Below are 288,358 nucleotides of genomic sequence, written 5' to 3' on the forward strand. Positions count from 1 at the left end.
TCTTATCCTGCACTACAAATTTTTTAATAAAACCCACCTCATTAATAAAATTCCACATAGTAGGATTATAGATACCATTTCTCTCAAATTCTAAGTTTAATGTAAGAAAAATACCAATTCTTATCTCATGAACACCAATACCTTACTCAAAAGAATACATTTCTAATGTTAGTTTAATTAATTCAAAAATAATGTTTGAGTGCTCTATAGTTGTCTAACCAATGTTTCTATTGTTAGAAATTACTAAATATGCTTTAGTGTTGACTCAATACACATGTTGCTATTGGCACATGTCCTTGAACTCTTCACCATAATCTTAGCTTCTGATGTCTGGAAACTATTGAATTCTCCTTAAGCGTGGTTCTAATAATAAACTTAGAAATAATTCTCTTTACAAAGATAGATCAACACAGGTTAGAATTGAAAAAGGAACAATTGTCTGCAACTCACGCTAGGGTTCATCAGATGCGGCTCGCGCTAGGGCTCGAGCGTTAACCCTTTCCCCTTTTTTACTCTGTGCTACTGGCGCTCCTGACTCAGTACTCCTGCTGAGCTCCCCACCATGGATTCGCCCTTTGAAGGGGCAGGCTCATCCCCCCCTGCAACCACCGGTCTCTCTTCTGATAGGACAGAACACGCAGACCCTCTGATCAATCCAAGCGCCCTCCCTCGGACCAACCAGGACAATGAGCCTGCCACCGAGGCTATCGGGGACCCTGCAGCAAGTTCTGAGGCTGCAAAGGATACAGGCAATGACCAAAAGACATCAACGTCACAGCCAAAGGCATCTTCTGCAACATGCATTCTGAAGACTGCAGAAAGAATCAAAGTAGATCTCCCCAGTCATAGAATCAACAGCGAGATCCAATATATGAGGGATCATGCACTCATAGGCAAGTTCCTCGGATTTTGGCCTACTGAAAAGGCCTTGCATGGCTGGATAGCTTCCAAATGGAAGCATAAAGGACAAGTCACTCTGCAGCTTGGCCCCAAATGCTTCTTCACCACCACTTTCAACTGCTTGGAAGACAAAACTCGCATCTTCGAGGGAGGCCCATATTTTTTCAACTCTTCAGGCCTGTACCTTCGTGACTGGAAAGAAAGGTTCAACCCAGACAAGGAAGATTTCAGCTGGGCTCCAGTATGGATACGCATGTATTCTCTGCCACTGGAATACTGGAACGAGGAGACCTTAAAGGACATAGGCAACAGCCTGGGGGTATTCATCAAAGCTGCCGAGGAAACCAAAACCCGGAGATACACCTCCTATGCTAGGATCTGCGTTCACATGCATCTGACTAAAGCACTCATGGACTCGGTAAGTCTATTTCATGACGACTATGAATGGATCCAAACAATAGATTACGAGCATGTACCTTTTCGTTGCAGAAAATGCCATGAACATGGCCATCTCTTCAGGGACTACCCTCTGAATCTTAAATCCAAAGCCCCAGTTAATGAGACAAGCAAAGATTCTGAAGGTTTCATAAAGGTCCCTAGTCGCAGAAGGCATGCCAAGAAAAATCTGGCAGCTCCCAGTACCTCCAAAAATCCTGAATCCCAAAACAGATTTGAAATATTTACCTCTCAAAACACTACGAAGGATTACCCTGAAATCCCTCTGTTACACAAAAATATCGTCACCATGATTATTTGTAGTCAGTATGGGTCTATCATCACTTGTACTGTCCTCCTAAGCAAGTCTAAGACCTCAGCTCTTCAAATCAAGCTTTGGAAGTGGGAGAAAGACATTAAAATTCAATGTAACTCTAGTTCCGCACTTTCTCCCATGGTTACCTGTGGTCCCGCACCTTCTGTGTACAAAAGCTGCGTACCTACCCGCTCTGTTCCTAACGGTGCAGGTGCGGACCCCTGTGAAAATCAAAAGGCGTAATTTTTATCTTAAAAAACTCACTTTGGGTTAATTCTAGAGTTTTCTAGAAGGAATTTTGACGTGGATTGTTCGCTCTGAGGTGGTTCATGCATCCTAAAAGAGAAGTAGCTTTATCCCTTTGAAGGAGGACCTAGTAACTTCCCTCCATTGCATTATAAATATAGGCATTGGGGTGAGGACTAGAGAGGTTAGAAGCTGAAGATTTTGAGGGTAAATGCTGGTGAAATTGAGACTCTTTGGTTGAGCTTGAGAGGAGAGGTCACATACCTCTTGGTTCCATTGGAGAGTGAGTGAAACTTGTGAAAGTAGAGGACACATCTTGTTGGACCCTGGGAGGAGCTTGTACAGCGTCAAGGCAAAGGTTGTAAGGTTCTTCTTCTTTTGAATTAATACAATCAAACTCATTTTTCTCAACAAGTATCTTATGTTATTTGTTTCATGGACTCCTTGACTTTCATGTTAAATATGTTTTATGCAATTGGTTTTTCAGGTGCTATTTAATGTGTTTGCCTTTTTTGTGTTTGCAGATTTGCGGAAAGGATCTCATTTGGATCAAAGGAGCGAGGGCATCCATAAGCTTGCGTTGGACCAAAGGTAGGCCCTAAAAACCTTTGTTTGCTATTTTTAATTAAAGAATATTTAGAGAAAGATAGTGTCTGGTTAGTCTGCTTGTCATTAGGTCTTCTTTAGATTCTAGGAAGGTCCATCTTGTCCGCAAGATCGACTCATTCCGCGCGACAAAATGGTGACTCCGCTGGGGACTTGATTGTTTTCTTTGTCTATACTTTGACCTGAGAAACTGTTTTTCCTGTTTCTGTTTTTGACTTGATGATTGTGGGATTGGGTGAATTTAGTTAATTTTGAGTTAGTTTTCATTTTTCATAGTTTTGGGAGAGGTACGCACCCTCTGAGTTAGGCACAGCGTGTACCTGTACGCACTTTTCCTTTGTGCACAGAGCGTAGACGCACATGTGTAAACAGGTTGCCTGCGTACCCTGTCAAAAACTTGAAATTTTTTAAATTTTCCTCTTTTTATCAGTTTAGAATTTGTTTATAGGTTTTAGCCATTGCCCAGACCTACTTGTTCCCTGTCAAAAACTTTCCTTGGTTTGATTTCATTAGCATTAGGGTTTTAGGTGGAATTCCTAGGAATTTTGCTTGTTGGGTTTGTTTTTCGTTTTTGGTTGTGTAGTGGCTCTGAGCTTAGAAGCCCTAGGGACCTCAGATTACCTTGGTGTCTACTGGTCTTCTTGTGAGTCTGACCATTTATGAAATCTCCCCTTGTTGAGGAATTCGATTTGAGTTTTCTCATTTCAAAATTTCGAAAAGCTTGTAGTTGAAAGTTTGGAATTTTCATTTTTACAAAAAGAAAACGAAAGATTGGTTGTTTTTTGACTAATTGTGATTCTGCATAAATTAGTCCTTAGCTCACATTTAGCTAAGTAAAACATTCTCAAAAAGACTTTTAGTAGGCTTTGACTTCAAGTAGCTTTTTATAGTTTGTAGCTCTCAAAGTTAGTCATTTTCATTAGTTTTGAGTGTTTTATTTACAAAATATAAAAAAAATCTCTTTTGGAAAAGTTTGTTTTTGTACTGATTGAGTGCTTTGAAAAGAAAAGGGAAATTTGTGCGAAATAACTAGTTGTCTCATTTTTGAGTGCTTTGGAAAAGGAAAAGCTCTTCTTTTAATTTGTTTAATCGAGAAATATTTGTGTTTACAAAGTGTTTGCATTCTCAAACTCTTTCTTAGTTTAGAAGTTCATCGAAGAGAATAGATTGTTTAAATCATCTTAGGTGCATATTTTTAGTGATTTCGAGTCGAGTCTTTACATCATGAGTTTCATCTCCACCACCTCTTGACTTAAACAACAACCACTAAAATTAACGCTTAAAGTAAAATTCACTTAGTAACATTTTATTTCTAGGGATCTGATACACCAACTTAGCTTAGGCTAGTGTCTTGGAGTAGGAGAGTAATTAACTCTCCAAGACAGTAAAAACAAACAAGTAGTTGTATCTTGTGGTAGGAAGAAATCCAGTTGTTGCATTTATGCTCTGGGAAAGCTCCTCTTAAAGGAGAAGCACGAGATCGTGTCCGAACCAGTGTGGGAATCAATCCTTCCTCATTGGGAACGACGCCAGATATTCACGTATTAAAAACGGTAAACCTCGGATTAACTATTGTCGAGGAGCCTGGGGTCACTTGTTGGTAAACCTTGGATTATGTCAAGGAGCCTTCAAGGGGATTGATCTTGCTACTCTGCCCTTGCGTGCGTATCGGATCGTAGACTGTTCCCCCAGGTGTATTTGTCTCAGTTGGTAGCCTTAGTGACCATATTATTTAGGATTCTTCCTAAGGTGACAGTGGTGGGAAGATCCCACTGTAGCTGGAGCAGATGTCGGCTAGACTCACTTGGATTTTCTAGGGGGTTCACTTCACTCGAGATGGTTAAAGTGGAGGAACTTGGTCTAGTCTATTCATTCAGCAGGTTGTCAGGGTAACTGTTCGAACCGCCATTTCTATACTGAATTCTGCGACGTTGGATTTCATCACCAACTAGTGTTTTCAGTCTGGAAAGTTATTGTTTGTGTGTGTTTGATCTCTAGATTCTTTAGGCATGTGATTCAAATTTGTTTGATTCTTTAGAGGCTTTAGGTGTTTTTCATTGAGATTTTACTTTGTTTGTGTGTGAAGTAGTTAAAAGTTTTTAACTGTGGCTAAATTTCCGAGACAGTCCCGTAGACTTCGGGGCCAGTCTCCTGAGTTTGTAGCCGTGGCCGATTTACTGAGCAAGTCCCATAGACTTCGGGGCTAACCTCCTGAAGAAGTCCCGAGCCATCTTGAAGGCTTGAAAGTCCTTGTAACTCCTAGTGGTAGTAAAGTTGGGTCACTTGAAGAAGGAGAGTCTTCGTTGGTTGTTCATCCTGATTACCAAACTCTAGAAACAGGTTATAATCCTGAAGCTATTTCGATTTCCGAACTTGCTAGTAGCTTTTCATCTACTAGTGATATAGGCGAAGAACCTGAGATATCTGAACTTGTTACTCCAACATTGGGGTTTGTCTCTCCAACTTCTAGTGCTCCTAATTCACCTAGGGTAGAAAGAGTAATCACTGAAAATCTTCCTTTTGGTTTGATAGCTATTGAAGGACTTGCTCCGGAAGAAGAAGTAGGCATCCCTATCCCTAAAAATCAACCTGTTATTGATCTAAGGGAGCATGAATCAATTTTTTACAGTCCACCTAGAAGTACTACTTGGTATCTTTCTTTAACTAATTATTTGGAAAACCCAGTGTTACGTTTTTCACCACCTCGTGCTCCTTATCAACCTAGGGGTTTTTATACTCCCGTAAATATGTCAGGTCAGTCGTCCATGTTTACTCAATCGCCTGAATTTTTTTTGCACGGCGGTCCTTCTGTTCCCTCTGGGTATCAGTCACTTTCTCGTACTTTTTCGGGAGCATCTCCTCAACCCATTGAACAAGGGTTATTCACTGGAAGCAATGGTGCAAAGCCGTTGAGCGTAGAAGACATTCTTATGATGTCAAGTTCTATTCCCAATTCTCAACCTCAAGGTGGCCAGTTACCGCCTGGGGGGCAACCTCAATTAACGCCTGGGGGGCAACCTCAAGGTACACAATTTGCATCTGGAGGGAAACCTCAAGGACAGTACGTGCCTACGGTACAATACATTCCTCAAGGTCAACCCCAGACTCAATATGTACTCCAAGGTCAACCCTAGTATCAATTTATACCTCAAGGTCAACCTCAGTATCAGTACATGCCTCAGGGGTATCTATCCCAAGGTCAGTACTCGAACCAAGATTTCCAACCACCCCAAGGTCAATCTTATGTTCAAGGGACGGGAAATGTACCTTTCAATTATCAAACCTACCCTCAACCTGGTTATGGTCCTCAATATTCTCAACCTGTTATGGGTCATTACCCCGGAATGAACATAGTGTGGGATCCATCGCAAACTCAACAGATGTTGCAGCCAAATGTACAGTTGTCATCTCAAACTGGACAACCCTTAGTTTCTGGTTCACCACAGCAACCAGTCCAGTGTAATATTCAAACTTCTGTACCTTCGGTAGTTTCTCAGTCTGGGCCTATTGCGCCTAGTACTCCATCTCAAATGACTGTTGCAACTACCGCGACATCTCTTCAATCTACCACACCTACTTCTGGAGTATCGACAGCTCCGGTTTCTACTATTCCTGTATCTACTCCTCAGACATCTTTACCACCGTCTGGATCTACGATTCAAACTATTCAGATGCCTGTAGGACAACCTGGTTTAAGTACGGTTGTCACAAGTCAACCACAATTCACTTATCAACCGTACCAGGGACAGTACCAATTCGGTCCTACTGTCCAACAGCCAGTTTATCAGTATCAACCGTATCCTGGGTAAACTTATCAACAACCTCAACAACCCCAGTACAGTCTGGTTAATCCTGGTTTTCCAGAAGGATACAATATCCCGAACACGATTCCTATTCCTAGTTATCCTCGATATCCTCCTCTAGGGGCTGGTCTCATGACCCAGAGTTTTAGGGATCCTAATCGGCAGCTACTGTTTATCGCAAATTTGGACTTACCAGACTTGTCGCGCCTAACGAACGATCCAATTAATTATCTTCCGTTTTGGCCGCCAATGCCGAACAAGTTGCCCAGTGACATTCCGAAGTTCGAAGGTAAATCTGGAGAGGACCCGTCGAACCATGTGATGACTTACCACCTCTGGTGTGCGTCTAACTCCATCACAGATGATTCGATCCGTCTTAGACTTTTCCAGTGCACTCTAATTGGTCTCGCGACCAAGTGGTACATTGAGTTACCGCGAGGCACTTTTTATAATTTTAGCCAGTTAGCTACCTCGTTTTTAACTCATTTCCAGTTGCCAGTCCGATATGACAATGGCACGGAATTATTAACTTCGCTAAAACAATCGACATTCACGTACATTTCAGATCATATTCATGAGTGGAGACGTCGACGATGTTTAGTGAAGGTATTTATTTCGGATCAAATCTTGGCTGAGTGGTTTGTAAAATCTTTGTTGCCAAGGATCACTGAAGATGTTGCTAAAGCCGGAGTTGTTACTGAGGAGCAAGTGATTGCTCAAGCACAGTACCTTGACTTGGTCTATACTCAGTCAGGTACGTTACACGAAAAGATCCCGGATCTTCCCAAGTCAAATCAAATCACCACAGCTCCTTCGGGATCTCATGGCACTGATGGTATGATTGGTACGGTTAACACTAAAAGTAAGAAGAAGTCTTCCAAGAATTCTTCTCCTATCATAACCCTGCCTGATTCCCCGACAGGAGATTCTTCTGCAGAGGTTTCCGCCGATATTCACGTTGTAGAATCATCTATGACTAAATCAAAATCCGGTGGAAAGAAGAAAGGAAAGAAGAAGAATAAAACGGACAAAAGTTCAAAAGAGAAATCTGAAAAGGCGGAATCCAATGATGAAAAGCGCAAACCTCGTTATCCATGTCTCGTTTGTGACGAAGAACATTTTACAAGAGATTGCCCTGATGGAGCAGAGGTTGCGAAGATCGTCAAAGGTTCCCAAACTCCTACTGTTTTGAAGGATCCATTTCCAAATCAAGATAGCAAGATGATAGGTTCTTCCTCGAGTGCCAATGAAGAACCCATATTTATGATGTCCCATGTAAGGATTGCGACTCGATCGAAAGATTATGGTAGTAAAAGTCCTGTTGATGGCAAAGAAGCAGAATCTTCTCATTCTAATCCATCAACCTCAGCTCCCGGTTCCGATCCACTACAGATCGAGAAACCTAATCCAGACTTAGTAATCAAATCGCCGGCCAAGGGTATACTTCGAAAGTCAGCTTTCAATCCACATGCGAGAGCGGCTCAGAATTATAACATTGTTGAGGATTTAGCTGTTTCACCCTCAGCAATGTCGGCTTTGGAAGTGTTGCAATCATGCCCACCACAGCGTAAATTACTTTTGTCAGCTATAGGAGCTGTTGATGTTCAGGACCCAAACTTAATAATCTTTGATCTAGAAAATAGTACACCGCGGTTGCCTCATCAAATGGCTTTCCAGATCCCAGCGATAGTCAAAAACAGGCATATTCATCGGACTTTAATTGATGAGGGAGCCTCAACGTGTATTATGTCGATACAGTGTTGGAGATCGCTTGGTTCTCCTTCACTAAATCAATCCCCGATAATTCTTAAGGCCTTTGACGGCCGTGGGTTTCATCCTTTTGGCATTCTACAGGATTTGCCTATAGGGGTTGAAGGAAAAACCGTTAGTCTAGATGTGGAGGTGGTTGATGCCCCTCTAGACTACAACCTTCTCTTGGGTCGAAGTTGGTCTTACGCTATGACAGCGGTCGTTTCATCGGTCTTTAGAGTCATAATGTTTCCACATAATGGAAAGATCGTTACGATAGACCATCTGGCTTACTTCTTATCCGACCCAGCCTCTTCGGAGAGTATTTAGCATGTCGGTAAAACGACTATCCCATATAAGGATGTTTGAGTAGGATTAGTTAAAGATGTCGGTTTACTGGGAACTTCTCCTTTTCCTCCAATTAACGCATCATCTTCATTTGCAACCATTCATATGATTACATCCGACACTATTTTTTATGACGATCCTTGGATCGTTCCTTCTGAATCTGAAATAGACTCATTTGGTAATTCTATGCCTTTGAGTCCATATGAAATTACCTATGAAGCCGTGCAGTCTTTTTCCGACCTGTGTTCAACCGAAAATGACTTAATGAATGTGGTCCATGAGCAATCACTTTTCACATCAACCTCGGATTTAACTACGTTTTCTGAACTTGTTCACTCTGATGAGAAAATTCGTGAAATCCTATGTGTAGATGATTTACCATGGGAAGATCTCCATCGCAGATCTTTGTCTTTACTTGAGGATGATAGTTTTGAAAATGATTTCTCATCAATCTTTACGACTGAATATGTCAAGGAACCTCAGAATCCAATGAAACATCCTGATTCAGAGTTAAATTTGGGAGACATCTCTCGAACTATTCCCATTGACATTTCGGTTAAGCCCGGAATTGTTGAGAACATTCATACAGGTGCCTCGTGTATAGATGACGAAATCCAGTTATATAAGGCCCTATTTCAATAATTCCGCGACGTGTTTGCCTGGTCCTATGAGGAAATGCCAAGAATTGATCCTGTGATTGTTGTTCATGAGATCAAGACTTACCCGGATGCTAAACCCGTCCGGCAACGTTTGCGTCAGATTCACCCACGAAAAGCTGCTGCAATTAAAGCAGAAGTTGAAAAATTGTTGAAAGCAGGTTTCATTTATCCGATCCCGTTAACGGATTGGGTATCGAATATTGTTCCGGTTAACAAAAAACAGGGAACAATAAGAATATGCATCGACTATAGGGACATTAAACGAGCTTGTCCAAAGGACAACTACCCAACTCCCTATATCGATCAAATCATTGATGATTGTGCCGGCAGTGAAATATTTTCCTTTATGGACGGTTTTTCCGGATACAATCAAATCAACATTCTACCTGCCGATCAACAAAAAACGGCTTTCATTTGTCCATGGGGGACATTTGCTTATTGCAAATTACCTTTTGGGCTCAAGAATTCCGGAGCAACTTTTCAAAGGGTTATGTCTTATGTGTTTCATGACATCAAACACATTGTGCAACCGTATCTCGATGATTTGCCTGCTCATTCATTACATTGAGCTGACCACCTCGTCCACTTACGTGCAATTTTTATGAGGTGGAGGCATTATCGTATTCGGTTGAACCCACACAAATGTGTCTTCTGTATAGAAACCGGTCGATTGCTAGGATTTGTAGTTTCAAAAGCCGGCATTCGCGTTAATCCCTCGAAGGTCGAAGCTATTATCAATTTGCCTCCTCCTTCGAGTCTTCGCCAACTCCAAAGTTTGTAGGGGAAAGCAAACTTTTTACGACGATTCATTCCTAACTACGCCGAGGTTACAAAGGGTTTTACACGGTTGTTAAAACAAAATACTCAATTTTCTTGGGATGAGATAGCTCAGAAATCTTTTGATGCACTCAAACACGCGTTGACCCATGCACCGTTGTTGCATCCTCCCAACTACAACCAGGATTACTTTTTGTATCTCGCCGCCTCCCATTCCACCATTGGAATGGTCTTAGTTCAGGAAGATGAATTCGGAACGGAACATGTGATATATTACCTTAGTCGCACGTTAAATCCAACTGAGCTAAAATACTCACATGTGGAGAAATTGGTATTGGCAGCTGTTAGAGCTGTCCAACGTTTTCATCACTACATTTTACTACGCAAAACTACAGTCATTTCGGATTGAAACCCTATGATTTACATTTTGACCAAACAATTGCTAGGGGGAAAGTACTCTAAATGGATCATTATCCTGCAGGAGTTCAACTTGGATTTTGAGAAATCCAAGTCTAAGAAATCTTTAGTTTTTGCAGAGTTAATGTGTGACTTCCTGCGTGCTGACATGGAAACTGTGGTAGAGGAGCCCACTGTGGATGAATCTTTGTTTCTAATCAGCACTTTAGATCCATGGTATGGGGATATCATCGTCTATCTCAGACCCAATCCCTTCGGTCAGAAATTTCAAAGTCGGAATGTCGGAAAATTCGCTTCCAGTCCCAACAATTCAAAATTATTGGAGATACTCTTTATCGCCGTGGGGCGGATTCTATTTTTCGACGTTGCTTAACTCACGAAGAATCTGAAAGGGTTCTAAATGACTGTCACTCTAGAGCATGTGGCGGTCATATGTCTGGGTATGCCACAGCCCAAAAGATATTGCGCGCTGGCTACTTCTGGCCGTCTTTATTTAAAGATTGTATTACGGCGGTCCGAAAATGCCACAACTGCCAGATTTTTGATCGTAAGATGCGCGCTCCACCCGCTCCTCTCCACCCTATAATTTCCGTTGGTCCTTTTGCCAAATGGGGTATCGATTTTATTACATGTAACCCTCACTCGGCCGGGGGGCATGCGTATATCATCCTTGCGGTAGATTATTTTACTAAGTGGGCTGAGGCGATGCCTACATTCGAGGCAGACGGCAAGACAGCTGCAATTTTCATGTTCAATCATATAATTGCTAGGTTTGGTGTCCCACAAGCAATAATCACTGATCATGGGCATCATTTTTGAAACGTTATGATGACCGAACTTACAGGCCAGCTTGGTTTACGTCACGATAGTTCAACTCCTTATTATCCACAAGCGAATGGTCTGGTTGAGTTGATCAACAAAGTTTTAGTTATCATGATCCGACGAATCATTGGGATTCATCGGTCGAATTGGCACAACATGCTATTTTCAGCACTTTGGTCGTACCGAACTTCAGTAAAAACATAAATAGGGTTCACTCCTTTCCAACTAGTTTATGGTTTGGAAGCCGTGTTACTCATTGGGTGCGAAATCCCGTCACTGCAAATGGCCATCGAGTTACTTCCAGCTACTTCCGAAGAGGAAAAGCGTTTGTTATACTTAGCTCAATTAGATGAGAATTGACGTGATGCTGCATTAGCGATCGAGACTCATGCAAAACGTATGAAAGCTCAGTATGATCGGAATGTGACCCCTCGAAATTTTTCGGAAGGAGACCTAGTGTTATTGTATGATCAAGCTAATGATAAATTAGGTGTTGGAAAATTCGTTCCTATGTGGCATGGGCCCTATATTGTCAAGCGAAAGCTAGCAAAAGGGGCCTATGAGTTGGTAGACTTTGACAGGGACTCTTTAGGTAAACCCATAAATGGTCTTTACTTGAAGAGGTATTATGCTTAAAAGAATGGGTATGGAGATTTTTAGTTAGATTAGTTTTTCTTTCTAGCAAGTGTGTTTTAGTTGAAAAGTGTGCTTAGCTTAGAGAGTGTTTTTCGTCGTTACTCCTGCTTATCTTGGTTTTACTCTTGATATTGCAGATGTCGATGCCTCTCCAAACATACATTGGATTTGTGGATGGTGCTTGTCGTAGTACATGGAACATCTCTTCCGCAGCTTGGGTTATCTATTCACCCTCTGACGAGTTAGTTTCTATGCATGGGGTAAGCCTCGGTCAAACAACAAACAACATTGCAGAGTACAGTGCAGTGATTGAATTATTGTCTGAATCTATTTCATTTGGGATTCAGAGTTTGATAGTGAGGTTAGATTCTGAACTCGTTGTATTACAGCTTAATAGAGTGTATGCCATTAGAAATCCAGTGTTATTAAGATTATTTTTTAGAGTGCATCTCTTTCAACGTGAGTTTGATTACATTGAATATCACCATATTCCAAGGTATTTAAATACATTAGCAGATGCAATTGCTTCTCGAATGTTAAATAGACATTTGCAATAATCATACATGTGAATTTAAAATCATTCCATAACATGATGTACAAGATAAGCCGGTAAGAGTGATATATATATATATATATATATATAGGAGTGTGTCAAAAAATACATCGTCTTCGATCATAGGGTGAAAAACACCTTATGATCGGCAAAAATGATAAGTACAAAAAACAAAAATGTCACATGTACCCACAAAAGACGATCATCCTATCACTGGTGATGATCTCTATAAGAAACCACTACCCGGGCCACCTTGCAAAGGAACCTCCTAAAAGGTCCCGGGACTCCAATCACATAGCGCTGAAGTCGATGAGAAATGTCGTCTATAGTGGTCTCAGGAATATCCCCTGTCAAGCGCTCAAGATGGCCCTCCAACTCGGCCAAAACCTCTGTTGATTCATCCTGTGGGGCTGGCAAGGGTGCAACTGGTTGTTTTCTCTCGAAAGGCCAGAGAGCGGCTGGTCGCTGTGGACCCACATCTGCATTTTAAATTTTTACTATCAGTTTTGAGACGATGCAAAAAATTAAAAAAAATTTAAATAGAAAAGTTGAAAAGGATTTTACCTGACTCGTCCCACTGCTCTCCTGGTGGAAGAGCCATGTCTGGGTCACCACGGAAATCTATCCCAGCGTAAGGGAAGTCCTGAATGGCAAAAACCTGGTTTTCCAACCATTGGAAATACTCAGGTTTGAACCGAGCAACCTCTGTCCTCTCGTCCGGGTGACGGGCCATGACTACAACCCATCGCATCAGTTTGGGCTCTCGAGGAAGCCCAGCTCCAACAGTAAGATGTTGTGGGATCAGCATAGGAACCCTCTCCAGGCCAAAACTCACGACCAAAGCCCCATAACCAAAGGTCTTTAGTCGTCCACTCTTGGTCCTGGTCAATTGGACTTTCACATTGGCCAGCACAGCATTGCACCAGTTGAAGATGGTGCCTTGAAAGCGATCAACTGCCATACGCATCTGGGACCCGGTGGCAACATGTAATGTGGCAGCTCCACAAAGTCTGGTGACAGTAAACGCAATCACCATGAGCTCAGGACGGGATATGGTTTTTATGTCTATCCCTTTGTCTTTAGCCTGGCTGTTGCAGTACTCTAGCCGGAGGCTATCGACAGATTGGCCACCTGGCCTAGTCCCGTATAGAGTCAAGTCCTCGCCTCTCTTAGGCAAACCAGTCAAGAAATAAATGTCCTCCAGCTCGATTTCGTGCCGGTGCCCGCCAATGAAGAAACACTGGTCCTGAATGCTCCACCTGTCAACCAGCCACTGTAAGAAATCTACCTAAGCCCTCATGCCAGGAATGGTCCAGAACTTGTACAGTCTGCATGCCCTCAAAGCATCAAGTGAAGGTTGATGATTACATGCGGCGGTATCCACATCCTCATGCTCCCGTTCGCGCCAATCTAGCATGATATATTCTCTGCATCAAGAATAAAGATTAATTAGATTGCTAGAAAAACTTTTGGTTGGTCCATCTTTGAGAAATTTTGGGTTCAAAACCCTTGCGGCGGGGTACGCACCCTCCACGTTAGACATAGTGCGTGGGTACGCACTTTGTCTACAAAGAAGGTGCGGACCCTGAGCTTTTTCCCAATGGAGAAAAAGTCAAGGTCCGCGGGTCCGCAATGGTAAACCTGCAGACCCCCGCGTGGGGGTTTTGCGCCTAAAATCCCTCCCAAAAAACAAAATGAGGGGCTAAATCAAAAAACTAAACAGTTGAAAATGAATAGTAAGATGATGTGGATTACTTGGGGAAGACGACACTCGATTCCGACAGTTGGATTTTCCACAATCTTCACGGGAAGTTTTCTAAGCAAAAGCACTATTTTCTCACCCAAACTCGAACGGTAAAAATGAATTGTCAAAACCCCTTTTTATAAGTTTTTTGAGTAAATGAATTCCAAATTTTTTTATGTTTCACTTTGAAAAGGTATTTTATGACATTTTTATCCATTTCAAACAGGTATGAGTAATGTTTGTGTCTTTGTGCAGAATACAGGATTGTTTAGGCGAAATCTGTTATTTTCAACGAAAAAACAAGTAGAGTCATCTTTTAAGCCCTTTTCTGACTCCTAAAACATGAAAAGATTGCCGAGCGTTTCTTTTACACTCGTTAAAACGGAATTGAAAGACGGTAAAAAACATGAAAAGATTGTCGGATTTTTGTCATTTCAAATTCGATATTGGTTATAAAACGACGTGTCGTTGATCGCTTTTTTACTTTTTCGGGTCAGTGACACTAATAACGAAAAGTACTCCTTGGTCGTAAAAGATCAAGCGGTTCTCTCAAGTATTATTTTATACTTTTTCGGGCTTGGGAGACACAAATTTACAAAAAAGGTCAACCCTGGAGTCTTCTTAAGTTTTTTCAGACTCTCTAAAATTGAAAAACACCGAGTTTCTCCTATACTGGACTCGTTAAAATTTCACAGTAAAGGACCTATTCAATTACACACAAGAACGAACCACTCCTTCTTAGGGTTTGAATCTAAACTAAGTTGGACTCATCCGAAGGATGAGCTTATAATCAAGCAAATGTTATCCTCCTCAAGCTTGTAAAAAATAAAGAGGTACTTGCCAGAAATGGTGGGGGAAAAGAGAGGAAAATGAGTCTGTTTGTCATACTTTGTAACCACTCTTGAACACGACACTTTTATTCAACTGGGTTGGGAAATCCTTTGCCTAACAGTTGATCAAACCACATTGAAAGTCTTCAGCCGGTTTCTCGGTATTAACTTTGGGTCAATTGTCACCAAGCCATCTGTTGTGTCGTTATGTGTTCAAGAGGTCACTGCCAATAAGCCATTCATCTGCAAAATATCTGTCATCCATCTTGACCATCCCTGAGTCAGTCCTTGCAACTAAATTTCTTCAACTTGATCTATGATTTCGTGTTGTGGGCTTGCCTATGACGGATCGCTTTCTATCGACATCAACACATTATCTAGAAAGATGATGTAGGAATCATCAGTACCTTGAAATCTGCATGCCTCAATGGCAGGTTTCTCGCCTTTGACGACAATTTACATCATTGACTTTCGATCGAAGGATTCCATGACATGTTCGACATCAACACATCTACTCACATCTCATGGATTGTACTGGGTACTTTGAGAGCCATTGACATCACTGGTGGTTTCTCTCACACTTGTTAATAGTTTACATCATTGACTGGTAATCAAGTGGTTTCTACCATGTTCGACATCAACACATTTATTCGCATGGATAGAATCGTACTATTTCGGGATATAGAAATGAAGACTCTGGATCTAGTTTCCACCATCCAGGCTGCGAGGAATTTTGTATTCATTATGTTGTGCACTATTCATAAACAGATGGCTGCGTCCATACTGTGTTCACAAGAGTCTATACTTATGATGTTTTACAAGATCATTCCTGTATCAGACAATAGATAGGTTTTCTACTTAGTTTTGATCTGAGTATGGGAATGCCTACCTCAGCGATGATATGATCTCATATATATATCTTGCATTGAATGTTTTTACAGGTTCCGACCGGGCTCTCCACAAGATAATCCTCGAAATGATAAAGTACTTCACTCTTCCTATATGATAAATGAAATCCTCATCTACTACAGACTTCGCAATTTAGGGGGAAATCTGTTACACAAAAATATCGTCACCATGATTATTTGCAGTCAGTATGGGTCTATCGTCACTTGTACTGTCCTCCTAAGCAAGTCTAAGACCCCAGCTCTTCAAATCAAGCTTTGGAAGTGGGAGAAAGACATTAAAATTCAATGTAACTCTGGTTCCGCACTTTCTCCCATGGTTACCTGTGGTCCCACACCGTCTGTGTACAAAAGCTGCGTACCTACCCGCTCTGTTCCTAATGGTGCAAGTGCGGACCCCTGTGAAAGTCAAAAGGCGCAATTTTTATCTTAAAAAATTCACTTTGGGTTAATTCTAGAGTTTTCTAGAATGAACTTTGACGTGGATTGTTCACTCTGAGGTGGTTCATGCATCCCAAAAGAGAAGGAGCTAATCCCTTGACTAAAGGAGCTATCCCTTTGAAGGAGGACCTAGTAACTTCCCTCCATTGCACTATAAATACAGGCATTGGGGTGAGGACTAGAGAGGTTAGAAGCTGAACATTTTGAGGGTAAATGCTGGTGAAATTGAGACTCTTTGGTTGAGCTTGAGAGGAAAGATCACATACCTCTTGGTACCATTGGAGAGTGAGTGAAACTTGTCAAAGTAGAGGAGACATCTTGTTGGACCCTAGGAGGAGCTTGTACAGCATCAAGGAAAAGGTTGTAAGGTTCTTCTTCTTTTGAATTAATACAATCAAACTCATTTTTCTCAACAAGTATCTTATGTTATTTGTTTCATGGACTCCTTGACTTTCATGTTAGATATGTTTTATGCAATTGGTTTTTCATGTGCTATTTAATGTGTTTGCCTTGTTTGTGTTTGCAGATTTGCAGAAAGGAGCTCATTTGGATCAAAGGAGCGAGGGCATCCACAAGCTTGCGTTGGACCAAAGGTAGGCCCTAAAAACCTTTGTTTGCTATTGTTAATTAAAGCATATTTAGAGAAAGATAGTGTCTGGTTGGTCTGCTTGTCGTTAGGTCTTCTTTAGATTCTAGGAAGGTCCATCTTGTCCGCAAGATCGACTCATTCTGCGCGACACCCTCTTGCAGATCCCTCTCCTTCCTCACCCCCCCAGCCCCTTCAATCTGCAGTACCGAAACCTGCCTCAACTCTCACCAGCTTTCCCGCCTCTACCTCCTCTGAAAAAATTGATCTAGAGACAGCCCAGAAATCTTCCACTATGGAAATCGATGTAGCTCTAGCTCTCAACATTCACCAACAGACAAATGAGGAAGATCATAATACCCTGATCCACATGGATGAGGAACCAGAGAGCGTAGATCTAGAAGGTCTAGATATTCTCAAACTGGAAACAGCGTGCAAACAAAGAGAATTTAATACAATACCCCCCGGGAAATCGAAAGGCTTGAAGTAGTTCTGGCCAGAGCATAGCACAATAAATGCCTAGGCATTCAAGCTGGCAGTCCTTGGGATGGAAAGAAAATCTTGAAAGACATGAAGAAACGAGGGTGCAAGATGGATCTGCAAAGGACAATTATCATCGGAGAAATGCTGGTGGATTCTGGTAGATTCCCCAAGCTGACCAGGTTCTTCAAATATCTCCCCCACGGTTCCTCATGAAGCTCATATCATGGAACATGAGAGGGCTTAACAGCCCCACAAAACACAGAATGTTAAAAAATATGATCCAGCAAGAAAAGCCTTCAATTGTCTTTCTTCAAGAGACCAAAGGAAATAGCACTGTATTGGAAAGGATTCTAAATAAGGTTTGGTCAGGATGCCGCTCAGTCTCAGTGGATGCTTCAGGGGCTTCTGGAGGGTTGGAAATCTTGTGGAACCCACAGGTACTCTCCCTTCAAGACTTTCATGCCTCACACTTCTTCATTCAATCAACCTTCCATCTAATTGGGACCAATATCCACGACCATCTCTCTAATGTATATTTTCCACAAAACTTACAACAAAAGATGGATCTCCTGGACACACTCACAGCTCTCAATTCAGATAGGCGATTTCCCCTTTGGATTGGGGGTGGTGACTTCAATATCATCATGGCTTTGGAGGAAAAATCCAGAGGCAGATCGAAGCTAGAAGCTGACAGCAACGGCTTCAAAGACTTCATCAACAGTAATCAGTTAATGGACCTTCAAACCTCCAATGGTATGTACACCTGGACCAATAAAAGAAGTGGACCTCAGCATATAGCGTCCAGGCTGGACCGCTTCCTTATATCAGATAATGCCATACACCTGGGTGGGGACTTTCATGCTTCCATCATGCCTCAAGCGGGCTCTGATCATTGGCCCATAATGCTTCAGTGGTCGCGTCCGGGCTCAAAGTGCAATAGACCTTTCCGCTTTGAGGCCTTTTGGTTCTCGCATCCCAAATTCAAAGAAGTAGTAAAAGAGGCTTGGAAGTCATTCAATCCCCCTGCAGGAGCCAAGATGTTCCAGCTCCAACAAAAACTAAAACATCTCAAACAAGCTCTCAAATCTTGGAATAGAACTCAGTTTGGTAACATCTTTGAAAATCGGAAAGAGCTGGAGCAGCAGATGACCTCACTACAACAGAGAATTATCTTGGAGGGAAGAACAGATGAATATGCGCAACAGGAGCAGACCCTCTTAACCAAGATCGAAGCACAAAGGCAGCAAGAAGAAGTTCTGTGGCGACAAAAATCCAGAATCAATTGGCTAAAGGAAGGGGAGAAAAATACAAAATTTTTTCATAGATCTACAATTCAAAGGAGAATGCACAATAACATCGCCTTCATAAATAATCGACAAGGGGAGAGATTAGAGGTGCATGAAGCTGTGGAATAGGAATTCAAAGAGTACTTTCAGGATATTCTCCAGGAGCCACCAGGATGCAGGGATCAAGCCATTCGATCACTCACGCAGCATATTCCTAAACTTGTTTCGGAGGACCACAACAAAATGTTGCTCTAGCCCATCTCCAAGCAAGAAGTGGAGGATGCCATGGCTCAACTTAAGGATGGCAAAGCGCCTAGACCCGATGGCTTTACAGCCAACTTCTTTCATGCGTTTTGGGAGCTAATTAAAACAGAGGTCTGGGAGATAGCGGAGGAATCAAGATCGATGCACTGGATCCTTCCTTCCCTAAATTCTACCTTCATAGCGCTAATTCCTAAAGTGGATGAACCCAATACGCCTGACAAATACAGGCCCATAGCACTTTGTAACGTCATTTACAAGCTCATATCCAAAGTCTTAGCGAATAGGCTCAAACCTCTTCTCCCTCTTCTCATTTCGCCCGAGCAAACGGATATGTCGAAGGGTGCCAGATAATGGACGGCATCATTCTCTCAAATGAAGTAATCCACTCTCTCAAGCTATTAAAAAAGCTAGGTATGATTCTTAAGCTAGATATTTCCAAGGATTTTGATAAACTCAGCCAGAATTATATCAATCAGATGTTATTGGCATTTGGCTTCAGTGCTACTTGGACTCAGTGGATCATGAACCTCATCTCTTCACTTAGCTTCTACATCCTTCTTAATGGCCCTGCTTCTGCCCCCTTTCGTCCTTCCCATGGCATCCGTCAAGGTGACCCCTTTTCCCCTTTCCTCTTTGTTCTCATGGAAAAAGGCCTCAGTCGCCTCCTTCATTCTGCCATCTCATCCCATTCTATAAAGGGCATCTCCCTTCATGGTCTCCCCCCTATCTCCCATCAACAGTTTGTCGACGACACTATGCTTTTCAGCCACCTGTCAGCTCAAGAAGCCTCTGCCTTTAAAGCCCTGCTCAATCTCTTCTCTGAAGCCTCAGGAACATCCATCAATGCCTCCAAGTCCCAGCTCTTCTTCTTCCATACTCCCACCCTGACTCAGAGGAACATTGCTAGGATTCTAGGCTTCCAGATAGCCGCGCTTCCTTCGAAATATCTAGGAGCTCCATTGCTGGACTCTGCTATTAAACACGCCTCCTGGAGAACCCTCATTGATAAGCTAGAAACAAGGCTCTCTTCATGGACCTTCCGTTCACTCAACATAGCTGGCAGGCTCATCCTAATCAAATCCGTTCTCCAAGCTATGCCCCTTTATCTTTTTTCTATATTGGCAGCTCCCAAATGGGTTCTCAAGAACATCCGCAATCTTCAAAGAAACTTTCTTTGGGGGTCCGCGGGACTCAACAGGAAATGGGCTCTTGTCAAATGGACTGAGGTCTGTCTACAGAGATCAGCTGGTGGGCTAGGTTTGAGGGATCCCTTCACAGCAACAATACAATGGGAGCCCGTATCTGGTGGAATTGGATTTCCAAACCACACACTCCTTGGGCACGTCTCTGGCAAGCAAAATACACGCCAGGCAGTCAATGGGAAGATCTCATCAGAATCAGCACAACAACTCCTGGCTCGTTGATCTGGAATGCTGCCAAGCAACATAGTGCCTTCATTCAAGCACACAACTTTTGGGAAATCCATTCGGGCACTACAGCTAGATTTTGGGAGGACTCTTGGCAACAACTCCCTAAACTAGCCTCTCTCTTCCACAAACCCAACTGGCAAGCTTCGATGCAGCAAACTAACCAAATCCATGTTCATCAGTTTTGGCAGCGGCACTCCCCACAAGACTTTCAACTCTGGAGATCAGCCAGCACCTGGCAGGCAAATTGGCAGGAGGAAACATATGAGGAGATCGATCAGGAGTTAAATCTTAGGAAAATTAAATACTCTGATAAAAAGGACAAACTGCGATGGGGACACATGCCAAAAGGTATGTTCACCACCAAGGAAGCATACCAACTCCTCTATCAACCCATGCAAACAAGATTTGGGATCAAATTTGGCAACCTGGTATCTGGCCTAAAGTTTCCACTTTTCTATGGCTTCTGAGCAAGCAGCGAATCCTTACTTGGGATAATCTTCAAAAGCATGGATTTAATGGACCTTCTAGGTGTCCTAATTGTAATCTCAATTCAGAAACCATCTTGCATCTCTTGGATACCTGACCACTAGCAGCACAGTTGTGGGAGAGAATTGCTCTGTGAAATAGAAGAACGGGCAGATACGTGGGAAATATCACAGACACCATCAAAAATGGGCCTCGGCATCCATTCCAAAGCCTTCTTCTCAACTCACTTCGGAGCCTCATTCCTAGCTTTCTCTATCAGATCTTATGGAAGGAAAGAAATAATAGAACCTTCAATAATCTTAGCAAGACACTTGATGCCCTATGGCTCCTTCTCAAAAAAGATCTGCAGGAAACTCTTGCTCTAAAATATTGGTAAGATTCAGATCTACTAGACTCTCCTTAGGAATGCCTCATCTTGAGAGATTGGAATATGGACCTCGATTTCTTAGCTCAAATCAAAACTAGTTCCCCAATCAGCAATTCTTCTCCCCTCAACTAGGCTCCCCCGGCTTCACAATCTTACAAATTGAACTTTGATGGGGATGCTAAGGGGAATCCTGGGCCGGCTGGCTACGGTGGTGTCTTCAGAATTGAGGTTGGTTCAACACTGTACATATATCATGGGTCAACTGGCAAAGATACCAACAATGCTGCAGAACTTGAAGGTTTATGGAAAGGTCTATGCATAGTAGAAAAGGAAGACATTTTCCCTCTTGAGGTAGAAGGGGATTCTCAAATTTTAATAGCAGCAGCCACAAGGATTCACTCAGGTACCTCAGCAGCAAATATTGCCTCGAGTTGGCGGCTTCTGAGTAGATTGGAACAAATAGAGGAATGGCTCAAGACTTCCAGAAGCATTACTTTCAAACATATTCGGCGATCGGCCAACAGGGTTGCAGACAGATTGGCTAATCAGGGAGTCAATCAGCAGCTCCTATTTTTCTCAGGTCCTTTAAGTGAATCCAATGATGTACAACTCACACAAGATTGCACTTCTCTGGTGCAACAGGATTCATCACCCCCGGATGCGGGTGCATAGCCGAGAGATCAGTACGCTGGCGGCGCGAAGGAAGGGCGCGTGGCTCATCACAAGTGCCAGCCGGCATCGCACAAGAATTGATTTAATGTCACAGTCCGTAAACATAAATGCTGCAATAACGCAGCTCACTCCCTCTTGCAGGTGTGTTAGTATATTGGTAATGATGCTCTGCTTGTTATTCCTTCCCGCTCCTCCCTTCTGCACTTGTTGGTTCAGCAAGGTGGAAGACAGTCCAGGGTATTGGCGGTCTCAGAATCAAGGCGACGACATTCGTATGGGCTTTCATGCTTCAAACACTCCTCATTGCAACTCCCTCGGTCGCCCCCTCTCAGTCCCATCCACGGCTGTCTGTTCGGTTCCCCCAGATTTCTTCAAGATGCCAAGAATGTGCACAAGGATGATTAGCAGAAGAGGCAGCTCCCGAGGCCGAGTCTCCCGCCAGCCTTCCTCCACAACCTCGGACCCTTCATCAGAGGCTTCAGATTTTCGTTTTGAAAGATACCCTGAGACTAGAAGCGGACGTGGCAGAGGTCGAGGGCAATTCTTCTCCGAAGAGCGCTCTCTCCATCCCAATTCCCATACAGCTCGCTTCCGCTTCCCATGCACCCTTGGCAACTCCTCCTTCATCGCATCCATTACTGTCGAGTTGTGCGAGGCTTCTGCGGGTTTGGAGGCTGACAGTCCAGGACATCCTTTGGTACCAAGAATGGAAGACCAGATTGATACCTCGCAGAATGTGAATACTCAGAGAAATACCCAAGGCGGCTCTGCAACTCTGGATTCGACCTTCCAAGCCAGTCCGAGCGCTCCTGCAAGTGGGGGTCCTTCAGGAAAAGAGGGCCGACCCTCTGAGTGTGAAGACCCAGACCAATTTGGCTGCCGCATTGTTGAAGAATCGCCTCCAACATCGCATGAAGACTGATCAGGTCTGCACCTTATGATTTTTGTTCAATTGCTGAAAGAAGTTGCTCACTCCCTTCCAGATTCACAGCCTTTTCATGTTTTCAGCTCTCAGAATCAGGTCTTTTTCAATTTCGGATTTGCCGGTTTCCCCTGCGTGGGCGGTTTACTCCTGTTTTTGTTCAATATGTTAATGGGTCACTGTCTTGGTAGCGGTTGCGTTGTTCCTTTCTTTTTGTCTCGGTACTCCGTTACTGTTTTCAGTTATCTTAAGTCTCAAAGCAAGTCAGTATGCTGGTCTTCTGGTCAATTTCCTAAGTGATTTTTGTAAGCATGCCGTCTCATCGGCTAGAACTCTCGAGGCCTCTGCCTCTCTATAACCATATTTTTGTATCAATATAGGAGTAGTCATATTCAAAAAAAAAAAAAAAACACAGGTTAAAATTTATATCTGTAATATAATCCACCTCATTCACTTTAATTCCCATGGATAGTAATGTTTAAACCTTTATACAAAATCCTCACCTTACATGTCTCCACCAAAACCCAATCACCCATGTCATGTCTAAGTCCAACGACTCATTTATCAATCCTCACCTTAAGTTAACTACTTATACAAGTACTCTAACTTAATAACAATGGCAATTTCTATCAACGTCCTATTTAAACTAATTTAAAATAACTCTATATAATTATCATATAATTTCATTAATTAAATAATATAGGGAATATTGAATTTAAGACATAAAAAAGTATACTGGTGTCATATCCTACTAAGAAAAAAAAAAAAAATTTAAAAACAATAAAATTATTTTTTTAAATACAAAATTTGTATATAAATATTAAACACACAATAATAACTACATCATTATAATCATATTCAAAGAAAACAATACTACATCACCTATATGAAAATAATATTGTTTATTGTAAATATGATGATGTTAAAAAAAAAATTAATACTAGATTTATCTATATAACAATAAAATTGTGTATTGTAAATATGATAATGATGATTAATGTCTACTAAAGCCAATGTGGCCTATTAGACTTCAAGAAAAGAGAAACAATCTAGTTGTGATTCTTCAAAATCTTGCTTCTATGATCAAAGAGAAGGGAAAGAAGTGCTCCAACATCATTATAGTTGGGCTAGATTAATAAGTCAAGAAGGTTGTAAGTGTGGCAGATGTTAGGGAATTGAGAGTAGATGTGAGTAAGAGCTGGGTTTTCTAAAATGAAGTGCTTTTCATATTCCACCTTCTTAGTGTTGCAAATCTGACAGATTCTATCTTTCGAGGGAGTCTTGGGAGTAGACCACCGCCGAGTTTCATTTGGAAGCTCATGAGAATTATTTATTATCCTAGTGATGTTCATTCTTTTCTTAGTGTTGGTTAACACAAAGAGATAATTTTGGTTATCGAGGGTGGGGTTGATCACCTCCTTATAGTATCTTAGCTTCCTTTTACCCTCCAGCTCCTTATCATCCCACAACTTGTCCTTAAAATTGAAGGTAATAACATCTTTGACACTATCATTACTTCCCATGACGATCTCCTCCTTAATCCCCAATGGTTGAGCCAAAATTGAGCGTCCTTATGCCACCTGCACTCGTGAAAGTTTTGACTAGAGTTAAAAACAATTTTCAAGAGCCTCTTAAAATTAATGTTGTCAAAAATGTAGATTTTTTTTATTGGTTTTATATTTTAAATATTTTTAAAAATATATTTAAGAGAAAAAATCTTCAACTAATTATTTTTTACCTTTAAATATCATACGAGTCCATCATTCTGATGTCTAACTATTTCATAGACTGCAAATACGTAATTATTACACAAGTATGCATATAAAGGCTTTTAAATATTATATGAGTCCATCATTCTGATGTCTAACTATTTCATAGATGGTAAATATGTAATTATTACATTAGTATGCAACCTCATGATATAAAGGGTTTGTCAAATATTTTTTAATGATATTTTTATTTTTAAATTTAAAAAATAGATAATCAATTAATATTATGCAAGTAAAATTTATATTTATATTTAAATAAATATTAAAACACTTTTAAAATTAATATTAATTATTTATAAATTAATAAAAAGTGAAATACTTAAATATATATTAAAAAAATGAATATTTAAATTTTTAAGTTTATTCGAAATTTACACCCTTAAAATTCTAATTAAGGATTTATTTTTGGACCAAGGCATCTGGAATGGAATTTTCTAGCAAATAATCAAAAGAATCATGCTTATAATATTCCGAGTTATCTAATAGAGAAAATTAACAAATTTGAACAGAGCCTGATCATGATGGTGATGATGATGGTGATGGTGATGATGGATGGTGATGATGGATGGAACCATTTTACAATTTAATTACATACTGTAAATTTAATAAATGTTATTGCATAACTCTATCATTATTGTAATTGTCACTTTCATTTGAATGTTTTTTTAATGTAATTTATTAAAATAAATAATTCTTTGTGAACTGAATCCACTAATTTATGTATGTCATAGCATCCTGAAAATGTGACGAGGACATATTATAAAATAAAAAAATTTGTAAAAGTAGTCAATGTGATGGAATGGTAATGGTAAGATTGTTACGTTGTTGTACATATAATTTTGTAGGAAGTTGTGTTCGTTTAAAGTGATTAAACCATATTAATTTTTCATTTGACAAGTGTAAAATTAAGATAAATAAGATAAATTTTAGGAGGAAATCTGTCTTAAATATTGTTATAGTTCCATAAATATTGATAGTTTTAGATTTCAGGGTTGAAAGTACGTTGAATTATTTTATTGTTAGGTTGAGGAGCAAAAGCATAACCGACAAATAAATTGAAATTTAGAAAATAGTGGAAAATTAAAAAGATAACAGAATGATCAAACACAAAGATTGACACAATGTTTTATGTGCTAAAACCCTCCTTGTGAGGGAAACAACCATGGGTGAATAATAAACGGTATTTTTATTATTCAAGGGAGATTTACAACAGCCAAATCATAGGCACATTATCCAACCATTCAACCCACTCCATTTGTTCTATGTTTTTCATATTGCCTCTATAGGCTTACATGGATAAATAGAAACCTCTTATATTTTTTCTAAATCCATCCACAACTTTTAAAGTAGTTACATAAGAAACTTTTAACATAAAAAAGAAGAAGTTATTTTTATATTTTTTTTCAAAAAACTTAGATTAGGAAAAACAACTAAGCCAAAGGAACGAATCTTAGCTATTATCCCAAAAATAATTTTAGCTATTATGCCAAAAATATAGGGAAATAGTTAGCAACTTCTAACAATATGCACCTTGACAACAATTTATGTGATATATCATGCCCAAAATATCCATTGACTTCTTTGGAAGCCACAAGAAGCTAAGCACCATTTTAGCTTATCTGGCAAGACTGGTTTTGTGAACATGTTTGCATAATGTTTCTTTGTATGGAATTTTTCCAGAGCCACCGCTCCACTTTCATCAATGAATTGTCTTACAAAATGGTATTTGACAGGTATATGTTTTGTCATACTATGATAAATTGTATTCCTTGCCAAATGAATATCACTTTGACTATCACAAAATACTTTCACCTTGTCCTAAATCCTTCCAAACTCACTTAGAAAACCTTTTAACCAAACTTCCTCTTTGCAAGCATGTGAGACAACTATGTATTATGCCTCGGTAGTGGATAAAGAAACTATGTTTTGAAGCTTTGAAATCCAACTAACAACTCCACCTCCAAGTCACCTACAAAATCTGATTCAACATAGCCACATACTAAATCACTATAACCATTATAGGTGATACAATAATTACTTGTGCCGCTAAGAAACTAAAGCATCCATTTCACTACCGCGCAATGCTCTTTACCTGGATTTGCCATGTATCTACTCGGAACACCAATTGCATGTGAAATATTTGGCTTTGTACTAACAATCGCATACATTAAACATCCTACTGCATTAACATATGGTACATGAGACATATACTCCTTTTCTTCATCATTAATAGGACACAAAAATGAAGAAAGCTTCAAATGGGAAGTTAAAGGGATTTGAATAGGTTTCATATTATTCATACCAAACATCATAAGTCTTTTCTTCACATAATTCTGTTGTGATAACCACAACTTACCATTTTTCTTGTCTTTGTGTATCTCCATGCACAAGATTTGTTTTTCTACTCCAAGATCCTTCATTTTGAAAGTCCTAGACAATTGAAACTTTAACCTATTGATCTCAACCATGATTTATCCTACAACAAGCATATCATCAACATATAACACCAAATTAATGAATATACCATTTTCCAACATTTGAAATTAAATACAATGATCATATTTACTTCTAGTAAAATTGTAGCTCATCATGAATGAATCAAACTTCTTGTACCATTGCCTGGAAGATTGTTTCATGTCATACAATGAATTCTTTAGTTTGCAAACAAACCTCTTGTTGCGATTTTGAACAAACCCTTATAGTTGTTCCAGACATAATCCTCATCCAAACCTCCATGTAAGAATGTTGTTGTAACATCTAGTTTCTCTAACACTATATCAAGTAATGCAACTAATGCTAACACACTTCTAATTGAAACAAGATTAAGAACTGGTGAAAAAATCTCATGGAAATCAATACCTTCCTTTTGAGAATATCCTTTTGCAACCAGTATTTCTTTGTACTTCTGAATAATATCATCAACTCCTTTCTTCAATTTGTAAACCCACTTGCAACTGAAAAATTTCCTATCCTTAGGAAGTTCCACCAGATATTATGTCTTATTTCATTGTAAGGCATCCATTTCCTCTTTCATTGCTACTTTATTTCCGTTGCTTCCTAATAAAAACTAGGTTCTCCATCATTAGTGTTGGGTTGTGTTATATTCTTTCAACGATTAGCTCCCCTAGTTAACGCAGGGGGTTAGAGGGGGGGGGAGCCCCCCTTCGTTGCATTGACTATGTAGCGGGGGGTCACAGGGGGGTTTGAGGGTGGTGGTTAGCCCCCTTATACGGGATGTGGGGCAGCGCCGTAGGGAATTTTTTTTTGGACACTATATTAGGTGGGGCGAACCTACATATGGTTTTGTGCATGGTTTTCACACATGGTTTTGGACGCGATGGTTTTCAGTCCATGGTATTGGATGCTTCGTCATGTATATCTATATATATATATATATATATATATATATATATATATTGTAACATTGAAAGGAAAATAATGAAAAATCAATGTGGTAGTCCCGGTTTTGGGATCTAGGGGAAAATCTCTGTGTATATGTGTTTTATGTGTTATGCTCTCATCATTGTTTATTTTCTGCTTTTAGAATTAGTATGCAGGTAATTTTTGTACGAGGTTAAAACCTACAATTAGCAATTAAAGCAAGAGATGTAGAAAAATCATCATACCTTTTAGGAAAATATTTGATCTGTGTAGACCTTCATAGAATTTGTTGTGGTAGTTCCTCAGTTTCCTGAGAAATTTTTGTATCCTCAAATTCTTTTGTAGGAGTTTCTTTATGAGCATCTTCATGATCCTCCTCCCTTGAAGATGATTGAGTTTCCAATTGAATTTTTTGAACCTATTGTATCTTTTCCTATTCCATTTCACCAACTACATATGATTTCATGAGTGACTATTCATCAAATATGACATCTCTGTTAATGATGATTTTGTGGGTGGTAGGATCCCACAATATATATCCCTTAACTCCATCACCATATCCAACAAATATTAGCCTTTTTGATTTTGGATCTAACTTAGAACATTGATTGTTTGGAATAAGAGCATAGACATCATAGCCAAAAAGTTTAAGATTTGAATAATCATAAGGTTGACCTCTCGATACCTTTTCGATAATATTACAATTAATTGTAGCTAATGGTGACTGATTTACTAGATAGAACATTGTAATAAATTCTCTTGCCCACAATTCCTGCTGCAATTTGGCATTATTGAGCATACTCCTTACTCTCTCTAGAAGAGTCTTATTCATGCATTCAACAACACCATTGCATTGAGGAGTATTGTTATAGACATTTTTGGGCACTGCAACCCCAATCATAAATGTCCATAAACCAAGGGCTCTTAAGTCCCTAAAAGTGTTGTTCCAACCCCTAAAAGAACAAGGTCAGATGATTACATCATCTCCCAGAAGTTCTCAGTGAAAAACTACTCAGAACCGGTCAAAATTGGACCATCTCACCTGCTCCATGGTCAAAGTGCATTGCATCCCACCTAAATGCACATGGGAGGTGCGATGCATACTGAAAAGCCCTTCTATGGGGTGCGATGGGTGAGAGTTGACAAATGGCAGGGTTAATCTGCAAGGTGGAGGATCATGGAATCTTCCAGAAACTTCTCGTGTGACACTTGCCTCTCTGCATTCGCCCAGGGATGAGTAAGAGATCATCAATATCCAAGTTGAATCAAGAACTATCGGAGAGAGGACATTAATCAAATCTCAAAATCTGACTCAACCCCCTTGCAAACATCTATATATGGATCCCTCATCCCAGAGATCCAGAGGCTGGAATTTTGTATCTTGTAAGGAAGTGCTACTGGTTTCTTGGTGTAACATCATAGTGTTGGGTGATCTAAGCTTTTCATGAGGTGAAGAAGGGCTTTCTTGCTGAGAGGATGACGTTGGGTCAGAACAATTGGTTGTAATCCTCTTTGCTATTCTTGATTATTAATAAATCTATTCAAGTTTTCCTCCACATTCTTGTATGATTAATGATATATGCATTTTTGTGATCAATATATATCTGGTCCTATATTGTTTATGATAGTAGATCTCTGTTCTTGGATAGTATTATGCTGCTTTGATTCCACAGGTTCTCTTTAAAGCTGGGTAGACGAGGAAGCGAGTGGCAAATATCTATCAGAAGGGAGAGGAATCAAGCAAGGAACCAAGCGCAAGATGGATGTTGGTCTCCTTTATTCCCCTCTTATCTACTTCTCATAAAGGAAAATGAAAGTGGTTTTAGTTTGTTTGCTTCTAAGGTAGATACCAGCCTTAGTGGGACTAGCAGCTTTGCATAGACACTAGATTTCCCGATAACAAAATGGCGACTCCACTCGGGAGCGAATAGATTGTTTGTTTGTCTATATTTGTTTGCTTTATAAACTTACAGACGAAGCCTGAAGTCAAGCCAGCTATCCTTCGAACTGCATTTGCTATGCAAGTGCAAAGTAGATCAATGCTGCTTCAGCCTATCTCTAGATTTTGTTTATGAACTGAACAATTGATTTACAAACTCTCTAATTGCCCTTGTGGTGGATCTAGTAACCTCCTTAGATCTACCCCTGTGATTTATTTACTGATTGCCACTTTCTTGGTCTAAATCCCTGAACTGTGCTGCAAACTATGATCAAGAACTGGATCAAAAGTCTCGTACTGTACTATCGCACCCTCTCTTCAAGGATATCAGTATGCATTGCACTTCCCATGTGTTGTAGGTGGGATGCATGCTGGAATCCCTGTGTAATAGGTGCGCTGATCAGAAAGGGTTAATTTTTCCTTCAGACTTTGGTTTTTTCACTCTTTCAGCTCTATTCAGGAGTTTTGATGTCTGTAGTCAGTATAACTATGTTGGAAACCCCCTTCCTTGCCATTATTCTGCCTCTATTGTGCAAAGAACTGTAAATGTTTTTATGTATTGTGAGCCACTTTCAGTTCTCTTTTACAAAGAAGTAGCGTAATTGAACTGTCATTTCTTGATTTGGAAGTGTCGCAAGTGTCGTTTTCAGTCATAGAAGAGAATCTGATTGTTCTTGATAGTCGATTACACTATTACTCTTGTATTTGATTTGAATTAATAGTTTTCCAAGTGTCGAAAGCAAGTTTTCAATTCCAAATAACAAAGTGTCATCATTGTCTTCATTTTGTCTTGGAAAGAAACTTGTTAGTAATGTTGCTTTGAAATATAATTCAGATTTGCGCTTAGCTTTCTTTTTATCATTCACACATTAAGAAGGCTGAAAACAAATACATGCATGTGCATTTGCATTTAGACTGTTTGCTGGTTTGATTTAGGACAGTGCATATAGTTTGTGCTCTCTGCTCTATGTTGAAAGAATATCATCTCTCTTTCCTTAGTAGCTAGGATTTTCATTGCAAAAAGAAGATTAAACGATTGTTTATCATCTTAGATTGCATTTTAGGAATTGTATATCTACATCACACAGTGAACCTGAAAGGAAAATTTCTTAAGCAAGATCAACTGTAAAATAAATTTAATGAATCTAAAAACGCTTTGGAACCTAATGCACAACATTTAGAAGTCTAGGCTAGAGACGTATTCTGATGTCGTAAAGCCTGGTAACTGTTGTTTTCATTCCTGGTTAGGTGATTCCTCCACTTTGAGATGATAAGTGCCAGTATGGACTTTTGCTCCCACGTACCGTCAAGTATATATTGGGAGACCACAATAGGCTTTATCCTTTATCCATAGGAATCCGTGTCTGCTGCCCTATCGATCGCAATGCACTGAACACAGCATTTGGGAAGATTGACTGTCGTACCGTAAAAAGTATTCTGCAGTTTTGCGATTGGTTTGGTAATCCCTCTGTCTAGATTTCCAGAGTAGTCCGTTTTGTTCCTTTTCAGACTCCTTAAAGGAAAAGGTCAATCTGAGCACTTGTCACTTCAAGCTCATTAAAAATCGAAGGCAACCAGATTCATCTTTTCTTTTTTCTCGACTCTTAAAAATTGAAAAACAAGTTGTGTCAAAGCATCTAAAATTTATTTTAATCGAAATAAACATCACCATTCCTATGTTGGTCTTAGGTTGAGAAAAATGGAGTCCACCAACCAAGGATTTCCCCTTGGAGGAAATCCTAGTCCTTTCTCCTCTTGGGGAGATGTTGGTGCACCCCATACAGCCACATTGTCGCTTCCAGGATTGACAATCGGCTTACCCGTATGGCTCTTCTCGACCTCTATCGTTCAGAACACTGTGATTCCTGAACAATCAAGTCAGCAACTAAACGATACCAAAGTTACCCCCCAACCTTCTACTTCATCCAATTCTCCCTCTCCTCCTTCCTCTTCGCTTGATAAGGCTGGTAAAGCCAAAAATTAAGTAACTGAGAAGAAGAAGGAGAAGAAGAAGAAAGAGAAGAAGAAGAAAGAGAAGAAGAAGAAGGAGCCAAAGGCGAAAAGGGGCAACCAGGCATCGTCTAGCGAAAATCCACACACTACACTGTCCATCCCTAAATCACCATGTGTCATTTGCAAAGGAGAGCACTATCATCGAGATTGTCCTTGCATCCCTCGGATCTTAAGGGACTAGTCTCCTCGTTTGCACAATCCGGTGTCATCAACCTCTGATGATCATGTTGAAAATACACCGTCAACTAGTGAAAGTGAAGCCCCTGGACAAAAAGGAAAATGTAAATTTCCTTGTAAACTGTGTGAAGGAGATCACGCTGTCCACCGTTGTCCCTTCTTAGATGAGGCTAAAAGAGTTTTGGACGACTGTCCGGTTTCACCGTTAATACTTCCTCCTGGATATAAGAAGCTCTTGCCAAGTCCATCACTAGTTGAAAATTCGGCTGACACGCCATTGTGTTTGGCCGAAGCGTCTATCATTGAAGATAAACCATCTGAATCCACACCAGATGAAAGTCAAAAGGTTGAGGTGGTAGTTGACCCAATCTTGCCTTGAGAGGATCCATCTTCAGATGATACAGTCACCGGAGAGAACAAGAACGACACCATCCAAATTATCTTCGTAAGCACAGACTCCGATGAACATGGGGGCAGTCTACCTGTTCCTTTACCACAGGAAGGAAGTTCATCAGAGTCGTATCCGGCCATCTATTCGGTCCCACCTCCAAGCAACCTAGTTGTTTCCTTCGATTGGAATCTACTAGGAAGACCCCTCTTACCGGCTAGTGTACCATTTCGAATCATTGCTCAAATATATAGAATGGTCATGGCCGGTACCATCATAGATGAAGGGGCTTCTGTGAGTATCCTTTCCTCAACTTCTTGGAAAGCGCTTGGTTTTCCATCGCTTTTTCCTGAAATGAGAAATCTAACAGGCTTTGATAAAGGAATCACTCGACCATTAGGGATCCTTCCCAATGTGCCGATAACATTGAGAAGGAAAACCGTTCACATGAATGTAATGGTAGTCCAAGGACCCCTGGATTATAATCTACTCCTTGGACCTGACTATATTTATTGCATGGGAGCCGTTGTCTCCTCACTCTTTAGAGTAATGTGTTTTCCGCATGAAGGAAGAGTGGTCAAGCTCGTAGACCAGCTTTCGTTCCCCGGTTCACACATAGAAAATAGTCAAATACCTTCCCTGAATGGTCTTTTCACGCAAGGAATGTCTCGTCAATCCCCAGTCCATCCACCTGATGAGCACGAGTGATTCGGAGGACATGACTGAAACCCAGGGGGCATGCACCCTGGCCTATTTCGGCAGGAAAACCTTGGGTATAGGGTAGGTTTCCGCGAAGGATAGATGATTGGTTTATAAAATTAGACTGGAATAAGATTCCTTTGTTAAAGTTATGTGAATGGAACCAGTTGCGCCACTCACCTTTGTTTATTTCTGTAGACATCGCCGAGGAAGTGTTTTGTCTGAGGTGCAGATAGAACAATCCTTGGTAACCTGGAAAGTTTTCACTATACCTGGGGGCATGCAAACCTTTTGGCGTGCAAGTGAAGAGCAACCATTTATTTTTTAAATTTGTAGGTCCTCTAACCCTTTAAACTCGTAGGATTGGTCGTTTCCTAACTTTCATAAAGAAAGGATGCGGGGCAAAGCTTTGAAAAAATGTCATTTTAAATTAGACATCCTTATTATACGACTGGATGGAGCAGTTTTAACGCAGAATTCAAGCTCGTTAAAAAATAAACATAAGAAATGAGCAAATGTTCCCCCAGAGTTTAAGCTCATTAAAAAATGAACCAATTTCTGGTAAATAACCATCGTGAATGTATTATCATCAGCCTTTGAACCCCTTGGTTGTGTTCTCATCATCACCATCCACATTTGGGGTTAATGCTACTAATCCATCATGTCAGTGTCGACGATATGTTCAAGATAAGTCACTCAGAGAATTCACCTGTGTCTCATCCATTGCAATACATTTACGCTCCATTCTTTCATGACCACCACCCTGAATCTTATATCATCATATCGTTTTCACCTCCATTAAAATCATTTTCTCCGTTCCGTGTCATTGGTGTGGGATTCACTAAGGCCTTCCTATGACAGATGGCTTCTTGTCGACATCAGCTCATTATCGAGGAAGTCGATCTAGGAACAACCCTTTTAGTACTTTGAAGCTTGCATGCCTCAATGGCAAGTTTCTCACTTCCGGCGAGAGGTTTACATCAATGGCCTTCGACTGAAAGATTTTGCGTGGTGTTCAACGCCAAGTCCCTTATTCACACCACGTGAATTGTACTGTAGTACCTTGATGGTCATCATCATTATCGGTGATTCCTCTCGCGCCTGTTAACAGCTTACATCATTGGCTGGTAATCAGGCGATGTCTTTCCATGTTCGACTCCAGAACATCTCTCACATTGATCGACTTGTACTTTGAGTGAAGATCGAACGAGATTGAAGACCCCAGATCTAGTTTCATCCATATGAGCTGCGATATATTCAGGAAAATAAAGACATCAAATGTACATCATTACTGCACAAATAATCATCCAACCTAAGGGATGATGGCTCTACCAGAATCATCAGTTTGCACACAGACGATTGTCTGTCGTATGTACATGAAAATGAATTTATAAAGTTGAGCATGGGAATGCCCGCCTCAGCTAGATCATGAAAAAATATTATGAAGACAATGTATTGTATTGTATCTTATTACAGGTCACCTTCCAGCTCGAAAAAACTTTGGATCCTCATGATAAAGCATTTCAACCGACATCAAAAAGATTAACAACCTCATGCTTTAGGAGGCAACTGTTATAGAAATTTTTGGGCACTGCAACCCCAATCATAAATGTCCATAAACCAAGGGCTCTTAAGTCCCTAAAAGTGTTGTTCCAACCCCTAAAAGAACAAGGTCAACTGATTACATCATCTCCCAGACGTTCTCCATGAAAAACTACTTAGAACTGGTCAAAATTGGACCATCTCACCTGCTCCGTGGTCAAAGTGCGCTGCATCCCACCTAAATGCACACGAGAGGTGTGATGCATACTAAAAAGTCCTTCTATGCGGTGCGATGGGTGAGAGTGGACAAATGGCAAGGTCAATCTGCAAGGTGGAGGATCATGGAATCTTCTAGAAACTTCTCCTGTGACACTTGCCTTCACCCAGGGATGAGTAAGAGATCATCAATATCCAAGTGGAATCAAGAACTATCAAAGAGAGGAAACTAATCAAATCTCAAAAGCTGACTCACCCCCCTTGCAAACATCTATATATGGATCCCTCTCCCAGAGATCCAGAGGTTGGAATTTTGTATCTTGTAAGGAAGTGCTGTTGGTTTCTTGGTGTAACATCATAGTGTTGGGTGATCTAAGCTTTTCATGAGGTGAAGAAGGGCTTTCTTGTTGAGAGGATGACGTTGGGTCAGAACAATTGGTTGTAATCCTCTTTTCTATTCTTGATTATTAATAAATCTATTCAAGTTTTCCTCCACATTCTTGTATGATTGATGATATATGCATTTGTGTGGTCAATATATATCTGGTCCTATATTGTTTATGATAGTAGATATCTGTTCTTAGATAGTATTATGCTGCTTTGATTCCATAGGTGCTCTTTGAAGCTGGGTAGACGAGGAAGCGAGTGGCAAAGATCTATCAAAAGGGAGAGGAATCAAGCAAGGAACCAAGAGCAAGACAGAGGTTGGTCTCCTTTATTCCCCTCTTATCTACTTCTCATAAAGGAAAACGAAAGTGGTTTTAGTTTGTTTGCTTCTAAGGTAGCTACCAGCCTTAGTGGGACTAGCAGCTCTGCATAGACACTAGATTTCTTGATAACAAGTATAAATTTTGGTTTTATGTCTTTCAATCCTAGATTCCTTGCAATAATTTTCAAATTCATTTGAAGTAAACTCAGTTCCATTATCAATTCTCAAACATTTAATTCAACTTCCAGTGCTCTTTTTAACCAAATATCTATACTACTTAAAAAGAATCAAATACGTCAGCTTTTCTTTTCAATAAATAGATTCACATATTTCTATAGTAATCATCTATAAATGTTACAAAATATGAAGATCCTCCAAAAGATACTTTAGGAGATGGTCTCTAAATATATGAATGGATGTAATCACGGATACCTTTACTAACATGTTTTTTTTTTTGTTTTAAATTTTTGTGTAGATTTCTTTCCATAAATACAATGATCACAAGAATTCAAATTCAAATATTTTAAGCTTGGAAGTATCTTACGATCAACCAATACCTTCATCCCTTTCTCATTCATATGACCCAAGCGTTCATGCCATAAACGAGTAGAGTCACTTGCACCTTCAGATGCTATTGTTTCATTATCTATTTTTGTCCTTCCTTCAAGCTTATAAAGGTTCCCAAACCTTTTAGCCTTCATGAATACCAAGATGCCTTTCATGACCTTCATAACTCCATCTTGAACTGTACATTTATAACTAGCATAATCTAACACTCTGAAAGATATTAATTTATTTCTAAGCTCAGGAAAATGCCTTACCTATGTCAACATTCTAACAGTACCATCATACATTTTAATATTGATACTACCAATCCCAACATTTTTTCATGTAACATCATTACCCATGAAAACCACACCATCATCAATAGATTGGTATGAAGAGAACCAATTCCTATGAAGACACATATGACGGGAAGCAACAAAATCTAGTAACCAATTATGATAATTTTCAAAAATAATATAAGTGGACAATACCTCATCAACAATACCTACACTTGTTTCAATTGAATTAGCTTCCTTTGTAGAGTGCCATGTTAGTAGCATGTTCCTTTCTTTTCCGACAATCCTTCTTAAGATGCCCTAACTTGTTACAGTGCAAACACTTTAGCTTACTCTTCTTGCCTCTTCACTTCGATCTTGAAGTGTCTCTCGAATTATGATCTTTTTCTTCTAATTAACCTCTTGCCACCATTGCTTCCAATGTTGAGGTTTCATGGGTATATTTCAACCGAGACTCCTCAGACAATAAAACTCCCACAATAGCATCAAAGTCAATGGTATCGATAAAACTAAAATTGATAGAGGTTACAAAATGATCCCAAGACTCAAAGCAGAGAACAATAGTGTAATTTCTTTGTCTTCTCCTTCAAGATTTACATCTATACCAGATAAATGACATAAAAGAGTACTGAAGGAATTCAAATAATCAATGATATTTATACCTTCGTTCATTTGCAAATTGTATAACTTCCGCTTCAAGTACATTATATTTGTCAAGGACTTCGGCATATAAAGGATTTATAGCTTGGTCCATAATCCTACAGTTGTTTTCTCTTCGATGATGTTAAAAACACATCATCTACCAAGAAAAAATGAATGGCACTGAAGGCTCTTGCATCCATGTCCTCTTAGTCATCATTATCCATTCCCACTGATTTATTTTCCCTGCCCAACAACTCCTTGCTACAGAAGCATATCCTTCATCTTAACCTTCCATAGCTCAAATCTATTACTGCCATTGAAATTTTTGATTTCAAACTTCGCACTATGCATCTTCACCATTAACACAAACATTTCTCGAAATCTCTGATACCACTTGTCGAGTTGAGCAACAAAAGAATACACTGCAAATAAATTTAAATTGCAAAAAATAATGGAAAATAAAGAAGATACCAGAATAATCAAACATAAAGATTTACACAGTGTTTTACGTGGTAAAACCATCCTTGTGAGGGAAACATCCACAGAGCAATGACAATCGGTATTCTTATTATTCAAGGGAGATTTACAACAACCAAATCATAGGCATACATTATCCAACCATTCAACCCACTCTCCATTTTTTTTATGTTTTTCATATTTCCTCTATAGGATTACATGTATAAATAGAAACCTGTCATATTTTTTCTAAATCCACCCAATACTTTTAAAGAAGTTACATAAGAAAATTTTTACATAAAACAAAAAAGTTCCTTTTATATGTTTTTTCCAAAACATTATATTAGGAAAAAAAAAGGCAACCCAAAGGAACCAATCTTAGCTATTATCCCAAAAATATAGCGAAATAGTTGGCAAGTTCTAACACTCATCTATTCATGTTCCAGGGTCAATTACAAATTCTTTGTTGGAAAAAGACAGTTCGAAGTGTTTTTAAATAATGCCTAACTAGTTAACAACTTCCATCTCATACTTTTTCTTCATTCTTTCGATCGTCGTGTTAATTCACTATCTAAGGGTTAGTCATAGAGCTACACTCTAGAAGGTTAATCATGGAGATGCATTGTGTACCAATGCTCTTCACATGTGATAATACCATACCCTTCTCGGAAGATAAAATATATGGATTGAAGAAAAGACGTGCCAAATCATGCATCTACTCATCATTTTTGTATGCAATGACATCATAAACGATAAGTACCTTATATTACTCATGCAGGACAAGAACCAAATGATGAAGCAAGTGTTTCAGTTTGAGAAATGACAACTCTCATCGACTCACTCGGTATGTTTCTTTGAATAGTTTATCTTGAAGCAGAATGAAAGCATAAGAATATTTATGTGAATCCCACATCATTAAGTCTATGGAAAACAAAAAAATGTTCACTTTGGCTGGATTCGAAGGACAGATTCCCAAAACAATAAGCTAATCAATGATGTATACAATAATGATGGGGTTTATTGTGGCCATTGTAGGTTTTGTCGCTTTTAGCCATAGGTGGATTTATGCAACCTATGCCAATGGTTGTTAGGTTCCATCAATTGGTAGGTTTCATTTGAGATCTTGGGAATGACAAGATAATAAATTCAGATTCAAAGTTGGAAAATCCTTTCTCATTTTGTGAGGGACTAATAAGTAGAATGTGTGCGGGATCTTAAGACTCTCAAATGACCAACCTCGTGACCTATTCTATTGCTGACATAGGTAATTTTTTTGGTTAGATCCCAGTTCAACGAGATGAAGAGGAAGGGCCATATTACTCTCCATATCATATAAGGAGCCCCATGCAAGTAATAAAGAAGGTGTTGGAAATGATACATCTCTGGACATACCTTGCATGTTGGGATACTAATCAACAACAATAAGTTGGCACACACTAGTTTATTATGAAACCAAGAGAAATGATGTAAAACATCATCATTATAAAAATAAGCAATTTTTTTCTTTCCATATGTAGAAAATAATTTAGTTTTAAACAACATCGAAGTAGTTTGAAACTCAATGACCCATAGTAGGTGGGCATCGTGAAAGGTAGCCTATTAGTTTGAGGAAGTAGGTAGATATTTCCAACATATCACATCCACCAAGACCTAGATAGATCAATCCAGAGTGCAACACACCCAATGTGATACCCTACATAGTTATATATATTATTACTATGTTGGTGAGACAGGATCTATGGGGTTTTCTTGCCTATGTGTATGGGTATATATTTGTTTTGGCCCAGATTTCCTATTTGGTTTAAGATAGAGAGAATATTTTCTAAAATGTGGATGAACCTAGCTACGTAACATGTAATCACCCTGATATTAATGAAAATAAGCCATTGTTGTAGACCATGTCAAACAAGAGAGATGGGACACTAGCAATACACGAGTATGAAAGGGGCTATGAGTTGAGTGATGGGGTATTAATCTAAGCATCTAAACCAAATATTAATTAAATAATATATTCATTATGCATAACATTCTACCCTAAGTTTCTAAGAAAGTGGGATTTGACTTCTTGAGGTCCCACTTGTCAAATAATCACGTGCATATTAAAAGTGAGAGTTTAGTGTAATACCCATCATTATTCCCATTATTCTCATTCATTGCTACTACTATGAAAATAATTATACTTGCTTTGGGAGGACATGGTCATGTGATACAATTACCTATTAGACCTAAGTGGATTTGGGTGTGAATTTTTCCTTGGGTCACCTTAGGGGAGGTTGAAACCTAAGAGGTAGAAGAGTGGGGATAGGCTACTTGGTGTGAGGCTTGGTGAGTAATTAGAGACTACTAAGTATGTTTGGAAATATTAGATCCATAGGGCTCTAACACTCCTTGGATGACCTATATTGGTGCCTTGGAAGGATAGTGGCACAACCTGAGGTATTGTGGCTATAAAGAAGTGGGTGCACTTCCTTTAATTTTGTGGTATAATAATAAATAATAGATTATATCTTGGAGTTTTTTGTAGTTTGGAAACTTGTCCTATTACCTTGTTTGTGCTAACTACATGGCCATAGTAGGTTCTAGGTGGGGATTTTCCTTCGTGGCGTCATATCCATAGTTCATGGTTGATAAATTACTAAGTGTATTTGAGAAATGTGGTCTATGACTAGGAGAAATATTTTGAGTATGCAAGTAATTGGTGAATTATGAAAGATGGGTGTCTAACATAGCTATTTATATGTGTTTATCTAATATATTTACTTTGTTATATATATTATATTCATGTATTTAGGTTTTACCCATACTCATATTATAACTCTCATCTTACTACATGTTATAGTATATGGTAGTATTCATTACACGCCATATAAGAACACTAAAATCATGATACCAAGGGTATCTAAATGACAATGTGTTACTTGGTAAATTGACCTAGATGATTTAGAAAGTGTTCACTATAATTTAGTTTAAGTTAAAGCCTTTGTGGGTGTCAATCGTTATGGTGCTAGAGGCTATATCATCTAACCTTTAATAATTTTGATTTTGTGATACTAGAGAGAGTTTTTGGTGGTAATGTGGCTTATCCATGATGGTTGGATATGTTACAAATTGATATTAGAGTAAAGGCTAAAATGCTCAGGTGATATAGGTTAGAAATTCTCTTATCGAAGAAGAGTTATAGTCTGTATGCTAATTGTTCAATACAAATCATCAAGGCGAGAAAATGGGAAAAATATTAAATTCGATGAAATCTTGGAAAATATAGAATTGAAATAGAAAATGAGATGCAAAAGGGATGAATTTTAAATTCGTTGTTTCAAAATTAGTGTTACTAAGCTAGTATTTAATCTATGGACCCTGTAAAGTCGAACATGGAGGAAAGCCTCAAAATTAGATGAAATTATCAAATTCTTGGTGAAAAGCCATAAGAAATATTTCACTTAGATTAACAAGTTGATACATATAAGAAACAAATTGATAATTTCATTGTTGAATTCATGAGTTAATTGTAAAGTAGAGCTATAGAAAATGTTTTTTTAATACAATTTGAAAAAAAAAATTACAAAAAGATCATAAAATTTTGAAAATTTGATACCATGGCATTAGTAGATGGCATGGGGACACCTATTGGGTATGTGTTATATTATTTTCACAATTAGCCACCCCCCTCTTGAGGATTTTGTAGGGGGCACTATCCCCCTTGTAAAAGGTTTGGGGGAACGACTTGAAAAATATTAATAATAAATAAATATTTGGGAAACTTTTACATCCATGATTTTTAGGCACATGGTGGTTTTTCCCATGGTTTTCTAGATCTAGTTAAAGAAACTATTGTTATATTCTAATACAGGGTTAATGGATTGGGGGTTTGTGAATGCTACGACATGTATATAATGTATTGTAACATTGTAAAGGAACATAATGAAAATTTTAGGTTCCAGGAGTAAAATATATGTTTATATTTTCTATGATTACCATTGTATATTTTCTGTTTTATTTTAATAATTTGTTTGCAAGTATTATCTTTACAAAGTTAAAACCTACATTTGGTATCAAAGCAGTTTGGCTTCATGGGAAACTGTTCTGGCTGAGGGGTTTAGCTTGATCCTATGGGAGACCCATTTATAGTGTGAAATATGTAGGATCAAATATTTTGGTGAAAAGGAAATGGAAAACAATGAAAATTTAGAGATTGAGAAGTTTAATGGACCAATTTTTGAGCTAGGGAAGCTCAAGATAGATGATCTTTTAGTGGATAAATATTAGTGGATTGTTCTAGATCCAGGTACTAAAGAAACAACAATGTTGATATAATATTGGACTATGTTGGATAGGAAGAAAAAGAATACAATATAATTGTGTGTCTGAAATTCAGTATTACCAACTATTTCTAGAGAAGCTACAACAAAACCTATATGGGACAAGTTAAAGACTTTGTATCAATCTAAGTCCCTGGTAAATAAATTATTCCAAGAGTTTCCAAAAATATAATTTATATTAGAAAGATGGATGATATAGGTTTAAAACAAGTGTTTCAGAAAGATATATACAAAATGGTTTGTTGAGCATTAGTATTGATGAGGGTAGTTCAAACTAGGACTCTATAAAAGCTATTGGGAAGTATTGTTATTGATGAGTGCAATAGTTTTATTGTTCTGAAGGGTGGATAAAAAAATATTGAAGTCTCTGGAGAAAAGGATATGTTGTAGCATCAAAGACTAGGACATATTGGAGGGAAGGTCCCTCAAATACCACATTGTAATGGTATGTTAGAAGATATGTCTAATTTCATTCTATGAATATTGTGTATATGGGAAGTAGAATTGAGTGATATTTTCCTTTGGTGTTAGGACAGAAGAAAGAATATTAGGGCTAGTGCATAGTGATGTGTTTGAACTTGTGTTGGTCCCATCACTAGGTAGATATGTGTACTACATCTCATTTCTAGACTACTTCTCAAGGAATACATGGATATATTTCCTTGAGAAGAAATATGAGGTCTTTGAAATGTTTAAAGAATTTAAGGCTTTGGTGGAAAATCAGACAGAGAAGAAGATCAAGGTCTTGAGGACAAATATTCTTTGAGAGTTTTGTGAGAAGGAATTTGAAGAAAACTATAAGAAGTGTGGTATATCACAGAAGAAGAATACTCCATATAAACCTCAAAAAAATGGAGTTGTATAAAGGACGAACAAGATGCTAATGGAAAAACAAAGGAGCATGCTCAGTGGTGTTGGGTTAATGCAAGAATTCTGGGCAAAGGTAGTGGATATTGATTGTTACTTGGTTAATAGATCATCTTCATCAATGTTGGATGATAAGACTTCACATGAGGTATGGACTTGTAGGAAAACCTATCTCTCACATCTCGGGGTATTTGGTTGTGATGCATATGTACATCTTCCAAAGGAGAGAAGAACCATGTTGAATACTAAATCTGAGAGGTGCATCTTTATTTGTTATAAAGATAGTTTAAAATGTTACACAATTTGGAACTCATCAATAAAGAAGGTTTTGTACAACCAAGATATCATATTTAGAGAAGTGAATGATCCAATAAAACAAGAAGTCCTACAAAGGGAAAAGGAACTAGAGAAGATAAAGTTTGAACTAAAGGACAAAGAATTAGAATCCACAAAAGAAGAAGAAGACCACATTCTTGTTTTGAGGAGATTATTTTGAGAAAGAAGGTAGTGAGAGAAGTATACTCCATCTAATTTCCATTCAAATTTTTCTTTATCTATTATTCATGATGATACTAGAAATATTAGGGAAGTAGTCGATTCAGGGGATGGTAAACTCTAAAAAAATGACATAGTTGAAGAAATACTAGCCTTGGACAGAAATGATGTGTGGGATTTGGTGGAGTTGTCGGCTGGAAGAAAATCCTTTAGTAGAAAATGGGTGTTTAAGAAGAGGTTGAATGTCCAAGGAAAAGTGGAGGAGTACATAGCTTAGATAATAGAAAAAGGTTATTCATGAGTGCAGAGAATTGATTTTGGTACTATTTTTTTCTAGTTTCTAAGTTAGCTTGTATTAGATTTTTTTTATCTATTGCAAATACTTTTGATTTTGAGGTAGAACAGATGGATGTGGATATAACAATCCTACATGGGGATCCGGAAGAAGAGATATACATTAAGTAGCTAGGAGGATTTGTAGTGAAGAGTAAGAAATAAATGGTATGCAGGCTAAAAAAGTCTATGTGTGGGTTAAAGAAATCACCAAGGATGTGGAATAAACAATTTGATACATATATAGAGGGACTCTTCTTCAAAATGAGAAAAGTGGATCAGTATGTCTATTTTAAATTAGTTCATTATCATGTTATTTATTTTGTATTGTATGTGCATTATATTTTAATGATTGGAAACACTAGAGAAAGGATCTAGATGTGAAGATCCAATTGTCCTCTGAATTTTACATGAAGGGTATTAGTGCATCGAATTTATTTTGGGCAGAGAAATTAAAATATATCAAGAAAAGAGGAAACTCTAGTTAAATGGTTTGTACCATACCAGACATTACATATGCAATGAGAGTATTGAGGAGGCTTATGTAAAAACCAAGCAAGGAGCTTTGGAAAACCATAAGAGAGTTTTCAAGTATCCACATGGCACTGGGTATTATGGTTTTTTTTACCATGGAAGACTAGGATTGGATAGAGTGTTGGACATACATGGCTTTATTGATGCAGATTGGGCTAGAGATATGGATCACCAAAGATCTCGAATTGGGTATCCTTTTAACCTATTTTGAGGAGAAATCAGTTGGATGAAAAAGAGACAGTCTGTAGTGGAACTTTCAACTATATAAGTTGAATACATGGGAACCAATAATGCATGTAAGGATGTAGTTTGGTTACATAGATTGTGTTTAGGTATGGGGTTTGTATAGAAACATATAAGGATAGATTGTGAAATTGAAAGTGCAATTTTCTCGGCAAAAAACTTATCATTCAAAGACAAATCATATTAATGTTCAGTATAACTTTGTGAGGAATATGGTTGAAGACATAAAGGTGGACATTTTAAATAATGTTGTAGATGCATTGAAAAAGTCTGTGAGAACTAAGAAGTTAGGTTGGTGTAGAGAAACAATGGGAACTACTCTTGGATTAGTGATTGTGTACTCTTGTAACACTTTGTGTGTGAAGAAAATAGAAGTGGGAGAATGATGGGTATATGCTATATTCTTTACATGACTAGCCGGATGTGCAATATGGAAGCACCAAGTATGAAGTTTGGGGGGGGGGGGGGGGGGGGGTCGGGTTGAAACCCCCCTATTTATCGGATTGTAGGGGAGTGTGATAGCTCCATGGGCCAATGTGTTTAAAGGGGGTAACTAGACCTCGTGCATGTGGTTGAAGGAAGCGCCTCGAAAAAAGAAAATTGTCCATTTTTTACAGCAACAGTTTTCGAGCGCATGACAAATTTTCCCATGGTTTTGTAGATCTAGTCAAAGGAACTACATTTATATTCTAATATAGGATTATTCTATTAGGGGTTTATGAATGATAAAAAATGTATATAATGTATTTTGACATTGTAAAGGAAAATAGTGAAAAATGAATATAGTTTTCTTGGTTTCGGATTCCAAGGCAAAAATATTGGTGTATATTTTTTGTGATTTCCATTATGTTTTCTATTTTATTTTAAGGATTTGTTTGTAACTATTATTTGTAGAAGGTTAAAACTTGCAACAGAAAGTAGAAATTGAGTTAACAAGTGGCAAACATGTGTTTGCATGGGGTTAATTTAGGTTGAATTGACCATGTTATCAATTGGGTTCATCCAAGCGTAAATTTAATTTAAGCCAATAGATCATATAATTTTATACCCTTGGATATTTAAGATGTAATGAGGAGCATTATTGGTGATCATATTTAATCCCAAAAATAATATAGTTCAATGGATCATGATCATCCTCCACTGTCATAACCTTTGGAGTAGAGTTAGTTCATTATCCATGGGGCACTTTTAAGTTCAAAACAAATATAAACCATTAGATCATGATCATTCTCCATGTCTAGATTTCTCAAAGCTAAGTTGCATGCTTAAACTTTGATCACATTTAAGCCCATAGTGAATCTAAGTCATTAGATCACAGTCAACCTTCATTATTGTATCTATTGATGTTAAATTACCTTATTAATGGGTTAACACATGTAAGTCCAAATTAAAACTCCACCATTATGTCTAGCTCAACCTTAGTTGTGAAATATATCATAGCTATGTTGCCTCATTAATGGGTGGGAAAACATAATTCTGAATTAGACCTCCACCAAAAAGTATAAGATTGATCATAGTTATTGGATCATTTAGACCTAAATGGTGTCGCTAGCCTCCCATCATCTCTAAGATCAAGTTTCATATCCTTTATTAGATGAAGTTCATCTTAGTTGTTATACATTTTAGAGGTAATTTGTTGGGTTTTGGGTCAAGTATCTCCATGTCCAAGTATTATAGTCGACCATTGAATTATGCCAAGTCATGATCTCCAAATCATGTGGGTGTGCAAGTCATGTGCATAGGGATTAAGGTGTGTCACGAGACCCACTTGTTGCTACAACTAGTAAAAGGGTGCCATGTGAAGTAGCATCAAAAGAGGTGGAACCTCTACCATCTAATCGAGGGTTAAATTAGAAATTGTGTGGACTATAGAGTAGAGATGGTGTTGAAAGAAACAAAAAAAAAGAGGGAAAATAAGTTTGCATTGGTTTCATATGTTTAGGGGCACCATACATGAAAAATGTAATGGAATTAGTGAAAATACCATTTAACTTTCTTCCCAGTGGTTTCCATAATTTTCATAACATTGTATATCTATACGATAATGTGGAATTGAGATTTGGAAAAAATAAACCCAATAAAAAGGGCCATGTGAGTAGAAAATATAGTAATACAATACACATTTCACTGTACTTTTGAGGTCATAAACTTATAGGGAATTTTTCATGCCCTAAACAATGATTTTAGATGCTAAAAGTTCAAGAGACTATGTGTGCTACATGCACACACAGTCCCATTGATCTAAATTGAAATAATTTACTTATATATTTCTAGTGATATATTGCAAGTGATAGACAAATTATCTCTGTGAAATTTAAACTTGAAACAAGTTTACAAAGAATTAGGGAAATGATTTACTTCTAGTATCCATAACCTTTATGCCATGGTGCAAAATGGAAAACAAAAGTATCAATATATATTCTTTTCATGCTAGAATATAACCATGGATTTCAAATTTCAATCTAGGGATCCAAATCCTTAAGGAGATAGCATAAACATACCTATAACATTACATGGGAAAAATAGATTAAACTTCAGCTGGATATAAATTCCATCCTGGAACTTAGAATTAGGCAACTTAATAGTGAATGAAAATATACTAAAGAGGACTCGGGAAAATTTGAAATTTGACTAGGAGGGGAAGGAGCGATGACTGGTAAGAGCTAGGGTTTACAAAAATTAATCAGGCGTTGAATGCCATGGAGGGGCGTAAGGGGGAGCTCAACTCCCTCCTATAGTCAGGCAGTCTCCAGCCGAGGCAAGAAACCGCTGGAGGTTGAAAAAGGTCTTTCAGGAGGAGGGAAACAGGACAACGACAACACACAGAAGCAGAATAATAGAAGGGATGGAGATAAAAAAAATGTTAAAGAAGAAGAGGATAAGAAATAGCAAGTAGAAAACCAAAAACAAAAAGGCCCATGTAAGCCTAAGACCGCTGTCACACCCAAAGTGGTGTTAAGTGATCCAACACTGCAGGCGCATACGGATCACATGAGGACTTATGCCATTATTTTTAAATTCATGGGGTTATGGCCCATAGAGGAGGCGCTACAGGCATGGATTAATTATTACCGGAAACCTAAAGGGGATCTAGACCTACATCTTGGGTCAAAGGGTTTCTTCACTGTAGTCTTTACTAACTTCGAGGATAAAGACAAGGTGTTTGAAGGAGGGCCCTACTTCTATGCAGCTGCAGGCCTCTATATGTGGCCTTGGATGATGAATCTTGTCCTAGAGCGTGAGACCTTCACTTCGGTCGTAGTTTGGGTATGACTCTACTCCTTACCACTAGATTACTGGCAACCAGAACCTTTATAAACAGTAGGAAATAAATTAGGGCGTTTTGTTAAAATATCTGAGGCAGCGAGAAGGGGAAGTACATCTCCTTTTCCCGTATATGTGTGGAGATGGATCTCTCTAGAGCTCTTTCGGATGAGGTGATCCTGGAAGTTTTTGATGAAGAATGGGTGCAAACAGTGGATTATGAACATGTTCCTTTTAGATGTTGCAAATGCCATGAACATGGGCATCCATTTAGAGACTGCCATCTCAACTATACAAAGAGCAGAAGTAAAGTTACAATAGGGAAATAAACTAAAAGCTTTCATAAAGTGGGAAATAGAAGTAAATGAGGGAAAATGTTGCAAAAGAAAAATGACACCGAGGAAAAATAGGCAAGTCAGAACAAGTAAAAGATACTAGAACAAGAGGAAGAGATAACAGAGGCAAATCAGGCCACTGAGGATAGCCCAGTCGAGAAGGAGAAGGAAGAAAACAGGGAGAAGACACAGGACAATAACCAGCAAAATGAGACAATGTTAAGCAACGTGGAACTTGAAATGGACCAAGAAATGACCCTGAGTGAGGTGGAAATGAAGGATCATGAGCTGCAGGATATTCTCGAAAGAGAAAATCCAGATCTAGAAAGATTCCTAAAACAAGGGAGCACGGAAGGTATGGATTCATTGCCTCGAGATGAGTTTAATAGAATGCAACAGCTATTTCTGTGGAGAACTTAGGCTAAAGGGATGAGAGGGAAAAGAAACCTTGAAAGACAGGACAACGAAGGGGTGAAAACTTTGAAAACCACATCAGGATTCGCTCCTAGAAACCCATGAAGGAAAAGGGGAAGAAAGAAACAAAATGATTTATTGATAGAATGTGGAAAACTGATGATAGATTCAAGTAAGATGAAAGATCTAACCAGATACTCCTTTACAAATCTTTCTTAATGAAGCTCACATCTTGGAATATTAGAGGTCTAGGTAGTGAAAGGAAGCAAAGGAATCTTAACAATAGAATGAAACAAGAAACTCCAGATATGATTTTCATCCAGGAAATTAAATGTTCAATTCAAAAAATAGGAGAAACACACAGCAAATGGCTCAGGAGATATGAATTTCTAGAAGTCAAGGCAAACAAGATAGCAGGAAGTATTCCCACACTTTAGAACCCTCTAAAGATTGGAATAGTGGATGCTGAAGCATCGAGGAATTATTTATCAGTGGTTATTTAGCCTGTGGGAGACAGGGAGACTTATTTAATCACAAACGTTTATGGCCCTCAGAGACCTGATGACAAACTCAGACTACTCACTTCTCTAGAGGATCTAAGAGATAGACATTCAGGAATACCATGGATTCTGGGCGGGGACTTTAACATGATCAAATCCCTGTCAGAAAAAAAAGGTGGGACCAGAACACTAAGCAGAGACTCTATAGCATTTCAGAATTTTATAGACAACATGAAGCTAGTTGACACAGTTACAAGTAATGGCCTCTTTACCTGGAACAACAAAAGAGGAGGAGAGTCTCAAGTAGCCTCAAAGTTGGACAGATTCATTATCTCAGAGGACCTCATGCTCACAGGCCTTGATATGACAGTGAGAATTCTCCCCTTTGGTGGCTCGGACCATTGGCCTATTCAATTTGAGGCGACCGGCATTGGAACCCCAAAGAACAGACCTTTTAGGTTTGAAAACATCTGGCTCACCCATCTAGAATTTATTAGCAACATTGAAAAATGGTGGAAAGAAGATTTGCAGATCCAGGGAGCGAGGATGTTTCTATTACAAAAAATATTGAAACGTATCAAACTCGGGCTTAAAGATTTGAATAAGAATGAGTTTGGCAAAAAAATTGTTGAAAGAAAAATGCAGGAAATTAATCAAACCCTTATCACAGATGGCTTTGATGGGGATACAAATGATCAAGCCAACAAGCAACAAGAGGATTGGGAGGACTTATGCAAACAAGATGAAATTTTTGGAGACAAAAATCAAGAGTACAATGGTTAAAAGAAGGGGAAAGAAACACAAGGTTTTTCCACAGATCTACAATGGAACACAGGTCTCGCAATAGAATCTCCAGGATCAAGGACTCCAACGACCATCATCTCAATACCCATAAAGAATAGAAACTATGTTGGTTCAACATTTTCAAACTATAGCAGAGGAACCTCTCTTTGATAGATCACAATTTATCAGGGACTTCACAAAGCACATCCCTATGCTAGTAACAAGAGAAGATAATTATAATCTTAATAGGTCAGTGAATGAAGAGGAGGTTAGTGAGGTCATCAAAGAAATTTAGAATGGAAAAGCGCCAGGCCCAGATAGTTTCAATGTAGATTTCTTTAAAGCAGGCTAAAGTATTGTCAAGCAATATATTCTGAATGTAGTGGAGGACTCTAGGAAAAATATAACTGTATTGAAGGTGCTCAATACATCCTTCATCTTCTTAATTCCTAAATAGGAAAATGCTATGACACCAGACATATTTAAACCTATAGCTTTATGCAATGTGGTGTATAAGATAATATCAAAAATTATTCCCAACAGACTCAAACACCTTCTTCCTACTATGGATTATGTGGAGCAGACAGGATATGTGGAAGGAAGACAAATTCTCAGTAGTATCATTCAAGTGCATGAGGTGGTTCACTCATTGGTGAGAAAAACACAGGCATGAATGGTTATGCAATTGGACCTAGAAAACACGTATGATAAGTTAAATTGGACTTACATCAGGAAGGTCCTGCTAACTTTTGGATTTGACCACAACTGGGTAAGATGGGTAATGGCCTTGGTGAATTCCTCTAGTTTTTCAATTCTGGTAAATGGTTCTCCATCTAAGACCTTTAAACCTTCAAGAGGCCTCAGGCAGGGAGATCCTCTATCCCCCTTTCTCTTTATTCTTATGATGGAAGGACTAGGTCGAGCCATAAATTTCGCTAAAGAAGTAGGTAAGATCCAGGGTCTCAAACTATCCAGGAACGAGCAGGCTTTGACCCATCAACAATTTGTAGATGATACCATGCTACAGGGCATTCCCATGGTCAAAGAAGCACTAGCTTACAAAAAAATCCTGAGTGACTTCGCTATGGGGACGGGCATAGAGGTGGACCTCTCCAAATCAAAGATTTTCTTTTTCAATACTAACATTGCTATTCAGCGAAATATCTCTAGAATTTTGGGCTTTCAAAGAGATATGCTACCTTCCAAATATTTGGGAGTACCGCTCATAGACAAACCTCTGAACAAGACTATTTGGGAGTCTGTGATTAATAAGCTACAGGACAAGACTTGAATATGGACTAACAGATCTTTGAACTTGGCAGGCCGATTGGTGCTTACAAAAGCTGTCCTACAAATAATCCCCATCTTCATGTTTTTAGTCGTTCCAGCTCCAAAATGAGTTATGAAACAATGCATAAATATCCAAAGAGATTTCCTTTGGGGTAAAGGAGAAGAAATGAAGAAATGGGCCTTGGTAGCCTGGGAAAATATTTGTAAACGTAAAAACCACGAAGGTTTAGGACTGGATGATCCTGAAGTGCTAAATAAAGTTTTGGGGGCAAAATTATGGTGGAGATGGATAAAAGATTCAAATGCTCCTTGGGATCAAATTTGGAACCAAAAATATGCAAGCAATTGGAAAAACAAGGACCACCTAAGAATGTCTGGCATCATAAAAGGCTCCCACATATGGAATAAAGCTTCGGAAATTAGAGACATAGCTCAAAAGCATAGCTTATGGGAGATTAGAGTGGGAGACCTGGCATGGTTTTGGGAGGATAAATGGCAACAGGAACCTAAGCTATTAAGAGAGGACTTTGTGGATCCTAGGAATGATACTAATAACAAAGGGTTACTCCGAGTAAATGATTTTTGGGATCAGACAAATAGCGAAGGAAAATGGAGAACCTGGAAGAAAATGGAATACAGGGATAATAGCCCCTTGAAAGCAAAGGCTGATGCTCTAATGGCCATTCTGGATCAAAGAAAGATACTGATATCAGCTGATCTTGACCAACTTAGATGGGGAAATAACAATGAAGGCACCTTTAACCTTAAAGAGGCAAAATGCATAGCCCTTGAGCTTGATTCCACAAAACCAGATTGGGTTTGGAAGAATCTCTGGAAGAACCAAGGATGGATGAAAACCAAACTGTTCATGTGGCTGGTACATCATAAGAAAATTCTGACATGGGAGAATATCCGGAAAAGGGGCGTTTTGGGCCCATCCAGATGCCAGCTATGTGAATCACAAGAGGAAACAATGGAGCACCTTCTCAACACCTGCATATTTACCTCCGCGTTGTGGGATGGTATTGCCTTAATATTCAGACAAACAAACAGGGACAGAGGAAGAATTACCAATACCCTAAGCAGCTGGAGGAGGAACTTCTCTGATAATGAAACAATAAACAAATCTTGGGCTTTAACTCCAAGCTTCCTAATATGGGACGTTTGGAAAGAATGCAACAATAGGATTTTCAAAAATAAAAAAGTTCCTCCCAAACCATCATGGAACAAATTTTAAGTCAACTCAAGGAGACGGTTGGAAATTTAATGCAAGTACCCGCTACAACTCTCCCTTCAAATGGTGATGAGTAGATACTTCTTTATTTCGGTATGCAGGGGCTTATTCCTCAGGGAAAGAAGAGGTTGGTAAAGCAATTGGTCACTGATAAAGATTTCTGGCATCCTCCCCCTGAGGGATTTGTAGAAATTTTGAATAATAAACACATATTCAACAAAGATTATCCTGATTATAGACTATTGCAGAATACATGCACAATATATAACCTCCTCTACGTTGATCATCAATTTCCAGAAGCAGAAACAATAACATGCGCACATAGAAGCATCAATCACACATATCAACATAGTATTTTCTCGGGGAAAGCATCTCGCTTAAAACCCCAACTATCTGTATATTATATTGATTGAGAACATGTAACAAACATACTACAATACCCCTCACAAGTATCCAGCACTATCTCCACCTGTTACACACAATACAGCTCAGATCTGATCTCCAAATCTCCCCTCCTGCTTTGTCTGCCTCCATTGCACAATACCTATTGATAATGAATGAGAATGGCTGATCCAAACTCCTATTTACATTGTGAAAATCACCCACACTGTAAATCACGTGATCACAAGCTATATTTCACTTAGTATTGGCCCACACTATGCAGAGATCATTGGCATAACTCAATCCCATGCATGTGCACAATCTCATGCACAACTGATAGCAATCTCAACCTCTAACACCTGTCTCCACTGAACTGTACATGCACTCAGTTAACTGATGTATTCTTCAGTTGCATTATGAGTTAATAATTAGTGAATTAATTAATAACTAATTCACACAACTCATCACTTAGTCTATTGATCAGTTAGACTAAATACAACTAGTTCAACTAAGTCAAACTGAACACAACTCCATTAACTGCTCATCCAACTCCACAGAACTCAACCACATGAGTTGTAACTAATGTCCTGCATGCAATAGCTCAACTAACACATAAGAAAACGTATTTCCTTCTGATAGCTGCATGTGCCACATCTGTAGCTCAAACTGAAGCGTTCCAAGAGGATAAGATAAAGTTTATAGTCTAAATATTATTATGAGACAATAATATTTGACTTTTCTATTTTTGACTAGCACTCTAAAAATAGACTCTGATCACTCTTGCTGTGATCACTCCTACTGTGATCACTCGTGTTGTGATCTCCCTTGCTGTGATCACTCCTGCTGTGATCACTCCTGCTGTGATCACTTCTGCTTTGATCACTCTTGCTGTGATCACTCCTGCTGTGATCCAAAAATAGACTTTGTGCCATAATTTTCCTATGGGCCCACTTAGTGAAGGCAACTCCTTTCCACTAAGCTCCATCATCTTGTTGCATTCTCAACAAGCATTTCTTGTTTCACACTTTTCAAGACTCCCTCTCAACAAGAAAGGCTTCCTCTCAAACCCGATTCTGTAACTCTGGAATGTTCTGCATGCAACACATCTGCCCGGTCCACTTTGCTCCAACAACACTTGGAACAAAAACACTCCCAAATGACCACTCTGTTGGGCTAGGAACATACTCTGATGCTAAAGCTCTACTTGCTGCTGACAAGTGCTCCCTCTCTAACATCTACACTACTGCAACATCTCCATGCATCTCGCACCATTGCACACCTCTCTGTGCCACCTAGCACTATGCAAAACACTTGTGCCTCTCGCATTGTTGCAGCCTGCATGCTATGCGCTGTCCTGCGATTCCCTGCACTGTCGCTCTCTCTGCCGCTCCATCCGCATGTGTCTCTACCCAATCAGTCAGTTCCCGCTACTCCACATCGGGGCTCCTATAGCAAGGTCTCATCCAAGAGGTTGGGTACCTCAAGGATCCTGCCCCTCCTCCTTGGGACAGTAAATCCACATCACCCCACCTCCTACTTGGAGGTATGGCTGCATGTGATCCCTCAGCCCACCTGGCTCAAAGTTTCCCCCTACTGGGGGTCTCTGCATGAGTAGATGTCTCTACTCGATCTCCTCTCAGCTTCCCTTATTGTGGTTGCTCCACAACCTCCTGAAGCTGCTGCACCAATCGTGGCTCCTCCACAATCGTCTAAGACTTCTTTTGGCTTTGCATGTTGAGAGGTAATATACCCTCCCTCTCAACCACCAAGTCTCCATCAGTTTCCTTGCTGATCAAGGCTTTGCATGCATCTTGAACCTCAAGAGCATACAGGTTCTTGACCCATGAACCAATCTGCTTCACTTGTCTAGTGATGATGTGTCTAAGGAAAACCTTTCCCTTACTAAAGACTACATCATAGCCTCTGTCTTCCAGCATCGTGATCGACACCAAGTTTCTCTTCAATCCTGGTACATACTTGACATCAGTCAAGGTAAGGCGAGCTCCATGCTCCCTCTGAAAAATAACCGTGCCTACACCTGAGACACTATACTTCTCATCATTACCCATCCCTATGAGTATCTTGAGATCTTTCTCCTCCAAAGTACTGAACAAACTTTTGTCACTGGTCATGTGGAAAGAAGCTCCACTGTCAAGAAACTAACCACTTCCCACCATGGACGAAACCATGCATGTGAAGAGTGTGAAGTCCAACTCAAACTGTGAAGTAAGTGAGGCTGCCTCACCTTCAGATCCTTCCCCGAATCCCTTCTTGGACTTCTTCTTTGGGAAATTAGTAGCATAATGGCCCAACTTATGACAATGAAAGCGTCTCACCTTCGACTTGTCAACCTTCTTCCCATCAATGGAATAACTGGATTCGAAAAGAGAAACCTTCCCCTTCCCTTCTTCACCTTACTTGCTAAGGCACAGTTCTCCTCATCATGCATAGATGAAGAACTGTCTCTGGTGCACCGTCTAATCTCCTCTTGCACAAGATCCGACGAAAGTCTCTCCCATCCTGGCAATTTCTCCCTTCCATTCACCGAGTCGTGGTAGCTATGCCAACTCTTAGGAAGGCCAAGGAGTTCTAGACTCACCATATCCTCATCCTCAACAGTTACCCCCACACTTCCCAGCTCATCTCGGCATTGGATGAACTTCGTGAGATACTGGGGCATACTGTCTCCATTCTCAGACCTAATGTTTATGAGTTTATCCTTGAGCGCCAACTTCCTCTAGTCGCTTTTTCTTTGGAATAATTCTGTCAACGTTTTCGACATCAAATATGGAGAAGCCTTTCCATGGAGGCTGGACACAATGTGATCCCTCACGCCCTCCAACATAATCCTTCGACACTTTGTTGTATTCCTTTGCCAATCCCTGACTTGAGTACCATCAGTAGGTTTTGGGACATCTGCATCTATGAAATCCTTCAACCCATTATCATCTAACACCACCTCCATCCTGTCCTTCCATGCAATATAGTTCGAGTTGCCCTCAAGGGCATACTCCAATCGCAATCCGTTGAAAGACATTTCAACTTTGACACCAAGAAAACACTATTGCAAATTTGAATTCCACCAGCTCAACAAACGCAACCACTTCTGATCTAAAATTTGTGAGAACAAAGTATTTCTTGTACAGAGACTGACTATATGGGCATTCACCGGATATCTCACCTTCCAAAAAAAGGATGAATCCAGAAGCTACCTGGCCCGATTACAGACTCTACCTGAAGAAATAAAATGTAAACACTTTCTGAATAATAGATCTGATGATCAATCCTGCTTTGATATCATGTAGAACTTTTTCTACAAATCAACCAGCTCCAATACCATGTAGAAATTTTGAATAATAAACACATATTCAACAAATGTTATCCCGATTATACACTATTGTGGAATACGTGCATAATACATAACCTCCTCTACGTTGATCATCAATTTGCAGAAGCAGAAACAATAACATGCGCACATAGAAGCATCAACCACACATATCAAACCAATATTTTCTCGGGGAAAGCATCTCGCTAAAAACCCCAACTATCTGTATATTATATTGATTGATAACATGTAACAAATATAGTACAATACTCCTCACAAGTATCCAGCAATATCTCCACCTGTTACACATAATACAACTCAGATCTGATCTCCAAATCTCCCCTCCTGCTTTGCCTGCCTCCACTGCACAATACCTGCTGAGAATGAATGAGAATGGCTGATCCAAACTCCTATTTACCTTGTGAAAATCACCCACACTGTAAATCACGTGAGCACAAGCTATATTTCACTTGGTATTGGCCCACACTACGTAGAGATCATTGGCATAACTCAATCCCATGCATGTGAACAATCTCATGCACAATTGATAGCAATCTCAACCTCTAACACCTGTCTCCACCGAACTGTACATGCAATGAGTTAAATGATGTATTCTTTAGTTGCATTATGAGTTAGTAATTAGTGAATTAATTAATAACTAATTCACACAACTCATAACTTAGTTTATTGATCAGTTAGACTAAATACAACTAGTTCAACTAAGTCAAACTGAACACAACTCCATTAACTGATCATCTAACTCCACAGAACTCAACCACATGAGTTGTAACTAATGCCCTGCATGCAATAGCTCAACTAACACATAAGAAAACATATTTCCTTCTGACAGCTCCATGTGCCACATCTGTAGCTCAAACTGAAGTGCTCCAAGAGGATAAGATAAAGTTTATAGTCTACATATTATTATGAGACAATAATATTTGACTTTTCTATTTTTGACTAGAAGTCTAAAAATAGACTCTGATCACTCCTGTTGTGATCACTCCTGCTATGATCACCCCTGCTATGATCACTCCTGCTGTGATCCAAAAATAGACTTTGCATCATAATTTGCCTGTGGACCCACTTAGTGAAGGCGACTCCTTTCCACTAAGCTCCATCATCTTGTTGCACTCTATACAAGCATTTCTTGTTGCACACTTTTCAACAAGATTTATGAAATGTAACATAGATGGGGCGTCAAAAGGAAATCTGGGTATGGCTGTTTATGGTGGTGCAATAAGGGATAAGAAGGGTTGCATACAATACATTTTTCATTTCAATCTGGGAAGAGCCACAAACAATATGGCGGAGCTAATGGCACTAGAGCAATGTTTAGAAATCCTGAAGAACGACAATCTTTAGAATATCATAATTGAAGCAGATTCTGAGTTGATCATCAATTCGGTCAAGAGAATCTATTGTGGTTCGGCTCCAGAAAAGGTCTCGAGACACTGGAGGCTTCTGCAAGTCTATCAAAGAATCCATCTCTACCTTCAAAACATGAGAACCTTAAGCTTCACACATGTGCATAGGACGGCCAATAAATTGGCAGACATACTTGCCAACAAAGGTGCTCTCTACACTAAAAGCAGTAATAAGTACAGATGGCAAGAGGTTCCTTGGGGTAGATTGAGGGATGACTATCTCAACTAGGTGAATGAGGACAGAGAGATACATCAGAATAGAGAATGTCAGCAGTAGCAGAGGTTGGGTTTGTAGATACACAATCAACATGAAGGGGTTTTCCAGAGGTAATTTTGAACATGGCACATAGGCCTTTGTCAGCTTTATTAGTCCAGAATAGCTCGGACACAGAGTTCTTGGGTGGTAGATGATTTGTCGATTAAGAATTTACTCAAAACTTTCTCCTAACGCAGATCAGCTTCATTTTACTCGGTGGGAAGAGGGGGTGAAGAGTCTTCAGTTAGAAGGAACAACAATACCCCGCCATAGGTATATAATTGTTGGCAATGGATACAACGAACCGGCGGGGTTGGTCTACAGGTTTTTGGATGCTCGGATGGCGGGAATCGCTCCTCTCATCCGTTGGATCAAACGGCTGAGGATCAAGGGTGGAGATTCAAATTGCAGAATGATGGGTTCAGGTCAGAGTCTTTGCTTCCTCAGCGGACTCGAAACCTTCCTCATAACTACCTTTAGTTTCAATACCGCCCTCAAGGTGGTTTTTGGCTTATCGGAAGCTCTCAACTCTGGAAAGTGGTTTCAAAGATTTGAGCTCGATGCCACTCAACATGCAACACGTGGCTCTAGTAGGAGAGAGAATACCGCCCTCATCGGGTGGGTATTCTCCGGGCTTCTTTTCCATCCGATATGTTCATCAACCATTGGATCTTGCGAGGCGGATCAACGGCCCAAGATCATTATGCATGTTGGTGGGTCCGGGTCAGAGTTACGCCTTATTGTTATGTGGCGGGTACCAATGAATTTTGGGTGGACCACATACACTATGTTTATGCCACTTTTCGGACCCGAAATTTGAATAGTTTGGTTTTTACTTCCTTTTCAGGTCCGGTTTTAGTTCCAACTTGTATGCCTTTTTTCTCTCTGTTGTGATGGATCAAATTGCATCTGTATTTTAGAGGACTTAGGGGTGGGAGCCCATGGAACAACTATTTAGCCTTGGGCTCTTTGTGTTAGAAAATTATATATTACGGAGCAATGGAACACATAAAATATTGCAGAAATATAAACACAGAAAATGCACAAAACAAGAGAGACATAGATATACGTGGTTCACCCAGTTTGGGCTGCATCCACCCCGAACAGCCAGTCCTTTCTATTATCCAACAAAATGAAGAGACACAACCTACAACAAATCCGCTGTAATATCCTCTGTTTTCTCTCACAGTCTCACCTCTCTGTTTCTCGCTCACAGAATACACATCTATCACACAGCCTCAAATACAATACCCTCATACAAAGAGAAGGGTTGCCTTCTATGGCAGAAAACCCTAAAATAAACATAAGTTCTACCGTCAGATCATCCGCCTAATGAATGGCCCAGATTGACTAGAAATTACTATACTTTTACAAGGCAATTTTACATTTATTTTTGGCTTCGGGGGCGCTGCCCCCGAGCCCCCGCCGAGGGACCACTGGCCCTCGGACCCCCCAGGCAGGGGGATGGGCCCCACCGGACCCCTCCAGGGGGGACAAGTCCCCCCCGCACCGCCCTGCATGGAGGGGTGTACAAAGCTTCCTGGGGTATACATCTGGCTGAAACAAAGACCTCTGAACAATCATGCTCCACACACAACACTTTGGCCCATTCCTTGGGAGGGATAGTTAATTCTATGTCCCCCAATTCCTCAGGGTTGGTTGTAATTTATGTAATTAATCCTTTTTGGTTAATATGAATAGAAGGCACGACTCTTGCTTCAACAAAGAAAATATACTAAAGAGAAGAATCCATTTGCTAGCCCACAATTTTTAATTGAGCAAATATATTTTTCTAGGAAATCAAAATAAGGATTTTGGTCACCTATAAGAGTAGAATTCCCATGAAAGGATATAGATTTCGCTTTAAATTTGATTTTGACTATAAATAATAGAACTATTGCATAGTTGAAGTAAGGGGTATGTATACTATAGTAGAAATAGGATGAGGCAAATGCACAAAGTAGATGGAGTCATTGAACTATGGAAAGAATATTTCCAGAACAATATTGTTACTAGTGAAATCTTTCTAAATGAAAAAGGTACACCTGTATGTCATTACTAGTTGAATAAGGCTCTAAATGTTCCATGATGCTAATGATATAGGTAATGATACATGAGTATAGATGTCCATTCAAAATTGTGAAACCATGATAATGAAGAGGGTTGAGTACCTACTCTTTAGGTGACACTAATTTTCAATATGGACACTTAAGTAAGGAACTATGGTGACACTTGCTCATAGTGGTGAGAGGCTATTGATGAAAAGTGTTAAGGCCTATGTGAGCTCTGATTTGAAATTCCAAAACAAAGGCTAAGAAATTCCTTAAACTAATATATTTCCAAAAGGAGAGTGTGCTTATAGGCACTAAAAGTAATAAGTGAAATTTACATATTAATGAAAGTATTAAGTAGGAGATGCTTGTTATGATTACTTATTACATAATTCAAGAAAGTATGCCAATAATTGTTATCACGTGAAATTTTCGCATGCACTTGTATAGGTGATCACTATAAAACTTCATTAATTCATTAAGAACAAGGTTATCTAAGGTAATTAATAAGAAGCGTACTATAAAACTTCATTAATTCATTAAGACCAAGGTTACCTAAGCTAATTAATAAGAAGAGTAGAATACATTAATAAAACTATATAAGGTCAGTCGTTTTCCATTTGTGCAAAATCACGTTTTAGGATAAGAATCTAAACTTCTCATTCATTTTAATTCACATCTCATATTTCTAGATTAGCATAGCTTATATAACATTGTGATGTGGCATATAACTCTCATGTCACATGATTATTATTTCTATGATTTTCTTAAAAGGCTATTTTTTGGAGTAAATTTTTTCTCATGGTAAATTCCTCGAAATGAACATATAAATTTTTTTTAAGGTATAAAAATAATTAAAAGGGTCTTGTTGAGTAACAATTGAAAATCTATGCTGGTTTAACTCCGCAAACATTTGTGCAATTAAGTAAGATGTATATATATATTAAATTGCTTACAAACTTCTAAAAATAACTTAATATTTTTCCCAATTATTAATAAATCATTAACAAAATAGATCTCAAGAGCTTGTTTAGGTAACTTAACCCATATTAGATGTGTAGAGACTGCCTTTGAACTAGGGACCAAATAGGACACCCATTTCTTTATAAATGAGGATATCAAATAACAAAACTACATTTTCCCTATTATTGATTATACATATTATATTAAAAGTGGAAAACCAACCATCCTCTAACTATTGCATGATAACTAAGTATATATGCCAAAAATGGTTTACAAACCTATTCACCCACATAAACGAGTATAGATTTGATATATAACTTTCACAAAATCACCGAGTTAGTATCTTATTTCTACTATTTATTTATTACCTAGTTCATATTTGAATATTTTCATGTATCTAACTTCCTCTTCAACTTTAGTAGCTTTAGACACTTTCAACCTTTCTTTCTGGCCTTAAAAATTTAGCATCTTTGCTCCCATAACCCTTACCATGTGTTAATGCCTCCACGTTTTACCTTTAATTCCCCATTCTAATCACATTTAAGCTCGAATCCTCCCCTCCTTACTTACCACTCCCGAATTTCCAACAAAACCCACTCCATCAATGAAATTCCACATACTAGGATTATTGATACCATTTCCCTCAACTTCTAAGTTTAATGTAGGGAGAGTACTAATTATTACCTAATAAACAACAATACCTCCATCAAAAGAATACACTCCTATTGTTAATTTATTGAATTCAATACTAACTATTGAATGCTATAGAGTGCCCTGACCAACATTCCAATCATTAGATATTATTAAAGATGCTTTAGTGTTGACTCAATATATATGTTGTTATTAGGACATCTCCTTGAACCCTTCATCATAATCTTAGCATTCAATGTTCCTGAAATTTTTGAATTTTCCTTAAATCTAGACTGAACATTAATATCAAAAAGAGTCCTCATTGAAAAGATGAATTAACCCTTACTAGAATTTGTAGTATTATATACATTATTCACATGTATTCACCTCTATTCCCATAGACAAAAAATGTTTAAGCTTCCATACAAAATCCTCACCTTCTATATCTACTCCAAAACATAATGTCCCATATCTAAGTCACAATGACTCATTTATCCATCATCATCCTAACATAACTATTTGTATAATTACTTTTTGTTAATAACAAAATAATTTCTACCCAACTTCCCTTATCTTAAATCAATTTAAAACAACTTTACATAATTATCATATAGTTAGTAATTATCTTAAAAATATTAAAATTATAACTTACACACATGTACTCGTGTTTCACTAAAAAAATAATAACAATAAATCTTCTTTTTAAAGATGAGGAGATTAAATTTTGAAGTTTCTCCAATAGGAAACGTAAATCCATAAATCTATTAAAAATTTAATTTTTTTAAGTAATAAATTAATTTTATAATATTTTTGTAGTATAATTATTATAATATAAAAGGAAGTATAATATGTAGTTTTGTTGTCTAGTATCTGTTTTTATGGAAAAAATAATAGATGGTAATTATTGAATTTTTGAACAAATTCATAAATTTAATAATAAAGCACATTTGAATACGATGAAGGGAAGTAGATGAAGGAAAGTAACTCAAGTAATTAACGGATTAAATAACCTTGGAGCTAAATAGAGATGGGTGCATAGATAATTTTGGATGGAATATTAGCCCCAATATCATAGTTTGATACAAAAGTTAAGACTTTGTTGAAATGTGCTTGTGCACATTTTATTTCATCTTTAGCTTATAAGACTTAATAAAGAGGAGAAATTACAATGTCTAATATCTTTATATTAAATAATGTGCATGTCATAAAAATAAAATAAATAATTTTTTAAAAAGCTAATTATTGTAACAAATTATTTATTTAAGTTTAAATTTATACCCATCTTAATTCAATGGCAAATAAATAATCTGTGGTAGAATATAATTTTTTAAAAAGCTAATTATTGTAACAATATTTATTTAAGTTTAAATTTATACCCATCCTAATTCAGTGGCAAATAAATAATCTATGGTAGAATTTCTAAGTAGGAAAAAGCAAATTGATATGAAGAATCTCGTCTTAATCTTGTGGCAAAGAATTTATATGCAATAAAATATCTAATATAAAACAATACAATGCCTAGCATATTAAAATAAAAATCTACACAAAGGTTTAAGCCTTAGTGCAAAAGATTCCAAAAATTTATTTTTTTTATTTTATATTTTTAAATTATGATTAAAATTGTGAAAACAAAATAGAAAATCTTATTTATTGTGGTGTTGACATAAATTTTATTTTTTATATTGCCTCATGATTTAAAATTGAATTGTGAGAATATATAATATAAGTAAAGGTTAATTCAAAAAAATGATTGAACCAAGTCCATTCAATAATAAAAATTAGCAAGGGAAAAATATGAAGAAAACCAGTGTAATATGTCATTGTTTTTGTCTTTTAAATAGGTCAATTTCCATTATTAGTAAAAGCCCGAAATGCAATTGCAATTGTTTTTTTTTTAAGAAAATATTAATTATGGAGAAATCCATAAATTAATTAATTTATGACACTTGGCCATTAGAAGAATATTTTTCAAACAATTTTTAATTCTGAAAATTTGATTTTAAACCACATAAAATTAGCTATCCACCAATCAAAAATTAGAAATTCAATTTTTAAAAATTCAAAAAATAATTCCCAATTTCTAAAAATTTACTTTAATAATTAATTTTACCAAACTTTTAATAAACTTTACAAATAATTCTTAAAAATTAACAAATTAATTAAGACTCAAAACATTTTAACCCGAACTAATTACAATATAGTTTTTCTCCACATATAATAATAATATTTTTTTTTGCAAATTTAACCAAAAATATTTTATATATAAATATTATCAATAAAATAATAACGACTAAAATCATCTTATGATTCACCAATTATGAAATAAAAATAATAATTCTGGTCACAAATATGAAAATGTGCTTTTCATTTATTGCTTTTATGCTTTTTAATTATAAAGGAAAAACCTTCCCGTGCTTTTTAAGTTTTTAAACTTGCAAAAAATATTGAACTATTCCCTGTTTACTTTTAAATATCGAGATGAGTGCGTCATTCTAATATTTTATAGAGTATAAATATATAATTATGTAAGTATGCAAACGCAATATTCAACGGTTTGTAATACTTTTTTATTATAAATTTCATTTATTTTAATTTTTAAATTTGAAATTTTGATAATTGTTTAACGCAAATTTAATATTAGATTTCAATAATTATAAAAAAAGAAATTAATATTAATAACAATATAATTTTAAAATTAGTATTAATTAGGTCATTATGGGGTAGCTCAAGTGACAATGGCCGTGGAAATGAAGTCTCACCAAAGGAGAGATCTTGGGTTCGATTCTTGTGCTACCCTCCCCGGAAATGAGGTGAATAACGGACATGTAGAAACTCGAAAATGAGAAGGTCCTACTGAAGCTTACGAAAAAAAATTTAATATCAACTATTTGTATATTAATATAATCACAATGATATTTTTGGATATCTTCATTATGTTGTGGAACAAATATTGTGTCCAATATTTTGGTGGACACTCTAACAACCTTTTGTGGCCAAATGAAGTATATGGATTAAAAAAGAGTGCACATAACATTACATAGGTGTGAGGAAATGAGAGAAGAATATTAAGTTTTAGGAATGTTAGAATTCAATGGACAAATGTTAATCCACTTAATGATGATGGTGTTGATTAATGTCCACTAAGACTACTGATGTCTACTAGTACTTAAGAAAACAAGAGATCAATTGACACTTTTTAATATTTTATTTCTATCATCAAAGAGAAGGGAAAGAAGTGTTCATAGATCACTATAGTTTTGATGACTGAACAAGTAAGGTTGGCATTATGGCAAATGTTTTGGAAATGAGAACAGATGTGATTAAGAGTGAGGCAATCCAAGTGAAAGTTCTTTTTGTCTTCAATCCACTTAGTATTGTATTGTTGACAAATTCTTTCATCTCAAGGTGTTTTAGTGATGAACCAACACCCGATTTCACTTTGTAGCATATGGGTGTTAGTTCTTATCTTTGCAATGTTCATTTTATTCTAAGCATTGGTCTAGACAGAGAGGTATATCTGGTTAGCGAGAGTGGAGTTGATCACCTCCTTCTAATACTTTAGCTTCATTTTCCCCTCTATATCCTTATCATCCCACAATTTGTGCTCGAATTTGGAAGTAATAGTATTTTCAATATTATCTTTATTCTCGAAGATGATCTCCTCCTATAACCCCCAATAGTCATGCCAAGACTGGGCATCCTTGTGCCACAACGCTTGAGCTAGAGGTGGGGATTTTGGCTAGAGTTAGAAGAAATTTTGATGAACCTCTTGGTTTCCATGTTGTAAAGCTTCTTCTTATACATCACATTGTGAAACATAGTCATGCTTTCAATGTGGGAAATGCAAGCTTCAGTAAAGAGAATGGGATAACGAGTATTAAATTTAATCTTGAGGTTATAGGTTATAAATTGGTTTTGGATAAACTCAATCTTCCTCCACAATTCTCTTCATATAATGTAACTCCTAACCTTACATCCATATGTTGGAAATAATACTGAGAGGGGGGTGAATGAGTATTATCAGATCAATTATTTTATTTCCCAAACAGATTTATATACGCTACTTCAGTGAAGCGAAATAGCGTGTAAACGCGACTGTGCTTAAAGAAACCAACTTATATTCAGAGAACTTGTGATTTAGACAGATTATCATGTATTGAGCTTAAACCAGTATATCAAAGATTTATTAGATAGTACAGTAAAAGCAGAGTAAAGCATCATGCATAAGCAACATACATGAACACCAAGATTTAATGTGGCAACCCAATGTGGGTGAAAACCACTTGCTGTTGCCGTCTCTTTCTTCTTTTAATAATAAGAAAATTCTCTTACAATATTGTACTAGTGCATACTCATACCAGTACGCAGGCTTCTACCTGCAGAAGGTTACAACCTTCTCTCGTTCTCCAGCCTGTACTAGAAGGGAGCTATAACCCCCTAGCTTTTGTACTAGTCGATATGTTTATTAGTATGTAGGCGTCGACCTACAGAAGGATACAAACTTCTTTCTTCCCCTAGGGACCACGTTTCATAACGTTTCACACCGGATGCTCCTGGTACACAACAATACACATGAAGGCCTTGTTTCATCCGATTTTCATATTGGGCCCATCAACAACATTGAATCTTAGAATCAATCATCATTGCAATACAACCATAAACTACATTTGCATCAACTAATCACTAAAACTCAATCATCACTCTATGAATCAACCAAACTCAGTCAATCACTGACAACCTCTGAACCTCTGACACAACTAAATCAACCATCAACTTCAACAAATCCACTAGAACAGATAGATCACTATAACTAGTACATAGATCTGAACCCAGAATACTGCATCATCATTCAGAACTAGTTGTAACCCCAAAAACATGCATTAGAGTGTACACGTGACTTGGAACAGCCGAACTAGTGTGTACACGCGACTTCATCAAAGCGAACCAATGTATAGATCTACAAATACTTACTTATAACTTCACTGCACTTCTTGACTTCAGACATACCCAGATCATCAAATATAAAGGATAAAACATGTGTTAGAAATCAGATCTAACCCATCAAATCACATAATGATTAGTCATTATGATCCTGATCCATCATTAGATCTCATCCATCATCACTGAAGCAAATCAATATCAATCAATATGAACACTGTCACCAGAATGCAGTCACCAGAACAAAAAGCAAAACCCAGAACTCTGCATCAACAACTAGAACCAATTGTAACTTCAAACATCATAGTTCATAAGGTATACACTACTCTAATGTGTCGAACTAGCGTGTATACGCGCTTTTACCAAAGTGAAACAACGTACATATCTGCAAATGCTAGTTTAAACCTTCACAGACATTCCAGACTTCAGTCATACCCAGATCATATAATTTACAGAATAAAACATGTGTCAGTATTTAGATCTAGACTGTCCATGATCAAACCACATAATGATAATACATTTAAGGCTTCATGATCCTGATTTATCAACCATCATCAACCACAAGGGTGCATCCTTAGATCAGATCAAGCAACGCATTAGAAGCTCATAACCTGCATATATGATCTAACTCTTCAGAAGATATTCAATACTTGCACACCTGGCCTAATGATCTTCTCCTCCTTATATACTCTTAGGCCATTCTCAATAACTTATACCAAAACTACTTGGGATCAATACATTGGACCAAATACCTCGGATCAAATACTTGGACCAATACCTTGGACCAAATACCTCAGACCAAAAACTTGGTTTTCCAACATGTACGTGCTTTCCCTCCTGTGAAAGTGTGTGTATATGTTATATGCTACTTTTTTTCTGTTAAATTGCATGTATACCTGCCTTGGACAAAGTGAACCAGCATATACCTCTCTTTCTTCATTCTTTGGAGTCTGATCTGTAATCCTTTGTTGTTGACCTGTTGTACTGTGAACTTTCATCTGATTGAGTTGCCATTAAGGACAACACCTGTATCATAATGCCAACAATCTCCCCCTTCGGACTTGATGGCAACAACAACACCAAGACACTCTCCCCTTTTGAAATCAAGGGCAAAGCGTGGACCAAGATATTCTCTCCCCTATGTTGTTCAGGCTTTCCCTGAGTACATGCTGAATTGTCTGATTGAGCTCCCCTTTATACATGCTGGGATGCACTGAAAAACATCCATGTTCCCCCTCATCACAAGCAGAGTCTGTAAAACTATTCTCCAAAAGAGTAACATGACTCTATAACTCAACTATGTGAGTATGACTTTCCCATCACCAATGACTCATACATACATTAATCTCTCAACCAAGTGGGGATATACCAGATTTGACTCATCCACTCAACCAAGTAGGGATATACCAATTGTTTATACATGATAGAAATATAATTGCTTCATCCATCTTATGAAAAGTGGGGATACAAATTACATAATTTGTCCAATAGGACTCACTCAAATGTATGAGAAGACATATCACATCCTAGACTTTTACATGACTTAAGCAACAAAAGGTATAAATATCTGAAGCCACAGTTGGACTCTGCAACCATAATGCCAACAATGTAGAATGCGAGTGATGGTTAATGCTCCCCCTGAACCTGTGCTACCTGTGCATTGTTAAAATGTCAATAATCAAGGCATCTTTAGACTTTGTCAGTTAGATAAAAATAAATGAACAGAGAATATCAATAGACTGTGATCATCAACATTAGACAGAGCACCCATATTAGAGCCTACCCCACTGTTTTTCTTGTCTGGAAAACATATACGCTCCTTGTCCCATAGAAACCCGCATGTGTACGCAACTCAACCTCATGAAACACACGTATAATAACCTTTCTCTGAAAAATTTAGATTTAACAGCAGGATGATGCAACAACTACTCCCAACTTTTGTCTGAGATATTCAAATGTTTCTCTGGGAAGTGGTTTAGTGAATATATCAACAACTTGTTCTTTGGAGGGAACATACTCCAATTTGAATTTTTGTTCAAGCACTTGTTCACGTAGAAAATGGTATTTGATGGGTATGTGCTTGGTCTTGGAGTGCATGACTAGATTCTTTGAAATATTGATGGCACTTCTATTATCACATAGAATAGATATGGGTGGAGTATATGTGATCTGAATGTCTTGCAAGGTTTGCATCATCCAAAGTAGTTGTGTGCAGTAAGATGCAACAGCCACGTATTCTGCTTCAGCTGTAGATAATGAAATTGAACTTTGTTTCTTGCTAAACCAACACACTAGCCTGGAACCCATATAGAATGCACCACCACTATTGCTTTTTCTGTCATCAACACTTCCTGCACAATCTGCATCTGTATATGCATGAAGAGTAAGATCTGCATCTCTAGGATACCATAAACCAAAGTCCTGAGTTCCTTGAAGATATTTTAAAATTCTTTTGACTACCTGAAGGTGTGATTTCTTTGGATTTTCTTGGAATCTTCCAACTATTCTTATTGCATGCATGATGTCAGGTTGGGTACCTGTTAGATAAAGTAGACTTCCAATCATGGATCTGTAAGTTGGTTGATGTACTACTTCTGATTCATCATTTGAGCTGAGACTGCATCCTGTTACCATTAGGGTACATGCAGGTTTAGAATATTCCATTCCGTACCTTTTCAAGATCTGTTTGAGATATTTGGTTTGTGAAAGAAATATACCATCTTTATTTTGTTGAACTTGTAGACCAAGAAAATAGGTAAGTTCACCGAGCAAGGAAATTTCAAATTCTTGTTGCATTACTGAAGCAAAATTTTGACTCATGGATTCTTCATTGCTGCCAAAAATGATATCATCAACATAAACAATAATAATGATCAATTTATCATTTTCAATCTTTGTATATAGATTTCCATCTGCTGAACCTTTTGTAAAACCTTGTTGGTGTAGATATTTATCAAGGCAGTAATACTAGGCCCTTGGAGCCTGTTTTAGACCATAGAGGGCATTTTTGAGTTTGCATACAAGTTTTGCATCATTTCCAAGAATGAGTCCTTCTGGTTGTTCAATATAAACTTCTTCTTCTAAATCTCCTTTCAGGAAGGCTGATTTTACATCCATTTGGTATACTTTCAATTTCTGAAAGCTGTAAAGAGAAAGAAACATCCTTATGGCTTCAAGTCTGGCAACAGGTGCAAAAGTTTCTTCAAAATCTATACCTTCTTCTTGAGCATACCCTTTACAAACAAGTATGGCCTTGTTTCTAATGACAACTCCATTTTCATTCAGCTTGTTTTTGAATATCCATTCAGTTCCTATAATATTTTTATCATGAGGTCTAGGAACTAATTCCCAGGTATCATTTTTTTCAATTTTCTCAAGTTATTCATCCATGGCCTTGACCCAACATTCATATTTGCATGCTTCTTTTACATTTTGAGGTTTGGTGGAGGATAGTAATGCTAGATAGCTTGAGGTCCCTGTAATAGTTGTTCTTGTCTATACACCTACCTTTTTTTCCCCTAAAATTTGAGTTTTTGGATGATTTTTTTGAACATACCTGGACGGAGTCTTTTATTCTACCATTATCTCTTCTTTTGGTGCTTCATTGGTTTCTTATTCAATATGATTTTGATTTGACGTGGGAAAATAATCCCCATTTTCTTCATTGTCATAATCTTCTGTTGATTTATTTGTTTTGGGATTTTGTATGCTTCATCAACTACAACATCAATGCTTTCAACAATTTTTCCAAGTATTTTATTATACATTTTATATCCTTTACTTCTAGAAGAATAACCAAGAAGAATACCTTCATTTTCTTTGGGTTCAAACTTACCAAGTTTTTCATCAGTCCTTTTGATATAACATTTGCTTCCAAAAACTTTAAAGTATTTTATAGTAAGAGTCTTACCATACCAAAGTTCATGTGGAGTTTGAGTGATGTTTACTCGAATATTTGCTTGGTTGAGAATAGTTACGGCAGCGAATGCAGCTTCACCTCTGAAAGTTTCAGGAGTTCCAGATTCATCTAGCATAGCTCGAGCCATTTGTTGAGTTGTTATGTTCATTCTTTCAACCACACCATTTTGCTGAGGAGTCCTTGCGGTGGAGAATTTCCTTTTTATTCCATGTTGTTCACAAAATTCAAAGAATTCATCCAAGGTAAATTCCCCTCCTTGATCAGATCTGAGGCATTTGATTTTTCAAACTGATTCATTTTCAACCAAAGCTTTGAAGGCTTGGAACTTTTCAAAAGCTTCATCTTTATGCTTGAGAAGACCTATCCAACACATTCTATAAAAATCATCAATGAAAAAAATAAAGTATTCTTCTCCATGAGGTGAATTTTTCCTTGATGATCCACATAAATCACTATGGACAAGTTCAAGAGGCCTACTAGATGACCCTTCCTTTTCAATGAAGTGAACTCTGGCTTGCTTTCCGATTTGACATGATTTGCATATTTTATTTTCTGGGATGATGATATCTGAAAGATCACAAATAGACTTGAAGCTGCATGCTTTTATTATCTATGAAAATCTTAGATGTCCCAATCTTCTATGCCACAACCAATTTTCATCATTTTTTCTTAGATAGCACTTTTGTTGTCCTCCCTTAAGTATGTATAAGTTGTTTGGAGTTCTTGTACCTTTGATCATAGTCTCTACTGTATCAAGCTCACGAACAACACATCTGTTTGATCGAAACACCACTTCATTTCCTTGATCACACATTTGACTGACACTCAACAAGTTATGCTTTAAACCGTCTACATACATAACATTTCTAGATTTAACCTTTTCTTTCAAGAAAACATAGCCTTTACCTTTTATGATAGTAGGAGTGTCATTTCCAAATGAGACATTCTTTTCCTTTTCTAAGGAATTATATGAGTGAAGTTTTTCTTAATCGCCTATCATGTGTTTTGAGCATCCACTGTTGATGTACCACTGATTTTCTTGTCCTTCTGCATACAAGGCCATACCACATCTTTCTATTTGAGATTCTTTCCTTCTCCATATCTTGGGATTTAATGGAGTTTTCTCCTTTTGAGATGTTTGCCGAAATTTGCTCTTGCATTCAGATTCTTCATGACCAAAGTTGTTACAGATTGAGCATTCTATTTCATTTTCAAGAAGAGAAAAGTTATTATAGAAACTTTTCTTGATCCCCATTACATTCCTTTGATTTCGTGCTTCTCTAGTCATGATGGTTTTGTAAGCAGCATATTGAGTAGCTTTGTGTCCAAAATTATGACATGAAAAACATTGCCCATTAAAGAAGTTCCTGCGATTATCGAATCTATTGACCTGGTGATTGTAGTTTCTATTGATATTCATCTTTGGAGCAAATTGAGTTTGATTTACCTGAAGTTGATTGGGGCTTGTATTCATCCTTGGAGTAAGTTGAGTTTGATTTATCTGGTGATCTGCTTTATGCCTTTGCTGACGATTTTCATATTGTTCACTAGTCTTTGTTGCATCAAGATAGCTTTTAGTGGAGGTTGACTGCTTCTCTGATTGAGATGATTCTTCAGTATATCCAAGACCTGTCTTTATTAGAGGAGAACAATGAACTTTGATAATTTCATTTAAAGTTTCTGATCCTTTAGCAAATCTAAGATTGAGGGATTTCGTTTTCCCAAGATCCTTTGTTAGACCCACAATTTCACATTTTAGTTTTTCATTGTGTTTTTCCTTTTCAGCAAGTTGGTACATTAAGGTATCTATAATCATATTCTTTTCTTCTAAACATATTTTGAGTTTAGATATTTCTTCATGAATGTCTTCCTCCTCCAAAGCCTCCCAAAAATTATCCTTTTCATAATCCATGAGAAGTCTGTAATCTCTTCCAGTTTCATCTTCATCACTATTAGATAAACCATCACTATCTTCATGAGTATAGTAACTCCTTTTATTCACAACTTGTTTTCTATTCCATTTTGCATATTCCTTTCCTTTTTCAAATTTATCTTTATGAGGACATCTAGCAACATAATGACCGACTCTACCACAAGAAAATCATTTGAAGAGTAACTTACCTCTAAACCTTCGAGAACCCCGTTGAAGCTTTTTGACAAAGTTTACCACATCTTCTTCTTTTGTAATATGTCCTGATTCATTGTGTTCTTCCTTTCCTTTTGTTGAAGCTCTGGATGCGGCTTCTCTCATATCTAATGGTCCTCCTTTTCTCATCTCAAAGGAAATTAAGATTCCATGAAGTTGCGTCATAGTGATATTCTACAGATCCTATTTTTCTTCTATGGCAGACACTTTGGATTCAAATTTAATAGACAAGGATCTCAAAATTTTCTCAACTAAGGTAACTTCCTTAATTTCCCCACCCAAATTCTTCATACAATTGACAACCTCATCTATATGTAGGAAGTAACTAGCTATGCTTTCATCACTATGCATCTTGAGTTTCATACAGAATTCTGAGAGTTTGAAGCTTAGCACGTTTTACCTAAGAGTCTCCTTCGTAACTCAGAAGTATTTTGTCCCATATTTCTTTGGCTGATTTGACATGCATGAATTTGACAAACTCTGATTGTGACAGACTTCCCAATAAACTATTGACAGCTTTAGCATTGGTTTCATATTGCTTTTTACCTACCGTATCTATAGGAATTGCTATTGGAAATGTATATCCTCCTTCCACAATTTCCCAGACATCCATTCCAAGCGATTATATATAGGCTATGGTTCTTATTTTCCAATAAACAAAGTTACTCCCATCGAAGACTAGCGGTGTGATGGATCCCATGCTTTCTTGATTAGTCATGTTGATGGATCTCCCTTCAAGCGATCAAGCTTCTTCTGAAGGACCTTCTCTGATACCAATTGTTGGAAATAATATTGAGAGGCGGGTGAATCAGTATTATCAGATCAATTATTTTTTTCCCAAACAGATTTATATGCGCTACTTCAGTGAAGTGAACTAATTTGTACACGCGACTGTGCTTAAAGAAACCAACGTATATGCAGAGAACTTGTGATTTAGATAGCTTATCATGTATTGAGCTTAAACTAGTATATTAGCTATTTTTTAGACATTGCAGTAAAAGTAGAATAAAGAATCACACGTAAGCAACACACATGAACACCAAGATTTAAGGTGGAAACTACCTGTTGCTGTTGTCTCTGTCTTCTTTTAATAATAAGAAAATTTGTTTATAACATTGTATTGGTGCAGACTCATACTAGTACACAAGCTTCCACCTACAGAAGGTTACAACCTTCTCTCTTTCTCCAGCTTCTATTGGAAGGGAGCTACAACCCCCTAGCTCTTCTACTAGTTGATATGTTTACTAGTACATAGGCACCAACCTATAGAAGGTTACGACCTTCTTTCTTTCTCCAGGGACCGCATTTCATAAATTTTGAGACTAGATGCTCTTGGTACACAACAATACACATGAAGGCCTTGTTTCATCCAATTTTCATATTGGGGCCATCAATAACATTGAAGCTTATAATCAGTCATCATTGCAATACAACCATCAACTACATCTACATCAACCAATCACAGAAACTCAATCATCACTCTATGAATCAACCAAACTCAGTCAATGACTGACAACCTCTGGACCTCCGACACAACTAAATCAACCATCAACTTCAACAAATCCACTAGAACAGATAGATCACTGTAACTAGTACACAGATCTGAACCCAGAATACTGCATCATCATTCAGAACTAGCTGTAACCTCAAAAACATGCATCAGAGTGTATATGCTACATGGAACAGCCAAACCAGAGTGTATACGTAACTTCATCAAAGAGAACTAGCGTATAGATCTGCAAATACTTACTTATAACTTCACTACACTTCCCGACTTTAGACATACCCAGATCATCAAATATAAAGGATAAAACATGTGTTAGAAATCAGATCTAGCCCATCAGATCACATAATGATTAGTCATTATGATCCTGATCTATCATTAGATCTCATCCATCATCACTGAAGCAAATCACAATCAATCAATCTGAACACTGTCACTAGAATGTAGTCACGAGAACATAAAGCAAAACCTAGAACTTTGCATCAACAACCAGAACCAATTGTAACTTCAAACATCATAGGTGATAAGGTATACGCTACTTCGATGTGTCAAACCAGCGTGTATATGCACTTTTACCAAAGAGAAACAACGTACATATCTGCAAATGCTAACTTAAAACTTCACAGACATTCCAGATTTCAGTCATACCCAGATCATATCATTTACAGAATAAAACAGGCATCAGTATCGAGATCTATATTGTCCATGATCAAACCACATAACGATAATACGTTTATTGCTTTATGATCTCGATCCATCAACCATCATCAACCATAAGGGCACATCCTTAGATCAGATCAAGCAAAGCATCAGAAGCTCATAACCTGCATATATGATCTAACACTTCAGAAGATATTCAATAGTTGCACACCTAGCCTAATGATCTTCTCCTTCTTATATACTCTTAGGCCTTTCTCAATACCTTGGGCCAAAACTACTTAGGATCAATACCTTGGACCAAATACCTTGGATCAAATACCTTGGACCAATACCTTGGATCAAAAAACCTTGGACCAAATACCTCGAACCAAAAACTTGATTTTTCAACATGTACACACTTTTCCTCCTATGAAAGTGCCTGTATATGTTATACGCTACTTTTGTTCTGTTAAACCACATGTATACACACCTTGGACAAAGTGAACCAGTGTATACCTCTCTTTCTTCACTCTTTGGAGTCTGATATGTAATCCTTTGTTGTTGACTTGCTATACTGTGAACTTTCATCTAAGTGAGTTTCCATCAAGGACAACACCTGTATCATAATGCCAACACCATATAAAATAACAAGGATGACGATAGTCTCAAAAAGGAACTTTTTATTACTCTAAACCCAAAGATTCGTCGTCTTGCAATTGCTTTGAAGCTCATAATAAGCTTCCCATCCTGTAATAATCCTTTTCTCAATGCTATAATTCTAGTTGAGCCAATGATAAATGTCAATACCTAAATATTTGTATGAAGAAACCTTCTCCATGTAATTGGTATCATAGATGAAATTGTCACCGCTAATCTTTTTGGATTTAATTATCGTGACTTTAGTCTTGTTGGTATTAACAATCATACCAATTTTGGAGTAGTAATAATGGAGTATTTTAAGTTGTTTTTCGATATCCTCATGGCTTCTGGATAGAAGAAAACTATCATCAGCATAAAGGGGCATAGTAATGACCATACTAGCAAGCTTGGGGCCAACACATCTTGCAGCTTATAAATACTCTTCTAGCTTATCAATGTAAATCCCAAAAAACATAGGGGATAGGGGATACCCCTACTTAAATTCGATATTTCATTTAGCTTATTTAGACCAACCCATGGTGGTCTTAAGCTTAGAAACAATGTTCTCATATAGTTGAATCACAACAACCCCCAACTGAATAGGAAACATTATCTCTTCGATTCATTGCCATAACTTATCATGCGGGACCATGTCGAAAGCTTTTCTAAAGTCAAAAGAATAGTATAAGAGATCAATTTTACTATTGTGACATTCCTTGACAATGATCCTAAGAGTGGAAATATTTTCAATAGTTGTGTGACGTTTTCTGAAACCATCTTACCTTTTCGCTCTTTTACCATGGCTTTTAATCAATACACTAATAATCTTTTCCAAAATGAGCCCATATAGTTTGCCTAAGATGTGACTAATCAAAATGGTCCTATAATTAGAGGGAAAATTTTTATCCCCACCTTTAAATATAGATATAATTAGGCTTTGCGTCCAAGATTTAGGGAAGCTATGTTAAACTTGGAAATTGAGAAACTTGTGAATATGAGGGATGAGGATCGACCTTCCAATTTTGAAAATTTCAGCTAGGTAGCTTTAAGTATCACCGACTTTTCCATTAGAGAGTTCCTTAATCTCCAACTCCACGTCTTCGAGAGATAAAATATCCTCCTTTATAGGAGTGTTTCTAGGATGGTCCCCATGGTGTTGAGAGACTCATAAAGGTTCTTAAGATAAGTATCTAAGTTTTTCAAGGGGATCAAGTTATTTTCATTTGTTTTATGAACAAGTATATTCCTCCAAAAATTCCTAGGATCAACTTTACAATAGTGGAGAATATATTTTTTCCTCTTATTAATATATGTGTTTTTCTTATTTTTTATAAGAGATTTGTACATACTTATTTTCTCCCACTTTGCAGTTTCTTTAAGAGCATCTCTAATTGTTTTTTGGGGAATTACAATCATTTTCATACCAAGGGTTGGAAGTTCTATTATTATACAACACCTTGGTAGAGAATTTATTAATGGTATTGAAAAGGGTTGTAGTAACATTGTGGTATATGAGATCAATTTTATTGTTATATTTTAAGAAACCTAGATCTCTCTTTAAAACCTATAAGAAGAGATCGATTTTACTTTTTTTCAAACAAATTTACCTTTTCCTTTCACAATTCGTTAGCCTGTGGTTAGAATGAGGCTCATGGTCATTTAGAATGTCAAAATGTACCATATAATTGGGAACTTGGGTGTCTTATATCACATAATCCTCAACACTACTACCTAGCACATGAATATAGGTCATATGGCCATAAGTAGGCAACTTATTAATCCCATTACAAATAATGAGGTATTGGGAGCTACAAATCTTGATAAGCTCAATACCAAATAGGTTCTCAGTTGTGTCTTCAGGATTCCTTTTGAATCTATTAGCTAAGTCACAATCATCATCTATCCATAGGGGGTTAGGGTTAGAGTTATTGCATAGGAGAGTAGCTTGATTAGTAGTGGTTCTAGCACTGAAAGCCCCAAGCAAAAGTATATTACCTTCACTCCTTAGATTTTGGATATCATGTTCTAAGGTGTTGAAGGGGAAATTCTTATCTAGGTTATTCTTCTTATAGTAGACAGAGTTGATAGGAGCGAGATAACAAAATTCGAAAAAAATCCTATTGGTGTTCAAATGAGAAATTTCGATCCGCATATACTGATTGATGGGGACGATCTTATATTTTATATTACATTTTATACCACCAAAACCTCTACGAGAGGATTTCCTATTCCAATTTGATGAGAGAATGAATCCATCCATATGGGGGACAGTAGATTCATCATGCACCTAGGTTTCAACTAAGAAAATAAGATCAATATCTTTCGGTATCCAACTTAACATAGGGCCTTTATGCCATGGAAAACCATGACATTTATAGAAGGGGATCTCGAGTGTGCCTAGTTCCTAATTATTATATTTATTTTGGACTTTCTCTTTAATAACAACATTTCTATTTCAAATGCTTAGCTATTTCACTTCCTTTCTTGACTCCTTTACCTTTTAGACCTCTTTCCTTAGTTCAACTTGGTCTTCTGGGATAACGTTTTCATATATGCAAATTTTTTACCCTTTTAGGCTTCGATATTTACTGAGTATATCTAATTTATGATCATTACAAATTACCTTAATACGGATAAGTCTATGTCATTGTGTTTTAGTATTTTTCCCGCCCTTTTTTCTTCTTTTAGATAAGTTGTTTGAATTTGTGACTTATTTTTTAGTTGTTATTTTACTATTTCTAATGTGTCCTCATCATTTTTCTCTTCTATGCCAGCAATTATAAGGTCCATGACTCTCTTTTGGCATTCATGGTCTAGTTCAATTAGTTTGTTCATTTCTTATTTTATGGGTTTCATATCAAATTTATTCTCTTGCTACTTAGGGGTGAATTATTATTTAGTTTTTCTTCTAATTTTTTAATCTCATCTTTCACAGTGTAATTTTCTTTCACCATTGTTTGTTTATAGTGTTCGAGTTCTTGCATCCTATCTTTCATTCCTTGGAGTTCAGTCTTGATTGTTATCATTTTATTTTCTAAATATTTGTAGTTGTTATCAAACATTGTAGATATTTCGAGCTTATGCTCGATAAACATTGTGTATAATTCTTATTTAAGTTTCTCTTATCTCTCTTCTCTTCACTTTTCTCTCCTCTTTGTTATTTTATAGATTCAATGTAATCATAAAAATTCTCTAAATTTTTTTCCTTGGCATTCTTTTGCTAGGGGTAAGCTTAAAAATATGAGAAAAATTACCCATAATTTTAATAGAAAAAACTTAACCCAAAAAAAGTTAAGGTAAGAAAAAGGGAACATATACACATGGGATATTTGAGCAGTTGGGAACAGTGATATTCACCGAAGAAGGAAATATATTTTATAAGTGCTGAAGAATATGTATATGGACGAGACCACTCTAGGGTATGATATGACGAGACCACCAAAGGAAAGAGTATGTATATGGTAGTAGAAGTATAATATTCTATAGAAATAAGATATGCCAAGACCACACCATGCGACCACTAATTATTGGATTTCTTTTATCGGATTCTTTTTTACATTTTAAAATTAAATATTAAGAATCAATAAGTTTTAATTTAATATTGGAAGACAATTTGAAAATTAAAAAGAAAGTTTAGTAATAAATTTAAAATTTAAAATTAAGGAAAATTAAATAATTTTAATCTTTAAAATTAAAATTATTAAATAATTAAATAACTAAAAAGTTACCAGGGAAGAAGAGGAATAATATAGAATTAAAGACCTAAGAATGCATCAAAATATTTATGAATAAAATGATAGGGAAGGGGAGAATTAAAAAAAAATGGAAATAAAAGGAAATAAAATATGGTAAAAGAAAAAGTTAATCTAGGAACAAGGGAAAAGGAAATACTAAATAGTTAATTTTTTGAATTGGATCTTTTTCAATTTTTCCGATTTTGAAAGCTTTGCATAAAACTTGCCCTTGCTCGTTTCTATTCCATTCGAGATTATGGACGAATCCCTTGAAATTCAAAGGTATTGAAATAACTTTAAATTATTCTTAGAAATGTCCAATCGAAAACCTAAATGTTTGATCTTTCCTTTTTTTTCCCCTTTTTTTTCGTGTTTTTTTCTTTTTATTAATACCCTTCTCCCTATCATTTTAATCATAAAACTATTTTTCCATATATTCTCAGATCTGTTAATTCTATATTGTTGTTTCCTTTCTTTCATAATCTCATAATTATTTAACTATTTTTAATTTCTAAGTTTAAAATTATTTCCTAGATCTCTTTCTTCATCGTGTCTTGAAGATGAACCAGACTTGTTGGTTCTAAACGCGTCCACCAAAATTTTCAATATAACTTCTTCTGAAAAAATATTTTTATATTTATTTTTCCTTAATTTTTAATTTATTTTTAAACTTTTAATTTATTATACATTTTTATTTCATTTTATAATTTATTATACCATTTGTATTTTAATTTTCAAATTATTTTCATTGTTAATTCAAAATTTAAAATAAATTTCTTAATTAATTTTAAAAATTATATATATATATATATATATATAATTTTTTATTAACCATATTAAACGTTGATGATTGAATTTTATGGTTTCTTTTTCACCTTTTCCGCTTACTTAAATAATCCCTACATAGATAATCCAATTGAAACTATTTTTTAGTTATTCTAATTATTTTATTTGATTTAGTTTTTAATAATAAATGAAGCGTCCACAAATGTCCACTTGACACATTAATACAATCCTTGTTCTACATACACAAGAAAATATGCAAATATAACATTAGAATATTTATAAATGTAAAAACTTGCATACCCTTAATTAATATATTTATAAATTAATAAAAATAAAATATCTAAATATATATATTGAAAATATTAATTATAGAATACTTAAACTTGTAATTGTATTGAAAGATTAAAACATTAAAAACTTACAAAGACAAAACTTATTTCTCGACCGTGGTGCATCGAATGGCAATTTGTAGGAAGAGACTCACGCTTGTAATAATTACACTCATCCAATAATGCTAAATTATACGCTTGTCATGATGGCTATATTGGATGGAGCCATCTTATGATTCAATAATACAATATAAATTTCATAAATGTTTTTGTTACATAACTCTATCTTTACTTTAATTGTGACTTTCATGTAAATGATTTTAATGTAATTTGTTAAAATAAATCAACTTTGTGAATTGAATTTCGTCGCATTGTTGTCGCATCCTGAAAATCAGATAAAGACCAATTGTAAAATATAAAATATATTAGTTTGAAGTAGTCAGTGGGATGGAATTCTATTATTGTTTTTTTCAGAAAGAAAAGCATTATATTATATTGAGGTAATATATACAAAATAGTTTTAATGATCTGTTAAAAAATAGGTTGAGAGAAAGACTGATGGTCAGTATACAAAAGCATCAAAGGATAAGCATAATACCAAAAATTGCCTTCAGAAACAGCATGATTGTAGAGACAAAAATAAACCCCAGAGGGTCTGCTTCAGCGATTAGGAGAATAGAGAGTAGAGAAAAGAGATAGAACATATATGGAGGAGAGATTTGAGTCCTCGAAAATTTTTAAGTTCCTCCACTTCCAGAGGCTAATTGTTACGTTGTTGTAATATAAATTTTCTATGAAGTGTGGTTTTTAAGCGTTAAATTATATTAAATTTCAGTGAACTTATTTAAAATTAAGATAAATCTCATAAATTTTTAGATTTTCTAGGAAGTGTTGTATTTAAGCGGTTAAATTATATTAAATTTCAGTGAACTTATTTAAAATTAAGATAAATCTGATCAATTTTTAGATTTAGGCCATTAAAATTTGTGGAATTTAAATTTCAGTGAACTTATTTAAAATTAAGATAAATCTGATCAATTTTTAGATTTAGGCCATTAAAATTTGTGGAATTATAATTCTAAAAGATTTAGGTAATTAATATGGGTAGAATTATAGTATTATTGATGTAGTGCACCTATTGTATTTTGTGTTTTGCGTTGTTAAGATATTGTAATATAAATTTTGTAGGAAGAGTTGTTTTTAGTGGTTAAATTATATTAAATTTCAATGAATTTATTTAAAATTAAGATAAATCTTAGACTCTTAGATTTAGGCAATTAATATTTGTAGAATTATAGTTTTAAAAAATTTAAGTAATTAATATTGGTAGAATTATAGTTCTATTAATGCAAGGGGTAGTATATGACATCTATTGGATTTTGTGTATTTGGTTAAATCTAATAGCTCACATGCTCTTCGAGTGCATTACTAGAGCTATAGCTTCACAAATATTAATAACCTTGGATTTCAAGGATAAATTAAGTTGAATTGTCTAATCCACAGTATGAACATTTTTATACCAAGGTTTCAAATCCCAAATGGGATCCATCATGAGGATATGAGAATGATGATAAAAGAAGAGCTACTTAGAAAGAATAAATAGTGATGAAGATAATTTTTAGGAACAACAAGCTCTCGGCTTGTAATATTAATTAATTAATTTTATATAATTTAATTTAATTTTATTTAATTTTAATAAATTATTTTTTTTTTATTAAAATTTTTGGAGGAGTTCATATATTAATACAAAACCTAATGATTAAATTAGGGATTTGAACTAAAAACTAAAATTAGCTTATTGAACTAAAATATATTAATTTCTATATAAATAAAAATAATATATTAAACTAATTTATATTAACAATTATAAATAATAAATATTTATAATTGATTAATATAATAATTAATATATTAATTAATAGTTATATATAAATTATTATATTATAGCAATATAATGCTAACTATTATATTAAAGGTTATATCTATAACAATATTAGGGTAATATATTAATTTTTATATAAATACTAGGGAAATATATTAATTCCTATATAATTTAATTAATATATTAACCAAATCATATTAACAATTATAAATAATTAATATTTATAATTAATTAATATAATAATTAATATATTAATTAATAGCTCTATAGAAATTAATATATTATAGTATTTAATGATAATTATTCTATTTTGATATTAATAAAAAGTGTAGACTAATAACAGAGGAAAGGAGAGGGATAACTTATCTATTGAGTGCTTTACTTGGGGATGTGTTTGCGATTTTTATTTCCCTGATCAAGGGAAGCCAGCTCCCGCTAATCTCCATACCATTGTCTCTGTTCAGATTATGAGGATGCTTGATAATTTCAAGTGCTTCTCTGATCTTTTGTCTCTCATGCTGCTCTTCCCTTGCGATAATTGATGCGCTTTCCACACATATATGGTGCTTAGTCTTCGAGGAGTACTCTGCGAAGGCTGAAGTACGAGATCTTTCGTTTCTAATATCAGCACCATGTTCCTTGAGTCTTGTCTGGAGGGAGCGACCTGTTTCACCAATGTAGCTTTTTCCACAAGAACAATTTATTTTATAGACTCCTTTAAGCTGATGATTGTCAATATCATCTTTTACAGACTTCAAACCTTGCGTCATAGTACCAAGTGCTGAGAAATGCATGATAATGTTTTTCTTTCTTAGGATTTTAGCGATTTTGTCTGTAACTCCATGGATATAAGGTAGAAAAACTTTACCACATTGAGGTTGGTCTTGAGCCTTAGGCTCATGAGATAACAACTTTCTTTCAGCTTTATCTATGGCTTTTTCAATTTCTTGTTCTTTGTAGCCTATACTCTTAAAAGTTAAAACTAGATGCTTCTTTTCTTCGTCAAGATGCTCCGAGTGAGAAATTCGAAGGGCTCTAATGGCAAGCGTGTTTAGAACACCAAACTTCTGGGCTGGGTGATGGCGGGAATCAGCATGGAGGTAACTTTCTGTGTGGGTTGATTTCCTGAAAACCTTATGGCCCAAAGAGCCATCCTCTTTTCTGATGATTAGAACGTGTAAAAATGGAATGCTCTTGTTTTCTTCAAGCTCCATCGTAAATTTTATTTCTGGAGAGATAGAATTTAAGTGAATGAAAAACTTGTCGAGTTCTGCTTTACCATGAGTCCATTTTATATTGGTATCATCGACAAACTGCTTCCACCAGGCTGGTTTTAAAGGATATGATTCCAGGGCCTTCTTTTCAAAGTATTCCATGTATAGGTTGGCCACGATTGGCGAAAGGGGTGAGCCCATTGCCACACCGGATGTCTGCTCATAAAATATTCCTTGGAAGGTGAACACAGTTGACCTTAAGCAGATCTCAACCAGCTTTTCAGTCCCTGGATCAGTAACATCTTTTATAACCTGAATGGCTTCATCAAGAGGGATCTTCGTGAATAAGGATACCACGTCAAAGCTTACAAGGATGTCATCACGCTCCATCCTCTCATTTTTAATAAGATTCACAATGTCCTTGGAGTCTTTGATGAAGGAGTCAGTATTTCCAACAAGGGGTTTAAGAATTTTAGCAACATATTTAGCAAGTTCATAGGTTGGGGAACCAATAGTATTAACTATCGGTCTAAGGGGGACCCCTTCCTTATGGATCTTGGGTAATCCATAGATTCTAGGGATAGTTTCACAAGAGGGGATTAATTTCTTCTTTAATTTTTCGTCAAGGTTGGAATCTGAGATGATCTTTTTTACATCCTTCATGATTTTGGGGATGCGATTACTGTTCAACCTCTTATAACTGCCACAATTTAGGTGATCATTCATTTTACATACATAGTCTTCTTTATCCAAGATGACCGCTCCTCCTCCTTTATATGCTTTAAGAACCACAACCTTGTCATTGTTCTGCAAGAATTTGAAGGCTTTTTGTTCTTCTTTACTCAGGTTGCTTTTGGGAGTTTGGGCTTTTCTCATGATGAGAGAAAATTCTTGCCTCAAAGTTTCTTTATCATCCACAGTAAGGTTACTGATCCCATCTTCTATGCTACAAATCATTTTTTCAATGGGAAGGTTTTTAGGAGCCACCGCAAACCCCATACCTTCGCTGAGAACATTAATGACTACAGGATCTAATACCACTTTTCTTTTTGATTTTGACTCACAAGTGTTTGCTGAAGATAGACTTTTTCTTTTCTGGAAGGGCTTTTCTAAGCCTTGATTGCTATTGTCTCCCGTGCCATCTTTGGAACTCCCCGAATGCTAATTGTGCAACTCATTATGTTTAGTATCATCTGCGCAGTTTTTAATGGACTTAACTTCAATGTTGTCATCCTTTGAATTATCATTATGATTTCTGCTGCCAATCTTCATTGTTATGTCCTCGTTCCGCGAATTGACAACGTTATCTGATTTCTGAGGAATAATTTGAGCCAATAATGCTGAGAGACCCTTGCCATCTGCGCTGTGATTGTCATCTGCATGGGTATGCAACGCATTAGCTTCAGCATTATGCACCCTATCCAGCTTGTTGTCATAGCCAATACCACTATTTATCCTCATCTTTGGATCAGGTTTAATAATAATAATCTCTGCGCAGCTTTCTTCCTTCGAATTATTATCACAGGTGCTATGATTTCAGCTGTCACTCATTATATTTGGATCAGGTATCAACTTATTATGTTTAATACTAATATCTGCGCAGTTTTCTCTAGCGCTGACAACGTTTGAATTGTTATCACAGGTGCTCATGTCTTCGTGATTTCCGCTGCCATTCATCATATTTGGATCAGGTATCAACTCGTTATGTTTAATAATATCTGTGCAGTTGTCATTCTTTGAATTTTGGTTATAGGTGTTACTGACTTCGTGATACCCGCTACCCTTCTTCAATGCTATGTTTTCGTTCTGGGAATTGGCAATGTTTGAATTGCTATCAAAGGTGCTATTCCCACTGTTCGAGTTGAATTGTCTCATTCATTCATGTTTCAAGTGAATTATAGATCCTATGCAAGGAAAAGGACAATTGGGAGCTTTTTTAAATAAAATCGTAACAACTTTCATTTCATATTTTTCTTCTTAGTCTAACCACACTGTTTTTTTCCCTTGAAAGTCATGGATATTCAGGTCATACTTTGAGAAAATCTTGCAGGGATTTTTGTAAATCCAAAGTTACAATTGTTTTAATGGGGTTGAATCTATTTCCACTATCAAAAACATGGTTCGAACACTGCCTTTACAAGATTTTTTGAAATTTTTTACTGAGATTCCAGCACTTTTAACTGTCCAAATAATTCTTCCACCTCGATAAACTACTCCATATTTTTTTCTAAGTCAATTTCATTCGTTGTGGAAGGGCTCCATATCTTTTTCTAAGTCAATTTCATTCCTTAGGGTTAATCACGAAGCTGCATTGTACAAGGTTAATCATGGAGATGCACTGTGTACCAATTCTCTTCACGTGTTACCCTACACTTTTGAGAATAGCAAATACTGAGTGCAAAGACGTGCCAAACTGTGCTTCTACTCTTCATTTGCGCATGCAATGACATCATAAACCATAAGAACCCTCTATTACACATGCCAGCATACGAATTCCCACTGTTCGAGTTGAGTTAAGCATTAAAGCCCAATACTGTTTCACTTTAGATTTTGTTTTTTCCATCTACTCTTCCTTCGAGCATTCTATTGTAACTTCCTCCTAGCATTTTATTGTAGCTTCCTCATAGAGGGGTTCTTGGTGCTCCATTCTTCATATATGAGTAATAATATAGATTTAATTGTTAACGCCTTGAATCTAAATAATTATTATTTTTATAGAATTAATTATTATTATTATTATTTATTCAAAATTTTATAATCAAATCAAATTAATAATCTAAAAAAATATTATTATTAAATATTAAAATAAAATTATTTAATAAAATAAAACAATACACACAAACTAAACCAAAAAAATCATTCTACCAATATATCCAAAAACAAACAAACGAACTAAACCATTCCAACAATGTCCCCAAAACTGAACCTACTCTTTAGACTGTTCAAACTTCAAAAATCATTCTACCAATATATCCAAAAACAAACAAACGAACTAAACCATTCCAACAATGTCCCCAAAACTGAACCTACTCTTTAGACTGTTCAAACTTCATTTTATATTTTGTCAGAAAGTTTTCCACTTACTCTTCAAACTTCAATCACTCTATTAAGACTTCGTCACCGCAGGGCTAATTGTGAATCTGCTGCTAACTATGGCTCACGGCCAGATAATTCCCCTTATACGACTCTCCGATATGCTTTGTTCGAAAGGAACTTTTGTCGCCTTCATCAACACCGAATCCAATCATTCATGAAAACCCACAGTTATCACCACGACATTTCAGTTGGTTCGAATTCAAACATTCGCTTCGCACAGGTTTTAAAAGGTCTACCACTGGATTTTCACCGAGCGGCCAATTTTTTGGAATATTACCCATTTGTAATGAACAAAATGAGAGATTCTGCCGAAGAGTGGATACAAAATCACTTGCATAGAGACGCTGTGAAGCTCCCCATTTATTTTTTAATTTTTGGAATTTTATAATTTTATGTTTAAAATTTTTGTTTTCAAAGATAAAGTTTTGATACTAAATAAACCCTTCACAAATAAAATTTTGAATAAAAAATTATTTTTTAATAATACAATTATGTAAAAAAATTTATATACTTATTGAACCCTAAATCTTATTATTCCTTTATAATTAATAATGATAATATATGTTATTTTCTAAAATATATATTTTATATCAAAAATTTTCACAATAAAATTAAGATTAAAATTAATTGTTAAAAATTAAAAATACATGATTGTATGTACTGTTCAAAACATTATACACAATTCTTAGTAACAAAGCCCATTCAATGGGGCTTATTTTGACAATTTTGATATATTTTAAACTTAAAACAAATCATTGATTGATTTTAAATTAAAAACTACTTTGAGGCAAAGTACAACAAAATGATAGTGGATAATAAAACACTAAAATATGTCATAAAACAAAGTAAAAGCAATAAAATATGATTTGTTGTAAAATGATAGTGGATAATAAAACACTAAAATATGTCATAAAACAAAGTAAAAGCAATAAAATATGATTTGTTGTAAAATGATAGTGACCCATGGAAAATAAGTCACACTCAACAAAAAAAAATGAAGTGAGTACTTAAGTTTTCTCTCGTAAATTCATTAGCGGGTGAGTTATTTTCCACTCTAACTTTTGTAAATGTTGCAAAGTGGGCTAACATTAGGTTGCAAGGTGGGCTAATGTTATGGAATTCTCTGGAACTCTTCTAAAACAGTATGGGGTGATAGGGTTTCTTCATTTAAATTTTGTCTTGGAATTTTATTGAATAGTAAGATTTTCAAAATAGAGAACGTAAAATTGATTAAATCCCGCTCACTTTAAAGCTCTACATAATTTTAACAAAATTTTGTTTTGAAATTTTATTGCATAGTAAAATTTTTAAAATAGAGAATGTAAAATTAAGTAAAACTCACTCCTGTTAATGCTCTACATAATTTTAAGAGACAAAAAGAATATACACAAAGCAAACTAAGCACATTTTTTAATGGTTTAGTGGCCTTCATCCAACCACAAATGTACTAAGTCCATACATAGACTGAGGAGACTAAAGGTTGCACAACCAAACAAGTAAGCTCACATATAGTGCAATGATAGTAGAAATGGATGCATTTTTTTAGAGAATAGTATAGAGTTGGGCACATTCAAGCATGATTTGGAAATAAATCATTCAATTTCACTCACAATACTCCATTGATACATTAGTTAAAGATCATGAATTCTTCAATGTAATGTGTAAAATCAATTTCCATCATATATTTTAGTTGAGGATTAGTTTTCACTAGGTATTTGGTTTGAATCTCATGGGGAGGTTGAGGATGGGTTAATGATGGATGTCACTACTAAGTAACCCCAACATAGGTCAACGTAATTAACAAGAAAAAAAAATATGTTTGTTTTCTCTTTCTCTGAGCTACCTCCTCATATGCATAAGTAACAATGATAATACAATGATGTGTTGCCTCTTATAACATGCTTAGCTCATACATATCTTGCTATCGTGTCTTTTGGTTAAGAAAATATTTGTCGTTCTCTTCCAAAAACGTTAACAACTTTTGATTTAGAACAAACTGTTATATAATGTAAAGATTGTCTCTACTTTGTTTATGACAAATTTGAGTTTAAAATCATCCACTATCATTCTTTTCTACTCAATATAAAATAATATTGTATACAATTAAATTCATGAGTTTGTTCTTTAATACAAAATTGTTGGTGGAAAATAACTCATAAGTCTGTGAATTTGCTATAGAAAACTTAGATACTCACTTTTTTTTTTTCTTAATATATTTAGTTATTTTTCTCTATACAAATATTATTTTCACAAAGAAAGTTCACATTTACACTCTTCCTTCATATCCATTTCCTAAATTATTTTCACACAAAAATTTCACATATCCACTCTTTCTTCATATCCATTTCCTAAATTATTATTCTATATGTTATTTGATAAAAAATAAATTTCATGTTTATATAAATAAATTGAAAAAATTCATTATTTTTTCACAAATTAAGTCTTACATATTTACCATTCCATTTTAAATTATAATATTTATTTGTTATGTAATAATAGAGATAGTGATTTTGTTTATGAAGACGTTTAATTGGTTTATGAAATATTCTTTAAATCATAAAAAAAACACATTTATATCCTCAAACCAAAACAAACCAATATAATAATTTTATAATTATAAATAAATATAAACTAATAACCATTTTTTTTTTATTTTCATTTTATAATATTAAATTTAATGGAAGAGTTTCCTTTCAAATTTGTGAAAGCATGGTTTTCTGTGAATATATGTTTGCAAAGGGTACAAAAGGGTATTAATTTGTTCAAGAACCCTCGACAATTAACATGTGGCGTAAAGATTCATGAGTTGATTACCAAGGAAAGAAATCCATGTTGGTGCAGTTATTTATTGGATTATCAGGCTTACGGATTGGATGGTGAATAGTCCTATGCCGGGTGTTTGACAAAAAGCGTTATATTTATTCAAAATATATTTATGAAAAAAAGTTGAGATGTGCACTCTCTCCTTGTTTAATTTTATATTTGCTTCATACATGAGGCAAGGGAGGATTCTTGTAATAGAATAAAATATATTTATGAAAAAAAGTTGAGATGTGCACTCTCTCCTTGTTTAATTTTATATTTGCTTCATACATGAGGCAAGGGAGGATTCTTGTAATATGTACAACTAGAGGGTATATAACTTAACTTCCATGGATGCTAATAGGCTTCTATCCAAGAGGTTATAACGAAAAAAATCTAGGAGGCCTATGCATTAGTTTTGAATTAATGACAAGAAAGAGATGAAAGATTTAAAAATAATAAAATATTTTTAGAGATTAAAACAAAAGGCTATGTAGCAAAGTATTATATCTATATTTGTATAATCAAAATAGTTGGAATGATAATGATGTAAACTTGAAATCGAGAAACATTGCAAGGTTAAAACAAATGTATCTATTGTAGTATCGAAGTTCATTGAATGAGGATGTAACATTTAATGTTGAAAGATTAAGTAGCCAAAAATGTGAACTTGCTTGACAAATGGTTTTTCACAAAAACGTATTGAAGGAAATAGCCGTGAGAATGCCTTGAGGAAAATTGGTAGCTCAAGGAAGTGTGCCTCCAAAGTGAGTTCTAGAAATGATGTTGGACAAGCCATTTAAAGCCTCATGACACTATTCATGGTTAGGAATCCCCATCCCAGGAATGGAATTGACTGTACTTACCACATATTGCACTTTCTTTGGGTTCTAGAAACTACGTTGGACATGCCATTTAAAGCCTTACAACACCATTGATGATTAGAATCCCCATCCTAGGAATGGCATTGATTGTACTTACCAAATGTTGCACTTTCTTTGGCATATTTAGGTGTCCAATGAGATCCTTTACTCTTCTCTAATGGGTAGAGAGGTGTTGTAGAATGGAAATGAGATTTTCGTGTTGTAGGGGAAGTTATGGGTAAATTGAGCTAAGGATCCCTCTTTCAAAAACCTCTCACAAGCACCATAATATTGCTCTCACTTAATGCAATCAAAAGGTTTTTTAAATTTTACAGGAAATATTCCCTTCTCGTAATATTGAAAGGTACCTTTGCATTGGGGCGTGGGGAGATTTGAGCTCAGTACCATAATCGAGCACATCCCAAGCAACCAAACATGAGCTACTTCTGCATGATAATCCCCACCACCTCACTTATGGTCACACAAACTTCCCACAATCAATTTATATAGATACAATTTCTTCCGTGATTCATTCCCTTTGATCAGCTAGCCAAGCAAGATACAGAGAAATGGCACAACCTTGGATGAAAAAGCCTAAGAAAATGTTCAAACAAGAAAGCATTCCACCTGCTTTGATCTCAAACCACTTGTGAAGATCTTGAGCTGATGTCTTTCCATCGGTCTTGAGTTATTTCCCATCTAACATATCGTACATTATATGAAACCCTATACCCTGTAAATATATATTCAATGGATTTACTAGACAACAGAGGCGCAAGGACAGGAATGTTCGCCTACTCACACAGTGTTACTCCATACTCGGTTAATAAATAGATGGATGTGACACCATGACAGTCCAAATGAAACACAACTTGATATATAGTATATCATGAAAGTTTTTGGAATAACCCATCAAAAATAAATTTTGTAAATTTCAGAACACATAAGGGAAAAAAGTTATGTCAAATTTTTAAACATTAAATATGCCTAAAATGGCAAGTGACAATGGTCTTTCCTGTCAAAATCCAACCCTACTTGCTTATAATCGGTAGCTTATTTATTTCTTGGACGTCTCTCGCCGCCAAGAAATTTAAGGTTACTTTTGTCTCTTTTTGGCCGTAGTCTGCGGTTGTTTATACCATCTATAAACATTTCTCCCTAATTACATCCAACGGTCACTTTCCATTTAAAAAAGAAGGTTCCCTCTTCTCATCCCTTTTGAATTGAAAGAAACAATTTCTAAGTGTTTTGATATAGAACGATTGACGTCTTTGTTTAATAGATACCAAGGACATAATTAACTACATTTAGTGTCGTCCTCCATTGTAGCCCGAAGATCTGCCATTAGTTATCTAGACGAGAGAAAAATCTAGTGAATTGTATAAACATGTGGTAGAAAAATAGAGAGAGCCAGAGAAAAATTGTTCATACAACGCAAACCACACAAATCTTATTGATCTTACACACATTACATATATAGGAATACATGATCTTTCTAGGTCTAAGAATGGTGGATCTAGATTACTAAAAATAGCTAGTACACCTATTAACATAGGAACTCACACAACACAACTAAGGACAAATTAGAAGTCATGGAAGAATTACTTCCAACACCCTCCCTTAATGATTACATGTAGAAAATATAAAAAGTCCACATTATAACAATAAATAAATCTTTATCATATTTGTCTGATATGGTCATCATTAGCACCCACATCCACTCTCGAATCTTGCAAAATCCACTCTTTCACCACCACATCTTTGAGTTGTCACTTGACCTCCATTTAAAACGTAACTGCCTCTAACCATCCTTGATGAATTTTGCAGAACTGACGCTTCTCAACCTCACGGAGCGCAACGGGTCAGTCTCAATATTGAACCATCCTATGGAACTGCCACCATCTGTGAATCCACGGCCCTCCACAGCCTTCATCAGTTATCTAGGATAGCATTCTGGGTACGAAATGTCTTCAGCAGACAATTCTACAACTTTACCTTGTATAAATAACTTGTACTTATACTCCTGGAGCTTGACGGGTCACATCAGCTTGACCTTATTAAGAACTACCTATGACCAATGCTCCCGGAGCACGATGGGTCACAATAGTCATTAAATAATTGGCCTGTTCTTTGTGGTTCTGCATTTTTTCTTCTTCCTTTTTTTCTTTTTTTTATGACAACAAAATAATTTTACAACCAACACTAATAAAACCACCACAAATTCACACACTATTTTTTGAACAAACTCTGTTGTCGAACCATTAAAGATCTACTACCACCTTGTGGCTCATAAAATAGTGATATTGAACCCTTTATATGTGTGAATGGTGAAACACATGAGAATTCACATCTAATTAAAGGAATGAATCAAACCATTTGAATTATTGGCTTGACATTAAAAAAAAAAACCTTTTTTTTTTCCACATGACCTTCATAAAAATAAATTTCTTAAATAATTAAGTGTGCAAGTGGCTCATGACGCATATTCCTCTGAACGAGACTTCGACCCTCATAAAAATAATTGACAACTATGACTTGAGGGAGACTTGCAGTTCTTCTTGAAGAAAACAAACTGAGAAACTCGCTGGAAAAATCTTTAACCACTTTGATATATATCACTGGCGAATCTCTCTCCATCAAATGCCAATGCAGGCCTTCACACATCTGCAGAATACAGTCAAATTGGAAACGTAGGCAGGATCCAGCAACGTTGGAAGCAGCTACAAAGAACAAACAGATCTATAAATCTACACACAGAATCACCAAAAAGAAAACTCACACACTAAACTAATCTATGTAGGGAAGCAAGGTGGCTCAAGGTTCTCCATCTTCCTAGCTCTCCCGTGAAGCAGTCAAGCCAGTACCTGCTCTGATACCATGTTAGAAAAATAGAGAGAGCTAGAGAAAGATTGTTCATACAACACAAACCAAACAAATCTTATTGATCTTACACACATTACATATATAGGAATACATGATCTTTCTAGATCCCAGAATGGCGGATCTAGATTACTAAAAATAGCTAGTACACCTATTAACCTAGGAACTCACACAATACAACTCACGACAAATTAGAAGTCATGGGACCATTACTTCCAACAATGTGTTCTGCAACAAATCCCTTTACTACGAGAGAGAGAATGGATTATCGGAAATACAATCTAAGGTTTGTGAATTCGAAAGAAAAGCAAGTGATGTAGTTCGAGAATTTCTATCCCTAATTTGTTTTCCTTTAATTTAAAATAAAATTCCGTAGATATAAACTTAAATTAAAAAAAAAAGTTAGATATATATAAACTCTTAATCCAATTAAACATAAAATTTCATAATAAGAAACATTATGACAAAAATCTTATTACCTTAATTTTCTATATTTTTTAATTTTTTATATTATTTTTTAATATATATTAGTTTAAAATAATGTTTAATTTATATATATAAATTATCTAAATTTAAAATTTTCAATATAATAATAATTATTACTTTAAATTATGAATATCTATATATATATATATATATATATATATATATATATATATATATATATAAGTACATATTAAGCAACAATGTTGCATATCATATTTATTTAAATATTATATAGATTATAAATAGATAATTATTTAAACACATAAATTTTACTTTAAAAGAGTTTGTGAAAAGATATATGTATATATATATATGTAAAATTTAAATTTAAATATTTATAATATAATTTTAAATTTGATATCAACAATTTGTAAATTAATATAATCTTAATGTTATTTTTGGATATAATTATTATGTATGTGGAACAAATATTGTGTTCAATGTTTGGGGTGGACATTCAACCCATCCCCACAACAAACTCATTAGAAAAGAGTGCATATAATATTATATAGTTGTGAGGAAAGGAGAGATGAGGTGCCTTGACCAAATTATCATCCCTCCAAATCAAAAGCATTCAAATAACCTTAATTTTTAATACTCAAGATGGGTACAAGTTAACCCAATTTTGGAAACCTCTAATTCAAACTTTGATATTTCTTTTTTCCAAAATATTCTTACATTAATTTTTCTCGTGCTATGTTTTCTTTTTTTTTTCGCTTCTTTTTATTAATTCCCTCTTCTTATCATTTTAATCATAAATGTATTTCCACTAGCATTGTCACCTCTTTTAATTCTATATTAGTCCCCTTCTTTCATAATATATTTTTTAATTATTGAGAAAAAAATTCTTAATTTAAAATTTATTTCTAATTTTTCAATCTGTTGTACATTTTTTCTTTTAATTTTCAATTATTAATTTAAAATTTATTTATTTTTCTTTAACAAGCATCTTTTATTGACCCCTTTAACTTATAGCCAGCCAATAAATTGCAATATTCCTTCTAAAAACACTTATATAATCATATTTGCAATATTTTCTGATATTCTACTTCATTTACTCCATGAAAATGTGTGGTGTCCTCTCAAAACATTGGACACAATCTTGATTCCACATACATAACAAAAATATTAAAAATGAACAATACAATAATTATAAAATATAAAACCTCAATACTTTTGATTAATATAATTTATAAGTAAATTAAAAATTAAAATATATATTTTAGAAATGTTAAACCTTGGAAAATTACAAATACAAAACTTAGAACATAGCAATTTCTCGCAAATCATAAAAAAAACTCACGCTTGTAATAATTTTTCTCGTCCAATAATGCCAACCTTTCATGATGGCTATATTTGAATGGAATATTCAGTGAATCAGCAATCATGATGGCTATATTAGATGGAATATTCAGTAAATCAGCAATCAAAATAAGCTCAAACCTATTTTATAATTCAATAACACAATAAAATTCTATAAATATTATTGCATAAATCCATCATTTCTGAACCATGGTGTATAGAATGACAATTTCAAGCAAATCATCAGGAGACGCATGATAGGTAGTTCCACTCATCCAATAATGCCAAACACTAATCAATTTGAACTGAACCGTATCACGATGGCTATTTTGGATGGAGCCATATTATAACTCCATAAGTCAATGCTCACTTTCAATTAGATGATTTTAATGTAGTTTATTAAAACAAATAAAATTTTGTGAATTACGCTTAGTCCATTGGAGTTGCATCCTGAAAATCTGATAAAGACGTGCTATAGAATATATTAATTTGTATGTAGTCAATGTGATGGAATTGTAATTTTGTTACGTTGCTGTATATATATATTTATATGAAGTTGCGTTGTTTTCAAGCGATTAAACTGTATTAATTTCCAGTAAACATAGGTAAAACTAAATCAATCCAAACTCTTGCAAGAATCTGTATTAAATATTTCACCATTGAAAGTATGTTGAATTGTCATATGAATTCATGTTTCTAAATGAATTACAGATTCTCCGTAGGAAAAGGACCGTTGGGAGCGTTTCTAAATAAGGTCCAACAACCTCCATCTCATATTTTTTCTTCATTCGGTTGACCGTCAAGTTCATTCACTATCGAAGCGTTAATCACGGAGCTTCACTGTAGAAGGTTAATCATGGAGATGCACTGCGTGGTAGTATAGGTTATTAGTGAAATAATATGTTTGTTTATTGAAAGTGATAGAAATTTTAAAAAAGTAATGAGAATATTTTAAATCGCAAATCATACTGATTTATTATTGATCGCAACACTTACAATATACAGTATATCGATTTGGATATATCTAGATCATGATACCAACTTATAATATAAGAATCAACAATTTTTAAAACTCACAATAACAACTGGCACTGAAACATTACTTCTAACAAAAATTGATCTCTTAAGTAAAGTAAAACAATAAAAACTAAAACTAAACCCAAAAAACACAAATGCAGATACACTGCTTACCAATACTCTTCACATGTGTTACTAGACCATCATTATATACAATACCATACCATCATTATATACAATACTATAGGGCCATTAATACCCTATGATAATATAAATCATCAATAAAATAATATACTTATTTAAATCTAACTAATAACATATAATATAGATCATTAATAAAATAATATACTTACTTAAATCTAATTAATAACCCAGCTTTATAACATAACATTGTATATATCATATACAATACCATACCATCATTATATACAATACTATAGGGCCATTAATACCCTATGATAATATAAATCATCAATAAAATAATATACTTATTTAAATCTAACTAATAACATATAATATAGATCATCAATAAAATAATATCCTTACTTAAATCTAATTAATAACCCAGCCTTATAACATAACATTGTATATATTGATTGCTGTGTTGCCATACCTATCTCATAAGAGCCCATAAAAGATGTGCAGCAAAGACGTGCCAAATCATACACTTCCAGTGGGTTTAATTATTAGCCTATTTCATAAGAGCCAAATAAAAGCCAACAAAAGGTCTGCAGCAAAGACGTGCCAAATCGCCTCTGATCTTCATTTGCGTGCGCAATGACATCATAAACGATAAGTAGGTTTCATTACACATTCCTACCCTTCCAGTTGGTTTAATCATTACTGTTTCATTTCGGATTTTGTCCTTTTCCCACCTACTCTTCCTTCAATCATTCTATTATAACTTCGTCATAGAGGGTTTACCTTTGTTACATCGCATCATAGAGCCTATTTCCCTCTGTTGCATTAGATTACATAACGTTAATAGATAACACTATTTGAATATGTAAACAGAGTCGTTATTGATTCAAAATCATCTAAGTATGTCACCTAGATGAGTGGTACATAAAACTTAAATAGCAACTAGTTATGATGTATTATTGAAATTGATAAAAATTTAAAAAAATAATGAGATAATGGTTGCACACATTCTAAATTACAAATTACACTGATTTATTATTGATTATAATAGTTATAATATATATAATGCACTGATTTCAATACATCTACATCATGATTCCAATTTACAATGATACCAACTCATAACATAAGAATCAACCATTTTTTAAAACCGATATCTCAAGAATCATAATAACAACCGCATCCGACACTTTCAACCAAAAAAATTGTCCTCTCAAGTAAAATAAAACAATAAAAACAAAAACTAAACCCAAAAAAGCACAAATATTTCCAAAACTGAACCTACTCTTCAAACTTCTTTTTATATTTGGTCAGAGTTCTTTCTGCCTACTCTTCAAACTTCAAGCACTCTATTAAGACTACGCCACCAAGGGGTTCCCAGTGCTAATTTCACAATCAAAGAGCAAATTGTGATCTTCTACTCACTATGGCTCCCCATGTTTTGGTTATACCATATCCAGTTCAGGGTCAGATAACTCCACTGATACGACTCTCTGAGATGCTTTCTTCCAAAGGCATTCATGTCACCTTCATCAACACCGAATCCAATCATTCCAAAATTATGAAAGCCCGCAGTTATCACGACGGGATTTCAGTTGGTCCGAATTCAAACATTCGCTTTGCACAGGTTTCAGACGGCCTACCGCTGGATTTTGACCGACAGGCCAATTTTTTGGAATATTACCCATTTGTAATGTACAAAATGAGAGATTCTGCGGAAGATCTGATACAAAATCACCTCCATACAGAAGCTGGCAAGCCCCTGTTCTCGCTTATAATCGGCAGCTTCTTTCTTTTTTGGACGTCTCTCGTCGCCAAGAAATTTAAGGTTCCTTTCGTCTGTTTCTGGTCGCAGTCTGTGAGTGTTTATACCATCCATAAACATCTCCCCCTAATTATCTCCAACGGTCACATTCCTCCAAAGAAAGAAGGTACACTTCTCTGCTGCCTTTTGAACTGAAAAAAAAAAGATTTAGGTCTTTTGATATGTAACGAACACGTATTTATTTTTACAGATTCCAAAGTCATGATTGATTATATTCCGGGGCTTCCTCCATTGAAGCCTGAGGATCGGCCATCAATTATCCAGGCGGGAGACACGTCTAGTGAATTTTATAAAAATGTTGTGCAACAGATCGCTTTGCTAGATGAGGCAGAATGGATTATCGGAAATACAGTGTACGAACTCGAAAGAGAAGCAAGCGATGCAGTTCGAGAAACTGCAGCTCCAATCTACTCACTCGGTCCGTTTCTTCCATCAGTTTATCTCGAAGCCGAGTGCAAGAATAAGGAGATGTCAATGAATTCCACGTCATTAAGTCTGTGGGCGGAAGCAGATTGTTCGCAGTGGCTGGATTCGACGGCCAGATCCTCTGTTCTGTACGTTTCCTTTGGAAGCCTCGCTCGCATGTCCAAAACTCAAGTGGAAGAGATAGCGATGGGTTTATTGGAAAGTGGGCAGAATTTCCTGTGGGTAGTCCGTCAAGGTATGTTAGGTTCTGATGATGATGGCGACGTTCTACCAGAGGGGTTTTTGGAGAAAACGAAAAATCAAGGCCTGGTGGTTCCGTGGTGTACTCAATTATCAGTGTTATCTCATCCTTCCGTTGGGGGTTTCTTCACCCACGGGGGTTGGAATTCAACAATGGAGAGCCTGAGTTTGGGGGTCCCCATGTTGGTTTTTCCACAGGGGTATGATCAGTACACCAATAGAATGCTTGTGGTTAACCAGTGGAAGATTGGATTAGGGTTAGAGACATGTAGGGACGATGGAATGATAGAGCGGGAAGAGATTGCAAGAGCTGTCAAATTTCTGGTGGGAAGCAAAGAAGGGGAAGAGATGAGGAGGAAGAGTAAAGAAATAAGAGAAACGATAAGACAAGCAGCAAGTGAGGGAGGATCCTCTTGGGTTAACCTGCAACGTTTGGCCGACTATATTAAGACAACGTGCACCGAAGGAGTTGGATCAGAAGTATGAGCAGCGTCAAATGTCAAAGAAGTTCACAAACTATCACCGGTTACCAAAATTTGGTAAAAATTAATTGTATTTCTCGGAAAGATATTTCTATGGTCACCGTGAATTCGATGATTATGTAGAAAATAAGAAGCTGAGAATGACATTTGAGAAGATCCATGGCATCAACACGGCTATTTATTATACTTGTAGTTAGCAAGCAAGAGATAACGTAATCAGTGTTTTATTGATTGACTTGTTATTAGTTTTAGTTGGACTAAAATAACTTATAGTTGATTCAAAATTTAATATTATAAAATAAAATTATTTTTTTTAAATAAAATTTAAAATTTTTTACGTCACATATTATTGATTCAAATATTTTACGTATTATTATGTAAGGATGATAAAATTTGTTACAACATTAATTATAACTGTACAATCCTACTATAAATTTTGTTTCAAATTAATTACTCGTGTAAAATTCTGCTCTAAATTCTATTTCAAATTCCAATATGAGAAAATGACATAATATGAACATGTGAATATTTAAAAAGGTGGGATCTGCACATTAAGATTCGCACAGAATTCATTAAATGTTTGACCACGGAATTCATTGAATGTTTGAGCTATCCCAGTTCGACTGTGCGTCTCCGCTGGATTGAACAAGAAGTCCTCGAATCAGATCAAGCATATCATTTGAGTTTCATTTAAAGACTACTATTAGGATTTGTATTCACTCACTACTCATCTCTATTTAATTAAATAGTCTATAACGCACTTTTTGAAAGTCTTTCCGGGAAAGCGTCCCAGGGGTTTTCGAGGGTGCTGAATCCAAATATGCAGTTAAAAAACCATTTTAACTGCAACAAATCAAGATTTAACCTCAATTTCTTCCGCCGGACCGTCACGGGAATCTCCAAAAAATCGCATTATAGACAACTCCCTATTTAATTGTTCATATTGTATTATACATATGTTGTATAAGTTATTTTTAGTCTGATGGAAGTTAAAATAATTAGGGTTTTTTTTGGCTTTACTTGAGTTAAAATAAGATAAAAATTTGTAACTAACATCTCTAATTAAGGTTACATTAAAAATACACCTAAATTACAACTATCTTGCATGTTAGAGTTGTTTTTTATTTAAATTCAATAGAAGATATGTATAAAGCTTAATACTTTTAAAAAAAAAATTGTTTTATAAAAAAAATACTTATTAATTTATTTTTGTTTTATAAAAAATACATTTATTAATTTAGTTAAAATAAATTAATTCAATGTGCAATTTATTTTTTTAATAATCTAATTTATAAAAAGTAAAAAACTATTTAAATTCATTTAGTTTAAATATTATTAGTTTCACATTATTTTTATTATTTATTAAAAGATGGATTAGTTAGCATTTAATGTGAAATGGGAGGGTGGTTCTCCACCTCTTAACATGTGAAAACAAAGGGTTGTTCATTATTGATTGTTGATAGAGTGCTCAAAAATCTAGTCTTTGCCTATGTAGAAAAACATTCTCTAAGCAATAATTAAACATTAATAATGTGTGTATTTGAGTAGAGAATTCAAGCACTCATGGGCCAAAGTGGACCATTAGTCTGGTGAAAGTTTGTGAATGAAGTAAAAGTCATAGGCAAATGAAAAATCTATAAAAGAAATATTTTTTTATTATTAATATATTAAACTTTTCAATTCATCAAGTTGTTAAAAGAAATAAATATATATGAAAAAATGATGAATATGTTGAACAATAATCACAATCCCAAATTTAAAAAAAATTAAATTGATATTAAAATAAAGTTGCAAGTACCATGTGTAAAGCATAACACAGATAGAAATGGACAATAACAATAAAATTCATTTATGAACTGCTTCTTGGATGCGGGACCTAGTAATATAAAGGTTCAAGATAACAATAAACTAAGCACCATGTAAGCTTTTTATGTTAAGTAATTTAAATTTCATGAAAAAGACCAAAATTTATATTTAAAAGAAAATTCATAAAATGGGGTATATTTATAAAGACAAAATAAGTAATGATTTGCTATCAAAATGTTTAAACTTTACAAATTGCATAACTTGTTCTAGATCCATTCATTAAAAAGAGGTCAAATTGAATGTAAAATTCTTTAAATGTATGAGTAAAAGCTCTATAGGGTAGATAGACATTATCCCTTTCGGAACTCAAATTAATATTAGGGTGGAATTTGATTGCGAAATTTCCATTCATGACTTATTTTGGTCGTTTGATCATTTTTTACTAATCATGTGTTGGGCATGGAATCCCCCCAAGGCATGTTTTGGGGCTCAAAGCCCAAATTTTGACCCAATATTGTTGTAAAGACTCAGCGAATTGCGAGCGTGGAGCGCGAAATGTATGATAGAGTCACAGGGTTGTCCACCCTAGTTTTGTAATGTAATGTTGGCCTATCCATGGTACGTAGACCATGGGATTGTATAAATGGAGCGAGGCTCCAATTGTAAAAGATAACTAAGAACTAACAGAGGAGAGCGAAGTAGAAGCCAAGAGCAAGAGTTTAAGTGTCTTGGGTTGTAGGGTAGGAGAAGGCTCTACAACTGAGTGCGTAGAGGCCTAGTAGTCTGTAGCTGAGTGCGCGGACCCTTGCAGCTGAGTGCACAAGGCGGAGTTGAGTCTGTAACTAAGGAATAGAATAATAAAGAGAAGTTTTATCTAAAATCTATGTATTTGTTCTTGGGTTATTGCATGTTTGATATAAATTGCAAATAGACTATTTATTTACTACATGCAACTGTACGAATGGTGTATATTGTTAAGTGTAACTTAAAGCATGCAAGTAGACTAAGATAATCAACTAACATTGGAATATCAGTAAGGACTTGGGTATCACCATTCGGCCCCTGAGTAGGGCTGAGCAAAGGTAGCATCTTAGGCTGCGAGGTACGGGAAAGCACGCGTAGCGACATGCATGCAGTGTCAAACCACGGATCACTTGAACTCATCAGACATGTCAAGGGTGCATAAATCTGGTTCTAGCACCCTCCTATACTACTTCGGGTGATACCTCAGTCCGTGCTCCACGAACTATTGCCAAATGGGCTAGTAGTACCGGGATTTGTTTGGCTAAATCACCTTTGAACCTGAGTCAGGCCCTAACAAGCCAACAAATGGTTTCATTACCGAGACCGGGATCTGCATAAGAGATGCTTGATGTTGTGTCACTGGAATCCAATAAAGAAAGAAATTGAAGAGTGGCTAGACAGAAAAATTCACGAGTTCGTGGCTCAGGAAAACAAGAATTCGCGAGTATTGAGGGAAGAGTTGTTAGAGCGCTACTTGTATATGGAAATCCATGAAATTTTCTTTGCATACTTCCCCTATGAGTTGTACGAGTAGATCGCGAAGTTAGAAAACAGCCAAGGAAGGTGTAGGTTCGACAAAACTATTGTGTGGACTCCAAAGTTGGTGCACAAACTAGAAGCATCAGAAGATAAGATCGTGCGCGCTGTGGACCATTGGATCGACTGAATTATAGGAGGATTTATCACTGAGTTTGCGGTAGACACTTCAGTCAGCTACAGTGAGGCGGAACGATGCTTCCTCAAAGGACCGTGAGGTAAGTATGTTAAATATTTGAACACTTGGATTAAGATGCTATTGTGTGAAAAGTGGGTTATGCGAATCAATTAATGTTTGGGGCTACGCGAAGTGGGAGGATCTATAGAAATGAAGGTAGCGCAGAGATAGAAATGAGCCCCTTGATTTCACCTCGAGGAGAAAGTGAGGAAGAGCTCGCAAAAGTTTCACCAAGAACTGTGATCAGTGTGATAAGGTAGCGAATTCCACGCATACCACCCGCACCTACACCACCACTAGTTTCACCATCTTCACCCTCATCTCCGCCCACACCACCTCCGCCACCACCACAGTTCAATATGGCAAGAGCAATAAAGTTTCCAGTGTTCAAAGGAGTAGGGAATGAAGATCTGAACCAATTTTGATTCGTGGTAAAGGTTGTATGGGAAGTGCAAGGGGTCATGGATGACAACCTAAAGAAAGCAACGCTGGTCAGCGCCTTGCAGGATCACGCACTAACATGGTACATTAAGCATTCCAATGACAATTCAAATGCAGGAATCACGAATATCGAAGATGCGCTAAACAAGGAATTTAGCAGGGAAAAATTGGAGACACAATGAATTATCGAGTTTAAGGAAATCTCGATGCTTCCAGGCAAGACCCCCTGGGAGCTGGATTAGAGACTGAAGGGTATGATTCGTGAAGCCAATCTGACCTTAACGGATCGACAACACCGCACATGGTTCGTAGCGTCATTAACATCGCATCTAAGGACCATATTGTCACAGCAAAAGCTATTCACTTAGGCCGAAGCATTGGAGATCGCAATGAGACTACACGAGACCCCGATACAAGATCCTAACCTAGGAGTCCAACAGATCCACACGCAGTTAAAAAACTTGTGTCTCGAGATGCAAAGATTGAAACAAGACAGGACAGCTTGCCCAGAAGTGCGCGAGGAGGTATGGTGCATAAAGTGAGAAAGCCAAGGACATGACAAGGACCATTGTCCAATCTTCACGAACTACCTAGTGGGAGGAGGGTCGATGCCATTAAGACCAGAGGCACAAGCAAGACCGAGCGTGGCACCTACATTATGGTGCATGATTTGTCAGATAGGAGGGAAGCATGCTACAAATAATTGCTACCTATTACAGAAGTATGTGCAGACGTCCCAATAGTTATTCTGTAATTTCTACAAGTCAGTAGGCCATGATGAACGCACGTGTAGAAGTTACGAACTGATGATGGATCGGACTCCTACCTAAAGAGTTTAGACTGAAACACGAGCCCTCAGTTAAAATGCAGGTATGTCGCGGACTGGATTTTAGGGGCACGGACGAGGTCAAGGCAGAATGGGACCAGGAAGGGGTCGCAGACAGCTGATTTGTTACAATTGCGGAGGGTCGGGGCATTACGCCCGCGATTGTACAAATCCAATGAGAGCATCATGTTTATATTGTACCTAGTTTGATCATGAAACAGAGGACTACCCCACACTGATAGCCAGGTTGCATGGTAAAGGAACACTCAAGCCTCCCCCAACTCAGAACCTCCAAATGATGAGGTCTGTGCCGCACAAGGAAGACCTGAATGTAAACATCATGCTCCAAAGTAGTATCACGACAGGAGATGACAAGGGAAAGTAGCCCAAACAAAGTACTTGGGTTCACAAGGCTCCAACAAAGGAACCAAAGTTTGATTTGGAGCAGGCAGAGGAGACATTCATGGAAGCTTAAGAAGAGCTTCACGGAGGCCTCCACTTCAGGTAGTAAAGACAAAATAGAACTGGAGATGGACCCATCAATGCTCACTACCTTTTTCGAGACATGCATGAAGCTATTGTGTGACAGAAAAGCGGTGAAAGAACTGCAAGAACTTATCACTAGATATGCTGGATCAGGGGAAACATGTGTAGGCCGAAAGCTCAGGAAACACACAACGTGAAATGGAAGGGTGATGAGATTGGCTGCGCAAATCAAAGAATATGAAATGGATCAAGTAATTTTGGATCTAGGATCGGATGCGAACGTCCTACCAAAGCAGACATGGGAGCGCATGGGTAGGCCCACATTGCAATGGTCTTCTATTCAATTGCGAATGGAAAACCAACAAAAGATCCTACCAACGGGAAGATTGTAGCGAATAAGGTGGATATAAAAGGTGCGAGCGCACTTGCAGATTTCGCAGTGATGGAGATTGTTGATGACAACAATCCCTATCCCGCGCTACTGGGAATAGATTGGGCCACTGACATGAATGGAGTAATAAATCTAAAGAAGCGTAAGATGATTTTTGAGAAAAATTCACTACGCATAATGGTACCTTTAAACCCTGGAGAAGGATCGTGCTACACAGAGCCAGTGCACGATAATGAGAGCGATGACAATATAGACTCTATCTACAAGATAACCACTCGGGAATAGGATTGGGTGAATCCTACAGCAGATGGCAGGACTTCGTGGGAGAACGAAAGCTCTTGTACTTCAGACTCAGATGAGGAAATAGAATCTTGGCAGAACTGGTTACACGAGGTAGCCACGCTCAACTGCAACATGATGATAAGGTCGTTGCACTGCGTGACAATAGAGGTATGAGATCTGCTTATGTATGACCGGTTAACAACGGTGGATGATTTCCTGAACAAGTTTGAGAGAGAAGTGCCAGAACAATAGTGTTTAGCCGCTCTAAACTGGGTACTGTGCACTATGCTCGCAAGGTGGTGGGGTATGCACTAACAGAATTTTAGGACTAGCGGGAATGGAGAAGGATGATGCTCATGCAGTTTGGAAAGCCTCAGATGCGGATGAAAGCCGGGTATGATGGATGAAACAACATGCGTGCCCACCTCTCCAGATGGGTACAAGCGTATTGTACATAACCTGCATGAATGCACACTATCCTCGCGATAAGAAACGGGATCGACAAGTAGGAGCGGGCAAGATGATGGAGTATGATAAGACCAAGCATGCCAAAGATTATCCATGTGGAAGCCTTTGACAAAGTGTGTGAAGTACTGAACACAGCCCACCATGTGAGATACGCTGACTCGGACCTGCGCATACCAACGGTTCTATGGGCTTATATGACCATGTGCAAAACCATGACTACACTGGCACTTCTGACGTTGAAGTATGAAGTAGATGTTGTAATCCCTATGGAGCATGCAATGCCTGGTTTGCACATGGCAGCACCTGTAGATATGACGATGCGTGAAGGCTGAAAAGAAGGAATCACACAGCTACCAGAAACAAAACACATGAGACTTCAGGAAGAAATCTAACAGGGAAACCTTAGACTTCACGAACTTGAGAAAGAAAGGGTACGGTTAAGAGGGAAAAGTGCTTTGATGGATGCAGAGGTCAAGATGCTGGAGGACGAAATAAAGGAATAGTTTCTCACTGAAAAAACTAGGATGGTAAGGCAAGGTGTGTACAATCATACTGACAAGTTTGAGAACTATCATCGTGAATTGTTTAGTCTGATGCCTGGCTTGGACCACATATTGCTAAGCGTAGGGACCAGGGTAGCACATTGCAAATGAGGAAGTGCACAACCATAGAGGGTGGGGATTCACCAAGAACCGTGATGGAGGACAAGATGGAGCCCCACGCGGGTGGTGTGACCACCTGACTAGCTAGGAGAAGGACAGTCTTAGCACTTCAGGCAGTTGGAAGGGAGCATGGGACTATAAACTATACTTCCCGGGATCTACACGTTGTTGGAGATGTGCAAAGAAGCAAAGAATCACAAGGTCTGCGACCGCGCATGGGGGACTCCACTGCCACGCGGATTGGTCGGAAAGTGACCATTGAAGTCAATGTTCATGATGGGATGATCGACTTGAGGCCAAATGGAGTGGGCAGCAGACATTTAATACCTGATTTATGGGCAAGATTTGGGAAAATCTGCCTCCAAGAAAGCATTAATGAACCGAAATTAGAGGGAATGGTCGAATTCGAATTCAAAAGGCGCTATAAAACACACAATGCTGCCTAGCAAACAAAACTTAGTCAATTGATAATTAAGCGATTGAACAGAGCCCTGAGCATTATGAGTCAAGTGTTAATTGAGCCCCTAAATTCGCAAGTGACATATTACAGCCCAGTTACAATGACAACGACTAAGGATGGTTTGGGAATATAAGAGGTAACCACCAGCAAGGCCGCACAAACCCCAACTGTGGAGGTTCCATAAGGTGTCGAGGTTTTGGCAGAGATCCCCATATCATTGCGTACACCATGACCCAAGAAGCATAAGCAGGCAATGGCTCCCGTATGCATATCCCCGAGGAACCCACTGCGCACCAAACTATCAATGGAAGAGAAGGCGAAAGTTGTCACGATAGACACATATGAGGAAGAAGAAGATTTGCAGGCCCTTATCATCGCAAAGGAAGAATATGAAGGCATGGAGGAGGATATTTAACCTACACCCTCTACGACAAAACTGCATGCATATATTGCCCCACGAAAAGGGAAGGCCAAAGTGCCCAAGGACCTGGATGAAACCAAGAGTTTTCTCTAGACCTCGCTCCTCCCAGATGAAAGGCCTTGGCCTTAATTTGGCTGCCATTCCCCGTGAGACACTATATTTGTTATAGGATGGGATAAGAGCAGAGCTGCGCGCTAGGGAGAGTCACACGATCAAAGTCCTCTGTGAACAAAAGATAAACATGGAACAACTCAGCTTATAGCGTGAAAAATTGGTGTCACAAAATCAGCAATTGGTACAGGTGGTAGGCGACGCTTGCTGCAGTGTCCCGGAGCTAGCCATCCCGGCAGATCTACCAGTGGAGGTGCGGATCCATAGGTTAGCATCAGGCATCTGCGAGGCTAGGGAAGAAAAAAAGGTTCAGTTCGAGCTGAATCTTCAGATCGCCGAGAGGTGGTTAAAGGCGTAGCCATCCACTCCCCCAGAAATTAGAGAATAGTGCGCTACCGCTATCATAGTGGGATTGGAGGAAATCGGAGGTGCAGTGCAACACTATACCGACATGTTGGAACAAGCACTTGAGGTCCTCATGACTCTGTAGGAGGACCCCAACATCCGGCACTTGGAAACAGAAGCACGAGAACTCCAACAACAATACTGTAGGTTTTAACCCCATACAGAAATTACCTGCATACGAATTCTAAAACACAGAAAATAAACAATGCGAGAGCATAACACATAAAACACATATATATAGGGATTTTCCCCTGGATCCCAAAACTAGGAATACTAGCTTGATTTTCCATTATGTTCCTTTCAATGTTATAATACATATTTATACATGCCAAAGCATCCAATACCATGGACTGAAAACCGTTGTGTTCAAAACCATGGACCAAGAACCATCGCATCCAAAACCATGTGCGAAAATCATGCAAAAAACCATAGGTAGGTCCGACCAACCTAATATAGGGTCCAAAAAACAAAATTTTTCGGGGCACTGCCCAAGATCCCATAGAGTGGGGTTACCTGCAGCCCTCAAACCCCCTGTGACCCCCCCCCGCCCCACCCCCCCGCTACTCAATCAACACAACAAAGGGGGGGATCTGCCCCCCCCCCCCTCTAACCGTTCGGTTAACTATGTGGGCTATTCATGGAAAGAATATAACACAACCCAACAAATATGACAGTGTCCAAGGAACTATGCAGACAATAGTCCTCACCCAGAGGCTTGCAAGAATGCGGTAAGCCAAACCACTGAAGGAGCAGGTGGACATGGCGCAACATAAGGAGGCAGTTCTCAAAGCAAGAGTTCAACCTTGGATCAATGAGGCCTTCACTATCACTGAAAACATCGAAGGAAAGTTGACACACAAACAGGTGATGCACACATTCATGCAGAGAAGCACCCGAGACACAAAGGTCTCAGAACAATGGATGCAGTAGATCTAGCAAGTCGTAGCTCAGTGCGGTGCGGACCTTGGCACAGTTCGAGAATAGTTGGAGGGACTCCGCGCCAAGATCACCACATGGACCGAGTGACTTGAGGGCAAGTCACGATGTTTGTGTTAGTGGCCTGTTAGGCATGGAATCCCCCTAAGGCATGTTTTGGGGCTCAAATACCAAGTTTTGACCTGATATTTTTGTAAAGACTCCGGGAATTGCGGGTGCGGAGCGCAAAATGTATGATAGAGTCACAGAGTTGTCTACCCTCGTTTTGTAATGTAATGTCGGCCTACCCATGGTCCGCGGACCATGGGATTGTATAAATAGAGCAAGGCTCTAAGTGTAAAAGATAACTAAGAACTAATAGAGGAGAGAAAAGTAGAAGCGAAGAGCAAGGGTTTAAGTGTCTTGGGTCGTAGGTCAGGAGAGGGCTCCACAGTTGAGTGTGTAGAGGCCTATTAGTCTGCAGCTAAGTGCACAGGGTGGAGTCGAATCTGTAACCAAGGAAGATAATAATAAAGAGAAGTTTTATCTAAAATCTATATATCTGTTCTTGTGTTATTACGTGTTTGATATAAATTGCAAATAGACTATTTATTTACTGCGTGCAACTGTATGAATGGTGTATATTGTTAAGTGTAACTTAAAGCATGCAAGTAGACTAAGATTATCAACTAACATTGGAATATTAGAAAGGACTTGGGGGATAACAATGTTCAGCCCCCAAGTAGGGCTGCGCAAAGGCAGCATCTCAAGCTGCGAGGTACTACGTGCGCGCAGGGTCGAACCGTGGACCACTTGAACATATCACACATCTCCATGGTGCAAAAACTTGGTTCTAGCACCCTCCCATACTACTTCGGGTGAGACCTGAGTCCGCATTCCGCGGATTGTTGCTGAAAGGGCTAGTAGTACCAGGATTTGTTTGGTTAAACCACCTCTGAACCTGGGTTAGGCCCCAACAAGCCAACATCATGACTTATCCCTTTTATTTCCTAATCTCTTGTTTTCCAATTTTACCTCTTTTTCTTCTAGTTTTTGTTTCAGGTTTCTGCATGCATTTATATAATTTCCATTTTACCAAATATTCATAGTTTTTAACTTTAATTTAAATAGATTTAAACTAAGCAACAGGTATTTGCTACTATGTAGCTCATTTAAGAAGGTAATAGATGTTTAATATAGTCACATATTTTTATATTAAAATTTATGGAATTTATATTCTATAATATGTTTAATTTTTTAAAATTTTATTAAAAGGTAAAATATTGACAAGTTATCTTTAGCCAAAGAAAATTTATATTTTATAATATTTTTAATTAAATTTTATTAAAAACTAAAATATTTGCATGTTTTCTTGAGAAAAGATAGGTCGGTTGCTATCTCATAGTTTTCAGTACAGTGTTTAGAAAAACACAATTATATTACAATTTATGGAATTTATATTTAACAATGATTTTACTTAAAGTTTATTTTAAATTTTATTAAAAAAAAAATGATTGACTTTCTTTTCTGAAAAATGATAGGTTGTCATCGCAAAATTTTAATTATTATATTTAGAAAATAAATTTCTCAATAGATTGAAGTTAAATCAACTCACATAATGACTTCATAAGTTATACTCAAACAAATAATGAAAAACATAATAAGAAACAGCTAACACCTAAAGCAATAAGCTCAAGAACCATGTGCACATCAATAATGGAGGCTTGTTATAATTATTGGTGGCTCCCTCTATCAACAATGGAGGTTTATTATAATTATTGGGGATTTTGTCTCATTTACGGATAGGTGGGGTGGATTGATGTTAAAAGTTATTAGGTTTAGGTTTCATGCACTAGTAGATGGTATTTAAGAGCTTGGGCACTACAAGATAACAAGTACAAAAGTGGAAAGGAATCCATCATTACGTGAGGGACTAACCAGTAGAGTGTGTATATACACTTAACATTCTCAATTGACCAATTTTTTTATTTGTCTTGTTGCTAACATAATTGGGCTTTGAGGTTCAATCTAAGAAACTGAGGTGAAGACAAAGGGATACGGAATCCAAGTGAGCAAAATGGGCTAGGAAGGTGTTAGTGTTAGTCTTTGTAGCCTTCCTCCAGTGATCAAACATGCTCTTACAAAGTGATTTTAAGGTGTCAAGGTCAAATTTTGTCATTCCAGTGGGTCTTCAAGCAAAATTTGATCACTAGGTATTAGGTCTAGGGTTTGCTTTTACTCCTTCCAAAGTTGTCCAAATGTCGGTCCATGTCACCATTCAGCTGGGTGTACCATCATTCAGAGGGTTTTCATCATCATGTCAAGTTCCAAAGGGTCATTTTGCACCTTGTTCATGCTTCAATTGTGCCTAGGTAAGATTCATTTCCCTCTCCTAGGGTTTTGAAGCTAATTTCTCTTGGATGGTCAAATCATCAGCAAAACTTGTATCCTGATGTTCATACACCTTCCCCTATCCATAATGTACCTTATTAAACACTTCCCACCACTGAGATCCCCCAAATTCCTCATTTTCGCACAAACCTTAGTTTCTTGCTACAAACCCTATTTTCTAGGCTAGGCCTGTGTTTTTTCTTTTTGGACCCCTTCCCCTCACTCAATCTTTGAAATTCCACTTTCCCCTATTTCCTAACATCCCTCCCTACTTCTCAAAATTTCCTCAAGAATTTAGAATCCCCCTTTCCCCTTCATTTCGCTTCATTTCGACAAATCCCCTGTTCCACACATTGGGATAGGTTTTACTCCAATGATGTTTCTGAGAATTAAAAGATGAATTTGGGAAATCTCAGAGAGTATTTTGTCCAAAATAGGCCAAGGAAGAAAAAAATCCTTCACTTTTTACACCGGTGTCATGGTTTTAGAGAAATGTCAAAAATACAGTTGCCTTAGGAGAATTGATGTACCTCTAAAGTGACCTTGGGAAAATCAATTTTTCTCCTAGCTTGGTTGGCGCAATTACTTGCTTGATGAGTCCAATGATAACTAGACACAAAGGGATTTCTAATGAGCTATCATGAGCTCAATTTGGAGTTGAGTAACACCTTCAAAAGTTGACTGCAACAACACTCTGCCTTTAGGTAGCCTCATTTGGCACATTTTGACTAGTCTTCAGAGATTTGATTTTTGATAGGGAAAATGAACTCAAAATTAAAAAATTATAGTTGGTTTGGAAGGCTGACTCAAATACCTTTCCAACAAGCTATCTTACGCCCAATTTGGACACCAGGAAGGCCTCCAAATCTCTTCTCGAAAGAGCGCTATGCACTCGGCATGTGGCGCGGCGCACATAACTGGCGCGACGCATTGGTGAGGCGTGGCGCATTGAGCTGGATGCGCGACAAATACAGCCAGAGAGCCCAAAAACTTCCAGGATTCGCTCAAGTCTCCCAAAAACACATGGATCGGTCATGTGCCAAGTAGGTATAGCCTCCATCATTGTTTTTTATCTCATGTTGGTGTTTGTTTGATGTTGCTTGTGGCATGGTGATTGTTCAAAGGGAAGAAAACCCTATTATGACACATTGCTACTACCGATTTATTGTGATGATGATGCACATATGGAGCATGATGGATGTTAGGTTATTATGACTTTACTGTAAAATGTTCATTGATGGGATGCAGATGGCCAAGGTGTTGAGTGGCCAAGTACTAGCATAAGATGATGTTAGTACCTCTATTTGTTGTTGCTACATTTTGAGAACTTATGTCATAGCTCATGGAGGCCTTGCACTTGATGGATATGCCATGTATTACATTTTTATTAGTGTTGCCACATGGAGCATATGTTGATTCTCATTGTTGCCATGTACTCATGAAATTTCATGTTTTGGGCATGTATTGATGAGAGCACATTTATGTGCATATGTAAAATCCATGTACTATCATTGTTTCATCTTTTGCAAAGGATATTGCTGCTAGGGTTTTATAGTGACTATTTTCCTCCAAACATCTCCTCACCTCATCACTTCCTCATTCCATATTTCCCTTGTTTTCCCTATTCTCCAAACCATACCCCCTAAATTCACTAATCCCATAACCCCAATTCCTATTTCCCAAAATCATAAACCCTATTCCATATACAAAACACCTAATTTATCCCTAACTAAACCCTATCCCAACAATCCCTCAAATCCCTCACTGTTTTCTCCCTCCTACAGTCCCCTATATCACTGTTTTCCCTTGGTGGAAAAAGTCAAACATATCACAGCTCACTTATTTCTCCTTAAGGCAGACAGTTTATTCACTAGCAGTGATGGCATCTGATTCTTCATGAGGAGGAGACCCATAGTGATTCACCAATAGAAGTACATGCACCTAGGAGGCCTCATAGAGGTGGAAAAAACATAAAGAAAAAAAATCGCCAACGCTGCCCTAAAGGAGGAGGGTGGAGCTCACTTCACTTGAGCAAGAGATCAATGCTGATCGGGAGTCTTGGCTCGAGAGAGTCAATATCCACTTGGAGAGGCTACTGGACAAGGCCGATAGAGACAAGGCATTGCTGAGATACATGGCTTTTCATTACATGGCGAGGAACAAAGTCTGCAAAGGCGCGAATCAGGAATTTAAAGGCAAAATTAAGGAAGGCATCAAAGAGGAAAAAGAGGAAAAAGGAGGATGATCGACTTCAAACATTGGCTGAGGCTTCTTTGGCCCATCATAGCACTTGATAGAGAAGACTCAGCCCAAATTTCAAGAAATTTGGAGCAATTTTTGCATTCTGGAAATTTTTTGCACAAAAAACAGAGTTTTCCTCCCTATGCGCTGCGCCACATGGCGCTCGCTTTTGATAGAGGTATCTAAATCAAAAAAACTTTGCATTTTTGGATTTTTCATGCAAAATTACACTTGTTTACCTATGGCCAAGAAATTTGGGCAGGTTTTGGGCCCTCAAAAGGTCAGAAAACACTCAAAAATGACCGCAATGCCCCTATTTTGACACACAGGAAGAAGTCTTGGGCGATTGGATATTTGGAGGGGTATTTTGACACCAAATATAGAAATTCCACTTGGGTTGGAAAGTAGACAGGCAGGGATTTCCAACGAGCTATCATGAGCTCAATTTGGACTTCAGGAAGTGCCTCAAAATCAACTCCAAAGTTGCGCGACGCATAGAGAAATTTGGCCTCATTTTCACTCTTCAGCTCAGAAATTCGCCCAGTTTTGACTAGTTTTACTTTTTGATGTAACTATTGATCTACCATGATGTAATTTGATGACCATGATGTAATATTGGCACATTTTTACTTTTTCTAGAGGATTCATTCACTAAAAAGTGAAAATTAAATGAATGAATTAGTTTCCTAGCATATAGAGGCAAGTTGTTTTATTGCCTAGATTTCAGTTCCTTGTTTAGAATTGGTTGAAACAGCTCCTAGAATGATGATTTCGACCCCTAAAGGCAAGGGAATGGGTTTGGCTTGTCTATATTATGTAATTTCTAAGTAATTTTCATGGTTGGACACTTGGGATTGCTTGGCACTCCATTGTACATCTGATTTCTGCATTTTTGGCAAAGGGAAGGCCAGGGTTTTGCAGCACTTGTTGGGATACTTGTGGCTTTATGTTTTGATGGTGTGTTTCTTCATGTAATCGTAAGTTAATTGATGTTTCATGTATGCCATTTCCCTTCTCTTTTCTTCTGAAATTAAACAAATGAGTGACAAAAGGTAGAATTCATTAGCTTGATGTGCTCTGCTTGTTAGTTTGTTTAATTTTGAATGTTTTCTTTAGTTTGAAGAGGATTCTTGGTACCCTCTTTCCCTCTTCAGCTCCTCAGCGGTCTTTTTTATCCATTCATTGAATCTAAAGCATCAAAACTACTGTCTACCTTGCCCCAACCAGAACTCTGCAAAAATTTGGCCTCATCCCCGGACCCAAATTTGCCTTTCCCTTTTTCCAACAAAAAAACCCTCAAAAAATCAAATCAAATCCTTGCACTTCATACCTAGCCTAAGATTAGTTGTTAAATCAGTCATCTCAAGCCCCATTTGATTATATTTTGCTAAGATTGACCTGGAGAGAGCCCTCTCCTGTCCTCGTAGGGCTAGCTACGAGGCTGAGCCTGGTTTGATGTGGACCTAGAATCTTACCTTTTCAGTCTGAGGTAAATCTAGGCTCTAACAGAAGGAAAATAGGTACTCTCCACATTGTATAGGGAAGCCCATGCAAGCATTAAAGAAGTTGTTGGAAATTCTCTGTCTTTGGTTGAACCTTGTATGTTTGGATAGTAATATGTAAGAGAAGGTTAGCACACACTAGTGTAATATCAAACTAGAACAAATGATGTGAAACATCGTCATTAAACAATGAAATTTTTTTTTCTTTTAATATCTAAAAAAAATATAGCTTTAACAACCTAAAAGCAGTTTCAAGCTCAATGGCCCATGGTAGAAAAAATATAGTTTTAAGAAACCTAAAAACAGTTTCATACTCAATGGCCCATGGTAGGTCGAGATTGAGCAAGATATCCTATCAATTCAATAATGTAGGTAGATATTACCAACATATCACGTCCACAAAGGCCTAGATACATCGAGAGTGTAACACCCCTAGTGAGACCCTCCATGTAATTGAACATATTGTTACTATGTTGGTGAGCTAGGATCTATGGAGTTTAGTTGAATATGTGTATGGGTATATATGTGTTGAACTACTAGAATTCCTGGATGGTTTAGCCTAGGGAGAATATGTGCTAAAATTTCAATTAACCTAGGTATCTAATATGTAATCACACTCATATTAATAAACATATTGCATAATTGTAAATCAAGTTAAAAAGAGAAGTGTGGGGCTAGGACTCCATGAGTGGGAAATGGGGCTAAGAGTTAAGTGATGGGGATTTAACCAATTCATATAAACTAAATATTAATTAATGCATAAATTCATTATGGATATACCTTTTATCCTATTTTGTGAAAAGGTGGGGAAATAAGTTCTTCAAATGCTCTTTGCCAAAAAAAGGCGCTTACATGTAAAAATTGAGATTTTAGTGCAATCCCATCATTCCTTCCATTATACTTATTTAGTGTTGCCACTATTTTAAATGTATAGATTGATTATTAATATACATATTCTCCTTGATTCTTTGTGACTATTTAGTGAATGTGTATTTGATCACCAACTGAGGTGCCCCTTTGGGACAATAAAATTAATATATTAAACATTAATATTAACCTTAGTAAACCTTTATTATTATTATTATTATTATTATTATTATTATTATCATTATTAATATGTAATATGATTAACCCTAACCATCTACTATAGGTCTCCATGGACATCCACCATGGTTCAATAGAGTCCATTATGGTTCACTATAAGTCACGTACAAATAGACCGTGATGGCCATGTTAAGTATGGTTCACCATGGTAGTCATGTTGACTATTGTTGACTATGATGCCCATGTTAACCATGTCAACAATAGTCAAACATACTTAAATGTATTAATATATAAATTAATTTATAGTTAAAACATTATAATTGTGTAACTTAATATATTATGAATGCGTCATTAATGTATTAATAATATTATATGTATATAGTAATATTATATTAATGTTGTAATTAAATATTAAATAATTATATATTAATTACACATCAAAGAAATACTATATTAATAAAGTACTTATTAATCAAACCTAAAACCTAATATTAATTAATCATAAAACCTATTTTCATTATACATTCAAATCGACCAAGGATATGATATCTGTAACTTACCAATTCTATTAGATGTTGTATTCTTGAGTTTGTAAATGTTGTATCTTTAAGGTTATTGCTATTAACTAGAAGCTTTTGTTAATATCCTCATCTTGAAGCACATGGAAAATGCCTCATTTATGTTGTCATGTTCATGATTTACTACAACAAAGACCTAGGAAGGAAAACACGACTCATTGAGCCGAAAGCCCATTCTAGAATGCAGTATGAGGGACATGTGTAAGTATGTCATGTCCTCAAAAAAATAATAAAAATAATTTTAGCTTATGTCGGCCAAAATTCATTTTACTTGGTTCTTTGATATTTCACTTTCACTCTTCAAGTAATAACTAAAATATTTCGATGTCTATCTTAAATTATATAATCTTATATAACTTTAGAGAGATAAAATAATTAAAAATAAAAATAAAAATCTATCTCTCTTTTAAATATCTCAAGATAGAACTTAAATAAATTGTTTGAATATTAGTATTGATTATTATATTTTAGTATGAACTTTCTCTCTCATTACACAGAAATTGTGTTTATATATGATGATGATGATGATGATGGTTAACGTCCACTAAGACCAATCTGGTCTATGAGACCTCAAGAAAAGAGAGTCTAGGTCATTCTTCAAAATCTTGTTTCTGTGATCAAAGAGCAAGGAAATAAGGGTTCCAAGATCGCTATAGTTTGGTTGGCTTAATAAGTCAAGAAGATTAAAGGTGTGACTAATGAAAGGGAATTGAAAGAAAATGTGGGCAAGATCTGGTAGTTTAAAAGGAAGTTTTTTTCATCTTCCACCTCCTTAGTATGATAAATCTGACAAATTCTATCGTCTGAGGGAGTCTTTGCAGTAGATCACCGTTCGATCTCACTCCGAATCTCATGAGAGTTAGTTCTAATCATAGCGATGCTCATTTTCTTCTTAGTACTAGTCAACATAGAGAGATAATTATGGTTATCAAGGGTGGGGTTTATCACCTACTTATAGTACCTTAGCTTCCTTTTACCCTCCAACTACTTAGCATCTCACATCTTGTCCTTAAAACTAGAGGTAATAGTATCTTTGATACTGTCCTTGCTTTCCATAATGATCTCCTCCTTAATCCCCCAAAGGTTGAGCCAAGACTGAGCATCCTGATGCCACTCGCACTTAAGGTGCATGTGGGGGTTTTGAATAAAGTTAGAAACATTTTTTGGGAGCCTCTTGGATTCCATATTGTCAAGATTCTTCTTATACATCAAATATCTAAACATGGCCTCACTTTCAATGGGGAACATGCTAGCTTCAATCAAGAGGATAGGATAGGGAGTATTTCCCTTGATCTTGAGGCTATAGGTTATGAGTTGCTTCTGGATCATCTCAATCTTTCTCCATGACTCCCTAGATATATCAAACCCCCAAAATTCACATCTGTATAATATAACAGGGGTGACGAGAGTCTCAAAGAGGAACACTTTTTTACTCCAAATGTAAAGATTGACTGACCTGCAATTGTTTTCAAGCTCATAATAATCTTTCCAACCTCCAATAATTCTTTTCTTGATGTTATAATTCTAGTTGAGTTGATGAGGAAAGTCAATACCCAAATATTTATAAGGATAAACTTGCTCAAGACAATGGTTATCATAGACGAAACTACCATGGGTTATATTTTTGGATTTAATGGTCATGACTTTAGTCTTGTCGGTATTAACTGTCATACCCATCTTGGAGCAATAGAAATGAAGAGTCTTAAGTTTCTTGTCTAGGTCACCGTGGCTCATCGCAAGAAGAACGATATCATCAGAATAAAGGAGAAGAGTAATGATAATACCAGTGAGCTTGGTGCCTTTGCATCTCACAGTTTCGAGACACTCCTCTAGCTTATTGATATAAATACCAAAAAGGGTAGGGAAAAGGGGATAACCTTGCTTAACCCCTATATTACATTTAATATATTTAGACCACCCTTGATTGGCCTTAATCTTGGAAATGATAGTCTCATAGAAGTGGATCACAACAATCCTCAGTTTCGGAGAAATCATGATCTCTTCAAGCCTCTCCCAAAGCTTATCTTTGGGGACAATGTTGAATGATTTCCTAAAGTCAACAAAACAACAAAAGAGATCGGTTTTACTATTGTGACATTCCTTTGCGATGATCCTAAGGGTGACAAGGTGGTCGATGATTGAGTAATGCCTCCTAAAACCAACTTTCCCTTTATCACTTTTACCCTAGTTCTCAAGCCAAAGGCTATGTTTTTCCCGAACGAGCCCATAAATCTTGGCGAGGATGTGGCTAATCATAATGGTACTATAGTTAAAAGGAATGCTTTTGTCACCATTTTTGAATATAGGCACAATAAGGCTTTGCGTCCAAATCTTTGGGAAGACATGCTTTACAACCAAATTAAGAAGCTTATGGATATGAGGAATAAGGATAGATTTTCCCATTTTAAAGATCTAAGGTTAGTAACCTTCAATATCTTTGACTTTCCCATTATCGAGTTTATTAAGCCCGGACTCAATGTCTTCCAGAGAAAAAATATCTTCCTTAATAGGAGTTTTTAATATGGTGTCCAGAGAGTCATACAATTTCTCAAGATAGTTATCCCAATTTTCTAGCGGGGTAGAATGATTATCTTTACTTTGACAAGCAAGCACATTCTGCCAAAACTTTCTAGGCACAACTTTAGAAAGGTGCAGAAGTTACTTTTGTCTCTTATTACTATATGACCACTTCTTCCTCTTAATGAGAGCTTTGTATCTTATATTCTAGAGCTTAATTCTTTCATTAGGGGCATCTCTGATTGCTTTCCTAGCAACTTTACAATATTTGTCATAACAAGGATTGGAAGTTCTATTATTTTTCTTATACCAATTCTTATTAGAGAATTTGTTAATGGTGGTGGAGACAGTTGTAGTAAAATGGTAATACATTTTATCAATATTGTTATTATAAGTCATGGAACCTAAAGTCCCTTCAAAATTCCTTACGAAAAGGTCAACCTTACTTCTATCAAAGTGAATGTGACTTTTTCTTTCATTCTTCTCTTGCATGTGGGTGGTATGTGTTAGCTCTGCTATATTCTTGAACATTTGATGGAGAACAACAGGTTGGGCAGTGCTGGTTATGCTTTCAAAGAGCCCGCAACAGTCCTTTTCCTCCTCCTCCTTCATTTTTCTACACTCCCATAACCCCCTTATCCCTGTTTTACTCCAAATTTCTTTATAAACCCATATTCCCCAAGCCCCCGGGTGTTGAGTCTAAACATCATATAACCCTGATAACCTGACCGAGCACCTTTCACAAGCCTTTTTCACGTCATATCAGTCATAAATGTGTGCTTTTAATCCTCGTCGTTGATCGCATCCACTGCGAGATCCAACGGTATTCGCTTCCCCCGATGTTGTAACTTAACTGAACATTAGCTCGTGGGGAAAGCGGTATTGACTCGGTCACATCTGCCACATGTCGGGTGCTAATTGTGATCACACCCCCATGTATGAATACGACCTGACCCCCATAGGTGGCGCGATAAATACCGCCTGCCGCACAAAACCATTCCCCTGCTCGTTAAACCTCGCGCAGCTTCCGCCCCCGATTACTGTTACATCTGCCCACCTCGCAATCCAACGAACCTCGTTCCTTTGCTCCCGTTGCCGCACGATTCCTCCTGCAAAACAATCTCCACCATCGACCTGTGCGATCTGACAGTCAACCCTGTTCCTCTGTCCACTCGTACACCCACCATGAAGTCTTCGCCACTTTTGACTAAGCAATGCTTCCGAAGGACAATGGCGGCCATCTACCAGTACCCTTTGCAATTATTCTACAACAACTAAATTCAAGAGCATTATGGCCAAAAAGCAAGAAGGACATGCCTCGAGCAGTTAAACGCACTTATCAGTAATGGAGCCTATTTCATATTATACTCCACCTGTGCAGGAAGGAGGACCGAGTAGAAAACAATGTCAAATAGACTCATTGAAGCAACAGATTGTATGAGAGACCTGTATTTGATAGTAAATGTGGTTGGTGGTCCATTATGACCCCTCCACGCATAGAGCAGCAAAGCAATTTTGTAAGCAAACTCCATATATATCCAAAGAAAAGATGTAATGAGGGTTGATGGATGTTATTTTGATGTAAGGTTCAACTTATGGAGATTGTAACTAATGTGATACTTGCAGCATCTGGTCTTCATTTTTAGCTAATACAAGATTCTTTTGCTGTTAATTGATCACTTTCCATTTCTGCTATGTTCCAGGTTGTGCCTGTTATACATTTTTCATGTGCTATTGATTTTTAGCATCAGAGGGGTTGTCATCCCACCTCTGTGTTAGAATCTGGTATGTATCATTGAATATGCTATGCAGGTTTATGTTTACTTAGTTCCAGAGATCTGTCATCCTATCTGTGCATTAGGAAATAGATTTTCAGACCTCTTACTGGTTGCAACCGGCTATCACATGGTCTTGTGCATTTGCTAGTGTGGTCAATATTCTCCATGTTCACCTAATCCTCAAACTGTGAGTAGTTGGTGGTCTAAAGCCTTGTAGTCTGGGGGAGTTCACCTATATCTAGGGTTAAGCATAGTAGAAGTAGGTGTCTGGCTTGAATATTCATCATTCCTTTCATTGATCTACCTATTTCCAACACTTTTGTTGAGTTTGTAATGTTCTCGAGCATCTCTAAGATACAACCTAGGAGAGTTTCTTCGGGTGATAACATTAATTGGCACCATTTCCGGGAGAGGAGATTGAAGCTCAGCTTCCGTGAGAGAATGACACAGTTCCAGATTTTGATGATAGACAAGCTCTGGACACATTTCTAGTTATAATAATCTATCTGGCGACTCCGTTGGAGGAATACCAACCTTTGGCGACTCCACATTGCAGTTCTGGCTCAATTTGTGACACACTCGAAGGAATCCTCAGAAATCACCAGCGAAATTAGTGCCTGACCCTGAGAAGATTGTTAAGTTGAAGAAAACATCACAGAAAGGAGCATCAGGATCAAGTAAGCCTAAGAAATCTTATGCATATCTGAAAGATAAAGTTATAGCTGAAGATATACAGTTTGGAGATCTAGAGCCTAGCACTATTAGTAAGGAAGTTCCTTTAGAGATTAATACAGCCCCTTGTTCAGTTACTTCCCTTTGAATCTCAGTCCAAAGAAAACTTTCCATACGGTCCATAACATTCCTTTGTACCTGTCATCCATTTCATCATTTCAAACTGTTCAATCTGCTATTGTTCTTCCACATACCCCAGTCATGGCAGGACAATAAGCGCCTATGAAGAGAGAAAGAATTGTAGCTGCCAGGTATGGACCTTTAGTTTTGCCTGTCCCTTTGAATGCCATGCCTGCAGGAGAATATCATAAATATATGCCTAAGTTCACTGGCACAGAGGGAGTAACAACAGAATAACACCTTGAGGCTTTTTATAGTTATGCTGATAACCTAGACATAAGTGAAAGTGATGTGTGGATGAGAGTTTTTGTCCAGAGCCCTGATGGAGAGGCTAGAAAGTGGTTCAAAGAACTAGCCCCTAGATCTATTACTGATATTGAAGCCTTAGACGATGCATTTTTGAAGCACTAGGGAGATAAAAAAGATCTGTTATATTATCATACTGGGTTTGGCAACCTGAAGAGGGAAAATGGGGAATCATTGCCTGATTTTAATAAAATATTCAATCGTATGTATAGTAAGATACCAGCTGAGGTAAAGCCTACCCCCACCTCTACCAAACTCACTTATGCCAATTCTTTTAACTGTGATTTCTGCCTATTGTTGAGAGAAAAAATATGTGCCACTCTAGCTGATATGCAGGATGTAGCCCTAGAAGTAGAGTCAAATATCATGGCTGCAGAAAAGCTTAAAAGTCAAGCTGATAGAAGGAGACAGAGAGGTCAAGCTTCTACGTCCTCTGCTTCATTTTCAGAGCCTAAATTAGACAAAATGACTAAGATGATAGAGTCATTGGCTGTTGAAATATCTAAGCTGAAGGTTGAGCAGAATTCAGGAAAGACAAGGCAGCAGAACACATTTGCTCCAAGAAATCCAAATCCATTTAGAAGAGAAAATGAACAGTTACAAATAATTCAGAGGAAAAGAACCAAACGAAGAACAAAAAGTTAATTCCCCTTTTCAAAATGTATTCATGGAGGAGGAACAGTTTGAAGATGAGGATGAAATTTACTGCATGGAAGATAAAGGCAGCGCTGCCTTTTTAACATTGCCTGCACATGAACAATCACTATTGCAGGATCAAATAAGTCAAGAGTGGGAAAGAGAGGCAGTTCTGCAAACTGGTGAGAAACAAAGATATAATCTAAGATCAAATGAAAAAAATGTCAAGGAAAGTCCTGCCCAAAGAGATGCTATCCAAAGAGAGTCACAGAATATCACACAGAGAAGCCCAGCAGCTGACCTTGTCATCCTCAAAGCACCAGTTCAAGAGGTAAGAGGTTTTGATAAGTTACCTTCCTCTTTCAGCTTAGAGTTAGAAGTCCAAAAATTAAAAATATATGTGCCTCTGATAGAGTTGATAAAGAGTGAAGTGTTTAGAAAGCCTATCCTTGAAGCTCTTGAGCTGGAAACCACAGGAACCTCCACTGACTCTGCCAATTTGCAAGATGATAAGCCTACTGTTGTGCTTAGCCCTATGGTTGAACCTGTTGATAATAATTCTCCATCGTTTTATGTATCCTTGACCATTCATGACCAAATCCTCCACAACTGCCTACTAGATACAGTGGCTAGCCACAATCTGATGCCAAAAGCTGTCCTGGAAGAGTTAGGCCTTGATATCACCAGACCCTATCATGATTTATTCTCTTTTGATTCAAGGAAAGTGAAATGTCTAGGATTAATCAAAGACCTGGCCATTACCCTAACTAAGTTACCAATGAAGAGTATGATGATGGATATTTTGGTAGCAGTTGTCCCTCCTAAGTTTGGCATGCTGCTGTCTAGAGGATGGATTAAGAGGCTAGGTGGGACATTACAGAATAATCTATCTTATGCTACTGTCCTAGTATTTGGAGGAGAAAGCAGGAGATTGCACAGAGAAGCACAGTTGGCATACATCATCAGTTATGTGAATAATCCTACCAATAATCCCATATATGCTGTGGACAGTGATTTTGGAGCATGTATTCTCCAAATAGAAGAATCTCAGAAGGCCTCAATGCAGACCAGGAAACCATTAGTTAAGGGCAAGGAAGAGCAAGGAAGTCAAGTTTGGGAGATGTTCTTTGATGGAGCATGTTCTAGGGAGACTGCAGGAGCAGGGGTGGTGCTGATATCTCCATAACAAAAAAGCGCACAACTGTCTTTTAAACTAGCTTTTCAAGTCACAAACAATATAGCAGAATACGAGGCTCTGCTACTAGGCCTTAATGCAGCTAAAGACAGAGGAATCAGGAACATAAAGGTGTTTGGAGATGATGATTTGATCATTTAGCAAGTAAACAGAACATTTGAAGAAAAGCACCCAAGGCTGAAAGTGTACAGAGAGGAGGTATGGAGACTCAAATATTCCTTTAAAAATTTATGTATTTCATACATCTCTAGAGCCAAAAATCAGCTTGTTGATTCCCTTATTGTGTTTGCTAGTCTATTTATCCCTCCCATGCCTCCGAGAGTAGTTTATGAAGTCCAAATGAAATATAGACCATCCTTGCCTGATAATGTCTAGCATTGGAAAGTTTTTGATGATGATGATGAAATAAATAGGTTTCTGCAAGTCATTGATGAGTTTTCTGAAATGAAAATTGACCAAGAAAACGCAACTTTGGAAGAAAGCCCCAAATCCCAGCTTAGAAATAAAATTGGCAAAGATACGATTGTCCAGCTTCCTAGCAATCATATTCCTAAAGGTTTAATTCCTTTAGAAAGACTCTTTGACCAGAATGGCGTGCTTTACAAGGCTGCCCAAAAAGAAGATCAATTTGCAGTCTGTAGGCATGACATAGGGAGTCCAGGTCAACCTAGATACATAAATCTGTCTTCCCATCTGTATGCTGACCAAAGTTCTGAATATTGCAATTTAATGAAGCAATTTGCTGATGTGTTTGCCTGGGAATATAGTGACTTGAAAACTTATGATAACAAGATTATTCAACATAAAATTCTTCTTGAGAAAGACACCATACCTTTCAAGCAGAAGCTCAGACAAATAAATTCTAGGCTCCTCCCTATGATTGAAAAAGAAATTAGAAAGTTATTGGCTGCCAAAATCATAGTCCCTCTTAGATATTCCAAGTGGGTAGCCAATCTAGTGGTAGTGAGGAAGAAAAGTGGAGAAATCAGACTGTGTGTTGATTTCAGAAACTTAAACAAATGCTCAAAGAAAGACAATTATCCCCTACCCAAGATGGAGCCTTTTCTGCAGAAGGTCTCAAGAGCCAAGGTAATGTCTTTCCTGGATAGATTTTCAGGATTTAATCAAATTGCTATGCATCCAGATGACCAAGAGAAGACTGCATTCACCACTCCTTGGGGCACTTTTATGTATGCCAAGATTCCTTTTGGGTTGATGAATGCTGGAGTAACCTTTCAAAGAGCTATGGATATATCATTTGTAGGAGAGAAGGATAAATTTGTCCTCATCTACCTAGATGACATAATAATATACTCTAGCAGCCATCAAAACCATTTGCAGCATTTGAAAAAAGTGTTCCTAAAAAGTAGAAGGTTTAGGATTTCAATTAATCCTAAGAAGTCACAATTTGCTTTAGAAAAAGGCAAGCTATTGGGACATGTTGTTTCTGCTGCAGGTGTCCGAATTGACCCAGAAAGAGTAAGAGAAATACAAACTTTGTCTGTCCCGAGATCAAAGAAAGATATCCAGTCCTTTCTGGGCAAAATAAATTTCGTGAGGAGGTTTATACCAAATTTTGCAAAGCTGGTGAAGCATGTTACCTCCATGTTGAAGAAAGTGTCAGAGATCGAATGGACTGATGCAGAAAGAAAATCATTTGAGTCTATTAAAAATGCCATTATGGAAGCTCCCACTATAAGCAATCTAGATTACAACAAGGAGTTCCATATATTTTCTTTTGCCTCTTAAGACACCATTGCAACAGTTTTATTGCAAGCAGATGCAGAAGGTTCAGAGCATCCGGTGGCATTTTTCAACAAAACATTAAGGGATGCAGAGCTGAGGTATGATATTATGGAGAAACAAGCATATTCTCTTATCAAATCTTTGAAAGCTTTCAGAGTTTACATTCTGCATTCCAAGATAATTGCATATGTACCCTCTGCTGCAATAAAGAATGTATTAACGCAACTTGATGCTGATGGAAGGAGCACTAAATAGATCGCAAAGTTGATTGAATTTAATATTGAATTGAAGCCCACCAAACTTGTCAGAGGTCAGGGTCTTGCCAGATTGTTAGTTGAAGAAAATTGCAGAACATTGGACATAGATTTCCTATGCACAATTGCAGAAATTGGTCAGACAGATAAAGAAGAGGAAACAGCTGAACCAGAGAGAAAGCATCCAGTGGCAGAAAATATAGCTTCTTGTAATTGGTATTCTGCAATAATTAATTTCTTGCTGAAGCTAGAAATCCCTTCAGCCCTAACTCAAATTCAAGCCAGAACTATTAAGCTTAAGGCAGCAAAATATTACATTAATGAAAATTTACTCTACTGGAGGGATCCATCTGGAGTGCTTCTAAGGTGTCTGGACAAAGAACAGTGAATGGTAGTTATGCAACAGTTTCATTCCAGCATGTGTGGTGGGCACCATTATTGGAAGACTACAGCCCACAAGATCCTCAGAGTTGGATATTATTGGTCCTCCTTATTTTCTGATGTATTTTCGTTTGTTAAGTCTTGCGACAGGTGCCAAAGATTTGAAGGAAAACAACAGTTGAAGTCCCTTCCCTTAAAACCAATACATGCAAAAGGACCTTTTTAGCAGTGGGGCTTGGATTTCATTAGATAGATCAATCGAAATTCCAATGGCCAGCACAGATGGATACTAGTAGCCACTGCTTATTTTACGAAGTGGATTGAAGCAATCCCTACCAGGAAGGCTGATCATAATGTGGTCGTGACGTTTTTAATTGAAAATATCTTTACCAGATTTGATTGTCCTCATAAATTAGTCACAGATAATGCAGCAGCCTTTAGGGAAAAAGAATTGGTGGAAATGTGTGATTCAATGGGCATTAAACTGGTTCATTCCACCTCATATTATCCCCAAGGAAATGGTCTAGCAGAATCCTCTAACAAAAGTCTGATAAGGATAATCAAAAAGCTGTTAGAGGACAACAAAAAGAATTGGGATTCTAAGCTCAAGTATGCACTGTGGGTTGACAGAGTGACCATTGAGAAATACACATGGAATTCTCCATTCAGGCTGGTATATGGCACTGAAGTTGTATTCACAATTCAATTAACTCTCCTTGTGGCAAAATTCCTTCAAACTGAAGAGAATGAAGAAGAAGACATGGAAAAAAGGATCACTAATTTGGCAGACGTACATCAGATTAGAGAGCAGTTGTTGAAAGGCTGTAGCACATCAGAAAAAGATCAACGATGCTTTTGACAGGAAGAGAAAGAAAGATAATTTTCAGGTTGGAGATCTGGTTCTGAAGTGGGATGCATTGAAGGAAAGGAAAGGCAATCATGGGAAGTTTGATGCTTTCTGAATAGGTCCTTTCATCATTTCTCAGATTCAAGGGAAAAATACCTTCATACTAAAAAGTATGGGAGGAAAGGGAGTTTTTGATGGCCTAGTTAATGGGCGTTTTCAGAAAATTTATGTGATTTAAGGTCTTTGGGCCTTAAAGTTGTAAATATTTTGTTTTATCAGTTTTGTGTAGACAAAGTAGACTCCATGCCCATGTAACACTAGGAATTTCGGCTAAATTATTTTCATTAGGAAAGCATTGATCTGTAGGTTCTTGAGACCTCACAGGGAGGACCTTATCCCTAGAAGGAGCCAACGTTAGCTATGCTATATTCTTCAACATTTAATGGAGAAAAATAGGTTGGGCAGTGCTGGTTATGCTTTCAAAGATCCCGCAGCAGTCCTTTTCCTCCTCCTCCTTCATTTTTCTACACTCCCATAACCCCCTTATCCCTATTTTACTCCAAATTTCTTTATAAACCCATATTCCCTAAGCCCCCGGGTGCTGAGTCTAAACATCATATAACCCTGATAACCCGACCGAGCACCTTTTGCAAGCCTTTTTCATGTCATATCAGTAATAAATGTGTGCTTTTAATCCCCGCCGTCAATCACATCCACCACGAGATCCAACAGTATTCTCTTCCCCTGATGTCATAATTTAACTGAACATTAGCTTGTGAGGAAAGCGGTATTGACCCGGTCATATCCGCCACATGTCAGGCATTGATTGTGATCATGCCCCGCGTACGAATACCGCCCGACCCCCGTAGGCGGTGCGATAAATACCACCCGCTGCGCAAAACCATTCCCCCGCTCATTAAACCCCACGCAGCCTCTGCCACCAATTACCGTTGGATCTTCCCACCTCGCGATCCAACGGCCCTCATTCATTCTCTCCCTTTTCCACCTGATTCCTCCTGCAAAATCATCTCCACCGTTGATCTGCGCGATCCGACGGTCAGCCCTGTTCCTCCATCCACTTGTACACCCGCCATGAAGTCTTTGCCATTTTTGACTAAGCAATGCTTCCGAAGGACAATGGTAGCCTTCTACTAGTACCCTGTGTAGTTATTCTCCAACAACTCAATTCAAGAGCATTATGGCCAAAAAGCAAGAAGGACATGTCTCGTGTGGTTAAACACACTTATCAGTAATGGAGCCTATTTCATATTATACTCCACTTGTGTAGGAAGGACGGCCGAGCAACAAAGAATGTCAAATCCACTCATTGAAGCAGCTAATTGTATCAGATACCTGTATTTGATAGTAAATGTGGTTGGTGGTCAATTATGACCCCTCCCTGCATAGAGCAGTAGAGCAATTTTGTAAACAAAATCCATATATACCCAAAAAATAGATGTAATGAGGGTTGATGGATGTTATTTTGATGTAAGGTTCAACTTCTGGAGACTGTAACTACTGTGATACCTGCAGTGTTTGGTCTTCATTTCAGCTAATACAAGCTTCTTTTGTTGTTAACTGTTCACTTTCTGTTTCTGCTATGTTCTAGGCTATGCCTGTTATAAATTTTTCATGTGCTCTTGATGTTTAGCATTAGAGGGGCTGTCATCCCACCTCTGTGTTAGAATCTGGTATGTATCATTGAATATGCTATGCAGGTTTCTGTTTCCTTAGTGCCAGAGAGCTGTCATCTTGTTTGTGCATTAGGAAATAATTTTGCAGACCTCTTACTGGTTGTAACCGGCCATCACATGGTCTTGTGCATCTGCTGGTGTGGTCAGTATTCTCCATCTTGACCTAATCCTCAAACTGTGAGTAGTTGGTGGTCTAAAGCCTTGTAGTATGGGGGTGTTCACCCATGTCCGGGGTTAAGCATAGTAGAAGTGGTTGTGTGGCTTGAATATACATCATTCCTTCCATTCATCCACCTATTTCCAACATTTTTGTTAAGTTTGTAATGTTCCCGAGCATCTCTAAGATACAACCTAGGAGAGTTTCTTGGGGTGATAACATTAATTGGTGCCATTGCCGCGGAGAGGAGATTGAAGCTCAGCTTCCTTGGGAGAATGACACAGTTCTAGATTTTGATGATAGACAATGTCTGGACACATTTCTAGTTGTAATCATATATCTGGCGACTCCGTTGGAGGAAGACCAACCTTTGGCGACTCCACATTGTAGTTCTAGCTCAATTTGTGAAACACACTTGAAGGAATCCTCAGAAAACACTAGCTGAATCAGTACTTGACCCTGAGGAGATTGTCAAGTTGAAGAAAACATCACAGAAAGGAGCATCAGGATCAGGTAAGCCTAAGAAATCTTATGCATCTCTGAAAGATAAAGTTATAGCTGAAGATATACAGTTTGAATATTTAGAGCCCAACACTGTTAGTAAGGAAGTTCCTTCAAAGTTTAATACAACCCCTTGTTCAGTTAGTTTCCCTTTGAATCTCAATCCAAAGAAAACTTCCCATACAGTCCATAACATCCCTTGTCCCTACCATCCATTTCATCGTTTCAAACTGTTCAATTTGCCAGTGTTCTTCTACATACCCCAGTCATGGCAAGACAACAAGTACTTATGAAGATAGAAAGAATTGTAGCTTCCAGGTATGGACCTTTAGTTTTGCCTGTCCCTTTGAATGCCATGCCTACAGGAGAATATCAGAAATATATGCCCAAGTTCAATGGCACAGAGGGAGTAACAATAGAAGAACACCTTGAGGCTTTTTATAGTTATGCTGATATATTAGACATAAGTGAAAGTGATGTGTGGATGAGAGTTTTTGTCCAAAGCCTTGATGGAGAGTCTAGAAAGTGGTTGAGATAACTAGCCCCTAGATCTATTACTGATATTGAAGCCTTAGATGATGCATTTTTCAAGCACTGGCGAGATAAAAAAGATCTGTTATATTATCATACTGAGTTTGGCAACCTGAAGAGGGAAAATGGGGAATCATTGCCTGATTTTAATAAAAGATTCAATTATATGTATAGTAAGATACCAGCTGAGGTAAAGCCTAACCCCACCTCTACCAAACTCACTTATGCCAATGCTTTTGACTCTGATTTCTGCCTATTGTTGAGAGAAAGAAGATGTGCCACTCTGGCTGATATGCAGGATGTGGCCCTAGAAGTAGAGTCTAATATCATGGCTACAGAAAAGCTAAAAATTCAAGCTGACAGAAGGAGACAGAGAGGTCAGGCTTCTACTTCTTCTGCTTCATCTTCAGAGCCTAAATTAGACAAAATGACTAAGATGATAGAGTCATTGGCTACTGAAATATCTAAGCTGAACGTTGAGCAGAATTCAGGGAAGAAAGGGCAGCAGAACACATTTGCTCCAAGAAATCCAAATCCATTCAGAAGAGCAAATGAACAGTTACGAATAATTCAGAGAGGAAAAGAACCAAACGAAGAACAGAAAGTTAATGCCCCTTTTCAAAATGTAGTCATGGAGGAGGAACAATTTGAAGATGAGGATGAAATTACCTGTATGGAAGGTAAAGGCAGTGCTTCCTTTTTTATATTGGCTGCGTATGAACAATCACTGTTCCAGGATCAAATAAGTCAAGAATGGGATAGAGAGGCAGTTCTGCAAACTGGTTAGCAGCAAAGATATAATCTGAGATCAAATGCAAAAAATGTCAAGGAAAGTCTTGCCCAAAGAGTTGCTATCCAAACAGAGTCACAGAATATCAAACATAGAAGACCAGCAGCTGAACCTGTCATCCTCAAAGCACTAGTTCGAGAGGTAAGAAGTTCTAATAAGTTACCTTCCTTTTCCAGCTTAGAGTCAGAAGTCCAGAACAAAATGTATTCATGGAGGAGGAACAGTTTGAAGATGAGGATGAAATTTACTGCATGGAAGATAAAGGCAGTGCTGCCTTTTTAACATTGCCTGCACATGAACAATCACTATTGCAGGATCAAATAAGTCAAGAGTGGGAAAGAGAGGCAGTTCTGCAAACTGGTGAGAAACAAAGATATAATCTAAGATCAAATGAAAAAAATGTCAAGGAAAGTCCTGCCCAAAGAGATGCTATCCAAAGAGAGTCACAGAATATCACACAGAGAAGCCCAGCAGCTGACCTTGTCATCCTCAAAGCACCAGTTCAAGAGGTAAGAGGTTTTGATAAGTTACCTTCCTCTTTCAGCTTAGAGTTAGAAGTCCAAAAATTAAAAATATATGTGCCTCTGATAGAGTTGATAAAGAGTGAAGTGTTTAGAAAGCCTATCCTTGAAGCTCTTGAGTTGGAAACCACACAAACCTTCAATGACTCTGTCAATTTCCAAGATGATAAGCTTGTTGTTGTGCTTAGCCCTATGGTTGAACTTGCTGATACTAATTTTCCATCATTTTATGTCTCCTTGACAATTCATGACAAAATCCTCCACAATTGGCTGCTATATACAGGGGCTAGCCACAGTCTGATGCCAAAAGCTGTCATGGAAGAGTTAGGCCTTGATATCACCAGACCCCATCATGATCTATCTCTTTTGATTCAAGGAAAGTGAAATGCCTAGGATTAATCAAAGACCTAGCCATTACCCTAACTCAGTTGCCAATGAAGAGTATGATGATGGATATTGTGGTAGCAGATGTCCCTCCTAAGTTTGGCATGCTGCTGTCTAGAGGATGGTCTGATGTTATATAACATCTCTCTCCATTTTTGAGGTGTAAATAGGTTGTTCTATAACTATAGTATTGGACCAAATGAGATTCATTTGTTAGAATAGCTTCCATTGAGTCTCTGCACCTATCCCCTTCCTATCTTAGGAGAAGAAACATTGTCTTCATGAACCAAATTTGGCTCAAGATTACCCATTCAAAATATCCCAGGGTTCCCTGGATTTGGAAGCTATCACTTGGTAGGTTTCCATACCAAGGCTCAATTCGATCAAGTCCGTAGCATCTACCAATTCTGCCATATCCCCTTCTCGAAGAACAAGATCATACCTTGATCTAATCCTATTATGTAATATCCATCAGCATTATTCATTGCATATTTGCTCAATATTGGGTGGGAGAAATATCCTCCCCTACTTCCCTTCTCTCCCCTTCTCTCCCCTTCTCTATCTCTACCCCAATCGAATATGACTGGGAATCATTATATTGTTTATCCATTTGAAATGCAATGTTATTATCCTCCCCTAGTCGATTTGGAATAGTGAGTAAAACGATCGATATCAATTGACCCTTACTTCTCCTTTCTTTCCCTTGAAAGAATCTACATTCAAACAATGTCCCGTTGTAATCGTAATCTGGATTGCGTCATTGAATCTAATTTCACGCTATAATCATTAGGATTCCAAAGGAATATATGGATCTCACTCCAATGAAATGGGGAGTGATTATTAAGAGGATAGGTGGGACATTACAGAATGATATATCTTATGCTACTGTCCCAATATTTGGAGGAGAAATCAGGAGATTGTACAGAAAAGCACAGTTGGCATACATCATCAGTGATGAGAAGAATCCTACCAATCATCCCATATATGCTGTGGACACTGATTTTGGAGCATGTATTCTCCAAATAGAAGAATCTCAGAACGCCTCAATGAAAATCAAGAAACCATTAGTTCAGGCCAAGGAAGAGTAAGGAAGTCAAGTTTTGGAGATGTTCTTTGATGGAGCATGTTCCAGGGAGACTGCAGGAGCAGGGGTGGTGCTGATATCTCCAAAACAAAAAAGCAAATAGTTGTCTTTTAAACTGGCTTTTCAAGTCACAAACAATATAGCAGAATACGAGGCTCTGCTACTGGGCGTTAATGCAGCTAAAGAGAGAGGAATCAGGAACATAAAGGTGTTTGGAGATGCTGATTTTATCATTTAGCAAGTGAATAGAACATTTCAAGCAAAGCACCCAAGATTGAAAGCATATAGAGATGAGGTATGGAGACTCAAAGATTCTTTTAAAAATTTCTGTATTTCATACATCACTAGAGCCAAAAAACAGCTTGCTGATTCCCTTGCCGTGTCTGCCAGTCTATTTATCCCTCCCATGCCTCCCAGAGTAGTTTATGAAGTCCAAATGAAATATAGACCATCCTTGCCTGATAATGTCTATCACTGGAAAGTTTTTGATGATGATGATGAAATAAATAGCTTTTTTCAAGTCATTGATGAGTTTTCTGAAATGCAAATTGACCAAGAAAATGCAGCTTTGGAAGAAAGCCCCAAATCCCAGCTTAGAAATAAAAATGGAAAAGATAGCATTGTCCAGCTTCCTAGCCATCATATTCCTAAGGGTTTAATTCCTTTAAAAAGATTGTTTGACCAGAATGACATGCCTTACAAAGTTGCCCAAAAGGAATATCAATTTGCAGTCTGTAGGCATGACATAGGGAGTCCAGGTCAGCCTAGATACATAAATATGTCTTCCCATCTATCTGCTGACCAAAGTTCTGAATATTGCAATTTAATGAAGCAATTTGCTGATGTGTTTGCCTAGGAATATAGTGACCTGAAAACCTATGATAAAAATATTTTTCAGCATAAAATTCCTCTGGAGAAAGACACCATACCTTTCAAGCAGAAGTTGAGACTAATAAATCCTATGCTCCTCCCTATGATTGAAAAAGAAATTAAAAAGTTGTTGGTTGCCAAAATCATAGTCCCTCTTAGATATTCCAAGTGGGTAGCCAATCTAGTGGTAGTGAGGAAGAAAAGTGGAGAAATTAGATTGTGTGTTGATTTCAAAAACTTAAACAAATGCTCAAAGAAAGACAATTATCCTCTACCCAAAATGCAGCATTTGCTGCAGAGGGTCTCAGGAGCCAAGGTAATGTCTTTCCTGGATGAATTTTCAGGCTTTAATCAGATTGTTGTGCATCTAGATGACCAAGAGAAGACTGCATTCACCACTCCTTGGGGCACTTTTATGTATGCAAAGGTGCCTTTTGGGTTGATGAATGCTGGAGCAACCTTTCAGAGAGCTATGGATATAGCATTTGTAGGAGAGAAGGATAAATTGTCCTCATCTACCTAGATGACATAACAGTATACTCCAGCAACCATCAAAATCATTTGCAGCATTTGAAAAATGTGTTCCTGAAATGCAAAAGGTTTGGGATTTCAATTAATCCTAAGAAGTCAAAATTTGATTTAGAAGAAGGCAAGCTGTTGGGACATGTTGTTTCTGCTGCATGTGTCCGAATTGACCTGGAAAGAGTAAGAGCAATACAAACTTTGTCTGTCCCGAGATAAAATAAAGATATCCAGTCCTTTCTGGGCAAAATGAATTTTGTGAGGAGGTTTACACAAATTTTGCAGAGCTGGTGAAGCATGTTACCTCCATGTTGAAGAAAGGGCCAGAGATTAGATGGACTGATGTAGCAAGAAAATCATTTGAGTCTATTAAAAAGGCCATTATGGAATCTCCCATTCTAAGCAGTCCAGATTACAACAAGGAGTTCCATATATTTTCTTTTGCCTCTGAAGACACCATTGCAGTAGTTTTATTGCAAGCAGTTGCAGAAGGTTCAGAGCATCCGATGGCATTTTTCAGCAAAACATTAAGGGATGTGGAGCTGAGGTATGATATTATGGAGAAACAAGCATATGCTCTTATCAAATCTTTGAAAGATTTCAGAGTTTACATTTTGCATTCCAAGATAATTGCATATGTACCCTCTGCTGCAATAAAAAATGTCTTAACGCAACCTGATGTTGATGGAAGAAGGGCTAAATGGATTGCAAATTTGATTGAATTTAATATTGACCTAAAGCCCACCAAACTTGTCAGAGGTCAGGGTCTTGCCAAATTGTTAGTTGAAGAAAATTGCAGAACATTGGACATAGATTTCCTGTGCACAATTGTAGAAATTGGTTAGACAGATAAAGAAGAGGAAACAACTGAACCAGAGAGAAAGCAGCCAGTGGCAGAAAGTCTAGCTTCTTGTAATTGGTATTCTGCAATAATTAATTTCTTGCTGAAGCTACAAATCCCTTCAGCCCTAACTCAAAGGCAAGCCAGAACTATTATGCTTAGGGCAGCAAAATATTGCATTAATGAAAATTTACTCTACTGGAGGGATCCATCTGGAGTGCTTCTGAGGTGTCTGGACAAAGAACAGTGAATGGTAGTTATGCAGCAGTTTCATTCCAGCAAGTGTGGTGGGCACCATTATTGGAAGACTACAGCCCACAAGATCCTCAGAGCTGGATATTACTGGTCTTCCTTATTTTCTGATGTATTTTCGTTTGTTAAGTCTTGCGACAAGTGCCAAAGATTTGAAGGAAAATAGCAGTTGAAGTCCTTGCCCTTAAAACCAATACATGCAAAAGGATCTTTTCACCAGTAGGGCTTTGGTTTCATTGGAGAGATCAATCGATATTCCAGTGGCCAGCACAGATGGATACTAGTAGCCACTGATTATTTTATGAAGTGGATTGAAGCAATTCCTACCAGGAAGGCTGATCATAATGTGGTCATGAAGTTTTTAATTGAAAATATCTTTACCAAATTTGGTTGTCCTGATATATTAGTCACAGATAATGCAGCAGCCTTTAGGGCAAAAGAATTGGTGGAAATGTGTGATTCAGTGGCCATTAAACTGGTTCATTCCACCTCATATTATCCCCAAGGAAATGGTCTAGCAGAATCCTCTAACAGAATCCTGATAAGGATAATCAAAAATCTGTTAGAGGACAACAAAAAGAATTGGGATTCTAAGCTCAAGTATGCATTGTGGGCTGACATAGTGACCATTGAGAAATCCATAGGGAATTCTCCATTCAGGCTGGTATATGGCACCGAAGATGTATTCCCAATTCAATTAACTCTCCCTGTGGCAAAATTCCTTCAAATAGAACATATTGAAGAATAAGACATGGAAAAAAGGATCACTGATTTGGTAGAGATACATTAGATTAGAGAGCAGCTGGTTGAAAAGGTTACAACACATCAGAAAAGGATCAAGGATGCTTTTGACAGGAAGACAAAGATAGATAATTTTCAGGTTGGAGATCTGGTTCTGAAGTGGGATGTATTGAAGGAAAGGAAAGGCAATCATGGGAAGTTTGATGCTTTCTAGATAGGTCCTTTCATCATTTCTCAGATTCAAGGGAACAATACCTTCATACTGAAAATTATGGGAGGAGAGGTAGTTTTTGATGGCCCAGTTAATGGGCGTTTTCTGAAAATTTATGTGATTTAAGGTCTTTGGGCCTTAAAGTTGTAAATATTTTGTTTTATCAGTTTTTTGTAGACAAAGTAGACTCCATGCCCAATGGAACACTAGGAGTTTTGGCTAATTTGTTTTCATCAGGAAAGCATTGATTTGCAGGTTCTTGAGACCTCACAGGGAGGATCTCATCCCCAGAAGGAGCCAGTGTTAGCTCTGCTATATTCTTCAACATTTGATGGAGAAAAACAGGTTGGGTAGTGCTGGTTATGCTTTCAAAGAGCCCGTAGCAGTCCTTTTCCTCCTCCTCCTTCATTTTTATACACTCCCATAACCCCCTTATCCTTGTTTTACTCCAAATTTCCTGGGTGCTGAGTCTAAACATCATATAACCCTGATAACCCGACCGAGTAACTTTAGCAAGCCTTTTTCACGTCATATCGGTCATAAACGTGTGATTTTAATGCCCGACATCGATCGCATCCACCGCGAGATCCAACGGTATTTGCTTCCCCCGATGTTGTAACTTAACCGAACATTAGCTCGCAGGGAAAGCGGTATTGACCTGGTCATATCCACCACGTGATGGGTGCTGATTGTGATCGCGCCGCCGCGTACGAATACCGCCCGACCCGTGTAGGTGGTGAGATAAATATCGCCCACCATGCAAAACCATTCCCCCGATCGTTAAACCCTGCGCAGCTTCCGCCCCCGATTACCATTGGATCTACCCACCTTGCGATCCGATGGTCCTCGTTCGTTCACTCCCACTGTCGCCCGATTCCTCCTGCAAAACCATCTCCACTGTCGATTTGCGCGATCCGACGGTCAGCCCTATTCCTCCGTCCACTCGTACACCCGCCATGAATTCTTCGCCACTTTTGACTAAGTAGTGCTTCTGAAGGACAATGGCGGCCATCTACTAGTACCCTGTGCAGTTATTCTTCAACAACTAAATTCAAGAGTACTATGGCCAAAAAGCAAGAAGGATGTGCCTTGAGCAGTTAAATGCACTTATCAGTAATGGAGCTTGTTTCATATTATACTCCACCTGTGCAGGAAGGATGGACGAGCAACAAAGAATTTCAAATCCACTCACTGAAGCAACAGATTGTATCAAAGACCCATATTTGATAGTAAATGTGGTTGGTGGTCCATTATGACCCATCCACGCATAGAGTAGTAGAGCAATTTTGTAAACAAACTCCATATATACCAAAAAAAGAGATGTAATGAGGGTTGATGGATGTTATTTTGATGTAAGGTTCAACTTCTGGAGACTGTAACTACTGTGATACTTGCAGCATCTGGTCTTCATTTTCAGCTAATATAAGCTTCTTTTGTTGTTAATTACTCACTTTCCATTTCTGCTATGTTCTAGGCTGTGCCTATTATACATTTTTCATGTGCTCTTGATGCTTAGCATTAGAGGGGATGTCATCCCACCTCTGTGTTAGAATCTAGTATGTATCATCGAATATGCTATGCAGGTTTCTGTTTACTTAGTGCCAGAGAGATTTCATCCTCGCTGTGCATTAGGAAATAGATTTGCAGACCTCTTACTGGTTGCAACTGGCCATCACATGGTCTTTTGCATCTACTGGTGTGGTCAGTATTCCCCATGTTCACCTAATCCTCAAACTGTGAGTAGTTGGTGGTCTAAAGCCTTGTAGCCTAGGGGTGTTCACCCATGTCTGGTTTTAATCATAGTAGAAGTGGTTGTTTGGCTTGAATATGCATCATTCGTTCCATTCATCAACCTATTTCCAACATTTTTGTTGATTTTGTAATGTTCCCAAGCATCTCTGAGATACAACCTAAGAGAGTTTCTTGGGGTGATAACAGTATGCATAGAAAGGTCGAGGGATAAAGACAAAGGTATGTGGTCAAAGTCAGGCTCGTACCCGCTAATAAGCTCAAAGTTTGTAATATGGTTGACGATATGGATGTCAGAGATCACATAATCCACAATTCTGATATCTAGCCCATGGGAATAGGTCATTTGACCAGAGAGAGGTCATTTATTAATACCATTGCAAATGATTATGTCTTGGGAACTAAAGAGATTGAGGATCTCCATGCCAAATAGGTTCTCAATTATGTCTTCATATTTTCTCGTAAATCTGTTGGCTAAGTGACGATCCTCATCAAGCCACAAGGGGTCAGGGTTTGATTTGTTACTTAACATAATAACTTGGTTAGTAGCAGTCTAAGCATTAAAGTCCCCAAGAAAGAGGATATTTCCTTCATTCCTTAGGTTGTAGATGTATTTTTCTAATTAATTAAAAGGACAATTCTTATCTAGATTGTTTTTCTTATAGGATATAGAGTTCATAGAGTGAAATAGAAGATTGCAAGGAAGATCCTATTGGTTGTAGAATCAGAGATCTCGATCCAATGTATTAATTGAAGGGGTCGTTTCTATGAAGAAGGATGTGAGAGGAATCATTGTTTCCAATATAACAGGAAATACCACCAAAATATCTCCTGGAGGATTTCTTATTACAGGGAAACCAAAGAGTGAACCCGTCAAGGTGAGGGACCCTAGATTTGTCATGCTCCCAAGTTTCAACTGAAATAATAAGATTAATATCACTCAGGATCCAATTTAACATAGGACCTCTACACCATGGAATACCACAATAGTTCCAGAAGAGGATCCTGAGTGATGTTATTACCTATTTATCATTCATGTTTGGGACTCTGTCTCTAATAATATCTTTTCTATTCCCAATGATTGCACATTTCCCTTCTTTCTTTCCTTCCTGACCTTTTCTACTTCTTTCCTAAGTTCATCTTGGTTTTCGGGAATGAGGTCTTCATTTTTAAAGATTCCTCTTCCTTTTAGGGTTGGGGATTTCCTAATTATATCTAATTTATGGTCATTACAATTGATCTTGACACAGGTTAGTCTATGTTTATGCTCAAGTATTTTGCCTACCCTTATTGCTTCAGTGAGATAAGTTGTTTCAATTTGATATTTTGTCTTTAATTCTTATTTAACTAATTCTAATGTGTCCTCATTGTATTGTTCTTCTATACCAGCAATTATAAGGTGTAAGGCTCTTTTGTGGCACTCACATTTGAGTACAATTAGTTTATTAATTTATTCTTTTATGGGTTTAATATCTAATTTATTCTCTGTGTTATTCAGGGATGAATTACTATGTAGTTGTTCCTTTATATTTTTAATATAGTTTTTCAATGTGTCATTTTCTTTGACCATTTCTTGTTTTCTATGTTCAATTTATTGAATTCTACCTCTCGTTCCTTGGAGCTCAGTCTTGAGTGAGAGAATTTTATTTTTTAACGATTTATGGTTATTGTCAAGCATTCTAGTTAATTCTAATTTAAAATGGTTTTTTGATTCTTCTCTTTATCTTTCTAAAGATTGAATGTACTCATAAAGACTCTCTAGGTTAATTTTACTTGGTCTCCCTTTGCTAGAGGGGGGTTTAGAAAGATGAGGAGGATTACTCATAGTGGAAATAAGCAAAACTTAACAAGACAAAAATAGGTGGGAACATATGCACCTGGAAGAGTTGTGTGTAGTTGAAATGATTCTTCTAGATTCACTCGTAGCTAACTTGTAGTTATCCTCCCTCCGAGAGTGTATTCTCTAGTTGCTATGGACCCTTTGATCTCATGTGTCATGCCATAAGAATTCCACCCTGCTTCAACCTTGATTATTGACGTCTAAGCCCTTCATATGGATCAGTTGTTAAATCGTGTAGCTGATGAAAGAAACAAAACTTCTAATGATGATGATGTTGAAGTTGACTTGATTAAATCCTTGATGTTATTGTAGTTGATGGAAGTCCTTAAGAACAATCCTCAATCACTGACTTAACGACATTCATTTCTACAAGAGATAATCTTTGTGAACTAGCCATAAATGCAGTGTCACCTTTAGACTTCAGATTTCAAAGATTAAGGTTAATGAATCTGTTATGCTCTTATACCAATAGGTGTCATATATCATGATTGACTTGATGAGCTATGTAATATGTTCATACCTTTACTTGTTTCAAAGGTTTTCCATATTTGTAAAAAATTAAAAAATATAAAGAGGGTATGCCCTAGAAAAAGAATAAAAGGGTAAAAAGAATAAAGAAAAGGTCAAAAAATAAAAAAAAATGAACCCCAAAGAAAAACAAAAAGACCATGAAAGTGTGCAAGTCTAAATGCCACTACTTTTACTTATGCATAATAAAGATTGTGTGCAACTTGTCACTTATGCCACAATCCATGGTAGCCAAATAGTTTAAACTCGGTTATTCCATGTTTTCAATTTCATGTTTATAGAGATAGAGAATAAAATCTGACCAAACTGTTTAATCTTGGCAGATAAGTAAATAGGTAGAGTGAATAAAAGGAGCTCAACAGTTTAACCTGAGCCCTTAGATGTAATAAGTGTAGACTTAGATAGATATCTACATGTAAAAGAAAATAAAGTGTGATAAGGGTTTGCCACTTTAAGTGCACCCTAATAAAGAAGTAAAAATGCTAGGATAAAGTAGGTAGGGTAAGTAGATGATGGTTGCAGAATAAATGTGTGGTGAATGGTTAAGTTTAATGCTTAAATCTTTTGCTTTCATCACTTGGACAAAGCAAAACTCACATTGGAGACAACACATGAAGGAGACAAAGTTAAACTAATTAACTTCCTTACTCCATTTTTCCAAAAAAATTCACTAATTTCCCGTAAGTTCTAAAAGTACCTAAAAAAGTTAAGGGGGCTCAGAGCATTCTCTGACTTTTGGAGGAACCGGACCCTTGGCCCAATAATTGAAATACCTAAAGCACTTAAATCCCCTTCATCAATATTCACCCCTTCATAAAGTCACTCATTCCCTTTATAAAGCTTTTCCTAAGTAAAATCCTATTTTACTTAGGAAAACTAAAAACATTCTATCAACATGAAACCCTCATATATCATTAGCCTAAGGTATAAGTGTTGTATGATGAAATGCTTCTTTGGAAAACATTAAACTTAGCGCTTTCCCATTCATTTGGTCATATTAACCACTAATGTTATTATTATGTAATTCTTGAATAAAAGAACATTACCCACACCCGTATTATGATATTATACAAAATTATTAAAATTTTATATATCCGAACCCTTGGTTAAAATATAACCATAATACATTAGTAATTGGGATTAATTATTTAATCTGTAACTAATTAATAGCCCTTAAATCCCCTGCCACATTAATAAAGGATTAATTAACTCTCACGGTTAATTAATAGCCTCCCTGTCCAATCCCGTCAACCCCGATATAATTAATTAATCCTTAAATGTATCGGGCTCGCCTCCATTACATCCCCATCACTTCAGAGCCCCGACAGTCGTCCGATGAGGTCCTCGAGATCTAACGGCTATTATACATATCGCACGACCCTTCGCGACTGAATGTTAGCGTGCGATTGCAGAGTGGTTTTGTGAACAGTGCTCTTTCCACGCATCATTCATCCTATGGTATCGTGCATACAAGCCCAAATACCGCCCTTCCCCATAATCGATGCGATAGAAAACTGCTTACCGCCTTCTAGTAGATGACAAAATGTCTCGTCATTCAGTTGCCGCCAATTGTCATTTTCATTCACCCGCCAATATCAACCATTTACCTGTTTAAACACAAAAACCCTAGTTTTGCTCGTTTTCACCAGATTGTGCAGTAAAACCTTATGTAATCCATCTGCGCCACCTAAAGCCTTTGTTAACTGATTCAACCATGGTTTACCTCCCGAAAAGCATTCTGGACTCACTCCACAGACCTCTCAAGCTCAAATGAAACCTTTTCAATCTCCCCTGCAAACCAATGCTTTCTTAACAATTTGTTTTGTTTTATAGGTGATCAGAAGACCACATCCTTGGATAAACAATCTTAATATTAGTCATAAGACCTGTTTACTCCAAGATTTTTATCAAATCTATTCAAACGGAGATGGAAGATAAAACATACAGTAAAAAGACAAGCAAAGGAAACAAGAAATTAAATGATTTACTATTGATAAAACATACAGTAAAAAGACAAGCAAAGGAAACAAGAAATTAAATGATTTACTATTGAAATAGACAGTGAAAACCTAAAGTATACACTGAAGGTAAAAGGACACAGTAAAGAACAGTCAAAGTGTATCAGGGTTAAAGAGTATCAGATTGAAGACCATGTCAAGTAAATCAGCTAGCATGAAGATAAACAACATATAAGATAGTTACAAAGCATAACATACAAATTCATGTCAAAGTGAAGACAAATGAAAAAACAAAGCAGTGAAAGTAACAAGTAAAAAGTAAACAGTAAAAGTAAACATGAAGACATTAAAGGTTAAACAAATATGAAAACACTTTCACCAGCTACAATGAAGTTTATCCAAAGTGAAAGTGAAAAGCAGTCAAAAGAAGTTGAAGGTTAAAAGATGAAATTAGAGCAAAAATGGTACATTCTTAAAAAATTTCCTGCTTAAGTCATAGTTTTGCAGAAACTATTGTGGCCGATCCAAGAAGTATTTCAAGAAATTGGAGGAGGTTTTTGTTCCTAACAGGCCACTATACAAAAACCTATATCACGTTTTACACAGGTATTACCAAAATGGATATAATTGCATGTCTTCATAGCCTATTTTTCAGTTTTTGCAAAGTCCCGTTTTTTACATCTTTTTGCAGAGAATATTGTGAACAACTGGAGATGCATTTTTGGAAACTGAGAGAGGTTTATCTCACAAATATTACTATCTACAAAAACCTCTTTCAATTTGTACATATCTATTATGGATTGAGATCTACAAGCGTATCATTAGATCTTTTTGCAGAGAATATTGTGAACAACTGGAGATGCATTTTTGGAAACTGAGAGAGGTTTATCTCACAAATATTACTATCTACAAAAACCTCTTTCAATTTGTACATATCTATTATGGATTGAGATCTACAAGCGTATCATTAGACCCTAAGTTTGCATAATTTCTGGGGCAGAATGCACAAAGGATGCAATTAGTGATTGGGATCCCTCATCATCAACTAAGAGAAACTATCACTTTCGAATTTCCCTTCTTTGTCACCATAAATCCATAAGAATAGTGCCAAATAAATTCATTAATTTTGAATGACCTTTATTTAAGTTCTATTATTGTAAAGCAGTTTGAGATATTTGTAAACTAATGATGATATTCTTTCAAGATATTTCAGTCTACAATTAGTATAAATACTTTTCATTTGAAGTATTTTGGGTGGATTCTTTGACATTTCTGTAAACTAAGTTATTTTGAAAAATAAGTGCTATTGGAACAACTCTTGTATGTCAAACTAGATGCATTGAATAAAGCAAAGGACTTCCACAAGGATTCTCATGCAAAGCAATTGTAAATAAGTATTCTATATCTCTTATTTAGTATTGTTTTTCCTTTGTTTATTAATAATCATATTTGTTTCCATAAATCTGAATGACAAACGAAATAATGATATCTCAGAAAGTGCTTCAGTGCAATCTGTTTTAAAAGGTTTATCTTTCTTAATGTTTTCTTCAAAACTGTTATAAACAAGAAATTCTTAGTTGCTTCTTGTTTCTTAGTTTTTCATTGTGATCACTTAGTAAAGAATTCTTAATTTCTCTTCATTAGTGATCAACCACTTTCCCTCCCCTTGAAACATGCTGAAGGATTCATATCTGCCCTTCATCCTTTTTGAGACCATTCCACCCTTTAAAGTTCCCATTTGCCTCTTGTTTTACTATCTTGCCCTTTGAAGCCCTCTCCTTTGCTGAATCAACCAATCCTGTTAAGCCATCTTTAGTTGACTCCATAGCCCAATGGCTTGAAGTACTTTGTTTTACCCATTTGTCCCTAAATTTCACCACCAATCAAAATCAAAGCCCCCAAATGTTCATACCTAGCCTAATATCCCACCAAACAAAGTTAAATCATAAAGAGAGAGCCCTCTTTGAGTACAGATTGGATAGATTCTGTACTTAAAAGTTGGTTTGTGGTTACCTCAGACCCCTTTCCTCTTCCCAACAACTTCAAGGAAAATCTGAGTGATAACCGAATCTTCAGAAATTTAATGTCCTAATACGGGCCGAAATGACATATGTGTAAAGGATGATAAGTATTCTTGAGAATGAAGGTCTTGACTTGTGAGATATATCTTCACTATTTGGAGATAAGCCTTTTATTTTATTCACAAGAAGGCCAAAATTGCAAGGGAATAACCAATTAAAACCTTCGGTTTAATTAAAATGGTTCTAAATCTATGCTGGTTCATAATCCAATTAGTCTTCTGTCCCTGACAGGCTCACCCTCCTTAAAAAAACAAAGTTTTCTTAAGAAAAATGCACTGAGCATTATTGTCATCAATCGAGCAATCAGACCCAGTGGCCTTCCAGTAGCTAGAAGTTGTCAAGTGATTTGGCTGACCTTGATTATTCGAGATTCTCTCATTTCTTGGCACAAAGAAAAGCAACTCTTTTTTTGCCCAATTCAACAAGCCCTCAACATCTCCCAAGCTTGGCAATGTCATTGGCTATTGTCTACTGCTTTGTCAATAGCGTCACCTTCAGACATCGATACCACGTTTATCAGTGTTACTGCATCCCTCTGTAAGAGTTGTATTGAGATTCCCTGAGATTGCACACTTGGAAGAGACCACATAAGTGTTGTTGCAGACTCGAGAAAAACTAGCCACAGATCCACAGATCGTCCAGCAGAAAGATCTCGTTCATAAGTCGCAAAGATCTATTATTCACATATTCCACAAAGAGATCTAATTCATACAAGTCGTGGAGAGATAAGATTCGTAAGCCATAAAGATATATTATTCATATGATCCGCAAAGTTGTATCATTACACCCTTATGAGAAGCACAAACCTGTAGCATTATACCCTTACGAGCAACATAGAGATATATTCAAAGTTGGATGATAAAACTCTGAGACCGCAAATGAAAATAAAAATTCCACCATTCTAGCGAGTATAAATATAAGCCCCACACACACATCTATATGTGTGCACGCTTGTATTAATGTGAACCTTAGTTTGAAAGGAAAAAGTAATTAAAGGTAAAATAATGTAGTTATCTCTTAATAGGAAGAAAATATGTAACTCATACAATTTTTAATATAAAATATTAATAATGATAAAATATCCAAAAATACAATTTAAATAATGAAAAAATATCACTATAGATATATTTTAATCACATATTTACCAAGCACTAAAAGGAAATCTTTTTTCAAATTTGAGATTTGATCCCTCTCATCTCTTAGTAGATCCGTAGTTAAAATGAATCTATACTGGTTATAATACAATCCTACCCATGTTTTAGATATTTTTGTTCTCCAACTTTTCCCTTAACCGATTCTTTGAGTTGTCTTTAGTGAGACTTTGCAAAAGCTTTTATGATGGGTTTTCCGGTTTAATTTCTCTAAAATCCGCCATGAATTTATTGAAATTACAAGTTTGATGGGTAACCCTACACATTCCCTAAGGGTTTTTCAGGGTGATGAATCCATATATATAGTCATTTTTCATGGTGATGAATCCATATACACAGTAAAAAACCAATTTAAATAACACAAATCAACATTTCACCTCAAATTTTTACGCTGGATTTTGGGACCAGAAAGTCCAAAAATTCACACTAAGGACAACTCCATTGCTTTTTTATGGTGGAAATAGTTTCACCACCATCAAAAACTCCTTGAGCACTCAAAATCTTGAAATTTGATAGGTGTAACCAAGATTTCCCATATTCTGGCAAAAAGCATGTCAAAATTTCCACTATTACACTGTTTTTAAAAATTTTAAAAATATTTAAGTATGGTTTAAACAATTGATTTACATATGCAAGGAATTTATGATTAAAAATTTTATTCTTTAGTTGAGAGCAACAATGACAATTTGCCAAGTTGCCTTTAGTGAGACTTTTTGGAAGCAACTATTCTTTAAATTTTTAGAATAATTTAAGTATTGTTTAAACAATTGATTTAGATATGCAAGGAATTTATGATTAAAAGTTATATTCTTTAGTTGAGAGCAACAATGACAATTTGCCGAGTTGCCTTTAGTGAGACTTTTTGGAATCTTTTACGGTGGGTTTTTCTGGTCTTATTTCTCTAAAATCCCATAGGAATTTATTCAAATCACAAGTTTGATGGGTAACCCCTCAACAATCCAAGTGCCCTAGGGGTTTTTCAGAGTGTTGAATCCATATATACAGTAAAAAAAACTGTGTAAATAACACAAATCAAGATTCCGGAACCGGAATGTCCAAAAAGTCACACTAAAGACAACTCCACAATTTATATACATCTTTTTTGAAATTTGTAATTAATAAATATATTGATATATTTAATTCCAATAACACCTATTGAGATACATATAAAAATGTGTAGTTTATTTATTGTTTTTATATTTCTAATTATTATAAAAATGCATTTAAGGGAAAAAAACATTCAACTAATTATTTACTATTATATGGACAGTAAATATGAAATTATTACATAATTTTGTGAGTTCATCATTTAAAGGGTTTGTCAAATATTTTTTAATGATATTTTCATATATTTTTATTTTTTAATTAAAAAATTGATAATTAATATTATTTAAATATAAATGGTTATTTACGTAATTCTAACATTAATATTATTAATTTAGAAATTAATAAAATAAATAAATATATTTTAAAGTTTAAACTTTAGTAAAAAATTTAAAGCTTGACTATGGCATCTTTTAACTTTATTAAAAAATATTTAAACTTATCTCTAGACCATGGCATCTTTAACGGAATTTTCCAGCAATTGATTAAGAGACTCATGCTTATAATACTCCCACTCATACAATAGAGCCCAATAACAAAACCGAGCCCAATCATGATGATTATGATGGATGGAGACATCTTATAATTTAATTACATATTGTAAATTTCGTAAATGTTATTGCATAACTCTATCATTAATGTAATTGTCGTCTTTTGAATGCTTTTTACGTAATTTATTAAAATAATTAACGATTTGTGAACTGAATCAATTAATTTAGGTATATACATATGTCATCGCATTATGAAATCTAATAATGACATTATAAAATAGAAAAATTTGTAAATGTAATGAATGTGATGGAAGAGGAAGCTTGTTATCTTGTTGTACATATAAATTTGTAAGAAATTGTGTTCTTTTAAACCGATTAAATTATATTAATTTTTAGTAAACATGTGTAAAATAAAGCTAAGCAAGACAAATTCTTGGAGATAATCTATATTAAATACTTCACAATTGAAAGTACGTTGAAATGTATCCTAAATTATGATTAAAAGTGAGTTACAAATTTTTTATAAGAAAAAGGAGAGTGTTTTTAAGTAAAGTTTAAATAAAAATATGGTCTAACGGTTATGTGGGGGAGATTTGATTCCAATGGTTTCATGGTCCAATACCAAATAAAATTATGTATGTTGGGATTTTCAGTTTTATTAAAATAAGCGAAAATCTCAGTAGGTGACAACAATCTCATTTAGTTGCTATATTAGCTCTATTTTGTTGGGAGAGAGTAATCTGATTTAGTTGCTATATTAGCTCTATTTTGTTGGGAGAGAGTTAATGCATCCTACATTTGCTGTAAGAGGATTTATGAGGCAGTTAGATCCTCTTAGCTATAAAACAGGTGTCCATACGGATTGGGAAGTGAGAGTGAGACTTTGTGAGGAACTTGATTATCTTGTAATCTCATGTTTGATAATAAAATTTTGTCGATGCCTATGTTTGGTGGACGTAGCCCAGAATGGTTGGGTGAACCATGTTAAACTCCTATGTCTTTTGTGATGTGTTTGCTTGCTGTTGTTGTCTCTGGTTTATTGTTGTGCACTAATTGCTCCAACAAGTGGTATTAGAGCAAGTTGGAGGAGCGCGCAGTGGATTGCTTGCGTTGGTGATGAGCCTGTTTGGAATTGTTTTATTGCCTGCGTATGACTGCACATAGCGGTTGTGCATTCAAGCGGTGGAGTCTTTGATTCGTGAGTGCGTTCGGTGGTGCGTAGGACTGCGTGGCTGTCTATGAACAACACTCTGAAACTAAATAAATGCATCAGTTCTACAAAACCACTGAAACAATACGTGGGTAAATCGTATCGGCGTGGAATATCGGTGTGGCTGAGCATTGAAAACAACGTGGACCTGCATGGATATGAAGGTAACTAACCAACTGTGTACAATATTGAACAAATATTGATGGGCACGGAGTGTTTGGTTCTAATCTATAAAAGCTAAATTGGTTAGTGTTTACGTCGACCTGCGCATGCCAAAGCGCAGAATGTTTTTCTGCCTGCGGCAAACGACGAGCACATGTGTATTTATAACATGGTGAATATTGCCAGCATAAAGAATATTATCATTTAGAACGTGGTGAATGCCAGCGTGTTGCATATTGTGTAACGTGGTGAATTCCCATTGTAACGTGGTGAATGCCTATTGAATGCGCACGGAGGTGGAACGTATTGGTGCGTAATAATAGAATCTGTGGCAGAAACCAAAACAATTTTTGCGGTTGGCGCATTTCTCTTATGAATAGTTGCGCCAGAGAGCTAATTAGCGTGGTCCCGAAGGCGATAAGCGCGCCAGCGCGCTAAGAACTTAATAGGCGCGGAAACTAAAGGTAAAATCGCGCCAATCATCTTGCCTTACACCGTTTTTTAGTTGCCGCGGATCGGCAGTTGATCACCAAGCGCCAAGTCTATTTTCTAGTGCGTGTTTTTTGCTTCCGGCACGGGTTTTTTCTTCTGCGTGGGCAGCGTGAAGCATTGGTTGTTTTGTCTTCTAAATTGTAAGCTAAAATTCAAACAGCAAAGGGGTTTGTTTTTTTTTTTGAATATAGAGTAAAAGAAATATAAAATAAGGCATAGGCATTTGTCATATATATTAACCTTTTTTTTTAAAAGTTGGATTTGGAGATTGTTTGAGTTTAGCGACGAGATGGCGAAAACTCAGAGTGCCCGGTTTGAAATCGAGAAGTTTAACAGCAAAAACAGTTTTGAGATCTTGAAGGTAAAAATGCATGATTTGCTGGTACAACAAGGCATGGTGAAGGCGTTGTTGGGCAGATCCAAACTGCCTTACCCCGTGACAGATGATGAATGGAATGAATTGAATGGAAGAGCCTTGAGCAATATTCGACTGTGTTTGGCTGATGATGTTTTATTTAACATCGTGTCAGAGAAGATTGTTGCTGGTTTGTGGACGAAGTTGGAGAAGTTGTATATGACAAAATCCTTGACAAATCAGATTCTCCTGAAGCAGCAGCTATACAGTTTGCGAATGAAGGAAGGTACTTCCATCACGGATCATTTGAATGTTTTTAATACTCTAAAGGTGTAATTGGAAAGCATAGAAGTAAAATTTGAAACCGAGGAAAAAGTCATAACTTTATTGTGCTCGTTGCCTGAGTCGTGGGATCATTTTGTTACTTCTATAAGTCTTAGTTCATCCGAAACCATTGAATTTGATGATGTCGTCAGAGCTTTGTTGTCCGAGGAGACTAGGAAGCGGTCGAATGCTGACACCTCTACATTAGAGGCAATGATGGCTAGAGGTCGTTCTAGAGAAAGACGCTCTGGTAAGCGCAGCGATTTGCATTCAAAGTCAAAAGGAAAGAAGAGTAAAGTAAAGTGCTGGTTCTGCGGAAAATCGGGGCACTTGAAAAAGGATTGCTGCAAGCGACAACAAACTTCTAAAGAAGCTTCATTGACAGAAAAGAAGGAAGCAAACACGACTGATACAGGTTCAGCATCTGGTTCAGGTATGAGCGACGAAGTCTTATCAGTTAATTTGTCAAATCATGATCAACATTGGTTTCTAGATTCCGGTGCATCAAACCACATGTGTATTCATAGAGACTAGTTTAAGACATATAGATCAGTGAATGACAGAGTCGTGTACATGGGTAATGATGTCACATCTAATATTGTGGGAATAGGGAGTATACAGCTACAAATGTTTGATGGGACAACCAAAATGTTAACTGGTGTAAGACATGTACCAGATTTAAGAAAAAATCTAATTTCACTGGGGGCACTTGACACAAATGGATATAAAACTGTCATTCAAGGTGGAGTAAGGAAAATTTACAAAGGTATTTTACTAGTAATGAAAGCTAAGAAAGTAGGAAATCTGTTTTAGTTAGAAGGAGGAACAGGGTCAGTTCATGTGTCTACGGTGTCTGAACATGACAATAGTTCCATTCGCCTATGGCATTAGACGTTGGACCATAAGAGCGAAAGAGGGTTAAAGATTTTGGTTGATCGCAAGTTACTTCCTAATCTAAGGTCTGGAAAGTTATATTTCTGTAAACATTGTCTGTTTGGCAAACAAAGTAAACAAAGGTTTAAAACAGGAAAACATACTAGTAAAGGAATACTTGATTATATCCATTCAAATGTTTGGGGTCCAGCACCTACAACCTCGTATGGTGGCTCATCGCATTTTGTATCGTTTATTGATGAATTTTCTAGGAAAGTGTGGGTCTACATGTTGAAAAGGAAGTTTGATGTTTTTATAGTTTTCAAGCAGTTTAGAGCATTGGTAGAAAACATCACTGGTAGAACTATAAAATGGTCACGCACTGACAATGGTGGTGAGTTTACCTCCAAGGAGTTTGACAACTATTGCAAGGATGCAGGGATCGAGAGACATAAGACTACTATTTATACTCCTCAACAAAATGGAGTTGTTGAACGCATGAACAGGACCCTTTTGGAGAGAGCAAGGAGTATGCTGAGTAACGCTGGTTTGCAGAAGGAGTCGTGGACACAAGCGGTGGCTACAGCTTGTTATGTGATAAATCGGTCGCCATCGATAGCGATAGGTTGCAAGATTCCTCAAGAGGTATGGAAAGGTCACCCTTGTGATCATTCTAAAATCAGAGTGTTTGGTTGTGATGCATATGCTCTAGTGCCTAAACATCAGCGAACTAAATTAGATCCAAAATCAAAAAGGTATATCTTTGTTGGGTATGGTGATGGAACAAAGGGATTTAGATTGTGGGATCCTACTACCCGCAAACATCATCAACAGAGATGTAAAGTTTGATGAACCCTCTCTTGTACAGTTAGATGTAGATAATAAATTGAAACAGGATGATGTATCTGATTTTCAACACATTCAGTTTGACAGCACTTCTAATGATAGTAATGATGACCATAGTTCAGATTCCAGTCATGAACAAGTTTCAGAATCAGATTATGAACAGGGTTCAGATGTAGGTCATGAACAGGTCTGAGAAGGTGATCATGAAGAAGTTCCTACAGATGGTAGTCAGCCAATTGCGGAAGCACTAGAAACATCCTTAAGGAGGTCTACAAGAATCAAACGCCCTCCAAGAACGTATGATGATTATGTTACTTCAGTTGCTTTGACCGCTAACGATGATGAACCTTTGTGTTATCAGGAAGCTGTAGAAGGTTCAAAGAGTGACAAATGGAAAGCAGCCATGAAGTAAGAAATGACGATCTTAGGTAAGAATGGCACATGGTATCTAGTTGAACTTCCCAAAGGCAGGAAAACTGTGGGATGTAAATGGGTTTTTAAGGAAAAACGGGGTGTGAATAATACAGAGGACAGATACAAAGTGAGGCTGGTTGCAAAAGGGTTTTCTCAGAAAGCAGGGATTGATTTTCATGAGATATTTTCACCAGTGGTTAAAATTGTTTCAATTAGAATTGTGTTAGCGTTAGTTGCTTTGCTTGATTTAGAATTACAAAAACTAGATGTTAAGACTGTGTTTTTACATGGTGATTTAGATGAGGAAATTTATATGGAACAACTGGAAAGGTTTGTTCAGCATCACAATAAGAAATTTGTCTACAGGCTCAAGAAATCATTGTATGGTCTGAAGCAGTCGCCTCGATAGTGGTACAAGAAATTTGATTCTTTCATGTTGAGTCAAAAATATATAAGAAGTGAATATGATCATTGTGTTTACTTTAAGCAGTTAAGTAATGGCATGTTCATTATCTTAGTGTTGTATGTTGACGATATGCTTTTAGCAAGAAAAAACATTGAAGAAATCAACAGGTTAAAGACTTAGATGGCAAGGACATTTGATATGAAAGATCTAGGAGCAGCAAGACAGATTTTGGGCATGGAGATTTTCAGAGACAGGAGCAATGGTAAGCTGTGGCTATCACAACAGAAGTATATTGAGAAAATACTTTTGAGGTCTGGTATGAATAATGTGAAGCCTGTGTCAGTCCCTCTAGCTTCCCATTTTAAGCTTTCTTCCAGTTTATGTCCTAATACAGATGAAGAAAAGGATTATATGTCTTGAATTCCATATGCCAATGTAGTAGGATGTTTGATGTATGTGATGGTTTGTACGCGACCAGATATTTCACATGCAGTTGGGGTTGTCAGCAGGTATATGGAAAATCCGGGTAAAGAACACTGGTCAGCAGTGAAATGGGTGCTTCGGTATTTTAGAGGCACAAGTAGTTATTGTATTACTTACAATAAGAGTAGTGAATCTGTTTGTGATTATGTTGATTCTGATTTTGCAGGTGATTTGGATAAGAGAAGGTAAACTTCAGGGTGTGTCTTTACTCTTGCAGGTGGAGCTATTAGCTGGATGTCAAAGCTACAAAACATTGTTGCTTTATCCACTACTGAAGCAGAATACATTGCTGCTTCGCATGCTTGCAAAGAAGCGGTTTGGTTGAAAGGTTTGCTTGGTGAGTTTGGTAGGTTACAGGACAACATCAAGTTACTTTGTGATAGTCAAAGTGAAATACATTTGGCTAAGAATCCGGCCTATCATAGTAAATCAAAGCATATTCCAATTAAGTACCATTTTGTAAGACAGGTTATCACTGAAAGGGGAGTCTCTCTTGAAAAGGTGCATACAAAGGAAAACTGGGCAGACATGTTCACGAAACCAGTTTTGTTGGAGAAGTTGCGTTGGTGTTTGGCTTCTCTTGGCTTGTAGAAAAAAATAAGTAATAAATAAATAGGGCATCAGGCTAATTGTTGTCAAGGTGGAGATTGTTGAGATTTTCAATTTTATTAAAATAGGCAAAAATCTCAGTAGGTGACAACAATCTGATTTAGTTCCTATATTAGCTCTATTTTGTTGGGAGAGAGTTAATGCATCCTATATTTGTTGTAAGAGGATTTATGAGGCAGTTAGATCCTCTTAGCTATAAAACAGGTGTCCATACAGATTGGGAAGTGAGCGTGAGAGTTTATGAGGAACTGGATTAACTTGTAATCTCCTGTTTGATAATAAAAATTTTCCGATGCCTATGTTTGCTGGACGTAGCCCAGAATGGTTGGTTGAACCACATTAAACTCCTGTGTCTTTTGTGATGTGTTTGCTTGCTATTGTTGTCTCTGGTTTATTGTTGCACACTAATTGCTCCAACAATGTATACGTGAGAACTATTTCAGACAGGATTTATTGAATTGAAAAAAAAATACCTGCCAAATCATGGAGCTACATTGTATGGAGCTAGGGATAATTATATTGATGCACTGCATACCAATTATATTCACAGGTGATAGCATACCCTTATCAAAAGATAAAATAAATGGAGTGCAACAAAGACGTGCAATGACATCATAAATGATAAGTATTGCACCCCGCATTACATATGCAAGACAATAATCCTACACTTACAGTTGGGTCAAGCATTTTTCAGAGATATTTCCACTTACTATTCAAACCCAAACATTATACTTCATCATAGAGAGCTAATTTTCATCAACTGCTAACGATGGTTCCCCATGTTTTGGTTATACCATTCCCATCTCAGGGCTAGATAACCCCACTCATATGAGTCTTTGACATGTTTTCTTCCAAAGGCTTTCTTGTCACCTTTATCGACAAGTAATCCAATCATTCCAAAATGATGAAAGCCCGTAATTCTCATGACGCAATTTTAGTTGGTCATAATTCAAACATTCATTTCGCACAGGTTTCAGATGGTCTACGACTCAATTTTAACTGAGCAGCAAATTTTTGGGAATATTACCCTTTTGTGATGAATTAAATGACAGATTATGTGAAATATCTCATACAAAATCACCTCCATACAAAAGTTGGAAAGCCCATGTTCTCACTTCTAGTCGACAACTTCTTTCTTACATGGACGTGTCTTGTTGCCAAGAAATTTAAGCTTCCTTTCATCTCCTTCTGGTCGTAGTCTCTGAGTGTTTATAAAATATATAAATATATCTCCCTAATTTCTTCCAACAATCACATTTTACCTAAGAAATAATGTGCAATGAATCCCACATCATTCAGCCTGTGGGGGAAATGGATTGTTCCAAGTGGTTGGATTCGAATGCGAGATTATTTGTTCTCTACGTTTCCTTTGGCTACATAACCCACATGTCCATAATTCAAGTGGAAGAGATAGCGATGGGATTATTGGAAAGTAGGATTAATTTCCTGGTGGTTCTGTGCTTTACTCAATTATCAGTTTTATCTCATCCTTCTATTGGACGTTTCTTCACCCACGGGGGTTAAATTTCAACAACGGAGAGACTAAGTTTGGGGTTTCCATGCTGGTTTTTGTATAAGGTATTGATCAATACACCAATAGAATTCTTGTTGTTAACTAGTGGAAGATTGCATTAGGCTTACATACATGTAGGGACAATGTAGTCATAGAGTAGGGAGAGATTGCAAGAGTTAACACATTTATGGTGGGAAGAAAATAAGAGGAAGAGATGAAGTGGAATGGTAAATAAGTTAGAGAAATGATAAGGCAAGGAGCAAGTGAAGGAGGATCCTCTTGGATTAACCTACAAATTTTGGTCGATTATATTGGGATAACGTGCACCAAACGAGTTAGATTAGAAATATAAGCAGTGTCAAATATCAAAGAATCTCACAAACTATTACAACGTCCTAAAATTTGTTAAAAATTACTTGTATTTATCATAATGATATTTTTATGATTATCGTATATTTCTCAGAAGAATATTTCTATGGTCATCATGAATTCAATGATTATATAGAAAATAAGAAGAAACACAGAATGGAATTTCTGAAATGTAGGAGGAAAGACATAAATTAACAAAAAATTCACACACACAAAAATACACGAGCTATTTCTCTTCTCTATTGATCACACAAACTTGATTACAATGAATTCAATGTGGGGTATTTATATTTCTTAGCTCACCATTTAACTAAAGCTCAATTCTACATGTAAACACAAACTAAATTTAACCTTTCTAAATATAACACTGAACTAGAAATGACACACACACAATTAACTCACTGTTATAGATATACACTGCTCTACATGGGGGAATAATTAGCTATTCTTAACACCCCCTTAATTAGATTGTTAATCTAAGACATGATCCATAGAAACTCAAACATTCCCACTAGACTAAGTCTCAACTAGGGTTACAACACCTAAATTTCCTTTATGAAAATCAAATACATATTTTGCTAATGGCTTAGTGAATATGTCAAACACTTGATCACTTGATTTACATGGTTTTAAATTAGCTTCTCTATTCTTCACAATTTCTCTAATAAAATGATATCTTGTATCAATATGTCTGCTCGTTTGATGAAAAACACTATCTTTAGATAATGCAATGGTTGAGGTGTTTTTACAATAGACTTTTGTTGATCCATTATTTTTGTTAAAGTCCATCCAAAACTCTTCATAACCATAATTCTTGGGATACTCCTAACGTTGTTGCTATATATTCTACTTCTATTGATGAAAGTTTCACAATACGTTTCTTATTAGATACCCATGATATCACACTTGAACCAAGATGAAACACATAACCAAAAGTGTTTTTCCTATCATCCAAACTTCCGGCAAAGTCGCTATCAGTATATCAAACTAAATCTTTTTTTTTTACTTTCATATAGTATGCCACAATTTGTAGTTCTTGTTATGTGTCTGAGAATCCTTTTCCTGTCTCTCTAATGTGACTTTTTGGAGACTCCATAAATCTATAAATCAGACTAACTCCTTGCATAATATTTTGTCTTGTAGTTGTGAGATACATAAGGCTACTAACGAGTCTTTTGAAAGAGTTAGATTAACATATGATCCTTCATCATCCTTACTTAACTTTGTACCTGTTACTACTGGTGTAGGAGAAGGTTTACAACTTTCCATCTTGAATCTTTTCAACAATTCTTTTGCATATTTATTTTGACAAAAAAAAAAATAATTTTCTCTCATGTCTCGACTTCTATACCAAGAAAATATTTTTTAAGACCAAGATCTGTCAGTTCAAATTATTCCTTCATTGCTATTTTAAATTCATTTAATTCAATATCGCCATTATAAATCATACCATACACATACAAGCAAACAATCAAAATATGACCATGCTCATTTACCTTTGTGTACAAGTTAGTTTCAATTTTGTTTCTACAAAATCCATTCTTGATCATATAACTGTCACCATTTCTATACCAGGCTCTAGGAGCTTGTTTGAGTCCATAAAATTATTTCTTGAATCTCTAAACTTTATCATCTTTCCCTTCAACTTCATAACCTGGAAGTTGTTGCACATATATTTCTTCTGAATGTCACTCAAGGAAGTTGATTTCACATCCATCTTATACACTTTCCACTTATTCTGATCTTTTTTTTTCGAAGACTTCTCTTATAGTATCCAATTTGGATACCAGAGAAAAAGTTTCTCCAAAGTCTATTCATAGTTTCTCTTAAAACCATTTTTCTACAAGTCTTGCCTTAAATATGTCAGTCTCTCGTTTTTCATTCAACTTTGTCTTGTAGACCCATTTCAAACCAATGATATTTTTATATTTTGATAAATCAACCAAATCCCAAGTATCGGTTCGATTTATTCATCAATAGCTTGCAGCCAATTCTCATCTTTGATAGTTTCTTAAAATGCTTTTGGTTGAAATGACGACAATGAAAAGCTTGATGTAACTTCCAAGTCATCATAAATATCTTTCATACTTCTCATTTTTCTCTTACCATTGCTTTATTCGTCACTTAGATGATAGTTTTGAGTATTTCGATCTATTGATTTGCTTGAAGATCCATGTTGTTAAAAACATCTTTGAGTCCTTGCTGGCATGACTCTTTTTGGTGTCTTCTACTATGATCCTTGCTACTCATTTTCTGTTACATCTTCTTACTCATTTTCTGTTACATAAACTATTTTTTCTACACTCCCATTCCATGACACTTTTCTTTTTGAACACAACATCTTTGTTGATTATAGTCTTATTGGCAATAGGGTTGTACAATTTATATTCTTTTGAATGCTCGATATAACCAATAATTACATGTTTTTCACCTTTATCATCTCAATTTCCTCTTAACACTTTAGGTACATGTGCATATGCTACACATCCAAACACTCTAAGATGAGATACACTACAAGGCGTACTAGACCATGTTTCTTGTGGAACTTTGTCCACCACTCTCTTTGTAGGATATATGTTTATCACATAAAAATTACATGCAACCGTTTCTGTGCAATACTCGTTAGACAAGTTTCTTCCTTTCAACATGCTTCTTTCCATGCTCATAATTGTTTTATTCTTTCTCTCTACTAGACAATTTTGTTGCAAAGTCTATCTAGTTGTAAACTACCTTCTAATTCCATCATGTTTGTAGTAAGCATGGAATGCCTTCGAATCATATTCTTCATCACGATCTGATATCAATAATTTGATATGACATTCACTTTGGTTCTCTATTATGGCTTTGAATTCTTTGAACTTCTCAAAAGTTTTAGACTTTTGGTTCCAAAAATAAATCTAAGTCTTTCTATTAAAATCATCAATAAAGTTTACGAAGTAAGAACTTCCACTAATCGACTATTTCTACTTTGGTCCACAAAAGTTTGTATGAAATAACTCTAGTGGCTACTTTTCTCTTTATCCACCTCCTTTCAGAAAACTTTCACAATTTTTCTTTCCCAAGATACAACACTCACAAGTACTAGATGGTTCTTCGATGAGAGGTAATCCTTTAACCATTTCTTTCTACTGCAACAATCTCAAACTAGAGAAATGCAAATTTCCAAATTGGAAGTGTCATAACCAATAATCATCAGAGCATGCGACCATAAAATAACTAACTTGATATTTCTAATTCATTATCTAAGGGGAAAGTTTTTTCTTCATCATCTACACCTTTGCTATCTCCTGCTTTCTTGTAGGCTTGTCATATATAACACAATCATTTTCCTTAAAATAACTCTATATCCAAGTTTGTGCATTAATTGACTAACACCTATCATATTGTTTTTGAGATTAGGAACATAATATACCTTTGAAATTGTCTTCAACTCCCCCTGTTTTGTCAAAATGTTCACTACTCCTTTTCCATCTACATCCACAGTCTTGTCATCCCTCAATTTGACCTTTATCTTGATAGATTGATTTAGATTTGCAACTAGATTCTTGTTTCCAATTGTGTGGTTACTGCAACCACTATCTGATAGCCAAACATTATTAGAAGGTTCATGCATGGTATGGCAAGCCACAAAACATGGAATAATTATTTTTTGGAGATACATTAGCTCTCTGCTTTCCTTGACCAACTATCCACTTTCTATAATCAAGCGCATAGTGAAAAAATTTATTGAAATAATAACATCTCACCTTTGATTTTTGTTGAAGCTTTTGTTGTTGCTTCCAATTTTTTTATTCTTGATGTTCTCTACCATCTCTCTGACCACCATTTCCTCTGCCTCATCGTCTACCGCTGCCTCAACCTCTATCCTTGAGATAGAAACCTATCTTTTAAAAGCAGTTTCTAAGGAGGAACCCTTATTTCTTTCTATACTCACCTAATGGGATAGAAGTAATCCCATCAATTCATCAACTATTATTGTTGTCAAATCCTTTTCTTGTTCAAGAGTTGGTACTACAACATCAAACTTGGTAGATAAAGATATGACGACTTTCTCAACTACGGTTATATATTGAATGTCACCACCATAAATATTTAACTGGTTTACAATAACCAAAACTCAATTGATGAATTAATCCATATCATTTGTTTCCTTCATCTCAAAACCTTAAAAAGCTCTCCTAGTATTTTGCAACTTAACAATATTGGCTTTGGCCATACCTTTATAGATTGTCGCCAAAGTCTACCATGTTGTATTTTTTGAAGATGTGGTCATAACCTTCTAAAATACTAGTTGGTCCACTCCTTGCTAGATAAGTTGTAATGCTTGTGCATTCTTCTTTTTTTGTATCCTCAATTTCTCCCTATGTGCATTAGTGAGGGCTTGTTCTACTTCCTCATCCCTAGGTTCCAGAAACCCAAACCTGACATAGTCCCAAACATCATGATCCTTTAACTTTGTCTCCATCTTAATGGCCCACATATAGTAGCTCTTCCTTGAAAATTGTGATATCTGTGGCTAGAAGCTTGATGAAGCCATATCTCTTCTTTCTTTAATTAAAACCCCTTTTTTTTACAAAATCCTTAAATTACTCTTTTTTTAATAAACCCTTTTTATAAAAATAACTTAAAAAAAATATCTTTTTATAAACTTTCTAAAGCCATTTAAGAAAACTTTATTTTGAAACTATTTTTTTTTTTTTTTGTAAACTTGGTGGTGCTTCCTCTATTTATATTATCTTTTCGAAATCAAAACTTCCATTTGCTCCAGGTGGCTTACCTGCCCGAAGGAAACCAGATAGCCACTTGTTTGCATTAAAACTTGTCCAAAATTTGAAAAGGTCTTTTTCTACCCATCTAGTGACATTGTATTTACTATTTATACTACTGTTCAAATTAAACAAGTAAAAGATTTTCATCAAAATTTTATCAAAATTGTAATGGACATGTGCTTCAATCCTCGTCCGAGGATATTATTGAGGCTAGTTCTTTGGCACTAGAGCCAAGAATGTCACTCCTCTTCATATCTTGTAGTGTCTGCTCAACTCTTCCCAAGGCCAAGTTGTTTTTGTAAGTCTGTAACTGGATTGTTGCAATTTCCCTGAGAGGGGATAGAAAGAAGTCGATCAGTTCAGTACTCAGCTATTATATCGGATAGTTTGGCATTTCATCTGGTATGGCATTTGGTCCAGGCAGGAAGAGATATGGAACTTGCTAGTAAGGGAATAGAATCCTTTTGCCCGCATCTTCACAGACATGTCTATTTCATCGAGTCTCTCTCTGAGACAGTGCCCAGATCGTTACGCCTTTCGTGCGGGTCGGAACTTACCCGACAAGGAATTTCGCTACCTTAGGACCGTTATAGTTATGGCCGCCGTTCACCAGGTTCTGCCCTGACAGGGTCCTTTTCCTTGGTGTTCTCCTTTGTCTTTTTTCGATCGCTAGCTGCTTGCTCCCGATTTAGGGTCATGGCACGTGCCACCACGTTCTTCATGACCCAATATTGTTGTGTTGTTTTTTTGAAGAGGGAGTGACGGCCTCGAGAATTCTCTGGATCAAGAACCATGCTTTCCCACTCCTCCATGGGGATGTCTTCGTTCTTTATATTGTCGTTAGGTTCTTGTTCCCATCCAGCAATTTGTGCTTTGATGTCTGGCGGGTTCCCTGCCATGTAGGCGTCAATGAGGGTTTTCATTTGTTCACATCCTTACTTTCTCCCTCTTTTCCTTTGTTCTCTGTTCAAGCCGCTCATTCCTTCTGCCATATTTTCATCTCACTTGCCCCTCCTAGTCGCCATGTTACAACCCGCCTACCTTTTGCTGTCTGCTTCTTGTTGTTCTCTGTCTTCCTCACTGTGCTGGGCATGGTGTGAGGTGAGACCTATCACATATCGATTACAGTTATCAGTTTGATAATAATAAAACAAAACAATTTCCCATTTACCTATGTCCTTCTTTTTATCCTTTCCATTTGCAGAATTAGTATTCTTCGAGATTTCTTTCGAAATTTTACCAGTCCTCTCAAAGTTATGGGTTCTTTCCATTCTTATTTCTCTTGAAGTTTTCCCTCACGGCAACAATCAGCACACACATTGCCTATCCAGGGCCTGCATGGTTTCGTCACTAGGAAAGGCTTGTTTGTTGTTCCTATCTTCACAGGGTCTCTCGGGTTTGGGTATGTTCTCCCTCAGAGAGTTGATCCTATATTTTTCCTCCCCTAGAGGTATTCTGTTTCCCTGATTCTCTTTTTTCTCAGTTCTACTAGTTCTCTGAGGTTTTTCCTTATTACCTTCTAGTTTTCTCCCATAGTTTCCAACAGGGATGATTATAATCTCACTCTTCCTTATTTTGTTTCGAGCATTTGCTATGGTGGAGATCTTTCCCATATTGGGTTCTATTCCCTCACACCTTAGCTTCCTACCTTGGGTTTTCATTTCCTTTTCTACTGTTTTTCGCCGATCAGGGCCGCAGGAGTTTCTGGGTACCTCCTTGCCTGACGCATACCTTTTCCTTATCAAACTTCCTATATTACTACAGAGATTCATCTTATGCCTTACGAAGCTAGGGGATAGAGGAGAAACATACCAACTTTCAAAACTGGTTCCCCTTCTGTCTACAAACTGGAGCATCGTTCTTTGGCCACCTTTCCTCTCTCCAGCTCTCGTCTCCATCTTCTTCATGCGTCTATCTATGACATTCTCTCCCTTGTGGTTTATGCCCCACCCCTTCCTATAATTTCCATTTTCTGCCACATGTCTGTCATCATTCCCTACACTAATCCCTACACCGTCACCTCGGAATGGTGACCCTCCATCCTGGCTACCACCTCCTCACATTAACCCTCACTTACTCCCAGCTACTCTTGTCGTATGCTCGCTACCCTCACCCTGCCACTTGCTGGCATCTTTTTGCTCGCCCTCCTGTTGACCTCCCTGCCATCTTCACTGTCATGCTTATCTGTCTCCACCCTCATTCTCTTGGGGGTTGTTCCTTCTATACTCTGCCCGTCTACTTGCCTTCGCCCCTGTCCTCTCACTTTATTTCCCTTGTTTGTCCTTTCACACACTTGGCCTCTTCCTCCCACTTCTCGGTCCCATCTCCTTGGTCCCTCTTGTTTCCTTGTGTTTCACTCCGATCGGGGGTTCCCCTCTCCTTCGTTGTCTTGTTCCAGGATTTTTAATAAGTTTTCCATCTCCTCCATTTGGTTTAACTCTTCCTCGTTTGCATCTACAATTCTTCCTACATGGCTACTTCCCTAATTAGCCAGGTTGTTAGATGGTGCGTTGCCTTTCCTTCTTACATGGGTGTGGAGGATGTAATCTATCTATTTGGTAAGTTTACCAATATCCTACACTAGCCAAGCTATTCTCCAACTTCGTTTGATCTTCTCCCACTGGGTTCCTTGTTGTAGTTGTTTGACTATTTCAATTTCCATTTTGGAATCTCCTTCAACCTGTAGTTTTTTATATTTCTCTCTTATTGCGATTTCCAGCCCTTTTTTCAGGGCGTGAAGCTCCTCTTCTTTGTTTGTCGCATTTCCACAGTCCATAGCATAGATTCTGAGTGTCCTCCCCCTATCATCTCTGAATACTCCTCCTATCCCTGCCTCGCTAGGATTCCCTTTCGCAACACCATCAAAGTTTAATTTGATGAAATCCTTTTGGGGTCTTCTAAATTGGTTGACCTCCTCTGCCATATTGGTTTGGTGTTTCCTACCTAGCTTATGCATCATGCTTGGTTTTAGATTCAGGTGGGTCATTATCTTTGCTTCCTTAAGGTTAGTTTTCCAGTCCTCCTCGAACCAATTCTTTGTTAGAATATTGTCTCTGATGTTTTGAGTTATTTGGTTCCATATTTTTGTTTTTGCTCTACTTTCCTCCTTGAAGATTAGTCTGTTTCATTATTTCCATATATTCCACAGGACAAATCCTAGCAAGAGTCTCCAGGCCCTATTTAGGATTGTATTCTGGTATGGGTTTTTCCTCTAGTTCTCTATTGTTGTTTGCATGTTGTTTAGATTCCTGTCACTAATTTCAAAAAGTTGATGATGTTGTTTCCACAGATTTACGCTGAAGTTGCAAGTATTGGTAAGGTACTCCATTGTCTCTTCCTATTCTCTACAAAGGACACATATTGATGGGCCTTGCATTCCTTTTTTTGCAGTTTGTCCCATGTTAATGCTCTCCCATGGCTCAAGATCTAGATGAAGAAGGTTATCTTTGGCCATGTTTTTACTTTCCATATATTTTCCCATTTTTTCATTTCTGGATGTTTATTGTGTTTTGCTTTTATCTGGTAGCCTTCTCCTATTGTAAACATGCCTTTGATTCTATAGCCCCATATTAGGATGTTTGAACCTTCTTTTATCACTATTTTCCTTGTTGCCATTTCCTTGTCATAAAGTTCCCATTGGTGTGTTTCTGGCGCTTCTAGCCAATCCTGCTATAGTTTCCACTTTCTCTAGTATCCTTCTAGTTCTGGGAACCAATAGGTTTGTACTATGTTTCCTCCATGAAGGTTGGTGAAATGGTGGATTTATGCGAGCTGTGACTGGTTGTTGAGTTTTTCCCTCTTTTTCCATGCTTCTTCCTAGAAGTTGGCTTTATCCCCTCCTCTAACTTCCCAAAAGATGTGTTTGTTGATGAGGTCCCTGTTGGCACTAGTGAGATTCCAGATTGCAGAGCCTTTCTTATCGTTTTGGCTTCTTAGCTTTCCTTCAAGGGACTTGGGCATATCATATTTTCTCTCCCATAGTTTTTTCCAAAATATCTACCCCTCCTTGTATCCATCTTCGCCACATCTTTGCTCCCATTACCTGATTCAGAATGTAAGGATCTCGAAGTCCAAGGCCTCCTTATTTTAGGGATTTGCTGAGCCATCTCCAGGATAGGAGCGCCCATTTCTTTGTCGTACTAGGCCCTTGCCATAATAATTTTTTGAACATGTCGACCATTTTATAGCAGACTGTTTTAGGGGTGGCTTGGCTAGTTAGCTGGTATATTGAATGGACTGTACACTAATTTTAGCAATATTATGCAGCTTCGGATGTTTGGCATTCTGAATGTACAGTTTTTCATTTTCCGTTCAATCTTTCCCAACAAGGTATTCCAATTGGCCACTCTGTTTCGCTGGTCATTTAGCTAGATACCTAGATACTTCTTGGGGAAATTTCCAATTTTGAATCTTATGGATCTTGCTAGGAAAGCTTGGGAAGGTGTTGGGTTGTTGAAAAGACATATGTCCAATTTTTCTTTCTTTATCTTTGTCCCAAAGGCACTTGTGAAGTCAGTGAGAATTTCCATTATTTTTCTAGCTTCCTTGAGCGTGGCCTATCCATATAACATTATGACATCTAAAAATTGCTGGTGGGTTAGAGGGAGAGCATTCCCCGGGAGTCTTAGGCATGTATATTATTCGTTGTAGACTTTTTCTTTGATGTGTCTTCTTAGAACTTCCGCTGCTAGGATAAACAAGAAAGGTGATAACAATTCACCTCGCCTGAGCCCACTGGTTGCATTGAAAGCTTCTGCAGGTGATCTGTTAATCAGAATTGACAGATCAAATATATAATTATTGTTTAATTTTGGAGGGGTCAGGATTTGATCCCCCGACCTCCCGCCTTTGATTTCAACGCCCAACCATTCCTCCACACGGGTTCTTTTAAAACCTTCATACATCTCTTTATAATAAGCCCTTTATAATAAACTTATACCCCTCACATAAATATTACATATAATAAAAAGTAATTTTCAAAGAGGGGACAATTATCATTAAAACAACTCAAAAAATTAATGTGACCTTTCAATATATGAACTTGGCACTTTATTATGGAGTTGTCTTTAGTGCGACCTTTTGGACTTTCCGGTGCCGGAATCCAATGGAAAATTTTGAGGTGAAATGTTGATTTATGTTATTTAAACTGGTTTTTTGATTGGATATATGGATCCAACATTGTGAAAAACCCCTAGGGCAATTAGATTGTGTAGGGGTTACCCATCAAACTTATGATTTCAATAAATTCATGCTGGATTTTTAGAGAAATTAGACTAGAAAAACCCACCAAAAAAGCTTTCAAAAGGTTGCACTAAAGACAACTCCCTTTATTATAACTTAGAATGACCCCTTTTGTTGACTTTTCGTGTGCTTTAAATTTTTGAGTGGGCTGTCACACCTTTTGATAGAGAACACCCATGCAAAAAAACATGAAATATGGAATGTCGTATGTTTAAATCAAATTGTTGGACCTTTTAACTTTTAAACCTACAATGGTCCACTAGAATGTCACAGCTATAAGCCTTTAAACATGTGATAAATCTGCCTTCAATATTTTTGAAAAATCAGTAAGCGTTTTTCTCTTGGCTCTCTTCTAGCTAGCTTTATAGGCTTCTCGAATCTTATAATCCTTCTTCTACTTTGGTACCAATTTTTTGGAAAGGCATAGGAGGAAAGACACAAATGAACACAAAATTCATACACACAAAAACACATGAGTCGTTGCTCTTCTCTATTGATCGCACAAATTTGACTTGAATAGAATGAACCGAATGTGGGGTATTTATACTTTTTAACTAGCAACTCAAATAAAGCTCACTTCAACATGCAAACACACACTAAATTTAATCTTTCTAAATGTAATACGAAACTCAAACTTGAAAACACTTAACTCAATTAACTCATGCTCTAAATCTAAATTGCTCTGCATGCGAGATAATTAGTTATTTTTAACATGGAATATTTATGGTTACTATGTATCTTTTATTAGTGACTTGGTAATATTGTTTAATTTTTAAATATGTTAATTCCCCCTCCACCATTGCATCACATTAACATAAAAATTTATTTAACAATGTAATATATGTACGCTATAGTTATATATATTTATATTACAATTACTAGAATTTATATTTTATAATATTTTTAATTTATAATTTATTAAAGCATTTATTAAAAAGGTAAAATATTGACATGCTTCCTTGAAAAAATATAGGTTGGAATGTAATAGTCTTCATTACCATATTTATCAAATCAAAACTCTCAATGGATTGAAGTTAAATCAAGTCAAATAATGACTTCATAAGTTATACTCAAACAAATAATGAAAAGCATAAAAAGGGAGTTAATGCCTAAAATAAGCTCAATAACCATGTGCACATCAACAATGGATGTTTATTACAATTATTGGTGGCTTTGTCTCATTGACCCATAGGTGGATTGATGCAATTAGTTATTAGGTTTCATTCATTGGTAGTTTTTTTTTAAGAGCTTGGGAACTACAAGATAACAAGTGCAAAGGTGGAAACACATTTTTCATTGTGTGAGGGACTAACAAGTAAAGCATGTGCATACTCTTAACACTCTCAAATGACCAATTTTGTGACCTATCCTACTATTGACATAACTAGAATTTGTTGTTAGATCGAAGTGAGTGAGGCGAGGACAAAGGGACATGCAATCCAAGAGGCCAAAATGGGCTAGGATGGTTAATATACACTACACATTGTACAAGGAGGCCCATGCAAGTATTAAAGAAGTTGTTGGATATGCTCCATCTTTGGCCATACCGTACCTATTTGGATAGTGATATACCAAGAGCAAGTTAGCCCACACTAGTGCAATATCAAACGAAGATAAATGATGTAAAACATCATCCTTAAATAAATCAACACTAGTGCAATATCAAACCAAGAGAAATGATGTGAAACATCATCATTAAATAAATCAACATTTTGTTCTCTCCATATCTAGAAAAAAATATAGTTGTAAACAACCTAAAAGTTGTTTCAAACTTAATGGCCCATGGGGATGGATAAATTCATTATGCATATACCTTTTATCCTAAGTTTCCAAAAAGGTGGCTAACTGACTTCTTGAGGTGCCGCTTGTCAAAAAAGGATCTTTCATATAAAAAGGGAGAGTTTAGTGTAATTCACATCATTCCTTCCATCATATTAATTTTGTTGTACCACTATGACAATATTGATACTTTCCTTATGAAGGTGTGACTTTGTGGTACAATTACCATGTGGATCCTAAGTGGACTTGGTTGTGCATATGAAAATGGGGAAAATATGAAATTCAACAACATATAGGAAAATATCAATTCTAAGTAGAAAATGAGACACAAAAGGAATGAGTTTTAAATTTATAACCTCAAAATTGGTGTTACTAAGCTAATATATAGTCTATTGAATTGCAGAGTTGACCATGAAGGAAAGTTTCAAAATTCAGTGAAATTCTCAATGTCTACGCGAGAATTCAAAGGAGAATTTCACTCAAAATAATAATTTGATAGGTATAACAATTGAATTGATAATTTCGGGCCTAGATTCAATAAAAATAATGGGTTAATTACAGAGTGGAGCAGAAAATTTCATGTTGAAGGAATTCCTAGAAAATGAGTTTTTATTAACTCTTGGACACCTAATCAGCTAAGGGTTATGGTGTGGAAGTTGAACAGTCAAAGGGAGTCTAAGAGACATTGGAAGATGAATCCAAGAGTCGCACCAATGTATTATAAATATATATCCTGTGAATCATAAATTTATCTCACATTTATGTATCCTATCTATTATGTCCTATGTGTGTGTTTAACATGGTATTAGAGCACAGGTCTACCAAAAACATTCAGTTTGAGCCAATGAAAACTTTGTTCTTTATGTCGTCTTACGGTTGTTAGACCTAAGATTTTATTCTACTCTTGCCTATATGTCGTAGCATACCTCTCTGTGGTTTTCAATAATACTCATTTTTTTGACTCTGCAAGTTAGGGGTGTTATGCCCATCTATGTGTTTCCCAAACATGTCTCTTATTCCAAACGCATTACCCACGTCCAAACTTATCCCTCTTCTAGTTTTAACCAGTTTTGTATTTTGGATTCTTAGCCATATTAATTTTCTCAAAATTGAGTGTTTCTCTATTCTTGTTCATTTGTTACTCTCTCAACTTGTGTTACTTGACTACCTAACTTCCTCAACAGTTTCATTGTGGGTTGAACTATTTCACCATCTCCTCACTGGAATTACCAGACAATTAACATGCACCCTACCAAAATTTTTCCAAGATCAAGAATGGTTTGTTGTTGAAATTCCTTGCAGAGCACATTCACATTCTCTTCTTTCAATATTTGTTGGCACACTGGGCAGAGGCTAGAGTATGGACTTGGATGAAGGAATCTCCTGAGTCTATGTGGTACAGGGTTATGATGACCAGATGATCGAAAGTTGTGATGGGTGGAAGCCATTGAAACTACTTCCCTTGAGGGAACCAAGCGACTTCCATAGTACTAGTGTCATCTGCTGATCTAAACTGAAATTGGAATGCAAAAAATTATAGATATAACCATAAATACATAAATGCAGTAGAAATAACACTTCATTTCATTAATATCAGAATACTGAAATATGCTTACAAACATAATGGAAATAAACTAGCTCCGTGATGGTAGCTTATCTCTGAGAAGAAATGTGGCAGTTACATGCCTCTAAAATGTGTTAAAATGAGGCTCCAAGGCCTATTTATTATTGAAAAACAATGGAAAACCCTAAACATCCAAAAACCTAACCCTAGCAGATGAAGCGCCAAAACTGTGGGCCCCGTTTGGTTACAATTTCATGGGGTTGTAACTTTGGCATACGATCTCTGTTTGGCTATCATAATACCTCATTTAAAAGATATTGAATAGGAGGCAAAAACAAAGAGTAGAGCTAATTTGGGGTTTTTTTGGTCTCTCCTTTTTACCTAAAAACATTGTTTAGGGCCTTAAAATGGCTCCGGAAGTTCAGGACCCGAAAAACTACCAAAAATAGTAAATTGTGCTACAATTAAGGAAACTGAAAAATTGAAAGAGACAATGTTGGGGGTCCAAGTGGGATAGGATGGTGTCCACCAATATTCACCTAGATCATATATTTTGCTCTTGAGGGAACCGTGCCACTTCCATAGTACTGATGTTGTCTGCCATTTCTGCTCTTTCTTTTCCTCCTTTCTCGGGACACACAAGGGATTTACTAACAATAATGGACACCACGGTATCCATATAAATTTGTATTAATGAGTATTTGATTTCCTCTAATAGATTTTAAATGAGAGTCTGGAAGTAACTTCTCGTGAGTGTGAGAGCTTAGATGTGTTTGTTCGACACATGCAATTTTGGTAAGATCCCTCAAATTCACTTGGACTTTTGGGTGAAATTCCGAGCTTGAGCATGCCACCAGATTCATCAAAAGACCCTCATGCTCACCAATCTATATTAGACTTTGTATCTCCCCTCCATTGGTCTCTTGCATGCATGTCCAAAAATCTCTTGTTGTTTCACATACCTGTTCACCACATGACCATGAGACTCTCAAAATAAAACACAATTGATGAGGGAAGCTTCTATATAGTATATAGGTAAAAAAAAGAAAAAAAATTGCAATTTAGAGAGAGATAATTACACTTGTTTCGTGGAGCTTTATGTTCATTTCAGAAGATTTGATTCGAAATGACGCCACTATGCCTATAATTCAACTCGTAATTCCAATTGCTGCACATTGTAATATTGGTCTATCCTTGGCATAGGAAAAATATTTTTTCACATTGGTCATTGTAATGTTAGCTCAAAGGAACAACAACCTTTGAATTATCTAGAAATCAAGTCGATTGTTTATTTGGTTGTGGGTAATCGAATTTGCACCATTTGTATTAATATTTCATAAATTCCAATGATCTTTTATTCCTCGATTTTTCAAGTGCACTAAATTTTTTATGGACTCTAAGTAATATACCTCTATCACCAAAAATTCAACAAAGCCAATAAATTGTTGGAGGTCCCAAGTAGTCCATTATGATGGCCTACCTACAAACAAATAGTGTGGTTCTAATTGTAAGAAACTAATTAATGCATTATCAATTAATTTGTGAGGTTACGATATTGTAGGAGTTTAGTTGGTATGGTGAAATCTATTCCTTCTGAAACCAACATAAAATTGGGAGGAGGCAAAGGTGGAGCGGGATTACTGAAGAGTGAACAGAGTTCAGCGCACGCAGGGGTAGTCAAGAACCATATGAAGGGTGGACGAGGAGGGGCATCCACTCCTTCCTACAAGGAGGCCCTGGACAACAGGGGGAAAAAGCCTCTAGAAGATGTTAGGGAAACAGGGGTGGAAGGAAAAAAAAGCACGGAAGTGAGAACAGAAGAACCCACAGAAAAGGATTAAAATGGCATAAAAGACAAGGAGGTAGAAGACAAAAAACAGGAAACTAAAGACAAGAAACACAAGGGACCCTGCAAACCCAAAATAGATATAACTCCCAGGGTGATATTAAATAATCTAGAGATGCAGGCATATAGGGAACACATGTGGACACATGCCATCATCTGAAAGTTTATGGGACTATGGCCCACTGAAAAAAATCTACAATCATGGATTAGGTACCACTTGTAACCTAAAGGAAGGATAGATCTTCACCTTGGGTCTAAGGGTTTCTTTACAGTGGTGTTCACAAATATTGAAGACAAGGACAAAATTTTTGAAGGAGGGCCCTACTTCTTTGCTGCTATAGGGCTCTATATGAGACCTTGGGTAATGAACTTTGTCCCAGAAAAGGAGACTTTTACTTCAGTTCTGGTCTGGGTAAGACTCTACTCTCTACCTCTTGATTACTGGCAAAATGAATTGTTAGTGGCCATAGGAAATAAATTAGGATGCTATGTTAAAGCCTCTAAAGCCACTAGAAGGGAAAAATATACTTCCTTTGCCACAATTTGTGTGGAAATGGACCTATCAGGAGCTCTATCGGAGGATATAATCTTGGAATTGTTTGATGAAGAATGGGTGCAAACGGTAGATTATGAGCACATTCCATTCAGATTTTGCAAATGCCATGAACATGGACATATTTTTAGAGACTGTCCACTCAACAAAGAAATAAATAAAAGCAGAATCAATACAGTGAAAGAATCAGATAGCTTTCAAAAAGTGTTTAACCGAAGTAAAGGAAGTAAGAGAGGTCCAGAGAATCAGCAGTGCGAAGAACAACAGGTCAGGCAAAATAGTTTCCAGGTGCTTCAGGAAGAGGAAGAGAATACTAAAGAAGAACAAGCAATGGAAGTGAGTTCTGCAGAAAAGGAGGAAGGGAAAAACCCAGAACAAACACAAAATGATGAGTACTAGAAAGAAGCCACTATGAGTGATGTTGAACAAGAAATGGATCAGGAAATGATCCAGAATGACACGGACCGAGAGGACCATGAACTACTAGAAATTCTTGCTAAAGAAAACCTAGACCTAGAAGGCTTCTTGAGGCAAGGCACCACAGGGGGAGTGGATTCGCTACCTCAAGAGGAACTCAGCAGAATACAACAACTGTTTCTATCGAGATCGCAAACTAGGGAGCCAGAGCGATGTAGCAACATAGACAAGCAGGATAGTAGAGGAGTGAAAACAATGGAAACTACACTGGGTCTAGTCAATAGAAACCCAGGGAAGAAAAGAGGTAGGAAAAAGATAAATGAACTCTTGATGGAGTGAGGAAAACTGATGATTGATTTAGGTAAGATGAAAGATTTTCTAGCCAGTTACTCCTTTACAAATATTTTATAATGAAGTTGACATCTTGGAATATTAGAGGTCTAGGGAGTAAGAGAAAGCAGAGAATGCATAGCAATAGAATGAAACAAGAAACTTCGGGTATAATGTTTATCGAAGAAATGAAATGTTCCATTCAAAAGGTAAGACAAATCCACAGTAAATGGCTCAGAAGCTATCAGTTTCTTGAAGTAAAATCAGAGAATACAACAAGGGGTTTACTCACTCTATGGAATTCCCACGAAATTGGCATTTTGGACGCTGAGGCATCCAGAAATTACTTATCGATTTCCATTCAACTATTGGGAGAAAGAGATACCTTTCTGGTCACAAATTTTTATAGCCCTTTGAGAATAGATGACAAACTTAAGTTTCTGGATACCCTGGTAGATCTCAGGGGCAAACATGCAGACATACGCTGGATCATGGGAGGGGATTTTAACATGATTAAATCCCTTTCAGAGAAGAAAGGAGGAACAATATCTCTAAGTAGAGACTCCACAGCTTTCCAAACTTTCTCTGACAACATTAATCTAGTGGATACTAATTGGAATACTAGCCCATTTACTTGGAATAATAGGCAAGGTGGAGACGCCCTAGTCACCTCAAAGCTGGACATATTCTTCATCTCTAAGAATCTTATGATAGATGGGAAAGAGGTAACAGCATGAGTTCTTCCCTTTGGTGGCTCAGATCATTGGCCAATCCAATTGGAAATAAAGGGCATAGGTACTCCTAGAAATAAACCTTTCAAATTTGAAAATATATGGCTGTCTCAGCCAGACTTCACGAACAACATTGAGAAATGGTGGTTAGAGGACTTGCAGATTCAGGGAACCAGAATGTATCTTCTTCACAAGAGATTAAAGCACGTAAAATGTCAGCTAAAGGAATGGAATAAGAAGGATTTTGGTAATATTTTTGAAGAAAAGAGAGCAGTTGAAAACAAAATGCAGGCTCTCAACCAAGCTCTAATCAAGGAAGGCTTTGATAAAGAGATCAATGAACAAGCGGATAAACAGTATCAAAAATGGGTGGATCTATGTAAACAAGAGGAAATATTTTGGAGACAAAATTCCAGAGTTCAATGGTTAAAAGAAGGAGAGCGCATCAGTAAGTTCTTTCATAGAACCACCATGGCCAATAAAGTTCACAACAATATCTCTTCAATCAAGAATGAAGCAGGGGAACTTCAGATATCCCATAAAGCTATAGAAGCTGTGTTAGTCCACCACTTCCAAGGTATAACACAGGAGAACATTTCAGATAGAGAGCGAGCCATCAGAGAAATTATTAGAAACATACCGAAACTAGTATCCATGGAGGACAACTTTAACCTTAATAGACCAGAAATGGAAGGGGAGCTAAGAGATGTAATCAAAGACATGCAAAATGGCAAAAAACCGGGCCCAAATGGTTTGAAAGTGGACTTTTTCAAAGCTTGTTGGAACATTGTTAAGCAGGACATATGGAATGTTGTGGAGGATTCCAGGTCAAATAAAACTATTTTGAAAGCCCTCAATACATCCTTCATCGCCCTGATCCCAAACAGGAGATTGCTCTTACACTGGAAAAATACAGACCCATAGCCCTATGCAAAGTAATCTACAAAATTATATCCAAGGTCATGGCTAACAGACTCAAACCTTTGCTTCCAGTCTTGGTTTCTGGGGAGCAATCAGGGTATGTGGAAGGCAGACAAATTCTGGATAATATCATTCAAGCGCAAGAACTGGTGCACTCTTTAAATAGCAAGAAGCAGGCGGTTATGATCATGCAATTAGATATTGCCAAGGCTTATGACAAAGTAAATTGGGTCTACCTAAAGAAAACGATGATTGCATTTGGTTTTGATCATCTCTGCGTTAGATGGGTAATGGCACTGGTGAACTCCTCCAGTTTTTCTGTATTGGTTAATGGCTCCCCCTTAGAGATTTTCAATCCTTCTAGAGGCCTCAAACAGGGGGACCCGCTCTCCCCCTTCCTTTTTATTATCATGATGGAAGGGCTGGGGAGAGCTATAAAACAGGTGCAATCACCAGGAAAGATCAAAGGCCTGCAGCTTACGGATAATGGGATAGCTCTTACTCACTAACAATTTGTAGATGATACCATGCTTCAGGGACTCCCCACAGTCCAAGAAGCCTCTAACTACAAAATAATTCTGAATATTTTTGCCTCGGCTTCAAGTATGGAAGTAAATCCCGCCAAATCTAAAATCTTTTTCTTCAATACCAATATTGCTCTTCAGAAAAACATCTCCAAAATTCTTGGCTTCCAAAGGGATTCTCTTCCTTAAAAATATTTAAGAGTTCCTCTAACATCAAAACCAATGCACAAAAGTATATGGGAACCTTTGATCAACAAGTTGCAGCATAAAGTCAGTAAATGGACCATCAGATCTTTAAACCTTGCTGGCAGACTAGTTGGTACCAAAGCAGTGCTTCAAGCAATCCCCATCTTCATGCTATCAGCCCTCCTAGCTCCAAAAAGGGTCCTTCAGAAATTCAGAGATATTCAAAGAAATTTCCTTTGGGGTAGGGAGGAGACCAAGAGAAAATGGCCCTTAGTGTCTTGGGATAAAATTTGTAAGCCCAAGAACCATGGAGGGCTTGAATTGGATGATCAAGAGATTCTCAGTAAGGCTCTAGGGGCCAAAATTTGGTGGCACTGGGTCCAGTAACCAGAAACTCAATGGGCAAAGATCTAGAAAGAAAAATATGCTAATTCCTGGAAAAACAGTGATCTTATAAGAATGTCGGGAAATATAAAGGGTTATTATATTTGGAACAAAGCCTGGAAAGATAGAAGACTAGTATAAGAGAATAACTTCTAGGAAATCAGAGACGGAAATATTGCTCTTTTTTGGGAAGATAAATGGCAGCAAGAATCAATTCTGGTAAAAGAAGAGTTTCTAGATCTTAAACAGGAGTCGAAGTCCCAAGGTTTAATAAAGGTTAAAGATTTCTAGACATATCCTCATCTCACGGAAAAGTGGAGAGTCTGGAGAAACATAGATTGCAGTAATAACAATCTCTTGAAAACTAAAGCAGAGGAACTTAGGAAAATCATAGAACAAAGGAAGATCTTAGTGGTAGAGGGACAAGACCAACTGAGATGAGGAGAGGACAAATAGGGTACCTTTAATCTTAAGGAAACTAAAAACATTCTCCTTGGGCTGGATCCCCTAGTTCCAAACAAAATCTGGCAAAACCTTTGGAAACATCTAGGGTGGATGAAAACCAAAATCTTCATGTGGATTGTTTATCACAGGAAAATTCTGACTTGGGACAACATAAGGAAGAGGGGTGTACAATGGCCTTCAAGATGCCTACTATGTGAATATCAAGAAGAAACCTTGGAACATTTACTCAACAATTGCATTTTCACATCCTGGCTATGGGATTTATTTGCTACAATCTTCCAACAATTTGATAGGGACAGAAGGAGCAGCATTAGTACCCTCATCAATTGGAGGAAATTTTTTTGAGATATTTAAATTCTTAACTCAACGTGGGCTCTTGTACCAAGCTTCATCATATGGAACGTGTGGAAGGAGAGGAATAAAATATTTTTTAAGGGAGAAAACAAAAACCCTCAACACCTACTGGAGTTAATCCTGAAATAGATCAAGGAGACTTTGGGAACCACTGTTCATAAACTCCCCGAAAACCCCCCCTCAGACACAGATTGAAAAATTCTCAGGCAACTGGGGCTGCAGAGGCTCTCCCCCCTAGGCATTGACAGGAGGATCCTTTTGTCGGATTTGGAAATGGAATTTTGGCATCCCCCTCTAGCAGGCTATTTAAAATACAACATTGATGGGGCTTCTAAGGGTAACCCAGGAATAGTAGGGTATGGAGGTGTTCTTACAAATTCAGAGGGAAGTATACTTAGCATCTTTCATTACCACCTAGGTACAGCCACCAACAAAATGGCCGAGCTTATGGCTGTGGAGCAATGCCTGGATTTGCTGAAGCATGACAACTGTCAAAATGTCATGATAGAGGCAGATTCAGAGTTAATTATCAACTCAGTGCAAAAAATTCACAATGGAACCGCATCAGATAAAGTCTCTAAACATTGGAAACTAATTCAAGTCCTCCAAAGGATTCAAAGCCATCTTCAGGGCCTGTGCACTATCAGTTTCCACCATGTTCGTAGAAAGGCAAACAAGCTGGTAGATCTTCTGGCTAACCAGGGGGTCAGCTACACAAGGAAAAATGGGTTGATGAAGTGGCAGAAGTTGAGGCCTCGTAGACTGAGAGCTGAATGCAATGATTAGGTAGAAGATGATAGAGAGGTGTTTAGCCTCAACACCTTGGGAAATAGCTCGAATGGCTTTTCCCCTGGTTGAGCCTTCCTTTTGGGTAATGTTTGCGGAAGAACATGATCCTTTTCTGGTTACCTAGACTCAAGGTGTAAGAGTATTGCGGATCTCAGATGTTTCTCATAAGCCTTGGCTCGATGGAATACTTTTACCCTTGCTTTTTCCCAATCCAAGGTGAGGTAGTTTTGTCTTTGACAAAGGAATCAGGTCTTTCGGTAACTGGAGGTTTCAGTCAACGAAGTATAGATTACAAAACCACCTCCCAGGTGGTTTCGGACTGATCGTGCAGCCCTCGGAGCGGAATTGGTTTTCGTGTGGTCGCAGCGATCCCATTCATCTGGCGACGCGTGGCAAGGTGGGGGGGAGGGGGGGAAACCGCCCTCCATCGTGAAATAATTTTTCGCCTTTTTATCCATCGTGAAATTATTCTCATTAGTTAGATTCGGGTGTTGCGAATCAACGGTGGTCTTTCGAAGTGCAATTTGGTGGGGTTAGGGTGGTATACTTCTAGCTCTCTGGAGAAGCATGTCTTTTCTCGGCCGTCGATCTTCTTGTTTCGATGGGTCAGTGGGTTGGGTAGGGGTTTTCTGGAAGGGGGCCACGCGTTAGCATGCGGGTTTTCCGTAGGTGGGTCTGGAGTCTTGTCAGTATTGTCTTAGGCTCTTTCTTTTTTATGTACTACGGTACAGGGTAGCCCTTTGAGGCTTGGCTTTCTTTTCCTTTCTTTCTCTTCGTCATCGAGTGGACGGTGGTTTATACTGTAAAATATTTTGTGACGCAATAATATAGAAGGATCCATACTTGCTTAAGCAAAAAAACAGGTTACGATATTTTAATTAAACTTCTCCAGAAACTTATTAATAAAGGAGAAAAGTGCTTGCTCTCTCCATTGGCTATTTTATATTGAGAAAAGAAAAACTTCAACAGAAAATGACATCTCATTTGTTAGTTTGTATTATTGCAAAAATGGCCAAATGTGAGGATGTATTAGAACTGTTGAATACTCTAATACATTCCACTATAGATGAGATGATAAACATCAATGAAGATACTCTTTCCAACATTAGAATTTGTCTACAAAATACACAAGAGAAAATTGACTTTTTGCAGCTTGAATCTCATCTTCAACAAGATGAGTTACAACAAAAAAGACAACATTATGAACATGTTTTTGTTCAAAATAATCACATTTTCAGTCCAAAGTTGACTCTAATAAGCATCCATCAATTGTTTAGATCACCGAGCCAACGAAAGAGAAGATTTGAATGAAAAAATAGAAATCCAGCTTGCACTTCCCAAGTCCATCATCAGACCTTGGGAAGACCTTGTCAAAAACAAGCAAAAAATTGGTAGTAGATATGACAAGGATGTGTCCTTTTATATTTCAGACTTTACCAAGCCAATCATATTACATTGTGACAAGGTTGGCCATGTGAAATATTACTGTTTTGATCTTCACCCGTGTAAAAAATTTGTTCATCACACTCATTCTTCAAATAGACGCTTCAAAAAGAAGCCTCGTGCAAGAACAAAGATTCACCTTGCATGGATTGCTTCGTGGAAATGGGCTACAACAACCAAGAAGATATTTCGTTCATACAACAAATTTTTTTCATGAGTGCTAAAAAATATTGCAGTTGAGTTTCCATCATCTTTTCACCTTGTATCTGATAGGGGGGAATGATGGTCATATACATGTTTCGAATCCACATCAAGCGAGCCTGAGACATGAATTGAACCTACTGCTTGAGCCTACAGCCAGAGACAACCATACGCAAATTCAAAGTTGTAGGCAGAGACATAGAAGCCCCTAAGCATGCCTTTGGTTGGTGGCCTTCCTTAAACCACCACAAGTTGTATACCTTCATTTTCTAGGTTGAAGGTCTCCTTCTTCAAAGCATTAAGGAGCACTTCCTCTAACAGAAGGCTTAAACTTCTTGCTAGATTTGAAAGAGTTTCAAGAATCACACTAAGCGTTCCCTTGGTTGGTGGAATTCCTTAAAACACCATAGGTTGAAGATCTCCCTTTTTTAGGTTGAAGGTCTCCCTCTTCAAAGAATAAAGGATCATTTCCTTTAATAAAAGACTACAACTTCTTGCAATATTTTGAAGACTTCAAGGAACTGTACTAAGCGTTCCAGTGTTGGTGGTCATCCTTAAACCACCACCAATTGACACCTCGAGTTCTCCCACCTTATACCTCCATTTCATAGAGCTCATTCAACCTATTTTTGTCATTAATTATTGTATTTTTTATTATAGATTTCTTCTTGGACTCGTATATACCCCTTTGGATTAAGGGGGGGAATGTTGGACACCTAATCTTCTAAGGGTTATGGTGTGGATGTTGAATAGTCAAAGGGAGCCCAAGAGACCTTGGAATATTAATCCAAGGGTGACACCAATATATTATAAATGTATATTCTAGGAATAATAAATGTATCTCACGATTATCTATCCCATATATTGTCTTCTCCATGTGTGTTTAACATTAACAACATTTCAGGAAAGTAGGAAATTTGCAAAAAGGACATAAATTTTCCTACCATAAAATTAGTAAATGCTGTCAAGAAACAAAGTGGTAATTGATTTTATAGGTGGTGTACATGTGTTTTGAATGGGACTAATTTTGCTTGAACAAGTATTATTATTAGTCAATTTCATCCAAACCTGAATTTAATCTAAGCCATTAGATTCAGCAAATTTATATAATTAGGTCTTTGAGAAGTGAGGAACATTATTGATGATTATTTTTAAGCTAAAAATAAATATAGGTCATTATATAATGATCAATATCCATTTTCATATCCTTCAATGTGGAGTTAGTGCATTATCCATTAAGCACCTTTATGTTCAAAACAAGTTTGGAGCATTGGATCATGTTCATTCTCAATGGATAACTCTTTCATGGTAGAATGAAGCCATGGAGTTAAGTATAGAATCTAGGGATCCAAATCCTCTAGGAGATAATAGAAAGGTGTGTATAACATTACATGTAAAAATTGGAAAAATAGAATAAACTTATATAGGACATAACTTCCAGCTTAGAAATTAGATTTAAGAGAATGACTAGCTAATAGAAGGAAATTGAGGGGAATCCACTTGTCAGCCCATAATTTTGAATTGAGAAATACATTTTCTTAGGAAATCAAAAGAAGGATTTTTGTGGCCTATAGGAGTAGAAAATACCCATGACAAAACACTACAGTTTTTTTTTTAAGTCGATTTCTACTATATATAATAGAACTATTATATGCAATGGTAGAATTAAGATTTAGGTATATTAAAGTAGAATCATGCTAAATCACGTGAATATAATAGTTCGACTCATTCAACCATGCAAAGAAATTTCTAAACAAGATTACTATTGGCGAATTATCTCCATATGTGAAAGGTACACCTATAGGTAATTATTAGACAAAAATAGCTGCAAATATTCTAGAATGGTACCTACATAGGATTGTAGATGTTCATTCAAATGATTTAAAGCATGCTAATGAAAATCGTAGAGTAACTAGTCATAATACAGTATTAATCCTCAAAATGGACACATGACAAGGTATTATGGAGAAGCCTAGTCATTGTGGTCAAAGGATGTGGATGAAAAGTGCTAAGACAGTTGATGGGTATGCTTTCAAATTCTAATTCCAAGGCAAAGGAATTCAAAAAACCAATTTTTTTTTTCCGAAGGGAGAGAATACCTATAGGCACTAAAAGTAATATCTAAGTGCAAATCAATTCATAATAGGAGTATTGAGAATGATTTACTTGTTATGAATATTTATCACATAAGTAAATAGTAATAATTATCACCTGAAATTTTCTCACATGTTTTCACAGAGGATCACTAGAAAACTTCATTAATTCATTAAGACAAAGATTACATAAGGAAATGAATAAACATCCCAGAAGCAATTGATAAAATTTTATAAAATGGGTATTTTTCCATCGCAAAAAATCACAATTCAAAATTTCATGATCTACTAGATTGCTCCTTTGACAATTGCATAAATCTATAGAAACTAACATCTCCTTAAAAAATAATGCAAGAAATCAGGTAGATCTTGTCAATGTGAAAGTAATCAGTTTGAACATGATGATTTTGGGCACTTGAATATTTAAGGATGATTACTTGGACACTCTAAGGATTCCATGATGTTCCCCTCAAGCACAAGAAGTTGAAAGTGGAATTGATCTCCTCGAAACTCATGCCTACTACCCACTGGCAAGCCTTGACCATTGAAAGAGTTTGTAGACTTAATGAGAGGGAGAGAGGGAATCAAAAAAAGGAGATAAAATTACCTTCCTTTAAAGGATTGGAGAGATCTCACCTTTCAAAATGTCATCCCTCTTAGTGTCTCATATTGCAAGCCATTATTTAAAGAGTTTTGTTTCTAACTATATTTTTTTATTATTATGTGTGTTTTATCTTATATGCTAATTCATTCATGATTGAGTTCAACAACTTGTGTTCATATTTTAGGTTTGTCATCGACCACTTTTGTAACATCATGTAAGTGTAACTATCTTCACAACGATTGTGATTTTCTGAACTAGTCAAAAAATACCATACATAATAATGCAAAACTATAATAGGTCCTAAGTGTTAAACCTAGATATTGGGACATAAGAGAATCATTTTATCATTCTTCCTAATCAACTAGAGAAAGTACTTTTAATTTTAATTTAAATCTAATTTAATTAAGGATGAACACAAGGATTGAAGAGTTGGACAATGTGTTATCATGGGATGGGCGCATCATCTCTATGGATAAATATATGAAGGTTTGAATAGTTGGAAGACAAGGACTAAAAAGTGTAGAAATTAGGTTGTAGATTTGCAACTGCTCATGAAGTTGCAATCAAAATCACAAGACAAAAACCTACATTATTGCTTTGTGGACACTAATTCACAATTTAGAACAAAAATCTCATACAAGAAAGAAGAAATAACACACATGCAACACATATTTTTATTCGGGGAAATAAATATGCTAAAAACCTCAATGCCTACTTGCATTAATCAAATGAATAGAGATGTTTTACAATTTATTTTCTCAACTGAGCTCACCTTGCAAGTGAACAACCTATCTCTCTGCTCACTAAAGGCCTTTGACCTAGACGTAGTCAAAATTTTCCTCGGCTTGAGCTCCTATTTCTGTTATGAAACCAACTCACAAAAAGATAGAAAAGATAGATCAATGACTTAAAAATCAGCCTCTTCGAGGGGGCAACCTCCTTTACATTACACAAATGAACAATTCTTGGATAATACAAATGACTAAACCTCCTTTCTATATATAGGAGTGTAAGGGGTCACAATATAATCGAAGCCAACATAAAAATAATAATAATATAAGGGCACAACAATACCAATAGTGGGCTTCTATGGGGCACACTAATAACAATATGGGGACAATAGGGGCACAACAATAACAATATGGGATACAATGGAAAGAGTAATGGGGGAATCACTAGTGTTATAGGGACCTAACATGCCCCTCTCCTTCAAAAAAGTGTCTTCCTCAATGCTGGAGTAGTTTCGGATGTTTTTGTATAAAATTCTCATCCTCCCATGTGGAATCTTCAATGGGTAAGTTCTTCCACTTGATGAGATACTCCGAAACTGATCGATTTCGTAGTTGTCGAGTTCTTGTTTCTGTGACTACTTCAGGTTCCAATATGAAATTTCCTTCCTTCTCAAGCTCTGGCAATATTGTTTGAACTAGGGGCTTGTCACCTATAACCTTCTTTAAACATGAAACATGAAAAACTAGGTTTGAAAATGGAATTCATCAAACCTTGAAATGTAGAAGGTGCATTGGTAAGGTCAAAATGCATGACCAAAAATTCATAATGACCCTCATGAGTTCGATTTTTTTATTTTTTATTTTTTATTTTTTATTTTTTATTTTTTATATATTTATTTTTATTTTTATTTATTTATTTATTTATTTATTTTCAGAATGTGTTCAGTCTTCATTTTGATTTGATGATATCTTTAATGAAGATCCAACTTGGTGAAGTAAATTGATCTGTGAAATTGATCCAATAATTCATCAATGGCAGGAATGGGAAATTTATTTTTAATAGTGAGTTTGTTGAGATTCCTATAATCTAGACACATGTGCCATGATCCATCCTTCTTATGCACCAATACTACTGGAGCAGAGAAAGAACTTTGACTAGGTTGAATTATACCAACCTCTAGCATTTTTGCAACCATACGTTCAATTTCACTCTTTTGGGCATAGGGATATCTGTAAGGCCTGATGTTTGGAGGAACAATTCCTGTAATCAAATGAGTAGCATGATCATGATCACAAATAGGTGAGAGGCCTTTGGGAGTCTCAAATACCTTGGAATGATTGTCCTAGAATTTTTGGATATCTGGAGAAATAGATGATTTCAATGTGGGAACCTCTAACAGACATAATTGTCAAACTACACCTCATTGTTCTTTCTTTAGAAGCTTTGTCATTTTGTTAGAGCTGATTATCTTTCCTAGTTTCCCTGCGATACCCCTTAATTCAACTTCCTTTCCTTCCGAACAAAATTTCATGAAAAATTCTTTGAAAATTGAAAGCTATTGTACCCAAGAATTGTATGCATTGGACTCCTATTACCACATAAACACCACCCATTGGAATGGAAAGAATTGGGCTATTCAATACATATTCTCCCATGGATAGCTTGATATTATGGCACTTTCTAGAGAAATTTATGGTTCCTCCACTTGAAACCATCACTTGACACTCTGGTGCTAGATATAGGAAGCAATTCAATTCCTTTTCTATCTTACAATGAAAAAAATTATGGGTACCACTCGAATCAATCAACACTATTACCTTTTCATATTGATATGTCTTTTATATTGATAGTTTAAGGAGTGGTAATTCAACCCAATGCATTACACGATATGTTTAGATTCATTTCTTCTTTCTCTAGGGTTTGTTCTTGGTGTATATCCTCTTCTTTTGATGCTTCTTGTTCCTGTTCTTCCTCCTCTTTACAATCTATGTAAAATAATTTCTTCTCAGTACACTTATGACCTTTAGTGTATTTCCTATCACAACTGTAACAAAGCCCTTTTTCTCATTTTTCTTCCAGTTTTTGTGGTGTTAACCTTGTAGGTTGTGGAAGGCTAGGGGAAACAACACTTCCATATTTATAGTTGTGAGTGGTAGGACTCTTGGTTGCAATATGTTTTCTTTCCATTTTTCTTGCCAACCTGAATGCCTTCTCCAATGAATCAGGTTCCCAAAGGCAAACTTCATGTTTGATGTTATCCTTTAGAGTCCCTATGAACACATCAATCCCATGCTCCTCTCAAATATCTTTTACCCTTATATTCAATTTTTGGAAGTCCTCAATGTGCTCCATCATTGAACCCTTTTGTTTGAGATTTATCAATTGGCTAAAAAAGTTGTTTCTTCTTGTATCCTCATAATGTGCTATCATTTCTTCCATAAAAATTGCCCAAGTGACAATTTTATTACGCAAGCAAAGCCATAGATACCATACAAACTGATTTGGTTCCAAATATAAAGTTTCAATGCGTACCTTTTGTGTCTGTTGCACATTATGGAGATCAAAGTGTTGCTCCATCTGTAGTATCCATGTTATGGGATCCTTTCCATGAAAATTAATCATATTGATCTTTGAAACATGGTGGGTCTTCAATCCAACGTTAGAGTCTATGAAATCATGATTAACATTTCTTTTGTTCTCATCATGAGTTTCCTTTACTACCCTTTCACCATTAGTAAACATTTCTTGTAGAAACTTTGTTGAATTTGTCTTCAAATCTTCCGTTTTGCCTTCCATCTTAGCTTCCATGTCATTCATCTTAGCCAAGGAAAATTTTAAGGACAAAAGTTTATCTTAAAGTTTAGAAACCTTGGCGAATCTTACTAGTTGCTAATGTGAAAATTGTAAAATTTTTGGAAAATTTACTCTTTGTAAAAATATTTATATTTCTTATGATTTTATATAGTCTATATAAAATTTTGGCAATTTTTTTAGATAAAGTAATTTTATACTATAAAATCTGGGCGAATCAATTTTAGGAAAAATGGAAATTTGAGAATTGTTTTTCGAAAAAAACATGGAAAATTAGCCCACCTACGAATATTAGCCCCTAAAATTTTCCCTGATCTTAGCTTCCATGTCTTTCTTTAAACCATCCATTTTAGATTCCATGTCATTCATCTTAGCTTCCATGCCTTTCTTTAAATCATCCATCTTATCTTCCACGACATCTATCTTAACTTCCATGCCTTTCCTTATACCATCCATCTTAGCTTATGTTACTTTTTGTGAGAGTGGAGTTTGTTGCACTTGGTCTCCTAATTTTGATATATCATGTTGGATTTCTTCTTCTTCTTCATGAGTCATGCTAGAGCATTCATCTTTCTTACTAGGTGTTTCCATTTTATTTCTTTGGGGCATCAATTAATGATAATTATGCTTCACTCTACCCTTTAAATTCATTTAAACTAATTTTTCAAACCAAACTTATGAAAAATCTAAAAAAACCTACACACCTTTTTTCACTTTGTAGGATCTCGATATTGAATCTGATGTATCTTTGAAATTTAGGACCTCCGAGGTCTCAAATTATGAAATGTAGTATCCCTCTGAGTCCTCTTTCTAACGCCACTAGTCTGATCGAAATTCGATTATCCAGGAAAGAGTTATGCCCAATATCCCAAGATGACCTGATTATACACTTTCTCAGTAGAGTGAAATTGTACGAAGTGTCACGTGTCACCGTTTCAACCTGTTGGCATTATGATTCTGTTATGGATCTATGTTACAGATGTTGTACTTGATGGCAACACCCTCAAGTGGCAATGCTCTAATCTGGCTCTCAAAATGTTGAAAATTAAGAGGTACGCAGGAGAATAGTTCAAAAGGTGCGTACACGTCGGTACACCGTGAAGGGACTGCGGCCACACACGCAGGTCACCCGTTCAGAAGGTGCGTACCCCCAGTTCACTTACTTCAAGGCAAAGAAGCGCATTCACATGGGGTTTCTTATGTTTGGCTCATGGTATTTAGCCCGCCATTCTTGATTCTATGGTTTTGGCCCGTGGTATTGTTTTATATTATTATTATTATTGAGCTCCATGTTTTTGGGCCCCTTGTATTGGTTATCTATGGTATTGATCCGTGATTTTAGGAAGAACTTGCCTATATAAAGCAAAGGAGATCACTTGGCTAGGTATCTTTTGCAAATTGAATATCCTAAGATCTGAAATATTGGGTTATTGTTTTAAAAGCTTGATCTATATAAAAGTGAAGACGAAAGTGAATCTATGAAGGGTGATCTCTCGAGCGCATGATCAGATCTAAGTATCTGACGATCTGTAGCACATTGGTGGACTGCCAATTTGGCCCTAACCAGAAGTACGCAGGTGATTGACAGTGCAAGTGCATGGGTACGCAGAGCAGAAAAAGGAGAAGTGTGTGGGTACGCAGAGCAGAAAAAGGAGAAGTGCGTTGGTACGCAAAGTAGAAAAAGGAGAAGTGCGTGGGTACGCAGAGCAGAAGAAGGCACAGTGCGTGGGTACGCAGCGCGACAGAGGTTCAGCTGCGTAGGCACAGGGAAAGTACGTGGCGCTTTAGAAGCCGTAGGTGCGTTGGTACACGACGCAATAGCATCTGTGGGTGCGTGGCTGCAGTAGCAGTACGCGGCGCGATAGTATCTCTGGGTGCGTGCCTACAGTAACAGTACGTAGCATGATTGAAGAAATAGTGCGTGGGTACACGGTGCGGCAGAAGGGTCTCTGCGGGTATACGCAGGAGAGCAGAAGGTGAAGTGCGTACGCTCGCAGGCTAGAGAAAGAAAAACTGCGTATCTGTCTTAAGATCTTTTGTTGGCTGACTTTTCTCTGTTGATAAGGTGTTCTGGGTTTAGTTTACTGTTATTGTTGATCTGGTTAGTGCAGTTGACTGGGTGATTTACTTGTAATTGATGATCTCCTGATGTTTATGGATCCAGTTTGAAAATTTATGAAAAGTGATCCTTGAAAGAAAAGAAGTAGGGGGTTGTAGCTCCCTTCTAGGAGAAACTGGAAAACGAGAGAGAGTTGTAGCTCTCAGCAAGTTGCAGCCTGCGTACTGGTAAAGGACTGCACCAGTACAAAACCATTGTAAAAGGAGTTTCTAATTTGAAAGAAGATAGATACATATTGCAGCAGGTGGTTTTCACCCACATTGGGTTTCCACCTTACATCTGGTGTTCTTTGGTGTGACTATTTGTTTTCTTTGTTCATGCTCATTATTTTATGGTACTGATATGCAAAAATAATTCAAAGTATAAATAAGGAAGATTTATTAAAAGAACTTGATAATACTGATTCACCCCCCCTCTGAGTATTATTTTCAACAATTGGTATCAGAGCAGGTCCTTCAGAGAAGCTTGATCGCTTGGAGGAAGATCATTCATCATGAGCAACTACGAGAGGGAAGCATCAATCAGGCCACCAATCTTTGATGGGACAAACTTCAATTATTGGAAGGTAAGAGTTACTGCCTATCTTCAATCTCTTGGTACAGAAGTTTGGGATATCATAGATACAGGCTACACTTTTCCTTCAGCTACTCCTACAGATTCGGCTGAGAAGAAGAAATATGAAACAAATGCTAAAGCAGTCAATACTCTGCTAGGATGCTTATCTCAAACAGAATTCGTAAAGGTTATGCAATATAAATCCGCAAAGGAAATATGGGACAAGATTGTCTTGAGCTATGAAGGAGATGAACAGGTAAAGCGTGCTAAACTTCAAACCCTCAGGATTCAGTATGAGAATCTGAGAATGTATAATGATGAAAGTGTGGCTAACTATTTTCTTCGGGTAGATGAGATTGTTAATTGCATGAAAAAATTGGGTGAAGAAATAAAAGAGGCTATTGTGGTTGAAAAAGTTCTAAGATCATTGTCCCCCAAGTTTGAATCTAAAGTGTCTGCAATAGAAGAAAAGGAAAATCTACGAATTCTTACTATGTCTCAGCTACACGGAATTCTAACTGCTTGTGAAATGAGAAAGGGAGGTCCTTCAAACAGAAGAGAAGCTGCTTTCAAGGCTTCAGGCAAAGGAGACTATTATGAAGCAAGTCACGTGCCAGAAGAAGAAGAAGAAGAATCAAATTCTGTCAGAAATCTTCAAAGGGGTTCTGGAAGGTTCAGAGGTAAGTTACCTTTTAAATGCTTTGCGAAGAGTAGGACATTATGCTGCGAAATGTCCTTATAAGGATAAAGGAAAGGAACCTGTTAGATGGAACAAGAAACAGATTGCAAATAAGAAAAGCTACTACACGCATGAAGATAGTGATGGTCTATCAAATAGTGATGAAGATGAACGAGGTAATGACTATAAACTTTTAATGGCATTTGAAGATGATGATTACATGGATGCTATAGATGTGGATAGCTTTTGTGAAGAAATTTCTAGACTCAAGACATGTATAGAAGAAAAGAATAGGATCATTGATACTCTACAACTTCAAAATGATGAAAAGGAAAAATATCTTGAAAAGTTAGAAGGTGAAATTGTTGGTCTTAGAAAAGAAATTGAGAAAACAAAGGCTATTAATCTTAAGTTTGTCAAAGGATTTGAAACTCTGGATGAGATCATCAATGTACATCGTTCTCCTCTAAACAAGACAGGTCTGGGCTATAATGGAGAAACTTCTCAAGCATCCACCTCAAAAAGTTATCTTGATGCAGCAAATAGGAATGAGCAAAGGCACAATGGATATCACCAGGTAAAACAAGGACCAATTACAAACAAAGACTATCAGGCAAATCAGGGGCAATCCGTCTTAAGGATGAACAAAAGCTACAACCAGCCACAGGTAAAATCCTCTCAATTTGCTTCAAGAATGAATGACAATAGAAATTACAATCGTTTGGCCGGAACATTGGATAACTGCAGAAGTTTCTTCAATGGACAATGCTTTTCTTGCCATAACTTTGGTCACAAAGCAGCTCAATGTGTTGCATATAAGATGATCATGACTAGAGAATCTCAAAAACAAAGAAGTATGACCGGGATTACAAAAAGGACCTATAACAACTTTTCGGTTCTTGAAAATGAAGTTGAATGTTCTATTTGCAATAACTTTGGTCATGAAGATTCTGAATGCAGGAGCAGGTTTCAGCAGACTAAGGAACAAGCCTCAAGCACCAAAACATGGAGAATAAAGGAACCACAAACAGAAAGATGTGGGATAGCATTTTATGCAGAGGGAAAGGAAAATCTATGGTACATTGATAGTGGATGTTCGAAGCATATGACAGGTGATAAAGAAAAACTTGAATCATATTCCGCTTTAGAAAAGGGAAAGAAAGTTTCTTTTGGAAATGATACTCCTACAACTATAAAAGGAAAAGGCACTGCTCAGTTAAAAGAAAAGGTCAAAGCTGGAAATGTCTTGTATGTTGATGGATTGAAGCATAATCTTCTGAGTGTCAGCCAGATGTGTGATCAAGGAACCAAGGTGATATTTAGATCAAATGGATGTCTTGTTCGTGATCTTGATACAGGTAAAACAGTGATCAAAGGTAAAAGAACTCCAAATAATCTATTCATATTTGAAGAAGGACAACAACAATGCTATCTAAGCAAGGATGATGAACACTGGTTATGGAACAGGAGGTTGGGGCATCTAAGCTTTTCACAAATAAGGAAAGCATGTAAATATCAGGCAGTTCGTGGTCTTCCAGATATCAAAATTCCAGACAACACCATATGCAAATCATGTCAGTTTGGAAAGCAAACCAGAACTAACTTTCCAGAGAAGGAAGGATCAGCTAGGATGCCTCTTGAGCTTGTACATACAGATGTATGTGGACCATTCAGGAAAAGGACACCTCGAGGAGAAGAATACTTGATATTATTCATTGACGATTTCTCCAGGTTTGTCTGGTTAGGACTCATGAAGCACAAAGATGAAGCATTCGAAAAATTCAAATCCTTTAAAGCCTTGGTTGAAAATGAATCAGGATACAAAATTAAGTGCCTCAGATCCGACAAAGGTGGGGAGTTTACCTCAAATGAATTTTTCGATTTCTGTGAAGAACATGGGATAAGAAGAGAATTCTCTACAGCTAGAACTCCTCAGCAAAATGGAGTAGTGGAAAGAATGAACAGAACAGTCCAACAAATGGCTCGTGCTATGCTTGATGAGTCAGGAACTCCCGCAACTTTCTGGGGTGAAGCTGCTTATGCTGCGGTTGTTATTCTCAACAAAACAAATGTCTGGGTGAACAACACTCAAACTCCTCATGAGCTCTGGTATGGTGAGACTCCTTCGGTAAAGCACTTCAAAATCTTTGGGAGCAAATGCTATATTAAGAATACTAATGAGCAACTTGGCAAACTTGAACCTAGAGCAGATGAAGGCATTCTTCTTGGTTATTCTCCACACAACAAAGCATACAAGTGCTACAATAAAAGACTTGGAATAATTGTTGACAGCATTGATGTAGTGGTTGATGAGAAGGGATACATTCCTAGGCAAGTAAATCATGAAGATATCGAAGAAGATGAAGACTACCCTCAAAGATAGAATGATGAAGAAGAAGAACCTCAAGAAGAACCAGAGGAGCAGATAAGGATAGAAGAGAAGACTCCATCCAGATATGTTCAGAAGAATCATCCAGAATCTCAGATTTTGGGGCAGAAAGAAGCAGGTGTACAAACAAGAAGAATAGTTGCAGAAGCTTCAAGCTATTTGGCATTACTCTCTTCCACTGAACCACAAAATGTGAAAGAGGCATGCAAAGATGAATGTTGGGTGAAAGCAATGGATGAAGAACTTGAGCAGATCGAAAAGAACAACACTTGGGAGCTGGTTCCTAGACCAAAGGATAAGAATGTTATAGGGACAAAATGGGTCTTCAAAAATAAATTGAATGAAAATGGAGAAGTAATTAGAAACAAGGCCATACTTTTTTGTAAAGGGTATGCGCAGCAAGAAGGAATAGATTTTGAAGAAACTTTTGCTCCTGTTGCAAGACTTGAGGCCATCAGAATGTTCCTTGCTCTCTCAAGCTTTCAAAACTTCAAAGTATTTCAAATGGACATGAAATCAACTTTTCTGAATGGAGACTTGGAAGAAGAAGTTTACATTGAGTAGCCAGATGGTTTCATCCTTGGAAATGATCCAAATCTTGTATGCAGATTGAAAAAGGTTCTCTATGGTCTCAAACAAGCTCCAAGGGCTTGGTACTATCGCTTGGATAAGTATCTTCATCAACAAGGTTTTTCAAAAGGATCAGCAGACATCAGTCTTTATATAAAAGTTGAAAATGAAAAATTACTAATACTTGTTGTGTATGTAGATGACATTATCTTTGGCAGCAATGAAGAAGCTATGAGTCAAAGCTTTGCCTTGGTGATGCAGAAAGAATTCAAAATGTCCTTGCTGGGAGAACTGACATATTTTCTTGGTTTGCAAATCCAACAAAAAGAAGGAGGGATCTTTTTGTCTCAAACGAAGTATCTCAAGCAGATTTTGAAGAAATATGGCATGGAAGATGCAAAACCAGTATGTACACCCATGGTCACAGGATGTAACCTCAGTGCAAATGATGAATCAGCAGCAGTACATCAACCAACCTATAGATCTATGATTGGAAGTCTACTTTATTTGACAGGTACCCGACCAGACATCATGCATGCAGTGGGAATAGTTGGAAGATTTCAAGCAAATCCGAAGGAAACTCATCTTCAAGCAGTGAAGAGAATCTTTAAATATCTTCAAGGGACTCAAAATTATGGCTTATGGTATCCTAGAGATACAGATCTCACACTTCATGCTTATATAGATGCAGATTGGGCAGGAAGTGTGGATGACAGGAAGAGCACAAGTGGTGGTGCGTTCTTTATGGGCTCCATATTGGTATCTTGGTTCAGCAAGAAACAGAGTTCGATTGCCTTGTATACAGCTGAAGCAGAATATGTTGTTGTTGCATCTTGTTGCACTCAACTCCTTTGGATGATGCAGATCTTGCAGGACTTTCAAATCACTTGTACACCACCTATCTCCATCTTATGTGATAACAGAAGTGCAATCAGTATTTCAAAGAACCCAGTCATGCATTCAAAGACCAAGCACATACCGATCAAGTATCATTTTCTCCGGGAACAAGTACTTGAACAAAAGGTCAAGTTGGAGTATGTTCCTTCTAAGGAACAAGTTGCTGATATACTCACCAAACCATTGCCCAGGGAGACCTTTGAATACCTCAGGCAAAAGCTGGGGGTTGTTGATGCATCATCTTGTTGAATCTCTTCTGATGGTTACATGTGCTGGGTTGAGGATTGGTTGAAGATCGAATGGCACAGGTTCAGGGGGAGCATATAATGCATTGTTGGCATTATGGAGGACGTACAGAAGGAGATCATGGATGCTGGTCTGAATATTGCTGCAATATGTCTCTATATCTTTCATGTTCATTTATGGTGTTTGGTGGATTATGGTTCTTCATTACAGATCTGGTTCATATTCAGGGGGAGCATGTTCTTAGGGGGATCATAACCCTTTGCCCTTGATGTCAAAGGGGGAGAATGACGTTGAAGATTTTGAGGTTGCCATCAAGTCCAAAGGGGGAGATTGTTGGCATTATGATTCTGGTATGGCTCTATGTTACAGATGTTGTACTTGATGGCAACACCCTCAAGTGGAAATGCTCTGATCTGGCTCTCAAAATGTTGAAAATTAAGAGGTACGCAGGAGAATAGTTCAAAAGGTGCATACACGCCGGTACACCGTGAAGGGAATGCGGCCACACACGCAGGTCACCCGTTCAGAAGGTGCGTACCCCCAGTTCACTTACTTCAAGGCAGAGAAGCGCGTTCACATGGGGTTTCTTATGTTTGGCTCGTGGTATTTAGCCCGCCGTTCTTGATTCTATGGTTTTGGCCCGTGGTATTGTTTTATATTATTATTATTATTGAGCCCCATGTTTTTGGGCCCCTTGTATTGGTTATCTATGGTATTGATCCATGATTTTAGGAAGAGCTTGCCTATATAAAGCAAAGGAGATCACTTGGCTAGGTATCTTTTGCAAATTGAATATCCTAAGATCTGAAATACTGGGTTATTGTTTTAAAAGCTTGATCTATATAAAAGTGAAGACGAAAGTGAATCTATGAAGGGTGATCTCTCGAGCACATGATCAGATCTGAGTATCTGACGATCTGTAGCACATTGGTGGACTGTCAATTCGGCCCTAACCAGAAGTACGCAGGTGATTAACAGTGCAAGTGCGTGGGTACGTAGAGCAGAAAAAGGAGAAGTGCGTGGGTACGCAGAGCAGAAAAAGGAGAAGTACGTGGGTACGTAGAGCAGAAAAAGGAGAAGTGCATGGGTACGTAGAGCAGAAGAAGGCGCAGTGCGTGGGTACGTGTTAGGATATTCCGACACATAGGATATAGTTAAGTTCAACTTGGTCTAGTGTAGAGTTAGGTATAGAGTTAGGTAAAGTGTGTTTCTTTACCGTTGTACATTTTGTAACTTACAATCCGACGGTCACGATATGTAGTGATCCGACGGTTCATTCTCTCCTCGGTATTACCGACACTTGATCCGTGGCTTGACACCCGATTGGTCCATGAGTTCTATTTAAAGCGCATGGAGGGTCTTTGTTCGGGTAATCCGTGCATGAGAGAAGCTTATGTAAATTTTCATTCTTTGATTAATAAATTGCCTGTAGTACCCACGTTGGGACAGGCCGTGGACTGTTTCCCTCCTTGCACTTTGAGGGTTTTAACCACGTCAAAAATACTGGTGTATTGATTTGAGATCTGGTTGTGAGCGGTGTCCTTTTGGTGTTCTTTCTGAGGAACTTACCCTGTAAATTCCTACATGGTATCAGAGCTATTTGAGGGCCGCGTCCGTTGGTGATCCAAATCTGAAGCCGGTAGAACTGCATGCGGCTGTCGTTTCCTAGATCTGCTGTTTCTGACTGCTTTCGGGCCGAGAGGACTGCTCTGTTGCGTTCGGAGCATCTGTTCCAGTGAGGAACCCCTTTCGTTTCACGCGAAAAGGTTTCCGGTAGCCCTAGCTGCATCATTTTTCAGATCGGGAGGTATACAGTGTTTTTTTTGCAGTTTACTGTTATTTTCTCTCTGCTTATTTCGGTTTCGGTTTATTTAGCCCTTTTTTTTAACCGGATCTATACCTTTCATTTCTGCGTATGCTCTTTGCCCTGCGACTCTGTGCGATCTGGGCAAATCAGAAACAGAAAGGAAGGATTTTTCTCATGCGTATGCTCTTTTCCCTGCACCTTAGTGTGATCTCGGAAAATCAGAAACATTGAGAAAAATATTTAGTTTTTCGGCTAAAGCTAACTTTGAGATTTTTTTAAAAAATTTCTAGTTTTTTGGCTAAAGCTAACTTCGAGCCGCAAGGTTCGTTTTTCTTTGCATATTCGTGTTGGGTTTTGTGTTTTGTGTTTTGTAGGGAAAAAGAGCTTTCTCAAGGCAAGCACGCAAACCAAGGCCCCCCCCCCTCTCTCTCTCTCTCTCTCTCTCTCTCTCTCAAATTTTTTGTATAGATCAATTGGTTCAAAGCTATTTTAAGAGAGTAGAGGTCTTGGGTTCAAGTCTCCATTTTGTGGGGGCGGATTTTTTCATTCCCGCACATTCGCGCACTTTGCCGGCAACTTCAACAATTTTTTTTCAAAAAGCCATAACTTCTTCATCCGGAAGTCTTTTTCAGAGCCGTTTTTTTTAAAACCGCCTATTTTTTCGAGATCTATCCATTGGAACACTTACTTTCAGCATCTTCAGCTTCAGTTTTTTTTAAAAATGGAAAGTCCATGCCAAGTCATTCTTGACAGCACTAACTACTTCCAATGGGTAGCCTACATGGAAGATTTACTTAGAAGTAAAGGTCTCTTCAGAATAGCCACAGACCAAGAGAAGAAACCAAAAGATGAAGACAAGGTTGCAAAATGGGAAAATAGACAAGATCAAGCACGTGGTTTGATAGGGATGTCTATTTCTCCTGATCTTAGATTCCACATTGCAGACTTGAGACTCCTCATGAAGCATTAGAAAAACTCGCTAAAGTTTTTGGGATTAAAAATGAAATTAGAGCCCATCAACTTGAAAATGAGTTGCTTACTTTGGATCCTAATAATTTTTCTTGCATTGAAGATTTCTTGTCCAAATTCAAGACCCTTAGATATCTCTTGGAAGGTGTTAAAGTTAAGAAAGAAGATGGTAACCTTATTTATTCCATCCTTACTAAGTTGGGACCAGCCTACTCTGTATTTGTTTCCACTTTCCATTCTACAAGGGAAGCTTTCATTTGTCAAGGAAAAGACTACAAGGCCCCTTCCTTTGACTCCTTTTGTGATTCCTTAATAAGAGAACAAGAAAAACTCTTACACCTTGGTCTTCTTAATCTTGGAAACTCTTCCACGAAAGCGTTAGCCGCCCAGCAGCAACCAAATTCAAAGAATCCTAAGAAGTCATATCCTCAAAAGAATGGTCCTAAACCAACTCAGCCTCAAAATGAAAGATCATTTCAGCAAAATGATAAGACCAATAAAAACAAATGGAAGAAGACTGATAGACATTGTAACTTTTGTAATCGAGATGGCCACTTAGAATCTAAATGCTTTAAGAAGATGGAAGCCTTGGAAGCCGCAATGAAGAAACATAACATCCATGTGGAGCCTACTTCAACTTCAACTTCCGGAATGGCACTTTCTGCATGTCGTTGTCAATCATCTCAGTCTGGTTATGCATTAAATGTATCTTCTTCTTCTTCTCATTCTCATGAGTGGCTCATTGATTCTGGAGCCTCTTATCACATGGCCAAAAACCAAGCCATGTTTTCTTCTTTAAATGATTGTAACACCAAAAATATATATGTTGGTGATGATAGATCTCTTAATGTTGTAGGGACTGGAACTGTTCATCTAGACAATGGTCAGTTTAATGATGTATTATGTGTTCCAACCTTATCCTGCAACCTTCTATCTGTCTATCAGATAACTCATTCAGGTGAAGGTAAAATTGTTGAGTTTTCACCTCATGATGTTGTAATCAAGGATCTAAAAGATCCTAAACAGATTCTAGCTACTGGTCTTGCTGATGATTCCACAAGGTTGTATAAGTTTCACAACTTTGGGTCATCAAATCTTCCCTCAGTATTTGTTGCTCATAATGATGAAGTGAGCAAACTTTGGCATGAGCGATTTGGTCACTTAAACTATCGCTCCCTTCAGCATCTATGTAAAGAAAATATGGTGACAGGTCTTCCTATGGTATCTTGCAGAGATGGTGTTTGTTCCGGATGTGTACTCGGAAAACATCATCGGGACAGTTTTGACAAACGTGCCTCTTGGCACGCCTCAGCCCCTTTACAGCTTGTGCACAGTGATTTATGTGGTCCTCTTCCTGTTGCTTCATTCTCTGGCTGCAAGTACTTCTTAACTTTCATTGATGATTTCTCCAGACGCACTTGGGTATACTTCTTAAAACTCAAGAGCGAAGTATTTAACACATTTTTGGCCTTCAAAGCCTTTGTTGAAAAACAATCTGGACATCAAATTCTTAAGCTAAGAACTGATAATGGTGGAGAATATGTTAAAAACACATTCATCAACTTTTGCACCGAAAATGGAATTCAAATGCAACATACTGTTCCATACACTCCACAACAAAATGGTGTAGCTGAAAGGAAAAATCGCACCTTAAAGGAAATGGCTAATTGTATGCTGCAATCTAAAGGACTCAGTCTTAGTTTTTGGGCCGAAGCAATTAATTGTGCAAATTATATAATCAATCGCACTCCTACTAAGGTTCTAGAGAATATCACTCCAGAAGAAGCTTGGAGTTCCATTAAACCAGATGTAAGTCACTTTCGTGTGTTTGGAAGTGAAGCATGGGCCCATATTCCAGATGAAAAGCATAAAGCTTTAGAACCTAAGAGTGAGAAATGTACTTTTGTTGGATATTCTGAAGATGTAAAAGGTTATAGACTTATTCCATTTAAGTCCAAAAATGTTATCATTAGAAGAGATGTAAAATTTGATGAAAATAAATCGGCCTGCGAGCCTAGTCCGGCGGATGTGCCACCTCTTCCTATCTCTTCTACTTTTGAAAACATTTCTTCTTCAGATGATGAAAGCGAGGATGATAATCCTCCCCCACCTTCTCAGGATCCTCAACTTCCAAGATGGGTCCGTGCTACTCGGGATGCAGCAGGTGATCTTGCCGGTGATCCTACAGATCAGCGACGTACACGCTCTCAGTTTGAAAGAGCCTCTTCTTTACTGGCTCAAGCTCCAGTAAATCATGATCCTGACACTTTTGCAGAAGCTTCAGGCCATCCACATTGGGAAGCAGCTATGAATGAAGAATATCATTCATTGATGACAAATGATACATGGGATCTTGTTCCTCTACCAAAGGGACGCAAACTTGTTAGATGTAAATGGGTTTACAGAACCAAGTATGGACCAGATGGGAAAGTTGATAAACATAAAGCTCGTCTCGTTGCTAAGGGCTTTTCACAGGTTGAAGGCATTGACTACACTGAAACCTTCTCCCCTGTTGCCAAAATGAACTCTATCCGCCTTGTTCTTTCCCTTGCTGCCTCTTTAAAATGGGAAGTCCATCAGATGGATGTTAAATCTGCCTTCTTGCATGGGGACTTGCAGGAAGAAATCTATATGGAACAACCCATTGGCTTCATACAAACAGACTCCAGCCTTGTTTGTCGACTTAAGAAATCCCTTTATGGCCTCAAGCAAGCTCCTCGGGCTTGGTATGCCAAAATGGATAGCTTTCTTTTAGAATCTGGCTTTTCTAGGTGTCATTCTGACAATACTGTCTACACCAAGAAAGTGGGCAACTCTCTTATCATCCTTGTTCTTTATGTTGATGATCTTATTCTTACTGGTAGTGATCCCAACCTTATAAACCATGTGAAAACCAGCCTTAAAAAGAAATTTGAAATGACAGACTTAGGACACTTACACTATTTTCTCGGTCTTCAAGTCTTGCAATCCACGGAGGGTATTTTTCTTTCCCAGTCCAAGTATGCTTGTGATATTCTTCGTCATTTTCACATGGAAGACTGTAAGCCAGCCCCTTCTCCCTTTCAGTCTGGAGTCAAACTTTCAGTCTCTTGTACTTCTCCTGAAGTTGATGCTACCTTATACCGTCAACTTGTAGGAAAACTCTTGTATTTAACCCATACTCGTCCTGATCTTTCCTTTGTTGTTGGCCTTGTTGCTCGTTTTATGCAAAACCCCCGTGAAAGTCATTGGAAAGCAGCTAAAAGAATACTTCGTTATGTTCGAGGTACAGTTCAGTTTGGGATTCATTACAGTGCCAAAGCAGCTCCTCTATTAGTTGGTTTCACTGATTCTGATTGGGCTGGTGACCCTGATGATCGGAAGTCTACTGCCGGTTATGTCTTCACTCTTGGTTCAGGACCTATTACATGGGCTTGTAAGAAACAGGCTGCCATTTCTCTTTCGTCAGCAGAAGCAGAGTATCGTGGTGCCGTGGAAGCTAGTAAGGAAGCCTTGTGGCTTCGTCAGATCCTATCAGAGTTTGGCTTTGAGCAGCAGCATCCAACCACACTTTGGTGTGACAATCAAAGTGCCATTCAGCTATGCAAAGATCCAGTCCAGCATCAACGCAGCAAAGACATTGAACTACACATGCACTTCATCAGAAAGCTCATTCATGACCATGTTCTTGAAGTGCAATATTGTCCAACAGATGATCAGGTTGCAGACATCTTCACAAAGGCTCTCACAGAGGCGAAGTTCACTAAACTTCGATATATGCTTGGAGTTCAGGAAGTTGTCACTAAGGGGGGATAGGCTCTAGTGCCTCCTTCCTTCTCCTATTGTGTCATATTTGTAAATCCTTCAATCCTATCCCAAGTTGTTCTTAAGGGGGGATGTTAGGATATTCCGACACATAGGATATAGTTAAGTTCAACTTGGTCTAGTGTAGAGTTAGGTATAGAGTTAGGTAAAGTGTGTTTCTTTACCGTTGTACATTTTGTAACTTACAATCCGACGGTTCATTCTCTCCTCAGTATTACCGACACTTGATCCGTGGCTTGACACCCGATTGGTCCATGAGTTCTATTTAAAGCGCATGGAGGGTCTTTGTTCGGGTAATCCGTGCATGAGAGAAGCTTATGTAAATTTTCATTCTTTGATTAATAAATTGCCTGTAGTACCCATGTTGGGACAGGCCGTGGACTGTTTCCCTCCTTGCACTTTGAGGGTTTTAACCACGTCAAAAATACTGGTGTATTGATTTGAGATCTGGTTGTGAGCGGTGTCCTTTTGGTGTTCTTTCTGAGGAACTTACCCTGTAAATTCCTACAGTACGCAGCGCAACAGAGGTTCAGGTGCGTAGGCACAGGGAAAGTACGTGGCGCTTCAGAAGCCGCAGGTGCGTGGGTACACGACGCGATAGCATTTGTGGGTGCGTGGCTGCAGTAGCAGTACGCGGCGCGATAGTATCTCTGGGTGCGTGCCTAGAGTAACAGTATGCAGCGTGATTGAAGAAACAGTGCGTGGGTACGCAGTGCGGCAGAAGGGTCTTTGCGGGTATACGCAGGAGAGCAGAAGGTGAAGTGCATACGCTCGCAGGCCAGAGAAAGAAAAACTGCGTATCTGTCTTAAGATCTTTTGTTGGCTGACTTTTCTCTGTTGATAAGGTGTTCTGGGTTTAGTTTACTGTTATTGTTGATCTGGTTACTGTAGTTGACTGGGTGATTTACTTGTAATTGATGATCTCCTGATGTTTATGGATCCAGTTTGAAAATTTATGAAAAGTGATCCTTGAAAGAAAAGAAGTAGGGGGTTGTAGCTCCCTTCCAGGAGAAACTGGAAAACGAGAGAGAGTTGTAGCTCTCTGCAGGTTGCAACCTGCATACTGGTAAAGGACTGCACCAGTACAAAACCATTGTAAAAGGAGTTTCTAATTTGAAAGAAGATAGAGACATATTGCAGCAGGTGGTTTTCACCCACATTGGGTTTCCACCTTACATCTGGTGTTATTTGGTGTGACTATCTGTTTTCTTTGTTCATGCTCATTATTTTATGGTACTGATATGCAAAAATAATTCAAAGTATAAATAAGGAATATTTATTAAAAGAACTTGATAATACTGATTCACCCCCCCTCTCAGTATTATTTTCAACACAACCTTCGAACTTGGAAATGATGCACAGAAAACTACATTCTGTCCTCTTTCTGTAACTTCTTACGAAATTTCAATCTGATACACAAAGAGAAAGTTATGATGATTTTTCCAAGGTCACCTATTTGGTATGTAATTGGGGAGTCTACAAAAACCCTAACTTCCTTAGATCATATCTCAGAAAATATAGTGAGACAAGATCTGAAATGCGGACCTGAGGATCATCGAGATTTCATCTCGAATGGTTTTTTTTTTTGTTTCTGAAACATCATAGAAAAACGTTATAGAAAAAATTCCACGATGACCTGTTTGGAGCAGCGAAACCCTAGAATCCAAAGCTCTGATACCAAATTTTATGAAACTAACTCACAAAAAGATAGAAAGGATAGATCAATTACTTAAAAGTCAGCAAGGGTGTAACCTTGTTTAGATTACACAAACGAACAATTATTGGATGATACAAATGAGTAAACCTCCTTTGTATATAGGATTATAAGGGGTCATAATATAATCAAAGCCAACATAACAATAATAATATAAGGGCACAACAATAATAATAGGGGGCTTCTATGGGGAACACTAATAGCAATATGGGGACAATAGGAGCACAATAATAACAATAAGGGCTACAATGACAATATTAATGGGGGAATCACTAATATTATAGGGACCTAGCAATTTCCTTGCACTGTTCCTTGAGGAATTAGCCCCTATTATTTAGGAAGTTCGTCTAATTGAATTGTGCAATTCATTAGGCTGATCATCTGACAATATGAAACACCTGTACATTCAAGGCTAGTCTATAATTGATGTTACATTACCTTGGAATCTCCACCTCAACTGGGTAACTCAAATTCTCTACATGCAATAGCTATTTTTGTTGATTTATTAGTCAACTAGATGATCATAGATTTTGAAAAAAGTCTCACTCCTTAACTAACCTTTCACTAGTTCGTCCAACATTTGCAACTAGTTTAATTAAAAACAACTTGAGATAACTAACCTTGATTGCTACATGATGAGCCTCATCATTGGGTAATTCTATTGGCCTTAATTCACCTCCTAGCTTAGTCAAACCAACTTTTCTCATAATGAATTACATGTCTTTTATTATATTTTGTTTATGAGGTGAGTTCGAGTTGGATATTATGCTTAGTGGAGTAATATGCATTGAATGTGGGATTAAAGGAGAAAATCAAGGAATTTTGGCAAAGACTAAGGTCAAAACTCGAATGGGACAAGGGAGAGGGATTGTAGGTTTCAAACCAGGAAATAACTCCTCAAAAACATTTTGTTCCTATTCATTTAGTTTGGTCTTTATTATATACAATAGGGAGAGACTGTTCATTTCATCTCCCAGTGGCTATTTATTCTCTATTATTTATTTACATCAATTTTAGTTATTCACCCAATCCTAGTGATGAGGTGTCAACAATTCCCCCCCTTAATCTGAAGGGACGTTGATGAGTCCAAGCATCGCTCTGAATCTTTCAAGCTTTTCTCTTCCAAGCACTTTGGTGAATATGTCTACAATTTTCTCATTAGTGGAACAATGGCGGAGATGGATTGTTTTGGCCTCAACATGATGTTGAATCAGATGATATTTAGTATTGATGTGCTTCGTTCGATCATGGAACTTTGGGTTCTTGGAAAACTTTATTGCCGAGGTATTGTCAATCATGAGTGGAGTTGATTGTACTTGTTTTACCTGCAAATTTTCAAGAATTTTCCTGAGCCACACAATTTCTTTTGTAGCCTCAGCTGTTGCCATATATTCTGCTTCTGTTGTGGAATCTGCTGGAACTGATTGTTTGCATGATCTCCAGGAGACAGCTCCTAACCCAAGACTCATAGCATAACCTAAAGTAGATACCCCAGTTTATTTGTCTCCATTGAAGTCTAAATCAGACTATCCAATCAAGCTGATGTCATCCACATGTGTATACTTGATTCCAAAGTCTTGAGTTCCCTTCAAGTACCTTAGAATGCTTTTTGCAGGATACCAATGTCCCTCACAAGGCTTTTTCATAAACCTGGAGAGGATTCCAACAACAAATGAAATGTCTGGTCTAATAGTAGTTAGGTAGTTGAGACTTCCTACAAGCTCTCTATACTTTGTTGCATCCCCAAATTCTTTTCCTTCAATGGATGTGAGCTTTAAGTTTTGTTCCATTGGAGTAGTAAGAGGATTGCATTATGTCATGCCAAACCTATTCAACGGATCTCCACTATACTTCTTTTGAGAAAGAAATATGGACTTTGGATGTTGAGTTACTTCAATACCAAGATAGTAATGGACATAGCCCAAATCAGTCATTTCAAAACCTTTCCCCAATTCCTTCTTTATGGATGCAATGCAGCTTTCATTGTTACCTGTCATCAAAAGATCATCTACATATACCACAAGATATACAATTGTTTTTCCAATATTCTTGACAAATAAAGTCACATCATCAAGATCATAATGTTTGAAATTGAGTTTCAGAAGAGGCTTAGTTAGTTTCTCATACCAGGCTCGCAGTGCTTGTTTGAGGCCATACAAGGATTTCACAAGTTTGCGTACTTTATGTTCATGTCCTTTCACAAAAAATCCTTCAGGCTGGGACATAAAAACATTCTCTTTTAGATCTCCATTCAAGAAAGCTGTTTTTACATCCATTTGATGGACTTTCTAACCGTTTTAAGTTGCTAGGGAAAGGAGTGTCCGGATGGTAGCCCATTTTGCTGCGGGGGCAAAAGTCTCCTCATAATCAACCCCTTCCTTCTATGCAAAACCCTTTGCCACAAGCCTGGCTTTGTGCTTGTCAAGTGAGCCATCTGCTTTATACTTGTTCTTATATACCCACTTGCAGCCAATTGGTTTGGTTCCTAATGGAGGATTAACCAGCTTCCCAGTGTCATTCTTTATCAGGGCATCATACTCCTTTTGCATTGCTTCTTTTAAGGAAGTTGGTTTGAAATCTGTAGACAAATTCAATTCACAATCATAAGAAACATCCATATCAACATGTGAATTAGAGTCATATACATCACCTCCATTTTGCCGGTTTGAATTTCTAGTTCCTGTCTGTCCAACCTCATTAGGATGAACACTTTTAAGTATCTGTGTTAGCCACTTTGGGGGACCTTTCTCAGATGGTCCAGGCTGCTCCGTTGATTGAGTTGGGACTGAATCAAGATTGAGTCTCCCAATTCTATCAGTCACATCACTTAAAGTATCATCCATTGTTGGAGTTTCATGTGGAGGAGAGAGCTCTTCAGAAGAGGATTCCACATGTTGATCTAGTATAGGAATCCCCCCTTCAAGATGTGGAATCTGATTATCAAATTCTTGAAATGATTTTGCATTTGTGAATCTATCCAAGCGATCAAGTTGCCGCTCAACAACATTGTCAGTTTTGGATGATTCAAGAAAGATTACATCTCTAGATACAACAAACTTTTTATTGACTTCATCATAGAGATGGTATGCTTTGGAGGTACTTGAATACCCCAGGAAGATACACTTATGACTTCTTGCACCAAGTTTGTTTCTATGTACCTTTTGTATTAAGGCATAACAGGTGGAACCACAGACCTTGAGATGCTTTACCGAAGGAATGTGCCCATACCACATTTCATAGGGAGTCTTGTTTCTGATAGCATTAGATGGAAATCTATTCTTTATATATATAGAACATAGAACTGCATCAGCCCAAAAAATCATTTTTACATTTTTGAAGAATAGCATAAAGCGTACCATATTTAAGATTGTCCTATTCATTCTTTCAGCTACACCATTCTATTGGGGATTATAAGGCACAGTTGTTTGGTGTTTGATCCCATGTTGGTGAAGATAGTTTTCAAATTCATTTGAAGTGTATTCTTTTCCATTATTAGTGTGAATAGAGCCAATATGAGATTGTGCATCATTTTCAATCCATGTATGAAATTTCTTGAATGTTGAAAAGCATCAGATTTGTTCTTTAATAAATAAACCCAACACATTTTGGTGTAGTCATCAACAAATGTCATCATATATTTATTTCCATTTGTAGAAGGAACACACATTGGACAACATAAATCTGAATGAATGAGTTCAATTTTTCTATGTGCTCTTGAATGTGAATCATGAAAAGAGTGTTTGCTATGCTTTCCTAGAATGCAAGCATCACATTGCTTAAGTTTCCTAGGAATTGTAGGCAAACCAGCAACACCATTTTTCTTCAACAAGTGAAGGCTGTCATAGTTCAAATGTCCAAATCTAGCATGCCATAATAAACTTGATGGAAGTGTACCTTCTTCATAAAGAGAATTGTACAAGAAATGTTGTGCACGAGCAGAGGTACCTTGCAGCTTGAGAAGCCTTTCTTCTTCTATTCCCCTCATCACAAGTGAGTGGTCAAATTCTTTTCTCACCTCAAGCTCGCCATCAAACATGTGAATGGAGTGACCTTGCTGGCAGATGTGGACCAAGGACAACAAGTTTCTCTTCAGCTGTGGGAGATATAGAACATTATGCAGAAGAAAGTTTGGAAGACCAGGCAATTTGAGCCTGATTGTGCCAAGCCCCGGTGGCTTGATTTTTGATTGGTCTACAAAGTATACTGCTCCATCAAAATTGTCAGTAAATTCTTCAAAAAAATATTTTCTATGAGTCATGTGGCAAGTTGCTCCTGAATGAAGCAACCAATCATTTTTCCGAGAAGCAAGTGAAGCATTAAATAAATATTCATTTACTCCGATATTACATTGAGCCACAACATAATGAGCGGATTCAGGTGCTCTACCTTTGCCTGTGTCATTAGTTTTACCTTTCTGTTGGTTTCTTTGCTGCTCAATTTTATCCCATGGTAACTTGCATGTAGAGGCATCATGTGATCAATTTCTTTTGCAGCGTATGCAGTGAAAATCTGACTTTTCTCCTTGAGAGTGTCTGCCCCCCTGCCTCTGAAATATCTTCCTCTTCCTCTTCGACCACCTCTTCCTCTGGAATAATCTTGAGTAGGATTCTTTTCTTTATGAGCAAGGCACACAGCCCCTTCAGAATATTCAAGGGCTATATTCTTTCCAAAAGCTTTCTCTCTTTCAGCAAATTTGCTCACAAGAGAGTCAAAGGTAATATCTTTGAGATTTCCATTTGCTTGCAATGACTCAAGATAATTGGAGTAAGTAGGATAAAGTGCCTTGAGAAAAGTGATAAGAGGAATATCAAATTCAACCTCAGTGGCTTTGATATCATGCATTATAGATTTTACTTCAGATGCAAGAGCAAGAGGATCATTATTTTTAAATTCAAGAGTGAAGAGTTTAATCATGAGTTGAACAACTTCAAGTGAAGAATGTGAGTCATAGAGTTCTTTCAGCTTTTGTAAGGCTTTGAAAGTAGTTGAAAATGGCGTAATATGGCAACTCACCTCTTCACTTATAGATGCTACAATTAATGCATAGGCTTTGTTGTTCTTACTTTCCCAAATGGCGAGCTCTTTGTCTGAGGTAGGATGTTCTAGCTCTTTGTCTCCGTCTCCAATACACACTCCTTTCCACAACTCATTGAAAATGACGGTGTGTTTTATCAACCAAGACCATTCAGGATAGTTCTCCTTGCTAGTAATAACTATTCCCATAATAGATATGATTGAATGCATACTGTAAAATAAAAACAAAAAAAAAATTAAAATATATATATATATATATATATATATATATATATATATATATATATATATATATATATATATATAATAATAATAATAATAATAATAATAATTCTCCTAGCAAAAATGTGCTTCAAAGCTGTCCAGAAATTTCAGTATTTCGATGAGCAGTGGAGTGTCAGTAACGTTCTGGGGTTACACACATAGAAAAATACAAACGAAATCGATACTGAGAGATATGGTGGCATCACGCGGAGACAATAACAATATTTATGGACAGAATTTAGATATATTGATGGCAGGTGACCGCACAGTAAGCTGAACACCAATATTTTACAAAATGGGGCTAATTTCTAGGAACATTACACATAACAATTTCTCATAAAAATAATATATACTCAAGGCTTCTTTGAGACACCAACAATTTTTCCCCTACGACCAGTTGTTTTTGTGTGTTGTCCATGAACACGAAGTCCCCAGTAGTGTCGTAGTCCACGATGGTTCCTAATCTTCTTAAGATGCTCCAAGTCATCTCTGAGCCTCATGTCGAGGGCATTGGAGATGAGCTGAGTGGTATTTCCATCCTTCGTGTAAATTTTCGTAATAAAAAAAAATCAGTGCAGTTTTTTCTATTCAGAAGCAATTAACAGAATCCGTGAGCATTGACAGATCATCTATTCATTCAGATGAACTGCTACAAAAAGGATAAATAACTCCAGATCATTTAAACAACGACCAGACAAAATGGATCAGTAACTTCAGTAACTTGCGCTTATAGTGACAAAACAAAATGGATCAGCAACTCACACTTACAACAACAGTAGATACTAATGGGTTTGAACCCTACGCATCAATGTATTAATGCCTTAATGTAGAATGCAACACCATACTGGTTAACATAAATCATACACACCACTCAAAGAACCATCATACTCACGATTAGTGCTATAGTCATAGTTCGGTCATCTTCCACAATGCCACTCTCAGTAGACACATTCAGAACAGAACATGCCTGGACTAGTGATATTCACCCAACATAATGGTTTGGAGGGCGAACTATACCAAACGGTTTGCAGGGCGAACTATTCACTGCAAAAACTTGTATTGACACGGAGCAGGCTTCAAGCAACTAACACCATTAGTAGCGTATTATATGGAAAATCGCAGATGGAGCAGGTCTAGCAATGAATAATGGTAAATCGCACATGGAGCAGGTCTGGCAATGGATTGTTGTTATATTAGCGTGGAGAGAGAAGCAAAAGTTCAAGCGTTACTGAGATTATCAGGCAGAGGATAGACCCAGATTACTGAAAAATGGTAGAAGGAAGCTACAATGGTAGTTAAAAGCCAAAAATGGCACTTGCTGTGATATCATGTCACACCAGGAAGTAACTCCTCCAAAACAATTTGTTCCTATTCATTTAGGTTGGTCTTTATTATATACAATAGGGAGAGACTGTTCATTTCATCTCCTGGTGACTATTCATATTCTCTATTATTTGTTTACATCAATTTTAGTTATTCACCCAATCCTGATGATTAGGTATCAGCAGTAGGAGGTAAATCCTCCTCATTTACTACTCCTCCATTCATCACATCAGCTCGAAGTGCAAACAGCCAAATCATGAGGATTAGAAGGTAGTCGAGTAAGTGAGAGACAAAGAACCAATTTATCTCAAGTTTGGGAGCCGAGCCTCCCAAATTTTAAGGAAGTCGTTGGAAACTTAAGTTGTATAAGTAGAGAGGCCTAGGACCTCAGTAGGATTCAGATTTTTTATTGTAAAACTCTAATATATTTTCGAGTTGTAATACTTGTGAAAGTTATATTGATGTAATTTGTTGTTTTGGTAATAAGAATGATTTATGTTTATAGCCAGCACTGAGTTAACTAAAAGGGCTGAAGCTCTTGGGTTAGGGCCCAACCCTAGCAGCCAAGGCTCCTCTTTCTTATACATGTATGTTTAGTGTAGTTTCATAGCTTCATTGTTAATTTTCTTTTTAGATGCATTTCCATTACAAGTAGTGTAGATTAGATTGGTTGTTTATTAGTTTGCTTCCATTTGTGCCTTCAAGTAGCATGTTAGTAGGAAAAAAAGACCACCATAAGGTTGTCAGCAGGTGTATCGACCTCACTTCCTCCCTCTGGGATCATGACTTGAGGAAGGGACCCTTAAGCAGTGCCAAAAACACAGATTTCTAGTTCTTTTATGAGCTTTGGAGTTTGTTGTCTTTAAATTAGTATTTGGTTAGTTTTGCAAGGTAGATTTCCATTGTCATCTTTTTCATCTCCATTTCTGTAGTAGATCTCATCCATTTTTCCATTCCTTTCAACAAATTTCCTCATGCATAGTGTAGGCAGTTAATTCATTAATTCGGCTTTTCTAGTTTATGAAAATGTTTCTTGTTTGCATAGATTTTTGGAAGATATACATGTTTTATGCAGAGTAGGTGCTTTAGGAGGAGTCTAAGACTTCATAGCCAACAACAACCTTCCACCCCATCCACCATATCCATCACTTGTTTTCACCATCACCTTCACTAATTTTTCATCATTTTTCATAGAAATGCTTCCAAGCACATTGAGAGAATCCAACGATCTACTATCTCAGATATTGAATTTTGAGTGAAAATATACCTTCTCCCACTCCATTCCACCCATCACACATCTTTCCTAGGCTTTACAGCACCTCCAACACCTCACATTTTTCTCTCGGTTGTATCTTTTAGGTTTACAGGGGATCCTATAGATTTCTAGTACATCCTGTAGGTTTTCCTTAAATGGCCTGTTTTAAGGCTAAATTGATGGAAAACCTCTAGGAAGTCACCAAAAGCCTCCCAAGGGTCTTCCACACCATCCAACCATCTCATAACCCTTCCATCCATCCTCAAACATCACATCGACAGAAGCAATTAGTTTGCATACTTGATTTTTCATAAAAAGACAAAAAAAAAACAGATTTAGTTCAGTCCCTTTACTTGCACATTAGTGATGTTTTATGCTTCTTACTTCTATAACTTAGATAGTATCATTTGTTTCATGTTGATTTAGCATTTCTTCCAAGCATAGTTTCTTAGTTGTTAATTAGGAAATGGTGTGATTTAGCATTACATGTCGACCTTCTCCATTATTGCAGTAGAGTAACTCTCTCTTAGAGTAGATTTACCTTTGTTCCATCAAAGAATCAAGCTTCTTCTGACTCCATAGAAGTCTGGCTTGGAACTCCAGTGGTCTCTCACCAGCTGAACAGTGACAACAGGTAGAACCATCACTTTTACTTGTGTATACAACATTGTCACCCCCAAGCTTGTACGAATCTCGGGTTGATAAAGTAAAGCTGGTAGCCCTGGAGTTGCAGCATCTTTGCTGGAATACTGGCACTCATCACTTTTTGGCACCATTGCTAGGGAGGTGTCTGAGTAAAATGTGATTACTGCTTTCTTTTCTTTAATTTTTGTCTTCAATATTATTCCATTAATTTATTTTTGCAAAAGTAATCTAGTTGTTTCCTTTCTTCCATTTTGCATTTTCTGCTTTCCTTTCCATTTTTGCAAGTAAGATTTCAATTCAGAAAGTAGCTTTTTCACTCAGTCAGTAATTTTCACTCAATCAGAAATTTCAATTTTGCAAATACTTTCCAACCAAAAATATTTCCTTTCCTGCCTCGTAGGAACAGGGGCAACTTAGGGAATTTTTTTCCAAATACCCCCACTACATCAAGCATCCAACCTTCCCTCTTCTTTAGTGGCTGTGAAATAGAGGAACCCTTAGGTGAGAAACCTGACATATTTGAAGAACCTACAGGGGAAGAAGAAGAAGAAGAAGAAGAAGAACCCATTCCTATTGAACCAATGGTTGAAAATAGAAATAACAGAGGGAATAGAGAGAGAGTTGAGGGTGCCTTCCCCATCAGGGAAACCAATGGGGACACTAAGATGAAAAATATAAGGCCCTCTACCCTACCTCATTTCCATGGTCTGACCACAGAGGACCCCAGCACTTTCCTATTTGAGTTTGTTGTTATATTTTGAACCTATGACTATACAGATGATGAGAAAAAGTTAAAACTATTTCCATCTACCCTCAAGGATGCAACATTGCGCTGGTTCATGGGTTTACCTAGAGATAGCATCACAACTTGGGCTCAGATGCAGCAAGAATTTAACAACAAATATCGGGACTGCTGTTGGTCAAAAGATAATAAAGAAGAAATTTTTAGGATGACCATAGGCAATGACGAATCCCTACAGGATTACAAAGAAAGATTCCAACTTAGCTACAAAAGGTCCAGGTGCACACCTAACCCTAAGTCACTAAAGTTGGTCTTTCTTAGGGGAGTAAGGGAAGGTCTTTTAGATACCCTACATTTGTTAGCACGAGGAGATATCTATCAAATACCTTATGAGGATATCAAGATTATCTTTAGAAACCATTCTAGGGTAGCTAGGAAAAAGGGTAGGGGTAGTCAACCTATCAGGGAAAATTTTAAGAACCCCCCCAAATTTACTTGTATAATAAATGGGCGAATCTCCATGGTATATAGAAAAAATGGAAGGCGATTTTATCAATAATATGATATGTATATATAATTTTTTGGCGAATCTCTCACCAGGCATGGCAAATATTTTACTCAATTATAAAATCTTGTGTTTATTGAATACACATATGAAATCATTGCATTTCCTTAAAATATCTTTTGAAATCAAAATTACCGAAATTACATATCGATAACCTAGTGGGTGTAGGATAAAATTCACCCGTGCCATTCACAGAAAGCATGAGAAAAAACCTAATACTATATATAAAACCAAGAAAAATTCAAATTCATCACTTCTAGGGACCTCGTAACCACCCTGCCAATACACAAGTATGTTCCTGTTTGCAATTAGAAAAATTACCCAAATTACAATCTGTTTACTCCACTTCTAGGGACCTCGTAACCACCCTACCAATACACAAGTATGTTCCAGTTTGCAATTAGAAAAATTACCCAAATTACAATCTGTTTACTCCAACATATGTTGGAAAGTTATAGAAGGATGACTAGTGCAATCAATCCATTCCTTTTAGCCCTGGATTTGTTTCAGTTTAAAACCTAAGTATACAAATATACTTTTCCAATGTCTATGCTTTAACCATTCACCTTAAGATGTTTTTACAATATAATTTCCTAAGTCTATTTAATATCTTCATTATCATAAAAACCAACCTATATCCATCTTAACTCCACATCTACCACTCTTAGGGGGATGAAATCTATTTATCCGCTCTGAGCACTTGGTAGACCCAGAATTAAGATGGATCTAAGATAGAATTTCCCCTTTAAATAGTCTATGCTCACATGAATACCATGGGTCAATACCATGGGTTATCATAAACCTGGAGCTTAAAAATTACTATTAGTAATTTATAAAAATTAATAAAATTAATAGTTGATTTTTATTTTATTTTTATTTTAACCAAGCTAAAATGTTTAACATACATTAAATTAAAACATCCATTTTTACTCTTGATTGGATAAAATATTTTTTCACTCTATGCTAGTTTGCATATCACAATATTTGATACCTCTCGGGGGTTAGTAGATCCAGAGTAAAGATGGATCTATGCTGGTTTAATTCCCCCATTTAAATAGGCTACATTCCAAGTGAATACCATGGGTCAATACCATGTGCCATTTTGGTGAATACTATGGGTCAATACCATGTGCCATTTTTATTTTTATTATTACTAATGTTAGGGTTAATAATGTTTTTTTGCATGGTATTAATAACAATCTAGTCCATGGTATTTGTCTCATAGTATAAATATAAGGTGACTTATGGAGTAAATATAAAAAAACGTTTTATTTGTTTACCATACCTCTCGTTTATTTATATTTTTATTAATTTACCATACCATTCATAAATACAAGGTGACTTATGGAGTAAATATAAAAAAATGTTTTATTTGTTTACCATACCTCTCGCTTATTTATATTTTTATTAATTTACCAAACCTCTTTTACAAATATGGTATTTGGCCCATAGGATTCACTTAAATGAAACCTCTTTCTTGAGTTATATTTTTATTAATTTACCATACCTCTTTTACAAATATGGTATTTGGCCCATAGGATTCACATAAATAAAACCTCTTTCTTGAGCCTTCATAAATAGAACGAGGGTTATGGACTAAATATAAAAAGAGGTTTTATTTATTTACCATGCATCTAGTTTATTTTTATTTTTATTTATTTACCATACCTTTTGAGTAAATATAAAAATACGTTTTATTTATTTACCATACCTCCACTTTACTTATATTTTTATTTGTTTACACCCTTGCATGTATATAAGGTGACTTATGGAGTAAATATAAAAAATGCTTTATTTATTTACCATACCTCTCATTTATTTATATTTTTATTAATTTACCATACCTCTTTTATAAATATGTTATTTGGGTCTTTGGCCCATAGGATTCACTTAAATAAAACCTATTCTTGAAAATGGGCGAATGGATTCACTCAAATAAAACCTATTCTTGAAAATGAGCGAATGGAAGGTTGTAACTCCTAACTTCAAGGGCTAAATTTACCTTTTTTACCCTCTCCCTTAAAATAAGGTGGGCTATTTGAGGTGATTTGTAAAAATGTACTATGATACAAAATATTCACCCACTAAAAATTTAAAACCCCTTAATTTCGCCAAAGGGCGAATCCTAAAATCACCCCTACAACCTATGGTCAGTACATCATCTTCCAACTCATCCATCAAGGGTGAAATTGACAACATGCTGGAAGATATCAAAGGTGAGATGCTCCAAACCGTTGGCTTGCAAATGGACACCATGCACATTAAGAAGAAGCAGAGAGAGCCTTGGTTATTTTTAGTCCTAGATGCACCAGGAGGCATCCTAAGAATGAATGTCCATTTAACTCTATTGAAATTGGCTCAGTCTGTGAAGAAGACCACTCCACAAACAAGTGCCCTTCTTTGCTTGGGCTCAAAGCTATATATCAAGGAGCTGAAGGGGTCACTGAGCATCTCTGTTAACAAAAGGAGACCTCTTGGGCCTAGACCATACCAGCATGCAAGGGTCATGCCATGCATATTCCAACCGCATCAAAACCACAACCATACCTTCTTGGGGACCCCCTGCTCATCCTTCCTAGTCTACACCCCCTCCTTTGTCCTTTGCATCTCAGTATCACTCCCAGCTATCCAGCCAGTCAGTTCAACCTTATGCCCTACCACAAATTCAGTGGAATGCACCACCCCAAGGTTGGGGGCCCAAATACAAAAATGCCCCAGATCTATTGCCTCCACCACCTACCCAACCACAATTCCTACACTCTGATCCACCCAAGAAACCCTAGATGCCTACCCAACCAAATTTGAACCTGAACAATAGGCAGGCTCAACAAGTATACAGTGGAGAGACATCATATCTAGATTATGTTGTAGAAAGCCAAGAGGTTAACCTGATATTTGGGAGAGTTTTGCCGGATAAACAACCTCCACCTCCACCTAGGGAGGTCGAGGAAGAAATAGAGGAAAGCAATCATAAAGTGAATCCATCTTTTTCTGAGAGATTAGCCCAACCACTCCAACCTACCCCAGAAGACATTGAAGATCTGGGAGAATTGAAAAATCTATGTGTAAATATTCCACTTCTCCAAGCAATAAAGGATGTTCATATTTACAATAAGTTGATTAAGGAGAAGTGCTTCAAGCATCCATGAAGGTGAAAAGGGATGCCCCTACCATTAATGTCATTAGGCAGTTGTCGGACTTAATGCTGGGGTAGGTAATCTGTCCAAAATATTTGGACCCTAGAAGCCGTATAGAATATGTGCACATAAATGGCATAATTTTCCCACACACTCTGATCGATCTTGGTGCTGACATTAATGTGATGATCAAGGACACCATGCTCAAGATCAACTGCCAAGGTTCATTGAGGAAGACCATGACAGTTCTACAACTGGTAGACCACTCCACAGTAACCCCTGAGGGGATTTTGGAGGATGTGATGGTCTCCATTGACTCTTGGGAGTACCTTGCTGATTTCCCAGTTCTCCAGCCTAAGGCTAAGCTTACTGGTTACCCTCTCATCCTTGGGATACCATGGTTGGCACTGCTGATGCTTATATTAGCTGCAGAGTTTGGAATATGACCATCAAGAATGGGCATATGTCCAAGTAGTTAGTCCTATACCCTCCTGCTCAGCCTTCTCTAGAGCATGATTTACCTTTATGGTTGGAGGAGGAGGAAGAAGATGAAGTTTATTCCGTCCAACTTTATACTTTAGAAACAACCATGGGAGGAGGACAACAAGATGAGGATGACTTGATTGAACACCTACTCCAAAGTCCAACTCCCATTTCATTTCCCTTAGAAGAAGCAGTAAAGGAAACCTAAAAAAATCATCCAATTGACTTATGCTTGGCCGATTCCAACCAACTCCATGTAAAAACCATAGAATTCTGCCCAGAGAGAACCTTGAAAATCAATCCATCTCTTTCTGCTCTCCAAGAAGAGAATTTATGCAACATGCTAAAGGAAAATCTAGAAGCCTTCACTTGGAGTTACAAAGAAATGAAGGGAGTAGACCCCTCAGTGTTTACTCACCACGTATACATCAAAGAAGGTTCCAAGCCAGTTTGGCAGCCCCAAAGGAGGATCAATCCAACTTTTAAAGATATAGTCAAAGAAGAACTGCAAAAATTGCTAAATGCAGAATTCATTTACCCTATCTTCGATAGTGAGTGGATCTCTCCTTTGGTGTTAGTTCCAAAGAAAAATTGTAAGTGGAGAATTTGTGTCGGTTATAGGGAATTGAACAAAGCAACAAAGAAGGACAATTCCCCTCTAGCCTTCATTGACCAAGTGTTAGATGGCTTGGCAGGGAAAAGGTTTTTCTCCTTCCTAGATGAATTTAGTGGGTACAACAAAATCCAAATCAACCTGAAAGACCAAGATAAAACCACATTCACTTATCCTTGGGGTACTTTTGCCTATAGGGTCCTTCCTTTTTCCCTATGCAATGCTCCTACCACTTTCCAGAGAGCAGTCGTGAGTATTTTCGCCAAATTGGTCCATGATGCGGTGGAAATTTATATGGATGATTTAACACCTTATGGCTATGATTTTCAATAAGCTCTGTCTAACCTAGGCAAAGTACTGCACAAATTCATTGAAATGAACCCATCTCTCAGTCCCTAAAAATGTGAATTCTTGATGACTACAGGGACCGTGATAGGTCATTCAATATCTCAGCAAGGACTCTAGGTGGACCCAAACAAAATAGCTATCATCCAAAGGGTCCCACCTCCTCAAAAGCTGAGAGATGTCAGAAGTTTCCTAGGATTAGTTGGATACTACCGAAGGTTCATAAAGGACTTCAGCAAGTTGGTCTCTCCTTTACTTGGTTTGTTTGCCAAGGAATCTGAGTTTATATGGTCAAAAAGTTGTCAAGAGGCCTTAAACATCCTAAAGGATAAGTTAACCACTGCACCGATTCTCTGAGGCCCAAATTGGGCCCTCCCCTTTCATATTAATGTTGATGCCTTACACAAAACCATAAGAGCAGCCCTAAGTTAGATAGATGAAAATTTTCCTTATGTTATCTATTTTATTAGTAAGAATCTGTGAAAGGTTGAACTAAATTACACAATGAACGAAAATGAACTCTTGGCTATTGTGCATTCATTGAACAAATTGAGGCATTATATTACAGGCTATCAAACATTTTTGCATACTGGCCATGCTGTAATAAAATATTTAATGGACAAACTAGATGTGAATGGTTGAATTATAACTGTTTACTTTTATTACAACAATTTGATCTAACCATTGGTGATAAGCCTGGTAAGGAAAATGTTGTTGCAGACATTTTGTATAGAGTAAATTTTCCTACAAGTGAAGAAGGAATGGTTGATGACTAGCTATCGGACGAGCAGTTATTTTCTATTTCAGTTCTCTCTCCATGGTTTGTTGATATAGCAAACTATTTGGTATCAGTACAGTCCCCACCAAACTTTTCTTGCAAAGAAAAAGGAAAAATAGTAAGGAAAAGTGCCCCCTGCACTTAGATTGGGGGGAATCTCTTGAAACTTAGCCCAAGTCAAATATTGAGAAGGTGTGTCAGGGAGGAGGAGGTCTTTGACATCCTTCTGACCTGTCACGATGGGCCTTGTGGAGTTCACTTTGCAGCAAAGAGGACTGTAGAGCTATAAAAAGGGTCTCTTTCACCTCTAATTACCTCACATTAATATGTCAATCCAGGAGCGTTTGGTTATTTGAAAGAGTGACTCAATCTGAGGCTATTTGTCAGAGTAATGCTAGTAGTACAGCGTCCTACATAAACACAAGAGTAAACTAATGCTTGTCTATGACTAAGTTCCTTCAAATGACTAAAGCACACACTCTTAAAGCTAGGCAAATTTATCAGTCAAGGGTTCGACAGCAATAGTCCATCCCTTTGGAAACTGATGGAAAGGGAACTAGAGCATGGACCACGGGTCTGGGAGTGAGGCAGTGAATGCGGAGGCTCACTACAGCCACAGATCGTCTCTCACACCAAATGCGAGTAAATGAAACGGCAGATAAAAATGGAACAACAAATAGGAAATTGAACAGCAAATCTAGAATGGAACAGCAATGCTTAAAATGGAACAGCAATTCTGAAATGGAACAACAATCGCTATAACTGAACCTCGCGAGTAATAATCAAACTTTATCCTATCAACTCAAATGTACTCATTGTAATCCAAAACTCCAATCTTTCATTCTCCAAGCAAATCACGCAACCAACTAATGGAACATCATTAATTACTACATGTGAAAATCATACACACATAACACTCTGAAGAAGTAATCTGATTTAACACCAATCATCAACAGGAATTACAACTGTGTTTCAAAATGGAACGGCATGAATCCTGAATCGTAAAGAACACACCTTTCAGATAATTTCCTTAACACACATACTCAGCATAGAAGCTCCATAACACAATGATAACAATGTTCGATCAAGTCTAATAAGATTGCATCCACTCTGAAAGTATTGATAATATAATGCAGAGTCAATAGAAATAACATTAACGAACGAATCTTAACAGAGCATGTGATGTAACTTGTAAAGCATATCAGACTACCAACTAGTGATGATAAGCAAACCACACAAAAATCAAATCGTAGTGATACAGAAGCAAGTGTCCTCCTTGGCCGGGCCCTTAGCCTCAAGGGTACACCACTTTAAGTTAATCTAGATGCAAAGATAAGATAATCACCAAGTTTATATTAATGCATAAAACAGAGAGTACAATGAGCCAAGTTCAACGAGACTCGATGAGCAAAGTTCAACCTTTAACAAGAAGTTATATAAAAGCATCTCCTCAGACTAACAGTGTCGTCCCTTTATATAAGGGTAATGGCAGAGATGTCTAAGCAATAAGATAAATAAAGCAGCGATCCCTCAGGATCGAAGATCCTGAGGGATTCGCCAAACTGTTAATCCTTAATCACTTCTTTTCTCTTCCAACGAGCTGGTGCCTTCTCCTCCTTTTCCGGACCGGTTTGCTTCAGCCTGCTTTGCCTCGTTTGCACTCGGTCCTTTGTCAGAGGGACAACAGTTACCCTATTCTTATCTTCTTCTTTGGAACAACAGCTCCTCGTTTTTACCCTTTCCTGCACAGGAGAATGAAAACTATTAGCCGATAAGTCTTGCATACTAATTCCACATATTTTATCACAATTCTCTATTGTTTTCCACATTCATGATGTAAAAGATTCATAAGTCCTACTGAAAAGCCACTGAAATGATCATTAAAAACATACCTTTTTAGTACTCCACACACCCCCCTACTTACCCTGTTTCATGCCCTCATGAAAATGTTGTAGTTGACATGCAAAGTAGTGAGAGAATAGGCTGGAGAAGGAATCTCATGCGGAGGCCTACAGCCATGGTGAGTGACTAGGTAGTCAAAGAACTAGCTTGTTTGACCCTCATGCATCTCATATAGGGCTTGATATCCGGGTGCAGGGTGCCAGATAATTGGTCTACGGAATCTATATCCTAACCAGGATGGCCCTACCCTCAAAATGCTTTCGCCATAGAGGTTCAAACGATTGGCAGCTAATTGAAAATTCTCATACTTAAATGGCTCCCTGAGCTGGATGTTTGGATTAGACGTTCGGTACCGGAATTTGGCTGCATCAATGGCGAGGTCTTTGATAGAAATAAAATATTCTAAACTTTGTCGAATGAGTGCCTCATGCATGGGTCCTAACGTTTCGATGACACCCAGAGTTCTCATAAGATTTCTATGTGCTTTCCATAGCCGTACTGGGTCCCTAGGCTCAACCCTTACCCACAAATCTAGGCCATTTTCCTGCCTCTGGAAAGTGTTATAGGCTTTAAGCCATTTAATCTGATTAACCCCGAATGAGATGAATGCTTGCAATTGAATGTCCCCAACAAAAGGGCCAGGGTTCAACTCAGTCTCCTGATCTAGCACGAGGTTATGCAAATAAAATTCACATAGCATCTCTGGACCTTCACCCCATAATGTTTACAACAATCTATAAAGTCATTGACAGTATTAATTTGTATCGAGGCGCCTGCTTTAACAGCCTTTATTTTTAATTGTAAGTATCGTTCCAATAAAAAGAGAGCATAGTTTTTGGCAGGGGCCCTACATGCTAAAATGTCATTGTATAAAGAACACAAGGTATCCATCTCTTTGATAACAATATCTAGCCTATGGGTTACCTTTGCAACTTTCTCCTATTCCTTTTTCCACCCTTCAAAGGCCTGGCTTTCGGATTGATTGACGTTCCTTAGTTGCTGTTGGAGTTCTTCATACTTCTCACGAGGGACTGTTTGCTCTCTAAGCTTCTCCATTTCTTGCTGAGCCTGTTTCAATCCTTTGTGCAAGGTCCTTGTCTTTGGATCTCTTTTCCATGCATCAGTGGAGGTCGGGAGTTTTACCTGAACTTTATTATTGTGTTGTTTCGAGTTCAGAACCCTTATCACCCCTGAGGGTGGTGCCTCTGTTTGAATCTCCTTGTTGTCCTTTTCTTTTTTAACACGAATACCAGCTTGCAGCTGTTCCTTTTTAAATGGAACAACAGTTTGTCCCTCGGCATCATTTGGAACAACAGCTGGACCTTCAGCCTCCTTCGGAACATCAGCTGGGCCTTCAGCTTCATTTGGAACAGCCGCTGGGCCTTCAGCTTTAATTGGAATAGTAGTTGGATTTTGGGCAGGGTTTTGATCAACAGAGCGATTTTTAGTCCTCCATCGTTTTATCCTGCGGTTTCTTACTGCAGTGGTCATCTTTTTCTTCCCGACGGTCTTCCTTGTCCTCTGCCTCACTTTCAGGATTCTGATCTGTTGGTGGAGCTGGGCTATTATGCTCAATAACCTCCACTGTTCCTTTCATAATTCTCTAATTTACAATGTTTTATTAGAAGGAACAATAGGCTTTTTGCTGCGTTCTGGGCCACGACTAGTCCCTGGATCTTTCTCCTGGAGTATTTCTTCACTATTTTGTACTGGCTGTTCTGGGGTAAGAACCCTAACTGGTTTCGTGGCTTCGATTTCTATCCTCACTTCTTCTGGAATTTCTTTTGGTGCCGTGGGAATAGATTGTTACCTCTCAGTGTTTCCTATCTCTTTTTCATCATGAACAGGTAGATTTCCTTCCTCTTCCTCTTCTGCATGTGGTTTTTCAGGTGCATCTTCTTCCTAGGGTTTGTCGTGGAGGTATGATGGAGTGGAAGGTTGGCCATACTCACCCATATTGGCCAATATTGCGGCCAATTCCTCTTCTCCCACTGGGTCCTGTGGTGGACTACCTACCTGCTGTCCCATTTCCTCCTCCTGCCTGGATTGTCCATCTTCTGCCTCAGGATGCTCAATTTCCATTTCAGGATGCTCGGCTTCTATCTCAGGATGCTCAACTTCTGTCTCAGGGGGCTCGACTTTTGTTTCTGAATGCTTAGCTACTTCATCGTTTTCCTCTTTGGATCGCTTAGCCTCCTTGGCCTCTCCTTCCTTTTCTCCTTCAACTTGTTCTTCTTCTATTTTGGTCGTGAGGGTTGTTCATCCTCAATTACCACTGGTTGGCTGGTGCTTTTCTGGAGTTTTTCCAGCCTTCCTCTTATCCGGGCCGACCGGACTGATTTTCTGCATTTCTCTGGCTGTTCCGGTGTATCAGTGTCATGCTTATGCTTTGTTGATTCCTGGCGTGTTTCTGGTCGTTCGAATGTGCTTGCAACATGTTTTTGTTTTCTTAATTCTCTACGTTTTTCCAGAAATTCTGGTGTGCTTAGAGTATGTTTACATTTTGGGGAAGGTTTTGTCGCTCTCCCCTCAATTATTGCGATTAATTCTTTCCAGCTGCTTTGCTGCTGGGTGAGGCTATGACTAACTATTAGTCGAATTAATCCATGGTTGCTAACAAATGACTCTACATGCTGTGCCCTTTTCAAGCTTCGTGCGGCGTCATGGAGTAAAGAATTCAAAAGTGCAGGAAGGTTTACAGAGCATTTCTTCTTTAAAACAACTAAGAGTTTAAGGTGTCGTGGCCTTACCACGTCTTTTCTCCCCTCGCAGGTGATGTAGCTTTGCACTGTTCTCGCTAATTCTGCCCAGGGTTCTCCTAGCATTGCTAGCAGGACTCCCTTCCCTTTGATTGTTAAGCTTTGGCCTTCATCCTGGAAAATTTCCATGATCTTCTGGAGTCTTTCCTTCTTTAATGTCCATACAGGTCCGGTGGCTGGTAGTCCTGAGACTTCTACAATTATATCGTCGGTGACTGCTATCCGCTTCCCCCGCACCGTGGAGTGATCTTCCTGCAGGTTCTGCAGAAATTCCATCGCCACTGTTTCATTGAACTCCTTCAGGCGACTGAGATAAGTCAGCCACCCTGCTCTTTCCAGGATCTCCCGAGCAGCAGCGGAGACTGTCAACTCCGATGGTTCGCTTCGAACTGCCCTGCCTCCCATGGTTTCACTGTGGATTCTCAATGGAACAGCAACTGCTTGTGCTGTTTGAAACACAGAGAGGGTAATAATCGTCGGATTTAGAAAAACACAGAGTATGCAACAGAAATGACTTATGAACAGCAACTTGTATAGAAAAAAAATAGAAATGTCATGCCATTAAACCATGCCATTTCCTGGTACGCTATCTTTCCCGAATAGTGAGCTGACACATAACCCAGGGAATCATGAGGTGAACCCCCCCCCCCCCAATGTGATAGGCTGCCCCATCCGTCAAAGAAAGGAGTGGCACCCGATCTGTAACCAAGTCATAAAGGAACAACGTATGAAAATATGCAATGTTTAGAAAAACAACGGATTGCCGAAATCGAGGCGTAAAGTTAGATCGCGTATTATGTAAGAGGCTACTGTGATATGATGCGAGGCCGGGGGATAGGACGTCTGTCATACTTGCCAAATCTCAAGTGGTCATTGTCATTTCCTTTGCCATGATTGGTGTAATAAATGTTTATGCGGTATATAAGTCGGGAAGTAATGCATGATTAGTGCCTAGGATATAAGAAACAAAAGAGTATTAGTATCCTACATATTGGTGTAATTAATGTGACTTCGATACCATTAACATTGCTCTGCTGCCGACAGGTGTCCATAACCTTGGCAGAGTTGTTTATTTCACCCCCGGAACCATGATCCTTTATGTTCATATTAAGGAATGTGATGTCAAAGTGTAGGCCATTATGCTGGCTTGGTAACCAGTTAGCCATAATTCCATTCATGAGGAGGGGCGAAGAGTGGGCAGGCCGGCTCGTGATGAGACCTCCTGTTCCAAGGTTTGTTTATTTGCTATACCTTTTGGACCATATCCCTGGTGTGGTGGCCATAGTGGGAATGCCACTTCGCTTCCATCCTCATGATCATGGTAGGATGGCTCTTGATGAGACCCCCTATCCTGCATTTGACAATTTATAATTCATTTGCTTTTTCTTTCTCTTTTTTTTTTTCATAAAGCACTTTTCCTTATATATCCACAAAGGGTGGTTCAACACTCCTTAAGAGTAGGAATGGTGGAAGAAGTCTTATCATCTCAATAGGAGGATATAAATCCTTTGCTCTTATTCCTAAACAAAAATCAAAAGGAAAAAAAATGGCATGATAAAGATAACCAATTAAGGCAAAATTAATAAGACAATGACAACAAAAGATAAGTATATCCTTCCTTCTGTCCTCTTACCAATACATAGCCTTATAAAGACAACGATTTATAATTTCCTGATTTCGGTATGTTGTGATTTTGTATTCATTACATAAGTGCATCGCTTGTCTCTAAAAGACTTTGAAAGAATAGGGGCAAGAAGCATCCTCACTTGGACCAACAAGAGGTTAGCTATTTCACAAAAGAGAGAAGAAGTATGCTAGAACAATAGAGCATAGGTTTCAAAAGTGCAAATGTCGTTCCTTTTGAAAAAGGAACAGCAGAACACAGCAATGTCGTTCCTTTTGAAAAAGGAACAACAGAACATACCAATGGCGTTCCTTTTGAAAAAGGAATAGCAAAACAAGCGAACGTCGTTCCTTTGGAAAAGTAACAACAAAAATCAAAAGTGTTGTTCCTTTTAAAAAGGAACAACAGAAAATCAAAAAGTGTTGTTCCTTTTGAAAAGGAATAGTAGAAAATCAAAAAGTGTTGTTCCTTTTGAAAAGGAACAACAGAAAATCAAAAAGTGTTGTTCCTTTTGAAAAGGAACAACAGAAAATCAAAAAGTGTTGTTCCTTTTGAAAAGGAACACAGAAAATCAAAAGTGTTGTTCCTTTGAAAAGGAACAGCAGAAAATCAAAAGTGTTGTTCCTTTGAAAAGGAACAATAGAAAATCAAAAAGTGTTGTTCCTTTTGAAAAGGAACAACAGAAAATGAAAAAGTGTTGTTCCTTTTGAAAAGGAACAACAGAAAATCAAAAGGTGATGTTCCTTTTGAAAAGGAACAACAGAAAATCAAAAAGTGTTGTTCCTTTTGAAAAGGAACAGCAGAAAATCAAAAGTGTTGTTCCTTTTGAAAAGGAACAGCAGAAAATCAAAAAGTGCTGTTCCTTTTGAAAAGGAACAACAGAAAATGAAAAAGTGTTGTTCTTTTTGAAAAGGAACAGCAGAAAATCAAAAGTGTTGTTCCTTTTGAAAAGGAAGAGCAAAAAAATCAAAAGTGTTGTTCCTTTTGAAAAGGAACAGCAAATAATCAAAAGTGTTGTTCCTTTCGAAAAGGAACAACAGAAAAATCAAAAAGTGTTGTTCCTTTTGAAAAGGAACAGTAGAAACATGAAAATGCCATTCGTTTCAGGAACGACAGAAAAATTGAAATCTATGTGTGCACAAACAAGTTTGAAGAAAAGAAATTATGTACAAATTGTGAAAAGAAATGAATTCCTTAATGAATTACAGGTGAGGAAGATTTCTCTTCCTCTCCTAAAATCTCCATATCAGCATCTCTGCGTAGTTGTCGGCAGAAGGATTCCCGAGTGAGTGGTTTACGATAGAGGCGAACTCGATGGCCATTCACTTTGAAGGTATATCCAGAACCGTCAATGGTGATTAAAGTGATGGTCCCATTGTCATGTACCTTCTGGATTTCATATGGTCCCAACCAACGAGTCTGGAGTTTCCCATGGAAATCCTGAAACGGAGAGTCATATAGTAGGGCCCAGTCTCCCTCATGGAAGACTTTGCTTTTGATGAGGGCATCATGCCATTTAGCTCACTATTGTTGAATCAATGCTGTATTTTGTAGTGTGGAGAGCCTAATTTCATCCAATTCATTGATCTGTTGTAGTCGATTAATCTGTGCCTTAGTTAGATCTAGGCCAACTTCCTGTGTTGTTCGTAATGTTTGGATTTCAAACTCTATAGGGAAAATGGGTTGTTTTTCAAACACTAATTGATAAGGTGAGTAACCAGTGGTGCTTCTCCATGTTGTTCTATAGGCCCAAAGTGCTTCAGGTAGTCGGGCAGCCCAATCACGCCTATGGGACTCAATGGTTTTTTTTAGGATGGATTCTATTACCTTGTTGCTGCTTTCTACTTGTCCATTCGCCTGTGGATGGTATGGAGTAGTAATTTTGTGCTGGACATGATAATTATTAAGTGTTGCTGCTAATCTATTGCCAGCAAATTGTGGTCCTTCGTCTGTGATTATTTCCCTTGGAAGGCCATAACGTACAAATAGATGGAAGAGGAACTGTATAGCAGAGTCCTCTGTGGCTCTTGGCAATGCTTCTGCTTCAACCCACTTGGTGACATATTCTGTTGCCACCAGGATATATGTTCTCTGATTTGATGAGGGGTTGATGCATCCAATGAAATGAAGAGCCCATTGCTCGAATGGTTCGATGACTAACTGAGGTTTGAGAGGCATCTCGTCAGCTTGACCAGGACGTCCTACTAGCTGGCAACTGTCATAGGCTTGGACAAATTTCTTTGCATCTCTGAAAATCGTGGGCCAGTAATATCCTGTCTGTAATACTTTGTGTCCAGTTCTACGCTCAGTGAAGTGTCCCCCACATGGTCCGTCATGACAGGCTTTTAGGATGTCAAAGATTTCATCTTCTCGAACACATCTCCTGATATGCATGTCTACCACTGTATGAAACAAATAGCCCCCAATCCAAGAGAATTGAGTACTCTTCTGAACAATTTGTTTTCGCTCATTAGGGGTTAAGTGTTTTGATAGTTTACCTACTGCAAGGTAATTGGCAACATCGGCATACCAGGGTGTTTTAACGGCAACAAAAAACAAATGTTCGTCCGGAAATTTATCTTCGACTACTGCTGCATCGATTGGATTTGGCATTCTCGAGAGAAAATCGGCTACAGGGTTCTCTTTGCCAGGCCGGTCCTTGATTGTGATATCGAATTCCTGCAATAAAATCAACCATCTAGTTATTCTGGCATTTGTGACAGGCTTGTTTGCTAAGTATTTTATGGCAGAATGATCCGTATACAAAATAACAGGATAGCCTGTAATATAATGTCTAAATTTATTGACAGCATGTATTACAGCTAGGAATTCCTTTTCAGTAACAGTGTAATTTAATTCAGCAGGGGATAAATTTTTGCTGATGTAATAGATAGCATATGGGTTTTTATCCTCTTCCTACCCAAGCACTGCGCCAATGGCTGTATCTGAGGCATCAGCTAATATCTGAAATGGCAGATCCCAGTTTGGTCCCCGCAGGACTAGGGCTGTGGATACAAGCTTCTTTAAATCCTTGAAAGCACGTTCACATTTTTCTGTCCAAAGAAAATCAACGTTACAAGTTAGTGCATATAAAGGTGCAGCAATGTGTGAATAATGTTCTATAAATCGTCTATAATATCCAGAAAATCCAAGAAAGTTGCGTACCTTTTTTTGAGTAGTAGGAGTGGGAATAAGCAAAAGTATTTGGATTTTGGCCGAGTCTACCTGAATGCCGGCTGCTGAAACATAGTTGTTGTTGGGAAAAGTATCCAATACGGAATGACCCTATCCCACTCTAAGGGTGATAGTACCTCAGCAACAACTGAATGCAAAGCTATTCAAGATTACTTCTTTATGAGATGAGAGAGAGAAGAGAAAAGGGATCCACTAACCGTTATCTTCCGCTAATGGTTGATCCAATCTTCCCTCTTTGCTGCTTGCTCCTAGCTCCTTGTTCTTTCACTGGCCCAGCTACACAAAGATCCTGTAAAGCACAAGCAAAGGAAACTACAAGAAGCATACATCCATAACTGATTCAAGGATTAGAATAAATCAAATATACAAGCATCAATTCACCATAGAGATACATGCATATAGAAGAACCTCAAATACTTTATTAATAGAAGAAGTAAAGTTCTGAGAGTGTTACAACCATAATAGGCCCAATCCAGCAACACCTCCCAGCAGAAAGAAATCTCCTCTTCACCTCCTTCAAAGCAATCACCCAATAGTTCTATACTCAAACCAACAACACTTCCTTGCACAAAATTCCAGCCTCCTTAGACCTCATGAGAGAGCTCTATATATAGGAGATTTGGAGAAAGGATGAGTCAGCTTGAGGCTGGCATGAAGCTGACTAGTGTCCTCTCCCACTTCAGTTATACTTCAGTTCTTGAGTCCACTTGGAGTTTCTTGCTTCCACTTGGAGATCTAGATCCTCTTACTCATCACAAGGCGAATTCCCTGATCCAAGTGTCATTTTGGAAGCTTCCTGGGCATTTGACACCTTGCAGAATGACTGTGCCACTTGGCCAATCTCGCCCAGCGCAGGTAGCCTTCATTGCTTTTGACATTCAGCGCAGGTACAGAGTGGAGCAGTTGACATTCAGCGCAGATGCTCAGTGGAGCAGCTGACATGATCCAGAAATAGCTTGTTTTTGAGTGTTTTCAGGTGGAGAACTGATTTTCAGTGCTGTGGTTTGCTGACCTTGTTCCTCTAGGGGTAGGAACAACATGTTTAGGGACTTTGGATCCCTTAGATTATTGACATTTCATGCTTCATGCTGTTAGGCACAAAAATGTCTATAACAGTTGCCCCCTAAAGTATGAGGTCGTTTATCGGGTGAAATGCTTTATCAGGAGGATCCGAAGTTCATTCAATCGCTGAGAGGTGCCCTGTAATAAAATACAATACAATACATTATTTTTCATTCTGCTTTCATGATCTAGCTGAGGCGGGCATTCCCATGCTCAGCTTTATAAATTCATTTTGGTACATAGAACAGACGATCGTCTGGTGGTAGACTGATAATTCTCTGCTGAAATTATCATCCTTTGAGTAGGATGATCATCTGCTGCAATGATGTACATAACAAATGTCTTTATATCCTGAATATATATATCGCAGCCCGGATGGATGAAACTAGATCCGGGGTCTTCAAACTCGTTCGATCTTCACTCTAAGTACAAGTCGATCCATGTGAGAATTGCGCTGAAGTCGAACATGGAAAGACATCGCTTGATTACCGGTCAATAATGTAAACCGTTAACAAGCGCGAGAGGAATCACCAATAATGATAATGACCCTCAAGGTACTGCAGTACAATTCACGTGGTGTGAATAAAGGACTTGGCGTCGAACACCACGCAAAATCTTCTGGTCGAAGGTCATTGATGTATACCTGTCGCCGGAAGTGAGAAACTTGCCATTGAGGCATGCAAGCTTCAAAGTACTGGGGGGGTTGTTCCTAGATCAACTTCTTGGATAATGAGCTGAAGTCGACAAGAAGCGATCCGTCAAAGGAGGGCCTTAATGAATCCCACATCAGTGACACGGAACGGAGCTAATGATTTTAGTGGAGGTGAAAACAATCTGTGAAATATGATTCAGGGTGGCGATCATGGGTGGATGAAGGATAATGTATGGCAGTGGATGGGACACGGTTGACTCTTTCTGAACACATCTCTTGAACATATAACGACACTGATGTGATGGATCGGTAGCATTACCCCAAATGTGGATGGTTTGGCGAGGACCATGGTGATGAGACCGGTGAATGAAACAACCCAACCCGATGTGATACGGAGGACAAAGTGTCATGTTCAAGAGCGACTTGCTACCATTAAAACTTTGAGGTTCTCCCAATTTTTCCCCAGTCATTTCTGACCAGTACCTCTTTATTTTTGTCAAGCTTGAGGAGGATAACATATGCTTGTTCTATAACCTGCCCTTCGGGCAAGCCCATCGCTATGTTTTAACGAGCTTAGCGATAGGGAAACTCGTTCTCGTCTAAAGACAAGTTTGTCGCTATTTGATCATTTTAACGAGTCTAACGACAAGGAAAACTCGGTCCTTTTCATTTTTAGAGAGTCTGAAAAGGTACAGAAAGTTAACTCCAAAATTCCTTTTTCGTCATCTAATCCCTTAAGTCCGAAAAAGTATAAAACAATACAGAAGGGATGAGTTTTCGATAACTTTAACGAGCCGAATAAAACAAGCGCTCGACCTTTTTGTGCAATAATCCCTCAGGTCCAAAAAGATTAAAATCTAGAGGAGGGATAGCTCTTCCGGTCACTTTAACGAGCTGGAAGGCCAAAACTCGGCAAACTTTTCATATTTTACGAGTCAGGAGAAAAGAGCTCAAAGAAGACTCGTCTTTTGAGGAACGAGTGATAAACAGGGATAGCAGCGGATTCCAGGTACAGGTTGGAATTTTCCAATCACGGCAGTGTCACAAGGATGGCTAAGTGAAATCACTCTTCGCAGCTGTTCCTCAAAATGGGTAAACAATCATATGGAGGTGAACGATTGGCCAAATGAAATGGAGGTGGCGGGTGCAAACACGACCAAGGCTTTTATGGCTAATAAATTTACGATCACAATGGTTATTTACCGGTACTGGGTTCATTTTTTAAAGAGCTTGAATGCGCCAAAACACTGCTCAAAAGCTTATGTTTATTTTTTAACGAGCATGAACTATGACGCTAAAACTGCTCGGATCTCGCTTTTCTATTTTTTAACGAGCATAAATTCCGCGGTAAAACTGCTCGAAATACCAGTCATAGGATAAGAAATGTCTTCCTGCAAGATTCCAATTTTTATAGAGCTTGCACCTCACATAAGCTATGCTCCATCTCATCCTTTCTTTATGCAAGTTCGGAAACGGTTAATCCCAAAAACAGATAAATAACCGCCCCTAGCTTGCACTCCAAAAGGTTTGCATGCCCCCAGGTATAAAGTATAATTTCAAGGCTGCCCCTACTTATCCGATAAAACATTTGTTTTAAAGGGTGAGGCTTGCCTCTTCCTGGTTACCCAAAGATTGTTTTGTTAACACCATCAAACGAAAACATTTCCTCGGCACTGTCTACCGAAGTAGACAATGGTGAATGACCTTTGTTAGACAAGTAACCTTATCAAAAGAATCCTGTTCTAGAACAACCCCTCTTCCTTCCACGGACGGGGTACGGACTAGTCATATTCCTTCGCGGAAATTCTACTTTATACCCAAGGTTTCCTCTGCCCGAAGCAGACCAGGATGCATGCCCCCTGGGTTCCAGTCCCATCTTTCTGAATCACTCGCACTCATCGGGAAGGAGGACTGGGGGTGGAGACATTTCTTGGGTGAATAGACCATTGAGGGTTGGTATTTGACTATTTGCGATGCGTGATCCCGGAAATGAAAGTTGGTCTACGAGCTTGACCATTCTTCCTTCGTGTGGAAATCACATTACTCTAAAGAGTGAGGAGACTATAGCTCCCATGCAATATATATAGTCTCGTCCAAGGAGTAGGTTATAATCCAAGGGTCCTTGAACGACCATCACGTTCATTTGAACGGTCTTCCCTTTCAATGTAACAGGCACATTGGGGAGGATCCCTAATGGTCGACTGGTTCCTTTATCAAAACCCGAGAGATTTCTTATCTCAGGCAAAAGCTCTAGGGAACCCAGTGCTTTCCAAGCAATAGAGGAAAGGATACTCACAGATGCCCCTTCATCAATGATAGTTCCAGCCATTACCATTCTATAAATTTGGACTATGATTCTGAATGGTATACTGGCTGGTAACCGGGGTCTGCCTAGTTGGTTCCAATCAAAGGACACAACCAGGTTGCTTGGTGGTGGGACCGAATACACGGCCGGATACGATCCTGACGATGTTCCTTCCTGCGATAAAGGAATGGGCGCATTGCCCTGATGCTCATCAGAGTCTGTGTTGATGAAAAGAATCTGGATGGTGTCATCCTTGTTCTCTTCAGTGAGGGTGTCATTTGAAGATGAATCTTCAGTGACGGTGTCATTTGAGGATGAAACCTCTGAAGGAAGAACCGGGTCAACTGCCGTATCGACCTTTAGACTTTCGTCTGGTCTGGATTCAGTAGGTTCATTTTCAATGACTGACGCTTCAGCTGACCACTTGAGCAGGCCAGCTGTATTTTCAACCAACGAAGGACTCGGCACGAGTTTTTTGTATCCAGGAGGAAGTCTCATCGGTGAAACCGGGCGATCTTCCAAAACTCTCTTCGCCTCGTCTAAGAAGGGACAACGGTGGATGGCGTGATTGCCTTCACACAGTCTGCAGGGGGATCTTGCTCCCCCTCTTTGTCTTGATCCTTCACTTTCGCTGGTTGACGGTAAGCAATCAACATGGCTATCAGAGGTTGATGCTCCCGAATTGTGCAGACGAGGGGACCAGTCCCTTAGTATCCGGGAATACAGGGACAATCTCTATGGAAGTGGTCTCTTCTACATATGACACATGGCGATTTAGGCCCGGTCTGTGCTGTGTGTGGATTTTTGTCAGATGTCTTTTGCTTGCCCCCAGTCGCCTTAGGCTCTTTCTTCTTCTTCTCTTTCTTCTTCTTCTCCTTCTTCTCCATGGGAGCTTGGCTTTTGCCGGCTCTACCCTGCGAAGATGAAGGATTGGAGGAAGAGTTATAAGAAGTAGAAGGCTGGTGGGCAGCTCTAGACTGATCTAACTGTTGACTCGACTGCTCAGGAACCATGGTGGTCTGAACTACATTAGTTGAGAATAGCCAAATAGGCAGGCCAATTGTCAGTCCTGGAAGCGACAATGTGGCCATGTGGGGCGTTCCAACTTCTCCCCAAGAGGAGAATGGACTAGGATTTCCATCATGTGGAATTCCTTGGTTGGGGCGTTCCATGTTCTCAACCTAAGATCAACGCGGGAATAGGAGGTGATTATGTTCCATTTAAAATAAATTTTATAACGACGCTTAGACACAACTTGCTTTTTCACTTTTTAAGAGTCGAGAAAAAGCTAAAGATGACTCTAGTCTCCTTCGATGTTTTAACGAGCCCGAAGTGACAAATGCTCGGATGGACTTTTTCAGTTATAGAGTTTGAAAAAGGCCAAAAGAAACTGCTCTGGAGTTCTAGGCAGAGGGTGTGCCAAACTTTTCGCAAAACCACAGAATACGTTTTACGGTACGAGTGGTCGATCTTCGTGAATGCTGTGTTCACTGCATTGCGATCAGTAGGGCGGCCGACACGGTTTCCTATTGGATAAAGGCTTTATTCCTATAGGGGTCTCCCAATATATACGCGACGGTACGTGGGAGCACAAGTCCGTATTGATACTTATCGCTTCACCGTGGAGGAATCACCCAACCACTCAACGCTAAGATATCACGTTTAACGACGCCGGAACACGTCTCTAGCTTAGACCTTTATGTGTTTGCGTTATGTTTCAATGCGTTGTTATGTAAATTCAATTTATTTTAAGGTTGATCTTGTTTAGCAGTTTGCCTTTATGGATCACCACGAGATGTATGATAACACTCCTAAATGCAGTCTAAGATGATAAGCAAGCTTTTCAATCTTTCAACTTTGAAAATCTTAACTACTGAGGGAAAAGAAAGATAACATCTTTTCACACAGATCATAGAGCACACACTAATGCACTTTTTCCTTAAATCAACATGCAGACTGTCATAATGTATATGCACAATGCAAGTATTTCTTTTCTCTTTCTTAATGTTGGTGCAATACAAAAAAGAAAGCTGTTGTATAATTTTGAATTCAATTTCAAGTGAAAGCAAACAAGCTTGTCCAAAATCAAAAGACACCTTAAGATTTACTTGTTTCGACACTAGAAATATATAAATTCAAACCAAATGATGAAAGCAAAAGCTCAATCAGCTATGAACAACAAACAAACTAACTCTTAAGATCAAAACGACACTCTATCACAGGTCTAGATCTAAGAGGCCACAGCAAGACTAGTTCACTTTCGTTATGGGAAACTGTAAATGTACAAGAAATACACAAAGAACAAACACAGTTTCTTTATACAACCGAGGCGGAATAGTGACAAGGAAAGTTGGTTTCAGATAGGCACACTGACTGGTAACAAACAGCAAAAACAAGAGTGAAAACAGGGCAAGAAACAGCAGGAAACCCCAGCAGCACAAGGCAGGACTGGTCCAGCGCAGGTGGAACACTGCCTGTTTGACCTTCAGCGCAGGTAGCCCCTTCGGGAACTGCGCTGAAATGCAAACAACCTTTGTACAGCCTGCACTGAAGAACGAAACTTTCGTTTCTGGTGGTTTCCGGGTCACAGATTGCTCAAAAATTCACAGTTTTTGCTCAAATCAGAAGCTATCAGTCAAGGACACACTAAGGGATGACAAGGAGGATGAAAAGCTATCACTAAGAGCTTATTAGAGTCCTTGTGGATCAGCTCTTCAAATCATAAACTTGCCCAGAAACTGAGCTAGAGTAGCTGCCCTCTACTTTGCATTTGAAAGATTCAAACACAGTTCGATTCGGTACTCCCTTTGTTTATGAAATGAATAGCAAAAACACAAACAACCAACAAGATACGATCCCCAGCGGAGTCGCCAATTTGTTGTTGGGAAAAGTATCCAATACGGAATGACCCTATCCCACTCTAAGGGTGATAGTACCTCAGCAACAACTGAATGCAAAGCTATTCAAGATTACTTCTTTATGAGATGAGAGAGAGAAGAGAAAAGGGATCCACTAACCGTTATCTTCCGCTAATGGTTGATCCAATCTTCCCTCTTTGCTGCTTGCTCCTAGCTCCTTGTTCTTTCACCGGCCCAGCTACACAAAGATCCTGTAAAAGCACAAGGAAAGGAAACTACAAGAAGCATACATCCATAACTGATTCAAGGATTAGAATAAATCAAATATACAAGCATCAATTCACCATAGAGATACATGCATATAGAAGAACCTCAAATACTTTATTAATAGAAGAAGTAAAGTTCTGAGAGTGTTACAACCATAATAGGCCCAATCCAGCAACACCTCCCAGCAGAAAGAAATCTCCTCTTCACCTCCTTCAAAGCAATCACCCAATAGTTGTATACTCAAACCAACAGCACTTCCTTACTTGCACAAAATTCCAGCCTCCTTAGACCTCATGAGAGAGCTCTATATATAGGAGATTTGGAGAAAGGATGAGTCAGCTTGAGGCTGGCATGAAGCTGACTAGTGTCCTCTCCCACTTCAGTTATACTTCAGTTCTTGAGTCCACTTAAAGTTTCTTGCTTCCACTTGGAGATCTAGATCCTCTTACTCATCACAAGGCGAATTCCCTGATCCAAGTGTCATTTTGGAAGCTTCCTGGGCATTTGACACCTTGCAGAATGACTGTGCCACTTGGCCAATCTCGCCCAGCGCAGGTAGCCTTCATTGCTTTTGACATTCAGCACAGGTACAGAGTGGAGCAGTTGACATTCAGCGCAGATGCTCAGTGGAGCAGCTGACATGATCCAGAAATAGCTTGTTTTTGAGTGTTTTCAGGTGGAGAACTGATTTTCAGTGCTGTGGTTTGCTGACCTTGTTCCTCTAGGGGTAGGAACAACATGTTTAGGGACTTTGGATCCCTTAGATTATTGACATTTCATGCTTCATGCTGTTAGGCACAAAAATGTCTATAACAATAGTGTCCTATAATAAGTCCTTCAGTCATCATCATGAAACATTTTTCGTGACTTAAGCAAAGCCTGGTAGCTATACAGCGTTGTAGGACATTTTCTAGGGTACTTAGTGCTGGATCAAAATCATCTCCATAGGGTGTAAAGTCATCCATATATACTTCAAGTCCATCATTTATTAAATCTACAAAAATGCTAAGGATAGCCCTTTGGAATGTGGTGGGAGCATTACATAGGCCAAAAGGTAGAACTCGGTAGGCAAATGTCCCCCAAGGACAAGTGAAAGTTGTTTTGACTTGGTTTCAAGGGCAATCTAAATCTGATTGTATCCACTAAAACCATCCAAGAAGGAAAATAATTTTTTTCTTGCCAAAGTATCTAGCACTTGGTCTATGAATGGGAGTGGAAAGTGGTCTTTTTGTGTTGCTTTATTGAGTTCCCTGTAATCCACACAAATTCTCCATTTCCCATTCTTTTTTGGTACGACCACAAGCGGAGAGACCCATTTACTGTCAGAAATAGGATAAATAAAATTAACATCTAACAGCTTCTGAAGTTCCACTTTCACCACATCCTTTAAATGAGGATTAAGTCTTCTCTGTGGTTGACGGACAGGTCTAGCATCGTTTTCTATATAAATGTGGTGTGTACACAAATGTGGGTCGATTCCTTTCATATCAGGGTAATCCCATGCAAATTCCTATTGATATTTTCTTAATAAATGGATGAGCTTAGTTTCTTGTTCAGATGTGAGGTTGGCATTGATATTTAAAGTTTTTCCCGGTTCAATTTCCACAATTTTACTATTTGCGACAGAAGTAACAGGTATTGTTTGATCATGTGTGTCTTTCAGAGGATCTTCTTCTAATTCATTATCAAATGCTGCTTCTATCATATGACATTGTGTGCAGGATTCAACTTCGGTTTGACTAATGAAATTGTTAATGGCATCATCTTTTGTTTGGTCTTTAAAATCAAGTGCCTCTTGTAAAGTCAATGGAGATCTAATGTTATCAGTAAGATATGATACAAGATACTTGTTAGTTTTAATTATTGTGAGACTTGGCTGCGCTGGAGGGTATAGAATCAAATTCTTAATATCAGGTCCTTTAGTTATGGTCATATTTCCTTGCCGGCAACCAATGTAAGCATCGGCGGTGGCAAGCCAAGGCCTACCTAGGATTAGCGGGTGTCCATCAAGTCAGGTTTTTGGATTAATTATCAGGAAATCGGTCGGATATTCCCAGGAATCTACAGAGACCATGAAATCTTGTAGAGTACATTCTGGTCTAATCACAGATCGTTCAGCCAATTCTAACAAAGTAGAGGTAGGTTCTACAGATGTAATGCCGAGTTTTTGACAGGTGGTGGTTGTTAAAATATTGTTTGCAGCTCCTAGATCAACTAAGGCATTAGACGAGGTCTGACCATAAATTTTAACAGTTACAATTGGATTTCCTGGGTCTTCATATTTAATGGGTGTTTCTTTCCCAGATAAGAGATCAGATAAAGTACCGACTACTTGGACTCTTGGATTAGTTGTTATATTCCTCCTTGGTTTCTTTATGCACAATTCTTTAATGGTTTTTGCATATATAGGAATATCTTGAATGGCTTGGAGGAACGAGATTTTTATGTACAATTTTTGTAATTCCCCCAGAATGTCAAAGTCAGGATAATGTAAAGCTCGAGGTATGACTAATCGTTCAGGAACGGGGGAGAGGATGTGGTTGCTTGATTATGAGGCTGTTGTTTATTTGCATCCTCTCGTTGCAACTGATGTTCTCTTACTAACTGATCTTCACTATGAACTGTTTTATCTCCCTCATTTTCGATGATACGTCCAGATCGTAATTGAAGATCATTACACTCCCGTAGGTCGGGTCCTATTTCTGATGACTCTATGATTTGAAGAGATGGGACTGGTCTATTATTTGGATTGGGGTTGGGTTGGGATGGGAGTTGCGGTCTCAAATTAGAGTGGGGATTTTGTTGTAGAGTTGGCAAAGTAGGTTGATGGAGTGGAATAGTTCCTACTGGCTGTTGCATCGGTCTTTGACAGTTTGTTTACCAGGATGAACCTTGTGAAGTAGGGGGAGTCCATTGCGGAGGATATGGGCTATTTTGCCAATATGGTGAATTATAAGGGAAATTCGGCCAACTAGATTGATTTGGATGATTCAGCCATGGGTTTGAAGAAGGAAACGGTAGTGGTGACCAATTTGAGAATGGGGGTGGGGGTTGATTTTGCCACATATTATATTGTTGAGCATTATATTGTGGAGGCTGAAAAGAAGAGGTTGGTTCTGAGAACATACCAGATTGTCTTTGCTGCCACTGGTGGCGCTGGTTGATCAAGTACACCGATGCTGGTTCTTCCTCTGCTTCCTTGTATACTTCTTTTAATCCAGGAAGTGAGGGACAACTTTCCATAAGATGATCGTTTATACAGATGGCACATGTTTGGACTGTATCCAGTGGACACTCCTTGTGACTATGTTTTTTTCTGCATTGGTGGCAGAAGATTGCCAAATTCTGTTCTGCCTCCATCTGCTTTTGTTTGGCCTGCATAATATCAAGTTGTGTAGTTAGTGTCCCTAGAATATCAGTTTTAAAATTTTCTAATAAATTTCCACTCTCCACACGCGTTACTCCTTCTGTTGCTATCTTATTGTCTCTTGCAAACCGAACATATTCTGCTGGTTTTATTCTTGTGCTGCCTCTCGAACTCCTGATGCATAAATCAATAATGTCAGCAAAATTCTCTTGATAAATATCCCCTTTTCCCATAATGTTTAATTTTTCGATCCACTGTTCCTTCATGCCTCTTATCAATGCAGTTTTTAACACATTGTTAGGTAAAGGTAGTGATGCATAAGGAGATCTTTGTAAATTATATTGAAAACGTTCCACATATTCTTCTAATGTTTCATTTGGTTTGGCTGTCATTTGAAATATTTCGTCTTTCAATTCTCTAGACCTACAATAATCCTGATATTTTTTTAAGAAGGATTCTTTCATCTGATCCCAATTGTTGATGACCCCACCACCTAGTCCCATAAACCATCTTAGAGCATCCCCCTTTAACGTCGAGGGGAATAATTTCAATTTCTGGGGATTGGTGCTGTAATCATATCCCCTACACAACACATCAAATTCGAATAAAAATGCATTCGGATCTTCTGATGTAAGACCATGGAAGGTAGGGATATTTTGAAGAGGGATAGCTTTCATGGGCGCATTTGCTGCCGAATCCACTATAGGATATTGTAATGTAGAGGTTTGAGTATTTGGCTGATTCGGAGCCATGGGATCGAATATATGCCAATAACCTTCTGGGATATCTAGGAGGGTATTCCTAGGTTGAGAGGGAACGATTTTAGCAGGGATAGTTTTAATGGCACTTCCTTTATCTGGGATAAGAGGAATACCTGATGTCTGAGGAGATTGAATTCCCTCAACAATGATTTTCATAGCGCTCCCCTTATCTGGGCTGTTTAATGGCTGATCTGTTCCAATGGGAGATTTTGGTTCCTCTGTTTCCCCTGTTTCTCCTTCTCCTTCACAAAAGTTACTGAAATTCCCTTCCTGCAATTGTTCTGGAGTAGAATTTTCAATTTCCTGAAAGTCGTGCTCTTCTGTTTGACTATGCACCTCAGCAAAGGCTACAGATGGTGATCCTGTGGCCTGAAGGGAACTAGTAGGCTGCTTAGAAATGATTTTCCTGGGACCTACTGATGGCTGAGATTCTGTTTTCTTATAGATTTATTCTATGAAAGTTGTTCGGCCAAGGGTCACCGGCCCCTTAGCTTTTTCAGGCTTGGATGGAAGCTTGATGTTCTTTTTTGGTTTTTTCTGCTTAGTCATGCACTCAAAGGAACTGTTAAATTCTATTCAATCAAAGCAAGAGCAAATCTGTTAGGAAAGCGGAGCAGGGCTTTTACATGCTCCGCACGTAGGTTCTTACCTTTCATTTTTAAGATCCAACTCTTCCCTAGTAGGTTCGTACACTACTCTAAAAAAGACAAATGGATACACTCTTTCCCCGGCAATGGCGCCAAAATGTAGAGCTATAAAAAGGGTCTCTTTCACCTCTAATTACCTCACATTAATATGTCAATCCGGGAGCATTTGGTTATTTCAAAGAGTGATTCAATCTGAGGCTATTTGTCAGAGTAATGCTAGTAGTACAGCGTCCTACAAAAACACAAGAGTAAACTAATGCTTGTCTATGACGAAGTTCCTTCAAATGACTAAAGCACACACTCTTAAATCTAGGCAACTTTATCAGTCAAGGGTTCGACAACAATAGTCCATCCCTTTGGAAACTGATGCAAAGGGAACTAGAGAATGGACCACGGGTCTGGGAGCGAGGCAGTGAATGCAGAGGCTCACTACAGCCACAGATCGTCTCTCACACCAAATGGAAGTAAATGAAACGACAGATAAAAATGGAACGGCAAATAGGAAATTGAACAACAAATCTAGAATGGAACAACAATGCTTAAAATGGAACAACAATTCTGAAATGGAATAGCAATCACTATAACTGAACCTCGCGAGTAATAATCAAACTTTATCCTATCAACTCAAATGTACTCATTGTAATCCAAAACTCCAATCTTTCATTCTCCAAGAAAATCACGCAACCAACTAATGGAACAACATTAATTACTACATGTGAAAATCATACACACATAACACTCTGAAGAAGTAATCTGATTTAACACCAATCATCAACAGGAATTACAACTTTGTTTCAAAATGGAACAGCATGAATCCTGAATCGTAAAGAACACACCTTTCAGATAATTTCCTTAACACACATACTCAGCATAGAAGCTCCATAACACAATGATAACAATGTTCGATCAAGTCTAATAAGATTGCATCCACTCTGAAAGTATTGATAATATAATGTAGAGTCAATAGAAAGAACATTAACGAACGAATCTTAACAGAGCATGTGATGTAACTTGTAAAGCATATCACATTACCAACTAGTGATGATAAGCAAACCACGCAGAAATCAAATCGTAGTGATACAGAAGCAAGTGTCCTCCGGGGCCAGGCCCTTAGCCTCAAGGGTACACTGCTTTAAGTTAATCCAGACGCAAAGATAAGATAATCACCAAGTTTATATTAATGCATAAAACAGAGAGTACAATGAGCCAAGTTCAACGAGACTCGATGAGCAAAGTTCAACCTTTAACAAGAAGTTATATAAAAGCATCTCCTTAGACTAACAGTGCCATCCCTTTATATAAGGGTAATGGTGGAGATGTCTAAGCGATAAGATAAATAAAGCAACGATCCCTCAGGATCTTCTCGCCAAACTGTTAATCCTTAATCACTTCTTTTCTCTTCCACCGAGCTGGTGCCTTTTCCTCCTTTTCCGGACCGGTTTGCTTCAGCCTGCTTTGCCTTGTTTGCACTCGGTCCTTCGTCAAAGGGACAACAGTTACCCTGTTCTTATCTTCTTCTTTGGAACAACAGCTCCTCGTTTTTACCCTTTCCTGCACAGGAGAATGACAACTATCAGCAGATAAGTCTTGCATACTAATTCCACATATTTTATCACAATTCTCTATTGTTTTCCACATTCATGATGTAAAAGATTCATAAGTCCTACTGAAAAGCCACTGAAATGATCATTAAAAACATACCTTTTTAGTACTCCATAAGGACATCATTCAAAGTGTTACAAGAAGGCTATTATTGTCCCACTCTTCATTAGGATGTGAAAATATATACTAGTTAGTGTGATCAGTTCCAAAGGATGGGAAGGCCTACTCCAAGAGATGAAATGCCTTTGCAGCCTCAAGTGACTTTCCAGCCATTTGACAAGTGGGGCATGGAATTCATTGGGCCTATTGACCCTCCTTCCATGAAAAAATAGTACATCATTATGTGCACTGATTATTTGACTAAGTGGGCTGAAACCAAGGAAATTAGGGCAACAATAGAGGAGAACGTGGTTGAACTCCTAAGGGAGAATGTATTCTACAAATTTGGGTACCCTAAAGAGTTGGTCATATACCAAGGCAACCAGTTTACCTCCAACATGATTGAAGACTTTCTCAGCCAACAAAAGACGAAGCATAGAACCTCCACTCCCTATCATCCACAAGAAAATGGGCAAGTGGAGATGACCAACAGAGTGCTAGAGGGCATGTTGACCAAAGTGGTAAGCAACAACAGGAAGGATTGGGTAGATAGACTAGTTGAGGCCACCTGGGCCTATAATACCACATGGAAGACCACCACTTGATTCACACCCTATGAGCTGGTCTATGGGAAAGGGGCCTTGTTGTCCATTCAATTTGAATATAACACATTAAGGATGGTAGCCCAACTAGATCTAGATCTCAGTAGTGCACAGAAAGAGAGATTGTTCCAGTTGAATGGTTTGGATGAATTCAAAATGCAATCCCTCCTACATATAGAGGTAGTTCAACTTCAGAGTAAGATCTAGCATGATAAAAACATCAAGGAGAAGCAATTTTAGGAAGGCGATTAGGCATTGCTATATGATTCTAGGTATAAAGACTTCAAGGGCATGTTAAGGACAAGATGGATAGGACCTTATGTTGTAGAAATATGCCATGATAATGGTTCAGTGTAGATCAGAACCATGGATGAAGATTCCATTCCTTTACTTGTTAATGGACACTGATTGAAAATTTACAAGAGACCTATATCAAAACAAGAGTTCATTGATGATATCAATAAAACAATGATGATAATGGAGAAAGTTCCATCTCCTCCCTCATCAAATCACTGAGAAAATTAAAAAATAAAAATAAGGACTCAGGGCAAAACCGCCATGAGGCACCTGAGTCCCATCATTGGGTTGAAAGCCTCTTGAGGCAGCTCAATGGTGTCAAAACAAAAAAAAAAAGACAGAGAGAAAAAAAAATAAGAAAGATCCCTGGGTGAAAACCTCTCTTGAGGCGCCCAGGGCAAACAACTGGGTTGAAAAACCTCTCAAAATAGCCTAGTTGTTTTTCAAAAAAAAAAAAAAAAATCATGAAATTTCCATTTGCAGGTCGGCAAGACGAACGGTCAGGGAGCAAAGGAGGATCACAAAGAGAGCCTGTCACTCACATCTTTATTTTTACACTAATCACCCTTCATGCCTCCACCATTTCTGTCATTTTTTCCACTCCATTGCTTGAGTTTACAAAGGGACTGTGTTTTCTACAGGATCCCCTGTAATCCTATAGGACCCACTGAAAACCTACAGGACGATCTTGTAGGAATTATAGTGACCCAAAAATCCTATACGAGTGAGTCTTAAGTGAAATTAACGACTTTCTAGGCCAATAAAATTCAGCCTCTTCATCATTCAATCACCATACCTTGTCCACCATCATCACCCCTGCACTCGCCATTAAAAACAAAATCAGTTTCAAGAGAATTTTTTTTTAGTCTTTGAAAAGAAGGGAAAGAGGCAGGAATAAAGAAAATCCTATTCATTCTATCCATCCATGTCACCATCCTCATAACCCCAGCAAAAAGAATGATTAAGAAGCCTAAGGGAGAAGCAGCTATATGACATCCTGTAAGAAATCCTGTAGCAGCCTATCACACATAATACTAATCATAACAGTAGCAAACCTCCAGCATGATGATTTAGGAGCTCCAAAGTAGCAACAACACCACCATCTTCAACCATAGGTACCTGCACAAACAGAGTCATTAGCAAACAAGAAGAGGAGGAAAAATAATAGCATGCAACAAATACACACAGCAACACCTCTGGTCTCCGAAAACCGTAACAAAGCATTGGCACCACAGGTAAGTATCCCGCTCGCTCTCTCATATGCATCATGTAGTCAAAAAAATGTAAGGGTTATGAGTAAGTTGGTTTATAAGTGAAAAGGTGTCTAATTAACTTGGCCACCTTCATTCAGTCAATAGATACACAGTAGGGTGTCCTCTCACATGTGGCAGCAGTCAACTCAAAGACATAGAGGGAGAAGGACAAAAGCGGTTAAAACTACGGATGCATAAGGTGGGAGTGAATTACAAGGAGTGTGGAATGATGAGGTGCTAGTGGGGACCAACGGTCCAAAAATGGAAATGTACATTTGCTGCGAGCACACCACCTATTAGCCTCACTCTCATATGTTAAAACAATTCTATGTCCAAATAATTAAATTAATTAAAATCATGAAAGTTAGGATTTAATCCTACCTTTATAGATTGAGTTTGTTCCTCATGGTTAGGAGTTAGTTTAGGCTTAGTTGGTTGAGATATTCTCTCCAACTAGTTATGCTCCTAGATTAGTATGTTGTTGAGATATTTTCTCAACCATAGTGTCCAAGATAGACTTACTATCTTTTTTTTGTAAGCTACGACATTTCTATTATCTACATCAAATTTAAAAGTACAAACTTAGGAACCTCAATCCGCCCAACTGGGAAACCGGATCTGTTGGCTCCTCTTCATCAGACGTTCAATAATGTTTTTCATTCTGAATACTGTCAAAAAACTTTGCAGGACATTAAGCCCTATCTCTCCAGGTTTTTCCCAAAAACTATTCTTTCCAAGATCTACTAACAGACCTAACTTTACCTCTATTGCTATGGCATGCAAACTAAAATCCAAAAACCTGAGCAATATCTTCAAAATTCAAAAAGAAGACAGTTAACAAGCCTCTCAATTCTCCGCATTTCCTCTTCTGGTTTCATTGCTGTTGTTGGTCTTCCCCAGCTCCTTCAGCATCTCTCGAATTTCCTTGAGTTGTTCGTTCTGTTGACGGAGCAGCCCTTCAACGTTCGCCACCTCCTTCTTCGCTGCCACCATTTCCTGAGCCATTTACACAATCTCCACCGCTACTTGCTCCATGGCCTTTGCCAAGAGATGCTTCAGCACCCAGTATGTGTGAAGAGCGCGGCGGTAAAGGGTTAATCTACCTCGAGTGTTGCCTGGGTCAGGTAGCTGAGAAGTCCATTCTTCCATCTCCGGGTCAGACGGTTCCTCCAAGACTCTGTCCTCCATAACATCAATAATTTTCCTTATGTCTACATTGGTCTCCAGATTGTATGCCTGTTCAGCTTCGTGCACCGCCATGCGGATCAATTTCTTCCCCCTTTTTCGTCTTCTCTGCGTCTGATTCCCCTCCTCGCTCGTGATTGGCTGTCGGGGTCTACCTCTGCGTCTCTATTCCCACGCCTTCCTTCTTCCGTCCTTTCTGCCCCGCTTAGTTCCTTTGCTTCTTTGCCCTGTTTCAAAATTCTTGCTCCTGAACCTTCCCCCTGGTTTTACTCCATTTCATCTGAGCTTTCGATTTCGATTTTTACTCTACCCCCTTCGAAATGCCTGTCACCTACTGCCTCCCTCTCTGCATGGACTGTCTTATCCCATTTCTCAGCCATTTTGGTACGGTTGAGTCGTTGATTTTGGTTCCTCTGCCGAGTCTCACCTTCTCTCGCCACCTTCTTCGACTTCTTGCTGTCTGTCATCCTTCTCCTGTTCCACCTTATAGAATTCTCGCCACCTTTGCGCTTATGATGGGTTTGCTCTCCACTTCCTTTCGCCCTTGCACCTTGAATGATGCTTTCTTCGGTGTTTTCCGAATTTTGTTTTGGGCTGCGTACCTGCTGTTCTGAATTATCATTAAATGTTGATGTCAGTGAGGTGAGGCCGCCGTCCTTCTGTCCTGTCTTCGCTGCCGAATAAACCTACCTTATTTTCCTTCTCCAAATATTCTTGATTTTTTGATTACCATTATGTTGTTTCATGGTTATCGTTGTCTATGAGTTGTTTTAATCTGTCCCATCTTGTTGTCGCTGCTTGATTAGTCCAGTTGTCATCCACTTTCGCCAATAATTCCTTACTTCCCCAATTGGCCAAGCAATCCGCAGGCTTATTTCCTTCTCTTCTGACATGCGAGGTGATTTTGTAGTCGATCCCTTTCAGTGTTTCCTCGATTTCTTGGACTATACTTGCTGTTCTCCAGCTTTTAACTACCTTCTCCCATTGCTTCCCTTGGATTAATTTTCTTATGGTGGTTATGACCAGGGCTGAATCACCTTCGATCTCTATCTTCCTATACCCATTTCTTATAGCAATTTTGAGACCCTGATAAGCTGCCATAAATTCCGCCTCGTTATTACTCATTGTTCCTCCGTGTTCTGCATATATCCATTCTACCTCTCCTTGTCTATTTCTAAAGATTCCTCCAAATCCTGCTGGACCTGGATTCCCCTTTGCTGCCCCATCGAAGTTAAGCTTGATAAACCCTTCCGGTGGCTTACGGTAGACTGCATGGCTTTGGCCCACGATAGGTTGGTGTTGCTTTGTTTTTTGTTGATAGATCATCCCTTGTTCCATGTTCAGCCTTTTTAGGATTTCTGCCTCTTCCTCAGAGGTCTTCCAGTCTTCTTCTGCCCAATTTTCCGCGAGGATTGATTCTCTGATTTGTCTTATGGTTCTTTTCCAGACTTCTTCCGGATTTGATGTTTTCCCCTTGAAGATGCGACCATTTCTCTCTTTCCAAAGATTCCACACGTTGAAGCCTGCCGCCATGTTCCAAGCTCTTCTTACTACCTTGCTTTTGAACTTTCCTTCTCCCGAGTCACATAGAGTTTGAATTATATCCTGTGGATTTCGTTCAGTGGTCGAGAATAAGTTTCTAGTCTTTTCCCATTGGAATTGGGCCATGCTACATCCATTGAGAAGATGTTCCTGGTCTTCTTCTTCTTGATAACAGAGGCAACATCTTGATGGGCCTCAGAAACCTCTTTTTTGTATTCGATCCCAAGTTAGAATGCATTTCCTTCCTACCAACCATACGAACATCTTAATCTTCGGCCACCATTTATTTCTCCATAGCTTCCTTCACTTCTGCTCTTCCTCCCCCTGCTCTTGTTGTATCTTTATAGTATATGCTTCCTTTATGGTAAACGTTCCTTTGCTTTCTTTCCCCCATCGTAGAATGTCCCTGCCACCTCTATTTTTTATTTTCCTGGAGTCTAATTCCTTGCTAAATATTGTTTTTTGTTCCTCTGTTGCATTCCTGTTCCATTCTTCCATTGGTTTCCATTCCCTCCATTCTTCGTTTCCTCCTTCTTCTATCCAATAATCTTTAACCCTAATGAGGTCTCTGTCCATACCTGTTCTGTATATGCCCTGCATTCCTTGTAGGTCCAGCATCTTCTCCCTTTGTTGGCATGCTTCCTCCCAAAATCTTGCATTCTGACCTCCTCTAATTTCCCAAAAGATATGACCATCAACCAATTCTCTGCTTTGAATGGTCAGGTTCCATATATTTGATCCCCGAGGTGTTTCTTGTTTCCTTAGTATTTCTTCCGGGGTTGATGGCATATTATATTTTGTTGTCCAGATTTCTTTCCATAGATCCTTCCCTCCTTGCATCCATCTCCATCTTAGTTTGGCTGCTAGAACTTGATTTAGGATCGATGGGTCCCTTAGGCCAAGACCTCCTTTTTCTTTTGGTTTGGCTAGGCTGTCCCATGAACAGAGGGCCCATTTCTTTTGTTGCTTAGGTCCTCCCCATAGAAATTTTCTGTATATCTCTATCAGCTTGTTGCATATCCCTTTTGGTGCTGCCATTACTGATAAAGGATATATCGGGATTGCCTGAATGGTGGATTTAAGCAAAACAACCCTTGCAGCCAAGTTTAGAGTGCGGAAGGACCAATTTTCCAGTCTTTTCATGATCTTTTCCATGATGGTTTTCCAGTTTCCTATTTTGAGGGATGAGGAATCAAGCATAGTTCCTAAGTACTTAGTTGGGAGATCCCCTTTCCTATAACCCAAGATCCTAGTTAAATGATTTTTGATGGGTTCCACTGTATTAAAGAAGAATGTTCTTGATTTTTCATTGTTTACCTCCATACCTGAGCCTTCCATAATACCTCTAAAATTTTATTTATCCTTCTCACCTCATTCATGGATGCTTTGCAGTATATCATGATGTCATCCACGAACAGTTGGTGGGTGACTGTAGTTTGATTGCCCCATAGTCTCAGACCTTGGATTTTCCTTTCTCTTAATTCTTTTTTGAAATATCTACCTAATCCTTCTACTGCTATTATGAAGAGAAAGGGGGATAGGGGGTCCCCTTGTTGGAGTCCTCTTGTAGCATTAAAAGTAGCAGATGGAGCTCCATTTAGCAAGATGGAGAAATTTGGTGTGGAGATCATACTTAAGACCCACTTCACCCATCTATCACAGAATCCAAAGGCTTGAAGAACGGATTCTAGATATCTCTAGTTTAACCTGTCATAGGCTTTTGACAGGTCTAATTTTATCAGCATTCCTTTTTCCTTCTTCATTTTCAAAGTGTGGATTACTTCCTGGGCCACCACTAGTCCATCCACAATCTGTCTTCCTTCTACAAACCTACTTTGTTATGGGGATATTATGCTTGGGAGAATTGATTTCAGCCTCTGTGCCACCACTGATGCCACTATTTTGTAGATGACATTACATAAAGCTATGGGGTGAAAGCCTTAAGCTTGATCCGCTTGGGTAGTTTTAGGAATAAGAGTCAACAGGGTTGAGTTTATACCTGGCCATATTATTTGATTGATTCTGGCTTCCTCCACCACTTCTAGAACTTCATCTGCAAGGAAATACCAACCTGCTTGGTAGAATTCTACCGTATACCCATCTGGCCCAGAGGCTTTGTTCCTTTTCATGTTCCTGACTATATCTTCCACTTCTTCTATTGTAACTTTCCTCATTAAAGCCAAGTTTTGTTCTCTGGTTACCAATTTAGGGATCTCCCTGCTTATCTTTGTTATAGCTTCTGATCTATTATCCTGAGATTCCTTTAATAAATTTTTGAAATGATTTACCATAACTTTTTCAATTTCTTCATGCTGGAGAACTCTCTGGCCTTCTTGATTTTTTATTGAGAAGATTTGGTTTCTTTGTCTATGCTGTATCATTGCTTTATGGAAGAACTTAGTATTCTTTTCCTCTTCTCTAAGCCATTGAACCCTTGACTTCTGTTTCCATAAAATCTCTTCTTGTTTCCTTCTTCCTTCTAGCTGATTTAATATAATTCCTTCTTCCTTTATTCTATCCTCCTGTGTGCCTTCTAGGATATCCCTATGTTGTAGCTCTTCCATTCTCTGCTCCAGGCACTTTTTCTCTTCCAATATATTTCCAAATTCTTCTTTATTCCACTTTTTTATTTTGTCTTTCATCTCCTTTAATTTGAGTTGAAAGGTATGCATTTTATTTTTCCCTCTTTGTTCACTCTTCCTCCACCATTCTTCGAGTTTCTCTAACAGTCCCTCATTTCTTAACCAAAAAGCTTCAAATCTAAAAGGTTTATTGTTTGGTCTTTGCTTGAGATCTATTTCCATTTTTATCAGCCAATGGTCCGATCCTGCTACCGGAAGAATTGTGGCTTCTATGAAGACATCTTTCATCATTATTTGCTCTGAAATTAGGAATCTATCAAGCTGAGATGCTATTTGATTAACTCCCCCTCTTCGGTTATTCCAACTATGGTTTCCATTTATCGTTTGGATATCAATCAGTTTTTGCTCCCTTATCAAATCTCCAAACTGTTCCATTGTTTTATCCGTTCTCCTTAGCCCTCCTCTTTTTTCCGTTGAGCTTTTAATCAGGTTGAAATCCCCTCCTATTATCCACTGCCTTCCAGAGATTAGACTTCTCAGTGCTTTTAGATTCTGCAGAAAGTTTTCCTTTTCTCCTTGGGTATGGGGTCCATAAACCCCTGTTATAATAATCTCCTCCATTGTTCCTATTATCTTTGTTGTCGCTGTTAGAATTCTTGGATAGCTTATCCAATTGCCTAAATGAATTTCCTCAGGGTTCCAAATTATCACCAGACCACCTGCACTCCCGATCGCATCCTGTCCCATCATTTCATATCTGCTCTTGTTTCTATTCAAAATGTCCCTCATTTTCTCAGTACTTATTTTTGTTTCTTGTACTATCATTATGTTGGGTTTTTCTTTTTTCAGTCTTTCATTTAAATACCTCTGTTTTCCTCTACTGTTGAGGCCTCTTATGTTCCAGCTTGTGATGATCATCGCAGAAGTTTCGGGGGAGTTTGGAATACCTCTGATAGAGGTATCACTCTTCCTGAATTTACTAACATCTCTCCAAATTCTTAAATTGTTTCACTCATTGTTCTTCTACCTCTTTTTTTGCCTCCCTTGCCAATGCTGCTCATTCCTAAATTTTGTGTTTCCTGCTTCCCCATTTTCCCGTCTTCTCTTTCTTCCAATATTCCTTTTTTCTCTTTATACCTTTGAAAGGCTTCTTTGTACATCTGTTTCTAATCCTCTGGAATAAATCTTTCATCGAGCCTTTTCCATTCCTCCAAAATCTTTGTCATTACTTGTTCTTTTTCTTCTCCTTTTGTTTTCTGTGGATCTATTTCCATTCCTCGTTGATCCTCTTGGTTTTCTGTTGGGGTCCCTGTTCTCTCTTCATCTTTATCCATTTGATCTGACTCTTTATCTACGTGTTCCTTTATGACTTCCATTCCCTATGTTTCCTCCTCCTCATTCTCCTCTGTTTCTACTTCCTCATCTTGCAGTATTTGGAACTTGTTTTGGGATTCTATGTTATGTGCTCTTTTTTGTTTGCCCATCTGGGTCTTGCTGATTCCTCTTTTTTTCTTCTTCTGCACTTCTCTGAAGTCCTCATCCTCCTCTCCTAATTTCTCTGCTGAATTTCTCCTTTCATTTTCAGCTTCCTTTTCCTTTTTTGCTAGCGTGATAGGGCATTCTCGATATAGATGGCCATACTCATGGCATCTTCTGCAGCGAAAGGGAATATGTTCATAGTCTATTGTTTGATGCCAGATCTCATCATGATATTCCAGTTCTATTCTATCTGGAAGTTGCTCTGTGATGTTCATGTACGTGCATATTCTTTCATATGTTGTATATCTTCCCCTCTTTGTTGATTCTGCCACTTTCACAAACAATCCTATTGTGTTACCTATACCCTCAAGGATCGTTGGGTCACAGAATTCTGTTGGTAGGCCAAAGAGTCTGATCCATACTGGGGCTGCTAGCATTCTTTCCTTATCTGTGTTGTAACAGTCTACCCACTGCCTCATAAATAATCTAGCATTGTTCATGAAGTAGGGTCCTTCCTCAAAGATTCTTTACCTATCTTCAAGGTTAGAAAATATAACTGTAAAAAATCCCTTCGCCCCCAACTTTACTTCCACATGTCCTTTTGGTTTCCACCTTTGTTGGATCCATCTTAGAAGGTCTTTCTTTGCTGGCCAATATCCTACGAACTTACAGATCAAAGCATAATCTTTCATGTAACTTCTATATTTCTCTAATCTGTTAGGTAGAATTACAAACCTGGGTTTGTTCGTCGCCCTCGGTAGACATTTGCTTGTTTCTCCCGTTCTCCTTTGCGCTCCTGCTGCTGAGGTTTCTCCTTCATTGATTCTATCTCCTTCCTTCTGCCTTTCTTTTCTCGCTTCTCTCGTTATTACTGCTTTAAAGGAGGGGATCTCTCCCCTCCCCTGCTCCGTTCCCATTTCTTCCCCTCAGAGCCTGCGTTTTGTTTGTCTCCCAATCTTTAGGTTTTCTTCTTTTACTTATTCAGGTTCTTTTGCTTCTGCGTCTCACACCTGGAATCTATCCTGGTGCGCTGGTCAGCATTCAAAATACCTTCTTCCCTCTCTTTGACGGAACCCTCGTTGCTCTCGTTTGTGAAACCCTCATCCAGTCATCCCTTCGAGACTCGTGAGTTGTGTATTTTCAAGATAGACGTACTATCTTGAGACAAACTTCCTCATGTATTTATTTGTACTATTATCATTCTTTTTAGATTAGATTGCATCATGGGAGGCATATAGTGAGGTTGAGGCATTTTCCGCCATTTCTATGTTTTTGGTATTTTTTATGTGTATTAATTTTATTTATTATTCTACATGTGGTATCAGATCTTAAGGCTAGTTCTGGGTTTGTGAAAAAGGTGTGATTGAGTTGTGAGGACGCATTTGCTGGAGAGAGAATTATTGAACATTGTACGTGGAACCCATGCTATTGTGTTGGGTTGGGTTTGTGGCACTGAGTGCAATGTCACCCTAGATATTTGCGAAGAATATGGATCCATGAGCGGCGAGGCTATGAGCCTCGACATCTGAGAAATTTTTTATGATAGAGATCTATTCGGTCAGGAGCATGGCTCGTTGTGTTGGAGTCAAAGCTTTTGACCCAACTCTACGTGTTTGGATTGATATTGTGACCGAGAATTTTGGCCAGTGTGTGCTCTGTTGTGAAGTGAGCTTATAACAATTAATGGTGATCGTGTTATGTTTTAGGATAGAGAGAGTTCCTCTTTGGGTATTGCATGAATGAAACAATATGTCCCTCGAACCAAACTCTCACACATTCACGCAGAGGACAAACCAGAACACACAAAGATAAGGAATACATACCTTTCTATCAACTAGGTTTTGATATTCTTCAATTTAGTGTTGGCACCCATTGATATTTCATTAAATCCATTATTTTTGTGCGGATCTGACCAATTATTTCCCTGGCCATTGAATTCGCGAAGCAATTTGTTGTCAATCGAGACCTCGCGAGCTTGCGCACCACCAAGGTTTGAATTCACTCCACTCCCAATAGGAATTCATGGATCAAAGTTGTCAAGGTTTAGAGGATCAGGTGAGCGACTAACAAGGAGTGGCCAGAAGTGATCAACACTTTTGACGTGTGTTGATTTGTTCAAAAATTTTCTTGGAGAGTACACAGGGTGAAGCATTTAAATAGTCGATCTGTTGTGAGGTGGGAGTCGATTTGTCAACATAAGTGTTGGATCATTTGAGAGTCGATCTATGGCAAGTGAAGGTGAGTTGAAGCAAAGGAAGTACGTGCCGAGTTGTTGTGAAGGATATTTGTCATCCATCATGCAGAGGAGAGCTCGATTCTTTATGTGTTATCTGCAGATCTCTATTGTTAGTATATTTTAATTATAACCTGTTGCAAAGTTGAAGTTTATATGGAATGTTGGCGAAAGGTAAGGACCCTTTCCATGGATTTGATCAGTAGTGAAGTCAGAGTGTTTGGTTTTTAGGCGGTTCTCTAGCAAGACGATGAAGCCTAGATCGATATCTAAACACTTTAATCCCATTTTGACTATTGTATACCTGTACTCCTCTCTCCTACTACTAAATACTATTGTCAATGCTGAGGAATCTGCTTAGTGAATCTCAGATTTTCCTATTTACTGCATTGGATTGTTAGATTGTGTCATATGTTGGATTTGATCTCGCATGGTGATACCAAATCTCAATGATATCAAATTTGATTTCCAATGAAAAATTCAATTCAATCTGTGAGTGGTTCCAACTCCCACTGATTCAAAGGAAAATTCGTGGTCATAGGGTGTTCATGTTCACGGTTTCTGGTTCCATGTTTTGTTTTGAAGATTTACAATCGCCCATCCCCATAAGAATTGTATTTGCTATTTTCAAAGATAGAATTTCTTTGGTCTGCCCAACATTTTTGGCATTAATATTCACAAGCTCCTCATTAATAGTTGTGATCTGTTGGAGCTTAGAAGAGACCATAAGCCATGAGAATGGAACTCTTGAGCTTCATAAATAATGGAATTTTCGGCACTGATCTCAGAGCTTTTCACCCTTGACAATATGATTTTGTGCGAGCCTAGGGTTTCAGTTTTGGCAGGTCAGCCTGTCAAATACATCATCTTAGATATCGGTTGTTTTTCGCAGCGTTAACTCTACTGGGAATCTCCGACTTGCAATGAGGTGGCAGCCCCACAACGAAGCGCTGGCAGTGTGAACCGTGAAGGTGTGAAGGTGATTTCTATTAGTGGAGAGGTAGTATATTTTTCTTTTGAAATAATTTTTTTTTGCTAGAGTAATAAGTTGAATGTTGAGAGTCTCAAAGAGATTAAGTTAATGGAGGGACAAGGTGGATTATAAGTATATATATATATATATATATATATATATATATATATATATATATATATATATATATTTGTAATGGAGAAATAAAGAGTGTATCTTTTTATATTTTGGAGTGATAAGTTTCTTTTGGAGTGAGAAGTAAAAAGTGATTTTTGTAATTTTGGAGAGATAATGAATTTACTATTGTCTATATTTTGGAGAGATAAGGGAATATTTTTAAAACTTATTGTTGTAACCCGAAGTAATGTTTTACTTTGAGAGAGATTGAGTCCATGAAAATCCATAATTTTGAAGACAAGTTGCTTCAAAGGGTTGCGAGCTTGGCATTATCATTGGTTGGGAAGTTGAAGGTTGATGTAATTCACTATTTAATAAACACCTATTTTTTTGTGGTGTTGAAGTGTCCTAGATTTGCCTGAAATTGAATAAGGGGATCTTAGGAACACCTTGTGTAGTGAATGATTCTTGATGTTGCTTATCTTTTTGTCTAGTTTTTGACACTACAATTATCTTAACTACCACACACAAGGAGTCTAAGGCAAGTGAATGAAACAAGCACATTAATCAAAGCACTTGAAATTAAGAAGCTTCAATGAGCATTCAATGAAGCACAAACAATCACATGCTTTTGCGCAACTACAACACATAAGCAAATTTGGCAACATCAGCATTCAACATGAACAATAAATTTCATTCACTTAAGGAAAATCAAGTTAATCAAGCTGTCATCTACATCAACAACATTTGCATCAATTCAACAACAATTTTTTGGAAAATGCACTTGCACCATTTTTTTTTAATAATCTTAATACAAAATTGTAACTTGAAAATCATAATTTGTAAGTTGGATTGTAATCAAAGTCAATTGGAGTTGAATTGTAAGGGTGAATTCTCAGTTGAAACTAACACACAAGCTTTGAATTGATAGGGAATCAATTAAACCCAGTGAATCCATTATTCTTTAACTAAGTCATTACAATAATTGTAAGTGTTTCTCTTGGGTGCATTTTCGCTAGTATTCGACACCCTTCTTTTGATCAATCAAGAGAGTGATTTCAAGCAAGTGCAAAGTTCACAACATCAAGCGAGCTTGAAACTGAGTGAGTTAAACTTTAATGAAAGAAAATATTCAAACAACAATCAAGCTTGTTCATATCTACAGCAAGCGAGTGTGAGTTCAAGCAAGAAAGCTCAAGCATTCAAGCGAGTGAGATCTAAAAATCCAACAAGTATTAAAAGCAAGTGAGCATGAGTTCCAGCAAGTTCACAAGGTGAAAAGAATTCAATTATTCAATATTCTTAACAATTCGATTCTCTCAAGTGCTGAAGGCATGGTGCAAATCAAAAAATCAACTCTTGTTGACAGTTCAATGAATCTACAACATGCACATGAAACAATTGAGTTCCTTCAACTGGAGTCGCAACTGCAAAGGGATGAATTGTAACATAAGAGTGATGCTCCCGAGTCTTTCAACCACACAAATGAAGATAATGTTGTTGATTCCAAGTCGTTGATCCAAACAACTTCAAGTGTGCAGGTTGTCCATGATCAAATTGATCTTGATTCTTCCAAACCAATCATCAAGCCGTGGGAATAACACCAATGTAACAAAAATCGATGAGGATTAGGATATGAAAAAGATGAAAACAACTTGCATATCCCTGATTACTCTAAGCCGATCAAGTTCATCAATGTAATATTTCTTGATCAAATAACATCAACAAGCCATGAGAAATTTGAAGAGAAACCAACATGCAAACATTGTCAAAGAAAAGGTCACATGGAAGATCACTGTTTTGATCTCCATCCTTGTCACCATTGTGGCAAGCAGAATCATTCATCAGAGAAATGTTGCAAACAAGACCAGCCCGCCAGATTAAAGATCAATTATGCATGTATTGATCCTTGGGAATGGTTGTGAACAGTAAAATGATTGTATAAGTTTTACAATAGAGTTCAATCTCAACTATTGCAGCCAACCGTCAATTGAATATGGTACTCTCATGCACCTGAAAGTGGGAGTACAACGGTAAAACTCTCCTACACCTGAAAGGGGGGAGTTCAGAGTTTTGAAATCAAGTGCAGATGATTGTCTCTCCTTTTAGCTGACAAAGGGGGGAAATGATAATGGAATGAAGGGTGGTTGTCAGACTAAAAGTCTCGAAAACATCATCAAAATCCGCCAATGGGAATCATCAAAAAATCAACCAGTGGGCATCATTAACAAATCATCCAGTGGGCATCGTCAAATTAGCCAGTGGGCATTCATCAACATCAAATCTGCTAGTGGTGTTATTGGGAAAACTAGTGTCCATTTAGAGCTGCTAGTCCCACTAAGACATGTAGCTATCTTACAAACAAACAAACTAAAGTTACTTGTGTTTTCCTTTATGAGAGATGGATGAGAGAGAAGCAAAGAGTATCAACCTTATTCTTTCACTAGTCCCTTGCTTGTTTCCTCTCTCCTTTGATAGAGCTTTCTCCACTCCTTTCTCACTTGTCCCGCTTCAAAGAACACCTGTAGAGTCAAAACAGAAAAATACCATCAAAGCATAGATATCTATAACCATAAACGATGTAGGATCAGATGTACATTAACCATATAAATGCATATACAAATACAAGATTGGAGATATACAAGCATATGGAGGAAAAATCAAATAGCTTTATTGATAGAAGTAGTAGAAGAGAGGATTACAACCAAGCTATCTGATCCAGCATCATCCTCCCAGCATGAAAGCCCTCTTCACCTCATACAAAGCAAGATCACCCAACAATGTCTTCAAAGAGAAACCAACAACACTTCCTTGCAAATTACAAAATTCCAGCCTCTGAATCTCTAGGATGAGGGATCCATATATAGATGTTTCTAGAAGAGTGAGTTAGCTTCTGGGATTTTGATTAGTGTCATTTCACTAATAGTTCTTGGTTCCACCTATAGATTTCATGATCTCTTACTCATCCCTGGGTGAATTCAAAGAGGCAAGTGTCCTATGAGAAGTTTCTGGAAGATTCCATGATCATCCACTTAGCAAACTGTCTTTGCCATTTGTCTACTCTCACCCATCGCACCCTATAGAAGGGATTTTCAGTATGCATCGCACCCCCTATGTGTAATAGGTGAGATGCACCGCACCCTGACCATGGAGCAGGTGAGATGGTCTAGTTTTGACCAGTTCTGAGCAGTTTTTCATGGAGAATTTCTGGGAAATGATGTAATCAGTTGACCTTGTTTCTTTAGGGTATGAAAAAACACTTTTAGGGGTTTAGAATCCCTTGGTTTATGGACATATGTTATTGGGGTTGCAATGCCCAAATATGTCTATAACAGTTGCCCCCTAAAGCACGAGGTCGTAAATCTTCTAATGTCAGGTGAAATGCTTTATAATGAGGATCTGAGGTTTTTAGTACTGGAAGGTGACTTGTGATAAGATACAATACAATACATTATCTTTGCAATTATTTTCATGATCTAGCTGAGGCGGGCATTCCCATGCTCAACTTTGTACATTCATATTCATTTACATAAGACAAACAATCTTTTGTGTGGCAGATTGATGATTCTGGTAGAGCCATCATCCTTTAGTTTGGATGATTATCTGTGCAGCTATGATGTACATTTGATGTCTTTATTTTCCTGAATATAGCGTAGCCCAGATGGATAAAACTAGATCTGGGGTCTTCAAACTCGTCCAATCTTCTCGCAAAGTGCAAGTCGATCCATGTGAAAAGATGTTTTGATGTCGAACATGGAAAGACATCGCCTGATTACAACCAATGATGTAAGATGTTAACACGTCGAGACGAATCACTGATAATGATAATGACCCTCAAGGTACTGTAGTACAATTTACGTGGTGTGAATACATGAGCTGATGTCGAAAACCACGCAAAATATTTCGATCGAAGGCCATTGGTGTAAACCTGTCGCCAAAAGTGAGAAATTTTCCATTGAGGCATGCAAGCTTCAAAGTACTGAAAGGGTTGTTCCTAAGTCAACTTCTTGGATAATGAGCTGATGTCGACAAGAAGTGACTCGTCGTAGGAGGGCCTTAATGAATCCCATATCTACGACACGAAATGGAGCAAATGATTTCTTGGAGGTGAAAATGATCTGATGATACAAGGTTCAGGGTGGTAATCATGAAAAATGGAGAGTGAAGGTATTGCAGTGGATGAGGCGTTAGATAGGTCGGTGAATTCTCTGACTGAATTCTCTTGAACATATCGGTGACACTGAAATGGACTGGTAGCGTTAACCCCAAAAATGGATGGTACGGTGGACCAATGGTGATATGACCGGTGAATGGAATAACCCAACCCGACTCAATCATGGTGACAGAGTGAAAGTGTCATGTTCAAGAGAAACCTGGTACAAATGAAGCTAATCAAGTTTTCTTCCCTTTTTTCCCCAGTCATTGCTGACCAGTACCTCTTTATTTTTGTCAAGCTTAAGGAGGATAACATATGCTTGTTCTATAATTTTTCCTTCGGGCAAACCCGTTGCTATGTTTTAACGAGCCTAGTGATAGTGAAACTCGCTCTTTTCTGCATGGACAAGTTTGTCACTATTGTTTTAACGAGTTTAACGACAAAGATAACTCAGTCCTTTTCAATTTTAGAGAGTCTAAAAAGGGACAAAAAGGCAACTCCAGTAGTCCTTTTTTGTAATGTAATCCCTTAAGTCCGAAAAAGTATAAAATAATATGAAAGGGATGAATTTTCGATAGTTTTAATGAGCCGAACAAGACAAGTGCTCGATCTTTTTTTTGTAATGATCCCTCAGTTCCAAAAAGATTAAAATCTAAAAGAGGGATGGCACTTTCGATCACTTTAATGAGCTAGAGAGGCCAATTTCTCGACAATTTTTTCATATTTTATGAGTTAGATGAGAAGAGCTTAAAGGAGACTCATTTTTTGAGGAACGAGTGATGTTTTTGGATAGAAACTGGTTCTAGGTAAGGTTTGGAACTTTTCAGTCACAACAGTATAAAGAAGGTGGCTAATAGAATCACTCATCGCAGTTGTTCCTCAAAAGGGTAAACAATCAAATGGAGGCATATGATCGGCTAAAAAAGAGTGGAGGTGATGGTGAGAACACGACCAAGGTTCAAAAGCTGATAATTATGCAATTGCAATGGTTATTTACTGAAGGTGGGTTCATTTTTTAATGAGCTTAAACTTTGGGGGAACATTTGCTCATTACTAGGTTTATTTTTTAACGATCTTGAACTTTGTGTAAAATTGCTTGTGGCAAGGTTTATTTTTTAACGAGCTTGAACTTTGCGTAAAACTGCTCGTTTTTCCTTTTTATGTAAGCTAGGAATGACCAAACTATAAAGCTAAAAAGATAAAAATGCTAAATTGGTCGTTTTTGCTTGCATAAAAAGGTTTGCATGCCCCCAGCATAAAAAAAAAGTCCTCAGTAACCATATGGAAACTTACTATGGTTAAGCAGGATGATTTTCTATCAATACTTCGACAAAACACTTCCTGCACTTTATCCACCAAATAGACAAAGGTGAAAGGTCATTCAGACCGATCACATAACTTACAGGGAAACTTATATCTACAGCTGGGTTTGTCCACAAAATAGACAAGGGTGCATGCCCCCTAAGCTTTGTTACATTCACCAGACTACTCACTGTAATTAGGTAGATGGAATGAAGTTTCCTTTACGAGATCAAGTGAAAGCCTCGACTTGGAATTTTGCTTAGCCTTGTTTATTTTTTAACGAGCTTGACACAAGACAAGGAATTCTATTCAGATCCTTGGTTTCATTTTTTAACAAGGTTGACACCAGTCAACGAACTATCCTCTGCGATCTTTGATCACAACTCATAAGGGGTCATGAAGGAAAGATCTGGTTCCAATGCCCCCAGTACGTAATCTACAACATCATTGAATTGATCGTCATATGATGTAGGTATGGTTAGGCTTCGAGGCAATACCTCGCGATGATCCACACTATCAAAATGTTCATAGTTCTTCATCTTTGTTGATGTAGAAGATATCATGTGACAAGTTTCCACCGTGGCCACTTCTACCAGATTAATCAGAGGCGGAAGGGAAAAATTACCTATTAAGGAAGGGTCTTTCAGGAGACCTACTATGATATTTTGAAGCGATTGAGGGCTTCCATGGATCAATGGAATGCTTCTGGTAACTTGAGAACTATTGGGGAGGAAGGTTAGTTGGTCAATTACTGTAATTCTGCCTTGAAAGGGGAATGAAATATTTCTAAAATATGTTGACACAACAACAACCACAGCATAAATTCAAGGCCTGCCTAGTAGGATGTTGTAGTCAAGGTTTCCATCAATGACCTCAACTTCAATTTATATTGTCTTGCCCCCCAGTTTGATTTGCAAGTTACTTAATATCCCATATGGCATGTATGTTTTCCCATCAAATGCTTTTAATGTCATTGATGATCGTGACAAGGGCGGAGAGCCTAAATTTTTTCTGGAACTCATCGACATAATGCAGGTAGATGCCCCCTCATTAATGATTGTTCGATGAACAGTTTTGTTAAGGGCTTTAACTTGTATGAGGAAAGCGAGTTGTGCTAGTAACTGAGGTTCATATCCTTTATGATTAAAGGCCACTAGATTGGAATCCATTGGATCAATCCCACCTATCTTTGATAAAAAAGCCTGCTTTTGGGAGGGGAAATTTTGCAGTACTTCAAGTGTTGACATAGTGGATGGCGATTGGGCCAAATCCTCCACTATATTATAATTTTGTGCTACTCGAGCACGGGGATTAAATGTCGATTTATGCACTACTCCCTTAGGTGGTTTTATACTTAATTCTTGAATGATTGGTGTGAAGTTGTTGTCGAACTACCGGGTTGATCTGTAGCCTTGTCGTTTGATGACTGTGGATTTTGATAATATTTGTTCCTTGTTGATATCAAAGCATAATTTTGCTATTTTGAGATGGATGACATAAGCACTTGGGATGGGGAAGCCCGATCACTAGCAACCAGGGTTGTTTCTGGTATCGGAAACGGATTAGTCAACACTGTTGGGGTATTTGAAGTTTTTAAAAATTCATAACCATAGCTTTATGTGGACAATCTTTCATGAAATGCTCGTCATCGCATATGTAACATCGATAATGAGGTTTCTTTTGCCCAGTAGGGTTTTTAGAAGATTTTTCAAGAGGTGAATTTTCTTGTTTCTTCTTATTATTTGTCCCTTTCTTCTTGCCCCCTAGTTGCTTCGGTTCTTTGCCTTTGTTGGTCGACACGGCATTAAGCTCTGAGGCAAGAAGTTTGTCATTTACCTTTTCACTGGAAACTGCAAGGGCTTTACCAGATGGGGCCTTTGCAGCCTGCGTACTTGAGGTGCCAATCACGCCATCACTGGCATGAGAGTCCCTGTTTGACTTAGGAGGGGGAGGAATGGAAAATTCTGGTCTAGGAGCATTAGGAATTTTGTCGTAGAGCATGCCAAACTGAGTATAGATCAAGTCTAAATATTGTGCATGAGCAATAACTTGCTCTTCAATGACAACTCCTCCCTTAGCCACATCCTCTGTAATAAAGGGTAGTAATGACTTTATAAACCATTTAGCTAAAAATTGATTAGGAACATATGTCTTTACCATTCTTCGACGATGCCGCCAGTCATGAATATGATCAAATATGTGAGTGGCTGTCGTCTGTTTCAAGTTGGTAAGGAGTTCTGTCCCTATTTCGTACCTTATGGATAACTGAAAATGGGTTAAAAAGGTAGTGGCAAGGGTGCTGAAGTTATCAAATCTATGCAATTCTATATACCATTTCGCTACTGGACTAGTTAACGTTCGCTGAAAAAGGTAAAGCCTAATCGAATCATCATTCAAGGTGTTGGATGAACACCGCAAATGGAATGTCATTACATGATTCGATGGATCTTCACCTGGATTTCCATTGAATTTAGGAATATCATAGGGAAGTTTATGAGGAATCACAGGCCACCAAGGGGCATAAGAAATTGGATCATTCGTCAAACGGTTTAGGTCTGGTAATTCTAGAGTTGCTACAAAGGGAAACTATTGATTTAAGTTAGGTGAAGCATACCGAGGATAAGATGGAATCGCCTGAACAATAGGTCTTTGTATACCAGCATAATGTATTTAATGCTGGTAACTTTGATAAGGTTGATGGGCATAACCATTATAGTATGGTTGTTGATAACTGCTTTGGAAATGCGATTGCCCATTACTGACAAAGACTTGTTGCTCAGGTCCTTGGTATGATTGCTAGAATTGCGGTTGTTGGTATTGAACCAGCCATGGTTGTTGGACCATTTGCTATTGTCCAATACTGGATGATTGACCAAGATGCGGAGTCATAGTACTTGTTTGAGCCTGAGTTGCTCTATATAAGGAGGCACTAACTTGAGGTTGTGATTGAATCGCTGAGACGAGAGGCTGTCGTATTGCAACCTGAGAAACTTGAGGTTGACATACAACAGGTAGCGCTTGTACTTGTGATACAGTCACAATTGTAGGTGTAATGGGAATATTCGACACAGGATGGACTGGTTGTATTGAATATACAACCCTTGGTTGTTGAGGAAGCATTGGTACCCAACCGACAGATGTAATTCCAGTTTAACCTGAACCTTGTTGTAAACTCTCATATGGTTGTTCTCCAGGAGGGAACAATGAAAAGGAATATTGCCCCGCATATGGCTGAAATCCGGTACTTAAAGTGTAGATTGGCCTTTGAAGACATATCAGATCGACTTGTTGAGTTTCAACATAAGAAATACCAGATGAAAATCCAGATGAAGAAATAGGAACTGACCATGTCACCGAAACAGTCCCTGATTAGACTTCGGCTTGTTGTTGATAACTTGCCAGGACATATGGTATAACATCAATCATAGTAGGAACGACAGTAGGAAGCTCCACTGTAGCTTTGTTTGTTGACACAGTCCTAGACGTTGATGGTTGTTCAAAAATGTTTAGTCTATCCAAAAGATTTCCTAGCAATTCGACAGGAACTTGCGATGAAAAAGAACTAACTTCTGTAGTAGAAGGATGTAACTGGATACCAATTCCAAAATGCACTAGAGTACTAGGTGGAAGATCCTCCACTATCTCTTCTATAGCAATCAATCTAGCTAGAAGAGGTAGACCATCAGGTTCATAAAATATTTTTGGAGCTGAAGAATGTGTAGCTTCTGCAACAACAGATACTGGAGGAGTGACACCTTCTGAATTCTGGAATTCGACTTCCAGATGTTCAGGTATGTGAACTTTAGTTTCTTGATCAGTCTTAGGTGGAGCTGCTTAAGGAATAGAGGTGTCTACCGTTACACTAGGATCAGTTCTAATGTCCTCTTGTAACTGCAAAACATCTTCTATAAAGGAAGATGTATCAGAGATAATTGGAGTAACTGTAGTCTCTGAAAATATTAAAACAAAAGTTTCAAATAAATCAGGTGAATTGGAATCAGTTAAACGAGACCGTCTTGACCGGGATGGTTTCGTTTCTGGGGTCAAATATGGTTGACTCGCTAGCCTCCGCGAACGATAGGGTTTGATTGAATTTCTTCCACGATTGCAGATTACTTGATCAACTAAAAAATTAAAGGGGAAAAATGTTATTCCGAATTAAATGGATTTTATGATGCTTTGACACAACTTGCTTTTCCAATTTTTAAGAGTTGAGAAAAATTTAAAGATGACTCTAGTCACCTTCTATTTTTAATGAGCCTGAAGTGACAAGTGCTCAGATGGACCTTTTCTTTTAAGGAGTCTGAAAAGGAATGAAAGTGACTACTCTAGAAATCTAGACATAGGGATTACCAAACCAATCGCAAAACTGTAGAATACTTTTTACGGTACAGTAGTCAATCTTCCTGAATGTTTTGTTCAGTGAATTGCGATCGATAGGGTGGCAGAAACGGCTTCCTAAGGATAAAGGATGTAGCCTATTATGGTCTCCCAATATATACTCGACGGTATGTGGGAGCATAAGTCTATACTGGCACTTGTCGTCTCAAAGAGGAGGAATCACCCAGCCTACGATGAAAGCGATAGTTACCAGGCTTTACGACGTCAGAATACATCTCTAGCCTAGACTTCTAAATGTTGTGCATTAGGTTCCAAAGAGTTTCTATGTTCATTTAGGTTTATTTTACAGTTGATCTTTCTTAAGAAGTTTTCCTTTAAGGTTTAGCGCGTGATGTAGATATACAATTCCTAAATATGCAATCTAAGATGATAAACAATCGTTCACTTTCTTTTTGCAAATGAAAATCCTAGCTACTAAGGAAAGAGATGAAATTCTTTCAACATAGAGCAGAGAGCACACACTAGATTCACTTTTCCTAAATCAACTTCAGCAAGCAGTCTTAATGCAAATGCACATGCATGTATTACTTTTCAGTTTCCTTAATGTGAGAATGAAAAAAAGAAAACAAAGTATAGATCTAAACTATCTTCTTTCAAAGTGACAGTACTAACAATTTTCTTTTCAAAAAACGAAAGTAAAGCCAAGACAACACTTTGTGATTTCGAATTTAAAAATGCTTTCGACACTTGGAATACTATTAATTCAAATCAAATACAATGGAAAAAATTTAATCTACTATCTAAAAGAGGAATTCTTTGTGACACTCTTTTTCTTGACTAAAAACGACACTTGCGACACTTTCAAATCAAAAGACAACAATTCGACTAAGCTATTATTTGCAAAGGAGAACTGTAAATGAAGAAAAATACATAAAAAACATTCCCAATTCCTTCTGATGGAGGCTGAATAATGCAAAGGAAGATGGTTTCAATAGAGATATATTGATCATATCTAACAAAACTACCGAATAAAGTTGAAGACAATGAAGAAAAAACCAAAATCTGGAGGCGGAAACAGTCTTAGTCAATCATCGCACCTGTAACACAGGGAAATAGGGATGCATCTCACCTGCAACACATGGGAGGTGTGATGCATCCAGGTTGCCAAGAAGAGATAGTTCCATGGTCAAGGGATGAGACTGTGCTTGGTTTTCACTCATAGTTTGTAGCTAAGTTCAAGGGTTTAAGCTTAGCTAATGATAGTCAGTAAACACAAAGTATAGGGGCTGATCTAATGAGGTTATTTGAGTGACCACCAGGGCACCTAGGATGTTTGCAAGTTATATTTTTAGTTCATAAAACAACCCAGAGATTGACTGAAGCAACGTTGATCTACTGTGTAGTTGCATAGCAAAAGCAGTTCAAAGGCTAGCTAGTTTGACTTCAAGCTCCGTCTGTGGTTTATAAAGCAAACAACAGTAACAAAACAAAAAAACTATTCACTCCCCAGCGGAGTCGGCATTTTGTTATCGGGAAAACTAGTGTCCATTTAGGGCTGCTAGTCCCACTAAGACGGGTATCTATCTTAGAAACAAACAAGCTAAAGTTACTTGTGTTTTCCTTTATGAGAGATAGATGAGAGAGAAGCAGAGAGTACGAACCTTAGTCTTTCGCTAGTCTCCTTGCTTGTTTCCTCTCTCCTTTGATAGAGCTTTCACCACTCCTTTCTCACTTGTCCCACTTCAAAGAACACTTGTAGAGTCAAAGGAATAAAATACCATCAAAGCATAGAGATCTATAACCATAAACAATATAGGATCAGATGTACATTAACCATATAAATGCATATACAAATACAAGATTCAGAGATATACAAGCATATGGAGGAAAACTCAAATAGCTTTATTGATAGAAGTAGTAGAAGAGAGGATTACAACCAAGCTGTCTGATCTAGCATCATCCTCACAGCATGAAAGCCCTCTTCACCTCATACAAAGAAAGATCACCCAATAATGTCTTCAAAGAGAAACCAACAACACTTCCTTGCAAATTACAAAATTCCAGCCTCTGGATCTCTAGGATGAGGGATCCATATATAGATTTTTGCAGAAGAGTGAGTCAACTTCTGGGATTTTGATTAGTGTCATTTCACTGATAGTTCTTGGTTCCACTTGGAGATTTCATGATCTCTTACTTATCCCTGGGTGAATTCAAAGAGGCAAGTGTCCTATGAGAAGTTTCTGGAAGATTCCATGATCATCCATTTAGCAAACTGTCTCTGCCATTTGTCTACTCTCGCCCATCTCACCCACAGAAGTGACTTTTAGTATGCATCACACCCCCCATGTGTAATAGATGAGATGCATTGCACCCTGACCATGGAGCAGGTGAGATGGTCCAATTTTGACGAGTTCTGAGCAATTTTCCAAGGAGAACTTTTGGGAAATGATGTAATCAGTTGACCTTGTTCCTTTAGGGTATGAAACAACACTTTTAGGGGTTTAGAAGCCCTCGATTTATGGACATATGTGATTGGGGTTGCAATTCCCAAATATGTCTATAACAAGTGGGAAATTTCAACATCAACAAATTCACCAGTGGGTGTTCTCAACATTTTGTTAGTGTACAAAAGATGTTGATTAAAAGCAAAGGACAAACGGATCCTTTTCTAGCTTGGCACATCATGGAGTTGTCACGAATTAGATTTTTTTTAGCATCCAGCTTTGGCAGTTTTTTCAGGCACTATTTTTTAGGATCAACAATTTCAGCATGAGGACTTCGAGATGGTACCGGGTTCTTATTTTGGATGTATCATTGGGGGGTAATGTTAGCCTCACTCTCATATGTTAAAACAATTCTAAGTCCAAATAATTAAATTAACTAAAATCATGAGGGTTAGGATTTAATCCTACCTTTCTAGATTGAGTTTGTTCCTCATGGTTAGGAGTTAGTTTAGGCTTACTTGGTTGAGATATTCTCTCCAACTAGTTAGGCACCTAGATTAGTGTGTTGTTGATATATTTTCTCAACCATAGTGTCCAATATAGATGTACAATCTTGAGACAAACTTCCTCTTGTATTTATTTGTACTATTATCATTCTTTGTACATTAGATTAGATTGCATCATGAGAGGCATATAGTGGGGCTGAGGCCTTTTCCGACATTTCTATGTTTTTGGTATTTTTTATGTGTGTTAATTTTATTTATTATTCTACACCACCTCACCTTGAATAACCATAAGATAAAATAATCACCATCTCCATGCATTCATGCATTCACTTCCTCAAAGCTCACTCTCACAGGTCGCTCTCATACCCAGGCAACCCACCGGAAGAAAAATTCTGTCATTTTACTACACAGGAATTCCTAGAAGATTGCACAAGAATTCCTACAGGATCATGCACAACAATTCCTACAGGGTACACAGAGACTGTCTACAGGATTGGCCGAGAGTAGTTTCAGAGGGGAAAACACGAGAGTTGGCCACTGCAAAGAATATGAGGAGGTAGCCTTTGTAATTACATCCCACTTTACAAGTAATTGAACTAGAAATCCTCTAAGTTTGAGTGAATTTAATAGTTGTGTAAGGGAATTACATACACAATCATTTCTGTTTTGGTTCTGCATTTGAAAATTGTCTCAACCCTCTCATCTCCTCAAACTTCACCAACCAAGATGACAAGAGGGTTTAATAGGAGGGAGCCCATCAACACTGTGAGAATCTGACAAAATCCCAAGTGCTTGAAATCTTCACAAGACATAATTGGATGGGGTCTTTTGAAAAATTCAGAGGGTATGATGATGATGCGGCTCGAGAATTTTCTCTCTCCCTCATTCCACTAACTAGAATCCATGCCACTGTTGTGATAAGGGGCCTCTCTATAGAACTCACCCTTGAGCTCATAATGAGAGTCACCACACTTCCCCTAGGAATACCATGGAGGAAAGAAGACAAATGAGATAGCTAGGTTGCCAAAAGGAAATTATTTTTAGAAAGTGAGGAACCCACTAAGGACAAAAATGTAGTAAGGAGGGAAAGTCTGCCATATCCATGGAATGAGGTAAGCTACCAAATGTTCAAATACATTTCATGTGAGGGTAGGTATAGTGTGGTATATGTCTATCATTTTAGGATTCTTTAAGAATTGAGATTTGGAGCAGAAACACCCCCTCACCAAAGGCTGAGCATACCATCCTTCCTACTGCAATCACTAATAGACTCAAGCATTAAAGTGCAGGAGAGAAATTCCCAATAGTTAGCTCACCATGGGTTAATTAGGATGCTTATATAATATTCCCTCCAAAACCTCAAAATTCCTATAACATGGTCAATTTTCAGAGACATGCCAGCAGAGGATGACATCAAAGCTCTCATATATGATGTTAGTCCTACTGTCAGTGAAGAAGGAGAGGTAAAGACTGAAGCAAAGGAAGAAGAAGTAAAGCAAGAAGAGGAAGAAATAGGAGGAGATGGATGAAGAAGGAGAGGAAACAGAATAAAATCAGGAAGTTGAGGAAGAAGAGAAGGAGGATGATGAAGAAACAGAGCAAGATGTTAAGGAGGAAACAAATAAAGATGTTGAAGATATACAAGAGGAAGAATATAGGAAGGACATAGGTGGAGAAGGCAATGGAAAAGAGGGGACATAAAATAAGGAATAGTCACCTAGGGTGTCTCCAGAAACCACTGAGAGAGAGGCAGTAGTTTCCCTCACTGCTCTTAGCACTTCCATCAAGCAAAAAGGAAAAATAAAGAGGAAGACCCCCTTATATTTCAAGACAAGAAGAAGCACAAGAATAAGACAGGGGAAACCCCAAAAATCAACCAAAATTCCCATTTTAATTGAAGATTCCCCTACACAAAAGGAAAAAATGCCTTCCCCTAAGTCTCCTATCACCTATGTGAGAAGGCCTAGTACTAGATCAACCTCCTCCAAGGGAAAGGCAGTCCTACAGGATACACAACAAAATCTACAGGAAGCAGAAGCAGTCCTACAGGATACTCTGTTGAACCTACAAGAAGAACAAAATTTGGAAAGGGAGGTAGGGGAGCAATAAGAAACTAAATAAGAGGACCTAGAGAAAAAAGAACCCAGCCCCCAACCTAACCTGGACTCCTACTATAGGTTTATTGAAGGAGGCAGGGTCATACCTGAAAAATTTTCTATCCTACTATTATTCGAGCTTGAGAAGGAGAGGGCCAGAACTCGCTAATGGATGTAGATCTCAAAATCAAAGGGGGTGGAAGACATTGGTCACATGGAAGAGAAACTCAAGGAGATGAGCAAAGAGCTAAGTGGCTTGAGAGATAGAGCGGCCATAATGAGAAATCAACTAGATACAAAAAATGCATGGTTGAGAGGACAAATACAGGAAAGAGAGAATCAATTGGCATGTATGGCTAGTCTCTCTTTGGAAGAAATCCAGTGTAGGATGCCAGCTAAATCTTATCCCCTATACCTCAAAGAAAAATGGCTGCAATTCCAGATTAAGACCCTAGCACAGAGAGGCACCATGCCATTTCAGGACTATAGGCAGTTCATTGATCTTTTTGATCAAATTGCACTAGAAGATAGGGCCAAAATGGCTGAGTTTTATTTGCAGAACATGGCCCTAACAGAAATGAATGTATGGGACCCTAATGCCAAGCTAGGAGATTTACAATTAATGGCTTTAGCATCATGGACGAACCATGAGGAGTCAAGGGCTATAGAGATGAAAAGGATATTGCAAGAGAGAAAACTGAACCTCTTGTGATCAGAGCTGAACAATCAAATCCCATAGACCTAATCAGTACACATAATTTGATTGTAAATGATCTTCAGATGACATCTAGATATCTTTCTGCCCAAGGGCAAGAAATTTCACATTTTGAGGACATGTTCAGGTTGCTAGGAGATGATAGCATACATGCTTGCCTGAGGAGATGGAACACATTGTCATATAGCTTAAAGATAAGAGAGTATCACTCTCCTCAAAGGTTGAGAGAGGCACTAAACATGACAATCATGTATAAGAAATCTATGAAAAGGTTGAAAGTCAATTGGATTGGCCCAAAACTTAGTCCACCACTACTCTTAGGGATGCTAGAAGAGAGAAAGGAAGAAGAAGAAAAGAGGAAGTGGGAGGAGGTAGAAAAGAAAGTAGGGTTCTATGAACAAGAGGAGGAGACCACAACAGAGACATGGGATGTCAGAGAAGACAATAGAGCCATGAAGGATATGGATATTGATTAATTTTCTCAGAGCATGAGCAACACTTTCAGTAGTGGGGTGATGATGAGCCTCCTCATTGGGTAATTATATGGGCCTTAATTCACCTCCTAGCTTATTTAAACCAACTTTTATCATAACTTATTAAATTTTTTATATTACATTTTGTTTATGAGGTGAGTTAGAGTTGGATATTATGCTTAGTGGACTAATATGCATTGAATGCAGGATTGAAGGAGAAAATCAAGGAATTTTGGCAAAGACTAAGGTCAAAACTCGAATGGGACAAGGGAGAGGGATTGTAGGAGGTAAATCCTCCTCATTTACTACTCCTCCATTCATCACATCAGACCAGAGTGAAAATAGCCAAATCATGAGGATTAGAAGGCAACCGAGCAAGTGAGAGACAAAACACCAGTTTATCTCGAGTTTGGAATTCAAGCCTCCCTAATTTTAAGGAAGTCATTGGGGACATCAGCTGTATAAGTAGATAGGCCTAGGAACTCAGTAGGATTTATATTTTTTATTAGAAAATTCTAAGATATTTTCAAGCTGCAATACTTGTGAAAGTTCTATTGATGTAATTTGTTGTTTTGGTAATAAGAATGAGTTTTGTTTTGAGCTAGCACTGAATTAACTCAGAGGGATGAAGCTCTTGGGTTAGGGCCAAACCCTAGCAGCCAAGGCTCCTCTTTCTTGTACGTGTATTTTTAGTGTAGTTTCATAGCTTCATTGTTAATTTCCTTTTTAGATGCATTTCCATTACGAGTAGTGTAGATTAGATTGGTTGTTTATTAGTTTGCTTCCATTTGTGCCTTACTTCAAGTAGCAGGTTAATAGGGAAAAGGGGACCACCATAAGGTTGTCATTAGGTGTCTCATCCTCACTTCTTCCCTCTGGGATCATGACTTGAGGAAGGGACCCTTAAGCAGCTGCAAAAACATAGATTTCTAGTTCTTTTATGAGCTTTGGAGTTTGTTGTCTTTAAATTAGTATTTAGTTAGTTTTGCAAGGTAGATTTCCATTGTCATATTTTTCATCTCCATTTCTGTAGTAGATCTTAGACATGCTTTCATTCCTTTCAACAACTTTCCTCATGCATAGTGTAGGCAGTTAATTCATTAATTATGCTTTCCTAGTTTATGAAAATGTTTCTTGTTTGCATAGATTTTTGGATGATATACATGTTTTATGAAGAGTAGGTGCTTCAGGAGGAGACTAAGACTTCATATCCAACATCCACCTTCCACTCCATCCACTTTAGCCATCCCTTATTTTCACCATCACCTTCACTAGTTTTTCATCATTTTTCATAGAAATTCTTCCAAGCACGTTGAGTGAATCCAGCCCTCTACTATATTTGATATTGACTTTTGAGTGATCCTAGACCTTCTCCCACTCTATTCCACCCCTCACACACCTTTCCTATGCCTTTCATCACCTCCAACACCTCACATTTTGCTCTTAGTTGTATCCTGTAGGTTTACAGGGGATGGTGTAGGTTTCTAGTACATCCTGTAGGTTTTCCTAAAATGTCCTGTTTTATGGCCGAATTGATGGAAAACCTCTAGGAAGTCACCAAATGGTTCCCAAGGGTCTTCCAAACCATACAACCATATCATAATCATTCTAGCCATCCTCAAACATCCTTAATTCACCTTCCACATCAACGTAAGCAATTACTTTGCATACTTGATTTTGCATAAAAAGATAAAAAGGAAAAAATAGATTTAGTTCAGTCTCTTTACTTACACATTAGTGATTTTTGATGCTTCTTACTTCTATAACTTAGATAGTAGCATTTATTTCATGTTATTTAGCATTTCTGCCAAGCATAGTTTCTTAGTGGTTAATTAAGAAATGGTGTGATTTAGCATTACATGTCGACCTTCTCCATTATTGCAGTAGAGTAACTCTCTCTTAGAGTAGGTTTACCTTTCTTCCATCAAAGAATCAAGCTTCTTCTGACTCCATAGAAGTATAGAAATCACACATGTATAAATAAACTCTAACTCCTCCAACTTGAATTTATTGAGTAAACTGGGTGACACAACCATGTCATACAAGTTAACATCATCCAAGTTGTCTGGTGATATGGAAATTCGAATTTTCTCAATTCAATGAATACAAAATCAAATTGAGAATTTCTTTCTGCATTTTTCAACACTCCCTCTCAGCAAGAAAGGGATTATCAACCACCCCTAACTTGCACATATGGAAATCGAACTACCCTCTTGACAAGGCCTTTTCCAAAATATGAACATCTTATTCCTTTGTCGGAATGTACAGTAACAACATTATCTGCCTCTGCAGATAGTCTTGTAAATAGTGACACTAAATATATATATGCTTGGAATGATTGTGAAAAACATGATTTTTGGAGACCTTGATCCAACTTTGCTTATCACATTAGATCACAGTTGGATTTGTCATCTGACCAAACAATCCAATAATTATAGTTCTTATCCCGATCACCTCACATATTGCTTAAAAAACTACCATGTATTATGCTTCTGTCGCGCTGAGTGCCACATAACTTTGCTTCCTATTGTACCAAGAAACCGTTGCAGACCCAACACTAGAAATTACACCTAATGTACTCTTTCAGCCTGATAGACTCCCCATCGAATATGCATTTGTTAAGCCACACAACTTCACTCCCTCTATCCATTTATATCATAGTGCAAACTGGGTAGTGCCTCTGAGCTACTGTATCTGAACATGCTTAGTTTCCCTAAAAAAAAATGGGTTGGCCTTGCCATAGCTTAACTCAACGGTTTGACTGCATAACACATATTTGGTCTTTTGTTCACAAGATATATTAGTGAACCAATTAACTGCCGGAAACAATAACATCCACTTCCTCAATTTAAGTGACATCCTCTTTCATCTAGTTGATCGCTAGAGGTGTCTCAATGGGTTTGCAAGTGTCCAGGAAAAACCTCTGAAGTATCTCTTTGAAATACTTTCCATGAGAGAAAAATGGTTTCCCATCACCTTTCCATACTCCCAATCCAAGGAAGTAGTGCGTGAGACCCATGTCCTTTATCTCAAAATCTCTTGCAAGCTCCTCCTCACATGATCGGATCAACTGCTCATCACCAGTTAAAATCAGGTCATAAACATAGAAGACAGTAATTAACAATTTACCTTCTATTAAGATATGATATAGTTTTCATCAGTTCACTTTTGGTGAAGCCCAAATTGGTGAGATAGCTATCGATCCTGGTGTATGAAGCATTGGGTGCTTTCCTGAGACCATGTAATTATCGCTTGAGTCTTCACACATGAAACTCTCGATCAAAAGTCTTGAAGCCTTTTGGTTTCTCGATGTACACCTCCTTAATAAACCCATTGAGGAATGTTGTTTTTACATCCATCTGTTAGATGTTCCACCCCATCTATGAAACCATAGAAAGAATTCATCTAATTGATGAGTACCTTGATACAAAAGAAAAGGTATCCTCATAGTCAATCCCCTCAACTTGAGAGTACCCCCTTGGCCATAAATCTTGCATTTTACTTTTCTATGCTTCCATCTGCTACATGCTTTAACTTCAAGATCCATCTCGAACCCACAATTGATTTATTTTCTAGTCTTGGGACCACTTCCCAAACACTTTTTTTTTACAATGGATTCATATTCCTCTAGCATTTCATAAACGCATATAGGTTTCTCTACTTCTTCCTCAAAAGAGGATGCCTTAGTCTCTACAATCTCAGTCATTAGAGCCATGTACCTAGTGTACCAATATGGTGACCTTTGCTTCTAGCGCTGATTTGAAGGGGCACCCATATTATTCCTCACATCCTCCACAAGTCTCTTAGCTTCTCTGGTCCTTTTCCTGCCTTCTCTGGATGGTTCTTCTTGAGTGGTTGTCTCCACTCTCTCCTCCTCAACTTATGGCTCCTCCAAAAATTCTTAAGGTTCCTCCTTTGGAGCTAAAAAACCTCCTCTAGTGGGATCTAAAGATCCATCTTATGAGAGCATTGCATTGCTTTATCTTCGTCAAATTTTACATCCCTTCAAACAACTATTATTATGAGGGATGTCAATTACACATTGTAGTCTTCGAGAGTTTCTGTGTAACCCACAAATACCCCCAATTTTTCCGTCAACTCTAGCTTATTCCTTGATTCGTTGGAGACATGGCATTAAACATAGGCTCCAAAAATCCTAAAGTGCGACACATCTGACTTTCTCCCCAAGAAAGCCTCCTTTGGTGTAATCATGCCAAGAATCCAATGAGGACTCTAATTCTAAAAATATACTGATGTGTTGCATGCCTTGACCAACAAATGCAGAAGTAGGTCTTGATCATGCAACATCTCCCTCGTTCCTCCCACAATTCTACAATTATTTCTCTCATTCACCCCATTCTTCTATGGTTTGTGGGGTGATATCAACTCTCATCGAATGCCTTCTTTTGCACATCAAATTTTAAACTCATTTGACATGTGCTCACCTCCATTATTACTCTTGAGAGCCTTCACCTTCTTTCTCATTTCTTACTCAACCAGTGCCTTGAATTATATGAACTTGGAGAATGTCTCATCCATCTTCCACATGAAGAATATCTAGCACTTCCATGAGAAGTCATCAATAAAAATGAAAAAATATTTGTGCCTGGCAGGGGAGGCTATTGAGAAAGGTCCACAGACATTAGAGTGGATCATTTCAAGGACTGCATGTGCTTTGTTTTCCCGATCATGGACTTCAGATTTTGTGTACTTCCCCAAGGTACATCCTTTGCATTCATCCTGCTACTCAAGTGCTCCTTTGGGCAGGCCTATGGTTATCTGCAGCATGGTCTTATATGTCGAAGTCTTATATGCCAAAGTTCATCGACATTGCAAGTTTGCACCTTATCTTCCTTTGTGTTCAATGCAACACAATCCTCCACATATAGCTTGTATAGGTTCTTCACATGAACCTCGATTTGCTTCACATGTCTCATGGCTATGTGTCTCAGGAATGCCTTTCCTTTGCGGAAGATCACATCATAACCACGGTCTTCCAAATCTGCAACATAGATGAGATTTTTCTTTAGGCTTGAAATGAACATAACATCCCTGAGCTTGAGGGGGAAGCCCGACTTCCTCTGAAGGATGACTATACCAATTCCGGTCGTGATATACCTTCCATCATCCCCCATTTTTATGTGCATCTACAAATATTTCTCCTCCAGATCATTGAAAAAATATCTATTGTTCATCATGTGGAATGATGCGCCTAAGTCCAAGTACCACCTACTCCCCATCATCGTGATGGCCATGCATGCAATGAGGGTAAAGTCAATCTCGAACTATGAAGCCAACACTTCACCTACTTCTCCTCCTAAGGTCTTCTTGCTTGCCTTTGTGTGTGGACACTTCATGGCACAGTGCCTCAATTCATGACAATGGAAGCATTTAATTTTTGACAAATCTTTATTCTTGCCCCCTTGACTGGATTTTGGTTTGGATTGGGATTTTGTCCCTTTTCCCTTCTTTTCCTTTCCAACCAAAGCAAATTTTTCTTCATCCTCACCCTTGGATGAAGTCCCATCTCTGGTATTCCACCTTATTTCCTCTAGTACCAGATTAGACCATAAGTGCTCTAAACTTTGTAGTTTCTCCCTCCCATTCACTAAATCTTGATAGCTATGGTAGCTCTTTGGAACTCGCAGAAGCGATAGGGTTACCAAGTCTTCTTCATGGACATTAACACTGACCCAACCAAGTTAATCATGACACGCTATAAACTTTCTCATATACTACATAATTGTTTCATTCTTCTGCGTCATGATACTTCGAAGTTTATCCTTGAGTGCCAACTTCTTATGGTCACTATTATTCATCAAAAATTGTGTCAGTGCTTTTCAACATTGTGAACAAAGTTTCTTTTCTGTGGAGATTCGAGACAATATGATCCCGTACTCTCTCCAATATGATTCTCTTCACCTTGGCTACATATTTCTTCCACCGAGAAAGGTTTTGGGCATCATATGCTTGAGGTTAATTTGCAAAATCTATCTTGATGTATTCCACAAATCCATTTTCATCAAATATTTCCTCCATGTGGTCCTTCCATGCCACAAAATTTGAGGTGCCTTCCAAGGCATAAACTAGCCTTAGTCCATTGAGGGTCATCTTCTCAGCTATGAAGAAATCCTGCTACACTAATCTTCAAATTCAAACCTATGAGAAATAACTTCGAATTTCCTACTCTAATGAGAATCCATATTTGATACCATGTAGAAATTAGGATGTATATTTTCAACTTCTCATGAACTTTTAATCAAAATAAAAAGACACAAACCTACACTACTACTCTAGGGACATTAATTCACATTTTAGAACAAAAATCTTAGACATGCAAGAAGAAATAACATATATGCAACAAGCATTTTTGTCTGGGGAAAGAAATCTACTAAAAACCCCAATGTTTGATTTGATTAATGAAATGAATAAAGATGTTTTACAATTGCTTTTCTCAATTGAGATCACCCTAAAAGTGAACAACCTATCTCTCTGCTCACTTAAGGCCTCTGACCCATACTTAGTCAAAATTTTCCTCGCTTGAGCTCCTATTTCGTTGCATTGTTACTTGAGGAATTACCCCCTATTATTTAGGAAATTACTCTAATTGAATTTCACAATTCCTTAGGCTGATCATCTGACTACATGCGACACCTGTACACTCAAGACTAGCTTGCAACTAATGTTATGCTACCTTGAAATCTCCACCTCAACTGGGTAACTCAAATTCTCTGCATGCACTATATATTTTGGGCTAATTGATTAGTTAATTGGATGATAATTGAGTTTTACTAAAGTCCCTCCGCTTAACTGGCCTTCTGCTAGTTCCTCCAAAAGTTGGAACTAGTTTAACTGAAATGAGATAACTGACCTTGATTGCTACAAATTAGCAATCACACATGCATAACTGAACTCTAACTCCTCCAACTCGAATTTACTAAGTAAACTAGGTGACATAAGCCATGTCACACAAGTTAACATCATCCAAGTTGTTTGCTGATGTGGAAATCCAATTTTTCTCAATTTAATCAAGGCAAAATCAAATTGGTAATTTGTTCCTGCATTTTCAACGAAAGGATGCACTAATGTACTTCAAATGAAGAGATCCAACTGTTTCATCACAATTCATAGTGGGAGCCTAGGTATGTGCAAGAAACCCATCAGCTAGAACAATGAATGTCCATTCACTTTAAAGGATGCTACTAGAGACATAATTCATGTATGATATAAAAATTTAATTGAAAATAATGCAATCAACCTTCAATTATAGGTGTTCCATTTAGTGACATGAAATATGGGATTCATCAAAGTCTAAAGACACTCATAATTAGTGGCAAGGGGTACTACAACATAGATTCCAAGCTATCTAAGTATATTAGAGCATCTAAAGTATAATGACAAGAATGAATAAATATTATTGGTGCGTATAAATAATGTTGAGGGTATTCTATGGGTGCTAAATGCGTCTCCAATATAAAATGATATAGCAACCCAAGAAAATAAGAAATATATGTATCAATACAATATGTTGCGGTATTGACTAAGGAATTCAAGTTTGGGGCTTAATTGGGAAATGGAGTGAGCACTAAGGAATCCACATAAACATAATATGTTGACTAGGCAGGTATGATAACCAGGGGTGATTTATGTGAGAAATTATCAGAATCAAAAGAATTATGCATAATGAGTGGAGTGCAAGGATAAAAAGTGCACCTTAAAAAAACATGGAAAAGGTTGTCCATATAAAGGAAATAATTGTAAGATGGTATCACTAGTGAAATATATTGGCCGAAAGTGAACATAGTCAAGTATAATTTGGTTGAGGGGTGCTCAAACAAAAGAATTATTAAGCATAGAGGAACAATAAGTTAATGCGAAAGCTTCAAGGATTTAACAAACCATATGGAAAACCATAGATAGCACAATAGATGGACTGAAGATGCATTAGGCTGTATATTACAAGTTCATTTTTGTTGCATATAGATATGCATTATGGCATGAGAATATGTTGATATGTTGAGAAAACATATGGCATGTTATAAACCAAGCATATGGTGTGACTGGTATAAATTATGTTGTTGATATGATAACAAGTTTCTAATGTTGGATTTTTCTACTTAAAAAAATAAAGAAATTGCATGACTAAAAGTGTGATTCTACTACTACATATGAAAATTATGGTCATGATAAATGGTGAGTAGAAGGATGATTAAGGGATGCAATGAGAATTTTCAGGGGGCAACAAATAAAGAAACAACAAAATAATTAATATCATCTAGGAAGATATTATTTTGGATATGTTTATGATGCATGAATGTTGAAGGGAATTTAGGCAATAATCCCTTAGAGGAATTCATCATATGGAGTGATATTATTATATGAATGGAATGCATTAATAGAAGAATAAACCGCTTGCACTAGTACAAAATGGCTAATTAGTTACTAAAAAAATGACTAAAATTTTCATATAAATGACTAATTTTCAGTCGGTGACCAATAGTAGCTAATTTACAATATCTTATAATGCGATCAAATTTTAGTCATTTTTAACTTAGTCATTAATTGGTTGTCTCCATTTTTTCGTCTAGTAGTATTTAGTCATAAATTTGGTCATTGATTTAGTCATCAATTTCCACAATTAATGACCAAATATACAACAAAATATATTACTATATGATCAACTGAGAAAACCAATTAATGACCAAAGAAATATGATCGAAATGTTTTTTGTGTTATAAGAAATTGTAAATTAGCTACTAATAGTCATATATATACAAATTTTAGTCATTGTTTGAGACCAATTAATGACCAAAGAAATATGACTAAATTTCGGTTGTGTTATAAGATACTGTAAATTAGCTACTAATAGTCATATATATGTAAATTTTAGTCATAGTTTGAAACCAATTAATGACGAAAGAAATATGACTAAATTTCGGTCATGTTATAAGATACTGTAAATCAGTTACTAATAGTTGTATATATGCAAAAATTTAGTCGTCATTTGTAATCACAAATATCTAATTAGCAATAGTCATTTATCGTTTTTTGGTAGTTTCACATTCATTATATAAACGAATGATTTAGTAGTTTATATTCATTTCATTTAAATTAATAATTATTATAAATGACAATCTAGTCATGTATTCAATTTATTTGTGGTTATCATTAATCAATGTAAATTACTAATTTAATAGTTTAAGATTGATTTTATGTGTTCATTATTAATCAACATAAATTAGTATGCTTCTGTGATTAAATTAAAAAAATTGTCATACAATGCATGTTCATCTAATATGAAAACACAAAGTTATATATGGTAATTACAATACCAAATAATATCAAGTGCAACTATAAATAATTTCAACCACAAATTATATTATATAAAATGTCAAGTATTAAAATATGAGTTTCCAACTTAATATTATTTGGACTACAATTCACACATGAAATATTGTTTCATCACTTCAAAACATTATCACAATGTTGCCAAGTCATTGCAAGTGAAATCACCAACTTTGAATACTTGACCATAAATCTCTATGTGTGTGTCTTATGCAGGATATTGGATTTAAGGTTATCACTAGACCGGTTCTCTTCTCTCTCTCTTTTTTCATTTGTCGCTACAGTGTTATTATTCTCCTCTTTCTTAAATTCTTACTTCTTACCATTAATACTGAGTTCATATCCAAAAAACGAAAGAAGATACAATGTAGAGTATAAGAAATGAAAGACGATAAATACTAGAATACAAACTAAATTAGACTATAAAAAATTTATACGACTTATACCTCAACATCAACAACCTAGCTTGAAACACCTCAAAATACCCAGGTTATTAAAATATAGGAATAATATGATTTATTATATTCCAAGGGTCAAAACTACAGGGTTACATCCATGATATTATTTGTCAAGTATATATGCCAATGAGAGCATGCACAAGTATGCACTCATTAATTCAATGGAAAAATACCTAGTATGTTGTGGGATACTAATTCACAAAGTTCATATAACTGCTTTTCCACCATATAACGTACTCGCCAAGACTTATCCTGTAAAAGAAAGCATAGTTTTAAAACAAATTGAGATGAGTTCTAAATTTTTTCTTAAAAACAAAATTGTAACATTTTCCAAACACTATGGATCAAAGGCCATTGTCAAGAACGCATACAACATTAAACTCATCTCATGTATAAAAAAAGAGTCACTAGATGCACTAAGAAAAGACAAAGACATAAAAAATAAAAATCTTCAAATATGTAATTAGTTGATACAAATGAAAATGAATATAATGGATCTATCGACGTCATCAAGAATACAAAGTGAAAAATAGAAACATAATTGATTTTCCAAAAATAACAAAATCCTAGGAACTCTATTGGACAATAAAAATGTTCTTCTCATCATTGTCCATGCCTTTCAAATCTAAATTTATAACAGGCTTGAAAAATTTTCAACCTATAGGTGATACTGAATTATTCTTAAAGGTTCACTACGCCTACACTATTCAAGCAAAAGATTAAGATTATTATGCTTAAAGGTTTACTAAACCACCACCATTCAAATATGTGATTAAGATTATTATGATTAAAGTTTCAATAAGCCTCCACTATGCAACCATGACGGTAAGATGGGAGGAATTTCTTTAATTCAATTAATAGAAAGTTCATAACATTATTTTTAGTCAAATCAAGGTCAAAGGTGTATCAAATAAAGATGCGAGGATAACTTATGCATAGAAGGCATGTCAACACAGTTTGGGGAATTGGAATCACTAAACTAAAGACCATGTTTTGTGAAGCTTCACTCCAAATACTTTGATGTTTCTTTTGGGTAATTGTAATGACATACAACTATTTGACAGATGCAACTAAAAGCTATAATACTTAGTTGTTTTAAATACTTGAAAAACCAGTATTGGATCATAGACTACAATGTTAACACTATTGCTTTCAAAATACCTGAACACGTGGAATTGGTGGCTTTAGTGAAAATAGATGGGATATTAGGAATAAAAACTATTCCTTGTCTCCACATGTGATGAAATTTCTTTCTCAACTGAAAGAGGAATCCATATAAATTTTCAAGAATAAACATTCAAAATTTTTCTTTGTTAAGTGACAAGTAATTCCTATCGTCATATGTTCACCTAAGTCTTATTACACTGCTAATTACAGAGCATGTACTTAACACTTCACTAGGAACTAGCAACATTAGATGGTAAAAAATGTTTTGACTTTAACCCAAGGATATACAAGAACACTGCAAAACATGTATTGTTTACTAACATCCATGTGCCAATTTCAATGAATGCATGCATTCAAATTTAAAAAATTTGATAGTTATACTCCCTTGCATGGACTAAGCATCAAAAAAGAGTGTTTTGGTTCAATAATAAAATTTGATCTGTTTTTTTTTATTCAACTATAGCAACAATAAATTTAGGTTATGCATAAGTATACACAATTCTAGTCAATAGTTCAAGGAGTACTTTAATAGTGAAATGACAATATTTTGATCTATTGAGGAGGAATAGTCATCAAATATCAACCTTTCTTCAAAATTAAATTAGAAACTACAAGACATGCTTGAAAAGAACGTTTATACAATCTCGGTATACATTAGTTGCATGGGCCCTGAAGGGATTGCATACTAGAAATCCTTGAGCGAAGTTTAAAATCAAAGGATATATCCACTTCAAGGATTTCGCTTTTACCTTGACACTACCTACGAAATGAGATACATACTTCCTCAAAATTGATACCAATTACAATCCCCATAGATCCTTCTTTAATAAGAGCACAATCTCAACTTTTTGGTCTATGTTTGGGTTCTTAATGCTCTCAACCCCCATAACATGACTAATGATTTAAAACTTGGAATCAACTTTGGGTCAAACTGTATGATTTTGATTATAAACTATTTCACCAAAAAATTCCATAAAATATGAAAAATTTAATCAATAAAGAAACAGATACACACACACACACACACATCATTCATTCAATGTAAATTCAAATCATTAGAGATCAAATATGCAAATTTTGCTATGTATATACCATTTCAGGGTGAATATAAAAAATGAAACTAAGAACTATGCATATCCAAAACAAAATACATAAAAAGTGGGGCTCTAGATGGCCTCTAGAGTCCAAGAAAAAATATACCACTCATCTATATGCCATGTAAGGGTGAATATAGAAAAACGGCGCCAAGTGGAATACCAATATGAAACAACATACATAAGAAGTGTTTCTCTAAGTGTCCTCTAGAGTCCAAAAGACAACATGGTACAAGCTACTACATAACAATGTTTTAGGGTTTCATGGTTTTTTAAAAATGGCTTCATCCTCTAGATTTTGTTGTAGCCACACCCAGACTGGTTTGGTGCAGAACCAAAACTAGTCAATCTGACAAGATTTGTTTCCAAACTAGTCATTTTAGTATGGGAAAGGTCATCAAACTAGTCCAAGGGCTAGTTTAAAGGGTTCTACTGTAAAACTGATACCAAATTACATGATATCAAAATCCTTTTCTGTGGTTTACCAAATTGGAAACCAAACCATCAAAAAAACTTAATTTCATTTGTCCCAAATGTCCATATACTAACCAGATACACACAAAAAGGTCTACTAACAAAGACTTCATTATGCAAGACATTATGCCACAATACTGGTAAATTCCAAGTGAAATAGAAAAACCATAAGTTAACTAAAAGTTTGTGAGCTTGCCAACGGTGCCACAACGTACCTTAATCAGGACTCCTGTGATGGATGCAAAGGAGAAGGCGATGGAAGCACTCAAAAGCACAAGCAAGCGAGTGGGAGCACGTTTCTTAATAAGATCAAAAAAGGGGATCTACAAATCAAGAGTTGAAGAAATTCAAGCCGACGCCTCTGTAAAGAAATCTTCCACACATACCACAGTCTATGCACTGGAACACTAAGTGATCTATTTTTGTGGTTAGATAAATGAGAAAGATGAAGGGTTTTCCTAAGTATGAACACATATATGAGTTAGCTACCTGTGTTCGCATCTAAAAGGCCTCCAGGCTCAACAACACCTTAGAAAGAATAAAATGCAATGGAATCGGGTTATGGGATTCAATCGACAGTAGAGTGCCCCTTCATCGGGAGAATAAGGAAAGCCTAAGTTCATGGATTGTAGGAAGAAGCCATTGTCATCTTCCTAGAGAAAATCATATATAGTTTCTATGGATTGAGGCCATTATTATGATATAAAGAGGAAACATGATATACTTTACATCTTTATGAATGGATCAATTTGTTAATTGAAGTGAACCCAAAGATGTAGGCCATATGAGTGAACTTTGTTATCAATAGTCTGAGTATTTCTTATGTCATTTTAGTTATTTTAAATTTTAGTCTTTAAATTCTGATTTTAAACATGAACCTTTAGCACTAATTTCAGATCATTGAATAAGAGGTTGACAAATCCCAACATGTTCAAAGTCCTCCATGTAAAATTGCCAGCATGTTCAAAGTTCATACCCCAGTCATTTTTATCACAGTTGAATAAGTGAAATCTAAAGTTTGAAACCAAATGAGAAGGAACTCAATTTACCAGGTTAACAACTTGAAATCAAAGTCAGAATTAAAAGTGGGAAAAATGCATTTACCCTATCCATGCACAAAATCAGAGGGCCTAAAGAAAATTGTTGTTGCTGAATTTGGAACTAGGAAAAGCACTAGGCTAGAAAATGATTATTTTTGTATCATTTCTTGTTGAAGACATAATTGGCCTTCACCTTTTTATTGTTTTCTCTAAGGCTCATTGGATGAATAAAGCACTGGGTGATGTCATCTCCTGGAATTTTATTTTGTGCACCTTTAGATTTCAAATTATTCTGAAGAGTATTCACTGATAGATTAGAAATGTTAACCATAAAACAATGATATATTCAAGTAGTCAGTACAAGTCATATTTCAAATAACAACTTATAGATGTCCTCCTTATATAAGAAAAGTTCAAGATGGTTTTCCATGGATGTATTAGTATGGAAAATATTGGTCAATATTTTATATTATTAATCAGCATTAAAGGAGGCAAATGCAAGAAATAGACAAAAGGAACAAATGGTTGGAGTTATTCCTGTATAGTGGGAAATTAACTGTTAACATGACAACAGTTGCGCAAAAATACTATTGCAAGAGGGCCTTATGTAGGTAGTTTCAACATTACAGGTCATCAAGCGACATCATTTCAACCAGTAAAATGGTATTTTGTACAACTACTTCAGCCTCAAAAAGTTTTCAAAACTTCCACCTTGGCCATGCTCTAATAAGGTGAATGTTACAGTAGTATATTGCTACTAAGATTTGAAGGGTTCTATCAGTGTCACAGACGGGTAATATATATATATATATATATATATATATATATATATATATATATATATATATATATATATATATATATATATATATATATTGCATGATGATTTCCAACACTGTTTGAAATAAAAATAGAGAATGTTTGGCAACAAATTTGATGCCAATCCTCCACTCTCAATCCTAGTATGATATAGGAGGTCATGAAAACATGCAAGCTATAAATTTATGCATTGTTAATATTTCCAAAAACATATGACTAGAGTTTCTTTGGTCAATGTCCTGTTGTCTTCTATAAGGTGTTTGATGGACATGGATGAAAAGATCCTACCCATTTTGTTAATGGCAATCTATCTAGGTTCATTGTAGAGAGTACTGATTTTCCTTTAACACTAGAGAAAGCAATTAGAATTTTTTTAACAGAGATAGACAAACATTTGCTAAGGCTCATTTACTTCACATTGTTCTCTCATCGAGTACAACAACCTAAATACAATGGATTCTAGGAGATCTATACTGGTTGTAAATGCTGGAAACTTTCAAGTTGTGTTGCCTAGGCATGGACGGGCTTTAGAAATGTCAAGGGATCATAGGCCTTGTTGCACAAGATAGAAAAAACATATTCAAGGATTAGGAGGACATGTGGATGGTGTTTATTTGAATGGTCAGTTAAATGTCACAAGGGTTTTGGGTAATTTTCATGCAAGGTATGAAATATCTTATTGTTGGTGGTAGGAATTTGAGTACATATCCTGAGGTAAAGAAAACAAAATTGATAAAAGACGATGAATTTCTTTTCATGTATCTAGGAATTTCTACAAGCCAAAATGCAGTTGAGTTTGCGAAGCATAAGCAACAAGAAAACAATGATCTGAAAACATGCTACAATTATCTTATTGATGAAGCTATAAAAAGTAAAATTGAGGACAATTTTACTATGTTCATGGTTTGCTTCCATTTTGAGTGATCTGGGAGGATCTTGTCAAATCAGTTGCACAAGTTCAGTTTCTTCATGAGCAGTGTTCGGTGTCTTCAACTTGGACAGTGATGTTTATGGTACAGGTTGTCTGGTGGATATTTATTAATGGTTGATATGGTTTTCATGGTGTGCGAAGAATATGTTCCTAGTTGTCGACGTATGGTTGTCGTTAGTCCGCCAGGGTTTGGTTAGGGATGGAATAGGTCGTCTTATGGGGATTTTATGTGACATTGTGAAAAATGTTGTAAAAAAGAGTTTCTTTTGATTATGTGACAAAATCTAAAACATTAACTCTCAATATTATCATATTAAAACCCTAATGTATAGCCTAAGTCCTAGACATAACACCTAAAAGCCTAACCTAGAATTAAACCATGTATTCAAAAACATTAAAACCTAATCTACAAACCTCTCGGACCATTGTATAAACATTACAATACATTAAAATGCATAACCCTATGTTATAAACCCTCTCAGGTCATTATAATGTAATAAAGCATTACAAATTATATATAAAACAGTCCTAAATCTCTCGGGCCATGAAAAAATGTTAATAAAAAGACATTACAAACCATGTTTAAACATATATAATGTGTTCCTAACTGCCAAAACTAGACCACGTGGAGTCTCTAACAGCAGCAACAAAAGGCATGTGACTAGGTTGCAGGTAAGTCATCGGGGTTTAAAAACCATCCAGCCTAACCGTGCAGAGATTATAGTTAAACCATCACATGTGAACATGTGGTTAACTGCCATGACATGAGGTTGGGGTCTGGAAGCTGCACCGTCAGCTGAGATAGTCAAGAGTCAGGTCACATGCCTAGACAGGCCGCACTGTAAGCTGAGACCATTGGGATGATGACCGTGGAGGTGGGAGCTTGCAGTTAGACCATGAAATTCACATGATGGTCGTCCATGTCCTCCGCCTAGTAAGCTAACGGCTAACAGGTTTGTGTTTATACAAAGTATAAAATGGGTTTTGTAATTAAGGTTTGGTACTATGTTAATTGAATGACCATGTAACCAATACCTAATGTGTCATTTCATGACAAGACCGAGGGCATATGAACCCTTTTTGCTATCCATTCATGCCAATCTTGGGCATAAGAAGTTAGAATGCGGCGAAAGCATTATAAATCCTCAATTTGATCATTGAAGGAGGAGAGAGTGGTTTTGAGTTTTGTAGGCAGCTTCTGGAGAGTATAGGTTGTTTTTTTTTAAGTGTAATAGGAGCATCAGGAGTTAGAATTGGGAACCAGGATAGGAATTGAAAATCTAATTTAGAGAGCTTTCTTGTGATAGTGACCAGAAGTGTCTGTATGCATGATCATCCTGGTCAATTTTCTGTGTAATCGACCTCCTCGGATTCAATCTTAATAAAGTTGTCACCCATATTGAAAGCGGACTCGGAGATGTAGTCCATCAGGGATGAACTCTGTAATCAATCTTGTTGTCTAGTATTGATGTGTTTTTGTTGTTTTTCACTTCTGTATTACATCTTGCTTATGTTTCTCTTCTGTCATAAAGTATTTATTCTCGAGAAATTATCATGGTTTTAAGCACTTTATGTTAACATTCAGTTCACTATTAGCATTAATAATTTCTACTTCAGTTTAACATATGATCATTTCAGATCATATAATTTGGTACCAGATCCAGTTGTGTTTGTGGAATTCTGCCATTGAATGTTAACCAGGTCTAAGTCGCAACGTGTAGAAGGAAACCTCGAGGAGATTGATCCAAAAATTGGAAATAAAAGAGTCACTCATAAGACGACCATGACAGTATCTGATGCAGGTGAAACTCCTAAAACTAAGATGAGTGAGGAACAGTTTCAGTAAGCATTCTTGACTATGCAACAAATGTTGGCAGAACTTTACGAAGATAAGAAGGTGATATGTAGCTTCTTCTTCAAAGACATAGAAGAAGGATAAAGGTAAAGGCAAGGATGATAAACCTCCTTCACCTCCATCATCTCCATCATCATATTCTTCTTCTTCTTCTTCCAGTTTAGAATTTGAAACATAAAAGAAACCTAAGAAAAAAACTCTTTTGAAACTTGATGTAAAATTTGAATTACCTATTTATGATGGCGAAATTAATCCTCAAAAGTTAGATAATTGGATTAAGAAGTTAGAAGTGTATTGTCATATTCAAAACATTTCTGACGATAAAATGAAAATTCAGTTAGCGACACTTAGAATGGGGGGAACAACTTTAATCCAGTGGGAGAGTAAAACTCAGATAGATGTAAAGCAGAGAGGTAAAGTCATATCTTCATGATCTATGTTTTTAAAAGCTCTTAGGAAACAATTCTATCCTTTAGGATACATGTAGCAAGCTATTATTGATAGGCAGCATTTGAGGCAAGGTAAAGGGCAGAGTGTTTAGGAGTTTAATCAAGAGTTCAGAAACAAAGCATTGGCGCTTGGTATTTCATTGGATACATGTGAAACTTTATTAAAATACATCGGCAGTTTACATTCATATTACAACATACATTATTCATGTTTAATCCTGATGATTTTGATGAACTGTGTGTTCAAGCCATACATATAGAATTAGGTGGTAGACAATTCAAGTTTTCACACAATCATCTAAAGAGCTGGAAATCAAGGATTCCAATGACAGTAAGGGGAATAAAAATTTGAAGAGAAAGAAATAAGCGATAGCTCAGAAGGAAAGACCTACTTGTTCTCATTACTAGAGAATCGATCATGATGAATCTAGATGTTGGAAACTTCATCCCTAACTTAATCCCAAAAAGTTCCTTAAGTAGAAGGATGAAAAGAAAGCAATTGTAGTAGTCCAACTAGACCTAGGTAAAAATTCAGGTGACGAAAGGAGGACAACTGCCATAGTTTTGATAGGTAAAACTTCTGACACTCATTCAAGTTCGAATACTATTGCATTTTCATCAAACATAAATCCTTCAAATTAGGATAAAAAAGTTGAATTATTTAACAGAAGGATAACTTCTAAGCACACAAAATAGATACAATGTTTGACAATGCATCACAGGCAAATTTAATATATGAATATTTAGTTAAGAAATTGGGTTTGGAGACACGAAATCATCCAAGACCTTACCCATTAGGATGGATAAATAAACCAATTCAGATAAAAGTCACAAAAAAATGTTGATTCAGATTTTCCATTACAGCTAATTACATTGATGAAGTGGAATTAGATGTGGCTCCAGTAGACATATGTGGAGTTGTCTTAGGAAGTCCTTATCTTTATGATCGTGATGAAATATTTTATAGAAGAGAGCATAAATATCACCATAAGAAAGATGTGGTTGAATTTATTGTCATGGGACATCAAAGTAAAAATCACTGAATTTAGTTGTTTCTAATAAGATGAAGTGATTAATAACTTCAAATAAGATATTTGTAGTCATGTGAGTAAAGGAACAACATAAGAATCAACATGATCTTTTTCAAGTTATGAGTATCATCTTACAGATAGTTTGATCAAATAGGTAGAAACTTCTTATGTTTTATTTAAAGAAACCAAACATCTTACTCATAAGTAGGGAATACAACATGAATTAGAGTTGATGCCTAAAGCTCCTCCTCCTAATGTAAGAATTAATCAATTCAGTCCAAGTGTGGAAGTTAATAGTTATAGGTATGCAAGTCAGTATTGGGGAAAGTCAGTGTTAAATTTCTCTTGTATTGTGTCACCATTTCATGTTTCAAACAGTTTGGAAACCTCTTTTCAAGTGGAGAGGAAGCCCATTTTTTTTCATATCAAATCCTTTTCCAATGCAGTGTCAAAGTATCCAATACATCTAAGCGAATCTTATGCATTAGGGGAAAGTGATAATCAATGGAAACATCATTTAATGAATGAAGAAACATTGATTCAAATAAATCATCCAATATTTCAATACTTTCAAATTCAAACTAAGTTGCAGCAGTTTTCATATTACAGTTTGATGGGTTTAAACAATCTAAACTTTGAAACAGGAACTATAAACTCAAAATGGGAACTCTAGACAAAAAACCTCTAAAAAACATCAAAAACAGTGCTAAAAACAAAAATTGTGGCTGCTGGAACGATGGTTTTTTTTAGGGTCAATTTTGAACATGTTTTACAAATGGCAGTGAAAATGAAATTTTCATGTAAAAGACAGCTTGAAACCGAAAAGTGATGATACTAGAACGATGATTTCATTTAGGGTCAATTTGCAACATTTCTAAAAAATGCTAATAAAAACGAATTTTTATGTACCAAACAAAGTTCTTTATGAAAAAAAACACACTAATGTTTTTGGTAGAATAACATTTTTCTTTCCTAAGTATAAATTCAACATGTTTTCAACCATAACATGCTAGATAAAAAAGAAATTAAAATTTTTTCAACCATAAAATTAAAAAACCATGACATTATGAACAAATTACATCACTAAATGAATTCAAAAATCATTATTTGTATATTGAATGAAACATACATTATATCTCTAATTTAATGTTGCATTGTAGATATTATAAACAATAAAAATTATCATAATTAAGACATATAATCCAGCAACATAAAAATAAATCATAACTTCTCATTTAACACCATATGGAAATCAAAAATTTTATTTCAAGATAGGATGAAAACATTAGTTATATAAATTGTCTTAAACAATTATTCAAAATCACTCATATTTTCTTGCACATCATCAGAATTCACATCTTCAGATGAGTGACTGGATGTTGACGATGATGTTCCATATTCTTCTCTTTCATCAACTAGTGCCCCATCTGAGTCCACATGCATGCCCACCATTTCAGGTTTCAAAATTCTTCTAGATTTATGACTGGTTTCAGCAGACTCCCATCTCAACACTGTTCCTTTCGGTAACAACCTTTTCAAAATCTCTATTGTCTTGAAGTGAAGAGTCCTCTCTTTGTTAAATTGAAGTCATGAACAAGTATGTCAACATCCTCCAATTTTAATGTGTCTGTGCGGCAGTGATTTATATTTATACCCTTTCTTTTTCTCTTTCCGCTATTTTTTTTGTCAACTACCATCTCTGGCTTATACACACCATTGAATGGGTGTGTATTTGTGGAATACCAATGTACTTCAACACCTATAACATCCTCATTTTCTGTAAAGACCTTTATAGCTTTAGCAACCGAGAATGGATAGCCATTGGGATCTCCATCGGTTAGCACTATGATCATGCAACCCTCCTTAATATCCTATACTAAACCCCTGTAAAGGTCTTCCATGGCTTCACATTGTGCACGATATCTTCTAGAACCAATATACATCTCTCTTTCCTCTGTCTGTGAAGAATTAATAATACCTTGAGATTGTTGCTATTCAACAATGTTTATTCCTCATGTTCATTCGAAACATTTTGTGGCCAAATAAATGGATTTTTCAAAGGTATATCTTCATTTGTTGTTTTTGAAATGATATCACTTTGATTATTGAAAAATGACTCCCACCAAACTGAATCATCAATGTCAAAGTACTCATATGTATATCTAATACATTTTTTTTTATTTCTTCTAGGTAATTAAATAATTTATGTCTCTATTTTGTCTGCGTGCATTATGAAATTCACCAACTGATTGTAATAACAATATTTTTGATGCAAATATTGGATGATCTGGAATGAACTTCAAAAATTGCAAACCTGATGACAGTGCCCATTCTGCGGTAGTTGAATACTTCTTGCCCCATATTAGTGTTTTCCCATCAATTTTTTTGATACGAAATTGATGTTGGAAGCTCATGTCATTAAGTTGTTCAATGAATTTCCCCTCACCATATGATCCCAGAATAAACCTTCGCATGTCAACCATTTCTTCCAACACATCAAAAGTAGGCTCTTGCATGTATGATTTCTTAATACATTCAATTAATGATGGCAAGCTTCCAACTTCCTTCCTCCTCAATGTGACTGAAAAATGACTGAACATCTAATAAATATGGTCATGAGTGTTCCCAAAAAGAAGGAAACCAACCTTTACCTTCTGAAAAATTCTCAATTCAACAAGCATGTTTAGATATCCAAAAACAACCTGATTTTTGTTTTCACGACAAGTGTTGTCCAATTGTAGATACAAAACTTCAGGAAGATTACCAGACCGATGGGAAAGCACATCATGAATTATGGTTATGGTCAAATTTGCATCATTATGAATATTTGGAGCTGTGAAGTACACCCTTGGTAACACTTTACCATTGAAGACCATACAACCGACCAAGTGATACTGAATAAAATTTTCCTCCTGTAAATTTTTGGGTGTGCGAAAAAAATGTGGTAAAAGTGTTTTCTTTTGGTCTATACCATCAATTATGAAACCCAAATATTTATTCATATTATCAAAACACTTATTTCGATGCCTGTACAAATTTTTCCTTTCATTTGTTTGTTGTTCGCGATGCTCATGAAGTTCTTTGACAATTAAATCTACACAACATAAAAGAAAGCCATTAAGAAATATGTTTTCATAGTTAATGACTATACAATTTTAAAAGTTAAAGTTATGAATGCTTACCTCTTTCTGACCCTTCACATTTGTCCCTTTTTTATTTAAGAGAAGCACATGTATTGCAAATCCCCATCCTTGTCTTCTTAGGAATACATACATTGTTGAATTCTTTCATCCATACCTTCAAAAATTATTGATATGTAATAAACCGGCCATGTCCCTTAGCACCTTTTGCATATTCTTTGTATAAGTTGTAGATTTCTCATCTTGAAAAATTATCTGGAATATGTATTGTCTCTCTATTTGGCATACACTCTCCATGCTTTGAAAAGAAATCTTTCATCCATGACATTGTAGTATTTGATAATGGCCCAAACTATCTTTTATGACGTACTTCTGAATAAAATGTGGGATCCTTTTCCAAATTTCTTGAATTCTCAAGAGACGAAAATTCCCAATCAAATGAAACATTTTGAAAGCTTTTTTACAGATAAATAAAGTTCTAATATGATAATCATAACCGAAAAATGTAGATTGCATGCACCCAACTAAATATGAATTTTGAATGCTTTTATTCACTGACAAATATCTCTTCTTGCTCTCTAATGCAAATTTGAAATCCATATGATTCAAGCAATATTTTTGGCAACATTCACTTGAAATGAGAGCATTGATAGAACTTCTTCTCATCAGATATTTTTCTCTACCCCTTGTATAACTAGAACATCTTGCATTGATACGAAAAGGTCTACTCCTACTCCTTGATACAATATTTCTTGGCAACATCTCCATTGGATCATCATTTGTATAAAGATTTTCATCATCATTAAGAGGAATGTTATCCACACTATGATCAGTTGTGCTTTTCAAACATTGACGTGGAGGATATTCTTCATCCTCCCCTTCTTCAGTGCTACTGTCATAGTCCGTAGAATTCAGACTGAATGAAAATTTTGACTTGATGTTTATTGGATATTCTTCCTCATGTGCATTGTCAGTGCTGCTCTCATAGTCCATAGAATTAGGACTACATTGAAAATGTGACTGTTTACTTACTGAAAATGCTACATCCTGTCCTTTGCCATTGCTACTTTTATACTCATTAGAATTAGGACTAAGTGCACCATCCTATACTTCATCACTGTTGCTCTCATAGTCGTTAGAATTAGGACTAAGTGGACACCGTGACACTCCATTCATTTGAAATTCATCATCACACTCTTCAACACTGCTGCTCTCATAGTTGTTAGAATTAGGACTAAGTGGACACCGTGACACTCCATTCTTTTGAACTTCACCATCATTCTCTTCATCACGCTGCTCTCATAGTCCTTAGAATTAGGACTAAGTGGACACCATGACACTCCATTCTTTTGAAATTCATCA

At 37.4% G+C, this 288,358-nt stretch overlaps 1 protein-coding gene across 1 annotated transcript; it reads left to right on the forward strand.

Annotated features, from left to right (window-relative positions):
- Window positions 1-96,774: 96,774 nt before the first annotated feature.
- On the forward strand, window positions 96,775-98,555 carry LOC149197670 (UDP-glycosyltransferase 86A1-like). The gene is made up of 2 exons (XM_089403960.1): window positions 96,775-97,348; window positions 97,433-98,555. The coding sequence occupies exons 1-2, from the start codon at window positions 96,844-96,846 to the stop codon at window positions 98,392-98,394; spliced, it is 1,467 nt and encodes a 488-aa protein (XP_089260086.1). The 5' UTR covers window positions 96,775-96,843; the 3' UTR covers window positions 98,395-98,555.
- Window positions 98,556-288,358: the final 189,803 nt, after the last annotated feature.

The sequence above is a fragment of the Pinus tabuliformis genome, chromosome 2_2 (assembly GCF_031772625.1).
Source record: "Pinus tabuliformis cultivar Carrire ecotype Pingquan chromosome 2_2, CPIR1, whole genome shotgun sequence".
In the NCBI taxonomy this organism is placed as follows: domain Eukaryota; kingdom Viridiplantae; phylum Streptophyta; class Pinopsida; order Pinales; family Pinaceae; genus Pinus; species Pinus tabuliformis.

Bases quoted from the DNA above. Each gene is read 5' to 3' on its own strand.
- LOC149197670 (XM_089403960.1), top strand. From the start codon at position 96,844: ATGGCTCCCCATGTTTTGGTTATACCATATCCAGTTCAGGGTCAGATA. The intron at 97,349-97,432 runs GTACACTTCTCT...TTATTTTTACAG, and splicing joins CATTCCTCCAAAGAAAGAAG to ATTCCAAAGTCATGATTGAT.